The sequence below is a fragment of the Diadema antillarum genome, unplaced genomic scaffold (assembly GCF_040938485.1).
Source record: "Diadema antillarum isolate AM-2024a unplaced genomic scaffold, OU_Dant_1.0 seq00000406_RagTag, whole genome shotgun sequence".
Taxonomy (NCBI): domain Eukaryota; kingdom Metazoa; phylum Echinodermata; class Echinoidea; order Diadematoida; family Diadematidae; genus Diadema; species Diadema antillarum.
In genome coordinates this window covers 1,793,854-2,082,211 of record NW_027271394.1, presented here as the reverse complement: position 1 = coordinate 2,082,211, position 288,358 = coordinate 1,793,854, and the positions used below count along the sequence as shown (strand labels likewise).

Below are 288,358 nucleotides of genomic sequence, written 5' to 3'. Positions count from 1 at the left end.
AAACGACACGGATACCACCAATGTTGACATCACCTGTTTCATCGATTCGTCGGTTCAACCCATACATCCTATCAACATTTTTGGTATTGAGGTAAACGGTGACAGCATGATCTCCTCATCGAAAAATACGTCTGCCATTGTGACATCACATCAGAACAGGTGTCTTAACATCAGATGCACCGGAAGCAATGTCCATGGGTCAACGACCTCTCTTAGTTTGCATTGTCCCAGAGGTACGTGATATCTGACTTTCTAAACACAGATGATGAGTGTGAGCCCTTATGATTCATTCAAAAGATGGCCGTGGAAAGCTTACCTGTTACTGAAATTGCTCACGCCTGGTTTACATTAAACCTTGTCAACCGTTATCATCGTTACGCAAGAATTTATGGATGAATATCATAAAATAGAGACACACAATCTAATGTTATAATCTTCCATTACTACACATTGATTACTTCGAACACAATGAAGATTGCATATTTCATTCTTTTCATATTCAATCAACTTTATAATCTTTGTTGTTGTTTACATCACCATCAAGCGTGAGTAGCTACTGTTTTCATGAAGACAGGCATAAACTCTCTAAGACTTCACTGCACTCAGGCTCGCTTGTTTCTCTAATGTCTCCTGAATACCTTAACAGATGATGTGATTGAGATCAAGTTGTCCGAGTATACGTCCGATGACAATGTGACGGTTGTCGTAATTCTGTGTCACGTGACCGAAGATTACCAGCCCCACCCTGATTTCCACCAGTACGTGATTACAGCAGACAACCTGACGCTCTCAAGGGGCAGATCTACGTGGGTCTATCTCAGCCCCAAACCTGAGAAATGTGTCTCTGTCACTTGTAGCGCCATCAACGACTTCGGTTTCATCACTGCATCGGAAATTTATTGTCCAACAGGTAAACATTTGGTAAACAACAATATCATCCACAAATTTCGTGGATTTAACATAAGTTTACTCTTGAATAAGACGAAGAACGATGTAGAGTTGGTCTATTGTTTTCGATCATTTCCCACTTTCGTTTCAACACTTACACATGGTTAGCTCTATGTTATTAAAAAAGAATATGCCTGTATATTGTCCTTTCTCAGAAGCTCAAAAATCTCTCTTACATTCGTGTTCTCCCCAAAATATAGTGGTGCCAATACCCAAATAAACCTAAAGTTTGCATGGGATTTGCTTTGTTAGATCGAATGAAGACAGAGGCTGAGAGAACTGAAAAATGCGTCACTTTCCAATCACTTAACAAAAGAGTGAAAAGACAATTGTTTCGTATCCGATTTTAAAATTTGAGTAGAATTCGAGTGTCTATTTACACACGAAATTCAAATACATATAAGAGGGAGATAACACGTGTGAAAATAAAATGTACTACATAGCTTCTAAAATACTGTATTAAAGATAAGGCTGATACTTGATGGTGGAATAGACTGCCTGGTTTTGCAATAAGAAATGGGACTGGGAATGGTTTTTACACTGATACCCACAGCAATATATCATGGTAGTGACCACTTATTATTAGAGAGGCGGAGAAAAATGTAACACGTTTCATGTCACCACATTTTGATTTCATTGTTAAGCGATCGTACACATCAAGTTTATTTCATCTTGGCATTAATTTACAAACAAGAACCATAATCTGATGAGATTCCAAATTGATGAAAAAAGACCGCCTTTTTCATAACATCTATTTCCGTCCGTCTGTCTGTTTCTCCAGACTACGTACATGTAACTGGAATCCTGCAAACAATGTCGACAACGTACGCCCTCCTCATCGTCCTTTTCGTTCTTGCTGTTGTGGTGTGCGTCGTCACCGTCATGCAGAGGAAGATAGACACGCCCAAAGTACCAGGTGTGTCTGCAATCCGTGACCAAAAAAAAAAAGAAAAAAAGAATACATATTTTTATACCAATATCCAGTTTTATCCCGGCTTTCCCTGGATCATTCTATTTGAAAACAGTTCAGAAACAGGCTACAATTTATGTGATCTCAGTCTTAGCTACATTTGAGAAATCTAAAGAATGTACGCAAACTACCGGCAAATGGTTATTCTTTGAAAAAAGATACAGCCTTAAAGGCTGGGCAGAATACATTGAATTTTCAAAGGGGAAAGCTTTCAAACTTCAGGACACACTTTGCTATTGTGAATGGAATATAGCCTTACATTGACGTAAACCATTTTAAGAATCTTTTTCCAGTTTTGCTTAGAAATACATATCATCCTCTCTTTGTCATAGAGACAGGCATCTATGTATCCCTAGACTTAAGTAATTCATGTACAGACTGATGTAAATTCTTTTCATTCATCCAGTCGAAGTACAAGATCAATAAGTAGTTGAATAAAAAACTGGAAAACAAACTCACTGTTGCGACGTTTCGCCAGTTATCAATTGGCTTCTTTGGGCGAATGATGCTATTTGAGAGCCATTCCATCATCGGGAGCATCATTCGCCCGAAAGGAGCCAATTGATAATTGGCGAAACGTCGCAACAGTGAGTTTATTTTCCAGTTTCTTGATTCAATTAATTATTGATTTAATTCATGTTTAGTAGAAGAACAGTATCAGCAACACGTTGCTATTTGTAGGTATAAGTCATTTAACATTGCATCACGTGGTTTCCTTGTCTTTCAGATCAACTTTATGAGAATAAAATCTTGAACTGAGGACGCTGGACACATGGAAAAGATGACGAAAGTGAAATGCACTTTGTAATCTCAGACATTGTAGGAAAAAGTACGACCTAGTCCATATTCTAACTAGGTGCTTCAATACATTGTATAGTACATACATCATAATCCAGAGCAAGCTCCTCTCTCACCCATCCCAACACCTACCTCGTCTCCAGTAGATATAAAGTGACTTGAAAGGAAACACAAGTCCAAATCTTAAAGGACACCTCCGGATGATTTTCAGATCTTTACATTTGAACAGCTATAGATTACTTATACTGAGGACAGAGTTTCAGAATTTATGATAACTGGAATGAAGAGCAAGAATATTCTCAAAATTTAGAACAAATTGCAATGTACAAGGATGATGACATAGCAGAGTCACCGTAAGAATGCATGAGTTGGGGCTCAAGGAAGCAGAACAAAAGAAGAAAGCATGCATAGATTATACACAGGTGAATCGCAAGCAAGTGGTATTGTAATGGAATTACACTGCTACATTTCTGAAATATGTGAGCCTCCTATGTCATCATGCTTGTTCAGTGTAATTTGTTTAATGTTTTTTAAAGTATTGTTTCTCTGCTCAAGAACCACAATAAATTCCAAAAATCTATACATGGAGTTGTCGATTATGTACTACATGATGTGAAATCATGAAAATTGTCTGGAATGCCCCTTTAAGGGAATCTTACCAGTGAATCGTTATCCATCTGCTTTATGTCTAATACCATCAGTGTTTCCATTTTTATGAGGGACCGACCTAACATAGCGAAGTCCAAAATCAAAGTGTGATATAGCTTGCACAAATTCAAAGACGTATAGTTCATAACCTCTTTTCACAACTTTTGAAAAGGTATACTTTATATCCAAATAATCATCCCGTTTTTAATGGCATCAAATGCTGCCATCTTCCAGTTGCGTTCAGAATATATATTTGTTTATATGGGTATAATTTCACCAGTATTTTCATACGAATTATGAGGGACCAACCTACCGTAGCAAAGGCTGAACTCAAAGTGTTATATATATTATAGTTTGTACAACTTTAAAGACGTAGTTAATAATCTATTTTCACCACTTTTGAATAAGGTACTTCATATACCCCAATAATCGTCCTGTTCTTATTGGCATCTAAAGTCATCTTCCAGTTCCGTTCAGAATACGTTTCCTGCAAGAGGTGCATTTCCAGTTTGACCGTGGTTTGAATATTCTGGCATGGCCTTCTAGTCGGCTGTCATTTCTTACTACAATAAAACCACTCATGTTCCAGAGTCCCACCATCAATTTAAGTCCCCTTCCTTTAACACAGCTGAATTTATTTCAAGTTTATTTTTTCTATGCAAGTATCAAATATTAAGTCTCTTATGTTCCTGGAACCTAGGCGTCTATATAAGTGTGATTTAAGCATCTGTACAACTTCCGTAAAAAGAAGTTTTTTCTATAATATTTTGTTTTACTTTCGTTATTATCCTCGACAATGCAAATGCTTATCATTTGGATATATCTAATGGCGTGGATTGGAACAAAAAAAAAGTGAAATTAATAAACATCCCTCTGACAGCATGATGTAAAATGTGAAATAAAACTATCAAACGTGTTTGCCATTTTTTTAATAATTCGCAATATACAAATAATAGTAGTAATCGTAGTAGTAGTAGTAGCAAAAGACGAAGAAATAGAAGAAGAAACGGTAGTTTTAAGAATACAATATTCATTTCAGTCATAATGTTATCATGGAATCGATTTCTTCGTTCGAAATAAACTAGTATACGCACATGCATGTCACAATTATGGGGTTTTCGTATAATTGGTTTCAACTTGGTTTCATTCATTTCGTTTTGTTGTCGTTGTTCAGAAGATGTCTGTAGCTATTGCACACTGGTATTATATACCTGTAATTTTTCCACCGCTGGCGGCGCATGGCACGAAAGTCATCTAGGTTTTACCAGGTCAAGGAGGAATGTGACATGTTATCTGCAGAGTACTGTATGCAAATGATAAACTGAATCGTCCAGGACGTGTTGTATGAGCATTAAAAATCAATTACGCAATTGCACACTGCTGTGAAGTTATATTCATCCTCATTTTGTTTTAAGTGTCTTGGTTTTACTAGCACAAGGAATGTCATAATAGCAAGTAAACGAATTTGCCATGCTAGTACTTGTATAGTAACATATTATTAAAATGAATTCTGGTAATGCCTGTGAGTTTATTTGTTTGTGTGTGTGTGAGTAGACATGTGTGTGTTTTGAGCCTGTGTACGTTCACTGTAGCATGATGGTTTCATTGTTTAATCTGGGACCTGTTTCATAAAGAGTTACAATCGATCTTAAGCATGATTTATTTAGTGTAACAGTTTCACACCATACGAGAACGAGACAAGAAAACAAAACAAAACAAAACAAAACCCTCTCGATTACAGAGTTCAACCTGTGAGCTGAAAATGAGAAAAGATTCAACTTACGAACTTTTTGTGTGTAGTGACCCCGTCATGGTGAAGTAATTCAGCAGAGAGTAATAATTAGTCCATGGGCCAGGCCAGATATTGGTACCACCTGGTACTGGTACCTGGTACCAACCTTTTTGGTGTCATTTTCTTTGTCGGGCATAGATATGCTTATCAAGCTATGATAGCATTTCCAAATGAGTAGCTTAGTCATAATAAATTATATATTGAATTTTTAACCAAGTTGGTCTCGTTGTTATATCCCTATATTTCTGAATCGAAACTAACCGCTATACAAAGAAGAGCGCTGTCTTCTGTATGTTCACAGGTGTTCTATTGTAAACGCGGTGCGCTTAGTCTTTATTCAAGGCAGCGAAGGAAATATCCAAAGGTTATGATGTCCACACCGCTTAGTCTTTATTCAAGACGGCGAAGGGAATATCCAAAGCTTATGATACAGTGTATATCCTTTTATCTAAAAACAACGACAACAAAAAAGCAATTCCTCGTGAATTTTACCATATTTTTCAATTATTTATCATTTTCCGGTGAAAACGCTACGGTGAAAACGCTAACACCACGCCAATGTCGCTTTATTTCCATTCAACACTAAAAGATAATGCAAAAACAATGCACCGGTACACTACAATACATTATAATGAATAACATCGTAAATAAAAGAAGTGATTTTTGTTTAAAACTGATGTGTTTGTTGAGAGGGTAGTATAAAAACACTATAAATAATCCCTTTTATGAGGAACTTTAGATATGATAACGGTACATTGGTCTAGATAAAGACTAAGCGCACTGCGTGACAGCTGTGGACATCATAACCCTTTGGATATTCCCTTCGCTGCCTTGAATAAAGACTAAGCGCACCGCGTTTACAACAGAACACCTGTGGACATACGGAAGACAGTGCTCTCCTTTGTATACCGGTTAGTTTCGATTCAGAAGTATAGGGATATAAAAACGAGACCAAGTTGGTTTAAAAATCATTTATTATGACTAAGCTACTTATTTGGAAATGCTATCATAGCTTGGAAATGCTATCATAGCTTGATAAGCATGTCTATGCCCGACAAACAAAATGACACCAAAAAGGTTTCGCCACCTCAGGTGGTACCAATAACCCATTTTTCGGGTCTAGGCCCATGAACTAAATATTCAATGTTACATTATCCCTTCCTCTCGCATAACTGTTTTATACACGACTTGTTTGTGGATGTGCGTTAGATGAACACCTATATTATGGAACGGCTGTGTGTGTGTCTGTGTGTGTATGTGTGTGTTTATGAATATGTGGATTTGCAGTTAACATTGCGGACTTCCGTCACAATGATAATATGTGATGATGATGATGATGATCCACAGCATTTGTATGGCGCCATATATCTGTCACAGAAACATTCAAAGGCGCAGACTCCTCCAAGACAGTTAGCAATTAAATGTCTGGTGAAAAATGTGAGTCTTGAGTGAGGCTTTGAAGTGATCCAGTTTGTCAATTTCACGGAGGAAAGATGGGAGGGAGTTCCATAGGCGAGGAGCAATAGAGGAAAACGCCCGGTCTCCGTATCCCTTGAGATGTGTGATGGGCACCTGGAGAGTGAGGCCAGATGAACGAAGGCCAGGGCGAGGCTGCCGTCGCTCAATTAGGGAAGACAGGTATCCTGGGGCCAGACCATGAATGGCCTTAAAAGTGAGAAGTAAGATCTTGAAATCAATTCTGTTCTTGATGGGAAGCCAATGCAGCTCAGCCAGGACAGGGGTAATGTGATCATACTTCCTCAGCCCGGTGAGCAAGCGTGCTGCTGCATTCTGTACTGCTTGAAGTCTGTTCAAGGTTGCAGATGGAAGGCCAGCTAGGAGACTGTTACAAAAATCCAGTCTTGATGTTATGAGTGAATGAATGATGCTTTCTGCTTCTATCCTTGTAAGCAGAGGTCTAATAGCTGCGATGCTACGAAGCTGGAAGTAAGCAGTCTGGCATACCTGCGAAACATGCCTATCCATCCTCATAGACTGGTCAAAGTAGACCCCAAGGTTACGGACGTTATCTGCAGGAGAGACAGACACATCACCGACGTGAAAATCCATGGAGACGATCTTGTTTCTCATTTGTGGAGAAGAAATGATGAGGCATTCAGTCTTGTCGTCATTGAGTTTCATGAAGTTCTTCACCATCCATTGTCGGATATCTGACAGGCATTCAGTCATCCTCGTAGCTGCTGCTGTTTCTTCAGCTGCCACTCTTGGATCGAATGTCACATAAAGTTGAGTGTCATCTGCATAGAAGTGGGGTTCTAAGCCATGCTGACGTGCTATGTTCCCAAGGGGGGAAGTGTATAGTGTAAAGAGTAATGGTCCGAGGACTGAACCTTGTGGGATGCCACAGGTCAGGAAGGCCTGCTCTGACAGAGTTCCATTGATGTTCACAGACTGTCTTCGGCAATGGAGATAAGATCTGAACCATTGAAGGGCAGTGGCGCCAACTTTGAAATCCTGCTGCAGCCTGTGAATGAGGACTTTGTGATCAATTGTGTCAAATGCAGCTGACAAATCCAAGAGAAGTACCATGGCTGCTTTCTTGTTGTCAACTGCTCGCAAGATGTCATCAGCTATTTTCAGAAGGGCTGTCTCTACGCTGTGGTGTCTCTTATAAGCAGACTGCATCGGCTCATAGAGTTTGCAGACCTGGAGATGTGACATTAGTCTTTTGGCAACTACTTTCTCGAGGACTTTGGCAAGGAATGGCAAGTTAGATATAGGTCGGTAGCTGCTCATCTTATCCGGATCTAAGGGTGTCTTCTCATAATATGTATGACTATGCTTCGTATTTCCCTTTAAAGGCATGGTATAGTTTTGGTTAAGAAAGGGGATTCAGATTTTAACTTTTTTGCGAGATAATTAGAAACCACTTATGAAATATTAAAGAACATACGATTTTTAGAGGAATTCAAAGTTTATTTTAAGAAAATTGGTTTTGAAATGACTTAGATATTCAAAAAAAAAGTAAAACAAAGTGGGGGGACTTACCTTTTATTAGGTCCTCTTTGTTGGTTTTTTTTTATATCTCAGCCACTTCAAAACCATTTTTTCTCAAATAAACATTAGATTCTTCTCAGAATTGCATGCTCTTCGATAAATATTTCCTAGGAGGTTTCTCATTATCTTAAAAAGAAAATTGGAAACCTGAATCCCAATCTCAACCAAAACTATTCCATCCCTTTAATCTAAGTATGATTGGGCAGAACATGGTAATGATAATTCACGAAAAATAAACCGTACCTCCATGGTTGAATGCCGGTGCTTGCATAAATCTGGAAGTGTTTTTCCGGGCACCTGATTATCAAAATGTTTTAACTAACTGAAACGTCGTAGAATTTATGTTGCAGAAGTTGGACAAGTGTGTGTGTGTGTGTGTGTGTGTGTGTGTGTGTGTGTGTGTGTGTGTCTGTGTGTGTCTGTGTGTGTGTGTGTGTTTGTGTGTGGCTGCCATCCCATCCTTTCCAATTTCTTTTATTGTGCGCCTCTTTTCACATGCTACGCATCTTTAGAAATGAACTAAAAACTGAGACAGATACAACATTCCCATGTTCAAGAGAGTAATATCCTCATTGTTTATAGGAGAAACGAACATATCCCATCAATTACCTCGAAAAGAATTTGTCTGTTGATCATAAATGACTGACATAGTAGGACAGATTTTTCACTACTAAACGTCACGCGTAGTAGAGAGCAGATTGCATGCATTCTGCCAAATGCGGAAGTAAACCACGGCTGGTCTAAAATTGAGTGAAATTCGTTTTGAAACTTAATAGGGAGAGGAATGGGTATCATTGATGTGGTGTCAAATTATGGTTCTTTGGCTCTCTTACAAACGCATCTCCTGGCAAAGTCAATAAGAACTGCTTCATGTGTTTTGTTAGGTAATACGAAAGAACAACAATCCACTACGTGATATTACGATATTACGGAAATCTTTGGCTGTATGTGCCCCAAGTGATATCCAATAATGACTTAATGTTCCAATCCAAAGAGGAAGTCAGATTGATTTATTCATTTTATATGGACGCAATGAATGTACAACCACTAAGCGGTGAAAATTAAGCAAATTGCACGATTTTTCTTGTCAATTTGAGACAATAATATAATAAATATTGCATTGACTTTTCCCTAGCTGCTGTTCCTGTCTAAGTAAGACGGAAACAAAACATTGAAGTCTCAGTCATACCTTGGCAAAATGTGACAAAAAGAACACATACTTGATTTTAACTTGTCTGTTTTTAAGCTAAATGAAAAAGACACACATTCACGGCCCCAAACTCAGTAAATTCAGAACTTCTTTTAAATTGAATGCAGTTAGGAAACTTGGTTGCTTATTCACGAATTTGAATGACCGACGAGATTCCGTCGCCAGCTTGAGATGAATATGAATGCTCATTGCTGAAATGTGTGCTCCTCTCTTAAATTTTGATGCTCCGATAGTGAATTTGAATGCTCCGATGGTGAATTTGAATGCTTCGATAGTGAATCCAAATGACCAGATTTTGAAATTGATTCCTAATTCAGTTCTGCGAGCATGGAATGCGTGAAATAAGCCAGTTCGGGGTTCCAGTTTGAGCATGAGCAGAAAAAAGTCATTTGTACCGAGAGACAGGTTGGTTTTTAATTTGACTGAGATAAGCATTTGTAATGTTATGATTATTCATGTAATCCATATAAATGGTGCCTGCCAATACATCCACCTGACAGCAAACCTGGTATTTGGCAATGTTAACAGAAAAAAGTTTGTTAATGTATTCAAAACAGCACAATGAAATGGATGCTTCCCAAAGTGTTGAATGACAACCATTCTGGTCACTTCATCTACACAGGTTCATTCTTTGTTAGAATACAAGTTCCACAAATTGCTATGTTGGGCAAGCTGCTGCATTATGTCGCTTTGATTTGAGTGAATGTCACGATGTGACTGAGAGTGCGAGTGTGGAATGTGTGAGATTCCTTTGTTCAGGCAAGCCATCAGGTGGGAAATGGGGACAGCAGGCGTAAACAGCATAGAAATTTAGAATCGGGCAAGCCAGGTGGAGAGAAGTGGTTAGGGAGAAAGGACAGTGTGGAAGAAAGAGGGAGGCTCAGTGGAGTCAGGGTAGAATGGCTAATGTAGAAAGGGAGAGTTGGTAGGAGAGAATAGGTATTTAGTTAGGGGGAGATAGTTGGGATAGATAGGTTTAAAGCCAAAAGGAGGAATTAGTTGGAAAGAAAAGGGACATGTAATAAAAAGGGGAAAGCTATTTGGAACCAGTTTAAGCACAGTAGAGGGTGGAGTTATATTAGAGGCGACAAGGAAAGTAAATTTGGAGGGAAAAATCAGTTGGATCTGAACATCTGTCAGAGCAAGACATGCTCTTCTAACTCACTGGTGATAGGAGTAGAGAGGTAGCTGATCGGCCTACAACGCAGCGCTGCATTTCAGGCAGGAGAGTCATGGCACAGCAGCCCCACGCATTAAGGCAGGGCACGCGCAAGACATGCTGCAGGCACTGACAACAGCTGAAGTCTCCTCCTCACCATTACTTCAGGGTCTGAACACCAAATCAGATGTAAGTAGTTTTGTAGCTGTATTAATTTGTTTTTGCAATATTCGGAGTTCGTCATTATTGTTATATATATATATATATATTTTTTTTTTTTTTGTATATAGAGATTTATGTTATGTTCGCTGGTTCACTATAATAATATGTGGATTAAGAATGTTAGAGTAAAGATTGTGCTATATATCAGATTGGATATGTTGTATAAGAGTGCAATAGGATTTGTTGTAGTTTGGCAAGAAGGCAGGCCAAGTCAGCAGGTGAATGTTATAGGTGGAATGGTTAAATTTACCGCGATAGCTGTGGATACAATGTATTTTGGTTTTCTATGGTTGTATCAGGAAAATACAATCCAGGTTTTGTTGTTCATAATTAAAGTGAATGAGGTTAGAAGTTTGTTAAGTGATAAGTTAAAATGTAATTTTGGTTGCTGAAGGATTTAAAGGTTAGTTATAATGAGAAAGGGATATATGTTAAGAGAATACAGTTCAGCTGGTTTTTGATTGAGATAGTTTATATGAGATGATCTGTCATGTTTATATGTTAAGTGAGTTATGAGTATATACATGGCGATGGTTTATTTCTGTAGTATGTATATATAGGTCTGTTTGTCATGGTGGAAGTATACAGGAGCATTATTAAGTATAAGGAAGTATTGAACTGTGGTTCATGATTGATATTACCCTGTGAATATATAATGTTATGAGAGGTGGTTATAATGTCCCCTTATAGATCGACACTGACGAGCTGGGCTCGACGTCATCGCTAATACGCTCGACGTCATCGCTAATACGCTCGACGGAATCCTCACTACATCGACGGAATCATCGTTATCTCGACGGCATAGCAAATACGCTCGGCGGAATCACCGTCAGGTAACTCAACGGCATCATATTGACGGCATCACCATTAGCTCAACGGCATCTCGGTTAGCGTGAGGGCAATTCCCGCTACCCGGACAGAATTCCCGTACCTTGGTAGTCCTCCGGTGCAAGCGGTGGCATCTCGGTCGACACGACGACAACTCCCGCCAGCCGGACGACATCCTCGACATCGCAATTATCCAGGCAACTTCTGCATTACCGCACAGACTAGTTCACACCCCCCCCCCCCCATTCCCGTCGGACAGTATACATAGAAACCACACGTGCGCACAGTAAAGTATTGAACCACAGGTATTTTATTCAACCCGGGTCTAGGATGTGTTTATAAGATTAGTCTAGGATGTGTTTACATGAGGAAAGGATTTATTAGCATATTATATTATCTCATTGGATTGCTCCTGAACGTTTCTATAATTTCTTTGGTGTAAATACGAACGCAATTGTAATAGTTTTTATTGTGGGAAAGTATTGTAGAAATATATATTTTGTTTATGAAGTCTTGTTGGAAAAATAAATAGCATAGGAGCTGCATTTTTTGTTCAGTAAACTCACGAAGTGTTGAAGTGTATTAATTACAGTGTATCTCATAGCAGAACCAGACTTATCGTCAGTCGTAGATAAATACAGATCTTAGAGCTGACAGTGAAGTGCCTAACCAACTGAGAAAAATGAAAGGTCATTTGTACCCATGTGCACATGAGCTATCTCCGAACTGGCTTCTTGAATGCTCGGAATAAGAACTTGAATGAAAAAATTATGAGATTGACTGGGAAAACCTATACTAGCAGAGTCATAAAAAACATTTTGCTCAAGAATTAAACATATGAGAGAAAATCCTAGACAACATACTGACATAGTAATGAAGTAAATTTCCCGTTTTGTTTAGGATTTACTGATGGCCAATAAAAAAAGAATTAACAAAACATCTCAGACATTTCGGTGTTGTGCTGATAGGAGTTACTTTATACCAATTTAAACTTTATGTATAAAAGCGGTATATTTTACATTCTTATAGAGAAATAATTGATCTTATAAGAAACAGCAGGAATATGTGTCCTTTTGATATTAAGTTTGTATCATATAGTTGATATTCAGATTTGAAGTTTTTCCTTACAAAACAAAATAGACTTATCATTGACACAACTCTGCAGTAGTCTAGGAAATTGATGTTATGGTGGTGTGTGTGAATTTGTCCATCGAAATGAACGAAGGACCGGAGGTATAAAGAAGAAATAAATCATAATGTCGATAATGTGTTTCTCCAGTAACTTTTTGAGGCAGTGTTGCGAAGTATCACAGAGTACTTCGTCAGGTGTACTGATACTTAATGGACTTTCTCACATGGTGACACTAAATTAGGGTTTAAAATTTGTCAGCTCTCATCAGAAGTATCCACACGTCAATATACTTAAACGCCACCTATCAGGATGTTTTGCTTTGTGTGTTTGTTCATTTGTTTGTTTATTTTTTTCATTTCCTATACTATGTATAAAATGCTGTATTTTGTAATTGTATGGTTTTTGAATTACACGGACTCACAGAAGAACAGCCATTGGCAAAAGCGAGTGACCAGTGGTGACATAATAAACTCACACTAAACTCAACAACCTGAATCTCTAATGGTCATCTATTATTATGTTGACAGTGTAACAAGAAATCATACACGTCGTGTTGAATTTTGAAACCAGGATGTATCGTATTGATGACACATGTATGACATCAGATTAGTCGTTGTTACGAGCACACAGGAAACGGGGGTTCATGTAGCAAACTGATATACTTTGTGATTACCGATTTACATCAATATCAACGTGTCACGGAGCAACTAAATAAAGTAGTTCCACACACAATTATTCACATAGAAAGCCAGAAATCATACTGAAAAGGATGATAACAGCCTACACATATTTAGATTTGATAGGTTACCTCGTGTGTAATGTTCATTGGGCAAATGTTTTGAGCTGTCATACAAGTACTAAACAATAACTGCAAACGCGGATCAATCTTATATAGGAAAAGTGTGCGATGGTCGAATGGTCTACAAGCACGCAGGAATAAAAGACCGCCAGTGAAAGCGGACATCAGGCGGTCGAGCTTGCCAACATTTTAACGCCGCATTGCAGCGTAAATTGTTCGTTCTCATTAAATTTGTATCCATTGATTCGACATTTTCAGGTTACGGTAAGTTTTCCATCACCATCCCCTATATCGGTAAGATAGGAACATCAAAAAGCATTCGACTTCTATAATCTTATCAAATTCAACGAAAGCTGATTTCTGCAGTCATTCCGTTAAGTTTTATACACTGCCACTATTTCCTGGTTTACATAATCTATTTCTAACGTCTTTTTTAAAGCACTAACAACAAACTGTATTCTTTTTTTAATGTGTCACTACAAAATAGAATAATAAATACGAAATACAATAATGTAAATCATTTTCGCTCTTTCACTTCGAGCTGTTATCAATGTTGCTAACTACTTCTGTTTTTATTTCTTTTTCTACCTTCTATCTTTATCAGCAGGATTCATCGGCGTTTGAGAATGATGGCTGATAGACGAAGATTATTCCTTCTTGGAATATTTTCAATCGCCATCCCCTTTATTGGTAAGATATGAACATCAAAACGGATTCACAACTAATCTTTATATGTATATGTATTATGCATATACATATATTTCACAGCAAACTTAGTTTTGGACTTAGAATTTAATTGCCAATTCAATAGGTTGCTGTACTTTTTTTGTTGTTGATATTCCTTTTCTCATGGATTCTTCTCTTTTTACGTGTTTTTTATCTTAAGTCAATCAAGCCGCATTATTTTCTTTTACTTTCTTTTGCTTTTATCTTATTTAGGCGGAACCAGCGTGACTCTGGAAGTGCCAAGCCCTCTGACACCAAACCAAGAAGTTACGGCTGTCTGTACGGCCGATAAAGTCTTTGGCTCAGAACGCGTGTTTTGGTACTTAAATGGCGTAAAGATTACCGATGGCGTGCAAACGACGAGTACAGTAGATAGCTTGATCAACAGATATTATATAGAGAATCTGAGAGAAAATTTTGACATAAATTCTAGATATTCTAAAGTGCGCAATTACGTTGCTCTTTAGAAATATATTTTGATTTCACACAGTTTTTACCATAGTTTTTAGGCATTTCAATGATATTTTTGAAAAACTGGTTGGATTTCGGCATCATTTTCTGCCATCCTTCGCGCATTCCTCTCCCTGGAACGTTGCCCAGAATGTCGCGTCGTCCTTCAAACCCGTGACGTCAGAGGACGAGTGGGATTCCCTTTTAGATGTCTTTTAAGCTAACTGAAATAGGAAAGAATGGGCTCATTTGGGAGATGTTGAACGCAATACCTATGTACATGAGAAAGCATTATATAAAATACGTCCACTTTGCAATCATGAAGATAGAGTGGAAATTGATACTTATTTTTTCATCTCACCGCCTATAATGAATGTACTAATAATTGATTTTTTTTAAATATCAAATCCATATTTAACGTGTTCCTTCAAGATTTTACAATTTCATTGTAGTTCAGCGTTAATTATTCCGGGCGGCCTTTACCTGTGCAGTTCCTCAAAAAATTGTCAAGGACTTTCGATGAAAAATAAAGAATACATTTCATTTCATTTCCTTTTCATTTATTTTCCACATCCTGATAAAAAGCATTTACAAAAAATACATATAGGAACGATACATACACAGTAGCACATTGGAACAATACAGGAAAAATGTTCAACTTACAACAATTTCACGACAGACAAACGCAACATAAGAGCAGTTATTTCAGTTTGTGGGGGGATCAACATAGACCGTTGGTCTTTCTATGGCTGAGCCAAATATTACAGCAAAGAATAGTTACGTTACTGCAATGAATTAATGCAAGAAAACTATACTACAGAAAGTACACAATACATGGAAGAAGGCAAGAGTCATCAAAGTGTGGTGCTTATACACTGAATAAAACTTGAAATTTATAGTATATCTTTATGAAGAAGAAAGAATTTGTAACTTCTTTTAAATATTGTAAGTCTATCAAACTACTTTATTACATTTGGCAAATCATTCCATAGAACAGGTCCCGTATATTTGAAAGTGCATTTTGAAATGCAGTATTTAGAATTTGGGATATAAAATCTATTCATCTGTCTAGTATTGTAATCATTCTTATTTTGGATTAAGGAAGTATCAAGAAACCTTGGCAAAATATTGTTCATACATGTGTACATGAAAACAGAGAGAAAGAATTTGTTCATATCAAAAATCGTCAATAAGTTAAGTTCTTTGAATAAAAGACCTGTGTGGCTAAAAAAAAAATGGTCTTTTACTAATCACACGGATTGTACGCTTTTGTAAAATGAAATACGCTCTAAGAGATACTTTGCACAATTTCCCCATATTATGTTACAGTAAGATAAATGAGGCATAATGAAGTTGTGATATAACTTAACAAGAATTTCAGAAGGTACGATTGCACGTTTACTACTGATTGCACCTATTGCTCTAGAGACTTTACTTTCCCCTCTACACATCAACAAGCACCCACATATGCACACTCAAATACTTACATACACAATCGGCCATAAAAAGTTTAATCCAGAATTACGATTCTCTAACTCTACTGATAAAAAAAACACACACACACACATACGTTAGTCGTGACATGTCTATTCATGAAAACGAGTGTGTTACACTGACTTCCAATGTATTTTGAAAAAAAATAATATTACGCGTTTACTAAATAATAATAAGATACAAGAAAAAACCTCTTTTGTTTTGCTTGCAATATGTGCGACCTTTTACCAAGAGACACAGAAATTTGACCTCCTCTGTGGAAAGCACAAAGAATTTTAACGCAAACTTAATGTTCAGCATCTCATTTTCAATATACTACTCTGAAAAGGCTGAACTTTAGAAGACAACAATCTCACACCAGCACACTGTTAAACACGACATTCCTTCCACACTGAGATAGCATTGCTGGCAATATATCAATGAAAGCAACAACAATCAGCCACTTCACAGTGCGCATGAGCAGAAAAGGAGTCAATTGCTATAACAGGCATGTAGGTTTTTAAATTCACTGTGATAAACAAATGTGATGTAATGACGATTCATGTAACCCTTATGAATAGCGGGTGCCAGCATAACCACCTGACAGCAACAAAATGTTTATCAAAGCCTGAAGTGTTTGGAAATAATGATAAATGATAATAAAATAAATGCATACTTCCCCAAGAGTTTAATATTGATCATATTAATTGACGGGCCTTTGTGGTCATTTTATGTATGCAAGTTTATTCTTTGTTTGAACATGATACATTCCTTGGATATTTAAAATCAACCTTGCTTTAAAATCAATTAAAGGATGCCAATTTAATACGTTGTCAATGACTGTATTAAGCCCTTTAAAAGTAGTGACCAGTTTATATATCTTGCTTGTACAGAGAGCTGTAAATCAAGGATAAAACAGTAACAGGATGTAAAACATGGGACAAAAACAAAAACAAAAACACGAGAATCGTTTTTTTATAATTCTGCAGGTGGAGCCACTCAAGATGCATTCAATGAATAAAACTTTTTCCCTCAGTTCCACCCGCAGTTGATAATCATGTGGGATACCCGAACTAAATTAGATGATTCATCATTATGGAATATCCGCTCCTCATCCGAATCAAAACACAAAGTCAACGATACAGAGTTTTGTGCGACGGAAGTGAACTCTCACACAGATACATCACCACACTCTTTCAAATCGAATTTAAGGTACCGCGATTGAGAAATGTTGTTAGAAAAACACATGAAATCCGTCGGGGATATCTCTGACAAGATAATGTGTGAATTTTGAAACGATGGTTTTCATCGTTAAACCAGAAAGAACGAAAATACCAAGCACCTCTCCTCGATCTGATGTAAGGCTTCGAAGGCAGAATTTTGCCAATCCTTCATCGGACTCTCTAAGGTTATTATAGAGAGGAAGATGTCAATTTGAAAACATAAATAAAGTCGACTAACATATCTGAAACAAATTCTGTTTACAACCAACCTTACATAAATCATAATGTCACCTGACATGGAAACCACAAAGTAATTAAAATGTAATTATTTTCGATACACTAAGGACTGATTTTTCTTCCTCCCGTTTTACGTGGTGTCTATGTGTCCGTTATTGCACTGGTTAGTTCCCAGCAAAATACGCCTGTCTGGTACAGTCAAGAGATGTTTTGTGCCCACGCAAAATATACTTCATTTTTACAATCTTCTCTTCTGAACACGAGCTTCATACATTTAGAAGCATGTTACTACGTATGGTGTTCATCACCATCCGATAAGATACATCACCACTGACTGGTATATTTCATACCAACCACACTCAAAATAACTTTCTCTTCACTAATTCGATAATTTCTGATAAAGGTACGAAATGAGACGGAAATGAACTTTGGTCTCATGAGAGTGGAAGGAGATACAATCTGTCTCCCATTTTTACATCAAGCATGTGTTTTCTCCCAGAGTGCTCAATAAGCAAGATATAAGTACACGGACTACTATTGATAATTTGAAATTTTGATATCACGGATAATTACCGTGAAATCTTCGAATCTTACGAGACATGCGACCAAGGTTTCATCGGGAGTTAAAAGACTGAACAGCTTCCACTGACAACGGTCTACCTAAGGATATACCTAGGATGAAACGAAGAAATGTTTGTTTACGTCATAATCGCATCCCAATCATCATCGCATATTTAACGTGACATAAATAAACCATAACGATCATAACAATCAAGACAGGAAGCTTTTGTAAGCAATGAACTGGACTTGATCACCGTTTAGAGCTCAAGGTTTTTCGTCATGCTCTAACGTTGCCGGATGCTGTCCGTAAGTTACATGCGAATATCGGGCGTGTTTCCGTTCGTATTGTTAAGCAAAGAAGACATTAACTTCTCAGTAAGTTCAACAACTTGCCGCGAATTAGTGAACGTGTCCCTATGAAAAGTGCTTGATGTGAAAATCCTTTGTTCGAAGCTGAAAACGACGAAATATCCTGCATTTTTTGTCTCTTCACTCCGCTAAAGCCTCATGGGGTACATCAGGGTTAATAATTTAGTAAGATTAGGGAAGTTCTGCGACTATCTTCAGTAATACCTCGTTCAGTTTATTAAAACAAAAACAAAAAGTGTTGTTCTGTGATTTACAGTTGCATAAGATGAAATACCGACGTGTTTGAGCTGAAAAGGAGGCATGAAAATTAGTCAAGAACATCATGACAATCGAGGACAATAATCACCACGTATCCTACATGCAGCCACAGGACGATAATGTTCTTTATATCAGCGTACTCTCTAATGGTACCTAATGATACCGGTAAATCTTTTCATCTTCGATTTTTAGGTCTTGAAAAGATGTGGCAGAAAGATGCCAATACCTATTTTGCAATTATATCACCTCTCTAGTCGGATATGAATTGATATGAGTTATGTAAAAGAATAAATCTATGCAAAATAAGGAGGTTTTATTCTGCCAAGGATCCCATAGGTTTGCATGTAAGTTATGTCTCATCTCAAAATACTCATTCCTGCTCATTGTGTGGCAAAGACAACCATGCCTGGGCATCGTGAATCATTTTTCGAGTTAAAAGGCAATATTGCTGCTGAGTTTTGATCGTATTGCTGTGGTTCTTCGAGGGATATTTGACAGACACCACAAATTATTTCTGTCAAAGAGATCAATTTTTCATCAATGTAAGTGGTAATAATTAAAGAATGTTATAGATCACTACGTTTCAGACGTAGTTTTTCTATGGCATTTACCTGTGGGAACATAATGTATTGTAAAATGTTTACTTTTGACTTCCTTGTTCATCACTTTTGTTTGTTCGCTAGATTTTTCTCTATGAACGACGGAAACGAATATATTACCTGAAATGTGTTTCTATAAAGAATCGTCCTTCATTTCATATAGATCTAAGGTGCAAAACGAAAGCAAGGTTATAATATGAGATGTCATTGTCTAGAAGATACGTCTGAAGCTTGAGGAATAATTTCTGGAACATATTGCCATAATATTTTGAGCAAAAGGGAATGAAAGAACAACGGACCAGAAACACTGACATTGCAGATGGCAACAGTCGCTCAGCGGCAACCTTAGAATTATTGGAATCTCAATTTCCGAGGCAGTCACTGCTCACGGCCGTGCGACGGTAGAACTGGTGAGTACAGCGAAAAATGTGGATTCATTCCAAATAACCAGACTAACACACAAGCGAATAGATATGTCGTTGTGTTCAGTGTGTTAATCAGTTCACTGAAGTTCGGATCCTGTATTTGCATGTCTGTTTATACATCATTTCCACCTATTCACGTTACAGAGCATGAGGTGAGTAACAATTAAGCATGACCGAGTTTTAGTAAATTAATTTCGATTTTTAAAGTAAATTTAATTCTAAAACTTAAATTTGTTCCTCTTATTCTGAAAGCACAGGTCACTCACAAAATATTCTGTTTTGAAGTGATATTTAACATTGCTTTAGGTTAAGTTCACTCGAAAAAAATGAATTTCAGATTTTTCCCCATCAGCAATTGAAAGCAAATTTTGCTCATAATAGATACATAATTATGTGTTCATTAATTGAAAAACTTATTCATCTACCTAATATGACTACAAAGCCCGTGATATTGACATGTTATGATAATATATTCCCTATTTGTTAGGACAAGGACATGCTCTTGTGAAATGTAAATCATGAAGTTCAGTTTAATGTTGCTATTCCAGCACGGCATCTGCTCCAGCCTCAAGCTGTATTCCATACATAGGGTGTGTGAAGCTACTCGTTAATCTATTCCGATAATTTCGTAGACCTGGGACTACATTATTTTTAACGGCAAGTTTACTTCTCGTAACATCTCTTTGCATTTAAGGACTGATTCTTTTCAAACCATGAATGTTTAATCGTGTGGAACTATCAAAATTTTCCTGTAGTCTCATTGCCACGTGTTTACTGTGGATGTATCGGCCATAATTACACCATGTCGAATGAAAAAAAAACCACACGAAAACGTAACGCTTTTATGACAATCTTGTTAATAAACCATCCATTTCATCGCATGTTATTCAGTGTTTGTTAGTTACACTTTGCATCATAGCGATGTAAAATATCGCTTGTTGCGTTATAATGCCAATGTGAATGTGGGCTTATTATACTAATGTCAGCCAAAAGTCTTCAATTTTTCTTTTCCGCATATTGAATGATTCAGATTTTAGATTTATAGCTTCCGCATTCATATGAGATTATGCTTTTTGTTTGAAAAGTACTTTTTTAACAGGAAATACAACGCAATATTTGTTTTTATAAACCATGCATTTAATGTCTGAATGCGTTTCGAATAATTAATTTTCCTGGCCCAGCCGCGAAATTTGGTACTACCTCACTATAATTGATATGGTTTGATATGATTTGATTTGAAATTATCAGTTGCATTGGAATCTGAATTTTCGACTTGGCATTCACTCATGCTCTGTAAAATTGTAAACATTTCTCCAATATTTCTCTTTCTTTCAGTGAGACTTGTAGGAGGGGCAGACGAACATGAAGGCCGAGTGGAGATACTGTGTGACGGGGTCTGGGGCACGGCGTGTGACTGGTATTGGGGTACTGAGGAGGGGAACGCGGTGTGTAGACAGCTTGGGTACTCATCGGTCGCATCGGTCCATCCCAATGCCCACTTCGGACAAGGCTCAGGTCCAATTTGGTTAGACCATGAGACTTACTGCCCAACATCGGATAAAAATTCGCTCCTAGAGTGCTACAGATGGCCGTGGGGATGCTACGTATCGACCCATACCTCCAGCTGTGGGCACGACGATGATGTGGGCGTACGATGTGCAGGAGAACGTGAGTTTATCTAAGTTTCGATTTAACATGGTCTTTTGCTTCGAGAGCAATCAATAGTGCTACTTTCTTCGTTGGTGACTTGCCAATTGGATCTTTCTGTACGTGACAGCATCATGAATCTGCCATCATCCCAAACATTACACTGATAACAATTTTAAATACAGAGGGCTCGACATTAGCGGTGCCCAGTGGCCTGAGGCCACTAAAAATTGATGTCGGGACACCAAATTCCCCAAAACCTTATCTTTTGGTGGCCTGATCAGGCAACTACGTTTCAAAGTGGATTGTTTTTGTTTCTTTTAGGCCACCAAATTCCAAATTCAAAGATTTCAGTGGCCCGATTTCAGTGGTATAGCTTACAGTACATTTTCCTATATCGATAATCTGGTTCCAACAAAATCATCGAAAATTTTATTGATTACTGGCATATTGATTTTTCATTTGTTGAAACCTATATTCCACCTGATTTGGGCTGCTGACATCATCATTAAGCATTAAGCTCATTAAATTGAAGTCACATTTTGGTAATGCGAGTAGTAATTGCAATTTTGGGTAGACCTATCTTTAACATTCCTAGCATTATTCGCTTTGGAGTGTCCATATCAGAGACATCAATCATAGTACTGTAACTAACACAAAGGGAGTATTTCCAATTCTAGTCCACATTGGGTGTTGGGAGAGATGTAATGTACTTACACTTGAATTGTCTTGGTTGAAATCAACGTATTGTTTACTAATACTGACTGGAATATCAGATACTTATCAACATGAACAGTACAGACATTGACATGACTGCATTGTAAGATGCAATGCACTAATTCCATTGAGCCCACACCTATGCTTCAGTTCTAAAAAGTATTTCTATTCTTCCTGAAAGAGTAAAAGCGTGATTTACACTAAGCATCATGAAACTGAGTGCGATATTCATACTATTTTTGTCCATGATGACAAATTTGATATCTGATAAACCAGGGCTTATATTCAAAGTGATGAGGCTCACAGAGATCCACGAAGTAAGAACCACTATATCCCGTCCTGGTAATACTTTCACTGCAGTCTTTACTTTAGGAGAATATGTCACGTGATAATGGTCAATGTCTTCGCTTGATGATAAATGTAGACGTTGTACTGATGTACAAATGTATTGGCTACGTTGTTATCATTTTGTTAATCTACAGGAAATCTGAGTGCTGCAGCCGCAATATTTGCCAACGCAGACTTGAACGAAGGCCTAACTTACGGCGTTGATCGCTTCACTTATTACGACATGACGAGTAGATTGACATTCAGCCCAACGACAGCAAACCACGGCGATACACTTCAGTGTCATGTGTACGGTGTTGTGCGCTCTGCTACTCTGGAGGTTACAGGTGAATTTCTCATATTTGGTATCAATACAAACAGTATCAATTACAACACAACATCATTACTTAATACACTTTATACAGTGCACTGGAAGCAGTTTTGGATGATTTTTCCTCTTTTTTTCAGGGAAATTTGACTGAACAAATCGTGGTCGATCTCTGTCACATCTTGTTACGCGTGTGCGTCTTCACTGTGTACTAAAGTAGCCTGTTATATGAATGTAGATAGCGCTCACCAGTAATGACAAAATAAAAGGGCAGTGACTGGAGTCGTGACAGATAACACGATATAATGACATTTGTATTTTCACACAGGAAAACGAGAAATGTACTGAGGCAACACAATGAAAAAAAAATATTTGATTGTTACCTGCGAAGCGCGCAACGAAAACTGAAAATGGACGCACAACTTTCCTTCTATTTTTCAAAGAAGCCAAAGCATTCTGGACGTGACAGAATGTGCATTCCATACCACTCTTTTTAACAAGTTATGTATCTAAAGTATGTAATTCAGTGTCAAATTCTCCGTTTGCATGTCAGGCCCGTAGCCAGGATTTTTCAAGGGGGGGGGGGGTGCGGTCACTAAAAAAACGGACCTTCGGTACCAATACCAATGATGACACACACACACACACACACACACACACAATTATATATATATATATATATATATATATATATATATATTCTTTGGATATATATATATATATATATATATATTCTTTGGACGACCGAACTACAAAAGTTGTATAAGAATTTGCGCGCGAAGCGCGCCGCAAATTGTGAATTTTGACTGTTTTAATGACGTTTTAAAGTCTCGAGGAAATTTGTATTTTTGTCTGTTGCATGCAATCGCGTTACGGTATTTCATCTAGGAAATAGTAAAAACTCATTTTGCCAGGAAGTTGCAAAGTTTAATTGTGTTCGAGACTCTGCGCGCGTAGCGCGCCGCAAAATTGAGAATAGTGATTTTCCTGGTGTTGTTTTAACTTTTATTTTTTCTATTGTATACCCGCGTTAGCAGGCCTGAAGCCTGGTATGCGAGTTTGTCAAAAACGAAAATAAATAAGAAAATTTTTAAAACAAAATGAATTGTAAATGTGAACCATTTATATTTTGCCTCCTTGTGGTAGGATATTTCCAGCATTTCCGAACTTTCAAATAATCATTTTAGATTTAATAATATTAAAGGTAGTAGATCCGATTCGCAAACATCTCCAATATCAGTCAAATGTCATATTAACCATCATGCTAAGAAGGTTTTCTTTGTGAAATTTGGAGGTCAGTGAAATTCAAAAATTAAACATCCGTTAGCCATTGGAAGAAGTTGAGTGCAAATTCAGACCTCAGGCTTAGTGCTCAGATGTTTTCCTATTTGATTTGATCTGTCTTACTGTGCACACTAAGATACATACTGGAATGGTTATTTCTTATTTATTAAATTATAGTAGCATATTTGGTTACTAGCTGTCTCTAGGCATTTTGGAATTTGGGCTGCAAAGAGATCCACTACCTTTAAGTTAGAAGAGAGATAAGTAAATAATGATAAAATAAACAAACAAAAAAGAATGAGTTTCTTTTGTAATACTATCTGACAAACTTTTTACTTTACCATTTTACTTCACAGCTCAGCACTTTCCATTCTCTCTCATACCCTCTTACCCATTACATTTAAATGAAATACAACTAAAATGAGTTTGCGTGCCTGCATAATACTCTTTGGAAATTATAAGTGAAAATGTTCTTAGGTTTTGGCTCACTTTAAAATGAGAACCAATAGAACTGTCACAACATGAGAAAATGTATAAGTAATAATCAACACTACATTTCCGAATTTGGCCTGCAAAGAAATCCGCTACCTGTAAGTTAGAAAAGAGATTAGTAATTAATGATAAAATAAACAACAAAAAAGAATGAGTTTCTACCGCCGTATCCAGAACAGAGCCTGAAACGGTGCAGGCTCAAGAAATCGTTTGTACTATAATACGTCTTGAAGTACTGTGTGATAGTGCTGACTCAGACTTCTACAAAGCTGAAAGTGAGAATTGTAATCCAATCCGACTCATTACCTGAGATATTTATGAAAATATATCAATAAAGAATGTAAATTAAATAACGATGCGTCACAATGCAGTCTAACGCTCTCACAATGCTATCATACATAGGGTTTTTCACTGTTTTTACTCCGGAGCTCTTGCAATATTCAGGCTTTTGTAATACTATCTGACAAACTTTTTACTTTACCATTTTACTTCATAGCTCAGCACTTTCCATTCTCTCTCGTACCCTCTTACCCATTACATTTAAATGAAATACAACTAAAATGAGTTTGCGTACCTGCATAATACTCTTTGGAAATTATAAGTGAAAATGTTCTTAGGTTTTGGCTCACTTTAAAATGAGAACCAATAGAACTGTCACAACATGAGAAAATGTATAAGTAATAATCAACACTACATTTCCGAATTTGGCCTGCAAAGAAATCCGCTACCTGTAAGTTAGAAAAGAGATTAGTAAATAATGATAAAATAAACAACAAAAAAGAATGAGTTTCTACCGCCGTATCCAGAACAGAGCCTGAAACGGTGCAGGCTCAAGAAATTGTTTGTACTAATACGTCTTGAAGTACTGTGTGATACTGTTGACTCAGACTTCTACAAAGCTGTAAGTAAGAATTTTAACCCAATCCGGCTCATTACCTGTGTTTTTTATGAAAACTATGAATAAAGAATGTAAATTAAATAACGACGCGTCACAATGCAGTCTAACGCTCTCACAATGTTATCATACATAGGGTTTTTCCCTGACTGTTTTTACTCCGGAGCTCTTGCAATATTCAGGTTTTTGTAATACTATATGACAAACTTTTTACTTTACCATTTTACTTCATAGCTCAGCATTCTCTCTCATACCCTCTTACCCATTACATTTAAATGAAATACAACTAAATTGAGTTTGCGTGCCTGCATAATACTCTTTGGAAATTATAAGTGAGAATGTTCTTAGGTTTTGGCTCACTTCAAAATGAGAACCAATCGAACTGTCACAACATGAGAAAATGTATAACTAATAATTTGTTGGAACCGTAAGCAAATGCCAGCTGAAGGCGAGTAGGCAAGTGTATTTAAAAGCATGAGATTATGCACGGAGATCGTACAGTTACTTGATAGATGATCTTTTCTCGAATGTTGGTACTAGCAAAAGGGCTAGAAAAAGCAGCTATCATAATTCGTTAGGCATGCATAATGGCCCAATGAGTGTTACAAGAGAACTGGAGCAAGACAGGTCTTTCATTTTGTTTTGTCTCTCCTGATCGTTCGTAAGAAATGCTAATTCATGACCACCTTTTCACAATTTGATTGGAGCATGCATTCATAATGGAAAATAGTTGACATAATAATCTATCCCCAGGCATTATCATGCCAACATGTACTTATATATACATGTACTATATCTTTGTGAGACGTAGATATAAAATGTCTCAGGTTTTCGATTATAGTAATTTCGAGGAAATTTCTTTAATTTTTATCATATATGTAAACTTGAGGCTATTAGATTTTCATCCACTTACCTCTGTTCCTGTGAAAAAATGCAAGTGTCAACCTCAATGTCATCCACGAATCGCACGTACTCGGGCGGCCAGTGGAAAAAAAAAAACCACCGGTCACACGCGCCATAAGGGCCATGGCATGCAGTGCCAATATAATAATAGCTCGCACAAATTGATACATTTTGTAACATTTGTGTTTGTGTGCATGGGGACGATCCGATGGTTCATACAACAAAAGGGTTTCGTACAATTATTTTTAACATTGTTAAACGTGCTCTTCCACATTTACGTAGCATATAATGTGTCTTTATATTTATTTGGATTGTTATCTTGAGAATTGCTAAAAACCGTTATTATGAAAAAGTGGACCTTTCAGAATTTGGGGGGGGGGGGTGCGTACGCACCCGACGCACCCCCCCCCCCCCCCCTGGCTACGGGCCTGCATGTGATGTTCTCAACTAAAGTTTACCTACACGTGTATGTCTTTCATGTTATTGCTAAATAGCATTTGAAAAAAAAAAGACATCTGCACGGATGATGATCTAAGACTCAATACGAGCCTTACAATGAATTATCATTGATTGGCAATGTGCTTGAATTGTTTTCTATTTGTTTATTTATCGTCATAGACTTCCTTATCAATGCCTCTTTTTTTTCTCATGTGCCGTTAAATCGAAATTAACTAATAAACGAATAACGTGTCGATTACATTTGAACTGACTAAACAGGAGGTGTCGATGTACCCCGGTCCATCACTCCATGTATCACTCCAAGTCCCGGTACCCCTCCAGGAGAGAACATCTTATCCATCGATGCTGTAGAGATCAAAGGCGAGAATAATCTGGTTACTCTAGTCATCTCCTGTCAAGTGAACTTCACTGATCAGCCGTCCCCGTACCTCCACACCTACACCATCGGTACTGACTCTACGACTCTGTCGTCATCAAGCTCCGGCTCAGCCATCCTCTCACCACGCCCCAACGCCTGCATCGAACTCACGTGCTCCGCGACGAACGGGATTGGAACGACCTCAGCCACGCTCACACACTGTCCTCGAGGTAGGTAGTCTTCATACAATGTGCACTTTAACAGTGCGACAATTCTGTCTTTGTTTAGTTTTTTGTTTTTTTATTTCTTGTTTTGTTTTTTTACTGCAGCCAAAGGTCACTATAGGTTACGTTAAACTATGTTGTAACAACTAAAAGGAACTCTTAGTTGCCTATAAATTTCCATACAATTTCCTCTGGTCTTGTCTTACAATATTTTCTGTGTTACAAAAAACTAAATAAAACGATATCAGATATTGATCATGAACGCTCACACATCCATGCCTACAGGCTACATTTTCTTTTCATTTTTGTCTTGATAAATCGCGTCAGCCGAGTCATGTGATGAAACACATTGTTGTTATGGCATTGTACACTTTACTGCTAGGTATGATGAAAATCATGATTATCGGCTGGCATTTGCTCCATGTAACACATGCTTTCTGGATGTAACTGTCAGTCTCTTAGAAACTGAGTGCAAAGTATGTAACAAATTTCCCTCTACCCTTTCTGTTCATCTGCGATAACTTTAAGACTTCAGGTACATCCATTTTAATTTCCGATTGGTGATCGGTTCCTGGTTTAGACAGTAATCAATACATCAACTGATCATATTTTATACAACAGATAAGCCACCAGAAAGAATCATCAATGTGGCGTTTGAGACTCAAGAAGCTGCTGAAACAAGTCTCATCATTACTTGCCACGTGGATCCAGAAGACCAACCCTTTCCACCAATTAACACGTACCTTATTGCAGTCGACGACAGCGTCATTTCCGATTCAGCTTCTCCTACGGTGACGATAGACGCTCAGCCCAACATATGCATCGATGTCGTGTGCACTGGTATAAATGAATATGGAGAGACTGAAATGACCAAGACCTACTGTCCCCCACAGCTAGGTAAATACAAAACACATTTTTTTTTCTTCTGGCTTATATTGAACGAACAGTAAAGTAAGACAACAATGCGCAATCTAGCCAGAAAGCTTGGCTGAAAGTACTGTACATTCTCAGTGCTTACCTGAAGGTTGTGGCTGCGTAATTTGTTACATTCGATTACATACAATACATCGGGCGACAGCGATATCCACGTACCACCTTCGTTCTGCATACCCACTACTGAGCAGGGAGGGCGCTTCAGGAATAATACAGACTTTTATTAAGTTACGTTTTCGAAATAAACAAACAAACTTATTATTCCATCAAGATGCCTCAGCCAGGCGATTTCCTTGACAGAGCTTTTCGATGTATAGCAAGCGAATTGAGATGAATTTTGAGCCCTTACAAGGAGGCCTACCATGTTTTAGCTGTAAGGTGCCAACAGTAAACATCAAAACTGCTGATATAATCACTTTCCATATCGCTATTGCATCACTGATGACAGTATGACAAGGAAAATTCTCAACAGGTTTTTCCATGGTCTGTATTAATATGTAACCATTTCCCGTTTTACTACCTTGTCTCGTTCTAGAAGCCGGTCCCGAACAACCTGGTAGCAGCATCCTTAGGATCGAGACGACGGAAATCAGAGGTGAAGGAAACCTGGTAACTCTAATCATCACCTGTCATGTTGACCTCTCTGAGCAGCCTTACCCACATCTCCACACATACACCATTACAGCTGATAACGACACCTTGTCCTCCTCCAGCTGTGCCTCAGCGATCCTGTATCCACTCCCCGATGCCTGCATCAATGTCACGTGTTCTGCGACCAACGGAATCGGAGACACGTTGTCATGGATGGAGCATTGTCGGACAGAAATTCCTTCTGGTAAGTTAAAGTATCATGGCTTTTCCTTCTCGAAGCAAAACATACAGTGCGTAAACGGACCTAAAAGTGTTCCTATAAGTACCTGACAATCATCATTATTTTCATCGCACTTCTTTCAGATTTGTGTGTATGATGGCGATCAGAAATCTCTAGTCACTTCACGGGGTACAGAAGAAGGTAATAATCTGTGAGCACTGAGACAAGAGAGGGCGCTAGAGAGTTTTATTGAGGGTTACAAACTTGTCACGTGATCCATGATCGTCACAGAGCACCTTCTGCATTTGTATTATCGTCTGATGTTACCAGTGGCGTATCTAGGGAAAACGGCGCCCGGGGCAAGCGCGAAAATTGCGCCCCTAATTTCTGAAAAAGCGTTCAACCCCAACCCCATCCCGGTAGAGACATAAAAAAAGTCTACATGATATGCCTTTTCAAGGACTTAAAAGGGGTCTTTTGAGGGTGATTTAAATGTAACAAATTTAGATAAATTTTGGCGAGCGAGCGCAGCGAGCGAGCCGAAAATTTTTGTATATTTCCGCGTCATCATCACGTTTTGTTCTGATCATTTTTGTGTGATAAATTTTGGCGAGCGAGCGCAGCGAGCTAGCCGAAAATTTTTGTATTTAAGCTTACAAAACATGGCATTCTTGTCTTTTTTTGCTTATTAAATCTTACAATTCTAATCAAGAAAATTAATGGTGACGGCCTTATAGATAACGATTTATACCAACAAACTGAGGACTTGAAAAAATACTCCAAATTAGTATGCACGAGTGAGCCGAAATTTGTATATTTCCGCGCCATCATCACGTTTTGTTCTTATCTCTTTTGTTTTTGAAGAAATTTTAGCGAGCGAGCCGAAAATTTCTGTATTTCAGCTTACAAAACATGGAATTGTTGTCATTTTTTGCTTATTGAATGTTACAATTCTAATAAAGATATAGTGACGGCCTTATAGATGAGGATGATTTAAATGTAATGAATTTAGATAGATTTTTGGCGAGCGAGCGCAGCGAGCGAGCCGAAAATTTTTGTATATATCCGCGTCATCATCACGTTTTGTTCTTATCTTTTTTTGTTTGATAAATTTTGGCGAGCGAGCGCAGCGAGCGAGCCGAATTTTTTTTTGTATTTCAGCTTACAAAACATGGAATTCTTGTCATTTTTTGCTTATTAAATCTTACAATTCTAATCAAGAAAATTAAGGGTGACGGCCTTATAGATAACGATCTATACCAACAAACTGAGAAAAAAAAATACTCTAAATTAGTATGCGCGAGTGAGCCGAAATTTGTATATTTCCGCGTCATCATTATACGTTTTGTTCTTATCTTGTTTGATTTGGTTTTTTGCGCCCCCCTTTCCCGTATTCATGTTCGACACCTTTGGCGCCCTCGTTTGATCCAATGGGCGATCGCTTCGGAACGAAAGAAATAAAGGGCTCACACCCATAAATATTTCCCCATAGGGATGTGTGTTACAAATCAAATTTCAACAAATTCTGTAAAATAGCTGGGAGAAATGAGGTGTTTCAGCTTCACTAACCTGGATAAGTTAGATATACCCTTTCATCCATCAAATTCTCAGGGTGGATAATTCAGTTCATATTCTGTCCAGGGGTCCGCAAAGCCAGACTACGAGTTCTTGTCACTCAAAAAATCACCCATTTTCCGTACACGTACCCAATGAAATATAGTCCCCTCAAATTCCACCAGAAAAGCTTTCATCTTCCAACCAAAATGCAATTTGTAGAGGAATTCATACTCAATATCTACAGCTATTCAGTTTTTTGCCAAACTACATCATTGATTTTTAATTATTTTTTTTTCTTCAATTATTTTGGTATCTTTGGTACGAATTTGTGAAGGGGTTTGGGACAGTCCATTGTATTTACGGGTGTGAGCCCTAAAATTGCAGCCGCTGCTCCGTGTAACATTTTGCCTTCTAACGATGGCATGGTATTGTGTGAACACAATATACATTGTCATTTTGTCCGCGTCATCATCACGTTTTGTTCTTATCTTCTTTTTTCTCTTTATATGAATTTTGGCGAGCGAGCGCAAGGAGCGAGCCGAAATTTCAGCTTACAAAACATGGAATTCCTGTGTGAACACAATAAACATTGTCATTTTTTGTTTTCATCTTGTTTGATTTGGTTTTCTCCCCCCCCCCCCCCCCTCCCCCCCCCCCCCCCCCCCCCATTCTCCCTCCTTCCCGGTCCGGGCGATTTTTTTTTTCTTCTTCTTCTTCTTCTTCTTCTTCTTGTTCTTCTATTTTCCCTTCTTTTTTTTTTCTTTTTCTTCTTCGTTTTTTTCTTTTTTTCTTCTTTTTTTTCTTTTTCGGCGCCCCCAAAGAGTGGCGCCCGGGGCACGTGCCCCCCTTGCCCCCCCCCCCCCCTAGATACGCCACTGGATGTTACTATACTTACAGCAAGTTTTATACCGTTAGGTTGGAACAACACACCTAATTTGAACAGCACGACAGTATGATTGGGTTTTTTTTAATGTCGTATTTCCTTCCATAATTATTCTGCGACCTTTTGACATAATATACAATGCTTTAGATGAGGTAGAAAAAGACTTAAATTGACAATTTAAAACAGATATGTGACAGCAAGGAATGCATCATTGCCCTCTTTGTCACAAATTATACTTAAACAGCGTTTAAGTTGTTAGCTAGTTCAGAAAAAGAAAAAAAGAATCCGAGCTAAAAACCGCGCAGTACTGAGGGAATGCAGGAAAACTATAACACAAGAAGAAGAAAACGCTACCGTTGTCCTTTGGTGCTTTATCGATAGGGGGTCCCATAGCTAGCCCTCATCGACGGGTCCTTCAACAATCGTCGACCACGTACGCTCTTCTCGTCGTCGTTTTCATCCTCTCCATCATCACCTGCTTCACTGTCCTCGTGAAGAGAAAAAATGTCTTTTGATTGAGGCGAGTATATTCATAGCGTGTTTTATTTACTGAATCCGTGCGCTTTGAAAAATTTATCAAGTAGAATTTTATAACATTTACAATTATTTACTACTTTCTAGGTTTAGTACTTGGCAAGAAAACCTGATACTCCTGGATAAACTTAACTTGAATCATTACCCAGATAGAATTATGAGAGATGCAGACGAGACGAAAGCGGTAATCGATAGAAATGAGTATATTGACTTTCATCGGGGAAAAAAATACACTCGTTGGTTTGACATGCTGTGTTCCTCCATAGACATTTTAGAACACGCTTAGCTTCATCTATGTTGCTACTCTTACATTTCATCATTGACTTAAGATTTTATTGCATTAAAAGATAGATATACCATGTCCCCCCTTTTCATGATTTATTTTCTTGTCGCATTTTAGATGTATATTCACTGCCTTTATTGCGTTTCACTTTCCTACTGCAGAAGTGCCTCAAATGATATTCTTCAATTGACTGGTACGCACTGCCTTTCTGTAGAGAAATTTGATTTTGTTAAGAACACACAGCACTGCTTACCATATTTGTTTGTCTTCAGTTGACACCATATCCCGCATGTTTACATGTCTTTGGCAACAATTTTAAGATCCCTTTATGACATTTGCCTGCAGGTATGGAAAGCTGCGAGGGTCAAAATGAAGGAAAGCCTTGGATGCACACCAACAATATTTTCTCCGAATGAAGAATCATAATTTGTACACTTTGTATCTTAACTCACTCTGAAATCATTCACATGTTATTATGTCTTATCTGTAGTTTACAAAATAGATTTTATTGCCTATCAATAATCTTTATCAGTATGCCACTGGAAGTGACCTGAAACGAAATGAAGAGCATGTTTTCAAACCACAAGTAGTCAGTGGAATAATGTGATGCAATTGTCGTTAAGTTTACGTTCGTTGTAACATTGTGGATAAATTTTACCGTGTATTGATTTGATGTACAAAATTCCTGATAAGTCTGATATAAGATGTATGATTTCTCGCCCACTTACATTTATAATAACTGTTGATTACACTTTATTTAGTGAGTGGCAATGTCTATGGCGTACTTTTGTGATAGTTTATTCTATGTTGCAACATTATCTGAGGCCATTTTCCCAAGCTTTACTTATGAAGATGGTCCTCTGCTTGTCAAAATTATTAAATTCTCAAAACCTTGTTCAAAGTATTTCTCTGCTAGTGTACCTTTAACTTGACATCGTATTGTATATTTACTTAATACGTTTTGACTATTTGAAACACATTATAATGAATATTGATAGGTATAACTCATTTAATTATGCCGACACTATGTTAATTTTATTTTCATGTATTGGCGGTCGAAAACAGAAATAGAACTGAACAAGAAGCTACTTTACTTCATATGATTTAATTCTCCGTCACATTACTTAGATGTGTATAATATAAAATAGAAGGCTCGATATTAACTTTTTCTTTTGGGGCCCATTAGGGCCATCAGAATAATTGAATTGTATTTTTTATGGCCCGAAAAATAAAGAAAAGCGTAGAAGTGAACTACAATGTACTTGTATAAATATTAGGATGATACAATAAATCATGATAATTGTTTGAATATTTACAGGTTCGACAATGTGTGTCAAATGCCACATACTGTGACTAAGAAGTAAGAAAGTAACACTTAAGAAAATTAAAATGACTATGAACGTTGATAATTATGCAAAAAATGGCAGGTATGTTAAAGGGGCTCACAAACATGTACTTTGTTATTAAGTGGTTGCCCAACATCTATTTGTGGGAGCCCCGGGCCACAGGGATACATTAAAATGTTGAGCCTTGTATAACGTCTTTTTATTATGGAAACGAAGTAGAGCAATTATTTTCTAATGACATCATTGGTGGTACTTTCGGTTTCCTTGAAGTATCTTATGTAAAACAACCAGTTGCGCTTCTGTTCTTTTTATAGTGTCTTATGTTTTCATCCTCTCTCTCTTTTCCATGAATAAGATGTAATATTCTTTTGATTTTTTGCATGCCCCGCAGTGATCTCAGTGAATGATGGTCACGACAGTAAATAAAATGTTGGTTCAACAGAGAAACCGAATGTATGTGTAGTTCTGATTCGGTGTTCGTGTTATATATATCAACCCTCTCTGTAAAAAAAAATAAAATCAACATGAGTGTTGAAAATTGTGACGAACAAACTAAGATAGTTGTAACACCAACGTGTAGCGAGAAATTCATGTTGAAAGTTAAAAGTGAATCGTAACTCATGAATGATGACATTAGTACACAAACTCACACACACGCACGCGCGTGGACGCGAACACACACACATACATATACATATATATAATACATTCATATATATATACAAATATATATATATGAAGAGTTTGATTGCAAAAACCGATAAGTCCATTTTTGAAGATTTTGAAGTACGATCTTTGTCATAAAGGACAAAATAATACCTTGTAAATGATACATTGGTCACCACATATAAAGGTACGTTTTTGAAGTTATGGTCAAAAGAAGCTAACATTTTCTTATTATTCTCTTTATTTTTCTTGACCTTTGATCGCAAATATCTCAATTTGGAAAATATGGACTTATCGGTTTTTGCAAACAAACTCTTCATATATATATATATATATATATATATATATATATATTTATGAACGTGTAGAACAAGATTTCTCAAACGTAATTATCAATTGCCATTTAATAACATCAAGATCAATTGACTGCCTAGTCATTGTACAGGCCATGCACCTCATTGGTTCAGGCTAAAATAGGATGTCATAAGAAAGGACATAATGGAGGCAACTCGTGCAAACAGTAGATTGGGTGATATTCATGATTAGTGTTACAAAACTTTTAGGTCGCCTTTGAATTTCAAACTACGAGTGCGCCTCAGGAAATTCATAGATATCACTAGGCACACAATCAAATTCATCCTGAAGTACCATCCAAGTTGGTCACAGAGATAAATGTATTATCGTCAAGAAATGAGAAACAAAAAATAAATAATATTTTTCACTACATTGAAACATATCGTTAAACCTATGATACATGGAAATAATAATGATAATAATACGATGTAAACATGACTTTTGTGCGAATCAACACATGTAGGTATACAAGTGTACTCTCTAAAAAAAATCGAGTGAAAATTTTCACTCTAAAAAGAGTGAATACAAAAAAGAGTGAATTTCGAGTGAAATTGGAATGAATTTTGAGTGAAAATGCTCATTTTCACTCATTTTGGAGTGACGTCAGGGATCACTCGAAGATTTTGGAGTGATCCCTGACGTCACTCCAAAATGAGTGAAAATGAGCATTTTCACTCAAAATTCACTCCAATTTCACTCGAAATTCACTCTTTTTTGTATTCACTCTTTTTAGAGTGAAAATTTTCACTCGATTTTTTTTAGAGAGTATGTTATTATGTATGACGTATCTATGTGTGTAGCTGTACATCTGTATGAGTGTCTTTTTTCATGAATCTTCATCTTGTATCTCTCTGTGTGTGTGTGTGTCTTCTTCTTAGGGTTACGCCCACATTCTTCACACTTGAAGATTATTGTAGGCTTGGTGTCTGTATGTGGTTTGTTGGTCCATGAGTTCTGTATGATATAAATTCGTCTGTGTGAGTTATCCGCATGGAATATATGTCATTGATCAATTTGACCAAACCTTCGTGAGCTAAGAATTGAGTCAATTCCAACATGATCATTATGAAGGAAAAAAAAGCACCTGAATAAAAAGTGACGAGATGGGCATATTTCACTATTGATAAAAGCATACCTAATAATAATGATAACAATATCAACAACGCAGTGACCTCTTCATCAATATCTACACATTCCATTACTGTATCCAAGTGCCTCAAACTGCCTTCATGAAGTTGTACTCTTGTAAGATATAAACAGTTTGATCACAAAAGCAAAGCGGCAACAGCATATTCATGTATCGTTTATTTTCCATAAGTACATCTTGCTAAGAACAAGAAGCAGGGATGACCAAGAAATTCCATAGGCATTGTACCAAAGCTGCGATCATAATTAAACATTCATGAACATACTGGCTTCCTGGCATCCAGATATTGAAGCTTAGTGGTGAATATAATTTGAGGTACCAAATTTATCACATCAATCCTTTCTTACCATTACATATTTAAGTAAATATCTATAAATCGTCGATCTCAGTTGAAATCAGTGTATTCGTCGTGACACACGCGGGGTAATACGGCTGAGTTAAGCCTGAAGAAGACAATTATGACATCAGTGATCACGCGTTTTCACCTTCGTCAGTTTTCGTGAACTTTCTGTGAGGAGAAGAAACAGTTAATGTAAATGATATGAATCTTTATTTCAATTTCACACTTAGGTCCTCCATTAAACGGCACACTGTCCATCAGGTTTCACGAGCGAGTAGACATTCACAACCAAACATTCCTCGACATTGAATGTCACGTGATTTCCAGGGACAAACCCTTTCCGGCTATCGAGTCTTACGTCATCTCGGCTGATGACGTCATTTTGTCGCGTTCTTCATCTCCTCGCACACCATATCACCTCGTCCTAGATGGTGTATCCAAGTGTCTTGTGTTGGAAGCAACGGGATTGGTGAAACACCAGCATCTACGATATACTGTCCAAAAGGTAATATCAGGTGTAAAGTCACCAGTAACAAGTTAGCCTTATACTCTTTTAGATATATAAAACTTAACTAGGTTTGAAGCATGCACGCTCAAAATAATCACTTTTAACTGAGTAATTCTTTAACTTGACTGTTTTCAAAGATCCGCCTGTCGCCGACATAATATCTGTGGAATTCCATGAGGAAAGACTACCCAGCACTGCAGCCATCCTCTCCATCACTTGTCACGTGGACTCTCGAGACCAGCCGTTTCCTCGTCTGCACACTTTCATCATCCAAACGGAGACTGGGACGGAGTCTAACTCCAGCTCTCTGATCCTATCACCACGTCCCGAATGGTGCATGAACGTCACTTGTATTGGTCAGAATGACTATGGGTCGACTTCTTCTATCGAGACCTACTGCCCAAGAGGTGAGGGGATGCAAATAGCAGGATGCTTGTACTGGTCAGAATGACTATGGGTCGACTTCTTCTATCGTTCTTCTATCGAGACCTATACTGCCCGACAGGTGAGAGGATGATAGTAGTAGGACACTTGTATTGGTCAGAATAGCTATGGGTCGATTTCTTCTATCGAGACCTGTTGCCCGACAGGTGAGGGGATGATAGTAGTAGGATACGTATTGTAGTGGTCATAATGACTATGGGTCGACTTCTGCTCTCAAGACTTATTGCCCTAGAGGTGAGGGACTGAAAGTAGTACGATACTTGCACTAACCTTCCGCATATTTCGTTTGCCTTCCTAAGACTAGAATCCGATGGAACATTCAGGTTTAATGTGTCAGCCTTAAAACGTAGACTCTTTATTCTCCGGATAAACCATTCAACGTTGAAGTTTGAATGCAGTCAAGAGCGCTGGAGCTAGATTGCGCATTCAAGTACAAAACATTCAAAATGCTTCATGAAAACCGACAAACCTGGTCCGAGAAATTCTTGCCATAAGCAGGTAAGATATCATATAGTTACTCTTTTCCGATTTCTTTTTCGATTTTCCTGCTGGAAAGAACACAGTGTCCCACAGTGTGAGAAACACATTGTGAACACAATGTGAAATCTCTTCACACTGTTAAATATCGAGCGTTTTAACAGGGTGAACACACTGTGAATCATCAATTTACAGTGTGACACAGAATATTACCATGTGAACACTCTGTGAAAACCAAACCACAGTTTGAAATCATCTCCACACTGATAAATTCGCGCGTATTCACATAGTCGACTATTTCACCACACTCTAAACACACTGTGGGATACTGTGTTCTTTCCAATAGGGGAATCACTTAATGTGTATATTTCTCCTCTTTAATGACTACGACTTTTTCAATGTTACGTGCTGATGGATCTCATGTAAAGGCTTCTCTTTTTTTCTTTTGTTGTTGTTGTTGTTGTTTTTGTTGTTGTTGTTTTCTCTCACCCCCCCCCCCCCTCTCTCTCTCTCTCCTTTGAACACTTGTTAACAGATCCACCTCGCCCTGGAATAATCAACATTCAGCTGGAAGAGAAACTGGGCGAAAATAACCAACCAATATTGGTCATAAACTGTCACGTCGATGAAACGATTATGCTTCATCCCCCACTGCATACTTTCGAAGTCAAGGTTGGAAAGAAGACTGTATCATTGTCATCCAGGCCATCGACCACAATATCGTCAAGGCCTGAAAACTGTACCGTGGTAACTTGCACTGGAACCAACGATCTCGGTTCGACAAACACTACGGAAACATATTGCCCTACAGGTGAAGCAGATTCAAATGAAATCAAATCATTCGCGTGCTTTGTGTCATGATGTGTGCGTGTGTCTTTTCCTTAATTGCAATGTACATGTACGTATATAATTATGTATAATACTTTTATGTTATTTTAGGTCTCTTCGGCTCATCGCTATAAACACGTGTTGTCATGACGAACACCTATGATCAAAGATCTCAATTCAGTCTGTACGGTTTACAACTACGTCTACCGGAAACTTGTTAACTGTAGAAACGTCACAGATTTCCTTAGTGACAGTTTCAGGGAAAAGAGAGATTATTCATGAAAACGTAATTAACAAAATGGACATTTATTAGTTAAGAGAAAAGCTTCTTTTCTCATTTATAACTCAGTATTTGCGTATCAAAGTTTAAAGAAGCCAAAGTAATAAGATTGCAATCAGGGTACACAGAAAAAGGCTCCATAGCAAAGGGAAACAAGAGAGAGAGAGAGACAGACAGACAGAGAGAGAGAGAGGAAAAAAAAAACTTTTAAAAGGATCACTTGTCCAGCATTATGTCAGATACAGTAGTAGTTACCCAATAAATCAACAGAGGAGAATGTAAACTTAGATTTGAGCCTAGAGGTCTACATGTTTCAAAGCGAAACGAGATTTTCTGAACGTTAAAAGTGCAAATGTCATAACTAAATCTCTTGGTCTACGAGAGAAATAAGAAAAAGAATGACAAAGAAATTGAGATACAATATAGAGACTTGCAGATAAACACCAGATACATATTTAACTGTAATGTTGAAGTATACATTTGAACAAAAAAAAAAACACGTGCAATTCAATGATATCTGTGTGAAAGACTCATAAAAGTGGAGTTGTCCAGTTTTACTTTGGGAAGAAAATTAATAGTGTAAAGATTTCTGATTGCCGATGTTGAGTTCTATAGTGATTAACGTATTCCATTACAACTAAAGCTTCGTGCCAATGTTCTTGAATTTTTTTATCTTGGATGCGTGAGGGCTCTTCTGGAACTCAAGTTATTATGAACATTTGTGGCAGAAAGTTGTATCTTCCTTATTTCTAATGTCATTCACCCATTACACTTGATCTTGATAGATCCACCAGATGAAGGTCTGATCTCAATCCTAGTGGAAAACGACACGGATACCACCAATGTTAACATCACCTGTTTCATTGATTCGTCGGTTCAACCCACACATCCCATTAACATTTTGGGTATCGAGGTAAACGGTGAAAGCATGATCTCCTCTTCAAGAAATACGTCTGCCATTGTAACGTCACATCAGAACAGGTGTCTTAACATCAGATGCACCGGAAGCAATGTCCATGGGTCAACGACCTCTCTTAGTTTGCATTGTCCCAGAGGTACGTGATATCTGACTTTCTAAACACAGACGGTGAGTGTGAGCCCTTATGATTCATTCAAAAGATGGTCATGCAAAGCTTACCTGTTACTGAAATAGCTCATGCCCGATTTACATTAAACCCTGTCAGAAATTATCATTGTTACGCAAGAATTTATAGATGAATATTTTAAGAAAGAAAAACACAGTTTAATGTTATAATCTCCTAATCGAATCAGTCGGATAAAGAGCTGCTCTGTCATTCTTTTAACGATGCTGTACTTCAGTACTTTCAAAGATTTACGGCAGCTCATCGCGCCTATACATACAAACTATGGTGGATGACGGTCATCCTTCGGTGTAAAAGAACCGGGAAAATAACAGCTATTTTTCACTTTCATTACTATTACTGCACAGTGATTACTAACGGCAATATGAAGATTTCATATTTCATTCTTTTCATATTTAATCAACTTTATAATCTTTGTTGTTGTTTACATCACCATCAAGCGTGAGTAGCTACTGTTTTCATGGAGACAGGCATAAATTCAAAGACTTCACTGCACTCATACTCGCTTGTTTCTCCAATGTCTCGTGAATACCTTAACAGATGATGTGATTGAGATCAAGTTGTCCGAGTATATGTCCGATGATAATGTGACGGTTGTCGTAATTCTGTGTCACGTGACTGAAGATTACCAGCCCCTCCCTGATTTCCACCAGTACGTGATTACAGCAGACAACCTGACGCTCTCAAGAGGCAGATCTCCGTGGGTCTATCTCAGCCCTAAACCTGAGAAATGTGTCTCTGTCACTTGTAGCGCCCTCAACGCCTTCGGTTTCATCACTGCATCTGAAATCTATTGTCCAACTGGTAGGGCATTGGTAAACAACAATATCATCCACAAATTTCGTGGAGTTAACTTACGTCTACTCTTGAATAAGACGAAGAATGATACAGAGCCATTTCCCGGTTTCTTTTCACGACTTACACATGGTTAGCTCTATATTATAAAATAGAAATAGGCCTGTATATTTTTCTTTCTCGAAGCTCAAAAATGTCTTCCTATTTAAGCATATCCAATATGTTTGTATACTACGCAAAATATAGTGGTATCAATATCCAAGTAAGTCATAAGTTTGCATGGGATTAGCTTTGTTAAATCGGATGAAGACAGAGACTGTGAGAACAGAAAATGCTTTACTTTCCAATCAATTAACAAAAGAGTGAAAAGATAATTGTTTCGTATTCTATTTGAGTAGAATTTGAGTGTCCATTTACACACGAAATTCAAATACATGTATATATATGTATATATATATATATATATAGGTAGATAATATATCATATATATATACTATAAATAAACATATATATATATATATATATATATATATATATATGAGGGAGATATATTAACATGTGTGAAACTAAAATGCGCTACATAGCTTCTAAAATACTGTAGTTAAGATGATGCTGATACTTGATGGTGGAATGGACTGCCTGGTTTTGCAATATAAAATTTGACTAGGAATTTAAATTCACAGCAATATAAAAATCATCATGGTAGCGACTACTTACTAGAGAGGCAGAGAAACATGTAAGACGCGTTTCATGTCATCACATTTTAATTTTGGTGTTGTCCGATCGTACACATCAAGTTTATTTCATCTTGGTATAAATTTACAAGCAAGAACCATAACCTGATGAGATTACACATTGATGAAAAAGATACGTCATTTTCATAACATCCCTTTCCGTCTGTTCGTGTGTCTGTCTGTGTGTCCGTCTATCTGTTTATCTAGACTACGTACATGTGACTGGAATCCTGCAAACAATGTCGACAACGTACGCCCTCCTCATCGTCCTGTTCGTTCTCGCTGTTGTGGTGTGCGTCGTCACCGTCATGGTCATGCAGAGGAAGAAAGACACGCCCATTAAAGTACCAGGTTTGTCTGCAATCTGTGACAGAAAAGGAGTTTCATGGGAATATACAGTTTTATCCAGGTTTTCTCTTTATAGGACATTTCATTTGGGATCAATTCAGAAACAGGCAATGTTTGTGAACTTACTCTGAGGTTCATTTGAGAATCTTAGGGCATGTAAGGAAACGATTGCCGAATGGCAATTCTTTCACGAAAGGTACAACCCTAAAGGACGGGAAGAAAACATCGGAAATATTTAAGAGGGAAAGCCTTCAGGACAAAACTTCAGGACACATTTTGCTATTGCGAATGGAATAGGCTGAATTCGTTGGAAGAGAGAAAAGCGTTCAGCTCCTACTAAGGATACCCAGCTAGTACCCAACTAAAAGACATGTACTAATTGCCTTCTCATTTAATCCCCAACATACTTAATTTCAATAGAAAACAATAAGATTAAGAAAGAAGAAAAGAAAGTATGAACACTTCTGTATTGGTGACTCATTCCATATGAGATACAGAAATCCCGAATTAGCTGTCTAGATCAGTAGGCCAATTCCTTGTTTACTTAGAACCCGGAGACTTCAATTTTATACTGATCTAATTTTAAGCACACGGCAAACTTTAATATTCATTCCCAGTAATTTTCCAGTTCAGAAATGTATGTCATCCTTTCTTTGTCATACAGACATGCATCTTAGTATCCCTAGACTTATGTAATGCATGTATAGTAGAAGAACATATCAGCAACACGTTACTGTATGTAGGTATAAGTCATTAAACATTGCATGACATGTTTTCCTTGTCTTTCAGATCAACTTTATGAGAATAAAATCTTGAACTGAAGACGCTGGAGAAATGGAAAAGATGACAAAAGTGTAATGCACTTTGTAATCTCAGATATTGTAGGAAAAAGTACGACCTAGTCCATATTCTAACTAGGTGCTTGAATACACTTTATAGTACATACATCATAATCCAGAGCAAGCTCCTCTCTCACCTCTCACCTACCTCGTCTCCAGTAGATATAAAGTGACGTGAAGGAAAAAACAAGTCGAAATCTTCTTAAAAGGAACTTACCAGTGAAACGCTATCCATCTGTTTTAGGTGTAATCTCACCAATGTTTTCACAAAGTACTATGAGGGACCTACCTTACATAGCGAAGTTCGAAATCAAAGTGTGATATAGCTTGTACAAGTCTAAATATGTAGTTTTCTTTTCGACACTTTTGAAAAAGGTATACTTTGTACCCCAATAATCATCCCGTTCTTAATGGCATCAAAGGCCGTCTTCTATTTGCGTTCAGAATATATATGTTTATAGATGTAATCTCACCAGTATTTTCATATGAATTATGAGGGACTAACCTACCGTAGCAAATTTTGAAATCAAAGTGTTGGTAATATAAATCGTAGTTTGTACAATTTTAAAGACGTAATCAATATCCTCTTTTCACCACTTTTGAATAAGGTACTTTGTACCCTAATAACCGTCCTGTTCTTAATGGCATCTAAAGTCATCTTCCAGTTCCGCTATTATGTTCTTCTAAACTAGGCGTCTATGTAAGTGTGATTCAAGCGTCTGTACAATTTCCGTACAAAGGAGTTATTTCCATACAAAGAAGTTATTTCCGGAATGTTCATGTTCATTCATGTTTCATTTTCATTTCCAATCAATATACATAGGTAATGCAAACGTCAAATGATAACATATCTTGAATATTTGGTTCACTTTGGATATAATCCTCGACTATGCAAATGTTCATCATATATATATTTACTCGCGTGGATTGGAACAAAAAAAAAAGGTCAAATTGATAAATCAATCCCTATTACAATATGATATGAAATGTGTCATAAAACTATCAAATATATTTGTATCTTTTTTGTTATTCGTATTAGTAATAGTAGTGGCAGTAGTAGTAGTAGTAGTAGTACGGTATAGTAGTAGTAGAAGAAGAAATGGTAATAAGAGTGGTAGTTTTAAGAATACAATATTTTATACATGATTATTATCATGGAAGCGATTTCTTCTTCCGAATCACACTTACGTACATACATGTCATAATCTAGATTTCGTATAATTTGGTTTCCACTTCGAGACATTCATTTCGTTTCATTGCAGTTGTTCAGAATCTTTTTGTAGCTATACACTGTACATGGTGTATACCTGTATTATTATGGAATCGATTTCTTCTTCCGAAATACACTTGTATATGCACATGCATGCCATAATTATAAAGTTTTCGTATAATTGGTTTCCGCTTGGTTTCATTCATTTCGTTTTGCTGTAGTTGTTGTTCAGAAGATGTTTGTAGCTATTGTTCCATGGTATTATATAGCTGTAATATTTCCACCGCTGGCGGCGCGTGGCACGGGAGTCATGTAGGTCTTTACCAGGCTAAGGAGGAATGTGACATGATTAAGTCGATCTGCAGAGTACTGTATACAAACGATAAACTGAATCATGCAGGACGTGTTGTGTGAGCATTAAAAATCCGTTCTACGCAATCGCACACTGCTGTGAGATTATATTCATCCTTATTTTGTTTTTGAGGGTCCTGATTTTACTAGCACAAGGAATGTTACAATATCAACTAAAACGAATTTGCCACCCTAATATTATAATACATTACTAAAATGAATACTGGTAATGCTTTAGAGTTTTCTTGTTTGTTTGTTTGTTTGTTTGTTTGTTTGTTTGTTTGTGTGCATTTATGTGTGTGTGTTTAGAATTTGTGTGTTGACTGTAGCATGAGGGTTTTAATTCTTTACAAATGAAATGAAAACAAAACCCCCTCGATTACAGGGTTCAACTTGTGAGCTAAAAAAGATAAAATATTCAATTCAATGGTGAAGTAGTTCAGCAGAGAGTAATATTTAAAGTAACATTATCCCTTCCTCTCGCATAACTGTTTAATACACGGCTTGTTTGTGGATGTGCGTTAGATAAACACCTATATTATGGAATGGCTGTGTGTGTGTCTGTGTGTGTATGTGTGTGTTTATGAATATGTGGATTTGCAGTTAACATTGCGGACTTCCGTCACTATGATAATATGTATGACTATGCTTTGTATTTCCCTTTAAATGGATGGTATAGTTTTGGTTAAGAAAGGGGATTCAGATTTTGACTTTTTTGCGAGATTATTAGAAACCACTTATGAAATGATTAAAGAACATACGATTCTTAGAGGAATTCAAAGTTTATTTCAAGAAAATTGGTTCTGAAATGACTTGAGATATTAAAAAAGAAAGTAAAACAAAGTGGTGGGACTCACCTTTTATTAGATCCTCTGTGTGTTTTTTTTTTTGATATCTCAGCCACTTCTAAACCATTTTTTCTCAAATAAACATTGGATTCTTCTCAGAATTGCATGCTCTTTAATAAATATTTCCTATGAGGTTTTTCATTATCTTACAAAGAAAATTGGAAACCTGAAGCCCCATCTCAACCAAAACTATTCCATCCCTTTAATCTAAGTATGATTGGGCAGAACATGGTAATGATAATTCACGAGTGTTAAACCGTACCTCCATGGTTGAATGCCGGTGCTTCCATAAATCTGGAAGTGTTTTTCTGGGTACCTGATTATCAAAATGCATCAACTAACGTTGTGGAATTTATGTTGTAGAAAATGTACAAGTGTGTGTGTGTGTGTGTGTGTGTGTGTGTGTGTGTGTGTGTGTGCGCGCGCGCTTGTTTGGGGCCGCCATCCCATCCATTCCGATTTCTTTCATTGTGTGCCTCTTTTCACATGCTACGCATCTTTAGAAATGAACTAAAAACTGAGACAGATACAACATTCCCATGTTCAAGAGAGTAATGTCCTCATTGTTAGGAGAAACGAACATATCCCATCAATTACCTCGAAAAGAATTTGTCTGTTGATCATAAATGACTGACATAGTATGACAGATTTTTCACTACTAAACGTCATGCGCAGTAGAGAGCAGACTGCATGCATTGTGTCAAATGCGGAAGTAAACCACAACTGGTCTAAAATTTAAACGGGTTGATATGAGTGAAATGTGTTTTGAAACTTAGTAGGGAGAGGAATGGGTATCATTGGTGTGGTGTCAAATTATGGTTCTTTGGCTATCTTACAAACGCATCTCTTGGCAAAGTCAATAAGAACTGTTTCCTGCGTTTTGTTAGGTAATACGAAAGAACAACAATCCAATGCGTGATATTACGATATTACGGAAATCTTTGGCTGTATGTGTTAAGTGATATCCAATCATGACTTAGTGTTCCGATCCAAAGAGGAAGTTAGATTGATTTATTCATTTTATATGGACGCGATGAATGTACAAACACTAAGCGGTGAAAATTAAGCAAATTGCACGATTTTTCTTGTCAATTTGAGACAATATAATAAATATTGCATTGACTTTTCCCTAGCTGCTGTTCCTCTCTTCGTAAGACGGAAACAAAACATAGAAGTCTCAGTCATACCATGGCAAAATGTGACAAAAAGCACACATACTTGATTTTAACTTGTCTGTTTTTAAGCTAAATGAAAAAGACACACATTCACGGCCCCAAACTCACTAAATTCAGAACTTCTTTTAAATTGAATGCAGTTAGGAAACTTGGTTGCTTATTCAAGAATTTGAATGACCAACGAGATTCCGTCGCCAGCTTGAGATGAATTTGAATGCTCATTGCTGAAATGTGTGCTCCTCTCTTAAATTTGAATGCTCCGACAGTAAATTTGAATGCTCCGATGGTGAATTTGAATGCTTCGATAGTGAATCCAAATGACCAGATTTTGAAATTGATTCCTAATTCAGTTCTGCGAGCATGGAATGCGTGAAATAAGCCAGTTCGGGGTTCCAGTTTGAGCATGAGCAGAAAAAAGGTCATTTGTACCAAGAGACAGGTTGGTTTTTAATTTGACTGAGATAAGCATTTGTAGTGTTATGATTATTCATGTAATCCATATAAATGGTGCCTGCCAGTACATCCACCTGACAGCAAACCTGGTATTTGGCAATGTTAACAGAAAAAAAGATTGTTAATGTATTCAAAACAGCACAATGAAATGGATGCTTCCCAAAGTGTTGAATGACAACCATTCTGGTCACTTCATCTACACAGGTTCATTCTTTGTTAGAATACAAGTTCCATAAATTGCTATGTTGGGCAAGCTGCTGCATTATGTCGCTTTGATTTGAGTGAAGTGCCTAACCAACTGAGAAAAATGAAAGGTCATCTCCGAACTGGCTTATTGAATGCTCGGAATAAGAACTTGAATGACAAATTATGATATTGACTGGGAAAACCTATACTAGCAGAGTCATAAAAAACATTTTGCTCAAGAATTAAACATAAAAACTAATGAGAGAAAATCCTAGACAACATACTGACATAGTAATGAAGTAAATTTCCCGTTTTGTTTAGGATTTACGTACAAATTAATGATGAACTTCTGATGGCCAATAAAAAAAGAATTAACAAAACATCTCAGACATTTCGGTGGTGTGCTGATAGGAGTTACTTTATACCAATTTAAGCTTTATGTATAAAAGCGGTATATTTTACATTCTTATAGAGAAATGATTGATCTTATAAGAAACAGCAGGAATATGTGTCCTTTTGATATTAAGTTTGTATCATATAGTTGATATTCAGATTTGAAGTTTTTCCTTACAAAACAAAATAGATTTATCATTGACACAACTCTGCAGTAGTCTAGGAAATTGATGTTATGGTGGTGTGTGTGAATTTGTCCATCGAAATATACGAAGGACGGGAGGTATAAAGAAGAAATAAATCATAATGTCGATAATGTGTTTCTCCAGTAACTTTTTGAAGCAGTGTTGCGAAGTATCACAGAGTACTTCGTCAGGTGTACCGGTACTTTATGGACTTTCTCACATGGCTACACTAAATAAGGGTCTAAAATTGATCAGCTCTCCTCAGAAGTATCCACACGTCAATATATTTACACGCCACCTATCAGGATGTTTTGCTTTGTGTGTTTGTTCATTTGTTTGTTTATTTTTTCATTTCCTATACTATGTATAAAATGCTGTATTTTGTAATTGTATGGTTGTTAAATTACACGGACTCACAGAAGAACAGCCATTGGCAGAAGCGAGTGACCAGTGGTGACATAATAAACTCACACTAAACTCAACAACCTGAATCTCTAATGGTCATCTATTATTATGCTGACAGTGTAACAAGAAATCATACACGTCGTGTTGAATTTTGAAACCAGGATGTATCGTATTGATGACACATGTATGACATCAGGTTAGTCGTTGTTACGAGCACACAGGAAACGGGGGTTCATATATCAAACTGATATACTTTACAATTACCGATTTACATCAATATCAATGTGTCATGGCGCAACTAAATAAAGTAGTTCCACACACAATTATTCACATAGAAAGCCAGAACAACTACATTCATACTGAAAAAGACAATAACAGCTTACACATATTCAAATCTGATATGTTACCCCGTGTGTAATGTTCATTGGGCAAATGCTTTGAGCTGTTATATAAGTACTTAACAATAACTGCAAACGCGGATCAATCTTATGTAGGAATTGTGTGCGATGGTCGAATGGTCTACAAGCACGCAAGAATAAAAGACCGCCAGTGAAAGCGGACATCAGGCGGTCGAGCTTGCCAACATTTTAACGCCGCATTGCAGCGTAAATTGTTCGTTCTCATTAAATTTGTATCCATTGATTCGACATTTTCAGGTTACGGTAAGCTTTCCATCACCATCCCCTATATCGGTAAGATATGAACATCAAAAAGCATTCAACTTATATAATCTTATTAAATTTAACGAGAGCTAAATTCTGCAGCCATTCCGTTAAGTTTTATACACAGTCAGCGTTTGCTGGTTTACATGATTTATATGTAACGTCTCTTTTTAAGCACTAACAACAAACTGTATTCTTTTTTAATGTGCCCATACAAAATAGCAATAACAATGTAAATCATTTTCGCTCTTTCAGTTTTCTATCTTTCGTTTTCTATCTTCTATCTTCATCAGCAGGATTCATCGGCGTTTGAGAATGATGGCTGATAGACGAAGATTATTCCTACTTGGAATATTTTCCATCGCCATCCGCTTTATTGGTAAGATATGAACATCAAAACAGCTTCAACTTTGATAAAACATAATCTAGATTTCACAGGAAACTTAGTTTGGGGCTTATAGTTCAATTTCTTATTCAGTTATCTGGTGTGATTTTTGGTAAAATATTCATTTTCTCTTTTTATCTTTTTTTAGTGCGTTTGTAAGTCAGACTCAAAGAAAATAAGATATTGTATTCAAGAAGAAAACATGACAAGTAAATTTCAATAGCAGTCCATGCGCAAAAAAGGCATATGTCTGAAAAGTGGTCTTTTTTTATCAAGACTATTACATCTATTCCCTGTAGAAGGAACTGGAGAAATGCATTTCAGGCAAGGTGATTTCTATCTTAATTCCATCAAGCCGCATTATTCTCTTTTGCTTTCTTCTGTTATCATCTTATTCATAGGTGGAACCAGCGTGACTCTGGAAGTACCAAGCCCTCTGACACCAAACCAGGAAGTTACGGCTGTCTGTACAGCCGATAAAGTCTTTGGATCAGCACGCGTGTTCTGGTACTTAAATGGCGTACAGATTACCGATGGCGTGCAAACAACCAGTTATACAGTGGATAGTCTGATCCAGTATGATAGAGAGTCTGAAAGAAAATTTGGACATGAGTTATTGATAATTGAAAGTGTTAAATTGTATTGCTTATGAGAAGCATATCTGAAATTCATAAAATTGTTACCACGATTTTTGTCGTTTTCATGGTATTCTTGAAAAACTGATCGGATTTTGGTACCAATTTCTGCCATCCTTCGCGCCTTCCTCTCCCTGGAACGTTGCCCAGAATGTCGCGTCGTCCTTCAAACCCGTGACGTCAGAGGACGAGTGGGATTCCCTTTTCAGAGTCATCCAAGCTAACTGAAATAAACCAGAATATGTTCATATTGGAGAAGTTGAACGCAACGTGTACATGAGAAGGAGAAATCAATGACATGGATTAACCTAATGAGTGAATGTGTATATTTTGGACGAAACTATTTATCAAATTCCATAACTTTCTTTTTTCTTCTGGTATTAGCTAAGATACGGATATCATTGCGATCATTAACTTCAAGTGAAAATTGACATTTTCCTTTATTATCTCACTGCCCATAATATACTAAGTGCTAATAACTTATATATTAATGTTAATATGTAATTGATGTCAGTAGTTTCACAACTTTTATCAAGATTTTACAATTTCTTTGTAGTTTAGCATTCATTATTGTGGGCAGTCTTTACCCGTGTAGTTCCTCCTAAATCTGTTCACGACTTTCGATGAAAATAAAGAATACACTTCCCCTCTACACATCAACAAGCACCCACATACACACACTCAAATACTTACAAACACAAACACTCATAAAAAAATAATCGAGAATTAAGGTGCTCGTAATCTACTGCTAAAGAAAAAGAAAGGATAATTTAGTTGTTGACTCTCCGTTGTATTTTGAAAAATATCATAATCTTGTGGGTTCGTTTAATAACAATAAGATACATAAGAAAATCTCGAAGAAGGAAATTCCGTGGCATACCAAACAGATTCATATCCGTACCAGTTAGAACGTAATAATAAGAACGATTGATATGCTGCTTGGGATATTAGCGACCTTTTACCTGAGAGTAAAAATCAAACTTGCGCAATTTTTGACTTTTGATAAAGACAGTCTCGCTTTATCAAACACGGCATATTGTCTTCTACACTGAGATGGCATTGCTGGTAAGATGTCAGCAATAACAATGAGCCAATGCGTAGTGCGCATGAGCAGAAAAGGGCCAACACATTGCCATAACTGGCATGTTGGTTTTTAAATTTACTGAGAGAGGTAACCGTGCTGTATACTGACTATTCATGTAGTCCTTATAAATAATGTTTGCCCATACACCCACATGATATGAACAAAGTGTTCAATAAAGCCTATAAAGTGTTTGACAATAATAATGTTAAATCAATAAAATGGATGATTCCCCAAGTATTAGTTGACGGGAACTTTCTAGTCACTTCGCCTCCGCCATTCTATTCTTTGTTTGAATATGAATTCCATAAATAAGTTACGTGAGACAAGTTAATGTACTCTTTCGCTTTCAAACGGGACTAACCAAGTGATAGAAAAGGTTATTTTCCAAATGGAACATGAGGTAATTCAGAAATGGCTTATTAATATACTGTTGGGGATATAGCAAAATAACGAGGGAAGGAAAATATAACCTGCACAGGCATGACTATATGTACATGATGAAACAATTTACATTCCTGGGAAAATTAGAATCAAATTGCTATAAAATCAAGAATGCCAATTTGTTACGTTGTATATGACTGTAATAAGCCCTTTAAAAGTATTGAAAAGTTAAACTTTCTTGCTTGGTATGAGGGTATTACATCAAGGATAAAAGAGTAAAAGGGATGCAAAACATTGGACATGATGAACACGAAAATCCGTTTGTATATTTCTGCAGGTGGAGCCAAACGAAATTCATTCAATAAATGAAAACTTCTTCCCTCAGTTCCATTCACAGATAACATGAACTGGGAAACTCGAACCAAAGGAGATGATTCATCATTATGGAATATCCGCTCCTTATCCGAATCAAAACACAGAGTCATCGATACGTACTTTTGTGCGACGGAAGTGACCTTTCACACAGATACATCACCACACTCGTTCAAATCGAATTTTCGATACCTAGATAGAGTGATACTGTCAGAAAAATACATAGAATATTTCGGTAATATCCCTGAGAAGATAATGTGTGAATATCGAAACAGTGGTTCACTTCTTTGAACCAGAAAATACGAAAATACCAAGCACGCTCCCTCCATCTGATGTAACGCATCGGAGGCAGAAATTTACCACTCCCTTATCGGACTCTCTAAGGATATTATAGAGAGGACGACGTCAATTTGAAAATATGAATAAGATCAACTAATATTTGTAGAACAAATCCTGTTTACAACCAACCTTACATACATCATAATGTCACCTGACAAGGAAACCTCAGAGTACTTAAAATACAATCATTTCCGGTACATTTAGGGACTGATTTTTCTTCCTCCCATTTTGTGTTGTGTCTATGTGTCAATTGTTACACTGGTTAGTTCTTAGCAAAATACGCTTCTCTGGCGACACGAGATCTTATGTCTCACTTTGCAGTCTTATCTTCTAAACACGAGCTTCATACATTTGGAAGCATGTCACTGCGTATAGTGTTCAATACATCCAATAAGAGACATTACCACTGATTGTTACACTTCATATCAAACACACTGAAAATAACTTTCTCTTCATTAATTCGATAATTTCTGATAACGGTACACTGCAAAAAGTCCGGTGTTAAATAGTGAACACCGAGCTGGTGTTAAATTTTCGGTGCTCATTTATGGTGTTAAATTAACACCTACGGGTGTCATTTCCAAATTTTAAACTGTTTTTTGAAGAGTTTCTTAGTAACTGCACTTCTTGTTGATTTTTAAGTTAGACAAGACGATCAAGAATTTTACATTAAAATACTAGATTTTTGAAAAAATGTGAAAATAAATTTACACCAAAGTAACACCAGCTGGTGTGGTCCCTTATTGAAGCTGGACGGGTGTTAAACCATTGATATCAACACCAGCAAATATCAAATCAACACCATGTGGTGTCATTTTTTAATTAACACCAGTACAGTGTCAAAATAACACCAGGTACAGTGTCAAATTAACACCACGAAGTGTCAGGTGAACACTTTTCAACACCATCACAGTGCATTTTTAACACCTGTGGGTGTGGTCCTTTATTGAAGTTTGATCGGTGTTAGATTTAACACCCGTGGTGTTAAATCTAACACCGATGTTTTTACAGTGTACGAAAGGCGACGGAAATGAACTTTGGCCCCATGCGAGTGGAAGGAGCTGTAATCTGTCCCCCATTTTTACATCAAGCATGCATTTTTTCCCAGAGTGCTCAATAAGCATGATATAAGTACAAAGACTATTACTGACGATTTGAAATTTTGATATCACGGATAATTACCGTGAAATCTTCAGATTTTACGAGACATGCGACTACGGTTTCATCGGGAGTTAAAAGACTGAACAGCTTCAAGTAACATCAACCTCTCTAGTGGTATACCTAGGATGAAACGAAGGAATTTTTGTCTATGCCATAATCGCCCTGCAACCATCATCGCGTATTTAACGTGACATTGATAAACCAGAACAATCATAACCGTCAGGACAGGAAGTCTTTGTAAGCAATGAACTGGACTTCATCACCCTTTAGAGCTCAGAGTTTTTCGTCATGCTCTAACGTTACCGGATGCTGTCTACAAGTTACATACCAATATCGGGTGTGTTTTCGTTCGTGTTGTTAAGCAAAGAAGACATTAACTGCTCAGTAAGTCCAACAACTCGACGCGAATTAGTGAAAGTGCCCCTTACAAGAGTGTTTTATATGACAACCCGTCATGCGAAGCTGAAAACGATGAAATATCCTGCATTTTTGTCTGTTCACTCCGCTAAAGCCTCATGCTGTACATTAGGGTTAATGATTTAGTAATATTAGGCGGGTTCTGCGACCATCTTTGATAATACTTCGTTCAGTTTCTTAAAACAAAAATAAAAAGTACTGTTCTGTGATATACAGTGGCACAAGATGAAATACCGACGTGTTTGAGCTAATAATGAGACATGAAAATTAGTCAAGAACATCATGTCAATCGAGGACACCAATCACCACGTATCCTACACGCAGCCACAGGACGATAATGTTCTTTTATCATCGTACTCCCTAAGGGATACCTAGCGATACTGGTAAATCTTTTCATCTTAGACTTTTAGATTTTGAAAAGGTGAGGTAGAAAGATGGCAATACCTATTTTGTTATTATTACCTCTCTAGTCGGATATGAATTGGTGTGAGTTATGTAAAAGAATAAATCTATTCAAAATCAGGAGGTTTTTTCTGCCCTAGGATCCCATATGTTTGCGTGTAAGTTATGTCTTAACTCAAAATACTTACTCCTACTCATTATGTGGCATTGACAACCGTGACTTGGTATTATGGGTAATTTTCATGGTAAAAGGTAATATTGCTACTGAGTTTCGATCGTATTGCTGCAATTTTGTGAGGGGAATTTGACAGACACTATAAATTATTTCATTTAAAGAGATTAACTTTTTATCAATCTAAGTGGTAATAATCAAAGAATGTTATAGATCGCTACGTTTCAGACACAGTTTCTCTAAGGCATTAACCTGTGGGAGCACAATGTATCGTAAAATTGTTTAGTTTTGACTTCCTTGTTCATCATTTTTGTTTGTTTGTTAGTTTTTCTCGATGAACGACGGAAACGAAAATATTTCCTGAAATGTGTTTCTATACAGAATTGTCCTTCATTTGATATAAAACTAAGGTGCAAAACGAAAGCAAGGTTATGATATGAGATGTTATTGTCTAGAAGATAAAGTTGAAGCTTGATGAATAATTTCTGGAACATATTGCCATAATATTTTGAGCGAAAAGGAATAAAAGAGCAACGAATGACAAACACTAACTTTGCAGATGGCAACAGTCGCTCAGCGGCAGCCTTAGTATTATTACAATTTCCGAGGAAGTCACTGCTCACGGCCATGCGACGGTAGAACTGGTGAGTACAGCGAAAAATATGGATTCATTCCAAAGAACCAGACTAACACACAAGCGAATGCATGGGTAGATCGTTAATTGCGTGTTTCTCAGTCCATGGAAGTGTTTATCGTGTATCTATATGTCCATTGATACATATATTCCACCTATTCACGCTAGAAATCATGGGGTAAGTAACAAGGATTACAAAGAAAAACCCGGTTCTTAGTAAATTCAGCGTTTTTAAACGAATATCATATTGCTCGGAAAGAGCAAGTAACTCACTCAATATTCTGCGTTCAAGTGATATTATTAAACACTGTATTAGCTTAAGATTACAAAACGTTGATCCGTGCATGTTCCTCAGTTCATGGAAGTTCTAATCGTGTATTTATGTCTATTGACACATATTTTTTTTTTTATTTCATCGATTCACGCTACGAAAGCATGACGTAAGTAACTAGCAAAGTAGAACAGAGTTTTTAGTCAATTCAGTATCTTTAACGAATTTGTTCATGTTGGTATATGAAAGAACAAGTCACTCACAAAATATTCTGCCTTCAAGTGATGATATGGATATTGAACACTGAAGTAACTTAAGTTTTCCTAAACAAAATAGAAATCAGATTTTTTCCATGACCATGACTATTTGCGAAGCACATTTGGCTCACAAGAAATCCCAAATGTGTTCATTTGAAAACAATTCCTTCAACCTTCGCTTGCTAATCCCGAAGTATTGACGTGATATTTTCCTTATTTGTTAAGGCTCTTAAACGGTGAAATAAGCTCTTAAACGGTGAAATCATGAAGTTCAGTTTAATGTGATTACTCTAGTGCCTGTGTTCCATCGGGTCTATAAAACTACTTGTTGATCTACTCCGATAATGTGTACATTTTACATGTTTACCTAATTTTTTTTTCAAACTTATAACACCACTTTGCATGAAGGACTAATTCGTTTTAAGCCGTGAATGTTAAATTCCGAGGAACGTACTAAATTATATTGGTATCATTGCAATGTGATTATCTTGAATGCATCGGCCACGACATGATGTCGAAGAAAAAAAAAAAGCGTTTTGTGGTAATCTTGTTTCTGCCATCTAATTGTTTCATCTCCTGCTACTCAGTGTTACATCATAGCAATATAGGATATAATTGCTTGTTGCATTTATGCTAATGATTGTGAACCAAATGTTCTTTTTCGTATTTTGGATGATTCAGAATTGAGATAGCTTCTGCATTTGTGTGTATCCTTTTCACATATAGTGTTTTGAGTTGGAAGTACAAAGCAATATTATTTGTTTCTACAAACATTGCAGGTTTGAATGCGCCTCGAATATTTTAATTTCATTTCATTTCATTTTTCATTTCAAACAATTTTTCTCTCTCAGCCCGCGGAAAGTCGGTGTTACCTCACTCGTTTTGATTTGATTTGATTTAGAACTACAAATCAGTTGCGCTGGAATCTGAAGTTTAGACTTGGCATTATTCTCTTGATATTGTAAACGCTTCTGCAATGGTTTTCATTATTTTTCAGTGAGACTTGTGGGAGGGTCTGGCGACCATGAAGGCCGAGTGGAGATACTGTGTGACGGGGTCTGGGGCACGGCGTGTGATAGGGGTTGGGGTACTGAGGAGGGGAACGCGGTGTGTCGTCAGCTTGGGTACTCATCGGCCACCTCGGTCCATAGCGATGCCCACTTTGGGCAAGGCTCTGGCCCTGTTTGGCAAAATGATTGGATCTATTGTCCAACAAGGGACCAAAATTCGCTATTAGAGTGCTACAGATTGCCGTGGGGATGCTACTCTTCGACCTATGGCTACAACTGTAGGCACAACGATGATGTGGGCGTAACGTGTGCCGGAGAACGTGAGTTGTTCATAATCCGTAGCATATAATTATAGTCTCTTTCTTCAAAAGCCATAGTGCCTTTTCCTTCGTTGATTGTTCTGCTCTGTTTGATCTTTCCGTGATAGCATAACGAGTCTGACATCATCCCATACATCACTCTGTTAACAATCATTAGCTTTTTGGAAAATAGTACATTTTCCTGTAGATATTCTGGTTACCACAAAATCATAGAAATTCTGATTGATTGATTAATGGCATATTCATTCTTCATTTGTTGAAGCTTATATTTCACCTGATTTGGGTTACTAACGCCGTCATTTTAGCACTAAGCTTTTATCAGATTGAAATCACATTTGTGTAATGCCAGTATAGCCATTGCAATTTCGAGCAGACCTAAATAGATATCATCAGTATTCTACATCATAATGTGTTTTCGACCTTCCCACACACGTGGCATTCACAATAGTAGGCACCTACTGTAGTTCATACAAAGGGAGTATTTCCAATTCCAGTCCATAAGGGACATGTACTCAAACTTGAATCGTGTTGTTAACCATGAAATTATTCAAATCGTATTATTACACCATATCGTTACCATTGCTAAATCAACTGTTCTTATGTCTGCAGAATGTGATTGTCTGTTTATCACTATCTGTATTAACTTAGAAGATTTTTTTATTGCCCCGGGTATCCTTGCCTTTCATTTTTGTTTTCTTTCTTTTTTGGTCCTATGTTGCACCTGTGCTCCTCATCTGTTTTTTACACTCTGTTCAGAATTTGGGTCCTACGCATAACAAGCTTGCTTTTAAGTAGATTCCATCATATTTCTTTAGCGTTTATACATAGAGCCAAACCTATTGACCGCGATGCTTTATTATACTAATGATGCACAGGATAGAGTGTGTTAGTGAAGGTGCGGCGCGCTCGAGAGTATTGACAATGGTGCGACATGCACGAGGCGCAGCCGAGTGCATGTTTGCAACCGTTGTCAATACTCGAGAGTGAGCCGCACCTTCACTAACGCCACGAAATAATCCTGTGCATCATTAGTTTTATAAAATGGGTCGAAAACTAACAGCATTATTCACGTACCTTTATGGGTCAATACCAGTCAGCTACATGTAGCACTCGCTCAAAAGTCAAGATGTCCGAAGATGTTCGTCCCAAACATTTACGCACGTCGCACTCGGAAATCCCGCACACTGATAAGTACTGTACGTACGTATAAGAGTAAACGTACGCCACGTACTGTTATGCACAAGAAAGGCCGCCGGCTGTTGTGGCAGCCCGCGGCCCGAACTAGAAGTTGTTTACAGGATTGACAGCGCGTATAGTAGCGCGTGACGCACTTGTAACAACTGATTGAGTGCGCACTGCTAGTGTAAAACATTGTGACGTACGTCAGGCCAGGGAGGTGGAAGAGAGACTCTTCTTAGTGCTTACCTGAAGAAAATAATGCACGCACACGTGACTCATTTCAGCGCTTCCAATTGGCTACATTCTTGAACCCATTTTATAATATACTAATGATGCACAGGATAGAGTGCGTTAGTGTAGGCGTAGTGCACTCGAGGGTATTTACAATTGTGAAACATGCACGAGGCGAAGCCGAGTGCATGTTGCACTACATTGTAAATACCCGAGAGTGAGCTACGCCTACACTAACGCCACGAAATAATCCTGTGCATCATTTGTTTTATAAAATGGGTCGAAAATTCGAAAACTAACATCATTTTCAGCGTTTTTCACGTACCTTTGTGGGTCAAGACGTCCGAAGATGTTCGTCCCAAACTTTTACGCACGTCGCACTCGCGGAAGTCCCGCACATACAGTATAAGTATAATGGGGGGTTGGGTTTCCGGACACCCGCATGAAAACTTACTTATTTTACATAGAATATGCACCCTTTACCTTAAAGACTTGATATAGACTCCTCATATAGGCCTACTAGACAACATACTCTGAAAACGGCGTGAGAATTAACCTGCTAAATCGTTGGATTTGCTCTTCAAAGTGACTCCATGTACGCGTCCGGTCCCATAACGCTTGGTCTACTGTACTGTACAAAGTGTACGTATAGTACAGTATACGTACGTACGCCACATATGTTATGCACAAGGGAAGACAGGCCGGCCGGCCGGCAGCCCGAACTAGAAGTTGTTTACAGGATTGACAGCGCGTACGCGTATGCATGCAATTCATCAAAGGAGCCGCCGCGCGCACAGACGATCGGCAATCTACCATAGGATTACAGGCAGTGCAGTTGTACTGAAGTAAAGGAAGGAGGTGTGTCTCATTCCAGCGCTTCCTATTGGCTACATTCTTGAACCCATTTTATAAATGTTTACATTAATTTACTGTCCATCCAAGCCGGATATTATGATTCACTTCATTTTATTATATTTGATGTACATTCCTTCATTGAGAAATGTGAAAATTACTGAATTAATCATTGTATGACTGGAAAATCCGATAATTATCAGCAAGAAGGGATCAGTACTGACATTGGCATTTAAGATGCTATGCACTGAGTCCAATGTAGCAACGCCCATGCTTGATTACTTAGAGTGAAGGAATGAGAAAGAGGAAAAAAATTGGCATTTTATCGAAGTATCAACAAACAAATTTTCTGATTAAGAAGTTCATACAATTTTTCTACATGATCACACACTTAATGTAATATTATAAACCAGTGCTTATGTCAAAATGATGAGGCTAAATGAAATCCAAGAAGTAAGAATCACCATATCCCGTCCTGTTAAAACTTTCAGTGCTGTCTCTACTTTAGGAGAATATGTCGCGTGATAATGGCTAATGTTCCCGCATGATGTCAGATGTAGATTTTATACTGATATACCATTGCATTGAGTTCGTTATCATTATATTTTATATGTACAATGTATAGGGAATTTGAGTGCTGCGGCCGCAATATTTGCCAACGCAGACTTGAATGAAGGCCTAACTTACGGCGTCGATCGCTTCACTTATTACGACATGACGAGTAGATTGACATTCATCCCAACGACAGCAAACCACGGCGATGTGCTTCAGTGTCATGTGTACGGTGTTGTGCGCTCTGCCACTCTGGCGATTACAGGTGAATTTTTCGTATTTGGCATCAGTACAAACATAACCAATTAAAACACAATATCAATACTTGATACACTTTATACAGTGCGCTGGAAGCAGTTGTGGATGATTTTTTCCTCTCTTTTTTTTTCAGGGAAATTTGAATGAACAAATCGTGGTCGATCTCTGTCACATTTTGTTCCGCGTGTGCGTCTTCACTGTGTACTAAAGTCTGTTGTATGAATGTGGATAGCGCCCACCAGCAATGACAAAATAAAGGGCAGTGACTTGAGCCTTTCGTATTTTCGGATGGGATAACGGGAAATGTAATGAGGCAACACAATGAAAAAAAAATTATTTGATTGTTACCTGCGAAGCGCGCAACGAAAACTGAAAATTGACGCACAACTTTCCTTCTATTTTTCGAAAAAGCCAAAGCATTATGGACATGACAAAATGTGCATTCCATACCACTCTTTTTAACAAGTTATACATGTGTATCTAATGTATGTAATTGAGTGTGATGAGATGTTCTCTACTAAAATTTACCTGCAAGTGTATGTCTTTCATGTTATTGCTGAATAGAATTTGAAACAAATATTTCCATGGATAAGAGTCTAAAGACTCAATAAGAGTTTGCAATTAATTATTATTGATTGGTAGTGTGTTTGAACTGTTTTTCTTTAGGTATACTTATCGTCATAGACTGGCCTATCAATGTCTGCTTTTCTTCTCAAAATGTGCCGTGTGGCGTTAAATCAAAATTAACTAGTAAACGAATAACGTGTCGATTGTATTGAACTGATTTAACAGGTGGTGTCGATGTACCCCGGTCCATCACCCCATGCAACACTCCAAGTCCCGGTACACCCCCACGAGAAAACATCTTATCCATCGATGCTGTAGAGATCAGAGGCGAGGATAACGTGGTTAATCTGGTCATATCCTGTCACGTGAACTTCACCGATCAGCCGTCCCCGTACCTCCACACCTACACCATCGGGACTGAGACTACAACTCTATCGTCATCAAGCTCCGGCTCAGCCATCCTCTCACAACGCCCCAACGCCTGCATCGAACTCACGTGCTCCGCAACGAACGGGATTGGAACGACCTCAGCCACGCTAACACACTGTCCTCGAGGTAAGTAGTCTTCATACAATGTGCACTTTAACAGTGCGACAATTCTGTCTTTGTTTTTTTTTTTTTTCTTTTTTTTTTACTGCATCCAAAGGCCACTATAGGTTACGTTAAATTATGCAGTAATAACTAAAAGGAACTCTTAGTTGCCTATAAATTTCCATACAATTTCCCCTGGTCTTGTCTTACAATATTTTCTGTGTTACAAAAAACGAAATAAAACGATATCAGATATTGATCATGCTCGCTCACAAATCCATGCCTACAGGCTACACGTTTCTTTTCATTTTTGTCTTTATAAATCGCGTCAGCCGAGTCATGTGATGAAACACATTGTTGTTATGGCATTGCACACTTTACTGCTAGGTATGATGAAAATCATGATTATCGGCTGGTATTTGCTCCATGTAACACATGCTTTGTGGATGTAACTGTCAGTCTCTTACAAACTGAGTGCAAAGTATGTAAAAATTTTCCCTCTACCCTTTCTGCTCATCTGCGATAACTTTCAGACTTAAGGTACATCCATTTTAATTTCTGATTGGTGATCGGTTCCTGATTTAGACAGTAATCAATATATCAACTGATCATATTCTATACAACAGATAAGCCACCAGAAAGAATCATCAATGTGTCGTTTGAGACTCAAGAAGCTGCTGAAACAAGTCTCATCATTACTTGTCACGTGGATCCAGAAGACCAACCCTTTCCACCAATCAACACATACCTCATTGCAGTCGACGACAGCGTCATTTCCGATTCAGCTTCTCCTACGGTGACGATAGACGCTCAACCCAACACATGGCATCGATGTCGTGTGTACTGGTATAAATGAATATGGAGAGACTGAAATGACCAAGACCTACTGTCCCCAACAACCAGGTAAATACAAAACACTTTTTTTTTCTTGCTTATATTGAACGAACAGTAAAGTAAGAAAACAATGCGCAATACATACTAGCCAGAAAGCTTGGCCAAAAGTACTGTACATTCTCAGAGCTTACCTGAAGGTTGTGGCTTCGTAATTTGTTACATTCGATTACATACAATACATCGGGCCACAGCGATATCCACGTACCACCTCGTTCTGCATACCCACTACTGAGCAGGGAGGGCGCTTCAGGAATAATACCGACTTTTATTAAGTTACAGCTAGGCGATTTCCTTGACAGAGCTTTTCGATGTATAGCAAGCGAATTGAGATGAATTTTGAGCCCTTACAAGTAGGCCTACCATGTTTTAGCTGTAAGGTGCCAACAGTAAACATCAAAACTGCTGATATCATCACTTTCCATATCGCTATTGCATCACTGATGACAGTATGACAAGGAAAATTCTAAGCAGGTTTTTCCATGGTCCGTATTAACATTTAACCATTTCCCGTTTTACTACCTTGTCTCATTCTAGAAGCCGGTCCCGAACAACCTGGTAGCAACATCCTTAGGATCGAGACGACGGAAATCAGAGGTGAAGGAAACCTGGTAACTCTAATCATCACCTGTCATGTTGACCTCTCTGACCAGCCTTACCCACATCTCCACACATACACCATTACAGCTGATAACGACACCTTGTCCTCCTCCAGCTGTGCCTCAGCGATCCTGTCTCCACTCCCCGATGCCTGCATCAATGTCACGTGTTCTGCGACCAACGGAATCGGAGACACGTTGTCATGGATGGAGCATTGTCGGACAGAAATTCCTTCTGGTAAGTTAAAGTTTCATGGCTTTTCCTTCTCGAAGCAAAACTTACTGTGCGTAAACGGGCCTAAAAGTGTTCCTATAAGTACCTGACAATCATCATTAATTCTATCGCACTTCTTTCAAATTTGTGTGTATGATGGCGATCAGAAATCTCTAGTCACTTCACGGGGTACAGAAGAAGGCAATAATCTGTGATCACTGAGACAAGAGAGGGCGCTAGATAGTTTTTTTTAAGGGTTACAAACAAAGTACTTGTCACGTGATCCATGATCGTCACAGATCACCTTGTGCATCTGTATTATCGTCTGATGTTACTATACTTACAGCAAGTTTTATACCGTTAGGTTGGCACAGCACACTTAATTTGAACAGCACGACAGTATGATTGGGGTTTTTTATGTCGTATTTCCTTCCATAATTATTCTGCGACCTTTTGACATAATATATAATGCTTTTGATGAGGTAGAAAAAGACTTAGATCGACAATTTAAAACAGATACGTGTCAGCAAGGAATGCATCATTGCGCTCTTTGTGATAGCAATTACAATAGACAGCGTTTAAGTCCAAGCTAAAAACCGCGCAGTACGGAGGGAATACAATGAAACTAACTCAGGAAGAAGAAAACGCTACCGTTGTCCATTGGTGCTTTATCGATAGGGGGTCCCATAGCTAGCCCTCATCGACGGGTCCTTCAACAATCGTCGACCACGTACGCTCTTCTCGTCGTCGTTTTCATCCTCTCCATCATTACCTGCTTCACTGTCCTCGTGAAGAGAAAAAATGTCATCTGATTGAGGTGAGTATATTCATAGCGTGTTTTATTTACTGGATCCGTGCTTTGACAAAGTTATTGAGTAGAATGTTATAACCTTTACAATTATTACTTACTACTTGTTAGGTTTAGTAATTGGCAAGAAACCCTGATACTCCCGGGTAAGCTAACTTGGAATCATCACCCAGATAGAATTACGAGAGATGCAGACGAGATGAAAGAGTTAATCGAAAGAAATGAGGATATTGACTTTCATCGGGGAAAATTGTTCGTTGGTTTGACATGCTGAGTTCCTCTATAGACAATTTAGAACACGCCTAGCTACATAGTATGTTGCTACCCATACATTTCATCATTGACTTAAGTTTTTATTGCATTAAAAGATAGATATACCATGTCTTCCTTTTCCTGATTTATTTTCTCATTTGAGATATATATTCACTGCCTTCCTTGCGTATCACTTTCCTATACTGCAAAAGTGCGTCAAGTAATATTCTTTAATTGACTGCTACGAACTGCCTTTCTGTAGACAAACTTGATTTTGTTGAGAACACACAGTACTGCCTACCATATATTTGTTTGTCTTCAGTTGACACCATACCCTGCATGTTTACATGTCTTTAGCAACAGTTTTAAGATCCCTTTATGACATTTGCCTGCAGGTATGGAACGCCGCGAGGGTCAAAATGAGGGAAAGCCTTGGATGCACACCAACAATATTTTCTCCGAATGAAGAATCATAATTTGTACACTTTGTATCTTAACTCACTCTGAAATCATTCACATGTTATTATTTCTTATCTGTAGTTTCAAAAATAGATTTATTGCCTATTAATAATCTTTATGTCATTGGAAGTGACCTGAAACGAGATGAAGAGCATGTCTTCAAAGCACAAGTAGTCAGTGGAATAATTGTGATGCAACTGTCGTTAATCTTATGTTCATTGTAGTATTGTGGATAAATTTTACCGTGTATTGATTTGATGTACAAAATTCCTGATAAGTCTGATATAAGATGTATGATTTCTCGCCCACTTACATTTATAATAACTGTTGATTACACTTTATTTAGTGAGTGGCAATGTCTATAGCGTTCTTTTGTGATAGTTTATTTTATGTTGCAACATTATCTGAGGCCATTTTCCCAGTCAAGCTTTACTTATGAAGATGGTCCTCTGCTTGTCAAAATTATTAATTTCTCAAAACCTTGTTCAAAGTATTTTCTCTGCTAGTGTACCTTCAACTTGACATCGCATTGTATATTTACTTAATACGTTTTGACTAATTGAACACAATATAATGAATATTGATGGGTATGATTCATTTAATTATGCCGACACTATGTTAATTTTAGTTTCATGTATTGTTGGTCGAAAACAGAAATAGAACTGAACAAGAAACTACTTTACTTCATATGATTTAATTCTACGTCACATTACTTAGATGTGTATTATACAAAATAGAAGGCTCGATATTAACTTTTTTCTTTTGGGGCCCATTCGGGCCATCAGAATAATTGAACTGCATTTTTTCTATGGCCCGAAAAATAAAGAAAAGCGTAACAAGTGAACTATTTTTATAAAACATTAAGATGATACAATAAATCATGATAATTGTTTGAATATTTACAGGTTCGACAATGTGTGTCAAATGCCAAGTACTGTGACTAAGAAGTAAGAAAGTAACACATAAGAAAACTGAAATGACTATGAACCTTGATAATTATGCGAAAATTGGCAGGTATGTTAAAGGGGCTCACAAACACGTACTTTGTTATTGAAGTGGTTGCCCAACATCTATTTCTGGGAGCCCCGGACCACAGGGCTACATCAAATGTTGAGCCTTGTATAACGTCTGTTCATTATGTAAACGAAGTAGAGCAATTATTTTTTAATGACATCATTGGTGGTACTTTCGGTTTCCTTAAAGTATCTTACAATGTATGTAAAGCAATCAGTTGCGCTTCTGTTCTTTTTATAGTGTCTTGTTTTCATCCTCTCTCTCTTTTCCATAAATGAGATGTAATATTCTTTTGATTTTTTGCATGGCCCGCAGTGATCTCAGTGAATGATGGTCACGTCAATAAATAAACTGCTGTTTCAACAGAGAAATCGAATGTATGTGTAGTTCTGATTCGGTGTTCGTGGTATATATATCAACCCTCTCTGTAAAAAAAAAAAAAAAAATCAACATGAGTGTTGAAAATTGTGACGAACAAACTAAGATAGTTGTAACACCAACGTATAGCGAGAAATTCATTTTGAAAGTTATTAAAAATGAATCGTAACTCATGAATGATGACATTAGTACACAAACTCACATACATATATACATATATATGATACATTAATATATTTATACAAATATATATATATATATATATATATATATATACATTTGTATATATATATATATATATATATATATATATATGAACGTGTAGAACAAGATTTCTTAAACGTAATTATCAATTGCCATTTTAGGCAGCTTTACAATAACATCAAGATCAATTGACTGCTTAGTCATTGTACAGGCCATGCACCTAATTGGTTTAGGCTAAAATGCGATGTGATATGAAAGGATATAATTGAGGCAACTCGTGCAAACAGCAGATTGGGTGATATTCATGATTAGTGTTACAAAACTTCTAGGCCGCCTTTGAATTTCAAACTACGAGTGCGCGTCAGGAAATTCATAGATATCACGAGGCACACAATCAAATTCATCCTGAAGTACCATCCAAGTTGGTCACACAGATAAATGTTTTATCGTCAAGAAATGAGAAACAAAAAACAAATAATATTTTTCACTACATTGAAACATATCGTTACACCTATGATACATGGAAATAATAATGATAATGATACGATGTAAGCATGACTTTTGTGCGAATCAACACATGAAGGTATACAAGTGTATGTTATTATGTATGACGTATCTATGTCTGTAGCTGTACATCTGTATGAGTGTCTTTTTTCATGGATCTACATCTTGTATCTGTGTGTGTGTGTGTGTGTGTGTGTGTGTGTGTGTGTGTGGTTTGTTGGTCCATGAGTTCTGTATGATATACATTCGTCTGTGTGAGTTATCCACATGGAATATATGTCATTGATCAATTTGACCAAACTTTCGTGAGCTAATAATTGAGTACTCCAACATGATGAAGAAAAAAAGCACCTGAATAAAAAGTGACAAGATGGGCCTTCATGAAGATGTGCTCTTGTAAGATATAAACAGTTTGATCACAAAAGCAAAGCGGCAACAGCATATCCATGTATCGTTTATTTTCCATATTAAAGCAAATCTTGCTAAGAACAAGAAGCAGGAATTACGAAGAAATTCGATAGGCAATGTACCAAAGGTGCGGTCATAACTCAAAATTCATGAGAACGTTTGCTTCCTGAGATCCAGATATTGAAGCTTAATGGTGAATGTAATTTGAGGTACCAAATTTTTCACACCAATCCTTTCTTACCATTACATATCTTAAATGATATTTAAAAATTGTCAATCTTGAAATCAGTTTATGCGTCTTGACAGACGCGGTGTATGCACAGCTGAAGGAGACAATCATGATAATCAGTTATCACGTGTTTTCATCTTCGTCAGTTTTCGTGAAATTTCTGTGAGGAGAAGAAGCAGTTAATGTGAATGATATGAATCTTTATTTCAATTTCACACTTAGGTCCTCCATTAAACGGCACACTGTCCATCAGGTTTCATGAGCAAGTAGACATTCAGAACCGAACATCCCTCGACATCGAATGTCACGTGATTTCCAGGGACAGACCATTTCCGGCTATCGAGTCTTACGTCATCTCGGCTGATGACGTCATTTTGTCGCGTTCTTCATCTCCTCGCACTACCATATCACCTCGTCCTAGATGGTGTATCCAAGTGTCTTGTGTTGGAAGCAACGGGATTGGCGAAACAACAGCATCCACAATATACTGTCCAAGAGGTAATATCAGGTGTAAAAGTACTTTTATCAAGTGTGCCCTATACTCTTTTATAGATAAAACTTAACTACGTTTGAAGAAAAAACACTTGAAATAAGCGCTTTGATTGATTTCTTTTTTTTACTTGACTGTTTTCAAAGATCCGCCTGTCGCCGATATAATATCTGTGGAATTCCATGAGGAAAGACTGCCCAGCACTGCAGCCATCCTCTCCATCACTTGTCACGTGGACTCGCGAGACCAGCCGTTTCCTCGTCTCCACACTTTCATCATCCAAACTGAGACTGGGACGGAGTCTAACTCCAGCTCTCTGATCCTATCACCCCGCCCCGAATGGTGCATGAACGTCACTTGTATTGGTCAGAATGACTATGGGTCGACTTCTTCTATCGAGACCTACTGCCCGAGAGGTGAGGAGATGAAAGTAGTATAGGATACTTGTATTGGTCAGAATAGCTATGGGTCGACTTCTTCTAGCGAGACCTACTGTCCTCGAAGTGAGGGGATGCAAATAGTATATAGGATGCTTTTATTGGTCAGAATAGCTATGGGTCGACTTCTTCTATCGAGACCTATACTACCCGACAGGTGAGAGAATGATAGTAGTAGGACACTTATATTGGTCAGAATGACTCTGGGTCGAAGCCTTCTATCGAGATCTACTACCCGAGAGGAGAGGGAATGAAAGTAGTAAGATACTTGTATTGGTCATAATGGCTATGGGTCGACTTCTTCTATCGAGACCTACTGCCCTAGAGGTGAGAGGATGCAAATAGTATATAGGATGCTTTTATTGGTCAGAATAGCTATGGGACGACTTCATCTATGGAGACCTACTGCCCGACAGGTGAGGGAATGAAAGTAGTAAGATACTTGTATTGGTCAGAATAGCTATGGGTCGACTTCTTCTATGGGGACATATACTGCCCGACAGATGAGAGGGTGATAGTAGTCGGACAATTGTATAATTCAGAATAGCTATGGGTTGACTTCTTCTTTCGATACTTAGAATGCATGACAGGTGAGAGGAAGATAGTAGTAGGATACTTGTATTGGTCAGAATGACTATGAGTCGACTTCTTCTATCGATACCTAGTGCCCGAGTGTTGAGGGGATGAAAGTAGTAGAATACTTGCACCAACGTCAAGCATGTTTCGTTTGCCTTCTTAAGAGTAGAACCAGAAGGATCATTCAGGTTTAATGTTTCAACCTTGAAACGTAGGCTTTTCTGTACCCCTGATAAACCATTCAGCATTAAAGTTCAAATGCAGTCAAGGGCGCAGGAGCTAAACTGCGCATTCAAGCACATATCATCAATGGAAACAAAAAAGAAACAGTCGGAAATTGCTTCATGAAACCCAAAGACATTATCATTATTTTTATTCTTAGTCTGAGAAATTCTTGCCATAGGTAGGTAAGATGAAGTTACTTTTATTCATTCTTTTTAGCTAAATGACTTTTATGTGTATATCTCCCTCTTCAATGACTACGACTTTTTTAATGTTACGTGCTGATGGATCAAATCTGTTGATTTTGTCTTTTGTTGTTGTTTTTTCTCTCCTCTCTCTCTCTCTCTCTCTCTCTTTCTCTTTCTCTCTCTCTCTGGAATACATGATAATAGATCCACCTCGCCCTGCAGTAATCGACATTCAACTGGAAGAGAAACTGGGCAAAAATAACCAACCAATATTGGTCATAAACTGTCACGTAAATAAAACAATTACGCTTCATCCCCCACTTCATACTTTCGAAGTCCAGGTTGGAAAGAAGACTGTATCATTGTCAACCAGGCCTTCGACCACTATATCGACAAGGCCTGAAAACTGTACCGTAGTAACTTGCACGGGAACCAACGATCTCGGTTCGACGAACACTACGGAAATCTTTTGCCCTACAGGTGAAGTAGATTGAAATCAAATCATACTCGTGCTTGTGTCGTAGATGTGTGAGTGTGTGTTTTCCTTAATTACAATGTACATGTACGTAAAATGTATAATACTTGGATGTTATTTTCAGTCTCTTCGGCTCATCACTATAAACACGTGATGTCATTACGGACAGATATGATAAAATCTAAATTCAGTCTGTCCGGTTTACAACTATACGTCTTCCAGAAACTTTGTTACCTGTAGAGACGACACGAATCTCCTTAGTAAACAAGTGACAGTTTCAAGGTAAAGAGAGATGATTTATGAAAACGTAAATAACAAAATGAACAATAGTTAAGAGAAAATATTCTTTTTGGCTTGTCTTTTATAACTCAATATTTGCAAATCAAACTTTAAAGAAACGTCATGAATCTCCTTAGTATACAACAATGACAGTTTCATGGAAAAGAGAGATAATTTATGAAAACCTAAATAACAAAATGAACAATATTTAAGAGTAAAGCTTTTGAGGGTTTGTCTTTTATAGCTCAATATTTGCTCATCAAACTTTTAAGAAACCAAATGATTTAGTTTGCAATCAGGGCACACAGGAAAAGGCTACATAGCAAAGTGGAACAAGAGAGAGAGAGAGAGAGCAAACAAAACAACTTTTTAAAATCATCACTTCTCCAGAATGATGTCAGATACAGTGGTAGTTACCCAATAAATCAACGGATAAGAATGTGAACTTAGATTTGACCCTGGAGGTCTACACATTTCAAAGTGAAACTTTACAAGATTTTTTGAAAGTTAAAACTTGGTTGTGTCATGACTAAATCTCTCGGTTTACTAGAGAAGTGAGAGAAAGAAGAAACACAAAACGTAGATACAATATCGAGGCTTACAGAAAAAAAAAACCAAGTTACATATTCAATTGTAACGGTTAAGTATACATTGGAAGAAAAAAAACTGTTATTTAATTAATTTACATCTGCGTGAAAGACTCATAAATGTATAACCTTATCCTACTCTACTATAGGAAGAGCTATATACTGTCAAGAGTAACGTTCGGATTGCCGATGTTAAGTGTTCAGTGTTTATGAAATCTTTTATCGTGTATACTGGCACTTTATACTGGCAAGATATTATGAGGATTTGTGGCAGAAAGTCGTATCTTCCTTATTTCTCCTGCCATTCACCCATTACTCTTGATCTTGATAGATCCACCAGAGGAAGGTCTGATCTCAATCCTAGTGGAAAACGACACGGATACCACCAATGTTAACATCACCTGTTTCATTGATTCGTCGGTTCAACCCAAACATTCCATCGACATTTGGGGTATCGAGGTAAACGGTGACAGCATGATCTCCTCATCAAAAAATACGTCTGCCATTGTGACGTCACATCAGAATAGGTGTCTTAACATCAGATGCACTGGAAGTAATGCCCATGGGTCAACGACCTCTCTTAGTTTGCATTGTCCCAGAGGTACGTGATATCTGACTTTCTAAACACAGACAATGAATGTGAGCCCTCATGATCCATTCAAAAGATGGCCGTGGAAAGCTTACTTGTTACTGAAATAACTCATGTCCGATGTATATTAGACCCTGTCAGCCATTATCATTGTTACGCAAGAATTTATAGATGAATATTATGAAATAGAGACACACAGTTTAATGTTATAATCTTCTAATTGAAAAAGTCGTATTAAGAGTTGCTCTTTCATTCTTTAGACGATGCTTTACATCAATACTTACAAAGATGTGAGGCAAGTAATTGCGACTACATACAAGCTTATGTTGGATGACAGTCACCCCTTGGTTGAAGGAAGCAGGAAAATAACTTAATGCCCCCCATGATTACTGGTATTTTATCCTTCAACTGCTATTAGTCACTCTCATTACTGTTACTGGACAGTGATTTCTCTAAACACTATAAAGATTGCGTATTTCATTGTTTTCATATTCAATCAACCTTATAATCTTTGTCGTTGTTTACATTACCATCTAGCGTGAGTAGCTAGCTACTGCTTTAATGAAGACAGGCATAAACTCTCTAAGACTTAATTGCACTCATACTAAGTACTCGTTTGTTTCTCCAATGTCTCCTGAATACTTTAACAGATGATGCGATTGAGATCAAGTTGTCCGAGTATACGTCCGATGACAATGTGACGGTTGTCGTAATTTTGTGTCACGTGACCGAAGATTACCAGCCCCACCCTGATTTCCACCAGTACGTGATTACAGCAGACAACCTGACGCTCTCAAGAGGCAGATCCCCGTGGGTCTATCTCAGCCCTAAACCTGAGAAATGTGTCTCTGTCACTTGTAGCGCCCTCAACGACTTCGGTTTCATCACTGCATCGGAAATGTATTGTCCAACTGGTAAGCGTTGGGTAAACAACAATATCGTTCACAAACTTTGTGGATTTGATACCTGTTTACTCTTGAATAAGAGGAAGAATGAAATAGAGCCATTTCCCGCTTTCTTTTCAAGACTTATACATGGTTAGCTCTATATCATAAAAAGGAAATAGGCCTGTGTATATTTTTTCTTTCTCAGAAACTCAAAAATCTGTATCTATGTAAGCATATTTAATATAATTGTGTACTACGCAAAATATAGTGGTACCTATGTCCAAGTAAACCTAAAGAAAGAGGCTAAGAGAACTTACACTACATTTCACTTGACAAAAGAGTGTGACAGACAATTGTTTCATATTCTATTTGAGCAGAATTTTAATGTCCATTTACGCACGGTATTCGATTATAAATAAACATGACGGAGATATCATGTGTACAAATAATATCTGTTACATAACTTCTAAAATGAATATTAAAGATAATGCTGATACACGATGCTTCGTGGTGAAATGATCTGCCATGTTTGTGTGATATAAGATAGGACTAGGAATTTAAACGTGGTATTACACTGACTTGTATTTCACATCAATATCAAATCATGGTAGCGACCACTTATTGGAGAGGCGGTGATAACACGTGTGGTAACACATGTAACACGTTTCATGGCGGGACGTTTTAATTTAAGTTTATTTCATCTTGGCATAAATTTACAAACAAGAACCATAATCTGATGAGATGACAAATTGATGTTAAAAGATCGCCTTTTTCATAACATCCATTTCTGTCTATTTGTCTGTCTGTTTCTCCAGGCTACGTACACGTGACTGGAATCCTGCAAACAATGTCGACAACGTACGCCCTCCTCATCGTCCTTTTCGTTCTCGGTGTTGTGGTGTGCGTCGTCACCGTCATGCAGAGGAAGAAAGACACGCCCCAAGTAACAGGTTTGTCTGGAATCTGTGACAGAAAAAGAGTTTCAAGCGAATATACAGTTTTGTCCCGGCTTTCCCTTTATAGGTCATTTCACTTAGAAACACTTCGGAAACAGGCAACAATGTTTATGACCTTAGTCTGAGCTACATTTGAGAAATCTAGTGAATGTACGCAAACGACCGCCGAAGGGTAATTCTTTGACGTAAGGTACAACCAGAAAGACTGGACAGAATATATACATCGACATTTTAAGAGGGAAAGCCGTAAAACTTCAGGACACATTTTGCTATTGCGAATGGAATAGGTAGCATTCGCTGGAAGAGAGAAAAGCGTTGAGCTCCTACTAGAGATACGCAGATAGTACCGAACTCAAAGACATCTACTCACTGCCTTCTCATTTAATCCCCAAACATACTTAATTTCAATAGAAAAAAATAAGATTAAGAAAGAAGAAAAGAAGGTATGAACACTTCAGTATTGGTAACTGATTCCATATGAGATACAGAAATCCCAAATTAGCTGTCTAGATCAATAGACCAATTCCTTGTTTACTTAGAACCCGGAGACTTCAATTTTATACTGATCTTGTTTTTACTTTAACTTTCATTCCCAGTCATTTTCCCAGTTTTGCTCAGAAACATATGTCATTCTTTCTTTGTCATAGAGACATGTATCTTTGTATCCCTAGACTTATGTGATGCATGTATAGTAGAAGAACATATCAGCAACACGTTACTGTTTGTTGGTATAAATCATTAATCATTGCATCACGTGTTTTCCTTGTCTTTCAGATCGACTTTATGAGGACAAAATCTTGAACTGAAGACGCTGGACAAATGAAAAAGATGACAAAAGTGTAATGCACTTTGTAATCTCAGACATTGTAGGAAAAAGTACGACCTAGTCCATATTCTAACTAGGTGCTTCAATACACTTTATAGTATATACATCATAATCCAGAGCAAGCTCTTCTCTCACCCGTCCCAACACCTACCTCGTCTCCAGTAGATGTAAAGTGACTTGAAAGAAAAAACAAGTCGAAATCTTCTTAAAAGGAACTTACCAGTGAAACGCTATCCATCTGTTTTAGGTGTAATCTCACCAATGTTTTCACAAAGTATTATGAGGGACCTACCTAACATAGCGAAGTTCGAAATCAAAGTGTGATATAGCTTGTACAAGTCTAAATATGTAGTTTTCTTTTCGACACTTTTGAAAAAGGTATACTTTGTACCCCAATACTCATCCCGTTCGTAATGGCATCAAAGGCCATCTTCTATTTGCGTTCAGAATATATCTGTTTATAGATGTAATCTCACCAGTATTTTCATATGAATTATGAGGGACTAACCTACCGTAGCAAATTTTGAAATCAAAGTGTTGGCTATATAAATCGTAGTTTGTACAATTTTAAAGACGTAATTAATAACCTCTTTTCACCACTTTTGGATAAGGTACTTTGTACCCTAATAACCGTCCCGTGCTTATTGGCATCTAAAGTCATCTTCCAGTTCCGCTATTATGTTCTTCTAAACTAGGCGTCTATGTAAGTGTGATTCAAGCGTCTGTACAATTTCCGTACAAAGGAGTTATTTCCAGAATGTTCATGTTCATTCATGTTTTATTTTCATTTCCAATCAATATACATAGGTAATGCAAACGTCAAATGATAACATATCTTGAATATTTGGTACACTTTGGATATAATCCTCGACTATGCAAATGTTCATCATATATATATTTACTCGCGTGGATTGGAACAAAAAAAAAAGGTCAAATTGATAAATCAATCCCTATTACAATATGATATAAAATGTGTCATAAAACTATCAAATATATTTGTCTCTTTTTTTTTTATTCGTATTAGTAATAGTAGTGGCAGTAGTAGTAGTGGTAGTAGTACGGTATAGTAGTAGTAGAAGAAGAAATGGTAATAAGAGTGGTAGTTTTAAGAATACAATATTTTATACATGATTATTATCATGGAAGCGATTTCTTCTTCCGAATCACACTTACGTACATACATGTCATAATCTAGATTTCGTATAATTTGGTTTCCACTTGGTGACATTCATTTCGTTTTATTGCAGTTGTTCAGAAGTTGTCTGTAGCTATACATTGTACATGGTGTATAGCTGTGTTATTATGGAATCGATTTCTTCTTCCGAAATACACTTGTATACGCACATGCATGCCATAATCATGGAGTTTTCATATATTTGGGTTCTGCTTGGTTTCATTCATTTCGTTTTGTTGTAGTTGTTGTTCAGAAGATGTTTGTAGCTATTACACACTACTATTATATAGCTGTAATTTTTCCACCGCTGGCGGCGCAGGGTACGGGAGTCATCTAGGTCTTACCAGGCCAAGGAGGTATAATGCGACATAATTAAGTCGATCTGCAGAGTACTGTATGCAAACGATAAACTGAATCGTGCAGGACGTGTTGTGTGAGCATTAAAAATCCATTTCGCAATCGCACACTGCTGTGAAGTTATATTCATCCTCATTTTGTTTTTGAGGGTCCTGATTTTACTAGCACAAGGAATGTTACAATATCAAATAACACGAATTTGCCACTCTGATATTATAATACATTACTAAAATGAATACTGGTAATGCTTTAGAGTTTGTTTCTTGTTCGTTTGTTTGTATGCATATCATGTGTGTGTTTAGAATTATTTTGTGTGTTGACTATAGCATGAGGGTTTTAATGCTTTATAAATCTATGACGTGTTTCATAAAGAGTTACAATTGATCTTACGCATGATATAATTTAGCGTGACTGTTTCACTCCGTACGGAAAGAGAAGAAAACAAAACAAATCAAAACAAAAGCCCCTCGATTACAGGGTTCAACCTGTGATCTGATAATAGAAAAAAGAAAGATTCAACTCACAAACTTTTTGTAAGAAGTGACCCCGCCATAGTGAAGTAGTTCAGCAGAGAGTAATATTCAAAGTTTCATTATTCCTTCTTCCCCCAAAACTGTTTCACATACTACTTGTTTGTGCGTGTGCGTTAGGTAAACACGTGTTAGGGAATGGTTGTCTGTGTGTGTGTATCTGTGAGTGTATGTGTATGTTTATGAATATGTGGATATGCAGTTAAAATTGCGGATTGTCGTCACTATGTTAATAATATGTGTGACTATGCTTTGAATTTTCCTTTAAAGGGATGGTATAGTGTTGGTTAACCCTATAAAGCCCAAGGGGGGGCACATTGTGCCCCCCCTACCAGATTTTCGTTTGCCACTCCTTCGTCCTTAATCCGATTTCAACCAAATTTGGTGACTTTTCCTAAAATCTTATTGCGAACATTTTGATATATAATTTAGCTATATTTGATGTTGCTGGTTGCCATGGCAACCATAAACTGACAACCATGTCAGTCAGATTTTGCATCTTTTTTCTGTTCCCATTTCATTTAATAGCATTACAGTGTATGAAATGGATGTTTCTTGGCTGAAATTTGTTGAAGAAGCAAAATTTGAAGTAATTATGGTCCTGGAAAGTTTTTCTTATTATTTCCTTTGTTTTTATGTGACAAAGGCATAAAACAATAGATATAATAGAGATAATTGAAAACAATAATATTTTCTGCAGATTGCCCTTATATTTTGAGTTATTTTGATTCCTTCACCCAAGTTATGCCTCTAATATAATTAGTTTATCATATTATTAATTTGCAATCTCAAAATTCCACTATTATGCAAATATGAAATGTTATAACTATACAATGTTCCAATCCCAAACATTTCATCTCAGGTCTCATAATGTATCACTATGTTAATATGAATAGCGCCCCCATGTGGTGACCTTGAGAAATTTCAAACATAACAACTAATAAAATTCCACTTGCTTATCATTTGTGGCAAATATGAAAATGATTGGTCTATAATAAGACATATATAATGGGGATAAAGAAATTATACCGAAAAATCATGTTTTTAGCATATTTCCTATGTATTTCTTTATATTTTTATAAATAGCGCCCTCCATGGGTGACCTTGTGAAAACTCAAATGTACGGTCATGTAGAGTATGAGTTACTCTACCCACGTGCCAAATATGACGATGATACATCAAATAATAAAAAAGTTATATAGGGGGGGCACAATGTGCCCCCCCTTGGGCCTGCGAGGGGTCAAAATAGCTTGGGCTTAATAGGGTTAAGATAGGGGATAGAGATAATTAGAAACAACTTACAAGATACTAAAGAACATACGATTCTTAGAAGAATTCAAAGTTTATTACAAGAAAATTGGTTTTGAAATGACAGAAATATTCAAAAATAAAGTAAAACAAAGTGAAGGGACTCACCTTTTATTAGGTCCTCTTTGTTCTTTGATATCTCAGCCATTTCAAAACCAATTTTTCTCAAATAAACATTGGATTCTTCTCAGAGTGCGTGCTCTTTAATATTTCCTGGGAGTTTTCTCATTATCTTACAAAAAAGTTGAAAACTTAAATCCCCGTCTCAACCAAGCCTATTCCATCCCTTTAAAGGCATAATCTATCATTTGCAGATAAAACAGAAACCCAGCAGTAGTGCTTTAAAACAGATTTAAAATGCGAGTTAGGGATAGAAACAACCACTGTAAAAATATGAATCAGCAAAATCGATGTTAAGTGTCGTTAAATATACAAAATATGAACTATAGTTATAATGAAAATGTTTCCAGAGTAAACCGTGTACAGTTACAGTTTATTAAGAAAAATACTGATATCTCCTTATATTTTAGGCTTTATTGCGAAAATTTTATATGGTAGGATGTTTTGTGGTACAACGACGTACTCATAGGCCTATGCATCAAATGTGATATCTTTAACATTTTTAAAATCACTGCTCCCAAAGGTAAACTGGACCTTTAGTGGTGGAGAGTACATCTAATGTATATGCACTGCCTAAAGATATGAAATGCTCCCTTTTTGGTAATTAAGACAAACAGGGGTGGTCAAGTGTGATGATATCTGGTGTTTGGTGTTTCATTATTCCTTCCTCCCCCAAAACTGTTTTACATACTACTTGTTTGTGCGTGTGCGTTAGGTAAACACGTGTTAGGGAATGGTTGTCTGTGCGTGTGTATCTGTGAGTGTATGTTTATGTTTATGAATATGTGGATATGCAGTTAAAATTGCGGATTGTCGTCACTATGTTAATAATATGTGTGACTATGCTTTGAATTTTCCTTTAAAGGGATGGTATAGTGTTGGTTAAGATAGGGGATAGAGATAATTAGAAACAACTTACAAGATACTAAAGAACATACGATTCTTAGAAGAATTCAAAGTTTATTACAAGAAAATTGGTTTTGAAATGACAGAAATATTCAAAAATAAAGTAAAACAAAGTGAAGGGACTCACCTTTTATTAGGTCCTCTTTGTTCTTTGATATCTCAGCCATTTCAAAACCAATTTTTCTCAAATAAACATTGGATTCTTCTCAGAGGGCGTGCTCTTTAATATTTCCTGGGAGTTTTCTCATTATCTTACAAAAAAGTTGAAAACTTAAATCCCCGTCTCAACCAAGCCTATTCCATCCCTTTAAAGGCATAATCTATCATTTGCAGATAAAACAGAAACCCAGCATTAGTGCTTTAAAACAGATTTAAAATGCGAGTTAGGGATAGAAACAACCACTGTAAAAATATGAATCAGCAAAATCGATGTTAAGTGTCTTTAAATATACAAAATATGAACTATAGTTATAATGAAAATGTTTCCAGAGTAAACCGTGTACAGTTACAGTTTATTAAGAAAAATACTGATATCTCCTTATATTTTAGGCTTTATTGCAAAAATTTTATATGGTAGGATGTTTTGTGGTACAACGACCTACTCATAGGCGTATGCATCAAATGTGATATCTTTAACATTTTTAAAATCACTGCTCCCAAAGGTAAACTGGACCTTTAGTATAAGTATGATCGGGCAGAACGTGGCAATGATAATTCATGAGTGTTAAACAGTACCTTCATGCTTGAATATCGATGCTCGCATACTCAGTAAATATGGAAGTGTTTTTCCGGGTACCTGATTATGAAAATGCATCAACTAACGTTGTGGAATTCATGTTGTAGAACTTATACAAGTGTGTGTGTGTGTGTGTGTGTGTGTGTGTGTGTGTGTGTGTGTGTGTGTGTGTGTGTGTGTGTGTGTGTGTGTGTGCTTGTGTGTGTGTGTGCGCTTGTGTGTGTCTGCTTTCCCACCCTTTCCGACTTCTTTTCTTGTGTGTCTCGTTTCATATGCTACACACCTTAAGAAATGTACTAAAACTGAGATTTGAAAAGAAAGAGGGACCGATACAATATTGCCATTTTCAAGAGAGTGACGTCCTCATTGTTAGAAGAAAAGAATACACCCGATCAATAACATCGAAAGAATTTGTCTTTTGATCATGAATAACTGAAATTGTACGACAGATTTTCACTACGAAACGTCATGCGCAATAGAGAGCAGATTGCATGCATTGCGTCAATTCGGGTTTAAACCACGGCTGGATTAATAGGGCCCTATTTAAACGGGATGAGTGAAATGTATTTTGAAACTAAGGGGGAGGAAGGGGAGTCATTGACGTGGTGTCAAATTATGATTCTTTGGTTATCTTCCAACGTGTCTGCTGACAAAGTCAATACGAACCGTTTCCTGTGTTTTATTAGGTAATACGAAAGAACAACAATCCTCTGCTCTGCATGATATCACGATTCTACGGAAATCTTGGATGTACGTGCTCTGTGATATCCGATCATGACTTGATGTCCCAATCCAAAGAGGAAGTAAGATTGATTCATTTTATGTGGCCGCGATGAATGTACAAACACTAAGCGGTGAAAAATTAAGCAAATTGCACGATTTTTCTTGTCAATTTGAAACAATATAATAATTATTGCATTGATTTTTCTCTAGCTGCTGTTCTTGTCTTAGTTAGACAGAAACAAAACATAGTAGCCTCAGTCATACCATGGTTAAATGTGACAAAAAGCACACATATTTGTTTTTAATTTGTCTGTTTTTAAGCTTAATGAAAAAGACACACATTCACAGCCCCAAGCTAACTAAATTCAGAACTTCTTTTAAATTGAATGCAGTTAGGAAACTTGGTTGCTTATTCATGAACTTGAATGACCGACGAGATTCCGTCGCCAGCTTGAGATGAATTTGAATGCTCATTGCTGAAATGTGTGCTCCTCTCTTAAATTTTAATGCTCCGATAGTGAACTTGAATGCTCCGATGGTGAATTTGAAGGCTCCGATAGTGAACCCAAATGACCGGATTTTGAAATGGATTCCTAATTCAGTTCTGCGAGGGTTGAATGCGTGAAATTGAATGCTCGGAATAAGAACTTGAATTACAAAAGTATGAAACTGACTGGGAAAATCTATAGTAGCAGAGTCATAAAAACTTTTTGCTCAAGAATTAATCAAATGAGAGAAAATCCATAGACAGCATTGTAATGAAGTAAGTTTCCCGTTTTGTTTTGGATTTACATACAAATGATGAACTTCGGATGACCAATAAAAAAAAAGAATTAACAAAACATCACAGGCATTTCTGTGTTGGGCTGATATAGGAGTTGCTTTATACCAATTTAAGCTTTATGTTAAACCGGTATATTTTGCGTTCTTATAGATATATAATTGAACTTAGAAGAAACAGAAATATGTGTCCTTTTGAAGTTTTATTATATAGTTGATATTCAAATTTTACGTTTTCCTTGCAAAACAAAATAGATTTATCATTGACACAACTCTGCAGTAGTCGATGAAATTGATGTTATGGTGATACATGTGAATTTGTCCATCTATTACTTTACGAAGGACTGGAGGTATAAAGAAGAAATAAATCATAATGTCGATAATGTGTTTCTCCAGTAACTTTTTGAGGCAGTGTTGCAATATATCACAGAGTACTTCGTCAGGTGTACTGATACTTAATGGACTTTCTCACATGATGACATTAAATTAGGGTCTAAAATTGGTCAGCTCTCATCAGAAGTATCCACACGTCAATATACTTACACGCCACACATCAGGATGTTTTGCTTTGTGTGTTTGTTCATTTGTTTGTTTATTTTTTTTCATTTCCTATACTATGTATAAAATGCTGTATTTTGTAATTGTATGTTTTTTAGACTACTTGAACTCACAGAAGTACAGCCATTGGCTGAAGCGAGTAACCCGTGGTGAAATAAAAATAAACTTAAACTCAAACTAAACTTAACAACCTGAATCTCTAATGGTCATCTATTATTATGTTGACAATGTAACAAGAAATCATACACGTCGTGTTGGATTTTGAAACCAGGATGTATTGATGACACATGTTGACATCAGGCTGGTCGTTGTTACGAGCACACAGGAAACGGGGTTCATATATCAAACTGATATTCATTACAATACCGATTTACATCACTATCAATGTGTCATGGCGCAACTAAATAAAGTAGTTCCACACACAATTATTCACATAGAAAGCAAGAACAACTACATCTATACTGAAAAGGACGATAACAGCTCACACATATTTACATTTGATATGTTACCTCGTGTGTAATGTTCGTTGGGCAAATGTTTTCAGCTGTTATATAAAATACTAAACAATAACTGCAGTCGCGGATCAATCTTACACAGGAATAGAGTGCGATGATCGAATGGTCTACAAGCACGCAAGAATAAAAGACCGCCAGTGAAAGCGGACATCAGGTGGTCGAGCTTGCCAACATTTTAACGCCGGATTGCAGCATAAAGTGTTCATTCTCATTAGATTTGTATCCATCGATTGGGCATTTCTTAGGTTGAAGGTAAACTTGGGTAACTTTCGCTCTGTCTTTGATAAGTTTTGAAAATTCCTTGAAAGCGAAAATCTGCAGCCATTTCGAAATGTTTTACACTGTGTTTACTGACTTACATAATATGTAACGTATTTTTTAAGCACTACACAACAAGCTGTATTCTCTTTTAATGTGGCGCTGCAAAATAGCAATAACAATGTAAGCTATTTTCGATCTTTCAGTTTGAGCTGTTATCAAATCTGATGAATACTTATGTTTTCCCCCTTTTCTATCTTCTATCGTTCATCAGCAGGATTCATCGGCGTTTGAGAATGATGGCTGATAGACGAAGATTATTCCTACTTGGAATATTTTCCATCGCCATCCCCTTTATTGGTAAGATATGAATATCAAAATGGTTTCATATTCATCACAGCAAACTTAGTTTGGGACTTATGGTTCAATTGCTAATTCAGTTGGTCGCTGTACTTTTTTTATAGATATTCCTCTTCTCAGCGATTCTTTTCTATCTTTTAAGTGCGTTTGTAAGTCGCTTAAAAGACGGAAACAGAGAAAACAAATGCGAAATTGTATCTAAGGGGCAAACGCAAAAAGGTTCATTCACATGAGAGTGCTTAAGCCATATTTTGAGAAGTGTTCATTGTTTTTTTGTGTTTCTTCTTTTTTTTTTTTGCTGTTTTTTTCTTGGTACATTATAATTGTATATACGTGTGTAGCAATTATTGGAGTGCGCGTGCATATCACGTCAATTATATCTACTCCCTGTATAGCAGGAGCTTGGGGATTGAATTTCAAGTAAGGTAATTTTTATTTGAAGTCAATCAACATGATCAGGCAGCGTTATTCTCTTTCATTCTCTTCTATTTTATCTTATTTAGGTGGAACCAGCGTCACTCTTGAAGTACCAAGCCCTCTGACACCAAACCAGGAAGTTACGGCTGTCTGTACAGCCGATAAAGTCTTTGGATCAGAACGCGTGTTTTGGTACTTAAATGGCATACAGATTACAGATGGCGTGCAAACAACCAGTACAGTGGATAGTCTGATAAATCATGAATAGAGAGTCTGAAAGAAAACTTGGATATAAGTTCTATACCTGAAAGTGTTCAATTACAATGCTTGTTGGGAGCATATCTTAAATTAATAAAAGATTTTACCATAGTTTGTGACATTTCCATGATATTTTTGAAAAACTGGTTGGATTTCGGCATCATTTTCTGCCAGTCTTCGCGCCTTCTTCTCCCTGGAACGTTGCCCAAAATGTCGCGCCGTCCTTCAAACAAGTGACGTCGAAAATGGCGAGTGGGATTCCCTTTGAGACGTCTTTCAATCTAACTGAAACAAGACATAATTATTATTGTTCATTTGTGAGATGTTGAACGTATAATACATGTGTACATGAGAAGGCATTATATAAAATACGTCTATTTTGCAATCATTAGGATAAATCGAAAATCGACGTTCTTATCATTTCATATCACTGCCTATAATATATGTACTACTCATAATGTCAAATCAATATTTTCACGTTGTCTTTTCAGATTTGACAATTTTATTGTGGTTTAGCTTTGATTATTGCGGGCGGCCTTTACCTGTGCAGTTCCACCAAAATTTGTCAAGGACTTTCGATGAAAATAAAGAATACATTTCCCCTCTACACATCAACGAGCACCTACACAGTATACACACTCAAACACTTACAAACACAATAAGCCATGAAAAGTTTAATCCAGAATTAAGATTCTCTTATATACTGTACTGATCTAAAAAAAAAGTTAGTCGCGACATGTTTATTCATGGAAACGAGTGTGCTACGCTGACTTCCTATATGTATTTTGAAAAAAATGACTAGATTTGATCTGACATCTATTTATTTCTTCAATTTCATGACAAACGTAATATACAAATACACTTTTATTTCGTACAAATCATATGATTTTTAAAAGAAGAATTGATAGAATTGGTGGACAAAATATTGACAATCATTCAATACAAATTACACGGTACATTGATAATAAAGAAAAATTATTTAAAGGTACAAAATATGATTTAAAGGCACAATCTTAGGGAACAATTGCAGAAAATGTCACGCGTTTCTCATCAAGATAACAATAAGATAAGATATCTTAAATAACCCTTTTTTCTGCTTGCAACATTTGCGACCTTTTACTCCGATACATAGAAATTTAACCTCCTCTATATTGCACTATGGAGAGTATAAATAAATTTAGTGCAAACTGTTCAGCACCTCATTTCCAATATACTCTGAAAAGACTGAATATCAGACGACCACAATCTCACACTGTAAACACGTCTTGACTTCCAAACCGAGATAATATTGCTGGTAATATATAAATGAAAGCAACGACAATCAGCCACTTCGCAGTGCGCATGAGCAGAAAAGGAGTCATTTGCCATAACACAGGCATGTAGGTCTTTTAAATTCATTGAGATAAGTATCTGTGATGTAATGATTATTCATCAGTCCTAATGAATAGTGCAACCAGCACAACCACCTGACAGCAACAAAATGTTTATCAAAGCCTGAAGTGTTTGGAAATAATGATAAATGATAAATTATAGTAAATGAAATGGATACTTCCCCGAGAGTTTGATATTGATCATGTTAATTGACGGGCCTTTGTGGTCATTTGATCTATGCAACTTTATTCTTTGATTGAACATAATACATTCCTGGGATATCTAAGAACAACCTTGCTTTAAAATCAGTTAAAGGATGCAAATTTAATACGATGTAAATGACTGTATAAACTGTAAGCCCTTTAAAACCAGTGACAAGTTTATATTTCTTGCTTGTACGGAAAGCTGTACATTACGGACAAAACACTAAAAGAGTGCAAAACATGGGGCCTAAAAAAATCCCACGAGAATCCGTTTTTCATAATTCTGCAGGTGGAGCCAAATAAAACTCATTCAATAAATGAAAACTTCTTCCCTCAGTTCCATCCGCAGATGATAATCATTTGGGACACCCGAACCAAATTTGATGACTCATCATTATGGAATATCCGCTCCTCATCCGAATCAAAACACAGAGTCAACGATACAGAGTTTTGTGCGACGGAAGTGAACTTTCACACAGATACATCACCACACTCTGTCAAATCGAATTTAAGGTACCGCGATTGAGCAATACTGTTAGAAAAACACATGAAATCAGTCGGGGATATCTCTGACAAGATAATGTGTGAATATTGAAACAATGGTTTTCATCGTTAAACCAGAAAAAACGGATACACCTAGCACCTCCCCTCGATCTGATGTAAGGCTTCGAAGGCAGAAATTTTCCACTCCCTCATCGGACTCTCTAAGGATTTATAGAGAGGACGACGTCAATTTGAAAATAAGAATTAAGTCGACTAACATGTCTGAAACAAATTACGGTTACAACCAACCTTACATAAGTCATAAAGTCACCTTACATAGAAACCTCTAAGTACTTAAAATGCCGCCATTTCCGTTACACTACGGACTGATTTTTCTTCCTCCCATTTTATGTGGTGTCTATGTGTCCATAATTACACTGGTTAGTTCCTAGCAAAATACGCTTGTCTTGTACAGTCAAGAGATGTTTTGTGCCAACGCAAAATATACTTCATTTTTACAATCTTCTCTTCTGAACACGAGCTTCATACATTTAGAAGCATGTTACTACGTATGGTGTTCATCACCATCCGATAAGATACATCACCACTGACTGGTATACTTCATACCAACCACACTCAAAATAACTTTCTCTTCACTAATTCGATAATTTCTAATAAAGGTACGAAATGAGACGGAAATGAACTTTGGTCTCATGAGATTGGAAGGAGATATAATCTGTCTCCTACTTTTACACCAAGCATGTGTTTTCTCCCAGAGTGCTCAATAAGCAAGATATAAGTACAAGGACTACTATTAATAATTTGAAATTTTGATATCACGGATAATTACCGTGAAATCTTCGAATCTTACGAGACATGCGACCAAGGTTTCATCGGGAGTTAAAAGACTGAACAGCTTCCACTGACAACGGTCTACCTAAGGATATACCTAGGATGAAACGAAGAAATGTTTGTTTACGTCATAATCGCATCCCAATCATCATCGCATATTTATCGTGACATTAATAAACCAAAACGATCATAACAGTCAAGACAGGAAGCTTTTGTAAACAATGAACTGGATTTGATCACCCTTAAGAGCTGATGGTTTTTCGTCATGCTCTAACGTTGCCGGATGCTGTCCGTAAGTTACATACGAATGTCGGGTGTGTTTTCGTTAGTGTAGAAGAGCAAAGAAGACATTAACTGCTCAGTAAGTACAACAACTCGATGCGAATTAGTAAAAGCGTCACTTTTAAGAGTGGTTAATATGAAAACTCTTTGTGTGAAGCTAAAAAGGACGAAATATCCTGAATTTTTGTCTCTTACTCCGGTAAATCCTAATGCAGTGCATCAAGGTTAATAATTCAGTAATATTATGCAGGTTCTCCAACTTTCTTCTATAATACCTCAATCGGTTTGTAAAAACAATAATAAAACGTACTATTCTGTAATATGCAGTGGCATAAGATGAAATATCGACGTGTTTGAGCTAATAATAAGTCATGATAATCTGTCGTGAAAAGCGTGTCAATCGAGGACAATACACACCACGTATCCTACACGTAGCAAAAGGAAGATAATGTACTTTTATCAGCGTACTCTCTAAGGGTATACCTAGCGATGTCGGTCAATCTTTTCATCTTAGACGTTTTGGTTCTGAAAATGTGTGACAGAAAGATGACAACATCTAGTTTGTAATCATCTCCTTTTCAGTCGGATATGAATTGATATGAATTATGTAAAAGAATAAATCTATCCAGAATAAGGAGGTTTTTTTCTGCCCTAGGACCCCATAGGTTTGTGTGTGAGTTATGTCTCAACTCAAAATACTCATTCCTGTTCATTATGTGGCATTGACAACCATGACTGGGTATTATGGGGTTTTTTTCTGGTAAAAGACAATATTGCTGCTGAGTTTCGATCGTATTGATGCGATTTTGTGAAAGAAATTTGACAAACACCCTAAATTATTTCAGTCAAAGAGATGAAATTTTTATCAATAAAAGTGGTAATAATTAAAGAATGCCATAGATCATTAAGTTTTAGACACATTTTCTCAAGGCATTAACCTGTGGGAGTATAACGCATTGTGAAATTGCTTACTTTTGAATTCATTGTTTATTACTTTTGTTATTTCGTTTGTTTTTCTCTATGAACGACGGAAGCGAAAATATTCCCTGAAATGAGTTTCTATGAACAACTGTCCCTCTTATGATAAAGAGATAAGGTGTATAACGAAAGCAAGGTTATAATATGAGATGTTATTGTCCAGAAGATAAAGTTGAAGGTTTATTGATAATTTCTTAAACACACTGCTTCAATATTCTGAGCAAAAAGGGAGTGAAATAAGAACGATTGATAAACACTCATTTTGCAGATGGCAACAGTCGCTCAGCGGCAACATTAGTATTATTATAATCTCAATTTCCGAGGAAGTCACTGCTCGCGGCCGTGCGACGGTAGAACTGGTGAGTACAGCGAAAAATGTGGATTCATTCCAAAGAACCAGACTAACACACAAGCGAATTGGTGAATCGGTGGTACGTGCGTGTTTCTCAGTCCATGCATGGAAGTTCTATTTGCATGTCTATATCTATTCCACTTATTCACGTTACATATAGCATGAGGTAAGTAACAGGGATTACAAATCGTGACCGACTTTTAGTAAATTCAACGTATCAAACGATTTTTTTTTTCGTGTTGGTTCTGAAACCTCAAGTCACCCTCAAAAGTTCTGCGTTCAACTGATATTTAACACTGAATTAGATTAAGTTTACTCAAAAAAAAGATAGAAATCAGATTTTTCCCCATCAGCATGACCATTTGGAAAGCAAATTATGCTCAAAAGAAATGCATATTATAATGTTCATTTGAAAACTAACATGTGATATTTTACTTATAGTTAAGGCAAAGAGCTTCTGAATAAAAATCATGAAGTTCAGTTTAATGTAGCTATTATAGCATGGCACCTGTTTCAGCCTCAGTCTGTATTCCGTCGGGTCTGCGAAGCTACTTGTCGATCTATTCCGATAATTCCGTGGACCCCTCAACAGTCCCCACCACTTCCAACAACTCTGTTTCGGTGCTAATTTTGTCATAAAAGTTACAACATTAATATCAGTCACAGTTTTTGTTCGTGTTTTTTTTAATTCCATCATTGTACTGATTTCATGTCATCTTTATAGTGTATTAAAATGTTTCATTGTATTTACATTTCGTTGGAGATCAAATAAAGAAACGACCTGGGACTACATTTTGTCTGCAAGTTTGCTTCTTACAACAGCTCTTTCCATTAAAGGGCTGATTCTTTTCAAACCGTGAATGTTTCATCGTTTTGAACTTACAAAATCATCCTAGTCTAATTGCAAGTCGTTTACCTTGAATGTATCGGCTATAATTACATCATGTTGAAGAAAACAGTTGCGCTTTTATGGTAATCTTCTTAATACACCATCCACTTCATCGCATGTTATCCATTGTTAGTTACGCTTTACATCATAGCGATATAAGATATTGCTTGTTGCATTAATGTTAGTGTGAGCCAAGTGTCTTCAGATTTTTTTTCCGCATTTTGAATGATTCAGATTTGAAATATACAGTTTCCGCATTCATATCAAATTGTGCATTTTCTGTATATACTATTTTTGAACAGGAAATACAAAGCAACGTTTGTTTTCACGAATCACGGAATTCAGGTCTGACAGCTTTGAATATTTTCTGTCCCAGCAGCGAAATTTCGGTGCTACTTCACTTTAATTAATTTGGTTTGGGTTGATTGGATTTGATTGGATTTGATTTTATTGGATATGATATAATTCGATTTGATTTGATTTGATTTGATTTGATTTGATTTGATTTGGAACTATCATTTCCTTTGGAATCTGAAATTTCGATTTTGCATTCATTCATGCTTTTAATAATCTCATTGCAAACACTTTTCCAATGTTATTTACAATTTTTCAGTGAGACTTGTGGGAGGGACCGGCGACCATGAAGGCCGAGTGGAGATACAGTGTGACGGGGTTTGGGGCACGGCGTGTGATTTGGGCTGGGGTACTGAGGAGGGAAACGCGGTGTGTAGACAGCTTGGGTACTCATCCGCCGCCTCGGTCCATCACAATGCCCATTTTGGACAGGGATCGGGCCCTATTTGGTTAGACCGTGGAATCTACTGCCCGACATCGGATAAAAATTCGCTCCTAGAGTGCTACAGAGGGCCGTGGGGATGCTACGCATCGGGCTATACCTCCAGCTGTGGGCACGACGATGATGTGGGCGTAAGATGTGCAGGAGAACGTGAGTTTATCTTAATCTCTATTCAACATAGTCTTTTGCTTCGAGAGCAATCAATAGTGCCGCTTTCTTCGTTGGTGACTTGCCAGTTGGATCTTTCTGTACGTGACAGCATCATGAACCTGCCATCATCCCAAACATTACTCTGATAACAATTTCAAATAGAGAGGGCTCGACATTAGCGGTGGCCCAGTGGCCTCTAAAAATTGATTTTGGGCCACCAAATTTCCCAAAAGCTTATCTTTTTGTGGCCTGATCGGGCAACTTAGTTTCAAAGTGGGTTGTTTTGTTTCTTTTGGGCTACCAAATTCCAAATTAAGAAGATTTCAGTTGCCCAAACGGGCCACCAGAGAAAACAATGGTTAGTGTCCTGCCTTATTGTACATCAGTGCATTTTCATATATCGATATTCTGGTTACCACAAAAATTATCGAAAATGTTATTGATTAATGGTATATTGATTTTTCATTTGGTGAAAACTATTTTCCACCTGATTTGGGCTGCTGACATCATCATAAATTATCACTAAGCTTATCAAGTTATTGAAATCACATTTTCGTAATGCGAGTAGTAATTACAATTTCTGGCAGGCCTGTCATTAATATCAATAAATATATTTGCTTTGGACCGTCCATATCAGAGACATCAATCGTGGAAAGCTAACACAAAGGGAGTATTTCCAATTCCAATCCATATCGGGGGAGATGTAATGTACTCACACTTGAATTGTCTTGGTTGAAATCAACGTATTGTTTACTGATACTGACTGGAATATCAGATACTTATCAACATGAACAGTACATACATTGACATGACTGCATTGTAAGATGCTATGCACTAATTCCATTGAGCCCACACCTATGCTTCAGTTCTTAAAAGTATTTCTATTCTTCCTGAAAGAGTGAAAAAGCGTGATTTACACTATAAGCATCAAGAAACTGAGTTCTGATTGCGGTATTCATACTATTTTTGTCCATGATGACAAATTTGATATCTGATAAACCAGGGCTTATATCAAAGTGATGAGGCTCACAGAGATGCAAGATGTAAGAATCACCACACGCCGTCTTTTTAATAATTTCACTGCTGTCTCTGCTTTAAGAGAATATGTCACGTGATAGTGGCCAATGTCTTCGCATGATGTTGGATGTAGACGCTGTACTGATGTACAAATGTATTGGCTACGTTGTTATCATTTTTTTAATCTACAGGAAATCTGAGTGCTGCAGCCGCAATATTTGCCAACGCAGACTTGAACGAAGGCCTAACTTACGGCGTTGATCGCTTCACTTATTACGACATGACGAGTAGATTGACATTCACCCCAACGACAGCAAACCACGGCGATACACTTCAGTGTCATGTGTACGGTGTTGTGCGCTCTGCTACTCTGGAGGTTACAGGTGAATTTTTCATATTTGGTATCAATACAAACATTATCAATTACAACACAACATCAATACTTAATACGCTTTATACAGTGCACTGGAAGCAGTTTTGGATGATTTTTCCTTTTTTTAGGGAAATTGGAATGAACAAATCGTGGTCGATATCTGTCACATCTTGTTCCGCGTGTGCGTCTTCACTGTGTACTAAAGCCTGTTATATGGATGTAGATAGCGCTCACCAGCAATGACAAAATAAAAAGGCAGTGAATGGAGTCGTGACAGATAACACGATATAATGACATTCGTATTTTCACACAGGAAAACGAGAAATGTACTGAGGCAACACAATGAAAAAAAAAATATTTGATTGTTACCTGCGAAGCGCGCAACGAAAACTGAAAATGGACGCACAACTTTTCTTCTATTTTTCGAAGAAGCCAAAGCATTCTGGACGTGACAAAATGTGCATTCCATACCACTCTTTTTAACAAGTTATGTATCTGATGTATGTAATTTAGTGTCAAATTCTCCGTTTTCATGTGATGTTCTCAACTAAAGTTTACCTACACGTGTATGTCTTTCATGTTATTGCTAAATAGCATTTGAAAAAAAAAAGACATTTGCACGGATGATGATCTAAGACTCAATACGAGCCTTACAATGAATTATCATTGATTGGTAATGTGCCTGAATTGTTTTCTATTTGTTTATTTATCGTCATAGACTTCCCTATCAATACCTCTTTTTTTTTCTTCTCATGTGCCGTTAAATCGAAATTAACTAATAAACGAATAACGTGTCGATTACATTTGAACTGACTAAACAGGTGGTGTCGATGTACCCCGGTCCATCACTCCATGTGTCACTCCAAGTCCCGGTACACCCCCACGAGAAAACATCTTATCCATCGATGCTGTAGAGATCAGAGGCGAGAATAATCTGGTTACTCTAGTCATCTCCTGTCAAGTGAACTTCACTGATCAGCCGTCCCCGTACCTCCACAACTACACCATCGGGACTGAGACTACGACTCTATCGTCATCAAGCTCCGGCTCAGCCATCCTCTCACCACGCCCCAACGCCTGCATCGAACTCACGTGCTCCGCGACGAACGGAATTGGAACGACCTCAGCCACGCTCACACACTGTCCTCGAGGTAGGTAGTCTTCATACAATGTGCACTTTAACAGTGCGACAATTCTGTCTTTGTTTTGTTTTTGTTTTTTATACCTTGGTTTGTTTTTTTTTTTTACTGCAGCCAAAGGCCACTATAGGTTACGTTAAACTATGTTGTAACAACTAAAAGGAACTCTTAGCTGCCTATAAATTTCCGTACAATTTCCTCTGGTCTGGTCTTACAATATTTTCTGTGTTACAAAAAACTAAATAAAACGATATCAGATATTGATCATGCTCGCTCACACATCCATGCCTACAGGCTACACGTTTCTTTTCATTTTTGTCTTTACAAATCGCGTCAGCCGAGTCATGTGATGAAACACATTGTTGTTATGGCATTGTACACTTTGCTGCTAGATATGATGAAAATCATGATTTTATCGGCTGGTATTTGCTCCATGTAACACATGCTTTGTGGATGTAACTGTCAGTCTCTTACAAACTGAGTGCAAAGTATGTAACAATTTCCCCTCTACCCTTTCTGTTCATCTGCGATAACTTTCAGACTTAAGGTACATCCATTTTAATTTCTGATTGGTGATCGGTTCCTGGTTTAGACAGTAATAAATATTTCAACTGATCATATTCTATACAACAGATAAGCCACCAGAAAGAATCATCAATGTGTCGTTTGAGACTCAAGAAGCTGCTGAAACAAGTCTCATAATTACTTGTCACGTGGATCCAGAAGACCAACCCTTTCCACCAATCAACACGTACCTCATTGCAGTCGACGACAGCGTCATTTCCGATTCAGCTTCTCCTACGGTGACGATAGACGCTCAACCCAACACATGCATCGATGTCGTGTGTACTGGCATAAACGAATATGGAGAGACTGAAATGACCAAGACCTACTGTCCCCCACAACCAGGTAAATACAAAACACTTTTTTTTCTTGCTTATATTGAACGAACAGTAAAGTAAGAAAACAATGCGCAATACATACTAGCCAGAAAGCTTGGCCAAAAATACTGTACATTCTCAGAGCTTACCTGAAGGTTGTGGCTTCGTAATTTGTTACATTCGATTACATACAATACATCGGGCCACAGCGATATCCACGTACCACCTTCGTTCTGCATACCCACTACTGAGCAGGGAGGGCGCTTCAGGAATAATACCGACTTGTATTAAGTTACATTTTCGAAATAAACAAACAAACTTATTATCCCATCAAGATGCCTCAGCCAGGCGATTTCCTTGACGGAGCTTTTCGATGTATAGCAAGCGAATTGAGATGAATTTTGAGCCCTTACAAGGAGGCCTACCATGTTTTAGCTGTAAGGTGCCAACAGTAAACATCAAAACTGCTGATATCATCACTTTCCATATCGCTATTGCATCACTGATGACAGTATGACAAGGAAAATTCCAAGCAGGTTTTTCCATGGTCTGTATTAATATTTAACCATTTCCCGTTTTACTACCTTGTCTCATTCTAGATGCCGGTCCCGAACAACCTGGTAGCAACATCCTTAGGATCGAGACGACGGAAATCAGAGGTGAAGGAAACCTGGTAACTCTAATCATCACCTGTCATGTTGACCTCTCTGACCAGCCTTACCCACATCTCCACACATACACCATTACAGCTGATAACGACACCTTGTCCTCCTCCAGCTGTGCCTAGGCGATCCTGTCTCCACTCCCCAATGCCTGCATCAATGTCACGTGTTCTGCGACCAACGGAATCGGAGACACGTTGTCATGGATGGAACATTGCCGGACAGAAATTCCTTCTGGTAAGTTAAAGTATCATGGCTTATCCTTTCGAAGCAAAACATACAGTACGTGATCTAAACGTGGTCCTATAAGTTCATGACAATCATTAATTCTATCACACTTTTTTCAAATTTGTATGTATGATGGCGATCAGAAATCTCTAGTCACTTCAGGGGGTACAGAAGAAGGTAATAATCTGTGAGCACTGAGACAAGAGAGGGCGCTAGAGAGTTTTATTGAGGGTTACAAACTTGTCACGTGATCCATGATCGTCACAGATCACCTTCTGCATCTGTATTATCGTCTGATGTTACTATACTTACAGCAAGTTTTATACCGTTAGGTTGGAACAGCACACTTAATTTGAAAAGCACGACAGTATGATTGGGGTTTTTTTTATGTCGTATTTCCTTCCATAATCATTCTGCGACCTTTTGACATAATATACAATGCTTTAGATGAGGTAGAAAAAGACTTAAATCGACAATTTAAAACAGATATGTGACAGTAAGGAATGCATCATTGCGCTCTTGTCACAAATTATACTTAAACAGCGTTTAAGTTGTTAGCTAGTTCAGAAAAGAAAAAAAGTCCGAGCTAAAAACCGCGCAGTACTCAGGGAATGCAGGGAAACTGTAACACAACAAGAAGAAAACGCTACCGTTGTCCATTGGTGCTTTATCGATAGGGGGTCCCATAGCTAGCCCTCATCGACGGGTCCTTCAACAATCATCGACCACGTACGCTCTTCTCGTCGTCGTTTTCATCCTCTCCATCATCACCTGCTTCACTGTCCTCGTGAAGAGAAAAAATGTCTTCTGATTGAGGTATGATTATTCATAGCGTGTTTAATTTACTGAATCCGTGCGCTTTGAAAAATGTATCAAGTAGAATGTTATAACATTTACAATTACTTACTACTTTCTAGGTTTAGTACTTGGCAAGAAAACCAGATACTCTTGGATAAACTTAACTTGAATCATTACCCAGATAGAATTATAAGAGATGCAGACGAGATGAAAGCGGTAATCGAAAGAAATGAGGATATTGACTTCCATCCGGGGAAAAATAAACACTCGTTGGTTTGACATGCTGTGTTCCTCCATAGACATTTTAGAACACGCTTAGCTTCATCTATGTTGCTACTCTTACATTTCATCAATGACTTAAGATTTTATTGCATTAATAAGATAGATATACCATGTCCTCCTTTTCATGATTTATTTTCTTGTCGCATTTTAGATGTATATTCACTGCCTTTATTGCGTTTCACTTTCCTACCGCAGAAGTGCCTCAAATGATATTCTTTGATTGACTAGTACGCACTGCCTTTCTGTAGAGAAATTTGATTTTGTTAAGAACACACAGTACTGCCTGCCATATTTGTTTGTCTTCAGTTGACACCATATCCTGCATGTTTACATGTCTTTGGCAACAATTTTAAGATCCTTTTATGACATTTGCCTGCAGGTATGGAAAGCTGCGAGGGTCAAAATGAGGGAAAGCCTTGGATGCACACCAACAATATTTTCTCCGAATGAAGAATCATAATTTGTACACTTTGTATCTTAACTCACTCTGAAATCATTCACATGTTATTATTTCTTATCTGTAGTTTCCAAAATAGATTTTATTGCCTATCAATAATCTCTATGTCATTGGAAGTGACCTGAAACGAAATGAAAAGCATGTCTTCAAAACACAAGTAGTCAGTGGAATAATAATTGTGATGCAACTGTCTTTAATCTTATGTTCATTGTAGTATTGTCGATAAATCTTACCGTGTATTGATTTGATGTACAAAATTCCTGATAAGTCTGATATAAGATGTATGATTTCTCGCGTACTTACATTTATAATAACTGTTGATTACCCTTTATATAGTGAGTGGCAATGTCTATAGCGTACTTTTGTGATAGTTTATTTTATCAGACTGTTTATGTTGCAACATTATCTGAGGCTATTTTCCCAGTCAAGCTTTGCTTATGAAGATGGTCCTCTGCTTGTCAAAATTATTAATTTCTCAAAACCTTGTTCAAAGTATTTTCTCTGCTAGTGTACCTTCAACTTGACATCGCATTGTATTTTTACTTAATACGTTTTGACTAATTGAAACACAATATAATGAATATTGATGGGTATAATTCATTTAATCATGCCGACACTATGTTAATTTTAGTTTCATGTATTGGCGGTCGAAAACAGAAATAGAACTGATTAAGAAGCTACTTTACTTCATATGATTTAATTCTACGTCACATTACTTAGATGTGTGTAATATAAAAAAGAAGGCTCGATATCAACTTTTTCTTTTGGAGCCCATTGGGGCCATCAGAATAATTGAATTGCATTTTTTTATGGCCCGAAAAATAAAGAAAAGCGTAACAAGTGAACTATTTTTATAAAACATTAAGATAATACAATAAATCATGATAATTGTTTGAATATTTACATGTTCGACAATGTGTGTCAAATGCCACGTACTGTGACTAAGAAGTAAGAAAGTAACACATAAGAAAATTAAAATGACTATGAACCTTGATAATTATGCGAAAATTGGCAGGTATGTTAAAGGGGCTCACAAACATATACTTTGTTATTAAGTGGTTGCCCAACATCTATTTCTGGGAGCCCCGGGCCACAGGGCTACATCAAATGTTGAGCCTTGTATAACGTCTTTTCATTATGGAAACGAAGTAGAGCAATTATTTTCTAATGACATCATTGGTGGTACTTTCGGTTTCCTTAAAGTATCTTACAATGTATGTAAAGCAATCAGTTGCGCTTCTGTTCTTTTTATAGTGTCTTATGTTTTCATCTTCTCTCTCTTTTCCATAAATAAGATGTAATATTCTTTTGATTTTTTGCATGGCCTGCAGTGATCTTAGTGAATGATGGTCACGTCAATAAATAAACTGCTGGTTTAACAGAGAAACCGAATGTATGTGTAGTTCTGATTCGGTGTTCGTGGTATATATATCAACCCTCTCTGTAAAAAAAAAAAATCAACATGAGTGTTGAAAATTGTGACGAACAAACTAAGATAGTTGTAACACCAACGTATAGCGAGAAATTCATGTTGAAAGTTATTAAAAGTGAATCGTAACTCATGAATGATGACATTAGTACACAAACTCACACACACGCACGCGCGTGCGTGGACGCGAACACACACACATACATATATACATATATATGATACATTTATATATTTATACATACATATATATATATATATATATATATATATATATATATATATGAACGTGTAGAACAAGATTTCTTAAACGTAATCATCAATTATCAAGATCAATTGACTGCTTAGTCATTGTACAGGAGATGCACCTCATTGTTTTAGACCAAAATAGGATGTCATATGAAAGGAGATAATTGAGGATATAAATTCATTCTGAAGTAGGCCCTACCATCCAAGTTGGTCACAGAGATAAATGTATTATCGTCAAGAAATGAGAAACAAAACAAATATTAGATTTTCACTACATTGAAAGATATCGTTACACCTATGATACATGGAAATAATAATAATAATAATGATAATAATACTATGTAAGTATGACTTTTGTGCGAATCAACACATGTAGGTATACACGTGTATGTTATTATGTATGACGTATCTATGTGTGTAGCTGTACATCTGTACGAGTGTCTTTTTTCATGAATCTACATCTTGTATCTGTTTGTGTGTGTGTCTGTGTGTGTGTCTGTGTGTGTGTCTGTGTGTGTGTCTGTGTGTGGTTTGTTGGTCCATGAGTTCTGTATGATATACATTCGTCTGTGTGAGTTATCCACATGGAATATATGTCATTGATCAATTTGACCAAACCTTCGTGAGCTAATAATTGAGTACTCCAACATGATATGAAGAAAAAAAAGCACCTGAATAAAAAGTGACGAGATGGGCATATTTCAGTATTGATAAAAGCATACCTAATAATAGTGATAACAATATTAACAACGCAGTGACCTCCTCATCAATATCTACACAGTCCATTATTGTATCCAGGTGCCTCAAACTGCCTTCATGAAGATGTACTCTTGTAAGATATAAACAGTTTGATCACAAAAGCAAAGCGGCAACAGCATATCCATGTATCGTTTATTTTCCATAAACACATCTTGCTAAGAACAAGAAGCAGGAATTACGAAGAAATTCAATAGGCAATGTACGAAAGCTGCGGTCATAACTCAAAATTCATGAACATGCTTGCTTCCTGAGATCCAGATATTGAAGCTTAATGGTGAATATAATTTGAGGTACCAAGTATTTCACACCAATTCTTTCTTACCATTACATATCTTAAATGATATTTAAAAATCGTCAATCTTGAAATCAGTTTATGCGTCTTGACAGACGCGGTGTATGTACTGAAGGAGACAATCATGAAATCAGTGATCACGTGTTTTCATCTTCGTCAGTTTTCGTGAACTTTCTGTGAGGAGAAGAAACAGTTGATATGAATGATATGAATCTTTATTTGAATTTTACACTTAGGTCCTCCATTAAACGGCACACTGTCCATCAGGTTTCATGAGCGAGAAGACATTCAGAACCAAACATCCCTCGACATCGACTGTCACGTGATTTCCAGGGACAAACCCTTTCCGGCTATCGAGTATTACGTCATCTCGGCTGATGACGTCATTTTGTCGCGTTCTTCATCTCCTCGCACTACCATATCACCTCGTCCTAGATGGTGTATCCAAGTGTCTTGTGTTGGAAGCAACGGGATTGGCGAAACAACAGCATCTACGATATACTGTCCAAAAGGTAATATATCAGGCGTAAAGGCACCTGTAACAAGTGTGCAATAATACTCTTTTAGATAGATGAAACTATACACTAAGTTTGAAGCAAAGGCACTGGAAATAATCACTTTAATTGGGGATTTCTTGGGCTTTGCTGTTTTCAAAGATCCGCCTGTCACCGATATAATATCTTTGGAATTCCATGAGAAAAGACTACCCAGCACTGCGGTCATCCTCTCCATCACTTGTCACGTGGACTCGCGAGACCAGCCGTTTCCTCGTCTGCACGCTTTCATCATCCAAACGGAGACTGGGACGGAGTCTAACTCCAGCTCTCTGATCCTATCACCCCGCCCCGAATGGTGCATGAACGTCACTTGTATTGGTCGGAATGACTATGGGTCGACTTCTTCTATCGAGACTTACTGCCCGAGAGGTGAGGGAATGAAAGAAGTAGGATGCTAATATTGGTCAGAATGACTATGGGTCGACTTCTTCTATCGAGACCTACTGCCCTAGAGGTGAGGGAATGAAAGTAGTAGGATGCTTGTATTGGTCAGAATGACTATGGGTCAACTTCTTCTATCGAGACCTACTGCCCAAGAGGTATGGGGGAATGATAGTAGTAGGATACTTGAATTGGTCAGCACAGCTATGGGTCGGCTTTTCCATCGAGACCTACTGCCCGACAGGTGAGGGGAAGATAGTAGTAGGACACTTGTCTTGGTCAGAATGACTATGAGTCGACTTCTTCTATCGAGACCTACTGCCCAAGAGGTGAGGGAATGAAAGTAGTACAGGATGTTTGTATTGCCATTGGTCAGAGTGGCTATGGGTCGACTTCTTCTATCGAGACATACTGCCCGGAAGAGGAGAGGATGATAGTAGTAGAACAATTGTATTGGTCAGAATAGCTATGGGTCGACTTATTCTATCGAGACCTACTGCCCGAGAGGTGAGGGGTTGATAGTAGTAGGATACTTGTATTGGTCATGATTGCTATTGGTCGACTTCTTGAATCGAGACCAAGTGGCCTAAGAGGTGAAGGAATGAAAGTAGTAGGACACTTCTCTTCGTTAGAATGGCTATGTGTCGACTTCTTCTATCGAGAGCTATAGCCCGACAGGTGAGGGGATAGTAGTGGGATACGTATTGTAGTGGTCACAATGACTATGGGTCGACTTATGCTCTCGAGACCTACTGCCCAAGCCATTCAGCGTTGATGTTTATAAATGCAACCTTCGCCCACTATAGTGCGCAGGAGATCGCGCATTCAAGCACATACTAGTTACCAGTTGCTATTAACATAAAAAATAGTTGAAAATTGCTTCATGAAAACGGACAAACTTATCATTCCATTCTTAGTCCGACAAATTCTTACCATAGGTAGGTAAATATCATAGTTACAATTTTCCTATTCTTTTCAGCTAAATCACTTTCATGTGTATATTTTCGTCTTTAATGACTACGAATTTTATGATATTACGTGCTGACGGATCACATGTACATCTATGTAGAGGTGTTTTTTCTTTTTTTTTATGGCTCTCTCTCTCTCTCTCTCTCTCTCTCTCTCTTTCTCTTTCTCCCTCTCTTTTTGGAACACTTGTTAACAGATCCACCTCGCCCTGGAATAATCGACATTCAGCTGGAAGAGAAACTGGGCGAAAATAACCAACCAATATTGGTCATAAACTGTCACGTAAATGAAATGATTGTGCTTCATCCCCCACTGCATACTTTCGAAGTCAAGGTTGGGAAAAAGACTGTATCATTGTCAACCATTCCATCGACCACTATATCGACAAGGCCTGAAAACTGTACCGTAGTAACTTGCACTGGAACCAACGATCTCGGTTCGACAAACACTACGGAAGCATATTGCCCTACAGGTGCAATATATTCAAATCAAATCATTCGCGTACTTGTGTCATAGATGTGTGTGTGTGTTTTTTTTTTTCCTTAATTGTAATGTACATTTACGTACGTGTATATGTATAATACTCACATGTTATTTTCAGTCTCTTTTGCTCATCCCTATAAACACGTGCTGCCATTGCGAAAAACTATGATAAAATCTCAATTCAGTCTTTACTGTTTACAACTACGTCTTCCAGAAACGTTGTTACCATGGAGATGTCACGATTCCCCTTAGTAAACAAGTGACAGCTTAAGGGAAAAGAGAGATGATTTATGAAAATTTTAAATAAGAAAGTGAACATCAGTTAAGAGCAAAGCTTCTTTTTGACTAGTCCTTCATAGCTCACTATTTTGCGCATCAAACCCTAAAGAAACCAAGTGCATGAGTAAAGGGTCCATAGGAAAGGAGAACAAAACAAAATAAAAACAAACAAACAAAAAACTTTTAAAAGCATCACTTCTCCAGAATTATGTCAGATACAGAAGTAGTTACCTCGAATAACTCAACAGAGGATAATGTCAACTTAGATTTGACCCTGGAGGTCTATACATTTCAAAGTGAAACAGTACAAGATTCTTTTGGAAGTTAAAACTTGGTGGTGTCATAACTAAATCTCCCATTTTACTAGAGAGTAAGGGAAAGAAGACAAAACAAGACGGATAAACAATATCGAGGATTACAGATAAACACAAGTAACATATTCAATTGTATTGTTCAAGTATACATCTGAAGAAAAAACTGTAATTCAATTCAATGACATCTGCGTGACAGACTCATAAATGTATAGCCTTATCCTATTCTACTATAGGGAGAGCTATATTTACAGTCAAGAGTAATAATAATAATGATAATAAAGGACATTAATATTGCGCAGCTACCATAATGATATACTCTACTGCGCATTACAAAATGACATGCATACAAGAAATTCAAACAGAAAATACATTTCTTCAAAAGATGACTATTTAACCTGGCCTCAAACTCATTAATTGTAATTGCTTGTCTTACAAACAGTAACGTTCGGATTGCCGATGTTAAGTTCTATAGTGATTAACGTAATCCATCAAAGTTGAAGGTTCGTGTCAATGTTCATGAAATCTGTTATCGTGTGTACTGGCACTCAAGTTATTATGAGCATTTGTGGCAGAAAGTCGTATCTTCCTTATTTCTAATGTCATTCACCCATTACACTTGATCTTGATAGATCCACCAGAAGAAGGTCTGATCTCAATCCTAGTGGAAAACGACACGGATACCACCAATGTTAACATCACCTGTTTCATTGATTCGTCGGACCAACCCAAACATCATATCAACATATTTGGTATCGAGGTAAACGGTGAAAGTATGATCTTCTCTTCAAGAAATAGGTCTGCCATTGTGACGTCACATCAGAACAGGTGTCTTAACATCAGATGCACCGGAATCAATGTCCATGGGTCAACGACCTCTCTTAGTTTGCATTGTCCCACAGGTACGTGATATCTGACTTTCTAAACACAAACGATGAGTGTGAGCCCTTATGATTCATTCAAAAGATGGCCGTGGAAAGCTTACCTAAAATAGCTCATGCCCAATTAACATTAAACCCTATCAGCCATTATCATTGTTACGCAAGAATTTATAGATGAACATTATAAAATAGAGACACACTGTTTAATGTTATAATCTCCTAATCGAATTAGGAGAATTAAAGAGCTGCTCTTCATTCTTTTGACGATGCTGTACTTCAATACCCTGAAAGATTTACGGCAGCTCATCGCGTCTTTACGTACAAACTATGGAGGATGACTGTCATCCTCCCGTGTAAAAGAACCGGGAAAATAACTGCTATTTGTCACTTTCATTACTGTTACTGCACAGTTATTACTTCGAACATAATGAAGATTGCATATTTCATTCTTTTCATATTCAATCAAGTTTATAATCTTTATTGTTGTTTACATCACCATCAAGTTGAGTAGCTACTGTTTTCATGAAGACAGGCATAAACTCTCTACGACTTCACTGCACTCATACTCGCTTGTTTCTCCAATGTCTCCTGAATACCTTAACAGATGATGTGATTGAGATCAAGTTGTCCGAGTATACGTCCGATGACAATGTGACGGTTGTCGTAGTTTTGTGTCACGTGACCGAAGATTACCAACCCCACCCTGATTTCCACCAGTACGTGATTACAGCAGACAACCTGACGCTCTCGAGGGGCAGATCTCCGTGGGTCTATCTCAGCCCCAAACCTGTGAAATGTGTCTCTGTCACTTGTAGCGCCCTCAACGACTTCGGTTTCATCACTGCATCGGGAATTTATTGTCCAACTGGTAGGCGTTTGGTAAACAACAATATCATCCACAAATTTCGTGGATATAACATCTGTTTACTCTTGAATAAGACGAAGAATGATATTGAGTTTGTCTATTACTTTCGACCATTTCCCACTTTCGTTTTACAACTTACACAGGGTAAGCTCTATATCATAAAAAAGAGAATAGGCCTGCATATGTTTCTTTCTCAGAAGCTAAAAATCCTTATCTATGTCAGCAGCATATTTAATATATTTGTGTACGATGCAAAATATAGTAGTGCCAATGTTCGAGTACACCTAAACTTTGCATGGGATTTGTTTTGTTAGATCGGATGAAGACAGAGGCTGAGAGAACTGAAAAATGCATCATATCAAATCACATAACAAAAGAGTGAAAAAGACAACGTTTCGTATTCTATTTGAGTAGAATTTTAATATCCAGTTACGTATGGTAGTCGATTATAGATAAGCACAACGGAGATAACATGTGTAGACATAATTTCTGTTACATAACTTCTAAAATAAATGTTTAAGATAGTGCTAATACTTGGTGAAATGAACTACCATGTTTTTGCAATTTGAGATAGGACTAGGAATTTAAACGTAGTTTTACGCTGACATTCACTGCAATATCAGATCATATGGTAGCGACCACCTATTAGAGAGACGGTGACAATGTAATACGTTTCAAGACGGGACGTTTTAATTTCGGTGTTGTGCGATCGTACACACCAAGTTTATTTTCATCTTGGTAGGTTACCAGTGGTTACAAACGAGAACTGCAATCTGATGAAATTACGAACTCATTCATAAAACGCCATAACGTGCCTTTCCGTCTGTCTGTCTGTCTGTCTGTCTGTCTGTTTTTCCAGACTTCGTACATGTAACTGGAATCCTGCAAACAATGTCGACAACGTACGCCCTCCTCATCGTCCTATTCGTTCTCGCTGTTGTGGTGTGCGTCGTCACCGTCATGCAGAGGAAGAAAGACACGCCCAAAGTAACAGGTTTGTATGGAATCTGTGACAGAAAAGGAGATTCATGCGAATATACAGTTTTATCCCGGCTTTCTCTTGATAGGACATTTCATTTGGAAACAATTCGGAAACAGGTAACAATGTTTGTGAACTTAGTCTGAGCTACATTTGAGAAATCATAGGGCATGTAAGCAAACGATCGCCGAATGGCAATTCTTTGACGAAAGGTACAACCTAAAAGGCTGGGCAGAATACAAAACTTCAGGACACATTTTGCTATTGCGAATAGAATAGGTAGCATTCGTTGGAAGAGAGAAAAGCGTTGAGCTCCTACTATTGGGATACGCAGATAGTACCCAACTCAAAGATATCTACTCATTGCCTTCTCATTTAATCCCCAAACATACTTAATTTCAATAGAAAACAATAAAATTAAGAAAGAAGAAAAGACGGTATGAACACTTCAGTATTGGTAACTCATTCCATATGAGATACAGAAATCCAAAATTAGCTGTCTAGATCAATAGGCCAATTCCTTAGAACCCGGAGACTTCAATTTTATACTGATCTTGTTTTTACTTTAACTTTCATTCCCAGTCATTTTTCCAGTTTTGCTCAGAAATATATGTCATTCTTTCTTTGTCATAGAGGCATGTATCTTTGTATCCCTAGACTTATGTAATACTTGTATAGTAGAAGAACATATCAGCAACACGCTGCTGTTTGTAGGTATAAATCATTAAACATTAATCACATGTTTTCCTTGTCTTTCAGAACGACTTTATGAGGACAAAATCTTGAACTGAGGACGCTGGACACATGGAAAAGATGACAAAAGTGTAATGCACTTTGTAATCTTAGACATTGTAGGAAAAAGTACGACCTAGTCCATATTCTAACTAGGTGCTTCAATACATTTTATAGTACATACATCATAATCCAGAGCAGGCTCCTCTCTCACCCGTCCCAACACGGCCGTAATCTGGCAGAACTCCCTAAGTCGATTTTGGTCGATTTTCAGGTTTTGAGTGTTTTGTGTGTTTTTTCTCATGCTCTTTCAAGTGGGCCAAAAAATAAGTTGTGAATCGGTACAGAAAGTTATTTTTAGAAAGTGATTTTGGCAAAATTCCTGAGGAGAGAGGGCGATTAATCTGGCAGAACTGCGTAAGTCGAGATTCGAAATGAATTTTCCGATGTTAATCAGGCAGAACTGCGTAAGTCGACTTACGACAACGCTTGGACCAAGGTGTTCCTGCGTCCCGCACGGACATGGTATATCTTAACACGCGCGTGCGCGACCTTGGTAGTGACGAACGCGCTGCGCGTTCAGGTTAGCAGTGCCTAGCTAGCTAGCTAGCTAGCTAGACACGTCGTGCGGCTACGTGTATTGTACACGACGACAGTCACGCTAAAGCAATAACCCTCGTTACTCTTGGGGGAAATTGCCACTTTCTTTCCCTTCATAGACTGGCAGGCTTCAAAACAGGTCAATATGCGGTATGCCTTACTATTAAGTTTTGCTACAATCTAGTGTTTTTTAAGCCTAGAGCATTTCTAGATCTAACAAACGTTATAGTTTTCATCTTGTCTGACATCACGCTCCAGTCAACTTTAGGCCTACTTGGTACTGCTGCAGCACTTGTCCATTGTTAGTGTACGTGAAATCAATGTACTGTGCGGTAGCGTAGGTCACGCGAACAACAATATCTGTAATCCATTGACCATAGCTTCTTATTTTATTTTTCATTGTAATAAGCGGTTAGTGGGCTTGGATCTATGGGATTGATCTCGAGAAATTTAATGAATATCTAGGATACCGTCTATAACGATGGCATTTTCGATCCAATCCTACAGACGTCAGAAATTGACCAATACTAACACTTTTACAGTTTACTTTTTAATACCGGTACCGTACCGGTACTCCCAGTAAATTGTGCAGTAGGGGCCTACTACTAGTAGACTACTGGGGCCTACCGTTACTTAACTTAGGCTGAATCGCCGGTTATTCTGTCTTTACTCAGTTTTCTATTTTTCTAGATTTGATTCGGCCAGACATTCTTGAAGTCTGTAATATGAATAATCTAGAATCTACAGGTTAAACGCTAAATTATAAACATTTAGCCCTAGAAATAGATCTGAAACTTAGATTTAGATCTGTGTTCTATACATTACTACCAGTACTAGGGGCCTACTACTAGACATTATAGGCTATAGACTCTATAGACTTACCGTTAGTCATTATAGATAGGCATGTTAGGCTTTATGTTGTTCTTAGATCTACAACATTAGTACCTTCTAGGCCTAGATCCCCAATAAACAGTCTAGCTGTAACGCTAGATTTAGCCCCTACCTGGATATAGAGTCTAGCGTTAGATCTAGAGTCTAGACTAGAAAATCTAGAAACTAATTTTCATTGATCTACTAGTCTGTTATAATGACGCCCCAAAATAGACGTCTGGATGTTACATAGACCTAGACAATCGAGTAGACAGAGTTCGAGAGTTCTCGTACGTTTTTAATAGGCCTGCGTAGAAATAGATAGTAACGGTTAGAACACTACTACCCTAACGTTAGTACTGTAGTGACAATAAGGCCTACAGTAGGACTAGGAGTCGACACAAACGAGAACTAGGGTCTATTTTTTTTATTTTCTAATAAAGCTGTAAATAAACTTTTAGTCAGGCCTAGCTCCTAGTATTCTTTAGTTTAAATAGAGTTTAGGCCTTCAGCCAAAAGGGTCTAGGCTTACTCTTACTTTGGGCATAGAGTAGGAATACTAGGATAATGATGAGATCAGTAGGCCTATCGTATGCAGATTCCTACGTACCGCTCTACTAGTACTAGTCTCTAGATGTCTAGTGTATCGTTAGGCCTGAATAGACGACGGTCTACAGTGTAGTACCTATAGTCTTGATGAACAATATAGCTTAACATCTAGAACCTAGTCTAATATTATTCTTAGTCCAAATGCAATGCTTCATGAGATCGACAATAACCCAAGCAGCAGCCAGGCTTTTGATGTAGCAGTACTTCTTGTGCCGCTAAATGATACTGAAACATGAACACAGACTGACAACATTTGGGGAAAGCAAGTTATTTTCCATATACAAATGAATGGATAAAATGAAATTAAATGTGAATCAATAATGATGACTTTATACAATACAAATATTTCAAAAAAATTGTACTCGATCTAAAATATTCATTGTTTTGACACTGCATCCGCTGAATAGTAAGAGGGTGGATGGTAAAATACGATAGACAACCCGCAGAAAATAGACCGAGATACGTAGTTTTGGTTGATAAACCACGTGTTTATCAGCCAGAACTGCGTATCTCTAGGAGATACGCAGTTCTGGCTGATAAGCACGTGGTTGACGACAAAAAGAGATACGTAGTTCTGCCTGATGAAACACGTGCTTATCAGGCAGAACTGCGTATCTCCTAGAGATACGCAGTTCTGCCTGAAAAACCCCCCGCATGGCCAAAAACTTACGCAGTTCTGGCTGATCAACCCGGGCACGTGACCAGAGATACGCAGTTCTGCCAGATTACGATCGCAAAAATTTGGCGACGATTAATCTGGCAGAACTGCGTAAGTTTTTTAAATTGGTAATTTTTACTACTTAAAAAGGTCAGATTGTCATTTTTTTGCTGGAAATAAATTCTTTAGACCAATTATGACCGAGAAAAGAGGAAAAATGCAACTCATCGTATCTCAGTTTAGAAAGGTGTAACATTGAATCTTTAAACCCAATTTCTGGCGTAATGTGTTAAAGGAGATACGCAGTTCTGCCAGATTACGGCCGAACACCTACCTCGTCTCCAGTAGATATAAAGTGACTTGAAAAAGAGAACAAGTCGAAATCTCCTTAAAAGGAACTTACCACTGAGACGCTATCCATCTGTTTTAGGTGTAATCTCACCAATGATTTCACATAGTATTTTGAGGGACCTACCTAACATAACGAGGTAAAAAATCAAAGTGTGTTATAGCTTGTACAAGTTTAGATATGTAGTTAATAACTCCTTTTCGACACTTTTGAAGAAGGTATACTTTGTACCCCAATAATCATCCCGTTCTTAATGGCATCAAAGGCAGGCATCTTCTTATAGTTGCGTTCAGAAATATATCTGTTTATAGAGTGATCTCACCAGTATTTTCATGTGAATTACGAGGGACCAACCAACCATGGCAAAATCTGAAATCAAAATGTTATATATATCGTAGTTTGTACAAGTTTAAAGACGTTGTTAATAACCTCTTTTCACCACTTTTGAATAAGGTACTTTATACCTCAATAATCGTCCCGTTCTTATTTGCATCTAAAGTCATCTTACAGTTCCGTCAAGAATACGTCTCCTGCAAAAGGTACATTTCCAGTTTGACCGTGATGTGAATATAATGGTATGACCTTCTAGTCGGCTGTAATTTCTCGTTACAATAAAACCAGTAGTGTTCCAGGGCCCCACCATAATTCACAGCCCCTTTCTTTGGGCCGGATGCATAAACGCTAGCAATTGCTTGTGCTAGCCTTTTACTCGAATCCGTATGCATAAAAACAAGCAGTTGCTTGCAAGCGGAAGGTTTTGCTAGCAAGCACAAGCAATTGCTTGCTGCCCGCAAGCAATTGCTTAAAGACCAAGCGTTTGCTTAAAAACGTATGCATAAAACATACCTTTTGCTTGTTCTTGCTAGCAATTGCTTACGATTTTCCAAGCTCTGCAAAATGAACTTGAGCTTTTGCTTAACTTGGACGTTCCCTTTTAAGTATTTTTTTTTTTCACATTCATGCAAGAAAGACCACACTTGTGCAGGAGTGGTATAAATCTACAAGAAATTACTCTTTAGCAGTGTTAGAAACTTTTTCATTTAAAAAACGGGAAAGTCCAGTGGTCAGCACGCAAAATGTGATGAAAAACAGGTACAATGTAGATGTCTGACTTCGGTGGAGAGCAAGGAGACCTCGCTCCACGTGAGATCTGGCAGATCTGGGCTATCTCTATAAGCAGTGGTGGGAATCAGCCAGTACGTGTGTGTGTATAGTCTGATGTGTGTGCGTCTGTGTGCGCATTTATGAGTGCCATTTGATAGCTCTATTGCTATGTCAGGAAATGTTTCGCACACACACACCCTTTCAAATACATGCTGTCACACTCGCCTTTGTTCTTGTGTTCGCACAGGCGTGACGTTCCTTTTGTTGAAAACGCAAGCAATTGCTTGTGCGGGACAAGCAAAAGGTATGGGCACAAGCAAAAGGTTATGCATATGGATTTAAGCAATTGCTTGAGCTAGACCTTTTGCTAGACGAGCTTGTGCTTTTGCTTGAAGCAATTGCTTACAAAAAATTGCTTGTTTTATGCATTCGGCCCTTTAACTTAACCGTATTTATTTCAGCTGTACTTTTTTCTTTGTAAAGTATCAAATGTCCGGGTTATTATGTGCTTGTAAACTAGGCGTCTACATAAGTGTGATTCAAGCGTCTGTACAATTTCCATACAAAGAAGTTCTTTCCATAATTTTTTGCTTCACTTTGGATATAATCCTCGACTATGCAAATATTACTCATTGTCTAATGTATTTCATCGCATGTATTGGAGCAAACAAAGGTGAAATTAATAAACTAATTCCTATGATTGTGTGATGTAAAATTTATCATAAAACTATCAAACATATTTGTTGTTTTTTATTCGTATAAGTCATAGTAGTAGTAGTAGTAGAAAAAGAAGAAGAAGAAGAAGAAGAAGAAGTAGAGGAAGACGAAGAAGAAGAAGGAGAACAAACGGTACTTAGAGTGGTAGTTTTAAGAAGACAACATTTTAGTCATAATGTTATGAAAGCGATTTCTTCGTCCGAACTACACTCACGTATCATGCATGTCACATGGAGTTTTCGTATGTTTGGTTTCCGCCTGGTTTCATCCATTTCGTTTTGTTGTAATAATGTTTAGGGCCCTGTTTTGTGGAGAGTTATAGTTAATTATATAGTTGATTTCTATGGTAAGTCTATGGTATATGGTCTATGGTAAATTCATAATCGATTATATCTTTTGATAAAACGGGGTCCAGAAGATGTTTGTAGCTATTGTACACTGGTATTATACAGCTGTAATTTTCCACCGCTGGCGGCGCAGGGCACGAGAGTCATCTAGGTCTTACCAGGCCAAGGAGGAATATGAAATGATTAAGTCGATGCATTCTGCAGTGTACTGTATGCAACTGATAAATTGAATTGTGCAGGAGGTGTTGTGTGAGCATTAAAAATCCATTACGCAATCGCACACTGCTGTGAAGTTATAATCGTCCTCATTTTGTTTGTGAGGGTCTTGATTTTACTAGCACAAAGGAATATTATACCATCAACTAAAATGATTTTGTTATGTAATGATACATTGCTTAAATGATTACTGGTAATACTTTTGAGTTCGGCTTGTGTGTTCAATGTAGCATGATGGATTTAATGTTTAATCTAATGATCAATCTCATGATTAGCTTTGTTACCACTTTTTTTCATTATTCGATTAATATCATCAAATAATCCTGACGTATAGTCTTAAATTGTAACATCATGACATTGTAAATGGGTGATTATCAATAAGAACACCGGCCTAATGGTTATGTAATCATTTAAATTTATGGCTGCACCTGTCAGTTCTGTGAAATCATTCATGACTAAATGAAAGCATGATTCAATTAAAGAGAAGTGTTAAGTATGGCGTCCACTCTATACATCGTGGCAGTTTATCTCCACATAAAAAAGAAAGAAACAGAAAAAAGCAAAAACCTTCACCATTACAGAGTTCAACCTGTGAGCTGAAAATGAGAAAAGATTCAAATCATGAAATCTTTGGGAGTAGTGACCTCGTCGTTGTGAAATATAGTCAGCAGAGAATACTATAGTGTGCAAAGTTACATTATCACTTCCTATCAAATTACTCTTACAACAGATGTGATGGAACGGTTATGTGTGTGTGTGTGTGTGTGTATGTGTGTGTGCGTGTGCGTGTGCGTGTGTGTGTTTGTGTGTTTATGAATGTGTAGATTTGTGGTTGAAATGACGGATATTCGTCACTATGAAAATGCTCTGTATTTCCCATTAATCTATAAATTATGACTGGGCAGAATGTGGAAAAGATTATGAGTTTGGAATCGTAGCTCCATGGTTAAATCTTAATACTCGATGAATGCTGGTTGTTGCATGAAATTGGGAGTGTTTTTCTGGGTTTCTGGTTATCAAAATACATAAACAAACGTTGTGGAATTTATGTTGTAGAAGATGTATAAAGTGTGTGTGTAATGGTGCGTGCGTGTGCGTGTGTGTGTGTCTGTGTGCGTGTGACTGCTATCCCACCCTTTCCGATTTCTTTTATAGTATGCCTCCTTCTATATGCTACTAGCCTGTAGAAGTGTACTAAAGAGATTAAACTATAAAAGAAGGAGGGACCGACAGAATATTGCAATTTTCAAGAGAGAGACGTCCTCATTGTTAGAAGAAACAAATATACCCTATCAATTACCTCTAACAGAATGTGTCTGTTGATCATAAATAACTGACATTGTACGACAGGGTTTCACGTCGAAACGTCATGCGCATAAAGTACATTACAAGCATTCTGTCAAATGCGGAAGTAAACCACAACTGGTTTAATATTTGAACGGGATGAGTAAAATGTATTTTGAAACTCAAGGAGAGGAAAGGGAGTCATTCACGTTGTACTTGTATCAAATTATGATTCTTTGGTTATCTTACAACGTGTCTGCTGACAAAGTCAATACGCACCGGTTCCTTTGTTTTGTTAGGCAAAGGAAAGAAAAACAATCTTCTCCATGATATTATGATATAACGGAAATCTTACATGTATGTGCTCTGTGATATCCAACCATGACTTGATGTCCCTATCCAAAGAGGAAGTTCGATTGATTTATTCATTTTATGTGGACGCGATGAATGTACAACCACAGAAGCGGTGAAAAATGAAGGAGATTACACGATTGTACTTGTCAATTTGAAACAACATAATGATTATTGCATTGATTTGTGCTAAACCTTTTTGAAGTATGAAGTGTTGCACACTATCATGGAATTTTACTCAGGTGTACTGATACTTTGTCGACTTTCTCAGATGGTGACGCTAAATTTGGTTATCAAATTGGTCAGCTCTCATCAGAAATACCCACACGTCAATAAACATGTACTTTTACACAACCTGAATCTTTAATGGTCATCTACATTGTATTATCATGTTGACAATGTAACAAGAATTCACACAAGTCGTGTTGAATTTTGAAACCAGGATGTATTGATGACACATATTGACATCAGGTTATTCGTTGTTACGAGCACACAGGAAACGGGCTTCATGTATACCTTACAATTACCGATTTACATCATTATCAATGTGTCATGGCGCAACTAAATAAAGTAGTTCCACATATGATTCTTCACATGGAAAGCCAAAACAATTACGTTCATACTGAAAAGTAGTTCTACATGTAATTGTTCACATGGAAAGCCCAAACAGCTGCATTCATACTTAAAAGGACGATGATAGCTTACACGTATTTATATTTGATATATCAACTCGCGCGTATGAAGGCCTAATGTTCGTTGGTCAAATACTATGAAATGTCATACAAAGTATACTAAACAGTAACTGCAAACGCGGATCAATCTTATGCAGGAATAATGTGCTGAGGTCGAATGGTTTGCAACTACCCAAGAATAAAAGACCGCCAGTGAAGGTGGATATCAGGCAGCTTGCCAAAATTTTAACTCCATATTACAGCGTAAAATTTTCGTTCTCATAGTGTCCGTCGATTCTGTGTGTTTTTTTACAGGTTGAAGGTAAACTTACTTAAATTTTGCTCTGTCTTTAACAGAGTGTGTCGGTGATTATTTTAGAAAATTCAGAGAAAGCAAAATTCTGCGGCAATTCCTTTAAGTCTTTTACACTGTGTTACTGGTTTATATAATTCGTAACGTATCTTTGGCACTATACAGCAAACTGTTGTTTTGCTATCTTTACGAGGTACTTTACGAAATAGCAATAAGAATGCCATCTTCAAGTTGATAAATCATATTGGTTTGAGCTGTTATCAAACCTGCTGAAAACTTATATTCACACTTTTTTACCTACTTTTTGCCTACAGGAATCTCTGGCGACTGAGAATGATGGCTGGTAGACGAAGATTATTCCTTCTTGGGATATTTTCCATCGTCATCCCCTATATCGGTAAGATATAAACATAGAAACGGCTTCAAATTGTAAAAAATTATATATATACATATATATATATATATATATATATATACATATATGTATATATATACTTAATACTATATAATCAACAGCAAAGTTCGTTGTAGTGATATTAATTTCAAGTAAGGTGATTTGTATTCCAAATTACAAGCCGTATTATTGTCTTTCATTCTCTTTTGCTATTATCTTATTTAGGCGGAACCAGCGTGACTCTGGAAATACCAAGCCCTCTGACACCAAACCAGGAAGTCACAGCTCTCTGTACAGCCGATAAAGTCTTTGGATCAGCACGCGTATTTTGGTACTTAAATGGCATAAAGATTACCAATGGCGTGCAAACAACGAGTACAGTGGATAGTCTGATCCACAGAAGTTAATAGAAAGTCTGAAAGAAAATTTGGGCGTAAGTTCTTGGTATTTGAAAGTGCTCATTTATATTGCATTTAAGAAGAATATTTTGGTTTCATATGAATTTCTACCATAATTTTTGGGTATTCTCATATTTTTTTTTAAACTGATAGGATTTCGGCATCATTTTCTGCCAGCCTTCGCGCCTTTCTCTCCCTTCCTCGTCCTTCAAATCTGTGACGTCAAATGACGAGTGGGATTCTCTTTCCTAGGTCTTTCAAGCTGCATGAAATAAGACAGAATGAGTTCATATTGGAGTAGTTGCACGGAATATGAAGGGCGATAAACACTGCTTATCGAGCGAAACACTAAGTTCATCACAATAAACTTAGTGGTTTTTTTTTTTGGCTTGTAAAGTGCGTTTTTCAATCGATAAACCAAGTGTACCGATAAACTTAGTATATCGCTCGATAAACACAGTTTCTCTCTCGAAAAAAAAACTTAGTTAATTATCTGCTGATAAACTGAGTTTTTCGCCGATAAACTAAATTAATTGCCCATAAACTCACTTTAACTGAATTATTTGGCAAACGGCGCTGCTAGCATGGCTAGAATTTCATTGGTACAGCGAAGCGAGCGTATAGAGCGGCGTTGCACCATTTCCAATTTCAGTGGCGGATCCAACAGGGGCGCACTGGGTGCCCCCCTCTATTATTTATTTAAACAAAAGAAATGTAAAAAAATGGGGGTGTGGTGCGTGCGCCCGTGTAGGCCATCCCTCTCCACGGAATTCCTGGATCCGCCCCTGAATTTTATGATGTTCTGAATAAATGAGACCTGCATAGGACCCATGTGCCTTCCCACACACTCCACTATTCCCAACAACCTTCCTATGGTCCTCCCTCACATCATGATTAAGATGCTCTTAATCCCCCGATTGAGAAAAAAACAAACAAACAGAAATCTATGTTCGTGGCATGTTTAGTCATGAAAAGGAGTGTGCCTTAATACGCTGACTTTCTATTGAATTCAACCAAACATAAATTTTTATGTGGATTTGTTAGATAACAATAACAAACACTTACCACAACACGCATGTTAGCATTTAAATGCATTGAAATAAGCATCTGTGAAGTAATGGCTATTCCATGAATAGTGCTTACCAGCACATCCTCCTGACAGCAAGAAATTGTTTATTTAAGCCTGTATTCATTGGCCAATAATAATTACAAAACAAAAAGTTTGTCAGTAAATTCAGTGCCAATCAATAAAACGGATGCTTACCCAAATGTAAATTGACCTTCTTGGTCACGATTCTATGCACCATGTCGCTTTGAAAAATGCCTAACCAACTTAGAAAAAAGGGTCATTTTCCAAAGTGCACTGAAATAAAGTTATTACGAGATGGCTCACTGATATATTGCTGTCGATATTTCATTTCATTCCATTCCATTTCATTTCATTTCATAGCGAAAAATCGGGCATAAAGAAGAACTAAAAATGCTTGCATAATTCCACTGGTGGAGCCAAGCAAACTGAATTCATCCATCCACAGATAATAATTATCTGGGATACCCGAAGCAAAGGAGATAATTCATCATCATGGGATACCCGCCCCTTGTCCGAATCCAAACACTCAGGAGTCAACAGTACAGAATTTTGTGTGACGGAAGTCAACTTTCAGACAGACAAATCACCACACTCTTTCAAATCGAATTTACGGTACCGCGATTGAGCAATACTGTCAGAGAATCACATGAAATCCATCAGAGATATCTCTGATGAAATAATGACTGAAAATTGAAACAATGACATTCATCATTATACCGGAAAGAGCGGAAATACATAGTACCTCCCCGTAATCTTCCGTAAGGGTTCGAAAGCAGAAATTTGCCAATCCTTCATCGGACTCTCTGGGGATCCTACATGGAGACAGGATAACTACATATTCCGAGGCAGTCACTGCTCGCGGCCGTGCGATGGTAGAACTGGTGAGTACAACAAAAAGGATATTATGGATTAATTCCAAGGAACAACACAAACACACAAGCGAATGGGGAAATCGCTGGTACGTGCGTGTTTTTAAGTTCATGGAAGTTCTATTCATATTATTATTATTTGCATGTCTGTATCTATTCCACTTATTCACGCTAGAAAGAAAGCAAGCGCGCCGGAAGACTTTAAGTTTAGTACCCCCTTCCCACAGTAAAGACCTTTTACATGTTTTTTTTTTAAAGCAAAAACAAAAACAAAACGAAACAAAAAAAAAACAGAATATAAAAATTCGCGTTTATAGAGCATTTAAAAAAATTCTTAGGGAATTAAACAGCAAAAAACACTGCGAAGGGCTATGATCATAACTTAAAAGAAAAATATTAATTTTACTAAGTACGGGCAGAGCGAGCGAGCGCTTCGGAATGTTCATAGATTTTCACGTCTGATCAATAGAATTTTGTATTACGCTATATTAATGACTCGAACTAGCAGAAGTCATATTTGTCATGCAATGTCCTTTCAGTAACATTTATTTATGCGCGAACGACGCGAGCGAAAGCTCGGAATCATCGTAAATTTTCGTTTCTTATGAACGTACGTACATGTATGTCACAAGTGGTGAGCACTTATTAGCCAATATGTATTATTCTTCGAGCAGATAGATATCACTTGCAAGTAGTGGTGAGGCTAAAATATCACTTCGGGACTGATGATCACTGTCTGATAAATTATTTTGGCACAAGTTTACTCTCTTTCCTTTCAGCATTTTAGCACATTTCTCTCCCTGTCAATATCACGTTATTGTAGAAGAGTCTAAACTATATAGCCTTCGGTAAAACAATACACGTTGATAGCTGCTTCTAGCGATAATCCATTATTAATGGGCCGAAACTGTTGGAATTGCATTGTATTTCATGGTACCCTTTTATGATATTCTTCATAATACGCCATTCGCTTCATCGCAGGTCATTCATTGTTGCTAACCTTTTACAGATTCATAACATATAATACATAGATATAGATTGATCATAAGATGTCTTTATAATGCCAATTTTCTTTTTTGTAACTTTGAATGATTCATATTTGATATTTACATCTTCTACATTCATATTAAATGATGCTTATTGTATATCGCTTTAAATTGTTTATTGTTTCTACATTATTCATATCAAAGAAATCAATGTGACAGAGAACAGTGATATGATAAAAGGGAAAAAAATCAAAGTACCATACAGGAGGATCCACAGTAAGCCAACCTTAATATTGGGGCCTCATTAGCCTCTTAACTTACGGCATACAACAAACTCTTTCACACACACACACACACACACACACACACACACACATACACACACACACTTACACAAATAAAAAGATACTTGGTCATGTATTAAGGTGATGCTAAGAAAGAAAGAAAAAAATAGGGATAACGATAATAGAAGATGGTGCGCAAGAACAGGAGAGAAAGAAATAGAAAGAAATAGTACTTTTGAACAGCAAATACAAGCATTGACAAAGCAACGTTTGTTTTCCCAAAAAGTGCAAATTGGGTCTGACGGGTTTGATTATTCTTCTGACCCAGCCTCCAAATTTCGTTGCTACTCTCTCAAAAAAAATTGAGCAAAAATATTCACTCTAAAAGGAGTGAATTAAAAAAAAAGTGAAATTAGAGTGAATTTCGAGTGGATTTTGAGTGAAAATGTTCATTTTCACTCGTTTTAAAGTGACCTCAGGGATCACTCCAAAATCTTCGAGAGATCCCTGAGGTCACTCCAAAATGAGTGAAAATGAACATTTTCACTCAAAATTCACTCCAATTTCACTCTAAATTCACTCTTTTTTTGTATTCACTCGAGTGAATATTTTCACTCGCTTTTTTTAGAGAGTACCTCACTTTGATTGGTTTGATTTAATTTGATTTGAAACTATAAGTTGCATTTGAATCTGAATTTTTCGATTTGGCAGTCATTCATGCCAACACTTCTCTCTCTCTCTCTCTCTCTCTCTCTCTCTCTCTCTCTCTCTCTCTATATATATATATATATATATATATACATATATATATATATATATATATATATATATATATATATACATATATATATATATATACATTTGTTTGTTTGTTCGCAGTAAGACTTGTGGGAGGGTCTGGCGACCATGAAGGCCGAGTGGAGATACTGTGTGACGGGGTCTGGGGCACGGCGTGTGACTGGGGTTGGGGCAAAGAGGACAAGGAAGCGGGGAACGCGGTGTGCCGACAGCTTGGCTACTCATCCGCCGCCTTGGTCCATCACAATGCCCATTTCGGACAAGGATCGGGCCCTATTTGGTTAGACAATGGAATCTACTGTCCAACACCGGATAAAAACTCGCTATCAGAGTGCTATCGTTACCCGTGGGGATGCTACGCCTCGAGATATAACCCCAGCTGTGGGCACGACGATGATGTGGGCGTAACATGTGCCGGAGAACGTGAGTATAACATAGTATTTTGCTTCGAAAGCAATGTAGTACTGTTTCCTTCGTTGGTGTTTTGCTCTGTTGGATCTTTTTTTTTGGTACGTTACAGCGTCATGAAACTGTCATCATCCCAAACATCATTCTGTTAACTCATTATATACCCTAGTGCAAAACAGTATACGTTTCCCTTTTGATATTCTGGTTACCACATGCACAGATTTCATTCTTCTTCTTTTTTTAACATATATTTCACCTTATTTCGGGTAATGACATTGTCATTTTATTTTTAGCACTAACACGAAGAAGCTTGTATCAAATTGAAATTACATTTTTGTAATGCCAATAGTTATTGAAATTTGTGGCAGACATATAAATATCATCAATATTCCAATTATTATTTGTTTTCGACCTTTCCACATCAGTGACATTCACATTAGTAGGCCTACTATAACTCATACATAAGGAATATTTCCGATTCCAATTCATGGGGGCGTGTACTCAAGCCGCGTTTACATTGTGTTCCTAGCAACCACGGCAGCCCCGTTTCACTAGGCCATCGTGGACAAAACAGAATGGACTTGAAACAACGCGGTGAGACGGGATAGGCAAACGCGTCATGCCGTGATTGCCGTGGAAGCCGTGTCAGATCTTTAGACTGTCAAAAATTGCCACAGCAGTCCAGGTGGTAATGAGGAATCTTGTATGCAGTGATTAAAATGGGGTGGACGCAACAAAATGGGGCGGCACGTAATAGGCAGTAACAAAACTTGGAGGCTACCCGTAGCGGGACGCACCTAAAAATATTGATAGTCTAACCTGACCATACGCCGTGAGAACAACGTCTGATAGCTATATGTTCATCGGTTCGAGGACTAGAACGAACAAGACTAGAATGCGAAGGGGGGGGGCAGGAAAATGTCTCATCTACCCACGGCGCACTACGTTTCAGGCAAATGGGGCTGCCGTGGCCGCCGGGAGCATGGTGTAAACGCAGCTTCATTGTGTCGATTGAAAACAACGTGTTGTTTACCATGAATTAATGACTAGATCATCCGATAATTATCAACATGAAGCGTGCTGACATTGACATACGAGATGCTATATACACTAATTCCATTGTGGCCACATCTGTGTTTCAGTTTTTTAAAGTATTTCTCTTCTTCCTTAAATGAGTAGAAGCGGAATTCACCCTAAGCATGTGTCAAAAACAGATTTTCTGATTGAAGTATTCATAAAATTTTTGTCCATGATGACACACTTAAGATATGATAAACCAGTGCTTATCATAATGATGAGGCTGAAAGAGACGCAAGAATACTAAACTAATACAAATAAGTACTAATGTACCAACTTATCATATAATCATTTTATGTATAGGGAATCTGAGTGCTGCGGCCGCGATATTTGCCAATGGAGACTTGAATGAAGGCCTGTGTTACGGCTTCGATCGCTTCACTTACTACGACATGACGAGTAGATTGACATTCACTCCAACGACAGCAAACCACGGCGATACACTTCAGTGTCATGTGTACGGTGTTGTGCGCTCTGCCACTCTGGAGGTTGCAGGTGAATTTTTCATATTTGGTATCAATACAAACGTTATCAATTGTAACACAATATCAATACTTGATACACTTTATACAGTGCGTTGGAAGCCGTTTTGGATGAAATATTGATATTCAGAGAGAAATTTGAATTAGCTGAACATTTGAAATGGTCTCTGTCATATCTTGTTAACGCGTGTGCGTCTTCACAGTGTACTAAAGCCTGTTATATGAATGTAGATAGCGCTCACCAGCAATGACAAAATAAACGGGCAGTGACTGGAGTCGTGACAGATAACACGATATAATGACATTCGTATTTTCACAAAAGAATACCGTAACGGGAAATGTAATAAGGCAACACAACTAAAAAAAACAATCTAAATTATTTCATTATTACCTGCGAAGCGCGCAACGAAAATGGAAAATGGATGCATAGCTTTCCTTCTATTTTCCGAACAAAAAGCTAAAGATTAATGGACGTGAGAAATGTAAATTCAATACTATACATAACCATTCCTTTCAACAAGTTATGTATTATTATAGTGTCAAGTTATTCTTCGTTTTCATGCAATGTTCTCGACTAAAATTAACGTACACGTGTGATCTTTCATGTTATTGCTAAATTGAAATTGAAGCAAACATTTTAATGGGTAAGCGTGTAAAAACTCAACGAAAGATTTACAATAAATTATAATTGATTCGTAGAATATTTGAATTGTTTTTCCGTTGCTATGCTTATCATCATAGACTGCCATATCAATGTCTGTGGTGTGCCGTGAAGTCACAATAAACTCTCAAACGAACAACGTGCCGATTACACTTGAATTGACAAAACAGGTGGTGTCGATGTACCCCGGTCCATCACTCCATGTATCACTCCAAGTCCCGGTACTCCTCCAGGAGAGAACATCTTATCCATCGATGCTGTAGAGATCAAAGGCGAGAATAATCTGGTTACTCTGGTCATCTCCTGTCAAGTGAACTTCACTGATCAGCCGTCCCCGTACCTCCACACCTACACCATCGGGACTGAGACTACGACTCTATCGTCATCAAGCTCCGGCTCAGCCATCCTCTCACCACGCCCCAACGCCTGCATCGAACTGACGTGCTCTGCGACGAACGGGGTTGGAACGACCTCAGTCACTCTCACACACTGTCCTCGAGGTATATAAGTAGTCATTACACAGAGTGAAATAAATTAGTGAGCTATGCCAACAGCGTGACAATTTGGTTTTTTGTTTTGTTTTTTGTTTTACTGCAGCCTGAGGCGGCTATAGGTCATGTAAAACTATGTAATAACAATTTAAGGAACTCTTTATCATATTTATTGCTTTTAAAGTTCCATTAAATTTCCTCTGGTTAGTAACACACGCAGTGTTACTTAAACTAAATGAAATCATATCAGATATTAATCACGCTTACTCGGACATCCATGCCTTTACCTTACTTTCCATTTTTGCCTTTAAAAACTGAGTCAGCGTAGTTGACGATTAACCTCCTACAAGCTGAGAACAAAATATTGTGTAAAACCTTTCCCTTCCCTTTCCGTTCACATGCGTTCAATTTTACACATCCACTTTAATTTCCGCTTGGTGACCGGTACCTGGTTTGGACACTAATCAGTGTATTTATGACTGAGACTTAGGTCGGGTAGTATTTCCGAGATCCTTGGATGATGTTCCTCCAGCGCTCTCTGTTCTCCATTACGCTCTCGATGTCATTCGTGTCATGGAGACCAGTGTCATATTTAAGATTATTACGTATACGAGGTAGTTTTGCGAGGCAATTGCAGTTGGTATTTTGCAGGGTCAAAAGGTCAGCAGTCAATATTTATATAATATTGGATGGCCTTGAGATTAATACAAGGAAATATTTTGCTTAGCGAGTCCAATATTTCCTTGTATTAATCGAAAATAGGACATTCAATATCATCATTATTATCCTACAGAGGATTTTAGCGAAGAATGTTTTCACTTAGGCCTATCACCCTTTCTGTCTCCGACTCCGAGTGCTGTGTGGTCTCCTACTGTGTAGTGATCCGGACATGGGGTATGGTATGTTGATGTAGGCCGACACTCTTCAGTGCAAGTTAATCCACTTCAGTCTCTGATAAAACAGTGATCTATGTATCCAAGGTAGCCGTCATGTTACTGTTAGCCCGAGATCTAGCTAATTTAGACCAGAATTAGATGTATTTGTATCCGAGATCTGAGAAACAATTCACGTCACATCTACCGTAGATCGTGAAAGATCGAATTAGGCTACTACCACAACTAGTAGTCCTACTGTAGTAGTGTGTACGTACACGTCGCGGTACAGTATCGATTATGCATTATCGCGCATGCAAATGCAAGCGGCGGCCGGCTACATGTATTTGTATATCGCGCGCGGGCTATCTAGCAGTATAGCGCTGAGCATGCAGAGCTGCAGATCAATCGTCGCCTTGCGCCTGCATGCACAAAAAAAAAAATGCAATTTATTTTCATCAAACCTAAATTTAACTTCCTGTTATGAAAGTGATATTTTGAAAAACAATTTCAACTGATTGATATATGAAATTTGTTGGCATGAACACAGAATTTTAGAAGAAACGATATTCTAGTTACTCAGTAATTCGTGATTGACCAATCACAGACGTTTTTACTTCATATTTCAGGTTATCTCGTATATATCTCAACCAATCACGGTGCAGTTTATAAAAATTTTGGGGAATCCCCCTCTTGCCGTCCAATATTTTAAATATTGGTCGCCTCGGCAAAAAATATTGGTCGAGTTCAACAAACTTTTTAAGTGGGTTGGAGGTTATGAGGTGCGTCGACAAAATAACACTTGTATTTGGGCTATAAAAATCCTCTGTATGGATAATAATCGTTGATATTTTGCTTCTTCCCGGTTTCGCCATTCACCTTACACAGGGAGGTGGGAAGAGAAGGAGTGGAATCTCTCTTCGCACCTCCCTGCTTTAAAGCCCCCTCACACCTGAGCGAATGTAGGGGGACGAAGGGGGACGAATGGGAAAAACGCACGTAATGCGCGCGAATTCAACGATTTCGAATAAAATTGCCTTCAAATCATCCGATTATAAACTTAAAGCCCCCTCACACCTGAGCGAATGTAGGGGAACGAAGGGGGACGAATGAGAAAAACGTACGAAATGCGCGCGAATTCAACGATTTCAAATAAAATTGCCTTCAAATCATCCGATTATAAACTAAAGTCAAATATGATTAACGAACGGTAAGCGAAGGATAAATATGACATGCGAAGGATAACGATTATCCGGTTCACTTTTTTGAGCAAATCGCGGCCGAGGGCGAGCGAATGGTTGATATGACCCGATAAGACGAACGAACAATGAGCAATGGTTTGATATGGCGTGCGATTGGAAACGAAGATGAAAGAATAGATAAGGCGTTCTCGTACGTGTGTGCGCGCTCCTCGGGGAGTATAAAAGCGACCAGGTCCGTCCAGACTTCAGTGCTGCCAGAGAAATCATCCACGCAACATGAAAGGAAGAGGCAAAGGCATTAAAATGAAATAAATCAATAAATTTCAGATTTTTGCTTCTACACAAAAGATCGTTTGTGTGAAATAAATATCCAACATTATTAATTATTCTTAAAGCACGTTTTTGAAGAAGAAAAATGTATCAAGCAAAAACTGAGATAAATTGCCCCAATTGCTATCATTCTAGCAAAAAATAAATATTGAAATAGTAACAATGTAGGTGAGGTGATAACAAATCTGACGTACCCCTAAATTGACTCGACCTACCCCCTTTCCCCTGTTGTATCATACCTACCACCAACATCGCACCAGACAAATTTGTACAGTCACTGTCAACTATAGCCAACAGGATTATACTAAAAAAAAGCCCTTGTAGTTGCAGTATAACGAGCTAGACAGAGGAGGCTTTCTGATGGCCACATGCTTGCCATCAATAGCTGCCACACAGTGGGGAAAATTCCACCGCTTGTAGAATCCACCAGCAAGTTGTCTCCATCCATCAGGGGTTGAAGGGGCTGTCATGACTTCATCTGCATACTCGTCACATTTGGACTGACACACTTCCCTGACCACTACAGATAGGGTGTTTTCAGGCACCCTCCACCCATACTGCATGTCGGAGTTCTTGGTGCCAGACACAAGATGACGGAGAGTAGCTGCCAACTTGAGACCTTCTTCCAGCGGCTCCCTGTACCAGGTGTACTGCCTCCTGATTCTTCCTCTGACCCTCTTCAGGATTTCATTGTAGAGTTCAGGGGGCATGCAGAGGAATTTCTTGAAAGTCAAAGGGTCTTCTCTTGGAGCTTCTTCTGGCAGGGTTCAGCCACGTCCTTTGCCAGATACGACGTTGTTTGAAGCCTCGTCTCCATCTGAAGCGGCCTCTGATGAACTGGTGTAGGTTCAGATGCTGATGTATAACTTTATTCTGAGCCATTGCCAGTAAATACTGGACTCTGAGGCGGGCTACATCTTCCATTTTTCTGATGAAACTTTGAAACTTTCGGGTGGGATGTTTATATATGAGTAGCGCGGTAAGTGGCTGGTCACAGAGGGCAGCTCAGCATTCGCCATTTTTTTCGTCAGGTTATTCGCTCGTATTCGTATCACTTCGCAATCCATAGTTTGTCATAGTATCTCTTAGACTTGCCTTCGTATATGCATCGCCTTTCAAATTTAGTAAAAGTCTATCTTGGTTTCCCTTCGCATAGAAGATGGCAAGCGAAAATACGTTTGTCATAGTATCTTCGTTTCTATGCGCAAGTCATATTTAGCCATCGTGTTGCTTCCTCTAGGGTTCTTTCGAGATCGGTCCACCTTGGTAAAAGCGCAATGAGGGACTATGCGTGACAATAGCACACGAACGATAAACGAACGATTACCGCAGACTAAATAAGAGATGCAAATTCAAGCAAATGACAGACGATTTTTCAATTCGTCGGGAAATTTTAAACATGTTCAAAAATCCAGTGCGAATTTGAATAATCGCAACTGTTAGTTCAGAAGGTGTACGAACCCAAACACGAAGGGTAAATATGATTTACTATCAATTACCATTGAAAACGATTTTTCAAAAAATGCCTTTCGCAAGCCATAGCAAGTCATATTTCAGGCAATTCGCTCAGGTGTGAGGGGGCCTTTACATGTAAACATTCCGATCGACCACGAAGAGGAAACATTCCAGGACGTCACTGCGTGTCGGTTACACGCACCGCAGAAGAACGCCGATAAATCAACTCATACAAGGTCGACCACTTCCAGCAGCACTACGCGTCTAACAATGACTAGTCCATTTGTGCTCAGTAGTATTGCACAGTGACCATCGGTTTTGCAACTCTCCAAATTGAAACAGAAGCAAAAATAAAATGTAAAAACGTTTAGATGTTTGAAGTTCGCCTGTTACAACTAAATATTATGTATCTTTGAAGTTGGGTTGAATGATATACATCGATGAACAATTTTTCAATTATTCGACATGTTGATGATCTACAGGTAGTCAAATGTGGCTTGATCGATATCATAGTGTATAGCCCTATTCACATATTTTCCTAATTTACCTAGGTGATATGTAATAATTATGATATTGACTGGCCTTGAGGGAGATACCAGATAAACTGAAAGAATATTGCCCTAGTCTTCTACTCGGGCAATATTTCAGTTTGGGCAATATTTTCTGGTATCTCCCTCGAGGTCAGTCAATATTATATAAGTGTCTACGTATGTGCATCGAGGCCGTCTGCGTCCCGCTCTCCCATGTAGTGGTTCCCAAAGAAATATTGAATGTAGTGTTATAGCTCATGGTTCAGATACCGAGTCTACTTCCCTCATCCTTCACTGTGTTTGTCGTCTGCAAACTCCGTCTGATATTTTCGTGGCTTTGGCTCTCCTGCTCCGTGCTGGTGTCAAAGTAAATCCAAGATCTGAATTCATCTCAATATTATAATAATCTACTGCAATTATGAAGAGGTAGGGAGCTATTGTATCGCCTTGAAGCACTCCGGCAAGAATCTCGAAGTACTCTATTTTACCATCAGGTGTGATGATCGCATCTTTAGTATCTTTAGGCAAACAATCTCCTTTGGGATGCCATAGACCGGAAGTATTCTCTTGAGCATACCCCTGTCGATGGAGTCAAAGGCTTTCCTGAAGTCAATGAAGACCATTACAGCAGAGAGGTCCCTCTAGAATTCTTCAAAGTGTTAGGATGCGGCTAGTAGTGGAACTGCCTTTTCTGAGTATTCTGCTTAGCCCGGAGCTTCTATCCACTTCTGGCTAGATACGATTGAGTATCATTCTGTCAAAGGTCTTTGTCACTGAAGATGTCAGTGAAATACCTCTATAATTATTGATATTTGTGAGTTCACCTTTCTTTGGAACAGGGATAATGTTACTTATCCCCTAGAATGATTTCGCATCTCTTCATCACCTCTGGAGAGATACCGTCCTCTCCATATGTCTTGCCTTTTTGGATATTTTACTTTGATATCTGGAGTTCATCTAACGTAAAAGGCTCTGCTGATATTTCTAGGTCCCCGAAGATGTGCTTGACTTCTCCAGTGTTTGGTGTGGTTAGTGGTGGTTGATCCAGCAGAACCTTGAAATGGGCTAGCCATTTTCTCTTTCTTTCCTCAGGATTTGTTCCTTGTGTCTGATTTGTGCATACACTCCTTCTCCCTGTTATCTCATTTATCAACTTCCGGCTCTTTTAACTCTTACATCTGTCAGCTGCATTCTCTACTCTCCTGATCTTTTCTGTCAGCAGCTCCACTTTAATCTTGGTGTAAGCGGCACTGAGCTCACCAGTTCTCTCGTCTACTTGTACCCTGCGTTTCTCTGTGTTGGATCATCATGATATTGATCTTTGGCTGCTCTGAGAAGTTTCCTGGCTGCACTAACTCTGGGGTCCACTGAATTATTTTCCCTACTCACTCTTTTCCTTTTTTTTTTTGGTATCATTGACTTGTTAGCTTCTGGTATAGCTGTCATAAAGTCCCCATACTTCTGCGACTCCCTGTCTGTCGCGCTTACCATGGTGTCATTTTCCTTGCACAAAGCACTAAACATGTTATTCACTTCCACACTGTATTACTTCTGGGGTTCAGTGTCTTCCTTGAAAGCTTCCCAGTCATACACAACTCTTTTGGGCTGGCCCTTGACTTTTCTCAGACCTAATCTGACTTCAGCCGTCACTATTCAATACATTAACAGTAATCATCATAATCAATACATTAACAGTAATCATCATATTCAACAGATAAACCACTAGAAGGAATCATAAACGTTGGGTTTGAGACCCGAGAGGATGCTGAACCAAGCCTTATCATTACTTGCCACGTGGATCCGGAAGACCAACCCTTTCCACCAATCAACACGTTCCTCATTGCAATCGACGATAGCGTTATTTCCGATTCAACTTCTCCTACGGTGACGATAGACGTTCAACCCAACACCTGCATCGATGTCGTGTGCACTGGTATAAATGATTACGGAGAGACTGAAGCGACCAAGACCTACTGTCCTTCACAGCCAGGTAAATACACAATATTTTTCTTCTTGTTTTAACGAACATTAAACTGAGAAAACGTTGGATTTCATTTGCTTTCCTTCTTCGGCTTAAAATGTCTATCCAAAATGAAAGAAATTACAGCTGTCAGTACCTTTTCTTTATGTGATTCTGGAAGATTTTCCTGTGTTAACACAAACTTCATAATAAATGATGTCCTCATGCCGTTACAGTGAAGTCAAACTGTTGGGCTTGAACAGTTTTCCAACATTGTGACACCTTTGACTAGAAAATTGTTGAGACCGAAATGACCACATACTGTGTGAACTCAAGTTCCCAACAGTCAACATCGAAACTGCATTTCATGTCGCTAGTAGATCAATGTTGATGACACGACAAGGAACCTTCTAACCAATCTTTTCCTCGGTAAGTTTGAATATTTGACTTATTTTTTTCTTTCGTTTTTCTCTTTACTGTTCTATCTTGATCTAGAACCCGGTCCCAAACAACCTGTTGGCAACATCCTCAGGATCCAGACGACGGAAATCAGAGGTGAAGGAAACCTGGTAACTCTAATCATCACCTGTCATGTTGACCTCTCTGACCAGCCTTACCCACATCTCCACACATACACCATTACAGCTGATAACGACACCTTGTCCTCCTCCAGCTGTGCCTCAGCGATCCTGTCTCCACTCCCCGATGGCTGCATCAATGTCACGTGTTCTGCGACCAACGGAATCGGAGACACGTTGTCATGGATGGAACATTGCCGGACAGAAATTCATTCTGGTAAGTTAAAGTATCATGGCTTATTCTTCTAGAAGCAAAGCACGCAGTGCCTATATGGAACTAAAGGTACTTCTTAAAGTACCATGGCTTCGCGGCCTCAATCATGAATTACATCTCACTACTTTCAAATTTTGTGTATGATAGGGATCAGAAATCTCCTAGTCATTTCACGGGGTAAAGAATAAGAAGGTAATATCGTCGCTCACAGAGACACGTGGGGGCGCTAGAGAGTTTTCATTTTAGGGCTACGAAGAAGTAATGAGCTTGTCGAGTGATCCGTGATCTTCGCGGGTCACCTTCATCTTGACTTTATTGTCTGATGTTACCCACAGCAATTCAGCTCCAATATGTGATCGAGGTTACCGTCATATTGGAACAGCGTAGTTAATTTGAACCAGTACGACGGTATGATAATTCTTTCGTATTCTCTTTATCGTTATAGTTATTTTGCGACGTTTCACCACAGTCTAAAGTGCTTTCGCTGTGTTAGAAAAAAAGGAAGACTTTAATCAACAATTCCAAACAAAACGAATATGTCAGCAAGGCATATTGTAACGAATTACTCCTAGAGAGATTTTAAGCTGTGGTTGCTAGTTCAGAAAAAAAAAGTCCGAGATAAAAACCATGCACTACTGAAGAAATGCAGGGAATATCAGGAAAGAGCAATTATCGCTGCCGTTGTACATTGGTGCTTTATCGATAGGGGGTCCCATAGCTAGCCCTCATCGACGGGTCCTTCAACAATCGTCGACCACGTACGCTCTTCTCGTCGTCGTTTTCATCCTCTCCATCATCACCTGCCTCACTGTCCTCTTGAAGAGAAAAAATGTCTTCTGATTGAGGTGAGTATATTCACAGCGTGTTTTATCTACTGAATCCGAGCTTTGACAATGTTATCGAATAGAATGACGGTATAACATTCACAATTAGCTAGTATTTGTTACCATGTTACCATATCGGTATGTTGGTACTTGGCAAGAAACCCTAATAAAACCTTGGTAGCTTTACTTGGAGTCATCACCTGGTAGAATTATGAGAGATGCAGACGACGAGATTAATGTGTTTGTCAAAAGAAATAAGAGTATCGGTAACAAAAGTTACACTTGTTGGCTTGACATGTTGTGTTTCATCGAATACTCTGTTGTTGTTTTTTGAGAAAATACAAAACACGCGTAGTTCCATGAAGTGCTACCCATTTATTACATCATTGGCTTGTCTCTTATTTCATCAGAAGATGGATTCACTATGTCCTACTTTTCCTGATTTATAATACAGTATGCCCCCCAAAAAAGAATACAATCAGATTTTCGCATTGATAACACCCAATATGATTAATCTGTGTAAATGCTACTTCAGGGTCTTAAAATATAACATCTTAGTTCTATTTTGCCGAAAACCCGATTCAATTTGGTTTAGCGGTCACAGAGAAATGTTGATTGTTGTTATGCATGTCATGAGTCTGATTCTTCCAAGTTTAGCACTTGGATGCTTTTATATGTGAACACAATAGACAGAACTTGGATGGAAGAGATTCCTGACGTGCTCTACAGAATTCCTCATTTCTCTTTGACCACTTAAGCAAATTGAATGGGGTTTTCTGTAAGATGTGGGCAATGAGTCATAGTTCGAACCCTTAAATTGTATTGGATTGATTCAAAATCTTTAAAGTTATCATTGCGGAGTTTCGCGTTGTATATATATATTTTTTTTTTTGGGGGGGAGGGGGTGGACATACGGTATATTTCTCATTTGCGATGTATATTCACTGCCTTCCTTGCGTTTCACTTTCCTCCTGCAGGAGTACCTCAAATGATATGCTTTAACCCTTAATATGTCAATGAGTCAAATGTGCACAATGTTTATACACAAACCTATGGACTAAAAATTGATGTGGCACGTATGGTGTTTAGTGACTGGTACCACCTGGCTTTCCATAGACAAAATAGTTTCTTTGAGAACACAGAATACTGCCTATCACATTATTTTTTTCTTCAATTTACTTCATATCCTGCACGTTTACATTTCGTTGACAACAATTTCAAGATCCCTTTATGACATTTGCCTGCAGGTATGGAAAGCTGCGAGGGTCAAAATGATGGAAAGCCTTGGATATTCACCAAGAATATTTCCTCCTGAAGAAGAATCCTAACTTGTACACTTTGTAGGTCTATCTTAGCTCACTCTGAAATGAGACATATTGTAATGTGTGATGTATGTTTTCCGAAATGGAGTTATTGCATTTCAATGATATTTACGTCACTGCAAATGACTTGAAACGAAATGAAGAGCATGCTTTTAAACCAGAAGTAGTCAGGGGAATTATACGATACAACGACGTCACATTATTTAGAAGTGTATAATACAAGGCTCGACGTTAACTTTTTCTTTTGGGGCGAATTTAGGTCATCAGAATAATCAAATTGCATTTTTAATGGCCCGACGATGCAATTTTGGTGGCCCCTCAATAAAGAAAAGCGTAGAAAATGAAATAATTGAAAAAACTAACTAATACGTTGAATCATGATGATTATGTCAATATTCATAGGTTTAACAATGTGCATCAAATGCCACTTACTGTGACTAAGTCGTAAGAAAGTAACATTATAGAAATACTAACAAAAATAACTTTGAAATGACTAAGAATCTTGATAATTTTGCGAAAATTGACAGATATGTTGAAGGGGCTCGAAAAGCATATTATTTCATAAGAAGCGGTTTCCCGTCGTGATCGTCCGGGGCAACGTTAAGGAAACGAGGCTGCAGAGCAGTTATTTTCTGATGGCATCATTGGTGGTAATTTCATTACTTTATACAAAGCAACCAGTTGCGCTTCTGTTCTTTTCTTAGTGTGCATGTTATAGGATCTCAGTGAATGGTGGTCATGTCATCAATAAACTATTTGTTCAACAAAGAAATCGAATGAATGTGTAGTTCTGATACCGTTTTCTTGTTATTTATCAAGCCTCACTAAAAAACAACAACAATGTTAAGTGTTTCATATGTTTCAAACTGTGACGTTGAAGCATGGTAGTAACATACGGAGAGCGAGAAGCTCAAGTTGAAGGTAAACATGGATAGCAACTCCTGAATTAATGATATAACTAGATATAAACTCTCACACACACAGACACACACACACACACATATGTATATGTATATATATATATATATATATATATACACATATAAATATATGAATGTGTGTGTCTTTGTGTCGTGGCATACTTCAAAATAAGCCAGTTCGAAGATAGCTCATGTGCACATGGGTACAAATTACCTTCTTTTTTCTCAGTTGGTTAGGCACTTCACTCAATTCAAAGCGACATAATGCAGCAGCTTGTCCAACCAGGGTGGTGTTAGAAAAGGAGAGACTACTCCTGCTCTCCTTTGAAGTCATGCGCGGCACCGCCGAGAAGTTATGCGCTTAACTACAGGTGGAAATCAGGTGCTTTGACAAAAGAGAGCATCAATAATAGGGACTAGCACTCTCACATCAAAGCACGCTGGTGCACGCTTTAGCGGAGTACTTTATTTGAAAGATCAAGATATCCCAGATTAAAGGATAGAAAACTAACACGCGGAAATGTGCGCATTATAGAAAAATATTAGGTTTTTAAGATGGCCTAATTTTCATTTCATATCAATTTGCGCATTACGAAGAAACTAGAAATACATGTTTATAATATTGTACTCTTTCCTAAACTGCTCTTAATCAATTCGAGCATTTCATTTAAAATTTTTCGGGGAAAAAAAGCTTATAATTCAACGAAAGGTGAAATGCGTTCTTCGTCTCCGAACTTCACCTTGCAACTAGAGCGGTGCAGCGCATGACTTCAAAGCGTTTAGTGGAATGCTAGACATCCCATTGTAACGCCTTGAACCAAAACATGTGTTTGCATGAATTACGAAGAGTTGTCTCTCCTTTTCTAACACCTCCCTGGTCCAACATAGCAATTTATGGAACTCGTATTCTAACAAAGAATTAACCTGTGTAGATGAAGTGACCAGAATGGTTCGTCAATCAACACTTTGGGAAGCATCTATTTCATTGTGCTGTTTTTAATACATTAACAGACATTTTCTGTTAACATTGCCAAATATCAGGCTTGCTGTCCTGGCAGGCATCATTTATAAGGACCATGAATAATAACAGCATTACAGATGCTTATCTCAGTGAAATGATATTAAAAACCAACCTGTCTCTCGGTACAAATGACCTTTTTCTGCTCATGCTCAGACTGGAACCCCGAACTGGCTTATTATTGCTATTTTGCAGAGATTATTATGGCTGTGTTCAATGTATCTGATATCTGAAAAAACAACAACGAAATCTCTGCATCTAGATGGCAGAAAAAATCTTGCTCCCGGCAAAAGGGATCCCAAATAGAGAATAAGGTACATGTAATCAGAGGTACGAGAAGGTATGCTGTTACATTTATATCTCCATTGTCAACTCGCCGTAACGACATTACCTCTTAAAATAACTTGATAACCTTCCTAATGTACAATTAATCAAATTGATCGTTTTAAGTTGTATTGAGTGTATGATTGTTTTATATCGAATCTGCCATGATTCACGTCATGTGCTGAGACGACTTCAGTCCAATGCATTACCGGCACAGGCATCACCAGTAATCGAAGAATTTGATCACAAAACGAGTAAACGCCATGCTTCTTAAGTTGAGATATTTGCGATTAGAGCTGCTACTGAACAAACAAAAGGATAAGAAAATGTGGGATTTATCTTTAATTATAGATAACTTCGAAAACTTAAATTTCAGTTTACAGTGAATTGTCACTGGAAAGGTTTCATTTTCCTCTATCTAATAATGGACTGACTTTGAAATCTTTAAAAATGGCGCTTATACGCATCTTGCGATCAAACTCTGTTAATATTCTAGTGTCACTCAGCAAAAAAGAATAAGAAAAGAAAGTAAACAATTTTTTGAGTTCATAATTTTCTTAGAAGATTTTGATGAAAACCGATGTATCATATACCATATTACAGGTAATGTAATTGCCTATCAACTTAGTAGGTCAATATAAAGAGAAACTTTACGCATGAGTGAGCACATTTGTTTTGTCCTCCAAAGCACAAAAGTGAAAATTGCAATAATTGACATATTGTCTTTCATTTGCAAATGCCCTTCAAGATAACAATGATAACAAAAGACCAATGATAACAAAAACACAATGAGAGACATGAATGTAATAGCAAAAATAAGTTTTCGTTCTCTTTATCTCTTTATAACCTAAAACAAAATCAAAGTGGGAAACCTAAGGGAGAAAATAAGAATATTTTGTCAACTTAAGCTTCAACTGACATAGGGAGTAAGGGAACAAAGATGATTAAATGAAGAGAACATCTTTATTTTATTCATTCAATTTAGTATTTTAAGAATTCGTGAGACAAACTCAAGAACCAAACATGATTTACAATTTTCAATTTTTCTAATTTGAGAAATCAGATGAAAATCCTACTATTTTGTTAATATTGCTTCTTCTCTCATTTCATTTGAATATGGATTTGACAGAAAATTTTTCATTTTCCCCCACTATTTTCTAGCCTATATTAATCTTTTGAGCTTCAAAGATATTATAGAGATCATAGGTATATTTTTGCCACTGAAATCATGCTTTTTATCGTGTTAAATTTGTCTTTTGTTCTTATCGTTACATGGAAGAGCATTTACGCACGAATGAAAAATTGTCCATTTTGAAATTTTTGCTTTTGTGCCTTGAAAGAGAAAAAACAAAAGTGTTCAGTCACTTGTAATTTTTTTCAGTGACTCACCAAGTTGATAGCCAATTAAATTACCTTTCATATGGTATATAATACATTAATATGTAGTCTAAAAGTCTATGAGAAATATAAACTTGAAAAGTGTTTACTTTCCTTTTTTTTGCTGATTGTATATCTTTAAATCACGATCAATGTGGTATTTCAGTTGAGCAGTGAAAATCTTCGAACATACGGCTTTAGCAAGTTGGGTAAAGCACGATGGCGTTACATAATGAGCTAGTCACTTTTACGATCTGAGCATGCACAGTCAAAGTCCATCGCAGACCTTCTCTTGAAATTGATTAGCTAACTGTAAACTGGCTTATTCATACTGACTTTCAGTTGTAGCTATTGCAACCACTGTTGTCCGGAAAGAGCATTATCATGTGCTGACTATCGTCTTTCAACGTGCGCGTGTGCATGTGCGGGTGTGTGTGTGTTTGTGGGGGGGGGGGGGGGGGGTGTTGACCCCAAAGAGGAATGTTCTCGATTGAATGTACCTTAACGAATAGAAGCAGATTAAAGATTAAAGCCGAAAGGGACTAAACGATTTCCAGAAAGTCGGATAATGTGACCTCAATGAGTAATAATTGTAAATGTGGCGCCCACGGGCACGGAACAAAAGGCCTGCCTTTGTGACATTAACATGACGTCACTCCTTGCATGTTTCTTTGTTGGATGTTTCTACCTTTAAGTTTGATGAGAAGTCAGTTGTTTCCATGATTATTGCTTAAACAAAGAAAACAGACATTTTGTACACTTACACACCATAAAAGACGGAGAAAGTGGAATATTCTTTACAAACTAAAGAAAGTTCAGTTTGAATGGTTGTGTCCTATACGTGATATCATGCACCGCTGATCGTTATTTTTAGAGATCGGTAGATAATACCAAAAGACACGTCGTAGTAACTTGTTCCATGTCTCAGGGCGCCATAGTTGTACTATTACCCCCTGGGGTGTTCCATAAAGCTGTTCTTAAAGTTACGAACGACTTGTGAACGACTGGTGATCAGTTATTGTGCTGAATTATTGAAATTCTGATAAGTGCACATCAGGACGTGTTCCAGTCAATCTTAAGTCGTTCGTAACTTTAAATGACCCCCCCCCCCCCCCAGTCATAACTTCCTCTTCATTGATCTGATTTCGCTCAAACTGCCCCCGATCCACCATGCGCCTGAGTCTGTCATTTGCCCCCTTGTTCATAAATTGTCTTTCATTTCACGTGTTGATCGCCATTTCTATTCCTCATACTTCGAAGACGTTCTAAGCTATTGAATTATGGACATAGCTGTTCCCCCATTCATGCTGCGACGCACATACCACGATTGCGTCACCACAAAAGATACATCCGACTGTGAAGGGGCAAACCGCATGTAGCATAGCGAGGAATGGAATGCTGCGTGCAGTGAGACGGACATCGAGAAGCGAGGAAAACAGTTCATGAAACCCTTTTTGTTTTGTTTTGTTTTGCTTTGTATGTTTGTTATTTCCTTGTTAATTCCATCAAGGAGTTCATGGTATGTTGGTCGGTTGCTGTTGATGTTTTACTTTGGTCTTCAGCAATATAAGTGGGAAAATTATGACTAGATTTTTTTAAAGAGATTTTAGGATGAGTTTGTTGTGGTATAAAAGGAAATTGTATAGCTAGCTTTATGTCGGAATCCCGAATCACGACGAGGATCCAGGAGTGTTTAATAAAACAGTTCTGTGGCGTTCGTGACTAATTGGTTTTAGATTAAGAGAATAATCCAAACCATTTTTTTTTGGGGGGGGGGGGGGAGAAGGGATCTCTATAGAAGTTCGTGAAATGAAACCCTTTCCTTGAAAAATACATATTATATTTTTTATGTTGTATAAGTGGACATTTCTCTTGTTTACAGATTGAAGATTTTGCTTAATTTTTGTTTGTCATAGATTGTCTTTCTGATGATGAAGTGTTATTGTGTCTCATTCAAAGAGATTGCCTAATCATCTCTTGTCGATTCCATCAATTTCATGTTTCATAGTTCGCGTATTGATGACTAGCAAGAAGAAGAAAAGATAGGGCACTGTAAAACTCACAACACTTTCTAAATTTTGTTCTGTAATTTCATCTTCCATGCATGTGACACATCGACTGCCTGTCGTGTAGACCAAACATACCCTCAAGTCTACCGAAATACTCTCCGGAGACTCTGGATGTATAATCCGATCACACTCTTACTTCCACAAAGTTTCTGAAGAAGTGATCTTTTTTACCTCCGTGCTTTTATTTCTTTTTTGTTGTGCATTCCTCTAACGCGCCACGATCAGTGAAGCGTGACACAAAACGACGATTACCCCTATTCCATTCATCTTTTTTTTCCTCCCTTAAAACACATCACTGATTTCCAAACCTACTATCTGCTTACAAAATCTGGTACATGTAATAGTTCTGCCCTCACTTCGCCAATCTTGTGGCCGTTTTTTTCCCAGTGCACTTCTATAAACCACAGTTTGAGTGAGGGGGAGGGGGGGGGGGGCAACGGGAGAGAGAAAAATACCAAAGGTTTTGCAGCACTCCCGACGAGGAAGAATACAAACTATTTCAATTATTTCCTTTTTTCATTCACGTTACGATGGGACCTCAATGTTGTCAAATTGTTAAGAATCCGCGGAAAAAGTCACGCAATGGCATCGTATCATTATAACAGCTACTTATGAGGGGACTTAACTTAACCCTCTTAGAGCCACTTATTCATAACACACCGCTACTCACTCATTACGGTGGGAATGTCGGGGTTAAGGACTTAAAGTTGCATTACCCTTTTCACCCAGGACGGGTTGTCTTAGACCCGTGGTATATTTTGTGACGCAATGCCCTATCTCTTATCACTTCTGATACTTTTTTTCTAATGTTTTTACTTTCACAGCTTGCAAAAGGGAACATGATGTGTGATATACTTGAAATTATGTTGAGGTTACACAACGTTGTCGTGTTTAATATTATATACAACATAAATGAATAAACAGATATATCTATGTATAAAATGATATAAATCATTTTCTATGCTAAAGCTAAGGAAATAAATTCAGATCTTTTAATCTTAGGTGCGGGTACCTGTTTTTTTTTTTTTATAAACGCTGCTACACTTATCAGTTGTAAACATCAATAAAATAGTAATAAAGAATAAGTGTTATGTTGATGTCGTTGTTGCTCATGAAACGTGCAAACGTTGATCTTTTATTTCCAGTGTAGGCACCACATGTTTCAAGAAGAGGACTAAAACAAGAGATCTAACCCTCAAGGATACTGTTAAAAACAAAAATAGCTGTGGAAAACAAAGTATACATGTTTGTAACAATTGTTCATATTAATCATTTATTTTGATATCATGAGATCCCTTAATTCATAATGCATCTATATCCTGACAAAAGAAGTCAAAATTTTAGCATTATAAATTTTCGTATTTTGCTGGACACCTCTGTACTGTATTTGATTTTCTTCCAATTTCTGGCGTTCTGTAACTTCTGACTTTGAGTAACAAGCATGTTGCGAAACATGCCTTGGTTTACCTATTGGAAAAAAAAAACAGCATCAGGAGAGATGGGACGTGAGGTAATTGCAACCTGTTGTAAGAGTCCATTCATTCATCTCTTTGAATAAGAATAGTCCGCCGGATAGCTTTACGCATCACGCGTTACCCAATTCACACCCATACTCAGATCAGAGGGCGCAAGGTTCGCGTAAGGCTGCGTTCACATAGAAGTATTCGGTATTCGTATTCGGTATTCGGTATTCGCTATTCGCTATTCGAGCACCGAATACACCATCACCCGCACCGTCAACTCACCATCCCATGTAGTGAGGATTTCTTCCTCCTACATCGCAGCAAATCTTATTAACAATTTCTAAACTGCATCAGAATGTCAGTCTACATGCTTATTTTTGCTAAAGGGCAAATCCAGACCAAAAGTGTCATTATTTCATAAACGAGAGACGGTATACGCTGCAAGAAAATCGAACAAGCTCGATTCCCACTTTGCTATACTTTTCGCAGCTATTCGTACTTTCGAATAGTGCCCTCTTATGTGAACCGGTGTGAGGAAATCCTATCGTTCGATTCAAGCTATTCGCGTGCCCTCGAAAAACGAGCCCGAATACCCGACGGAGTAGTATACTTCTATGTGAATGCGGCCTTAAGTGTACCGAATGGTCATCTCTCAGCTGAACCGGACATGTTCCTCTGAGGCTTAGATTAATCTGAAACGATGGATCAGTGATAACATTATCAAGCTGATGTGTGTGTATATGTAACTTACTCTGTCTCTCTGCAGTCACAGCACCATCAATTGCTGCTTTCCAGGAGGCTGCCTTACCTGTCATCAGAGGGATGCTCCCTCCTGCGTAGACTCTATACTACTCTAAATAAAGTCCTGGAATTAACTCGGATGCTTTTATTTTTACTTCCTGTACTAGTATTTTTTCCCATTATCGCATACCCTATCTTTACTCTGTCAGCTATTTTTACATCGCGCATCACAGTTTAACTTAAATCACGAATAAGCTACTATCGGGATTAATGTATTCAATGTTAAAGGTTGTGAGGTATAAAAAATAAAACATTAACTGTTGCGAACTGAAGAAGCAAAAATAAAGAAGAAAAAAAAAGCACAAAAAAACAGCAAAGTTTTCTATCCAGCGATGGTTTCCACTCTTTAGAATAGAGTCTGCTCTAAATGATGCTGAAGACGATTGGGCAAATTCTACTCGCTTCGATGAAGAAGCCAGAACTCTTGGTCTCGGGTTAATTTCACGGAGAGCTTTGGGGTAATTATTTAAATCTGAATTGAGGTGGAGTGAAAGGGCTGAAATCTCCCCAAAGTCACCACCCGTAGCCTTCATTCACTCACACACCTCGAATAGCTCTGCTTGCGCAAAGTGTAACAATATAAGGAGCATTCCTGTTACGTAATGATGAATGGCTTCTTCGTTCCACTGCGCTTCAAGAATGGCGCCCGAAGAGCCGGGGAAAGGGGTGTAGCACTGCTCGCTGCATTCTTGAGGTGTAGCTTTATTGAAAAGGTCAAACAGAGCGGAGGTATTGTATCGGACCCTGCCCATGCTATGGTCAGTGCGGCTGGGACCTTTCGTAAAGTCTTCTTTCTACCGTCCCGTGGCCCGCCCGGCTTTCGTTCATTTCACTGAATGCCCTTTTCCGAAACCAGTGAGTCGTAACAACTGGCGACTCCGTCTTGAAGTGGGGTCCCCTCGGCGAAACCAGCAGCACTCCACCCCTGGGTCGCACTGCCAACGGACCCACCCAGTACTCCCTGCCATCATGGCGTCTCCATGTTGGAGAATATCGTGTCTTCTTTCTTTCGCAGTGGCCGTTGCCATCCTCATCAGTGCATCTGCCAAACCACTGAAATCGGTAAGTTATCTCTTAATGATTACCAACCTAGTTTTATATCGGGTTTTTTTTTCTCCCCCCCCCCCCCCCTACCTTCATTGGGCAAGGGCTGTGAATACGGCAAGTCAATCTCTCTGGCTTAACCAGGTTAAGTAAGGACGTGTTTGTAGCCACACCCACGCAATCCCAAAGTTGTCTTCTCACTTTAATTAAGCATTGTTAAGTCGGGCATCCAGGGTAAGTAAAGAACATCAGAATCCCGGCAGTCGAATGCGTAGCAAGAGTATGATTTGACGTATGATATTCCACAATCCTACAATTCTAATTGATATTCTACAATAGCATAGTTTCTTTCAACAGGTTTCATTATTTTTGTTCTCTATTATACAATGGCATCTGTGTTCTGGGACATGGTGGAAATATTTATCTAATGATGTGAACGAACGCCCCGTTTATAGAACTTTCGTTTAAGTCTTCATTCTTGATAAAGTATAGTATCAAAAAATACCCTACGCCTCAGAGCAGGACAAGACATTTCAAATTTACATGCTCACCTGTTAAAACGTTATTGACATCGCACGTCAAGAGATACTTGACTTTACTTAACGACTTTTCCAGTTGTGTTGTTGCTTTCTTTTTTCTTCCAACCCTCGCATAGAGCAATGTATCCATGACTAGCATGGCTTTATGTAAGAATGATCGACAATGACATGCAATCATTTAACTTTACGACTTACGTTTTGGAACGGGATATACTTACGATGTAAGACGCCATCATGTAAATTGAATAAAGATTGCTTAAAGTAACCCTGAAAGTAACATTTCTGAAACACCTGTACATTGTACAATTAACAGGAGAGTCTTGTAGGTACGTAAGAATGAGGCGTTGCCTTACACACCATGTGTCACTGAAGCATCCGATCCGTACGTGTTATTCAAATAAAAACCATTACACCTGTGCTACTGCGCAGACGCGAAATGCTTGAGCTCCGGTAATGCGTGTCCATTTCAAAGTCTCTGATCTCTCTGTGTCTTCTCGTTGTTAATTCACTTTGAAATCGTAGCAATGTCGAACAACCCTGAACAAAAGACGTGGTTTCTTGCGTGTCAATATCTATGGATTTTTCCCCTCGCTCTCTCTGAGGACCTGGTAAAGAGAGTTAATTGACATGTCTATTATGGAATGCATTTGCAATATAGTTGATATGCAGCTACAGTGTTGCTTTGTAGGGCACGCAAGCTTTCTTATTGAAGAGAACGACACTGCATTGTACGAAGAGATGAATCAGAGTCTAAATGTAGTTGTATGATGGTCTTTTGATATCGACACAGGAAGATGATGGCTGCATTTCATATCTTAGCCAGGGCGTTCCTCTATTTTGTCAACCATTTCTGTGCAGCAACGTCGACAACAACATTTTCAGCAATAAGAGTTGTCGAGTTGTGGAATAGTCTCCCAGATCTCAGCAACCTCTGTAAATAGTTTCAATTCAATTCAATAATGGTTTTATTTCAATCGTATTGCAGTCAGAGACTGAATTGCACGATGTTACAATAAAATATAATACATACACAATGCAGATAAAAAGAATTATAAAATTACAAAAAGCATTGTAAAGATAGACTGGATGAACAAGGGTCTAAAACCCATGATCTTCTTTCTGAATCAATATAAGCTGTGAGACTTTCATACATGTACACATTTTTGTCCTTCCCAATACATTCAACTTGTCCTAGAAAATACATAAAAATTGAAAAAAAAAATTAGCTCGATGAACAGGCATCGCATTGTATCATAATTGGATTAAATCAAATTGAAGTGAGTAAGAGTAAGTGTATTAACCAAGAAACCAAAACAATTAAGAGACGCTGAATTGACTGAACATTTCTAATGCGAAAAGTATACTGTATGCAGTTTCAGAGTTTTTTCTTCACATGTTCATCATGGCTCTCGCAGTCTCAAGTAACAAGTGATTTTGAAAGCTCAAGAGTCATGTTCCCTGGCAGATTGAAGTTTATATCCCATGAACGTTTGCTTCGTCGGGCAAACCTTGCCTAAAATACAAGTAGGAGTTGAGTGTTCCCAGGAGTATATAAAGTTCTAGGCCGGTACTTTCAAAATACTATCAAAAGTTGTAAGTTGAAAGTGTTTTGAGAAACTTGGGCGGCCATGGGCGACAGCGTAAACCAATGGCTCACCGATCAGAATCTGCCGATAAAAGTATAAAACTAATTTGCTGTATCCCTTTCTATTTAACGATCCACTCTGTCGAGGATGCCCACACACATTCAAAGTCAGTCGAATGAATGGACATCAGTACCACTTTTAAGTTTCTTTTCTTTAGAGTATAAGCGTATCGCAATCACCTGCTGTCATTAAAATCCAGTCGTAGGGGGAAAAGTTGACCAGTAGGATTTGAGTGTTTACTTTGGAGAAGAGCGCAAATATGCACTTGCGCTCATCAACCTACTGCTAACCACCTCTCACTATAGCGTATTCCGTGTTGAGAAGGAAAGCTAGTGCGGGCGCTCCGAGCAGGTGCGAGCAGTAGACATGACATGTCCAAGTACATCTTGATAACTTTATATCTTCTAAAGATAGTGGTGATACGAAATATTGTTGTACTGTAGTCAGTCATCTTGCAGGTTCGCCCCAGCGTTATCTGGAGTAAATCGTAAATGGTATCTGCCAGCAATCTAAATTTAAGCAGTAGAACCCAATGTATAACACTGTCGTGCTATATCTAGGTTCTTACATGGCATTGGTACTTGCTAGAGATTGCGCGTAAAGCCTCATTACTTGCTACGTGAAGAAGTTCATGTAAGAACTTTCAAGAGCTCACTTTTGTTGCCATTCTTAAAAAGTGACGTTTTGTCTGCAACACTTATCCATACAGTCACGAGTAAAGGAAGCGGAACTAAAATACAACAAAACCTTCAATATAGAGAAAACAATAAATCGATCTTGTTCTGCTCTTGTGAGAAGAGAGTGTCTCACAAGGGTGATGGTATTTGAGTAGTATTTGAGTATGTCGGGCCAACGTAAAACAGTTTAGACATCACTAATTTCACAGTGGCAAATTAGAAGCAGAATCAACAAAAAATCTGTCCTGATGGCCAAGATGATGCGACAATTAAAGGGGACTTCCGGATGATTTTTCAGACTTTGGCATTTGAACCTCTTCAACTTGTTTATACTGGGTACAGAGTTTAAGAATTTATAGCGAATGACATAAGTAATAAGAGTAATTTAAAAAATCACAATAAATGACCGTGAACAAGGATGACAACATAGCAGCTTCACTATAGGAATGCAGGATTGGGCGTTCATGCAAGGAGAACAAAAAAGAAAAAAGCATGCATACATTCTACACAGGTAACGCTGTAAAGCAAGCGGTATTGGAATGGAATCACATTGCTGCATTATTGCACGCGAGTCTCCTAATATACGTCATCATCCTTGTTCAGTGTATTTTTTTTTCAGAATATTGGTTTCTCTGCTCAAGGAGCACAATAAATTTCACAAATCTATACATGACACTATCGAATTATGTACTGCGTCATAATGAAATGATGGAATTATCTGGAATTCCCCTTTTATGGACCTCTTTAAACGAGAGTTTAAAATGCAGGATAAAGGTGGAACGTTTGGACGGTTCCGATTTAAATGAAATGAAAATGAGTTAAACTCAACCGCCCTCGATTCTATCATACCCTTTCATATCAATTTGTTCCTACCCCCTTTTTTACAGCACCATAACAAGTATTTCTCAGTATAACTCACTCCACAATTCAAATGCAAATGAGCTTTGCTCATGGCGTATAACTTCTGAGGATTGTAATCGGACCCAAGGTTAAAGAGAGAGTCGTGCGTAACGCCCCAAAGGGTTGGATCACTTTCAATTCTGCGATTATCCTTTTTGTGCAGTTCACACACGAGAAAGTCGCGGAAGCGTTACAAAATTCAGCCGGGGAATGCGCACTGGACGTGTTTAATTCGTTTTGTATTTCTATAATTTCGACTGGGCTGGAGTGGTCAAACAGTGACAAGGAGATTGGGGGGGGGGGGGACTTAGAAAATTAGAGAAACAAGTGGAGTCGAAGTGATTCGTTTATCCAGGCTCAGAATCCTGTAACGACATCTAAAAAAAAAGACGTCACTTTATTTTGGTCAACTCTCTCTCCTTCACACACACACAATCCCTCGCACACGTATACACATACAAACAAACGCATACAATTACTACGTGCTCTTTGGGAAAAAGACAATGATGCAATCTACATTAGGTCTGTGTTTGAAAAGGAAACTAGTAAAACTCAGAAAAAAAATAAAATCCTTGTTAGAGTTGTATTACTTAAAAAAATACCACTGTCACAGAATGTAGTTGAGAAACTGTGTTCATTTCTACATACAGGCATTGGCCTAACGCAAGTCGCGAGCATTTCACAACTAAACCCAAGTTGGCTAGCTGGCCTTCAGCTACATAATCAACCTAGGAGGAACATGGAAAAATGTTGCTTCCTCCAATGGCATTAAAGCGCAAACCCAGTCCTTGGGTCTTTCACTGGAAGTGTAACAATTACTCTTGTTAAAACAAGATTTAACAAAACAATGTGCGCTGACGAAACATTTCTGCAGATAATGATTAATCTGAAGAATTGATTGTTTCAATTGCGCCATTTATAGAGCTGTTGTAACTTTGCACTTTTAATGGTGACAACTACGTCTTTCTCCGTTTTCTGTTTTCTCTATGTTCAATTCTATTCAATTCATTCTCTTCATTGATTTCATTAAAACAAAAGCAAATGTCAAGGAAGTCATTAAAAAGCCTGCCCCTTGAGGGCAGTGATTTCCTTTTCAAAGATACATAGATAGATAGATAGAATTTTTGTGCTGGATCATAATATTTTCTTGAAGTAAGTTACTTGATTTGATCGAGTTATGTGTTCTTTTTATCACCTGCAACGAAATTATAATGTAATCATGAAAGTGATCATTTAAGTCATTCAGAATCGATTGTGGATTTTTTTTTTCATCAGGGTGAACATGCGCTCTCTCCTTCTGATGTGCAGTACTACACAACTTCGCCAGGTAAGATGCTTTTATCTTATTTTTGTCTATTCTAATTTTTTATTCAAAACAAGCATTTCGTCTGAAATGTTAAGAATGCATATCGCCCCATAGGTGAAGTACGTAAAGCATCTAAAAGATTAGGACAGCATTAAGTTGGGAAATTATGAAGAAGAGCAGACAACACAGATATTAAACGAAAAGTTTCAAGGATAATCAAACTATGACCCCCTTATCACCATTTAGAGTACATGGAAATGGGAGTACATGCAAATGCATGTCATGTCCACATAGTTCGACGTGTTTCGCCCTCATGTAGATTTCCCATTGTTCGTTCAGAATTATGAACACGAATTTCTTGTAGATATAATTTACCGTGCTACTATTTGTTGTCATTGTTGTTTTTCGCACAAAATTGGACGAAACATTTTTGCGACTAAAAATACCCATCGCAAAAATGCATTCAAAAGTAACTCGTACATATTACAGCAAATACAACGTTTTACGGACTCGTAGATGATTCCCTCTCAAACCAGATGGCATCACTGTTAATGCATTTTGTCGCTGGTCTATGGAGACAGTGGAATTAGGAGATATTTTATGACTCCACTGGGAATCTCTTGCAATTGCAATTGTCGTTTTCTCGACATATCACCAACTTTACATGTCAATACCTCTTCCCAGGGTAACGAAAACTGTCTTTATAGGGATTGTATATAAGAAAAACGCAAAATCCCTACTCAGAACGGTATTTGCAGGGTATATAGCCAGCTCCTTTTTTAATGAAAAGTTTTTTCTTCACTTTCCTTGGACGTGAGAGGGTCACAAAAAGGTTAGCCCATTGTTCGCCCCAATCGCCTACTTACCCTCCACTAATGGCACTGTAAAATGTATTGTGTTTTGGTAAACTTTCTTTAGCCTGAGGAAAGGAAGGATTGACTCGCTTGAGGTTCTCATCCAAATCCAGAAGTTATAAGAATAAGATTCCCTTGTTGTCGTACTGGTAACGACTTGTTAGAACACCGAGGATAGATATATCCACCATTCTGTAAAAATGTGATATAACTCATTTTATTATGTTTCATTACATTGCTGGTACTCTGCATCATCAGTATTGTCCCAAGCAAGAGTATACCGAACGTCCTCCCCCCCCCCCCCAAAAAAAAAAAAATACAACTGGACGCTCCGCAATGAAAACTCTTAAAATAGTTAATCAATCAAAAATACAATTTCAGGGTATGAAATTATAACTTCTTATTCACATCTTACAGAAACCCCATCCGATTTGCTTCGATGGTCAAAGAGAAATGAGGAGTTTTGTAGAGCGTGTCAGGAATCCCTTCCCTCGAAGTTCTGTCCATTGTTTTCACACATTACGCAGTTCCAAGAGCATTGATGCGCTGAACTTGGAAGAATCAGACCCATGCCATGTTTTACAGCGACCCACATTTCTCTTTGACCACGTAACAAAATCGAATGGGGTTTTCGGCAAAATATAGCTGAGAGGTTATGTTTTAAGACTGAGATGTAGCATTTAGACAGTTCAATTATATTATGGGTTATTAATGTGAAAATCTGTTGTTGTTTTTTGGCAAATACTGTATAGTACTACACCGTAGCAGTACTTCCGTAAACAAGTGGTAATAGAAAAACTCGAAGCAAAAACCTTTTCATATTCAAGTTAATTGTGATAAGTACCAGAAGATTCCATTAACAGAAGAGTACACCAATCATTTCACTGGGACCCAAGAAAATGTGGAACACATAATTTTTAACGGTTTTACAAGCAGTGTTGGCGATGCGTAGCTGCACAAGGAAACTCACGAGCACGAAGACTCAGACCCATGCCATGTTTTACAACGACCCACATTTCTCTTTGACCACGTAACAAAATCGAATGGGGTTTTCGGCAAAATATACCTGAGAGGTTATGTTTTAAGCCTGAGAAGTAGCATTTAGATAGTTCAATTATATTATGGGTTATCAATGTGAAAAGCTGTTGTTCTTTGGCAAATACTGTATAGTACTACACCGTAGCAGTACTTCCGTAAACAAGTGGTAATAAAAAAACTCGAAGCAAAAACCTTTTCATATTCAAGTTAATTGTGATAAGTTGCAGAAGATTCCATTAACAGAAGAGCACACCAATCATTTCACTGGGACCCAAGAAAATGTGGAACACATAATTTTCAACGGTTTTACAAGCAGTGTTGGCGATGCGTAGCTGCACAAGGGAACTCACGAGGTTTATACGTAAATAACTTATGATGATAATCCTGTTTCTAGTAGTTATCTGGAACACTTGCAGCATCCGATGCCTCCGTCCCATGAAACAGCATTTGTTTAACTCTACTTTTGTTGCACTGAATATGATTTCTACGGTAGATTCGACGTAGGAGTGGTATGATTGATATACAGGTCAATGGGAGACATAGTTGGAATTGACGTAATTGGAAGATATTTTCCTCGTTTATACAAATTTATCCTCATTTATTCAAATTGAACGGAGAGTGACAATGCCTGTTCATATAGATGGTCTTAATGTGGCTGAAACGCCAAGAATTTCAAGACTGTAACAAATATCGGCGCCCACATTTTGCCCTACCTAATGCATGTAGACCATTTTATCTTGAATCGACGAAATTAAAACGGCTCGCTATAGTATCCCCAAGTCGTGATTTGAAGGAGAACATGACATTGCGACAATTTCATATTTGCGCAAATTGGAATTGGAATTTGTTTGGATTGGGTTTGAAATGGCTTCCTTAGCTTGCTATACGCATCCTCTCACCCGAAATTTAAGAGTTAAATTTTGATTGAGACTGATCAGAATCTTCATTAAGGCGTTCTGTCAACGTGACATGTGTGAATACATAGTTATTCAAATAGCATCATACAATGATGGATCTCGAAAAACGATAAAGATTCATTTCGCTTTGACGAATCATTCCCATTCATTCCGTCATCACTGTATAAATTTCAAGTTATAGGCGTTCTCCGCCCAAATGTTAGCCTTCATCATCGCAGCAAAAGAATTCGTACGAAGTAAAGGCCACTTGACACCAAATCAGATGCAAAAACACACATTTTCTATCATACGATCAAGGTTATTTCCCCCTACCCACAATACCAGCCATAAGACACTGTGGTTGTGGAATCTGACAATAGGAATGTTGAACGTCGGGAACATCATTTTCTGTTCTAGCTAACTGAAATAAGATAAGAACTTGCATATGTGAACTCATTCATGTGTATAACTATGCTCTAGACAGCATTGGCTACATTCAGACGGTGATCCTTAACTTCGAGGATCAGCTCTAAATGTCGCATGGTCTTTTTCGTCACGAAATTGTTTTTTTTTTTCGTTGCCAAGTGACAACGTCAATTTCATCGACGAAATGATAATTTTGTTGACATAATAACAATAAATAGCAATTTCGTCCACTAACAGACGAAATAGCACTCTCGTCGACTAAATAGCAATTTCGACAAGAAATCGTCATTTTGCTGCCGAAATTCATATCACTTATCAAAAAAAAAATTACGCCACGAAATTGTCATTTCGTGGCGTAAGATATCATGCGACACTTGGCGCCCTATACTTAACTGCGAGCTTATCGTCGAAGTTGAGGATCACCATCTGAACGTAACTATTAACTTAATGAGAAGGATGCGAATAATCTGTTTTGAATTCTTCCCGCAGACTATGACTTCGTCAAACCAGTGAGGTTAGGGACGAGGCATCGGCGCGCCCCTGAAGAGGAATCGGTCACCTCCACCCTCGAGTTCTACATCGAAAGCTTCGAGCGCCTGTTCCACCTGCAGCTGCTCGACAGCGCGCAGATCTTCAACGCCGGTCTCGTTGTCAAGAGGATAGGAGCGGACGGTCGGACCCGCCTGGAGCAACCGTCAAAGAGTTGCTACTACCAGGGATTCTTGGTTGGTCAAGAAGAGTCGTCGTCGGCATCGGTCAGCACGTGTAACGGACTGGTAAGAGCAAACAACAATTTATTCATGTATTGATATAGTCATGTATTGATATTATTCATGTATTCATACATACATATATAGATATCCATATATTCATCTGCTCAGTATTCTGTTATCAACCTATTCGTCTATAAATGAATGTCTACATTGTTTTTCACGATATGAATGAATAAGTGGAAGGTGAATTAGTTTTCCTGGCGGAGTGATTATATCCTTGTGTCAAAATAAATAGGCTATATTTGAAGTTTGTGCAGGAAAAGGGCAGTGTGAGTCGAATCAGTGTTTGGAACGACAGAATGACGGAAAGTCATCTTCACAGTTCATGCATGAGTGACTGTATACATTGGATGATTGATAGCTTGCTGCCTTTCTTGCTCTTTTAAGCATCGTGTCGTCTGAATGTAAATGAATGCAGTACATTAAGCAATAGACATTGAAAGAATGTGAAATCCGCTGAAGAAAAGTGATTTTACTGCATGTCATTTTGGAGGGAGTCTGATCATATTGGTGACCAAGAAGAAAATTTATTTTGTTATATAATTAAGCTCAAATAAAAACAAAAAAGCCGAAATTAAAGCAAACACACGTAAATTATTACAAGTCTGGGTTTTATTCCAAATTTCACATTGCATAATCATGTCTTAATGTCCTTGACCCATTGTCGACGACCCTGTCGTTTGGAAGTGCTTAAATTTGTCACGAGGGAATGTGGATTGTTAAGCTATACGTGTATTTGACATCTATTGCAAACCGTTAATTGTTTTGTATTTACATCTTTCAAATTATGGCGAAGGAAGATATGTGACCTCGAAACGTCTTTTTTTTAAACGATCTTTAGGGTATGAAGTACGGTGAGAACTTAGGATACAATAAGCAGTGTCAAGAATGTTGACGTCCTCTAAAACTGTCAATAGCAATGTTAAAGTTATATATTACTGTAAATCACATATTTCTAACCTTTATCCTACATATTATATTCCATTCGATTGGAGTAAAGATAGTGAAGTAGTCTCCGTTTCTGTATCTTATATCGTGCATTCATTCTTTATCATCAATATTCAAGCTCTGTCCATCTGATATCAAATCAATTTTGAGTCTAAAGAGTGAACGAATATACTTGTGAAATAATCTCTACATATTCCACAACAACATTCGATATCAAAATCATTCTCTTTTTTTTTTAATTGAAGAGCAGCGAAATATGTCTGTTTATTTCGATGGAGTCACACCCATTCATGCTTGGAAGGGGCGAGAGGGCCCAAACTGGACACGTGCTGGCTATCGAATGACCTAAACTGCACGGTAGTGTTTGAAAAGGGGGCCTTCTCAGGGTCAGTCTTTGAAGGTCGGATGATTTCGGACCAGCCCGACACAAGGCGAGGAGGAGATGTCACTTGTTATCTTTCTGTCATTGTTGTGGTTAGACTAAAAACGACAATCAACAGAAAACTTTGGCGAAAAAACAAACAAACAAATAAATTGCGGAAACTCCACCCAATCTTTCGGCACAAGGCATGCCGGGATAACACAAACGCGTTTGGGGAATAAATAAAAAGTCTTTTCTTCCTCTGCAATTTTGTGGAGAAAATCACAAAAAAAAAGAAAGGCGTTGCCAGAAATCTATATATCCCGGATAGAATAGATTGAATTTAGAGGGAGAGCTATCGCACCCTGGCACGAACGATATGAGTCATCCAGGTCGATAAAGTTTTAACTCCGTCCTAAAATTCATTTCCCCCGTCCCCAATGAGAGTGCACGACAACAAATTGTTGGATCCCATGTGAGAACATAATCATTCTAATAATGAATCTGACATGGGCAATCCATCTGTTTAGTAATCTTTGATCATTCATGTATGAATTAAGTTTTCTGTGTATCTTTTTATGTGAAATGGAAAATAAGTAAACAAACGCACAAACAAATATCAGAATTACCAATTCGAATCACTTGTTCCTGCTATTCTTTTTATATTTCAACTTTTAGTGAGAAGTTGTGTGCCCCGTGGTATTTGAAATCGGTAAAATTACGTAATATGACGCTGATTCTATAGCATGTGACGTTATGTAGCTGATTGCGCTTTATTTCCAACAAGTCAATCTTTAACTTTGGCTGGCTTTGACTCCCAGTTGAATGTTGTCTACGGCGGTTGTGAGTTCAAATTTAAGTGTTCCTTTCACGTATTTCAAGCATGACCCGATTTTTTTTCCTTTGAAGAAACAGTACGCTCACTATAGACCTCACAGATCGCTAAAGGTTGTGCTTAGATAAAGCACAGACCATTTTCAACACTTTAGTTTCCTGTATCTTGTAAAATTTAATGTCTCGGCGCCTGTATTCCACTCTGTCTTCTTTCACATAAAACGATCCTTGTATGTGTAATTTTGTTTTGATGGGTCGTGATAAATGAACGGGGTTGAATCGTAGACGTGTTTAACTCTCAGGCTTAAACTGACGAGAAGGTCGTGCATAGTACCATAATCACCGTGTCACCACAGTAATAATGAAGGGTGTGGTCGAATTAGAAACTGGAGCGTTCGCGTTCTATTGACGTCGAGAATCACTGAAGCGTAGCACTCGCCGATCCGTGGACTGGTCAAAGCAGCCCCAAGAGTCTGGACAAGGGTTTCCAGAAACAAATAATTAGCTATTTACCAAAGATGTCCGCGATCGATAGTCCCTAAAGAACACTATCATCGCAGAGTCCCGGTGGCTGATGATATTTTCGATCGAATCTGTGAAACGAGCGATGTGCAGTCTTTTGTTATTCAATTTAAAGCTGACATTGAACAATGATGTTGAACGGAGTCTGACTGTTATTTTCTCACAAGAGTCACGAAGCCAAAACCCTCTCAAACTAAACAATCTTCCGTCCAAGATCACTCGACCCACCAATAGCCACTACAAAACTGTAAAGCCTATTTGTCCGGACATGAATACAGCCCAAACCCCAAAGTATCGCTGTCCTATAGTAAGCGAAACTGATTTACTCTGAGAAAAAGACTTACACAAACAAGCTTACCTTGTGACATGTCTGTGGAATCGACTGCTCAAGTAAAACATAGCAAGACGAGGCGAGTCCGGTGCACTGAGACGTGTAGTAGTCCTTACAAGAAATCGCTTGAGTAATCGTTGTTTTGTTGTTGTTGTTGTTGTTGTTGTTGTTATTTTTTATCTTGGGACAAGGAGGAGCGTTCCGTATACAAGTTGATGTGTGTGTGTGTTTGTGTGTGTTCGTGCACGTGTGTGTGTTTTATCATCACTCACCCAAGAAAAATAATCTACTTGGTTAACCTAAAAATCAGTGGAACAACAGAAAGCCACCTTACAAGCTTTCAGATAAGATAATAAGATGTTTGTAGTCCTTTGAATCACCTACAGATGCGTCATATTCACCGCTGATTATTCTTGCTTAATTGCTTTAAAATATAAAATGTGATATACTGTATATTAAATATATGTTATAGGTATTTTATTCATATCTATGTGTATGAGTAAATATCTTCTTTATTGTTCGCGTTTCATCATATCATGAAGTCATGGGGTCAATTACATCCTTAATGATAGAGTTGTCCTTGGTTATGGGAATATAATAAATGACTTCTTATAAGTCAAAACTCATCATCTAGGAGCTGAAAGGAAAAAAAAACAAACAAAGAAGAAAAAAGAGCCCCCTGAAAAATTAAGAAAATAAAAGACTCGCTCCCCTTCCCTCAATCGTGTTTACAGGCACACGTGCCGCCATACACTTTACTTATCACCATTAATCTTAAAAGAAAAAAAAAGAACTCACACATCCAAGCAACCCCCTCCCCCCCCCCAAAAAAAAAAAAAGATAATCCATGGAAACGAACAATGTTTTAGTACATCACAATACACAGCCAAGGGAACGTTAGTTTTTATGTACATGTTGACGAAAGTTTTTTTTTTTAATTTAATTTTGATGCCTTATTTACACAAATTTGGGAAAGGAGTCCAAACCGAATATAGTTATATCGCTTGTATGTTCCTTTATTTATCACTGGTCTTAAAAACAACCCCTTTCTGCTCCATACCATGCAGTCCGGTATGATCAAGACAGCGGAGGGAACGTTCGGAATCAAACCCTTGAAGGACATCCACTCCCAACTAGTTAAGGGATCTGACGATGTGGACACGCCAACACACATCATGTACAAAATGGATTCCGAAGAGTTCTCGTCAAAGAGTAATACTGAAGGTACGTATGACTCAACCACAACCTTTGACCGCAATAAATCATCCTACAATGTAATTTGCGTAGACCACAAGTCTACCCACATAAAGCCATTTCTTTGGTACAAACAATTTAAACACTTACCTGTGTTTTTTCATGTTTTTTTCCCAAATATTCAAGTAACTCCTTACTAACAAAGATACAATAAAGGGATATTCTATAATTATAATGTTTTCTACCATCAATGCACAATGCATAAACTCATTATAAATGCTATATTATTATCCGATGGATATCATACCGAAAACTATTTATAGTATCTTTATTTCTATCATGCGTGCAAGGGTACACAATAATGCAGACAAATGGCTGCACCCAACCAAAAGTGGTTTGCCAGGGACCTACGAAAGCAGCTGATTATGACCAGCCCGCCTCCGTAGTGCAGACAAGAGTATTTTTCATTAACATAGTTATTCAATTCCACTTCGAAAATAGGACAAAATAACTCTTGGCAGTCCGAAAGCCCGCCCAGGCCCACCCGACATAGCGATGACGAGTGCACATTGAATAAGTTTATATGGTGTTGAAGTAATAATATGTATTTCATCCATCCTCTGTATGATTATGTTGCTTCGAGAAATCAATAAATTCTATCATTTGAAAAAAAAGTATACCCACATTATTTTGTATTAGAAAGTGTGTCGTGATAGCTGAGGTAAAATGGGTTATATATGCGTCATGATTCAAATCACATTTCTCTTTCAAATGATCTAATATAACTAAGCACCAAATGCAGTTCCCATTTTATAGAAAACTACCTAGAATACGACTTTTCGTTGTGATGATAGCCATGAAATAATATTTGTTGATGATGAAATGATACTGTAATATGTTAAGGAAGAGAGCTCTCTAACCCACCCCCACCCCCCCCCCCCCAAAAAAAAAGAGAGAAAGAAGTGCACTTGCCAAAAGCAAATGTTACAGATGAATGAACCTATTCTTTTATAGATGAACATGCCTATTAGTTTATTTGGTTTTTTTTTTTTTTTTGAGGGGGAGGGTGGGGCTGCTTTATTTGTAGAGTTACTGAATATCACTATTATCTTAATTTTTCTTGCGTGACATGTTATATATTTAGAAAAAGGAATCCGAGTCTAGCTATTGTCCGTGAACAGTAAAAGCTGAATCGTTTGAAACTACCATGTGTGTCGGATTGCTGCAAACAATTAGTTTTTTTTTTTAATTTTTTTTTAGAAGGGCTTCAGGCCTGATATCTATGTATAATTGTATATGTTAGATAAAATTTAATAAACAAAAGTCTTGCTTACAAGATACGACAAACAACATTTAGTGGTGCAGTATGGAACAATTGCAGAATGATGTACATCCTCGATTTGCGTAATAACGGTCAAGCGATGAACCTCTTTTGCAGGTACACGACCAAAGAATACGCAGAGACGAGAAAGGCGGGAAATCAGTGGACCTAAACTTGTCGAGACCTATGTTGTGGCAGACAACACGATGTTTGACACGTACGGGAGTGACACTGAATTCTACCTCTTCAATATTCTGAACCAGGTAGGATGGTTTGAAAATATCAAGTGCGGTAATCGAGTAGATGTTTTCTAGTATTGAATGGAAATACTGTATATGACATTGTCTACAGTTTACTCTCTGCATACCGCAATTGTTTTGAGAAAAGAGCACGTTGTGATCTTGAATACCGAGAATTTACAGAGAACAAATGACATCTTCTTTTATGTACTTGTAACTGAATGTCATTTTCTTCTTGAAGACTACTCTACTGTTGAGAGATAAAAGAGGTGAATATGCTACTTCTGAAAAGACTTGATTTTCCGTGCGTTTTCCGTGCTCGTAAACTACTCGGCTATTATAGGCAGTCATAGATACCATTATTCCTAATCGTTGTCTTTGTGACTTACCCGTGTAGGTTGCAGGATTGTTTCAAGACAGTACGCTATCTCCTGAACTGAAACTTCAAATCAATGGGATCACAATTCTGGAATCGCCACAGGTGAGTTATAAAAAAAGAAATCAACAACAGCAAACAATTGTATTCTCCTTTCAGTAGGTCAATGACAAGGGTAGCGTTGCTTGATATCTTCCAATGAGAAAAGTTTTCATGAACCGTGCAGGATTGCCTCACGTTCATTGGCTCAATCTTGCACGCGGTTTGACCAATCATCGCTTTCTAATCAGGGTATTAAAGTACCATTCAGTGACCGGTCGAAAACTGGTGTCGAAAAATCGAATATTGCGTGGAAATCCCGTCGCCCGTCGCCTATTCCAACGGAAAAATGAATAAAATATCAATATCCTATTTTCAACTGAAAGTGGAACACGGGATAATGGATTTGCTCTGAAATCCTGTTTTCCGTGTTTCATTATGATGAAATGGCGGAAAATGACTCAAAATCCTATTTTCTCAATATTTCATAAAATAGGAAATGGAAAACAGGATATCGGTTCGATATTCGTTTTTCTATTTTCCATTTGCAACGAGCGACGGGATATTGAAGACCGCCCCCAACGGCCACTTTGTTTCGACACATAAATCAGTGGTAGCGGTTCGGGATTATTCAGCGTCTAGAAGAAGAAGACTATACCTTGGCTACGATATGCTAGGCACCTCATCAAACTACCAGCCGGGGGTCTCTCCCACCTCCCTGGGTGTAGCTCTTTATAGCAACGTGCTCTGCTGCGAAACGACAAGTTTGTAGAGACTTCCGACCGTAATTATGCGATATTTCCATCTACAGAAAACCTTTTTCTTCTCCGACTGAAACTGTGATGAACTAAGAAAATAGTTTCAGATGAAATCCTCGAATTTCAACAACTTCACCAATAACAATGTCGGTGATTTTCAAAGAGAAGCATGAAAAGTAGGGGCAGGTAAAGAAACATGGCGTGTAGCTCTTTGTAGCGACGTGCTCTGCTGCGAAACGACAAGTTTGTAGAGACTTCCGACCGTAATTATGCGATATTTCCATCTACGGAAAACCCTTTCCTTCTCCGACTGAAACTGAGATGAACTAAGAAAATAGTTTTAGATGAAATCCTCGAATTTCAACAACTTCACCAATCATAATGTCGGTGAAAACCGTGAGAAAGGAGGACAACAGGGAGAATAGTACCAATCATAGCTTTTCTTGGGGGGGGGGGGGGGATGGAACTGGTAAATTATTCAATGTAGGCCCTTCTCATTTCCAAACCTATTCAGCAATTCTATATAATCATAGAGACTCTGTTTTGAATTTGTTTGTTATTTATGACCAGACCATTGCGCTACATACTTCATTCTAAGTTTTTTTTTTTCTTATTATGCAAACATCTAAGATTAGTCTAACAAATTTATAATCATATTCTACACAATGTATACACCGAGTGAAATCCTCTGTTGGTTATGATTCACCTCTTTTCTCACCGCATGTTTCTTTACCTGCCCCTACTTTTCATGCTTCTCTTTGAAAATCAGCCCTAACTTTAGCTTAAAGGGCAATTTCTTCCCATAAGTGGAAAACGAATAAATAAAATAAAAGATAATAAAGGGGAAAACTGTCTTTCTTTGATTATGTATGCGCGCTTGTGAGTTAATTGTCTCGAATTCATTGTTGGACATGTATCTTTGATTGAATCAGTTTATGTTTTTCTATAAAAGGTGCTTTATTAACGGTATGTTACATTGAATTTTCTGTCATGACCAGAAATAGGTGGACAGTCCATAAAACAAAATATAGAATGTAGTCTCATGGTCCACCTAGTGGTTACTTCTGGACATGCACCATCACATGAAATTGAAATGGAATGATCACATGAAAAAGCAAGAAAAGAAGGGGCACCTAAAGAACTTAATGGTGAGAAAAGGGATGAATCATAACCAACAGAGGATTTCATTTGGTGTATGTTTTGTGTATAAATTTGTGAATCTAATCTTAGATGTTTGCACATTTACAATTACCTTAAGGATACAAGATGTCAGGTTTTCCCTGGTGGTGAGCTTCCCTATGTTGCCGGGTTGGAAAAAAGCAATCAAATTCAACTGAAGGAAGCACGTCAGGAAGAACTTGAAGACACACACATGAAAAATAATAATAGTAGATAATAATACAAATAATTTCAAATTGAGCATGTACACCAGGTGAATTATTGTACATAAAACTAGAAATACAATTGTGGGGAATGGTATTCGTCCCACCCCCCCCCATAAAAAAGTCACTCCAGTATAACCAAAAAAAAAGTGTTATCAGAGTACATCTCTGAAAAAAACCCACAAAAACAAATATAATTGCGCACTGTTAATTAATAATATGTTCTTAGCACCCAAATCCTATCCGATGACCCAAAACCTCTGCCCCCACCCCCCAAATAAAAATCACCGTCAGACAAATTCACGGTACCAGGTATCATCAACGTACCCAAACCATCTTAGATATACACAATAAAAATAAAAATAAAAAATGATTTCAAAACCTTAACTTCGTGTATCGTTAACCTGAGACTCCATTACCCAACGTGTTCTCTATGAAAATCCTTATGTGGTAATACATACACCATTGTGCAATTAACAATGTATATGCACCGAAATTCATAAATACTATTGGGTTTTGAGAAGAATGACTAAAAAAAAACAAAAACCCCAAACCCCCCCCCCCCAAAAAAAAAAACCAAACAAACAGTGAAATACTGGATCAATTATATGTATGTCCTACACATAAAGTCTGAAACCCAGGGACAAAAAGGTTGGATCGGAAACAAAATTAAATATAAATCAATCAATCATAAATCAAAATGTATAAAAAATTATATTAAATTCAATTCCATTGTACCTACGAACTGAAATATATCAGTCATGTGAATGGTGTTCGCCCCCCCCCCCCCATAAAAAAATTCTGTGTGTCATAGTAACCAAGAGCAGTCATATAAAGAGTAACAGCAAAAACAAAATCACAATCCTGGGCCCCATTTCATAAAAAGTTTATATGATGACAACTCACTGCTGGAATGGCAATTGTCATGGTAACGACAAGAATCCAGCTTCTTGATTGGCTGTTTGCTGTGGGAAGTTGTCATTCAGGCAAGAGTTGCCATCCTAACATCTTTTATGAAATGGGGCCCAGGTCCTAGCACACTGAAAAGGGAAACGCAACTCCTCTCTCCGTTTTCACCGACATTGTTATTGGTGAAGTTGTTGAAATTCGAGGATTTCATCTGAAACTATTTTCTTAGTTCATCACAGTTTCAGACGGAGAAGAAAAAGGTTTTCCGTAGATGGAAATATCGCATAATTACGGTCGGAAGTCTCTACAAACTTGTCGTTTCGCAGCAGAGCACGTTGCTATAATGAGCTACACCCAGGGAGGTGGGAGAGACCCCCGGCTGGTAGTTTGATGAGGTGCCTAGCATATCGTAGCCAGGGTATAGTCTTCTTCTTCTAGACGCTGAATAATCCCGAACCGCTACCACTGATTTATGTGTCGAAATAAAGTGGCCGTTGGGGGCGGTCTTCAATATCCCGTCGCTCGTTGCAAATGGAAAATTGAAAAACGAATATCGAACCGATATCCTGTTTTCCATTTCCTATTTTATGAAATATTGAGAAAATAGGATTTTGAGTCATTTTCCGCCATTTCATCATAATGAAACACGGAAAACAGGATTTTAGAGCAAATCCATTATCCCGTGTTTCACTTTCAGTTGAAATTAGGATATTGATATTTTATTCATTTTCCCGTTGAAAGAGCAGACGGGCGACGGGATTTCCACGCAATATTCGATTTTCCGTCACCAGTTGTCGACCGGTCACTGAATGGTACTTTAATACCCTGATTATTGGGGTCTATGTATTTCTTTTCAGACCAATCTCGATTTGACGAACGAGCTCTCGCATTCCCTTAAAAACTTCTGTGAGTGGCAGAAAGACCACAGTTCCGACATCTCGGTGCTTCTGACGAGGTAAGTTTGAACTCCTCCCCACATACTGAGTTTGGTGTAGTGTTGTGTGTAATAAAGGGGAAAAGGTTATTAATGAAATCAGATAAAGGTTGTTCCTGACAATTTATACGTTTCTGAAAAGGATGCAACAAAAAATAGAAAAGCTGTATCCAGTTCTAGTACGATGCTAGATTTATCTAACTGAATGAAGGCTGACTATTAGTGTAACTATTTAATTTGAATTTAGGACAACTCATGATTTAGACAATAGTCCATGTAGAATAAGGAAGAATGTTGTCTGTACAGAGTAGGCTTTATACGAAATTATGTATGGTATACTGGTAGTACCCTAGGTAATTATTGATTAAGTAAGTTTTTCAAAGTCAGACTTTGGAAAATGTTGGATTGGTGTGCTGTTCTTTTACACAGATTGAATCTACAAATTGGAGGCAACAGCGATGTAACAGGCAAAGCCAGTGATGTCGGCGGTGCCTGTGATCCCAGCAGGCGTTGCGTCATCGCCCAGGACCATGGACCGAGCGGAGCAATCTTTACCCTGGCCCATGAGATGGGCCACAGCCTGGGCATGTACCATGATGATGCCGACAGTGGCTGCTACAACAACGGAAACATTATGGCCTCCGGCAACTCTGGTGGCACCGAGGCTTTCCAGTGGTCACAATGTAGCCGCAACGATCTCGGTGACTTTTTGAGGTAAGAAGTTTGAAAGTATGGTACAAAAATCTTGTGTCGTCACAACAAAGAAATGACAATCTTTAATATACACGAATTCCAGAAATCCAGAGGATCATATTGGTATCTACTTGATTGCTGTTCTGGTCCTCCTTATACAATAATAAAGGCAATTCAATACATGTTGATCATCTGTATTGTGTATCGCTTACTATAAAAGTGGAAATTTTCGCGGTGTTGAAATTTTCGCGCATTTTGCGCCACCAGAAATTAGTGCGAAAATAAAAGCATGCAAATATTTTTTGTTTCCCATATGTTCCAGTAGTTGGTCTTGATTCTGCAGAATTAAAAACGTGTGAAACTCTTCTATTAAACCCCGCCGAGCATGAAAAATTAGTCACACGAAAATATCCACTTTTGCAGTATCAGTCATATTCACACAATGTTAGTTAGTGTTTGCATACCTGTTTTTTCAGTTCTCATGGACTCATAATTAGACCTTATAATATTAGAACGTATTTATGACATGTAATCAATGGCTGAGAAAAGTTTGTGATAAAAGATTGTCTCTTTCTTTATAAGGATGAAAAAAAAAAAACAGATACAATTTGGGCACATGTACATAACACATGCCAGATCTGCACAGTTGGCAATGATTAAGGATTAATACACATTCAGGGTTGCCCAAGTCAACCTTTTATCCATTTGTGTATTATCAAGGATTAAATCAGTTACCACCCCAAAAGGATGACAGTGTTCTCCGCTCCCACATTCAGTTTCACAATTGCATTAAACTTATTGTAGGTGCGATATTATCTAGGTTTCTTCAGAGAAGGCTTGTTTATTTGTTTTCCCATGTGTTTCAATGACCCTAAATATCTCCTTGCTTATCTTCTTTCCAGTTCACCAGAGTCAGAATGTCTGGACAACACAAACAACGATGTTCCAGTGGTCAGCAGTGAGTCCGTCGTCATGCCCGGCTATTTCTATGATGCTAGCCAGCAGTGTCGATTGACATTTGGCCCCGAGGCTGTCGTTGCTGAGGGCTATATTGAATCAGAGGTAATCCAGAAGTTCAGAGATAATTTTTAGGAAGAATGAAAAAAAAAAAAGAATGACATTGACCCTCCCTTGCAGCATTTTGTGTTTGTTTGTAGGAAAAAAACTCTTTAGAAATGTGTAGAATAGCAAAACAGGTTTTCAAATTTTCATGTTAGGATAATGGCATAACTGCTGTTAAAGGGACATTGCAGACGGTTTCTGTAATTTCACATCATTTAGAACACATATTGATAGTGCCATGTATAGATTTGTGGAATTTATAGTCGTCCTTGAGGTGATAAATCAGTACTCTGCAAAACCCAGACATAGTGATAGGGGCTCACATATTCCAGTAATGTAGCAATGTCATTACTTAGCAATATCACTTCCTTAACAAGTGTGTAGACTTTATGTATGCTTTCTACTTTTTGTTCTGCTTCCTGGAGCACCTCAATCATGCATTCATATGCAAAGCTGTTATGTCATCATGCTCACTCACTGTGTTTTGTTATGATTTTGAAAGCAATTTTATTCCTCATCCCAATTACTATAATTTTGAAACTCTGTAGTCAGTTTAACTCTGTATTTGCCATGGTGGAAACCCCCTGTGTGCCACGTTATTCTGAGACACCAAGGTAGTCGTGCTTTGAGAAAGAATTCTGTTTTTCCAATCTATATGACTTCTACTAATTTCTGTTAAGCTGGACATATAGTGAGCAAAGTTATAGAGGGAATGCCAAGCTTTGCTTTGATATAAATTGTATGACAAATTTATTTTTAATTTTTCTTTTGAATGACCAGTTGCTACATTACTGTAAAGGCGTGACTTTTGCACATAAAACCCTGACAGAAACTTAGAATTTACACGCAAATCTAGTTGGGAACACCGCTTGATAGTCAATCACCACATGGAATGCAAGCTGTATGTGAGAGGAACAAAAGCGTGAGAAACGCTTTCACTGTTCCGTGGCATTAGGCAATCTATCAATCGGTTTGGGCGGGTTTGTGCGCAAAGCAGAATATGTGAAGTTGGCATGCTGTCAACCGAGTTGGACGTGCAAACGTGGCACATAAAGAGTTAACCAATTTACAGATGTTCAGATGTGAAAGTCTAAAAAAAAATCCTCTGGAGAGCTCCTTTAACCTTATCGTTGTAGTTACAGCTCGTTCAGAAGGGAAGAAAGTCACTATGTTTCATACATGAATCTCGACCATCCTATTCTGTCTCCCTACAGACTATGTGTGCAGAGCTCCAGTGCCAGCTGCCTGGCAGCTCTGACCCAGTCACAAACCACGTTCCAGCCCTCGACGGCACCAAGTGCGGTTCTGGAAAGAGACAGGTGGGTGAAAACTGCTCCTTCTAGAGCGATGTACAGTGCTTTGTGACAACTACAATAATAAGGCTTGTCATGCTATGTCATGCTCTGATTTGTTTGTGATATCAAAGGGATGGTACAGTTCTGGTTGAGGTGAGGATTTAGCTTTTAACATTTTGTGAGATATTCAGAAACCACTCCATGAGATGTCAAAGAGCATGCAATTCTAAGGGGTATCAAAAGTTTATTTGATGAAAATCGGTTTTGAAATGGCTGAGATATCCAAAAACAAGGTGAAACAAAGAGATCCTAATAAAAGGCGTGGCCTGTCGCCTTTTATTATTATCACTTTTTATTTGATATCTCAGCCATTTGAAAACCAATTTTCGTCAAATAAACGTTGAATCCTTCTTAAAATTACATGCTCTTTCATATTTCATAAGAGGTTTCTCATCTCACTTAGGAATGTTATAAACCTGAATCCTCACCTTAACCAATACTGTACAGTCCCTTTAATTGTTGAATGAAAATTACAAAGCTTCAATTTATTCATAATTTGTTTTTATCAAATTATAGCATTTATTATTCCAAGCACAAAGCAAGGCAACTGCAACCTTTTTTATTTCTATCTCTCTCTCTCTTTCCTTTCTCATTGCTCTGTTGTTTAACTTGCAAAAGTAGGATTTGTTGGTTCAGTAATGTCGAGCTTTGTTTGTTTGTTTGTTTGTTTGTTTTTTCACACTAAAGGTTGCTGTATGTATAGTAACTTCTTTTTGTCTTTATCAGTCAGTGCTTATGGAAAATTATTTCACTGCAGTTCAAATTATTTCTGTGCAGTTCATTTTGGTGGAAAAACTTACGGGTATATCACTATCACAAGGGCATTGTGACTGACGTTAGGATCGAAGAACTTGAAAATGATATGGTTGCAATGTCTGTCACTGGTTACATTTTGTAGTTATTGTGCGATTCTCTGTATTTGAGACAGGTTTTTCAACAACTCTGTTGGGCTTTGTATGTTGCCATGACAGTGTCATTTATTCTGTCTCTCTCAGATCTGCGTCCATGGTCAGTGTTTGAAAGTCTTCAGCTTGTACGATTGCAACGGAGGGGAATGTGTCCCAGAGTAAGACTGAAAAAGAAAAACCACATGCTTGATACATTTCAAAGAGATGGTATAGTTTTGGTTGAGATGAAAATTCAGGTTTTAATTTGTGAGATAATGAGAAACCAAGTATATGAAATGTTAAAGAGTGCACAATTGTTAGAGAAATGCAAATTGTTTGAACGAAAATTTGTTTTGAAGTGGCTGAGATATCTAAAAACAAAGCAAGATAATGAGGTTCTACTGAAAGGTGGGTCCCACCTTTTATCAACCAAAACTAAACTATCCCTTGAAACTCGTCTACAGGTTGTTTTTTTTCCAGTTTTTTATTTTGTTCCTTTTTGACCAATATGAAGTAAGTGTCAGTTCATTAATGACAAGTTCCAAGGTCGGACTTGTATTATGATTTTATTGAGATGTATGGGAAGTTTTGTTTTTTTCTTTTTCTTGGAACAGAAGGGAACTTTGAAGCAGTGCATTGAGATAAAAGTCTTGATTGGAGCTTGATATTTGTCAAATTGTGGGTCCATGCAGTAGCGCAATCTTTCTGACCATGTCACTTTAATAATCAAAGCAAAAAGGATGATGTGTTTGTGCTTGCACACCAATACTGGAACAGTCACAAAAATTTATATGAATAAATTATAACATTGGGAACATCAAATGTTCCAAATTTGTATGCCTTTACTCCCAGGCCCAGAGCTTTATCATTGAGTTGAGTGATATAACTGCAAGCTATCTGATGGCTTGAGAAAAAAAAAAAAAAAAAAAAAAAAAAAAAGACAACAGCCCCCCCCCCCCCAAAAAAAAAACAGCAACCCATCAACAACGTTGATTTGTATATGGCAGTGTATGTTCAGTGGATTGTAGTCCGTGTTTATTTTTAAGCGTCATTTCTTATGTATGGATGCTTAAAGTGAAAGCTAATTTTCGGTAAGTGCTTTAGAACCCGTCTAGCACCATTTCATTTTTTCTTGCAATATATCGAAAGAGTCCACTAAGAAACTTACCTGGCTGACGCGGTTTGCCGGAATGATGAGTCGGTTTGGAGTATTTTGAGAAAAATAATAATAGTAGGAAAACCGACTTTTATTCCAGAAGGCTCCAGACTAACTCGGTCTCGGGAAAAATTCGACCCTACTTCAGACAATTCACACGCAGTTCGTGATCGCCACATTCTACTGGCCACTGCATAATACCAAATGAGGCCTAACTGAATGGACAGGAAAGTGCGCGTGCTAACGTATTACGTAAATCCTGTACAAAACAAAACAAAAATGACAGCGCGCGGTCCTCAGTTGCTGAGACGCGCGGTCTTTGGAGTTTTTGTTGTTTATCAAGCGCCTTTGATTGTTTTAGAGGTGCTTGATAGGCGTACACTAATTTTGCATGCGCGCAAAAGAGGTTTTTGATGCACGTGTAGTAACAACTCGGACCATTACTGCGAGTAGCCAGAACACGAAGCGCTAGTTTATACAGGGCGCTCCCATAGGACAACACTGTACACAGAGGGACAACCATTACAACTCATCCCGCCGTCATCAAAGCGAAGCCGAGTTATCCTCGAGTCCAAGTTTAGCCTGACCCCGTTAGGGTAAGTAGGGTTGACTGAACCTTTTTGGTTAATATTTCGCATTTTCGTCGTTACCCATCGAATATCTTGTTATAACATCGTTATCCTGCACATTTCCTAAGCATACGTTCACATTTGGGAGCGAAATTTGACAACTTTTGCAGTCGTACCAGAACTTTGTTTGGGCTTTAAGATGAAGCGGTGTATAGTGTACGGGTTTGATTAGCTCATTGTTCCATCTTTACCTCTGCTTCTAGGTGGCTTCCCGGAAACTTTGGATCTTGCCAGGCGGATTGCTACCGCTACCGCAGCATCTTCTGCGTGGAGCGCCACGACGACGGCACCACCATCCTGGTCAGCGACCTGTCGCGCTGTCCGGCCGAGAGGCCCGCAGAGAGCGAGTACTGTTGTGACCCGGTCAGCCAAGGAGAGTGAGTAGCCACTGACCGATGTGAGGTCATCTGAGCGATGAAAGGAAGGAAAGCACACGATGACCTGTGCTGAAGCTCTTTAGTCAGATGCTTCTTTGATAACACTGAGGATGATTCGATGGTCATCATAGAGCTGTTTGTCATTGTCATAATGTTATTTTCAAAGTTAGTTTACGAACATTTGGTATGAAATTCAAAACATTTTGTGCAAGTTCACTTCAAGTGTAAGTTGAATTGTAGTAAACCCATTAAATTTGCCAAATCAGAATGGTGCATGCTCGGCAAAAGTGGACATCAGCTCAGAAAGTTACAAGAAGTTTCACGTATGTTCATTGAGCAGTGATAACAACTGGAAGCAAGCAATTATCCAAATTAGATAAGATGATGTCATATGATGATGACATCACCTCACAATCCTCCCATTGGTTTGTACACTACTCTATCGTTAAAGTCATTTTTATTGTTATTATTTGCCAACAACTACAGTCAATTTGAATGTGGAGTGCACTTAATATCGACAGTGATTGCATCACTTGTGACCACTTCAATTTTCATTGTCAAGTACCCCATTATTATGATGCTTGATGAAAAGATGCACATAGTTATTAAAGAACTCCTAAAGTAGGGGCATTAAAGGGGAATATACCCCAAATATTCATATTCCTTGAGTGAATGCAGCAATGTTAGTAGAACACATCAGTGAAATATTGAGGAAAGTCGGGCAATCCATTCAAAAGTGATGAATTTTTGAAATTTTGGTGATGAGACCACTGGATCAGGAGACTACTACAGATTATAACATCACATGAAATACATTACAAAGAAAATTTCACTAAATACCATTTCATATGAAAAGTACATATTCCCCGAACTCATTACTGCTGTATGTCAATGGTAATAGTATTCCCCCTGCTTTCTGAAAGTGGTAAGTCTAGTGCTCTTTCATTATACCAGAAAAATTAAAATATGTTGAATATTTTCTTTTGTAATGCATATATGTGATGTCATGATCTGTAGTAGTCTTCTTATCCAGCGGTCTCATCACGAAAGCTTTAAAAATTCATAACTTTTGAACAAAATGTCTGATTTTCCTCTTCAAAAAGCTTTCATTGATGTGTTCTTCTAAACTTGCATTCACTCAATCCACATGTATCCTTGGGCCAAATTCCCCTGTAAGAAACCAAGGATGGCAAGACATCGAACCCTACACGTGTATCACTTCAACATGGGCATGGCACATACTTTTACCTCTTACAGGGCGGAGTTCCGCATTATTTCCAGCACCTGCTCGGTGACCTGCGGCACTGGCACTGCCACACGAGTCGTTGCCTGCGTGGACATCGATACTGACCAGGTCGTGGACGACTCCCTTTGTTCCGACACGCGCCCAGACACCACTGCACAGTGCGCCCTGGACCCCTGCCCCGGAGTGACATATGTGCTTTTTTATGACAACTACGGAGAGGTGAGCCGGGTTCTTTATTCAAATCCTTGTGAAGTAGAATGTAAAATTATTCATCACGGGGAGAGAAGATATTGGAATAGTCATCCTGTGCAATGTTGAGAATCTGTGCTTCACGCCATATGGATACACTAGAGTAATAATGAAAAGAGCATGAGAGGGTGCTGTACAGTTTGCTTCTGTCACTTGAATCATATGTACATGCCATGTACTTGTCAACTCCCGTTATAATCGCTTCAATGCAAATCAGAGCAGTTTCAAACTACAGTAAAAGTAGACATTTTTGTGGTGTGGAAATGTTTGTGGATTTCGCGCAACCAGAAACCAGTGCAAAAATAGAAGCGCGCAAATATTTTTGTGTGCCATATGTTCCAGTATTTAATGTCTTCATTCCGCAAAATTACAAACATGCAAAACTTGTCTTACCCGGATGAGTGCCAAATATTACCAACGTGAGAATATGCAGTAATTTAACAACTACAGACGTGTTTCTGACCCTAGTGGGATATGATAGATAATGCATTAATGATAAAAGTATCCAAAAAATACAGCTTTCACAGATTTCAACGAATACATTTTGTCATGGGTATGGATAACCCTTGTGCTGTTTATGTAAGTGTACGCCACAAAACTCACTTTTATTTTCCCAAATGCTGAAGCATGTTTGCAGTGATCTGTACATTAAGAATACATTTATCATTTACTCTCTTGTTTTTCTTTCCCTTCTTATGTGATCAGTGTTCGGTGACCTGCGGGGGTGGCACTCAGACTCGCAACGCCTTCTGCTCAGATTCCAGTGGGAATCCCGAGGCCGTGTCGGTCTGCGCTGCGGTCTTCCCCTCCGTTGTCACGCAGCAAAGCTGTAACACGCAGGCTTGCCAGGGTACCGTGGTTACCACATATTCCTACAGCACCACTGCTTTTGGAGCAGTAAGTCCAAAATATCCTTGCTAACATCCCTTTGCGGGTCAGTATCTAATCTGTTCTGACAAAATTTACCTCCCTTTGAACCACCAACCTTTATAGTTCTCAACTGTGTGTCAAGATTTTTATCGTGCCTTTTTTATCGGATGCAGGTTGTGCATGATAGAATCCCTAAAATTACTGTATCAGTTTTGTCTTGTTCTTCTTGCAGTGATAGCTCGTACACTGTAAAATTTTTCCAGTGATGTACATTTGTATGTGTACCATTGTGTGATTTAGTGATATGAAACCGTTGTGAAGTAGATTTTGATAATGTACAGGAAAATCTGGTGGCAGGAAAACATGTCTTGCACTCTGGGAATTGAGCAAGATTTTAGCACATGAAATAAATTTCAACAATTTAACCAGTGGTGAATGCATTGAATATTAGAAAAACATTTCCACATATCTTGTAACAGCTACAACTGGCCTTTGCTAAAAGTCTCACATGTTGGAATTTTTGCCCTCATGCAAATTGTATTGATAATATTCTCTAATGAGGATCACCCTGGTTTATATTGGAGAGAAATTTCGCTTGTGTTGTTGGTGAATTACATGGCTCTGTCCAATGATCTCAACACTCCCCCAGTGCTCAGTGACCTGTGGTCAAGGCATTCAGACCCGAAGCGTGTTTTGTGTCGATGACCAGAATGTGGTCGTGGACAACACCAACTGTGCGTCGCTCCAGCAGCCGGCTAGTACTCAGATTTGTAACCTGGCAGCGTGTCCGCATACTTACCGCTACGTCACCACCTCATACAGTGCTGTGAGTCGGAAAAAAAACTTCACCAGTACTTGTAAACTGCCTTATTATATGTTGATATTGAGATTCATAAAGGGACTATACAGTACTGATTGAGGTGAGGATTCATGTTTTGAACATCCCTGAGAGATATAATGAGAAACCTTTCGTGAAATATCAAAGAGCATGTAATTTCAAGAAGGATTCAACATTTATTTGATGAAGCTTGGTTTTCAAATGGCTGAGATATTAAAAAAGTGATAATGATAAAAGGCGACAGGCCACGCCTTTTATTAGGATCTCTCTAATTGTTTCACCTTGTTTTTGGATATATCAGCCATCAAGACCGATTTTCATCAAATCAACTTTTGTTACCCCTTAGAATTGCATGCTCTTTGCCATCTCATAGAGCTTTATTAGGATCTCTTTGTTTCACCTTGTTTTGGGATATATCAGCCGTCAAGACCGATTTTCATCAAATAAACTTTTGTTACCCCTTAGAATTGCATGCTCTTTGCCATCTCATAGAGTGGTTTCTTAATATCTTGCAAAAACATTAAAAGCTAAATCCTCACCTCAACCAGAACTGTACACACCCTTTAATACCCTTTTTTTTGTGTGTACATAATGTATCCTCCTCTGTCAGTCACATCCAAGCTTTACAGGTTTTAAAATTATTCTCCAAACTTCATCTAATGTGAAATGTTTCAAGTATTAAAGTGCACTACAAATTGCAAAATTTGTTGTATCAATGGAGATAGCGAAACTTCTGTTTAATTTGAAGTGAATGCATGTATGGTAAAATTATTAATTTTAACCTGTCACTGAAAAGAATTGTAGTGTGGAAATAACAAAAATATTCCTATTCATTGGATTCATGCTAACTGAACCTAGTTTGTAAAACACACAAAACATACATTTGTTAAAATGTCTTTCACTACAGACCGTATGAATTACTGTATGCTTGAAGAGTATGGACGTTTAAGTAAATATTTGTAAGGTTTGAACTCGGGATGAATACTTTGTTGGAAAGCAGAACACATGGAATATAAAATCATTTGCAATCTGGGCTTCTTCGCATGCAGTGTTCGGTGACCTGTGGTGTTGGCGTGAGGACACGGTCCGTGTTTTGTCTGGACGAGAGCAATCAGGTGATTTCGTCCACATTCTGCCAGAATCAAGGTTTGACCGCTCCACAGACTGCAGAGGCCTGCGAGGAAGCGCCCTGTGAGGTCACCTATAGATACGAGGCCGACGACTTTCCAGAGGTAAGGTCACAATCGGCTTTCTGTTGGGAGAGCAGCAGGGTGGGCATGAACAATCTACAAAATTTCTTTAAAATCTTTGCTGTAGAATTGTTGCTTTGAATAATTTTTGTTTTGTGATATTATTACACCCTTGGTGTACTTCATTTTAAAGTATATTTTAAACCATAGAAACAATTGAAAATGGTTCTCACAATTGATTTCCTCCAAACTTTTGTCACATGATGGTACCTCCTACACACATTACTGTCATGTGCATCAATGTTGCCATGAGCTTAATCTCTGTACCCATGGTTTCATATCTTAAATCATTTTTTTTTTGTTACCTTGCTCGCACACAGTGCACAGCCACATGTGGTACGCAGGTCGTCACTCGTGACGTTGATTGCGTCTCTTCCGACGGAGATGCCGTCGTGAACGATACGTTCTGCGAGGAGGCAGGCCTGACCGTACCCGACAGGATCCAGACTTGCATCCTACCCCCGTGTGGGAACTTCCAGTATACCACCGGAGAGTATGGACCTGTGAGTATACATACATATAGGAGATTTGTCGTAGGATTTCGACGGGAGTGACGTTTGTCAATTAGCCTTGCTCAAGGAAAGTGCAGGCTAGTGATTTTTTTTTTTCAGTGTGTGTGGGATCAGTAATGTTATTTCCACCCCTATACAATCATTTGTGTAATACATTGTACATTCTAATAGCAACATTTGGTATTCCAATGGAATCAATGTATAGAAGGAATTGGACAAACTATTTGCAGATTTAAAAAAAAAAAAAAAAAAAGAGAACACTTTACAAATAGAAATGGAATACTCTTATGGAGTATTTATTGTCAAATAAAATCATCACCATCTTGGGTTTTAACCAATTTTCCAATTATATAGGCACTTTGTCCCTTTTGTGATTAAAATAGTCAGATGGTGGTAACAAGTTGAATGCATGCATTGCTACAATGTGGAATGTTGAAATTCCATGTACCATTCAATATCCAATAACCCTTGTATGTTGTTTTCATTTCTACAATTACATGACAGTGTGTGTGCAGATTTTGTGAATGAGTCCAAAGTGACGACAGTTGATACTTTCTTCTTCTTTTTTTTTCAGTATTTACCTGGTAGTACATTTTGTCCCAAAAATGTGGAATGATGAATGCTTGCTCAGCCTACCCCCTCCCCCATGTTGCTATTTTACTCTTTTCCTTTCGTCATCCCTCTGTTGTTCCTTATCTTGTTTGATGTTGCCTCCCTATTCATCCTTATCCTCCAAAGGTTGCCCTCATGCCATCATCACTTGACCCTCCTCTGCCCTTTGTCTGTCCACCATCCTGCTCTAATCCCCCTCGCTTTACCTGTTGGGCTCCTTCCCCATGATCCTCCTACCCTCCCCTTTTGTTTTCTTTGTTCTGTGTCCCTAGCCCGTCCCTGACCATTCTTGTTGTGTGAAGTCCTTATATTTGATTGCTTTCCCTGCCCCTATTGGTGCCAAAAATATGTGGGTTTCACAGAAAATACTGTTTCCCTCAAATTGTAGTGAAGGGTCATAATATGGTTTTTTCCATTAATGCCCTGTGATTACTGCAATGGTTTTTACAAGGTTGGCATCCCTGTCTTGGACCATGATGCTGTTCAAACAAGCCATCCATATGTGTACAATAATCTTTTGTGATGTCTTTGTGAGATATGACCCAGCCAGTGCAGCAGCAACAACTTTAAACTGGACTTGTGTAGTATGTGTGATGGAGCTGTCATTGCCTAGTAATGCCTTTTTATGCATTTTGTTATTTTTGTTCAAACCAAAACTCCAGTGCTCTGCTACCTGTGGAGTTGGCGTCCAGCAACGCTCTGTGCTGTGTGTCGATTTGGACAATGGCAATGCTGTTGTAGCAGACAGCTTTTGCCAAGATGAAAAACCGGTTTCAGCCGTCATTTGCAACGAGGGAAACTGCCCCTCAACGTAAGTACTTGGCAGCTCCATTTCATTTCTCAAAGTGCAGAACTTTTGAATATCACATAAAAGGAGTTTCAGTTAGTCCAATTTTATTTTTTTTAAATCTCTCACTAGCTGATCCAATTTATTGTTGCTAGCAACTTTTTTTTTTTTGGCTACAATTTGCTACAATAATGTACTGTACGAGCTAAAATTTTCGCGGTGGTTTTATTTTCGCGAATTTCGCGGATCGCCTTTGAAGCACAAAAATAACAACACGCAAAAATAATAAGGCGTGGATAAGTAAGTTCAGTTACACCCTCGCAACCACGAAATTAACAACACGTGAAAATGTCCTCCAAGTAGCAATTCGCGAAAATATCTGTACGCGAAAATTTTAGCTGGTACAGTATCAATTTATCAATGAATAAAATACAACATGAAATTTAATCTGAAATCTATTATTGGTAACTGATCCAATGGTACTAAGAAATATTGGTGGATGTGCTGTGACCTATAAATAGAGAAGGACTTCTGAAAAACATTTCTTCCCTCTGTAAAAATTTAGAAGATTACAAGGGACAAACAATTAGTTTCCAATGTACCTTAGTGATAGGATGAGCTATTAAGAATTCTATGTCATGATGAATTAAATTTCACTCCCTCTGCTACTGTCCCCTTTCTTGGAATGGAAACGCAGTCCATAGACAAACAAAAGATGAATAATCACCTTGCCGGATATTGCAGTGAAAATATTTCTCTTTGATGATCCCGGTGCTGTAAGATGCAGAACAGTTTACAAATGATCAATTTTGTACCAGCAGTAAGATGTGCTCTCATAAAAATTGAGCAGCAAAAAGAAGCAGTGGCCCCTAATTTCCTTGCATGTATGATATCATTTTTTGGGGGGGGGCATTCCAGATTTTAAACTCCATTCTTTTCTCCACGTCTTTCTGTTTAGATTTGACTACCTGACGTCACGCTTCAGCGACTGCAGCTGCGAGGGGATCCAGACCCGCTTCGTGGTCTGCATATCGTACCAGAGTGGGATCCCGGTCCAGGCCACGGAAGAGGACTGTCAGGGAGCCGGCCTGACGAGACCAGCCTCCAGTCAAAACTGCACAGTCCCACCCACTTGTATTCCTGTCTGGCAAGTGGGAGAATGGAGCGAGGTAGGCTGGGGGGAGTTTACCCCATTCTGTGCAAGAGATTTTAGGCAGTGAGTGTACAATGCTGAGGGGTTTACTATGCCAGTCAGCAAGTAAAGGGTCAAAACTGACTCCCAACATGGCCCTTCTATGTCCAGTGTAGCTCATAAGCCACTGTCTTGTTAGCCTTTTTATAGCAACTAGAGGTTTGTTGTAGTGTCAATGTCTTGCTTGACTCTCATAAAAAAAATCAAGGAATTGTACCCTCCAGGATGGAGCAGACAAATTGATTGTGTATTTTGAGAGACTTAACCAGCAGACTGGGATGAGATGGGGACAATATGAAACAGGGAATGTGGTACACCCGCACCCCACAAGCAAGTGTATCTTGCTTGTTTGTGTTGTGCATGCACAAAGTCTATGTGTACAAAACACACACACACACATACACACATCTAAATATATGGTATGCTAAAGAAAGGTTGGCCACTGGCAGTTTGATGATTTGCGAAAGTGATGGCTATGGATGGTTGAGTTCCTGTGGGTGAAGTCATGGTGTCTTCAAACAGTCAAAAGACTGATTGGAACTTGAAATGCAGACACATCTTCAGACATACTGTACCGTGTGGCATCATGTGATGTATGATATATGGCAAAATGTTTGTGTAGTAGTACAAAGGTGGTCGAGGGATGCCTTCAGGATGATTAAAATGTGGAGAGACATGTAGGAAGATTTTCTTACTTCTAAAATGGGAAGTAGATTGTCTTAAGTGTGGCTGGTGGTATTCTGATTCAAGGTCTGTTTTTGAATTGGGTTATTTGTGAATGAGATTGTTGCTGGCAACATTTTTTTGAGGTAAGAGAACAAATCCATGGTTTACCAGAAAAATTTAAAGAGCAGAGGAAAGAATCTTTCTACTTTTTATCATGCAATCCATCTGTAGTGAGGGATAAGCTTTAGAGTGATTTATTTCTTGTCTGTTTTTCCTTGCATCACTGTAGTGCTCTGTGACCTGTGGAATTGGCGTGCAGACTCGTGATGTCTTCTGTGTGGAATCGGAAGGCTCATCAGTCCTGGTCGACCCCACTCTGTGTGATTCGGACAATGCACCGGGCACCGTCCAGATCTGCAACACCCAAGTGAACTGTGGCCCAGTGTGAGTGTGCATTTATCCACAAAAACAGACTTTGCATTTTGATGAAATAATTGAGTGCTATACCAATGAAATCTTACATCAAATTGGACATTTTATTCAGATACAGTACATTCACAACATATTAAGTTAAATACAACGTGCTCTGTGTGTGTGTACAAGTGTTAGTGTGCGTGCCCGAGTGACAGTGTGCCTCAACATTCAGTTAATGCAGACATTGGTTGCATAGGAATGAACTTTTAGTCTTGTGGTGGCATGACCTTGACCATTTGGATCAAAAGGAGAGAAAGATGCATTTCATTGTGTATTGTATGACTCTGCAATGGTTGGTCGTCACTCAGACATTTATTTTGCTACTGTCAAATGTTATTGTTGGAGGGAATGCCAAATAGGTCAACTATTTATACTTAATCAAGAGTTCATATATGACCAAACAGTATTATCGAGTACTTTGGCAAACCATAAATGTGCTATATATATTCATATATATACCATATGTCCCAAAAAATATTACGAGACCCTCCTCAATGATAACTTTAAAAATAGTGAATCAATCCAAATACAATTTCAGCGTCTGAAACTATAACTCATTGCCCACATCTTACAGAAAACCTTATTCGATTTGCTTCAATGGTCAAAGAGAAATGAGGAATTTGGAGAGCATATCAGGAATCGCTTCTCCCCAAGTTCTTTCCATGGTGTTCACACATTAATGTGCAGTTCCAAGAGCATCCAAGTGGTAGATATGGAAGAATCAGACTCATGACATGCTTTACAACAATCCACATCTCTCTGTGACCGCTTAACCAAATTGAATGAGGTTTTCCACAAAATAGAGCTAAAATGTTTTATTGTAAGACCCTAAAGAAGCATTTAGACAGTTTAATCATATTGGGAGTTATTAATACCAAAATATGATTGTAATTTTTTTGGATATACTGTATATATGTATATATATATGTATATATATATATATATATATTTTTTTTTTTTTTTTTTGGGGGGGGGGCTTTGTACACACTAATTATGCATCCAGGACAATAATGACCTCAACTATGCCAACCAAGCCTTCTGTGAGTTTCAGATGGCCATACAGCAAGTTTGTTAAGAACACCAGACAATTTATTTGAATTCATCTTTGTTCCTGTTTCAAATGAAGGTACACATGGGTAGCCGAGACCTTTGGCGAATGCTCGGTGACCTGCGGTGCCGGCGTGAGACAGCGCAACGTCTTCTGCTACGCCGTGACCGGAATGAACTTTGAGATCGTGGACGGCTCCCTGTGCGTCCCCGGAGACGAGCCGCCCAGTGAGGAGAGCTGTGAGCTGGACCCTTGTGGGGGCGTCTACGAGGCCTCCGCCTGGAGCGCGGTGAGTGAAAAAATGAAAATTACATCACTGGAGTGTTGTTCCTCTGTGTTTATAGCTCCTGTAGGTTTGTGCTAGACTTGGTGGAAGTCATACACACAAACATCATGCACTGGACTTTTTGTGCATACAATCAATATGTATAATATGTGACTGTGCATCACAAAACCAACAAAAGGTTGCATGCACTGATTTTGTGTGACGACTCAAAAAATAGGTGAAATTGGTCGACATTGTCTTTTTCGTATCTTTTGAAAGAGCAATTATGCCTTTTCTAAAACACTTTTTTTTTGTAAAATATTGTGCTTGCATACAAGTAGGTGGGTCTTGGAGTCCCCTTTTAATGTCTTCAAAACTTTTTTTTACACATTCTTCACTTTCAATTCTGATAACTTTTGAACAGATGATGCTACTGCTTTTAAAGTTGTCATTAGCCATGGATATAATGCATTATTATGGATCATACTCAATTTCAGCTTAATCTGATAAACCCTTCATTGTTGTTATTAAGGAGTTTTACATCCTTTTTTTTTGGTCCCATTCATTGCACAGAGCGTGGCTAGGTGAAAATAAGCGCTTCTGAATAGACGCTAAACCGCAAAGCCTCTATTGCCAGCACACTATATTCTAGAGTGTTTGCCTTCTCTCCAATATTAAGATAGGTTAGGAGAGTCCATTTGAATTGAATTATGAATTTTAAAGCAGAAAGTCTGCTCTTTCAGGATTTGCCCTTAACTAAAAGTCCATGGGTGGTGATTTTTTATTGGTTTTGTGATGCAGGGTCATATGTTTTGTTTACACATGTGTCCAGGATGAGAAATTTTATTTTGGACAGTATTAATCTTAGATACTGTATACAAGGAATAGTACCATTGTAGAAGTTTCTCACCGACTTTCATGCTCTGATAAACAAGGGTAAATTTGGTATTGCTGTCATAATGTTGGAATGTATCAAAATCTCTCCAGAAACATTACTCATTTGCAAACTTGCCTGTATATGCAAATGAATTTCACTGAGCTTGGCCTGGTGCCAAAATATGATACTTTCCACACATGCAGTAGTTGAGAAAATGTTTCTGATGATAAGTGGCAGATGAAGTGATAGATGGGCTCACCAGCTCTGAATGGAGAAAAATGTGGTTTGATAATAGAAAAATCATAAAATATCACATGATTGTCTTGCAGAACTGTGCAAAAGCTGGATGCGTTGTTTGGAGTTTGCAATGTTTATAGAACTGGAAATATGTCATGTTGATAGATGCACCCTCAATCATATTTACTTTAAGTGGCTTAGATTTTTTTCTATGATTTGATTGAGGCATCATTATGAATAGAGTCTCACAATACATGTCTGTCAACAAATGTGTGAAGTAGTTCAGACAGTCATTTTGTTTCTCCCTCTCGCACCATCCTCCAGTGTTCTGTGACCTGCGCCAATGGTGTCCAGACTCGCAACGTCACGTGTGTCACCAGTAAGGGCTCTGGGGTCGAGCTGGATGAATCGGAGTGCAACATGACACGGCCCTCCGAGTCCCGGGAGTGCTACCTTGCTCCCTGTCCCCTGCCCTATGGCTGTGGCCAGGACTACCTGGTTGAGGGGACCACCAGCTACAGTCTGCAGAGCCCCAACTATCCCGCCAACTACCCCGCGGACCAGGAGTGCAGTAGATTCCTAGAAGCCCCGGAGGGCAGCCGCATCAGGATCCAGTTCACCGACTTCCTCCTGGAGGGCGGCTGTTATGACAGAGTCATGGTGAGAATTTCTGGCTTTCGTGTGAACCTGATGATGCCTGTATGCCATAACTTCAGTGTGAACTTGCTAGCAATAGATGAACCAACCTATGCATGTGATATACGTAGAAATACAGAAAGGTTGTCAGCAGCTGAACTCATAACAAAGTTTTTCCATTACTAGAATGCCAGAATGGCAAAGTTTTATCGAGGTTGATGACTATTATTCACCTATAGACCTCAAATAGTTTTCTGTTTTGCTTTCTAACCACACAATTAAGTGTAAAAAATAGTACAATAAAGTATGTCCCTCATTTTACTGCATCCCAGCTAGCTAGAACTCTGTCTCAGCTTCTTCTGTTGTTGCTTTTACAAATGAAAGTGCCTTCAAGCCAGCCAGTATACAATTGTGGTTGATCCCATTATATCAGTTGACAGTGCATTGTGCATTGAAATCCTAGATGCCCTTAGGGCTCCATACTGATTTGCTCATTTGATATTCTTGCATATTCCACCATAAATGTAGTCAATCTCTAGTTGCCATATCAAATAATGTTTCCTGTAAATGAGACGAAGATAGAGTTCCTAGATGATACAAACCTCATGTCCCGAATGTTTGGATTTTTTTACCTGATACCCTAAATTAGTGTAAATCATTTCATTTATTTAAAAGACAGCTTAAATGATGTAAACTCAATATGTGTCCAAATATTAGAGCATGTTACTATTTGTCTGAATTTTTTTACTTGAGCATTAACACATAATCACAATTTATTTTCATGCAAACACTTCTTATTGTGCACAATGCACTGCTGCGCTTTTTTCTTTTTTTTTCTTCTCATCCCCCCCCCCTCTCTTTATTGCCACTCCATGAGTGGTGACTTGAATATCATTCTCTTACTATGTCATATTTTTTAGGCAATCATTTCTGAGGCCAATGTCCTCATCAATTGTTTGCATATGATGATGTCTCCTGTATTTCTGTTATGTCCAGAGTTGCCTCATTTGTCTTTAAATGACAGATATACAGGATCCTATGTTTTCATATTGCATTGTATCAGAAAAATATGTGGATATTTGAAATAGTCATTTATCTGTTTCAAAGGGTGTGTACAGTTCTGGTCGAGGCAATGATTTAGCTTTTAACGTTTTGCGAGATATTCAGAAACCACTCTATGAGATGTCAGAGAACATACAATTCTAAGGGGTATCAAAACTTTATTTGATGAAAATCGGTTTTGAAATGGCTGAGATATCCAAAAACAAGGTGAAACAAAGAGAACCTAATAAAGTTGTGGCATGCCGCCTTTTATTATTGTCACTTCTTTTGATATCTCAGCCATTTGAAAACCAATTTTCATCAAACGTTGAATCCTTCTTGAAATTATATGCTCTTTCATACTTCATAAGAGGTTTCTCATTATCTCACTTAGAAATTTTCAAAACATGAATCCCTCACCTCAACCAATACTTTACAGTCCCTTTAACTGTCAGATTCAAATTATAGCCTGCTCAATTAGTTCATTCAATTGACTATGTATTTCATTTATGTATGAAAAAGAAATTCAGAAATAAGATAAAATCAATAATTCAAACTTGTTTTGCCCTCCTATGCCGAATCAGATTATTGATCGGGAAACGGGATCGATCGAACGTCTCTGCGGGGCAATCACCCTCCCTTACGAATACCAGTCGTCGAGCAACCGGGTGGAGGTACGCTTCATTACCGATGCCTCTGTGAGCGAGCGTGGATTCACAGGCTCGTACCAAGCCATACCAAGAGAAGGTCCCCAGTATGTGGCTGGTGAATGGGGAGAGGTGAGGCTGTTGATTACTGTTTGCTACATATGCGACATACATTGTGAAACACAATAAGACACAAATTTTGCGAGTGATTGGAATGTTGATTTGAGAACCACAGTGACTTGAAAAATTGAGTGTTGACAATTTTTGTGTAGCAAAGTTGGCAATTTCGGACTGTGGAGGCAATATAGCTTATAGATGTATCTTTTTCTGTTAGAACAATGTTTCAGCATGTAAAACCATTTGTTGTATGCATGTGACCACCATGATTCACGGCTGCAGCTGATAGCATGATGTAGAACAAAAGTAGTATGCATGTGTACTAGTTTAGTATTCTTGGGTTGGGGTGAATGGGAAATGCTTGTTACAGGAAAATCAGTCCATCTTCAGTAGGGTAATATATGTGCTATGTAGTCTTTCTCTAGCAGACTGTGTTGTGTTTCTTCCCCAGTGCTCAGTGACATGTGGAGAGGGAGTTGAGAGACGGAATATAACCTGTGAGCAGGACGGAGAGGAGGTGGATGACATGGAGTGCTTGGGTCTCCCAAGTCCATCCAGAACACGCCCATGTGTGCAGCCGGACTGCCCCCCACCGGGAGGTGAGTTGTCTGGGGATCTACTTTGGTGTAAGGTGTAAACACCCTTTTTCTTTTACCCTCCGCCAAGGGAGGAGGTTTTTGTTTTGTTTGTTTGTTTGTCTGTGTGCAAAATATCTCAAAAAGTGGGTAACAGATTTGGATAAAACTTACAGGAAAGGTTAAGAATAACACAAATAACAAATGATTAAATTTTGGTAGTGATCCGAGAATTTGGGGGGAATTAATGAAGGATTTTTGATATTTTGATAGGTAGGGTCAATGAACTTGGGAGTTCAAGCTGCACATTTTTGAGGTTTTCAAATGTGCACTAAAGTGCGTGCTCTAGTTTTTGCTGGGGCGCCGTGCAGCTGAGGGCTTGTGACGTACAACGTTGTAACAGAGGCTGCTATATTGGGGAAATCGGGCGATTTTTCAGCTTTTCACTTATTGGTGGAAATCACTGATCTCTATGGAAGAGCTCAAAGATCTTTTTTCCAGTTTGGAGAGAAGAAAAATGTCTTTGCAAGATCATCAGTGGAAAGTAGCTGCTTGGCAGAGGTCTGTGCTCTCAGAGTGCTTTTCTAGCCTGCACATGTACTTATAGTGTCCTTGAAGTAACAAAATGTCAAAATATGAACTGCTTTTAGGGGCCTTGTTGATATCACTGTTGTGTTCTTAATGTCGTTGTGGATAGAACTTGGGAGGAATTTTGCAAGCTAGAGTATGATGCTCTTCTGGCTGCAATAGGCAAACATGACAAACATTCCGGAAACACACAAAGTGTAAACACTTAGGGATTTCGTAAGATCTAGTAGTTTTCCAATTTGTATATGTTTTGCACACTGTTTACATGTATAGTCATTCAAGGTCATCCAAGATATGACATTTTATCTTTTAGTGATCGTGAATTCTGTAATCTCATTGGTCAATCAACCACTGAATATATCCCGTATTCCGGGGATATGACGTCATGATCCTGTATTACACAGCCAGCTGCGCGTGTACCAAAGACGCTTATAGGAAAGTGCGCGTTAATCCTGTACAAAACAAATGGACAGCGCGCGGTCCTCAAGCGTATTGCGCACATAACCTGAGACCACTAGATGCTTGATAAACAACAGCAACTTATATCTATCTGGCTACTGCACTGCAGTATCTCATGGCGTGTACGTACGTGTACATATTTGTATGCGCGCATCGCATGCAGTAATCAGCTCGCGAGACGTAGGCCTAAGTCAACATGGTCATGGCTGACAGCCGGCGATTTCAACATCATTCACGAGGGGAAATCAGCGAGAAGAAGGTTAGCACTTACACTAAAAGATAAAATCGTTACCCCCTGCTTGTTCTTACGAAATACGGGAAATATCTACGGTCTGGTGCCATATTCCATTCGGCCTTCGGCCTCATGGAATATGGCACCAGACCGTAGATATTTGCCCGTATTTCGTGAACAAGCAGGGGATAACTAATAATATCACATGATATGAAGTAAGTTTGTATATGTTCTGACACCTCATGTGCTGAAAACCTTGCAGCCTGCAACGAGAACATTCTAAGAAGGGAAGAGGGAATACTCACCAGCCCGGGATTCCCGTCGGCCTACCCAGCCAACCTAACGTGCACCAATACCATCCGTGCCCCGCTGGGCAAGGTGGTGCGATTCACAGTCGACTTCTTCTCCATTGGCGAGCAAAACAACTGCACTGAAGGGGATGCCGTCATAGTGAGTCTGCTCACATTATCTCTATTTTCTCTCTGTGGTCACAGAAAAAGAAAAAAATATGAAATCCTTTTCCATTAACCTGTCGAGGACGAGTCCCGAGTTTACCAAGGCAAGTGTCTATGGGAATTTGTGTTATAGCAAAATCAGTCCTTCCTCAATGGGTTAATGTTTGTATGTCGTCTTTGAGGGGAACAAATGATGGCAACATATTGGTATCGTGTGGAGCAAAAAGAGTACACTTGACAGTCAGGTTTACCAATTGTGTGCCAAAGTTTATTCCAAAAATGCTGAAATGGCAGTTGAGAAGGCTTACCTGAAGGGGTTCTTTCAAACTTTACATGTATTTTGCTCTTGATAGAGTGTACGGGGAAATCGTACCGTAGGTAAAGAGAAAAAATACTGCTTGGAGAAAGGAAATGCGAATGAACGTGTGTAAGCTGAGCAATGTCACATTTTCTCTGCAGTTCAAAGACGTGACATCAGAAGATGAGGAGTACGTCTGTGGGGATGTCGATGGCCCGGTGGTCTTCACCTCCCTGACCAACGAGGTCTCGGTCGTTTTCGTCTCGGATGACGTCGACAACAGCGAGCTGGGTTTCTCCGTGTCCTTCACCTTTGAGGACCCAGATCGTAAGTAGGACAATTCCAGCTACAGAGACTCCAACCCCAAGCATCTTCTGATCGGGAGATTCTCCCGCCTGAACCCCTGGCAAACAGGAGACTCCAACTTGATGTGCGCGAAGCGCGAAGTCCCTTGGGTCATTATAGGGTTGTATAGATGCTCTCTCGTGCTATCTCAGGCTTATTTTCAACATATGATGGCACTAAGTAAGTAATAATTCAATGAATCAAATCATATATTTTGGCTTAAAAAAACTTCATTCCTTTTATCATGTGCAGTGCTCTACATGCATGTGTATTATGAAATTGACCGGCATCTACAAAACCATACAAGCGGGAGACACAGAGCCAACAGGGTTGGAGAAATTAAATCTCGAGCGGGAGAACGGGAGATTTTGTGAAAATGGGTTTTTGCCATGAGATCTCCTGTTGAAAGCGGGAGAGTTGGAGTCTCTGCAGCTATCAAGCTTGTGAGAAAACATTTCTATGCAATTATTAACTAAGTGTGGGTGTGTGTGTGTTTCTCTCCACTGTTTTATCTCAAGCTGTTTTTCATTATATCTGATAGCTTGCTGTATACACCAAATATTTCGCGAGGTTTTTATTTTTGCAAATTTGCGAGTCAGCTGATATTCATGACATTAAAGATGCACTAAAATATTGACTCTGATCTGGATATGAATGTGACGCACATGTATACATTTCTCCATTCAGTATGGGACTCCACGATTGCGAATTTAACCACTTGCCTAATGGTCGGGAAGTCTCGATTGGCGAAAATATAGGCTAGTTAAATATATGGCATATGCAGTATTTGAGCTTACATTTGAATCTATATGAGTTTGAACATGTTCTTTGTTACTCCACAGTCACCAGTGATGGCAATGCCATATTAGTACAGAAATACACCTTCACAATGTTGACATTTGAAATCTCTTTGATGACATTAGTAGACCAATTTATATGAAGTTTTTAGATCTATGGGCAATCATTTTGCCAGAATGTTATGACAAGCCCCATAGGCTGCATACTGTAATGATTTGACCAATTTGATGCTTAGAATTCAGTTTGTGTATATCACCTATCGTGTTGGACAAGCTCTGTGGCAATATTAAGATGAACATGACATTTTTTACGGAAGACAAGAAGTCCCCCTTCAAAAAACCTACTTATTCTGTACTGTCTCATCAGTAGCCAATTTATATCACCTTTTCTATCATTACCTCCGCCAAGGGAGGAGGTTATGTTTTCGTTACCGTTGGTTTGTTCGTTCGGTCGTTCGTTTGTCTGTGCGCAAAATAACTCAAAAAGTATTGAACGGATTGGGATGAAACTTGCAGGAAAGGTTGAGAATGACACAAGTACCAAACGATTAACTTTTGGTAATGATCCGAGAATTTTGGGGGAATTTATGAAGGATTTTTGATATTTTGGCATGTAGGGTCAATGAACTTGGGAGTTCAGGCTGGGCGTACTAGTATTTGAGGTTTGCATGCGCGCACTAAAGTGCGTGCCCTAGTTTCTGCTAGGGCGAGGCGCGCCGCGCACATCTGAGGGTTTATGACTTAACAAAGGCTTCCATATTGGGGATCTCAGGCAATTTTTCAGTGGGTGGAAATCACTGATCTCCAATGGAAGAGCAAGATCATCGATTGAAAGTAACTGCTTGGCGGAGGTCTGCGCTCTCGGAGTGCTTTTCTAGTTCGTTAATGTCTTTATTGACAGTCAAGTCTGCAGTTAGCTGTGACGATGTACCATATACACGTCACACAAGCTTTTTCGGTTGGTGTGCGTGCATGCACATGCTACTACATTGTAAATTCTTAGTATCGCCAATGCACAGAAAATTTATGTGCATGCCAAAGAGCCCTGTCACAGATGAACTGTGGGATTCCTCGGTGCCATTGTCACTAACGGTTGTCTCACACACGTCGTAGTTCCCATACAATTCAATGGAGTCATTTTTTTTTCTTGACTGTAATTCAGCTTGGAAAAAGAGGTGAAAGTTTCTAAATTTTACTGATTTACGGTCGTTGGAGTCATTGTTTACAACTGCTTCAATGTGTTGGTCAGATGATGTAAAGCAAAGAACAAACAAAAAAAAAAGAAAAAAAAAAGAAAATGAACTATCCCATGATGCGTCTAAAACACTGCTCTGCGCGTGGCACCTAGGTATTAGCAATACCAAGAATCTATGTATTGTGGAGGGAAAAAAACAAATGATATGAATGCATTCCAACCCTCTAGCTGCCGGTGTCTGTGGAGAGAACATCGAGTTGTCTGGACAGTATGTCTACTCCCCTGGTTACCCCGACAACTATGAGGACAATGCGGTGTGCATCACCACCATCACCAACCCAGACGGCTGCCTGGCTCTCTCCTTCGTCACCATGGACATCAACAATGGCATCAGCAGGGACGAAAACTGCATGGAAGATTTCCTCTTGGTGAGAAAAAAGAAACAATTGTATGTTGTGTGTAAGAGTGTGTGAGTGAGTGTGTGTGCTAGTGTGAATGTATGTGTTAATTATAATAATAATAATGTGAAATATTTATATAGCACTTAGTACAACATGTTTCTGAGCAGTTTACAATTATCAAAACAAACAAACGAAACAAACGTATAAATCAGCTTTGAATACAAATCAACTATACATAATCATCAGTTCTGATTTGTGGGTTTTTTTAGTTTCTTTTTGAAAATGTGAATGGAGGTGGAGTGTGTGTGTGTGTGTGTGTTTGGTAATGTGTAAGTGTGTGCTTTCTAAAAGGTTGTCACTAACAGCAACCTTCAAAAAAAAACAGGGCTGGCTTACCTAATATAGCATTTGATGTGCATATGCTCCACTCATCAGAATTTTGTGATGAGCTACTGGGTGTACTTAAATTTTAACTGTTCCTACTATTGAAAAAGTGGAAATTTCCATGAGAGTAGTTTATTGCCAGTGGCCAGGAAAGATGAATTTGATTTTTTTTCTCCATAGATTCAAACATGAAGTAGTGTGTCACTCTACAGAGTGGATTTGGCACAATATAAATTACATGTATTATCATTATTATATAACAAGCAAAAATGTTTGTGTGCTTCTATTTTTGCACCAAGACATGCACAGAAATTTCCACACTGTAAAAATATCCACTTTTACAGGAGATTCAATTCAGTGTGGCCCTTGCAGATTGTATGCTTGTACTGTTACTGTTGATATTTGAATCTACAAATTTGTAATCTGTTGATTGCACGAGTCTTCATGACTTGTAGAAAAAGTGTGTGACATGTTGTAGGTCGTGGACTCATTTGCGCCTCCGTTTTTAACCTTTGCAGCTGGAAGACGTCAATAGCCCGACCCTGAGGGCGACATACTGCAGCGATGAGGCTCCGAGGGAACCCTGGCTGTCTGCGTCGGGCGATGTCCGCGTCACCTTCATCAGCAACCAGTTCAACACCAGCGATGGCTACCTCGCCGTGCCGCGATTTGTGGAGTGCCCCCAGGCTTTCTGGGTGCCGCTGGAATACGGCAATGTAAGCAGAGTAGAATTGGTTTGTTAGAACAGTGCTACCTCTGCCACAGAGATCATCTGTTTTACCCCCATTGGCTTGTTTGTCTGTCTGTTAACAACTTTATACATGTTAAGTTGTAAATTTGATTGAAAAAACAGACGGACAAAAAAAAAAAAAACTTATGGAAAGCTAGATGTGCGTCAACATGCAAAAGATGAGTTCTTTCATATTGGTGATCCAAATCTTTCTTCATCCATCAGGAAGTTGTTGAATGTCGTAGAGCACAACAACAGTTTCAATCTTCACCAGATTGTTCCACGGTGGATACCCGGGTACTTGCTCAAAATATATATGGGGGCATTGTTGTAACAACATTTTGCAACAACACAGAATTTACATGATAGAATGTGGATGTCATCATGGAATTAAAAACAAAAAGCTGTCATGGAGCTAAGAGCAAAGTGAAAAAACGAAAGATACTTTACCACAAATATTTCGTGATTCCTTGTCTCTGAGATACACAGTGTATGGTATTTTATGTATTACAGAGCATGCAAACAAGCCAAGAATTCATAGCGGTTTCAAGCGACCAAAATCCTCCCGCAAAGTACATGCAACTACAACGGTGTATCTCAAGAATGAGATACTAATCTACTTATAATAAACCCTGTGTAGTGTATGGGGATCACACTGCTTGAGAAAGAATAAGATGTCTATTTGAGTATGAAATTTGACGAGAAGGAGCTTAGAGAAGAAACTCTTTGGTCTCAAAATTTCACATAACCATTCAAATCTTTAGTATGATATCCGACTTTAAGTCCACGTTTTGCATATGTCAGTGTTTCTCTGTGAAACACTAAAGTCAACAAAGTATGTCTGGTCCTGACCAATACAGTGCTCAGCCAGCTGCGGCGAGGGGAATAGGACTCGTGAGCTCGAGTGTCGCTCAGCTCTAACCAACGAGCTGGTGGATCCATCGGAGTGTCCAGATGAGAGACCGGTCACCACCATACCGTGTCAAGAGGTGGAGTGCCCATGTAAGTCATCTTTGAATGTTAACCCAGTACTGTGTCTAATCCTCTTCTCTTTTAAAGCAGAATATAACATGCTTTATAGCCTTTTACCGTAACTTTAATGATTGCCTTTTACCGTAACTTCAATTATTGCGTAATGTCTGTTCTATACAGCATGTTCAAGTAGTTGTAGATGTCTTACTATTATGTGATCTGAAGATGTATGATGATGTTTGCATGTACGTACATTGGATATGTATGTGGAAAAACTGAAATGGAAATTAGACTAATTGGTATGGTACAAGTGAGTCTATATAGCACTACATTCTTCTACACACCTGCCCCCCCCCCCCAAAAAAAAAAAGGGAAGCAGACAATGTGATTTGCTGTTAAGTAGCAAATATTTACTGTGTGCTTGAGCCATTTGTGCAGTTATGAATCATGATCAGGCTCTGACTTCAACCAGCCCTATGCTGTTGGGTGATTGCTTTAATATAGTATAAGCTTTATAAAGCAAGCATCTATCTTTGAACACTTTCTTTTCATGTCTTTGATGGGAACATTTCAGTAACCATTTTCTTGAATGATATCAACTTACAAGCAAAAACCACAGGGCTGAAAAGTTCCATGCATGGTCATTATTATACCTTGATTGCTGCGAATGCAAGAGCAACTCTGTCTCGATCAACTCTGCTAAAGCAAAAACAACTCAAACACCAACTTAACTCAATAAAGAATGAGCATTTCAGTTGCTGATGTGGTAGCTGAAATTATTTGTTCTTAGTTTCAACTTGGATAGGAGAATTAGGTTAGTGGCTACCGTTTCTGAATTATGTAATGCAGACAGAACACTTTACATCCCTGTTTAGCAAAGTTAGCAAAGTCATTCTTTTCATCGCATTTTTTTTTCTTTTTTTTAACATCAGCCTGTGACGGTGCACTAGACTCTGGAAATGCTGTTTATCGATTCCCCTTCGAGAGCGACCGGTTCGAGTTCAATGATGAGTGTCGTCTGACAATCACCAATGCGGAAGGCTGCGTCAACCTGTTCTTCCTTTCGCTCGACATCGACGAGTCCCGCATTGATGGGGAATGTGGCAGTGACTCTGTGCTGGTGAGAACAAAATTATCTTCACACCTTTAGATTTTTATGCCTCCGCCACAAAGTGTCGCCGGAGGCATTATATTTTCAGGTTGTCCGCCCGTCCGTCCGTCCATCCGTCTGTAATCAATTTTGTGGACAGCGTATCTAAAAAACCGTTAGAGTTCTAATGAAACTTGGCATGTATATGTATGAGGTGGCAAAGTTGTGCCTACAATGTATGTACTTACGGGTGCACATGCTCTAGGTCAGAGGTCAAAAGGTCAAGGTCAAATGCTCAAAATTTCACTATTTCCCCTATATCTCTGCAATGGCTGGAGGTATTTTCTTGAAACTTGGTGTATACATGAACTACCAAATAAAGATTCCCAAGAGAGAGTTTTGGTCATAAAGGTCAAAGGTCAATATCTCACAAATATTTCAAGGTATCTTCATGGAACTTAGTATATATGCATGTACTGACTGACAGTGATCATGTAGGAAATTTATAGGTCATGGATCAAAGGTCAGGGGGTCAGAGGTCGAGGTCAACTCATCAAATTGTCATTATTTCCCTCTTATCTATGCAATGCCTGCAGGATTTTTTCTTGAAACTTAGTGTATGCATGTATTACCCAATATAGATTCTCTTGGAAGTTTCTTGTCAAAAGGTCAATGGCCAAAAGGTCAAAGGTCAAGTGAAAGTGCTAAATTTCACTTCTTTTTTAAACTTAAGGGTCAAAAAAGTTGGGTACAAATCATTAAATACCTGCACTCTTATTAGACCGTATAGCCATTCATCCAAATAAACCTAGTTCAAAGAAAGTGAACATTCAATGCATTTGTGACAAACCTGTCATTTTTAATATTTCACCAGTTATGTGAAACTGTCATCACACATTGTCAAGACATTGTGCTATAGGCATATTCGGAGAACCATGCATTATGGCGGAGGCATACCAGTCGCCAAAGCGACATTTCTAGTAAGATTTGTCTTTATTTTTATCTATGATAGTACATAGAAATTTTGCTTCCACTGGCATTTGTAAAATGATACCAGTACAATTCACATCACAGTTACTTGTTTCCATGACTGTTCCGAGGAACATTATAACATATGAAATCGTCTGTTGGGAAAGATTAGGCCATTAAGGTGCTTCTATTTCAACACTAAAGGTTATTGGAACCTTAACACCCGTATCTTACCCAACTGACTAAATGTCTGTATATACAAATGTATGTGTACCTCTGCTGTGTCACATTATTCTCCCAATGAAATCACACCCCATTCAAACAATAACAACAAAATATGTAAATAATTCAGATATATCATCAGAAGTACACTGTATCACTCAGTGACTTACGTGCTGTATCTTGCAATACTCTATATTGTGCAGAATTGTCAAAACTATTGATTTGAATTTGGCACATTGTGACAGAGCACCTTCATCTATGATATTATATTTGTTCAACTTTGTCCCCAAATCAGATCTATATTGTTCAGTAAAGGTAATAAAAATAAATGCATATATGTTTATGAATATGTGTGTCCACTTCAATGTGGTAAATCTTCTATGCCTTAGTGCTAGAATACTGAGAAGGTTTCATTAAAAGGTTTCATTCTTGGTGTTGATTTTGTATGGTGAAGTGAATGTGATGAGATGTTTGCTTTCGCCGCTCCTCAATTTAAATACAGGTGTTTGATCCCCAAAACATGTATGCCAACCGACCATTCTGCGATTCTGGGGTGCCCACTCGCTACCTGTCCCTCGGAAACTCCCTGCAAGTCGTCCTGCGAAACGTAGACGCCGATCGGTACAAGAGCTTTGAGATCTTTCCATCCTTTGTTGCCTGTCCCACCCATGCCTACAAGCCTGGTCCGTGGAGCGAGGTAGGCCGAGTATTCCCCCTTTTATTACTCCCTTTCTCCACAGCAAGCACATCTTTTACCAGAAGAACTACACTGTACTTAAAATTGCCCCACCCACCCCCCCCCCCCAAAAAAAATGTGATAATCCTTACTAGAAATATGTATGACCATAATATTTATGCTGTAATTGTGAAAAGAAGGGACAAGTATGAATAGAAAGAACAAGACAAACGTCTTTCCTAAATGTATTCACTTCAGTTGGGTTCGCATTTAAATTTCTGAATGGAAAATCTGTTTGATATATATATATATGAACATGAACATTACTGCAACGTCTGCAAGTCATTTCCCCGTCACACATATACATAAAGATAATACAGCACCCACAATGTGGGGGCCTAGATGTTCTAGTCCCGGACGTTGCACTGCCATCCTCACTGGACTGGATCCACTGGAGTGTGACTCCCGGATACAGGTCGATGACCGTTATCAATACATAGACTGCAGTCTATATGAAGAGTTTGTTCGCAAAAACCGATAAGTCCATTTTTGCCAAATGGAGATATTTGCGATTAAAGGTCAAGAAAAATAAAGAGAATAATAAGAAAATTTTTGCTTCAATTGACCATAACTTCAAAAATTTATATGTAGTGACCAATATATAATTTAAAAGGCATTATTTTGTACTTTATGACAGAGACCGTACTTCAAAATCTTCAAAAATGGACTTATCGGTTTTTGCAAACAAAGTCTTCATATATATATATATACATGTATGTATATGCCATCATTATTCTCAATGTGATATGAATATTCTCAAGTAACATGGTTTGTCTTTGTTACTTCATCCCATGTCATTCTTGCTGCAAATGTTGCAATTTCAAAAAATTTGTATGAACTCTCTCATATTCCTCTGATGTAGTTTGTGGTCTATTTTTTGGAACTGTAATAGAGGTTGTACAAGAAATACCACATTAGGTAGTGACGCCTGTTGCTTCTGTTCACAATACTCTCTCGTGTGCAAGCCATCTGGCAGTAATCTTGTCAGAACCAGGGCAAGCTAATGATAGATAATGCGCTACATCATCGTATGGGAGTTTGGCACAGTATATTCTCTCTGCCATGAGTTATCCCGTAAGACTGTTTACCCCGTGATCATTTGACGATTCTAGTGTTCGGCTTCGTGCGGCGGAGGAATGAGGACACGTGACGTGGTATGCACAAACCTTCAGACCAACCGGCCAGCAGACGACACCCAGTGCGCCAACTCTGCGGAGTATGACGCGTCTGAGGAATGCAATGTCGACGAGTGCCCAGGTGTGCAAAGATAATTGCTAAAAAACATATGCAGTGTCCCCAAAATTTATTTGTGCATTTTTGGAAAACACAAAACTATGTTGGATTAGAATTGTAATTACATGTACATGTATACATGTAATAAGTGATGTCTCTGTCATCTGAATACCAATTTCCTCAATTCTTTCATTTGTACATTTTTTCCCCTCTATTAGATTACTGTGAGTACTTGATCCAGGGAGAGTACTGCTGTTTTGTGTTTTTAGACACTTAGGAAAGAGCTGCTTTGTGACTTTATGATTTCAATATTCTTAATTTCTCTCACTCCAGAGATAATCATTATAAAGGCAAAGTTTTAGGTTCATCTCTCAAACTTCTCCACAGAGATAACTGGGCAAGATACAATGCCTTAATATCAGCATGGTATCACACAGTAAATTCAGTTACCATCATCCAGCTATCACTCATAATGTGATATGTTTAGTCATGTTTAATAACAATATGTCTCTTCCCACTGCAGAATGTTACCAGCGAATCACAGAGCAGGGCATCTTTGTTAGTCCCGGCTTCGACTCGGAGGGCGGTTACTATGACAACCAGGACTGCCTCTTTGAGGTGGAGAACCCCGACAGCGATGGCTGCGTGACCATCTCCTTCAACTCGTTTGACCTTGGCCGCCCGTCGAGAGCATGTAATGATTTTGTGGAAGTAAGTAAAAAAACAAAACAAACAAAATCAAACACACATGAAAAAAAAAGACAAAAATAAACACAAAAAGATATACAGTCAAACCTGTCTATAGCGGCCACCCAAGGGAGACGGAAAAAGTGGCCGTTATAGACAGGTGGCCGTTATAGACAGATAAACTAACTACAACTGTATGTGTGCATTGCTTACATGTACATGTATCATCGTTGTATCCTTACATGGTACATGTGCAGTGTATGTGTGTACGTATGCATATATACGCCGTGTGTTTCATGCATTTAACCATGCCGGTGTATTGAAATTGTTCCACAGTAGCATGTTTATTGTCGTGAAGAATCGTGCATTATTGTGACTGAATGAGGGATGAATGCAGCGGTGGCGATCACTGAACGTTGCTCGCACGGCTACCAAACAGAAAAATACCCTGAATTATTGGGTTGTTGGCCGCTATAGACAGGTTAATATCTCCTGCGGGAAACAAAATTTGTGGCCGCTGGCCACGTTAGAGAGGTGGCCGCTATACACAGGGTCTTTAACAGGGCTTTTCTCTCGGGGGGATTTTGTAGTGGCCGCTATAGACAGGTGGCCGCTATAGACAGGTGGCCGCTAAGGCAGGTTTGACTGTACATGTACTTTACATTGTTGTTTCAGCATTTTTGGGGTCAGAGAATAAGATGAACATGACCTGCTTATGCAGCCAGCTCAGTGAATTCATTTTATGTTCACACTGTTTGCTATTCAGTATTCCTTTTTCTGTTTCCAGGATTGATGACTCTCCCCTTATTCTGTGTAGATATGGATGCTTATTGTATATGGAAATGGGCTGGAGCAAAAAGTTTTAACAAAAGTCTCAGTCTGTTAATGGTTTGTTTCATACACTTTAACTGCAGTAAGATGATCTGAATAGGAAATAGTATACATACAAATGGGTACTGCCACTCAATTCAGTAAATCAATGCTTAATATATATGGATGCTGTAAAGGTTTGGAAAATTGATGCAAGCCACACCTATCCAACACACTCCCATAGATCCTCGACCTGTCAACAGATAGACGGATGCGATTCTGTGGCCAGCCGAATGGCTCAGTGCCAACGCCATTCTCGTCTCGCGGCCCACGCGTGAACGTGACCTTCACTAGTGATGATAATGAGGAGGACTCTGCAGGTTTCGAGGCGTTCGTCACCTTCGACGATTGTCCACTCTTTGGCTACGTCGCAGGCAACTTCAGCGAGGTAAGAGTTCACCATGCTCTTTGCAGCCAGAGACCTAGTACAATGTATGTGCCATTACTAGAGGCTGTGCGTCTCCAGTGAGAAAGCTTGTTATCAGAAACAACTGTAACGTTTCTGTGAGAAATTTACCCTCGTCCAGTCAGATTCAAGGATTTCAGTTGCTTGTAACAACTGTCGTAACTTGTTATTGATAACAAGTTTTAGTAAATGGGGCCAAGATGTCTTCTTTCTACCCATCTTTCCAGTTTGGAAATATTCTATCATCTCAAAACACAAACCAGAAATTAGACACCCAATACATTTGTACCTCAATTGAGTCAGCATGACTGAATCTACACCATTTTGTTTGTGTAGGATTGAAGATTATGCTAAGAAATGTGTGTCTGTTAAAATGTTTGTAAATAGTTGTTTTTCATGATTTTTCAAAACTTCCACATGTTTTAAGATTTCAAGCCCAGCTATAGAAGGATTCAAGCACTTGTTGAGGATTTCAGCAATTTGCAAAGTTTGTGTTCTTTCTACAAGTACATGGTCCTCTATACTAAGTAGTAAAATGTGTTGTTACTATACAAAAGATACAGCACTGGTGTTTACACTGGTGCAACATGCAGAAGCATATTATGCTGCAGAGTGTAAATGGTATGTTACTTCGCCTCAACACAAACTGTTCATTATTTGATCTGAAGACAGGTTTACTATGCTTGAACATTTATATGACAGCAGAAAACAGATTTTGATTTGGCTTTCCACTGTAATTGTGTATGAATGATGTCTCAGTAGATTACATTGTAGTTTACTGACTACATGTACATTCATACTTGCACAATGTAGTGCATTTAACTCAGCACTTAAATGGGACCTCTGGATGATTTTCAGACTCTTACATTTGAACAACTATAAATTGAACTGAGTACAGAGTTTCAAAATAGTGATTGGGATGAAGAATGAGAATGTTTTCAAAATTTACAACAAATTGCAATGTACATTTGTACAAGGATGATGACATGGCAGCCCCCCCCCCCCCCCCATAAGAATGCATGAGTTGGGGCTCAAGGAAGCAGAACAAAAGAATAAGGCATGCATAAGTTCTTCACATGTGAACTTGTTAAGCGGGCGGTATTGTAATGGAATTACTCTGATACATTTCTAAAATATGTGAGGCCCTGATGTTATCAATACAATTCAGCGTAATTTGTTTAAGATTTTCAGTTAATTGGTTTCTCTGCTCAAGGACAACAATAAATTCTAAGAATCTATGCATGGAGCTGTCGATTTGTGTACTACATGATGTGAAATTATGAAAATCATCTGGAATGCCCCATTAAGCTTGCTACACCTCATGATCCACCTGAGCAGTGTTCAGGATACCAGATGCAATAAACATCCAGGGATTGAATTATGATTGTGTGATTTGAACGTGAATTTGCCATATGGCTAGATTCTTGAGTAAAGTGGTAAATGTTTGGGTTATGTCTGCAGTGCTCCGTGACCTGTGGGGAGGGTGTGATCACTCGTACTGTGGAATGCCAGAGGCTGTCCAACGGGGAGCGAGTGGACGATGGACTGTGCCAGGACATGCGGCCTGAGGAGACCCGCAGGTGCAGACGGCGACCCTGTCCTTGTGAGTATCGAAATAATGAGTTTTCATTGCACTGTATACTTTTCTCAATTCCTTTACGTGATGCTTAAAAAGTACATCGACATTAATCCACTGTTGCTGCTTGATAGAAAGTGGCATTGAGGTTAAATAACATAATTTTCCAAGCCTGCACGACTATGACCATGGAATCCTGTAGTTAGTCGAGAAATGGAGAAATTCCAGGACGGAAATTTATGTCACTGTGAGTCTCAAACTGACTTCTGTCAAAAGAGAATTGTGCCTTAATATTTTTAGCAGTAGCGTCTTCTGGCATGAAATGGATGAACATTTCCGTGCCAAGAAAACTTGTGCTTTTACTTACTGTACACTGTGAAGGGAAGAAAATAACGATATAAATCTACGTACATTCGACGTCCTGTCTCAAACAGCGTGTGATGAGGTTCTGACCTCCATTGGCGTATTCCGCTCTCCGAATTCGCCGCGAGAGTACGACAACAACCTGGACTGCGACTACCACCTGAGGGCACCAGAGGACCAGTGTCTCCGTGTCACTTTTATCTCCAACTTTGAATTCGGCGAGGGAGAGGATGAGGAGTGCGAGGATGATTACATTGAGGTTAGCAAAAAGCGCCCTCTTAGTTCGTTGTCCAAGAACCGAGTCTGATGACAAGATATAGGGGTTTTTTTAATTTGTTTTTTAATCTCACAACAATTTGATAGGTTTGTTCCTAGGTTTTGATTTTTATCGAAGGAATATTGTACATTTTGATAATATTTTGAAAAGATAAAATGCTGAAAATTTTACTTCTAGTTTATGATTGAGAAAGATGACTCGAGTTACTCAAATTAGTCAAGCAGTATTCCCGAGAGCCATGGATGATAGCCCTCCAGTGCTCTGTGTGGTCCATTAAATTCACTGTCTTTTGTGTCTTGTGTGAAGTGTCTACCCTAGGAAGATGTAGGCAATTTTATAGAAAGGTTTAGAATGAGTTCTCTTTTTGTTTGCTAATAGCAACTGTGATATGTGTCTGGTACTGTAGTACCTCTTGGTTGATGTTCACGTTTAAATCGAAGATGTTTATGCAAAATCTTGTATTCTACATAACTGTCCTGGAGGGCGTTTCATCAACGAGTTCGTCGGAGGTTTTCACCGACAAATTTACTATCAGCCAATCAGACTCAAGGATTTCAGTAGCTTTTAACAGTTGTCGGTGTAAATCACTGACAAAAAGTTTCATGAAACGGTCCCCAGATTCCCTCCATGAAAGTAGTTCTCTGACATGTTTGTTTGTACTGAATCGAGGCTAAAGTTTCTTTCCTTGTTTCTTTGCCATAGCTCTCTGATGACAACTGGGAGTATCTTGACCAGCGTTACTGCGGTGACGAGACCCCGCCGGTCTGGCGATCGCGAACATCCAACGCAACCCTCACCTTCCGCTCCGACGAAGAAGACACGTACCTAGGGTTCACCGCCTACCTGGCCTTCGTGTCTTGTCCAGAGTTTGGCTTCACTGTGGGAGAATTTGGCGAGGTGATAAATGTTCAGATTCTTTGGTTATTTTTTTCTTTACATTCAACCTAGTTAAAACAAGATTCAATGTGCCCCTCTTTTTGACAGCGTATCGTGGTCACATTGAAACTATTTGAATTTCAACTGAGTGATAAAACAAAGTAGGTTTAAGAGATGGAGACCAAACTGTCTCTGCACATTCCCTTTGAACCCATTGCTGCATAGCTGCCAATCAAACTGGATCTATCACACAGATTGGAAGACAAGTGATTATTTTTTATGCTTAAAGACCAGCGTGTCTCGAAGGAAGATGCATCTTTATGATAGGTACTTTCTGATGAAATCTTTGAAGGCTTCTGTGACAGAACGTTGAGTGGTAGAAGGCTTTGAATAATGATGATGGTGCACCACATATTCATTCTTGAGTATATGAGGTCAATAAAGAATACAAACTCAAAGAATACATGGTGCACCATGAAGCCTTCTACCACCCAATTACTTTTTGCCATCCCTACACTTGTTGTACTTCTAAATGATGAGCAAAACATACAGTACAGGGTACTGTTTCATGAAAGTTGTCAGTCTCTGACAATCACCATGGTTACAGTCAGTGACCAGAGCATCTCAGCCAATCAAAACCAAGGATTTTGCTGATTTAGTCAGCGCTGACATCTTGTCAGCACTGACTAAATTGATGAAACACCCTCCAGATCTTCAGATTGCTCCAAAATACAGTGTGCTGCTTCAAACCTTGATCATTGAAGACACCAATACACAACTTGAAAATTCTTTTTTGTCTATCCAAAGAAAAGTACAGCTGTGTGAATAATTGTAGCCAGTTGGAAATAGAGCTCTTGAACTTCAATGTTAGCAAATCATCATCAATTCTTAATTCGTAATGTGTGACATACTGTAACAAACCAAGCAGGTGACGCACTGTCTTCCTTCTTTTTGATGCATCGTGCAGTGCGACGTGACGTGTGGCCGTGGAGTGCGTACGAGGGACGTGACCTGTGTCAACCTCATGACTGGGGATGTTCAGGATGACTCGACGTGTACTGACCCAAGACCAGAAGCGACTGAAGAGTGCAGACTGGAGGCGTGTCCATGTGAGTCTTACCTTGATGACTCTATTTGTGTAGTTGAGGTTGTTCAGTTTTTTGAAAAGACAACTAAATCAATTTATATTGGTGCATTGTTCAGTTTATTTCACGTCCATGTATTGTGAATGTTGTCCAGCCTAAAAAGACAAGAAATTTGCAGAAATTTACACAAAACAAGTGGTAACGTAGATGCAAAAAATATACAATTACCCAGGGGGCAAGACAGGTTTACCAGACATGGGCTCTTGTAAAAGGTTGTTTGGTATCAACGTGTTCAGAAGACCCTCCTGAACAACTTCTAGGTGGACTACCTTGACAATAAGCTGCTGGAAAAAAATGGCAGCCATTTTTTTCAAAATGGCCGCCATTATTTAACTAATATTTACATTTTTCCAAATAACTTTTGTGTCTTACCTTTAAAGGGAAGATAAACCCCAAGAACAATGTGGATTGAGTGAAAGCAGCAACATTAGTAGAACACATCAGTGAAAGTTTGAAGAAAATCGGACAATCGATGCAAAAGTTATGATTTTTTAAAGTTTTGGTGTTGGAACCGCTGGATGAGGAGGCTACTAGAGGTTATGACGTATGAGTGGACTACAATATCAAGAAAATATAAAGAAAATACTACAAAAATCCATTTTTCATGAAAATTACAAATTCCATCAACTTGATATTGACATATGTTAAGGGTAGCAATTATTCCCCCTGCTTTCTGAAAGCGGTTGGTCCTCTGCTCTTTCATAATTCTAGAAAAGTGAATTTTTGTTGAATATCCTTTATATTTTCTTTGTATTGTTGTCCACTCATACGTCATATCCTCTAGTAGTCTCCTCATCCAGCGGTTCCAACTCCAAAACTTTAAAATTCATAACTTTTGCATCGATTGTCCGATTTTTCTCAAACTTTCACTGATGTGTTCTACTAATGTTGCTGCTTTCACTCAACCCACATTGCTCTTTGGGTTTACCTTCCCTTTAATCAGAATGTGTGTGGTATCATATTATAGAGAATTAAATTTACTACAGAATGATACCTCACTTGAGTGGTTTGGTAATAGTTTACATTAAAAGTTTAGGCAAAAACAAGATTAAGGCCATGGACATCATTTCAAGAACTGTAAGCGTGAGAAAAATGTAAGGGTGACCATACGAAGGAAGACTAGATTTATCCACATGAGGCATATTTTCGTCACGAACTTTGACTCGTCTGTCACATTTTATGTGATCGGCCAGTTAATCTATGCCAATTTGTCTTTTTGTGTACCTAAGCACAATGGGGCACAGACAGCATGAGAGATACAGTAAACAACCGAGGATGGGAAATTCTGTGGGACATGCCGAGCATATTGAAATCCCGATTGATATTCCTTGTGTGTGTGTGTGTGTGTGTGTGTGTGTGTGTGTGTGAATCTGGAGAAGCGATGCTCAAAGATACCTTGAAAAGTTCCTTCTATTGTGAGTGATATTAGCACGGCACACAGGGAGTTCCGCAGGTTTGTGAACACATACCTTGTGACTGAATGGCTACTGGGGAAAAGCATGATCTGTTTATTGCTTTGTTCATTGATTTTTCTCAGGATGCATTTTTCTTTAATATGTGGTACAAGATTATATACTGGCCAGTGGCAAAATACAGTATACACTGTATGTCTCCAAAAAAAGAGAAAAGAAAAAAACATTGGAAAATATGTTCAGTTTAGCTCATCTCTGCTCTATGAGCTAAAAGCCGCTGATGACCATTGTTGCTCATCAAAAAAGGCTTGAAAGATGATTAAAGAGTTTGATATGGAAAGCGAATATTTAGTTATGGCATGTACAGTGTAGATCCCAAGTTGGTGAGAAAAACAGTACGCAGTTCAAAAGTTGTGGATGACAGTAATGTCTTGTGTTTGTAAGAACTTTACCCTATTGAACTAGTTTTGGGTAATTCCTGAATATACAATGTATCTCTTCATGGACACTTGGACTCTGGATAGTCTAGTAACGTCTGTTGGGGAAACTATAGCACAAGAAAGACCTTGAAAATTAAATATAAAACTGAAATTATTCTGCAAGATTCACGTGACAGTATTGTCACTTCATTCAGCTATTGCATTCATTCCCCCATTGAACCGTGACAAGGGCAAATTCATTGTGCAGGACCAAGAAGTGACAAATGCTGAAGTTTTCAGTCTGCTTAATATTGAACTCAAAGCTCCAGATACAAGTCCAGATATGAGGTGCATTTTGTACTCATAGTCAAATTATGATCCCCTTTCATTGTTTATATCACATATCACATAGGAGAAAAAAAAAATAATGCCATCATTTATCAACTTTGCAGTTCATTGATGCCGAGTATCCCCACCGTGTGGCCCTGGTCTGCGGTGAGAATGAGGCGACTCCCCTCGAAATTGTGACCTACGGCTCCACCGGCCTTGCCGTGCTCAATACTGACAGCAACGTCAACGATGGCAGCGACTACCAGATCTACGTCCAGTTCACCGAGTGCCAAGAATTTGGCTTCACTGTTGGAGAATATGGAGAGGTAATTTTTGGGGGAGTGGGGCATCAGTCGGTAGAATTGTTGTCGAAGAGAAGAATAGGTTAGGGGAGCTGTCCAGTCTCAGCACCAGATTTCTTCCGGATGCAAGAACCTCGGCTGATATGATCTCGGTATTGAATTTTTGTTGTGCAATTCAGCATAATCATTACATTTTCTCTCACTGTAAACACCAATATTTTCACATGCACATATTTTTGCAAAGGACATTTGATGAAAGATATTTGCAAGTTGTTACTTTTGTGCTTTGTTCTCTTTTCATTGATGATAATCACAAAAAAAGTAATTGTAGAAGTTGTTGATAAGAAAGTGTGACATCCTCAAAGTAGAGCTAATATATTAGAATTACATACAGTTTGTAATACTGCCAGGGATCTAGTGAATGTCTACACCATCAGGGCTCTACTGCTTGTACAAGTAACTCTGGTAAATTGAGTTCTTAGGATCAGCATTTTTCTTTGGTCATATTGAAATTTGGCTACAGTTGCACAGTAATGTGTTCAAAGATACACATGAGAATTTGGGGGTCCGGGTTTATAATCTAAGCAGAATTCTGTTGTAAACATGATGATTATAATGGGAGTGCCCTGTGGTCACAGAATATTTCAATGTTTGTTTGCAGGCTTGGGACACTGTGTGCAGAGTGAATTCTTGCTCCCGTTCTTGTCTGTGTTATTGTGGGGCATTGTTATGTTCATGATCGAGAGCTGTTTTACACAATTTGCAAAAAAAAGTTAAACCGTTTAATGAATTTTAGTGTGTGCAGTATTTGTGAGGCCAGTATGTGTTTGTAGCAGTGTCATGATTCAAAATATATCATCTTTCCCTTACGTACAGTGTTCAGCGACTTGTGGTGGTGGTGTGCAGTACCGCGAGGTGAACTGTACTCGTCTAGCCACTGGCGAGTCGGTATCGTTTGACAACTGCGACGACATCCGAGCCACAGATTATCCTGGAAACTCTCGGCCATGCAACACTGAATTATGTCCTTGTGAGTGCTTTTCTTTGTTTTTTGTTTCTTTGCTCTGTTTGTTTGTGGAGGATTTGTTTCAATGCTGAAGTCTATGATAAATGCTTTTTAGATTCCATGAAGTCTTGCAGATATTAGTGTTTTTCTTTTATTCTTTGTGGTGTGGTGTGAAAAATATTACTTTGTCTCTCCTTTTTGTTCGTAACAAGTTATGCTACGGTCACAAAGGCTTGTACGGCTGCCTTACCGAAAGAGGGCTTCGTACAAATTTTAAAGAAAAAAGCTTGGAAAAGGCCATCGACCAGGATACAATCTTACAAACGGTCTGCAAACGGTCTATTGACGCTGGTTTCGTACGGCCTTCATTGGAAGATCTTTGAAATTGTCTAGGAATCATTCATACGGCATTTTCGCAGTTCTTAATGGTATTTGTGACCGAGCCATCAGCCGAGCAAATTGGGGCAGAGACATGTTCAAGGCCTTTCCCTGCTGCTGTTAACTCTTTATGTGCCACGTTTACACGCCCAATTCAGTCGACGGCGTGCCAACTTCGCATATTCTGCTCAAAGGCACAAAGCCGCCCAAACCGAATTATAAATCGCCAAATGCCACAGTGCGATGAAAGCGTTTTTCGCGATTTCATTTGTGTCACGTGTAGCTTGCTCTTTACATGGTGATTACCCAAACAAGGGGTGTTTTTTCAACTGGAATTGCAAGTAAATTCTAAGTACTTTACATTGTTTTATGTGCAAAAGTCATACCTTTTACAATAATATAGCTACTGGTCATTTGAAAGAAAACTGATCAAAAAATGTATCATACAATTAACATCAAAGCAAAGCTGGGATTTGCTCTACAACTTGGTCATTACAAGTATTACAAGTCCAGGATAACCAAAAAATTATTTGATTTAAACTTACAAAGATTTGAAAAGCAGAATCTTATTTCCCCAAGGCATGACTTCATTGCTGTCTTGGAATAATGTGGCACACAGGAGATTAGATCACGGCACATAAAGAGTTAGCAGCATGTATACTCCACTCCTCTGTCTTCAGAATCTCGCACTTTGCCTTTGCAAGGGAAATGCTACCACTTTCCTCTGCTTGACTTATCCATACTTTCCATCCATGAGCCTAAATACTTAAAATCTTATACCTCGTATATATGAGCTCCATCCTTTACTGTGTAGCTTCACAACACCTGTCTGGTAGCTTGACAAAAATTCTGTTATTTTTTTTTGGCATTTATCTTTAATCCAACCTTTGCCCTGATGTTTCAATTCTTTGCAAAAGTTCCTGTGCCTGTTGCATCTCTTCTAATAACAGAGCGATGTCGTCTGGTCATGGGCTTGAGAAATAGTCAGTAATGTATCAACAATTTACCCTGTGTGTCACCCCTTGCTCTCCACAGTCTGCTACACGTATCAAAATGACACTTCTCTGATCACGTCGCCCAACTACCCCCAATGACTACCCTCCGAACACGCTGTGTTTCTACGAGCTGAAAGTCTGGATAGGTGCTGGTCGCTCCAAGGCATTGATCTCGACATTGCTGGCTTTTTCCCATTCGAATGCAATGATGGCGTAGCGGTGTGTATTCGTGTTTGCCCCACAATCTGGGGGATGCAAAATGTTCAACTAATATATGGAAACAGAAATATTATAACAACACATCAACAAGTATGATAATTCAAATTAATGATTCTTGCATCAATCTTTTTTTTTTTTAGGAAGAGATTAACACATTGCCCTTGGATGTAAATAAACATTGATTATTTAGTGTTTCGGCTTGAAAATACTGAATGATCAGTGTTCTTTATGTTAATGAGAGGACAATTTGGTGACAAGTTGCAAATATGACAATTTTATAAAGCACTCGTTTCTAACTCAATTTGATCATACTGTAAATGTTAGCATAAAGATAGAATCTTGCCATTGAATTGTCCTAGAATCTATTTTTGGAGAATTTGAAGGTAATTGGCAAGTGAAAAGTTTAGAGAGAAACATAAGGAAAGAGAGATAGAAAGAGAATTTCATTCCCATCTTGTCTGTTCACAAACTATGGGTGTGTTTGAGCGCTCTCCTATTAAGCGAAGTGTACTGTACCGTACCCACACCAGAGGAGCGCTCGAACGCTCCTAAAGCGTACCGTACCGTACTGTACCTAGCCAAAAGTGGACCACTTCCCGATGCGCTCCAAAAGTGTACCAAAAGCGTACCAAAAGTTTGCTGTAAAGCATGCAAGTATCATGTGCAAACGTCACAATGCAGAGACATCATTCTCTTTGTTCATGACAGGTGCAAGTAGTTCAAGTGCCAGGTGGATGAAATTCTTGCTACAAAAATGTGTGACCTTTTCTAAAAATAGCTTGTGAGGTACGCTTTCTTGACAGAGTGCTCAAATGCTTCAAATCTCGCACTGTTCGGTATGGTACGCTTTGGTTTGCTTTAGAGCGCTCGAACGCACCCTATAATTACCCATCACGACTGAGTGATACAGGAGAAGTAATGCTAATACTGATGCTGACGAAAAGATCTCTAAAGCTTGTATCACACATTGCTTTAAAGTGCTTTACACAATTCTCTCAAGAGATTTGCTTAAGCATTACAATGAGTACACACCAAGCATGACTTGTCTTCATAATTAGATAAAAGGCACTGCAGGAATATTTACTATATTGCAACTGGCTTATTGCCTATGCTCCATAAATGTGTATAAGAGAAAAATGTTGCTGTTTTTTTTTTTCCAGTCATGAGGGAACACGTATCTTGCATGTGAAGGAGACCCAAGTGAAAGAATAATCATTGAACTGTGACTCCACTTTGCCCCCCATGAATAATAACACAGATCCAAGACTTGGAATATCCATCCGTCGATGTGTACGTGGGGTGTGGAGACGAGATCCCGCCAGAAAGCTACAAGTCGCTCTCCGGCCGCTTGCTCCTCACCTTTTATTCAAATGAGACAGTGGAGGGGCGGGGCTTCGCCATCAGCCCCTCCCTGGTGGAGTGTCCGCAATACGCTTACCTTCCTGGACCATCCAGCGAGGTTTGTTTGCTTAGATTCTACCTTTCTGATGTGTGTGTGTATGTGTGTGTGTGTGTGTGTTTGTTTGTCTGTTTGTTTGTTTATTTTCCATCTGGGAAGATGACTGGATGGCCCATATTCAAGTACACTTTGCTGGTCTTCCAGTTGGATATGTGTTTGTGTGTGTGTGTGTGTGTGAATGCGGGGCTCAACACTGCCTTGCTTGTCTGGTGGCCCGTTTGGGCCACCAAAATCTGTAAATCTGAAATTTTGGTGGCCAAGAAAAGATTCTGTAGTGGCCTGAAATAAAAGCAAAAATATAAATCCATTTTGAACCTTACCAACCTGATGGAACCACCAAAAGATAAATTTGGTCACCCAACACCAATTTTGAGTGGCTCCAGACCACTGGGCAACCACGAATATCAAGCCGCGATATAACTTTACGTGTATATTTTTGTATATCAATGTTGCAAATTTGGCGAGAGCCAAGATTCACAAAATTACAAATATATATTGCACATGAAAGTTCTTGTCTACTCTCCATGCATTTTAGTGCCAGTGGCAATTTTGGAAAAACTCCTACCACAAGCATACTTTAATTTTCGAGAGTGTACGTCTCTGTGATTCTGTTGGAATTTTTTGCCTGATGAAATACAAGTAACGAGGTAGTATCTCCTTGATTGGTTCCTTTTGAGTCTCTGTAATGGATGAAAACGTAATGTTGTAAAAACAAGACTGTGACGATGATACTCATTTACAATGTGTATCCTTCCCATTTTTATTTTCAGTGCTCTGTGACCTGTGGTTGGGGAGTCAGGACTCGGGAGATCTTCTGCACTGATCTGGCCAACAATGTCACCGTCAACTCCAGTTTCTGCGCCGGTCAGGAGGGGATCTACATGCCACCACCTACTCTGCCCTGCTACGAAGGCGAATGTCCATGTGAGTCCCTCCCATTATTGAGTCAGACAATGGGGAGAACTATTTTGGCTACAGTGTGTATGGAAAGAATTTCCGGTGTCAGTGTGTGCTTTTTCTTGAGACGCCTTTACTGTGTTTGCAGTTGGATCACAAATTGAACAACACACAAAATTGTCTCAATGTGCTTTTAATAGATGATAGTGCATTTTATACAGTAGCATCGCCATCAATTCATGGAACAGGGTCTTGTGAAATTGTCTATGACCTCCTCAATGGCAAAAATATCCGTTCATGAAAATAAGTGTGTTCTCTCTTTGATGCTCGATTAAGAGCAGAGTGTGCTGACCCATATCAAATGCATTTTGTCAAATTTGGCTATATTAGCATACAGTGTACTTGGCCCACAGATTTGACAATATTTTTGTGTGTGTGTCTGTGTGTGTGTGTCTGTGTGTGTGTGTCTGTATGTGTGTGTCTGTGAGAGAGAGAGAGAAAGAGAGAGTTAGAGACAGCGTGCTGTTACTTGTGCATGTAGAAGACTTCATTTCTCTCCTCAAGAAAATCATGGTAAAAATTTGGGTGAAATCTGTTTTACACATGCTCCAAGAATGGATGATTATGAACATCACCAATGCAGGGTCCACCCAGGTGACCATTACTGCAAATGCAGGATATTTTTGCAGTGCATTCATTTTCATGCCTTTCGTGTTACTTTAGGTTAGTGCAAATATCTGAACAATTTTATCTGCTCATTTTGAATTGGTTGACAATTGCACAGCGCGAATCCCAGAAGCCGCCAATATCTTTTTGAGTCGCTCATCACGAAAAATGAATCGTGCAAAAATATAGATGTTTACAGTATGTTAAACCAGTCATCACTGTTTCCTCAGCACATTGGGTCCAACCAAAGATGAAGAGTGAAGCCAGCTGTGCGAATTCATTTAGGTGGATTGATCTCTTCTAGATTTAGTTGCATTTCCTGCAAACGGCTGTCTATATTCGTCACGCAGAAAATTTACACTTTCTCCCTTATCTCTCAATCTTGGCCAATCTCAGCCTGCGACGTGTACGTGAATGCCGCAGGAGAGTACATCTACAGCCCCAACTACCCGGATAACTATGACAACGACCAGCAGTGCAATGTGTTCATCCAGTCTCCCGACCCCGACATGTGCATCAACCTCTTCTTCATCTCCCTGGAGTTGGAGGGACCTGGCAACTACTCGGGATGTTTCGAAACGGACTACCTCTCGGTACGTTGGCATCTTTGCGCTTGTCCTCTGTCTCAAACATTTTCCCCCATGTTTGCTTTCCCCTGTTTCAAAATTTTTCTTTTTGGATTACAGTAGGAAAATATAAAAATGATGCACAGGTGTGAGTATGGCAGTCGGAATCATGTGGGTAATGCAACTACGGAATTATTTAACCCATGAGGGTGCAGCCATGTGGGTTTAGGCTCGATTTCATGGTTACTGAATGCAGCCATGTAGGTTTAGGCTAGATTTTGTGGTTACTGAATGCATACGATTTCTGTAGATGCGCAAAGAGACATGTGCATCAGTTTTTATGCCTCCGCCACGTAGTGGTGCCGGAGGCATTATGTTTTCGGGTTGTCCGTCCGTCCGTCCGTACGTCCGTCCGTCCGTACGTCCGTACGTCCGTCCATACGTCCGTCCGCTTTCGTTTACGCGATAACTTGAGTAATATTTACTGGAATTTTACCAAACTTGGTCCAAGTATGAAGTATGATGGGGCAATGATTTGATTAGATTTTAGGTGAAATCGGCTAAAGGTCAAAGGTCAAAGGTCAAGGTCAAATCATGAAATTTATCCGTTTACGCAATAACTCAAGACTGTATGGAGCAAATTTCACCAAACTTTGTTGGAGGATGATGTATGATGGGACAATTACTTGATTTGTTTTTCAGTGAAATCGGACAGAGGTCAAAGGTCAAAGATCAAGGTCAAATCCTAAAATTTATCTGTTTACATGATAACTCAAAACTGGATGAAGCAGCTTTCACCAAACTTGGTCCAAGGATGATGTATGATGGGACAATTAGTTGAGTAGATTTTAGTGACATTGGCAAGAGGTCAAAGGTCAAAAGGTCAAGGTCAAATGCTAAAAATGTTGCTATTTCCCCCATATTTATGCAATGCCTGCAGTTATTTTCTTGAAACTTAGTGTAGACATGTACTACTGCATAAAGATTCTCCAGAGAGAGTTTCATGTCATAAGGTCAAAGGTCAAAAGGTCAAAGGTTAGGTGAAAATGTTGCAATATCACTTTTCTCACAAATGGTTCAATGTATCTTCATTGAACTTGGTACATATGCATGTACTGACTGGCAGGGATTATCTAGGGAATTTAGGGGTCATGGGTCAATAGTCAGGTTTCAAAGGTCAAGGTCAACTTCTCAAAATGTTACTACAAATGGTGTATTTCCCTTATATATGCCTGTACTAGTATATGCAATGATTGCATTATTAGTTTTAAAATTTAATATATGTACATGTATTACTTAATGGAGATTCTCTTGGAAATTTCCAGCCAGAAGGTCAAAGGTCAAAGGTTAGGTTTAAATGAAAAAAAAGTATATATTTTGTACTGGTAATTACACTCTTTCTTCATATCTTGAAAATTATACTCAATGTATAAACTTATAATAAGGTCGGTCAGAAGTCAAGTAAAAATTTCCAATTCCCCAAATATGTGTACCTGCACTCTTTAATAGACAATTATAGCAAACCCAGTTCGTGGAAAGTGAACATTCAAGATATTTCTGATAAACCTGTTATTTCGATATTTTGCCAGTTATGTGAAACTGTCATCACACATTGTGAAGACATTGTACTATACACCTATTGGGAGAATCATGCATTATGGCGGAGGCATCAGTCGCCGTAGCGACATTTCTAGTTTAGAATGATGGACTAATTTTTACTAAAAATTGAATCAATTTATGACTCTTGGAATAGTTACGGGATGCATATCCTTGTGGCTTCCCATACCTGCAATTGTACATCTATAGTTTAATAAGTGGATGCATGGCTAGCAGCCTCTTGCTAATTGCATGCATGCTTTCTAGGTGCTCAAACCTTTAGTGCATGCAATAAACATGTTCTTACATGTAGTGCCATCACCTGTGATCACTATGATGCGTTTCTATCCTACCTTCAGCCAGAAAAAAAAAAAAACAGCAACAACAAATTCATACAATGAAAGTGCAGGATTTAATTTGGTCCTGTTCGATAATCAAGTTTCATTGTTTGATGTAAAGAAAATCTGGTGGGAGACATTTCCATGAAAAGTAAGAATACCTTGCAAGAATGCATTTATTCTTTAATATTATTCTTTATGCTTGATAGAGAATTCTCTGTTCCACACATGAATGTCCATTTCAAGACTACATTGTATCGGCAGTGATAAAGGTAATAGAAAAATAACTAGAAAAGTAAGATATACAATCTGTATAGGTGGATGGAGAAAGAGAAGTGGCATTGTGAATTTGTTTTACGTGTGTGGCCTTGGAAACAAATCCACAATATACAGTTAGAACTAAGTCTGTGCTAGAAGAACAAACACAAATACTCAAAGTTTTTTGTTTATGGATTGATTTATTTTATTTATATTTGTTTTGTATAATATGCGTTTTTATGGTTACATGGACTGAAGTCATATTTTTTTTGATAATAATAATATTTATAACTGAAAGTGGTTACTGAATTGAAAAGTTGAATTGTTTTCAAATTTTGTTTATATGCAAATGTTTAAGAATATTCTGTTGCAATTATTTGTTGATTTTTCCCCATGAAGCTCATCAGCATGATGTTCCATGTGTATGTTTTGTTTATGTTTATAATTTTCATCTTGTTAAGCAGGATATTATATTTCTCGTTTGATGTGTGACTGTATGCAAGAGTTGAATGTCTGCTTGGGATGAGTATATACAATGTAGGTTTATCTGTATAGACATGTGGATGTGATCTGCATGTGTATGTATGTTTATGTGTGTTAATACGTGTGTGTGCACGTGCATGTGTACGAATACGTTGGTAACTATGGTTATCATTTCAAAGTAATATATTTTGTGTAATAATTGGTATGAACTGTTTCTCTTTTTTCTATGTGATGCTGTATATTTGTTATGTAATGTACATCAGTATTTGTTGATGTTATTAAAAATGTTCATACAATATATGTTTGATGTAATTGATACGTTTTTCAATGTGATGCATTATAATTTAGCCTTCGGGCTACTTCTCTGTATGTTTGTTTCAATAAACCATTATCAAATCAAATCAAACTTCACATAAACTGGCCCTACACTTGTATGTATATCTCTTTCATGTGAGAATCTCTACCATTTCTCAAAGTGACATAATCTAGCAATGAAATAAAAAAAGAGAGTCTGGAGTTGATTATTAATTGACCGAATCGTCGCATATTTGTAGGTTATTGACGCAGTGATGGAGGAGCTCCCATTCTACGACATCGACTTCGCCCTGTGCGGCTCCAGGGAAAACATCCTCTGGACGTCGCGCTCCAGCTTTGCTCTCCTGACTCTGACGACCAACGCCCAGAACACGTTCGCCGGGTACCAGATCTATGCCAGTACGGCGGAGTGCAACAACTACTTCTACGGTGTTACCCCATGGAGTGAAGTAAGTGTGCTAGATATGAAGCCAGTGTAATGCCCCAGTCACATAGACATCCTGGATCACCCGGACTGCACCCCAGATCTGATCTGGGATGATCCGGGGTGATCCGGGGAGAGATCCGTGTTGATGCCTCGGACATCCTTGGACATCCGTGTAGATCCGGGGACATCTGGGAGGCCAACACGGGAACTTTTGGAAGTCAAATTATCCGGCGTCATCCAGGGATTGGGGCATTGGCAGAGCAATCCAGGGTGATAGGTGTGGCTGCCCAGCAGCTGCCATGTTGATCCGTGTAGATGCCGTGTTTGTCTGTGTAGACACCGTGCAGACACCGCGGTCTTCCAGCCTTATCCGTGTAGCTGCTGTGTTGATACTGTGTGTACAGTCATACCGACGCTCGTCGACACTATATCAAGGTCGAAACTATCCTGGATCTCCCAGATATCCCCGGATATCCCCAGATCACCGTGTAACCGTGTAGATCCTTGAGCATCCGTGTTTATTTGTGACTGAGGCATGAGAACATCGGGTACAGAAGAAATCTCAAAGCGTAATTTAAATTCAAAGAGAGGAAAGACTAAAGAGCAACTTATGTATTGTTGGATGCACGGCTTGCCATCTCTTGCTCTTATGCACATTGTGTGCTTGCCAAGTGAGCAAACTCTTTTGCTACAAGCATGCGATATCATGTCTACACCATCTGTCTGGTAATGCCTGCTATTACACACACAAAATTCCATTTGACTTTTGTGAACGGCCAATAAGCAATTTCGTCTGCCTGATGATGTGGGGTAACAAGATGTAAAAATTACAGTGCTCTGATGGCCGATGTGTTTCATGATATATTTTATTCCCACTACAGTTTTGATACTGCAGTGTATATACATATTTCCTCTGTGTTGAAAATGCTTCTGTCTTCATCTATGTACATCAATGTAGCATTCGAAGCTTTTTCCATGATTGACTTACTCTTCAAGCTTCATTTTTTTTTGCTTTATATGATGACTATTGTCAAGTTTGTTGCAACCTCTTTCCTATTGTAGTGCTCGGTGAGTTGTGGTCTTGGTGAGAGGGTCCGAAACTCTTCTTGTGTGGATCGCTCTGACAACTACACCCTGGTCTCCGATGATCTGTGCGGAGACCAGATACGCCCAATCACGGTCATTCCTTGCTACGACGCCGAGTGCCCAAGTGAGTTTACATTTAGTAATCAGTGGTGACCATTCAAAGAGATATGCGAGATGTATCGATGTACTAGTAACCTGTTGAGGAGTATACTCAGGCAGGGGTCTATGGGAAATGCGTGTTGTAGCTAAATCAGCCCGTCCTCATTAGGTTAATATCAACTCTTCCTTTATCAGGGAAATTTTGTCAGCAGATCTTTTCAGTTGCGTTGGAAGAGCGTGGAGTTTTGTACGAAAATGTGTTCTGATTTGGCCATTTCATATGCTTTTTAGAATTTGCTGAAAAAAAGGTCCCCACTTTATAATTTTTTTAATAGGGGGAAAGTGAGTGACAGTATTATTATGCTCAAGTGTGTAGATTGTAGTGGATTACCAAGTTGTATTCAGCATATGCATTTTACATAGAAAGTAAGTATTTCAATGACAATCCTAATGTTTCATCTTGTTTCTATATTTTATCTTTTGTGCTCTATTTCTTTCTTCCTACCCACAATGTTGTCTCTCCTGTCTGTAATCCTTTTCCATCTAAATCCTGTACCATGCCCCCGACGCCCCCCCCCTCTCGAAAAACTACGAATGTGAAATAAAAAAGGCTGTGATCGCTACATCAACACCACTAATGAGAACCTGCAGCCGCAGGTTCCCTACAGTGCGGTTGGGGAGAAGTGTTCCTACGAGTACGTGAACACAGAGGGCGGTTGCCACAGTCTGGTCTTCATCTCCATCGACCTGCCCGAGCGCAACGAGGATGGGGAGTGCGACCGAGACTATCTGGTGGTACGTCTTTTCGTTCGAGTTCACTCTGCGACTGACTCTCTCTCTCTCTCTCACCTGGCTAGGGTATGCTCGATGAGATTTTTACAAGAATGTTTGTCTAGAAATGTCTGTAGATGCATGTCTGTAAATGAGGGATACAGACAGAGTATATTGTATGTGCTAAATTTTATTGCCGTAAGTTGAAAAAAAAAATGAAATAAGAAGTGAGAATGAACTCATATTGCTCACGATTCAGTCAGGTCTGAAATTCAGGAGGGATGCTTTTCTGTAAAAGAAAACTCTCGCACTGCACTCACAAGTTAATGTGTAGCAAAAAATGAAAAATAGGAAAATGACATGCAAAATGCCCTTTGACCAGAAAGGAAAAATTGAAAAATATCATGCAAGTCTACCATGTGACTAGATTTTATGGAAGGGAATGCTCAATTCTTTTGAAAAATGGCAAGAACGTGCTTGTAGAAACATTGGGAGTGGGTAAGGCCCTTTTCAGGACCATATACATACCCAAGAAAGACTATGTGGTGACCAATTTAGCCTTCTACCACCCAGGGGTATGCTCACTTGTTCCTGAGAAGAGCAAATGCCGTGCTCGTCCGAAGATGATGTAAAAATTATATTTAAGAATTGATTGAAACACATTTGAACACGTACCTGGAAAATGCATTATACAGATTAGAGGCCACTGCTCTTGTTCTATATTCCCTTTTGCAAATTATTGGTCCTGGAGTCATCTTGTGAAATCTTGGGAAAGAGATTGGATAAGTATGTGCAGACATTTTACGCAATAATGATTGTATAAAGTTTTCTAAGAAATATATACCGTAAAACAAGAAATATTTTTTCACGAAATGTAATTTCACGAGAGCCAAGATTAGCAAAACTGAAATGCATGTGAAAGTTCTTGTCTACATTATATGCATTGAATGTTTGAGGTAACGAGCAAAATTTCATGCTGCGAAAGAGGCCTTGGGCTCCAATTCACAAAAATGTCATGCTGTGACAATATCATTTTACAGTTGGTACATGTATATACTCTACAGTTACATACGTTTCCTTTTTTTCCATGCGTGAACAGTATGAGGAGGAAGGCAATTATAGCCGTACGATTATCATCTGCGGTGACAACGCTCCATCCATCACTTCACGCTCCAGTGAGGTGACGCTCACGCTGATCACAGATGGCGTGGTCGACGAGGGCTTCGACGGCTTCCGCCTCTTGAATGGTTTCGTGCCCTGTCCCCAGTACGGCTTCATCGCTGACGAGGAGTTCGGAGAGGTGAGGATGCCATCCGTGGTCAATTTATGATAGATTGTATTATATGTGACCCTGCACCACAAAACTGACAAAAAGTCGCTAGACATGGATTTTTAGTTAAGGGCAAATTCTGAAAGAGCAGACTCTAAGCTCGAAAATGATGTATAACTCTATTCAAATGGACTTCTCTTACCGACCTAAATACAGGAAAGAAAGCACATACTCTGGAAAAGTGTTAACTGAGAAAAGAGGGGAAGTACATGGTTTATTCAAGCGCTTAATCTTTACCAAGCCGTGCTAGCTGTGCCATGAAAGGGACAAAACACAGGATGTAAACCACCGTAGCAACAACAATGAAGGGATTATCAGATTAAGCTGAAATTAAGCATGTTCTATTAGCACATTCTGCCCATGATTAATGCTAACTTTCAAAGCAGTAGCATCATCCTTTCAAAAGTTAATAGACTTGAAAGTGAAGAGTGTGCAAAGGATTTCGAGGCATGAAAAGTGGCCTATTAGTCAAACCTGATCATTCTACTCTTCCCCAAAAAGGGTTGTAGAAAAACTGCTAAAAACACACTTTCCAATTCATGTTAAGATACCAAACTGAAGTATACTGTAGAAGAAGGATGGCTCTTTCACAAAATATGAAAAACTCAAGATTGACTAGGTTGAACTATTTCACCCTTTTTTGAGTCCTCACTTAAAATTAAGGGGTGTGACTTTTTGTTTTTATTTTTTGTGGTGCACGGTCACACATTGTTCTATGTTTCTTGTCTGTCTCTGTACAATATATCTAAAGTTATAACTGTGTTCTGTAGGTGTGAATTTTACCTACAGTGTATGTACTGATGTGTTCTATGTATGTGCGCAAACAAACAAACATCCAGAAATTGACAATAAAATTGCATATGATTGAATTGCGATTGCTAGATGCAGATAATGCCTTGGTAGCAAGGATCTGCTTTGCAAACCTCATATGCAGCACTTAAAAAATTAGCTCATTGCTCCATAAAACTAAGGGAACAAATGTTTGGCAAGGTTTGTTATGCTTTTCTGATCTTTGGGTCTGCAGTCTGTACGTATGTATGACATTCTTTGCAGTACAATGATCAGCAAGGATTTGATTTGTTTTCTCATAAAATGTCAACATTATTGGCAAACTGCTCATTCCAGAATCACACAATATCATGGAATGATGTACATTGTATGCTTATGTGTTCTGGATGGCTAGTTACATGTAGATTTATATGTGTTTAACTCTTATTGTGCTAAAAAGACACTTGGGTACAATATGTATAACTTGCAGAGTTTAGCATTGAGCTGAACCCCTTAAAGTGTATTGCAAATCAGACTGCCAGCTTGCCTTGAACTGTGCTAATCCAACGGAAAGGCTACACTATTTTGGAATTGGGGGACCATGGTACTGTAACATCTACTCCTCAACGCGAGTCTTTCAGATATATCTGTCCATGGCATGAGAAAGTACCTCCACAGATGTGCCAATCAACATGACAAGCAGAGCAAGTGTTAAAATCCGCTGACATGCAAGCATCCATAAGCATGTCATTTGACTTGACTGCAACAGTAATAGAAGAATGTTTAATAAGATGTGGAGTTTTCCTTTATTCACTACACTCGACTTCATAACTTTGAATTGCACTTGAATAATGTACACCATTCCACATTGACTGAATTGTACGAGATGGCACTTCTTGCTTAACAATCCTCTGTGTGGTTTCCAGTGCGATGTAACCTGTGGGGGCGGTTTCCGGTCAAGGAATGTGACCTGCATCGACCTCTCGGATGGGACGGAGGTGGCCGACCAGTTCTGCTCCGACGCCAGACCAGAGGAGTTCCTACCGTGCAACGACGAGCCTTGTCCAAGTGAGTGCCTGACCCCTTACAGAACTTTGATGCTGTATGGTGAGAGTGGGATGGCAGGTTATGCAGTTAATGAATTCCACCGACTTACAAATAGATTTTGTGGACACATGTCACTATGTATAGTTTGTATAGACATGTAACCACAAGCACTGAGTTGCGATGTATGGTGTACCTTTCATCTGAGGAACGGGTCTATTGCAAGGTCTAGAAAAAATTTTTCTTAAAGGCAAAGACTGTGGAAATGATTTTTAAGTTTCAACTTAGTTCTCATATTTTTCATTTCTCATAAAAAGACAGGATACATTTGTATGTCAATATCTTATCAATACATTGTACAAATTCATAATTTCCTTAATCCCACAGAGTTGACAATAGAGAGTAGACCTATGTAAGCAAGAAACGATTTTGTTATGATTTTATTTCTGATTAATCGTACTGGCTTTCAGTGTTCTTGTTTTTCTGGTTGCTCCATTTCAAGTGACATGTTTTAAGTTCTTTCAAGACTGCAAGTTCTGTAACAAAGAAATAGATCAATTTGACCTTTTCCACTGTATGCACCGTAAATCTGACTTTTGAACTTTTATTGAACCCATCCAGCTTGTGACCAGTACATCAATGAGACATCAATAACCGTTACCAGCCCTGGTTATGGCGAGGGCGAATATGAGACCAACCAGAACTGCCGCTACCTCATCGACTACGGTTCCCAGTGCGTGCGACTGACCTTCCTCAACTTCGGATTCCAGATGGCGGATGCCCGCAACCGTTGTCGGGATTATCTAGAGGTGAGTTTGAGTTTCAAGCAGTGACCTTTTTCAATCAGTTATGAACAATATCAAGAACTTCGAGACATACAGTACATGTGCTTTGGATTGTACTTGATTTGTTTATAGGTCATTTTATTTGCTGACCTTTAGTCAGGGTAAAAAAACGACAGGTGTGCTGTAAATGGCCAGCAAATTAGAGGTGACTTCAGATACCTGAATAAAATAAGCGTTCATGCTCTTCTGATGTTACAACAAGAAAGTTGACTGTGGCATACAGTGTGGATTTTGATAAGGAAAGATTAATTTATTATTGGAAAATTGAGCAAAGAAAATGGGATTCCATCGGGACTCAAACCGGAGACCTCCGGTTGCTAGCCCGGTGCTCTACCGACTGAGCTATAGAAAGCCCTAGTTCAGTGTTTGTCCCAGAAACCCTAAATTCTCAATGCTCGGATGGTCAGAAGCTATATAATAGCAGTGTGTTTTGTGTGTGACACACACGCACGCACTTAAACCTGGCATAAACCCGAAGGATAATTCAACTTGGGGATAAATGCGAGGGATCACCGTAGTGATGCAGCTTTTTGAATATGTAACAAACGTAAATAGAAAAAACTGAGTCCAAATAGAGGATACTAACCATACATGTAGATTGGGGATGAAATGCAAGCCTTTGAGATGGACCAAAGGACACACCCCAAAAAGGTCTACTCTGTGTCCTGAGTTTAACGAGAAAGTATGAAGACAGAAAAAAAAAATGTGTGTATCAATTTTGTGAATATTTATTGAGTCATGGCATGAAAATGTTGTGTCCTTTGTACTCTGTGATACCAAGTGAAACTAAAAATCTTGAATTATTCTATGTACTTCGTTTTTAGTCCACATGAACTTCTACGTATCACCTACTAGTATTAAAAGTACTAGACAATCAGTAAGAATAGACTCATGATAGAAGATTCCTATGGAGAAGCACTATGGAAATGTGTGATGCGTGTGTTAGTCACCCAGTAGTAGATGCAAGTATAGAATGCTTGAAGTTTCTCTCTCCAGCAGTTGTTAACATCTTGCACCTAAACTTGAACCGCTTTGCAGATCAGTGACCAAGCGGAAAGCACAGACCACCTGACGCAGCAGTACTGTGGTGATGGCCCCGGCCAGTTCTCCACCTGGGACTCTCGCAGCAGCCAGGTGGAGCTAACATTCGTCACTGACGGAACCGAGACGCCGGGATCCGAGCTTGGCTTCGAGCTGTTCCTGGCCCCCATTGAGTGTCCCATGTTTGGCTTCGTCTACAGCAACTTCTCAGAGGTATATCCATCGGTTCATCTTTTGACCCCTTCACCTTCTTCAGGATTTTATTATTTGCTTTAGTGAATCTTTGCTATTTGCAAAAACTTCTTTTAATGCAATTTGTTGTTGTTGTTGTTGTTGTTGCAATGTTCAGCTCATATACAGCTGAGAAATGCATGGACTTCTTCTCTTTAGCTCATGCTAATTTTGCACACTTTGCTGCAGTATGTGCAGTATATTCATGCTCTCTGTTCTTTAAAACACAACTTTTGTGACACCATGGTTGTACTTGTATACTTCTCCACCATCAGAAATGGAAGGTCTGTTCACACCATCTTTGAAATAGGGTTGTATCTTTAGCATAGAAAATGTGTGTGGAAATGAGCTGCGTGGTGAAGGTGTTTTTTTCTAGTTTGGACTGATTCCATCCCCTCCTCTTCTTTGTATCACGCTTTGTACTTTTTGATTTTTACTTCTGGTGTCCTGCAGTGTTCAGTATCTTGTGGAGAGGGCACACAAACGAGGGATGTCGATTGTGTAAACCTTGATACCGGTGCCGTGGTTGATGATTCCCAGTGCCCCGAGACCCCGCCCGAGGCCACAGCATCTTGTAATCTGGGAGAATGTCCATGTGAGTATTTCCAGGAGTAGACCTTGTATGTCTATAGGCTCAACTATATGAGGAAGATTCCCTCATATTTAACCCATTGAGGACGAGTCCTGAGTAAACTGGGGCAAGTGTTTATGGGATGTGCGTGTTGTAGCAAAATCAGTTCGTCCTCAACGGGTTAATTAATTATATTTGAAACATATTTTCCCAATTTCAATAACTTAGACAAGTCAAAAACTTTGTTGCAATTTTATTCGTTAAAAAAAGTTACAGAAACAAATACATGAAATAAAATATGAAGAAAATGGTGCTTATAAAGCATCTACTCTGCAGACCTGCCATAGCCACAAATCGAAAGCCTCTGAAGCAGGTTTTGATGAGTCCAAGTGATTCTCCTTGTTGTACAATTGTACTTGTATGTAAAAATTTCAAGCAGCGGCAGATTTCAAAAACTCGGTGTCAACAACAATATGCCTGTTGCAAAGAGACCTGACATTTGATAATGCATCACATGCGGGTTAAATATTATGTGTGCGATAAAAGCACCCCCTCCAATGCCTCCCCCCCCCAAAAAAAAAAAAAAAAACACCCAACAAAAATCTGAAGCTTTAACATAGCATCAAAGCAACACTTTCATAGGTAGTGCCTTTTCCATTGTTCAGCTAGATTTAGTTTAGCTTGGTTCTCATGCCCACCATCAAAGTTTAAGGGGGAAAAAAAGAATAGATTGTTAATCCCATGACAAAAGTAGGGCCATGGCAAGTTTATCTCAGAACCGCAGTAACATCAGATCATGCTATGACAATCGGTCAGATATTCTGAGGAGCAACTTCACATGATGTAAGGTGACGCATCTTTCTTTTTTTTTCAAAATTTTTGCCACCAAGTGACATGAAAGTAGGTATACAGTTGCAATTTGAGTGAAGAAGAAATGCAAAGACTAGAGACATTTACTGGTTTCTCCCCCTTTCCCAGCTTGCGACCGCTCTTTCAACGTGACCCAGACCATACTAGCGGAGAGCTCTCATCCTTATCCCAGTCGTGCGAATTGTGTTGACACTTTCACTTCCTCTGGGGGAACTTGTTTGGCTTTGTCCTTCATCTTCCTCAGGCTGGAGAACTCGACGGATTGCGAAAATGACTCATTGACGGTAAGGAGAAAATGCATCAATTAATTTTTGTATATCATCAGTGGAAATTGAATTTTTGCATTCATGCTCTTTCAAAATCATAGGGGGAGCTACTGGTAGCCGATGTCGGGTTCCAAGATTTTCGTTCAGAAATGGAAAGATGCAGGAAAATACTTTGCATTCTTGTGTATTGTGCTATAAAGATTAGTCTTTTGTTCTGCTTGAAGTGTCACTATGAGTGTGTATATGCAGATTTGTATATTGAAAATAGCTACTAAGTTTTTGTTTCAGTGGGGAATCCGTACAAGAATCCAAGAAATTTATTGAGAATTGAGAAACAATATAGACTTCAGTACAACTGAATCTGAAACACCCGTCCACCCCGTCATCCAATCATGTATGTTCATCAAGGATATTTTTTTCAAGGGTAGTGTTTGCATCACAGTGAGTGCTTCAGACATTATACAGGCAGCATCAAATATGTCACTGGAATGCCCATCTTATCTGATTATCTGATTCAGCTTTAGTAAAATGATTGTTAAAAGATAATGATATAAATAGTAGCTAGTTTTGATATAGCGCATGCCATATTTCTGACCAGTGCTGACAATGCTCTCCTAACTCCCTTGGGGGAGCATTCCAGCCAGTCACAGCCATTTTACAGGCGGGCACATGCTGATCAACCAACATAAACTTTCTCATCCTACCGGGTACCCATTTATACTCCTGGGTAGAGAGCAGCAAAGTGGACAAAGTGCCTTGCTGAAGGGCAAACTCATTGGGCTTGGCATGGGCTAGAATCCACAAACCATACCATGCTATTAATGTCATACAGAGATGATCCACTCAGCCGTGACATGTGATATTTGATAACTAATAAAGACAACAGAAACCTGATATTTGATTAAAAAAAAAAAACATGATGGAGCAATGTGTAAAGTTGTTTTTTTGTGTAGAACATATGTATATTTTCAAGACAACTATAGTATAATAGATAAACTTTAAATGCTGCTCAGGCATGTACGAATGTACTACCATATAAGAACCCGCCAGCTTATGGTCTGAATACGTTCTCATCTCCCCCACCTTCCCCCTGTGTCTAGGTTGCTGACCCGAACAATGAGGACATCAGCTTCACCTTCTGCGGCACTGTCGTGCCAGTCCCGTCCCCCATCTACTCCACCTCCGAGCAGTTGACCATCACGCTGATCAGCAACGAAGCCGTGGAGAACTATGGTTACCAAGTAGTAGTGAGCCCAAGGGACTGCCCCAATGTCACGTGGGTTGCGGAGAACGTCGGCGGGGTGAGTCTTGGCAGAGAGAGATTGTGAAAGTTATCCAAGCTCGGGGTAAAAAACAAATGTCATCTCAGGGTAACATGAGTGGTACTTGATTTCACGCAGACATTTACATCCAAACTGATGTTCTTCATCCCCCGCCTCCTCAACCCTTCATTCTTTGTCGCGGAATAATACCCGTTAAAGCAACACTCTCTCTTTGTATACCAATGTGTCTCACAAATACGAATCGAAAAGAGATGAGACAGTGTTGCCCTTACACCTTTTTCCAATCTTACGTTTGCCATTTTGTGAAAATTTGCTCACATCCTGTTCGTTGATCATCCATGCATACGATATTATGTAGGGTAAGGCATGCATGGATGTAACCACAACGAGGATGGTGTAACCATTCATCTCTTGTTCTCTGCATGCAGTGCTCTGTGACGTGTGGAAGCGGTGTCCAGCAGAGGAACGTCTACTGCCTCGATCAGCGCACCGGAATGCCGTTCTCGCAGGAGGAGAGCTGCCCCGGGGACCGTCCCGACGACACCATCCCCTGCAGCTTTGACCCTTGCCCTCAAGGTGGGGACCTGACTGCGGTGGCGCTCTCCGTCCAGTCCATTGCATTGAATTGAATGAAGATGTCCACGAGTAGTTTTTGATATGTACGGTTAAGGAGTTTTAAAGTTTGCATGGTGATGTTAATGAGGAAGAGAGGTTTGCATTAACACCATGTGGATCTAGTCTATGAAAGGATCATCGCTAGGCAAAAGATGACCCTAGAAAGGTGACCCTAGAAAGGTGAGGTTGAAGGAGTGAAGTGATACGGGGGAGTGTAAGGAAGGGTGATTGTAGAAGGGCAGCTGTGAGCTGGAAGTCTAAGATTACACTGATGGAGATGCAAAGAGTTGGGTGCATAACCTGGACTAAATGCAAGACCAGCTAGTGCAGCTAAATATTGGCTCTCCACCCACCTTCCTGGATGGAAAATAAAACTAAACAAACAAAAGACTGCAATGGTATTTTCGGATTTTTCTTCCTCCGTACAGAGTGCTCCCTCGTTTACACCAACCAGAACGATAATCAGCTCACGTCGCCCGGCTACCCCAACCACCTTTATGAGAATGACCTGGAGTGCAGCAACATCGTCATCAACTACGCAGGCTGCATCGCCATCACCGTGCAGGAGATTGACATCGAGCCCTCGGAGAACTGTGACAAGGATTATCTGATGGTAGGGGTAGAACGTGATGCTGGTAATGGAAACATTCAGCCAAATCTGTCTGCTTGCCTTGAAGCAAAAAACAAAACAAAACAAATCAAAACAAAGTAAAACGGATGAAATGTAACTCATTGGCAATATAAGCAAATATCAGGCAAGTCATTGTACATGTGGTTAGCAGATATCTTGTCTGCACTCGGGGTTTTTTTTTTCTACTCTCAAACTGCAGTGCATTAGGCTGAGAATATCTGAGAATGATCACACCAAAACATATGAAGAGTTTCATTTCAACAAGTGCTAAATCCATTTTTCTTCATATGGGTCTTTACTCTTTTTGACAAAACTGTATTCGCCTAGAGTAGTCTCACGCAGTAAGCTCTTCAAAGTTTTGAAATTTTTGGAAAGGAACTCTTCATGTACAGAGAGGGAATTGCTGTGCGTATGCGGCATGTCATATTTCTGTAGAGTATAGACAATTGTGGTATAATGAGTGTCCCGTTTAATGAGAGGATTTTGCAGGTGTGGGGAGGTTAACAAAAAAAAAATTGTGCATCACAGTGACATGATTCGGCCTGTCAGCGAAAATTACCGGTGTATGTGCTCAATGTGTACTTGTATGTTTTGGTTAAACTACAGTTATTCAAGTTCATGAAATTCTTCCGTCGAGATGTTTTCATTGCAACTGATTGACAAATTGCCCTATGTCGATGTAGGGCAATTTGTCAATCAGTTGCAATAAACTACAGTTATTGTACCTTTGAAATCCTTTGCTCTTTTCCTCGCAGATTGCAGACTCCAGCATGCCCCAGCTTGGAATCCGCCTGTGCGGCAATGAGCTGCCAACCAACAACCTGTGGGTGTCCAGCGCCATCAGTCCCACCAGCGTGGGGCTGTTCACTGACGGGGAGAACCGTTACCCCGGCTACAACCTCACCTTCTCGTTCCTCCCCTGTCCCAGGCAGGGCTTCACCGTCGGCATGTTTGGCGAGGTAGGCGTGAAAAATTTTATTATTCTGTCTTTGTGGAGGAAATCGTGAGATTAACCTGTTATCTGCCTAGGAACTTTGCTTTAGCCTGCTGTGCTTTGAATTTGAATTCAGATGATTACCTAACTTAGTAATCTGAACTTGACCTAGTTCCAAGGTAGTCAACCTTCTCTGTCCTTGCGATGTGCCTCAGTCGAACAGGAAGACCACGATAACACAATCACAGACCCTTTGTGTGCCATTGAGTCAAATGTGCACACATACCTGCGATAAAGAAATGATGTGGCACGCAGGGGGTTTCTTTGGTGACAGCTGGTTCAAGACACCTGTAGCAATCAGTGAACAATGAACAATAAGGGTGAGATAGCTGGTTTTCACTGCAGTAGATATGCACCAGCCTATTGTGGCAATGTGGATATCATAGATACTCGGATTTGGAATAGGGACTTGTGTCTGGTGTAAACAGATACAAACCTTTAATAAAGGGATGGTATCGTTTTGATTGAGATGAGGATTCCAAGTTTATTAGATGAAAATCTGTTTTGAAATGGCCGAGATATCCTGAAACAAAGGGAAGCAAAGCAATCTTAATAAACGGTGGGTTCCACTATTTATTAAAATCGCTTTGTTTTGGATATCTCAACCATTTCAAAACCAACTTCATCAGATTAACGTTTAATTTCTATCAGAATTATTATGATGCTTTTTGATATTTCACAAGAGGTTTCTCCTCTCAAAAAGTCATAATAAACAAAATGTTGGAAATCTGAAGCCCCATCTAAACTGAAACTAGACCCTCCCTTTAAGTGGCATGCATTTATTGATACAAATTCAGATGTAAAATTCTGCCTAGAATCACATGAGATGGCACCTCTAATTGTCAACCTTTTCACCATTAATTTGGTAGTGTTCTGCGACCTGTGGAGTCGGGGTTGTGACCCGCGATGTGACCTGCCAGGACAGCCAGGGTAACACTCTTGGCGACGAGCAGTGCTATGGACAGCGCCCTCTGTCTGCGATCCCCTGCGAGTTGGACCCGTGCTCGTACTCGTATAACGTCTCTGAATGGTCAGAGGTGAGTCTCCTGGTATCGATTTTACATACCCCCTACCCCGTTGACTTATGGATACACGTAAGTCGTAATGCAATTTTTGAACTTGACTATGATGACATAGTCTTACAGTGCACTTGAGCGCTCAAAAGTGAACCAAAATGAACTGAACTAAAGCTGAACCCAAACTGTGCCAAATGTGGAGCGTTTGAGTGCTGTGTTGAGAAAGCGTACCTCACAAGTTATTTTTAGAGGGGGGCACACATTTTGAGGCAATTAACAGGGTTATTCACCTAGTGCGCTTAGACTACTATTTACAGATGTCCCGAACAAAGAGAATGAACTCTTTGCATTAAAGACATATGTAGATATTAGGCACATTCTTCACATGCAAACTTTTGGTAGGCTTTTGGTACCCTTTTTGAGCACATCGGGAAGTGGTCCACTTTTGGCTTATAGTTCAGTTCGGTATGGTACACTTTAGGAGTGTTCGAGCACTTCTGTGGCGCGCGTTTGGTATGGTTTGATTTGCTTTAGGAGACCACTCAAATGGCCCCTTATTTACCTAGGGCAGTAGCTTCAGTCTAAACAGTGATCTCCATTTGGTTATACCCACCATCACTACCCCAGTATTGCTATTTACCCACTTGCATACACCTGGGCTCAAAAAGATACCATATAATTTGGTCAGAGGTCAAATGTGGATATGTTCATACTGGGCCAGATTTGCACCTTGTCCACGACTATACGTCATTGCTCCGGTATAATCAATATAATCAATAATTAGTAATCAGTGTTAGTGTGAAATCAAACCTTTTAGCTAAATTTCTTGAGGTGAAAGTCCACTGTATGTAGACCGAACTGTAGAAAGTTTCATGAAAATCTGACACAACTGGAAATCGTTCTGGGAATATGAAGCTTTCAGAATGCAGCGATGGTCAATGAGTACATCTTTCCTTCATCTACTGTAATTTGCATATTTGAACTATTTCTTTGAAATGCATACTTGAAGCAGTGTAAATGAAGGTGTAAATAAGAAAATACAGGATGTGAGGTAATGGATATGAAAGATGCTCTCGTGATGATGGGCTTGAGAATACTCAATGTTGTGTTTAACTCTTTATGTGCCATGTTCGCAGCTCAACTCCAAGTTGACAGCGTGCCATGTTCGCGTATTTTGCTTGAACACACAATCCCGCCCAAACCAATAGATATATTGCCAAATGGCACTGTACGCATGTACAATGAAAGCTTTACTCGTGATTCCATTCCTCGTACATGTAGCTTGCATTATGTTGTTGGATATCAAGTGATGTTCCACCTGCGGTTTTGCGCATAAATTCTAGTTTCTTTTTTGTCACAGTTGTGTGACATACCTAACAGCCCTGGACAAGAATGTAGCTACTGGTCATTTGAATGAAAAATTATCATAGATTTGTCGTAAAATTCACATTACAGCAAAGCTTGGAGTTTTCTCTACAATTTTACTCTTTGCATGTCAAGCATAGACATTGAAAAAAAAAATTTATACACGGCTTTTGAAACAGAATGTCTCCCCAGAGCATGCCTACTTTACACTGTGGTATATAAAGAGTTAATGAGCCAGTTCGGAGTTAGCTCATGAGCACATTGGTACAAATGACCTTTATTTTTTTTTTCTCAGTCAGTTAGGGGCACTGCACTCATTTTCAGCGCATAAGCTTTACATAACAATTTATGGGATTCATCAATTTTGTTCAAACAAAGAATGAATTTGAGTAGACCAGATGGCCAGAATGATCTGTCAAATGATACATGGAAAAGCATCCATTTTTTTTACTTTGCACTGAATGTATAACAATCTCTTTCTGTTGATATTGCCTGCCACTTTTTCTGTCAGGTGGATGTGCTGACAAGCACCATTTATAAGGACTGTATGAATAATCATTCATACAAATGTTTATCCCAATGAAGTTAAAATGAAGTTAAAACTAATGCGCCTGTTGGTACAAATGACCTTTTCTGCTCATGTGCAGATTTGAACAGGGAACTGGCTTATATGGGTAGCCTGCCTTGGCACATATCTGCATTTGTGAGGGTGTCATGAATGATAACTGTACTGGCAATATTTGATTGATGGTCGTTATCTACTTCCCCCCCCCCCCCCCTCCCCCCATCACCACCACCTACCAACATCAGTGCTCGGCAACTTGCGGCAGTGCCACCCAAACCCGCACCGTGGCATGCTTGGCGGACAACACCACAGTTGTCAACACCTCCCTGTGTGAGGACTATCTAATGGACATCCCACCAGTTGAGGAGCGAGCCTGCAATCTCACTGATTGCCCCGTATTTCGCTATGTCACTTTCCCAACCTCCGCGGTAAGCTGGCCCATAATTTTTTTTTATATTCATTTGTCCTTTTGCATGCAGTACATGTCACTTAATGTATTTAGTACGTACATGTAGTATACAGGATCTACTGCTAGTTCATCTCGAAACCTGGCTGATTTCTTTTCTCTTTCTTTTTTTCTACTTTTATTCGTCCTTTTGCATGCACTACTTCATACATCTAGTAAAATGGATTTCCTTCTGAAGCCGCTCTCAAATTCAAAAAGCTCTGAATTTTGTTCTTTGATATTCCATTCCTGTGCTCTATCAACTGCAGTGTTTCAGGTGTGCGTTTATGATGATTTTGGCAGTGTTGGTAAACAAATATAGAATGGTCACGAGTGCAAAGTGATGTTTCATTGCACGAGTAAAGACCATACACTATTTGTTTTATACAGCACCTCAGACATCAATAGATGTGTTCCACACAGATTTTGGAATTTAGCGTAAAAAAGGCAACCATTTCCTATGAAAGACGAATGAGTAGCCGCACAGTCACAGACAGCCGTGTACATGCATACGCGAAACCAAGCGGTCATGAAGTTGTTAATAAAATTGAGTTACAAAAGTGCGTGCTTGTAAGCGCGCTTGTTATTGTGGAGTGTGCATGGTAAATGTTTGTTTATTGTGACATCAGAGCCATGTAATGGAAATTACACGAGGTCAGCCATGCGCTATCTAAATTTATTTGCTCAAACAAAATTGCACGGCTGACAGCCACAGCGTGCGATGGAATTTTTAACTGAATGTCACATGATGGGGCAATCGACCAATTGGATAGCTTCTTTTTGGGTGTTGTATAATACTTTATGCTGGGTCTTCATTTTTTCACTCACTGTATCTATCCTCTTTTATTCTATTCCTGTACAAAGACATTTAGGAGCACTCTCTTTAGATTCTCAGGTATTGTGTAACGCTGTACTCATTTTCCGATTTAGTTTTTCTTTGCGGCAAACACTCTTGTCCTTTCGCATTGTGTGTGCATTTCTGATCTGTTTCAAATCTCCTGTACCCAAACTCTAACCTCCTCTTCACTCCACTCAACACACCAAATGGACGCACAGTGCTCGGTCACGTGTGGCCTTGGGACCAGGGGGCTAGGAGCGTCCTGCCGAGACCAGGATGGGAACATTGACCCAACAAGGATGCAGTGTAGTGGCCCTGTCCCTCCCACCCGCGTGCCCTGCCGTGGCCCTGATTGCCCAGTCTATGGCTGGGAGGTGTCTGCCTGGGGAGTGGTAGGTTACCCTCCCTGTCCTCTTTACTATAGCATTTCACTCAGCCTGTCTTGCTAGCCTCTCTCCTACAGTACACCTCAAAGTGCTATGTACAAATTACAGCCTAATACAGTGTGGTACTGTATCTGTGCATTTCTCAAAAGCTGACTTGCATGCATTGCAAATTCTGGCACATTAGGTGTAGTCATGTCTACATGCATTAGTCATGCCTTTGCTTTTGCTTATATCTCAAGCTGTGCTCTTCTAACATTAATACCCTTGAATATCAACATTCTGCCTCGGCTGTGTTGTACAGTAACAGCTGCTCATGTGCTAATGTCAAAACTGTGTAGAACCCTTCACAGCTTCAAACTGTGATGCATAAATTGTTGTCATGGCAACCATCCCAGCAGTGATAATATGCCCCCCCCCCCCCAAAAAAAAAAGAAAGAAAAAGAAATGGACGATCAATGAGAGGTTGGATGTCAAAACTTTGTGTATAACCCTTCACAGGTTCAGACTGATATCATGGGAAATATCCCAGAAGAAACAATGACCCCACGCCCCTAAAAAAAAAGAACAAAGAAAGAAAAGAAATTGAGGATTAATGAGAGATTGGATGTTGCTATATTTTTTTTTTTATTTATTGGCACATAAATATGGTTTTAATATTAGGTACTATGTTATGGCACCCTTGTTGACCTTTTAATGACTAGTCCCGAGAATACTCAGGCAGGTGTCTGCGGAAATATGTGTTGAAGTAAAATCGGCTTGTCCTCAATGGGTTAAAGACCAAAATGATAGATGTCAACAAAAAAGGGATAGGGAATATAAACCAAACTCCTGAATGAAAATTGACTGCAGCAACACATGATCTCCCAGCCTGTTGTGGGAGACAAGAGTGTTTACAGTGAAATAGAAAAGATATGTGAAGGCAGTGTCGATTAGCCTGTCAAAATTGAAAGCAAAGGTACATGTACAAGATCTACATGAATGTTAAATCCCTATTTTTAGGAGAACTAGCTCTTATATCAATTTTTTTAAATCTTTTTTTTTATAGCAAGGTCTTTGTTTAGCCAAGAGACAATGACTAAATCTTAGTATTATGATTCTAATCATTCAGCAGTTTGTGTTTAGTTGTGAAAGTGTTCGTATGTAAGCATGCATTTATAGAGATTTGGTGGTTCAGTATTATGTTTTCCTTCATTTTGAGCAAGATTGGAATATGTGATTTTGATAGGATTTGTTCAACTCGAAAGAAAACACACACACACACACACGCACACACACACACATTCAGAATTACACCAGTGGCAGCAGTATAGGTTGGTTGAAAGGAATCGTGTAAAAAAATACAGTGCAAATTAAGCTTTCACCAAAATACATCAACTCTTTTTTTTTTGTTCAGAGTATACAGAGCACTACCAATCATAGGGCTAATATTCTGAAAGAGCCACACACTGTGCAAAAGCAACTGATACCAAATGCAACATGTAAGTCCACTTGGGCAACAGAGGCAAAACACTTAAGTTACACATTTGCTTCAGTTTGTTGTATGGTGATGATTGCTTTGCCTCATGCATGCATGCATCTGCAAGCACATCTCAGTGTAGTGGGTGTGGTGCATATTTGTCACTGTTTTAGTAATCCTCTTAAATAATATGGTCACTGTCTTCAGAGTGAGTTTATTTCTGAAGATATCAGCCGAGTCCATTTCTGAGATATTTTTCAGATGTTATAGATAACTTCAAGAATGAAACTGAGAGCTCACAGCTACTTATTTCCATTGTTTTCCAATCAACGATCCTCTGCAGTTCCATCACAAAACCAAAATGTGGGTATATTTGACTGCTAAATAGTTGGTGTTACACAAAGGTACAATGTAAGTTTGATTCAGGTATTAAGCTTCAGAGAGACAATGAGCTTTTAAAATGTTTAAGTGTTTTTGGCTATTTATCATGCCTTTGCTGGCCTCCCTTAATGACGACAGTGCTCTGTGACCTGTGGAACTGGGATCCAGACTCGAAACATCACATGCCTAGATCAGGACAATGTTACGGTCAGCGATTTTAACTGTGGAGGGGCACGCCCCAACGACACCCAGGTCTGCTCTTTGGATGACTGCCCTGTCTACTCCTACCAAGTTGGCAACTTTTCTGAAGTAAGCACCTTACGTGCACAGCGGTGATTGGTCAGTGGTGATAGGAGTGGTGGTGATGACGATGATGATGGAAGTAGAAGTGTCGGTGGTTGTGTTATAGTGATGATGATTATTGTAACTACATAATAAAGTACATGTACATAATTTTTTTTAGCACTGCTACCACTGCCGCTGATGGACATTTAGATGGTAACAAAGGCGTTGGTATTTATGATGATGATGATGATATAGATGGTAGTAGCGTTGGTGGTTGTGGTATAGTGATAATGATGATGATGATGGTGATGATGGTGATGATGGTGAATGGTGGTGATGATGATGGTGAATGGTGGTGATGATGATGGTGATGATGATGATACTCATCTACATTTATTATAAACTATTATGATGTGTAACACTGCTACCACTACTGCTTGGACCTGTGTGATGGTAACAAAGGCGTTGGTGATATGGATGATGATGATGGTGGTGGTGAGTGTCTTGATAGTGATGGAGGTTGTGGTGAAGAAGATGATGATGATGATGGTGATGGTGAGTGCCTTGATGACAAAAATTGACCGTGGTCGATGTCAATCCTGATATTGGGAGTGGTGCTGGTAGTGTTGATGATGAAGGTGTAGTGACGGTGATGACGATGATGATGGTGAGGGTGTCTTGATGGTAGTAATGGGAGATCGATGCTAGTGGTAGTGATGCTAATTATGGTGCAGGTGTTAACAAATGATGATAGTGATAGCGTTTGTGGTGCTTACGATGATGATGATGATGAGCCTGTTGTTGATTTTAAAGCAAAATATCTGAGGAGTGGACTCAAAGGCAGAGAAATGTACAGTCAGATTAGGTAGAGTATTGTATCAAATACTAAAGGAGAGATAAAACTACAGGGAAAATCCGAAAATGAAGATTATGGTGCTGGTATTGAATACTGATTATGATGATTACTGTGATTATAGTGATGATGGAATTGATGATGTCATGAAGCAAGACAAAATGACTGGAATTCGCAGCCCTTGCAACCTATTATCAGGGCAAGATTTCCAGTGCTATTACTCCTGCAGACAGCAACATTAGGGCATCATATGGACATTGACTTCTGGCTAGTGGCAAGTGACTGTAAAAAGACAGTGCAACTTGCAACATATCTAAATTGATGTCTTTATACAATGTATATGTTGCCAATTGGAATAAACTGTAGTATGGACACGAGTATTGCATGATTCAGGAATCAAAATTCATGGGCTATCAAATTATTGTGGGTTTTTTCATTTCGGTTCAAGTGAAAGTATTTTTCTACTTTTTTATTCAGTAAATCTAAACACAAAGTGATACTCCTTACTGAAAAAAAAAAATCAAAATTGATCATCAGCTTTTCCTTTCAACAAGCCCTCAGTTTGTGAGTTTAGTAGTGTTGGATTCATCTTATATCTCTTTAATATTCGTGTACATCTCCACCTTCCTCCCATTAGTGCTCGGTCACGTGTGGAGATGGGGTGCAGACCCGCAACGTCAGTTGCTATGACGACGATGGAAACGAAGTCGACGATAGCTTCTGCGTCAACCAGACCGCACCGGACACGACCCAGGCCTGCAACGACGGGGACTGCGTGATCGCCAACCCAAGTAAGGACTCCCCCTGTGGTTTGAAGAGACTACGTGGGAATTTTTTTCTAGTATAAACTGTTTTAAGGCAAACGCCTACAATGTCCCCTCCCCCACTTTCAGCTCTCTCTGAGATGAGCATACCATTTTCCAGTGGTTTCAGCGGTGGCAAATTTAATTTATGTAAATAAAATCCTTTTATGAGGGTACAGAAACACCTCCACCTGCCTTAACCCGTTGAGGACGGACTGAATTTGCTATAACACACATTTTCCATAGACACTGGCCTGCATGAGTATACTCGGGACTCATCCTCAATGGGTTACATAGATCCTTGGTTTTTTACTAATTCTACTACACCAGGCTTTTGAGTCTCATTTTCAGAGTAAGTCAAGATTTTTGTGAAGGGATCAAACCTCAGGTTCATACTTGAATAGATTTGTAACTTTTTTAGGGGCAAAGGTTTTTTTTTTCAGAATCTCATCTTCAGATAATGTTCAAATAGCAGTGCCAATTGTTAGTCCTAAGTGTCACATAGTTCAAATGAGGAGTAGTGAGAGCTTTCCAGATGTCATGATCATTGTTTATATTCGACTGTAATGAACAGCATAATTCATGGTTTTTATCCAAATAATCTGAAATGTGCTCATTTCCTTTGGATGAGCTCAAACTGTTTCGCAAAATGAGTACATGTTCTGTGGCTGTCTTTATGAAGAGACTTCTGATATCTAGTCCCCTAGGTTTGAAGCTATGTCACAGCAGGCAGTCACTGATTTCTGTTTGTTTGTTTGTTTGTTTTCCCAGCTTGCGGTGACACTGTGAATGGAAGCAGCGTGCTGGAAGGCAACCTCACCAGTCCGGGCTACCCCGGGGCCTCCCCAGCCAATCTCTCCTGCCCCATCGTCTTCATCCCCCCGCAGGGTTACTTCTTGGTGATCGTCTTCAACGTCTACGACTTGGATACAAATTGCGGGGAGAGGGTCACGGTAGGTGTAGAATGCAGCGCATCTTAGGATGGGCGATGATACGGTAGTGGGGGAGGGGGGTGATGGTATTGTGACTTTCTGCCATTCAAAACCATGAAAACCGGGCAAGCAGGTTCTGCTCTTGGTTGGGATGTTGGCAGCAGGAGGTGCACTTCAGCAAGATGCAGCTGCTAGCTGCTAGGATGTACAGCTGTACTGAGATGTGAGAACGCCCACCAAAGTCCTGTAATGATTTGTAACTGCACTAATTTATGCCTGCCTTTCCATATCCATTGGAGGTAGCCAATTCTTAGTCTCTGATTCGAGGATACCTCCCCCCCCACTCCAGTATTTCTAGGATGCCTTCCCCCCCTCCAGTATTTCTAGGATGCCTTCCCCCCCTCCTCCAGTATTTCGATACCTTTCCCACCCCCCACTCCAGTATTTCTAGGATACCTTCCCCCCTCCAGTATTTCTAGGATACCTCCCCCCCCCTCCAGTATTTCTAGGATACCTTCCCCCCCTCCAGTATTTCTAGGATACCTTCCCCCCCTCCAGTATTTCTAGGATACCCCCCCCCCCCCCCCCCCCGGCACTCCAGTATTTCTAGGATGCCTCCCCCCCCCCCCCCCCCCCCCCCCGGCACTCCAGTATTTCTAGGATACCTTCCCCCCCCCCCCCAACTCCAGTATTTCTAGGATACTCCCCCCCCCCCCCCCCCCCACTCAAGTATTTCTGGGATGCATTTCTTCCCCCACTCCAGTATCTCTCACAAGATTTTGTTCGAGAGATGGAACATGTTTGGTTTATCCTTCGGATGATAGGTGGAAAGAAAATGGAAAAAGTGTACCAATTGTATCATTGTGCATGTTACCTTGCGATAAATGCAACTTTATAACAAAAAAAAAAAACCAAACATACACTGTTTTTTAAATTTGGCCAAAAATATATCTATTTCTATATTTTAATGTGCTCTGCTGTATTTGTTTTCTTTCTCCCCAGTTTACGGGAGACCAATCTGGTTTCTACGATGTCTGCCAAGGAGTGGTGGTCACTCCCATCAACCTGTCCTTCACCGCCGACTCCATGGTCACGATGGAGTACATCACAGACGATGACCTATCCAACACACCAGTCTACTCTGGCACCTGGAGATATGTACAAAGCGTTTTTTAAGGTGTGTTGTTGCCTCTCGTCAGAGAACCCTTCTTTATACTCATTCTTAAAGTGAGGGAACTTAGCTGCAGAAATTATCAGCCTATCATTGAATTGGCATCGCTAAATCTTTTCCACACATCATCATACAGTGAGAAGTCAAAGAAAGGAAAAAAAAATGCCCATTTGAGATGGGCATAAAAACAGTTAACCACTAAAATGTGTAGCCACTTTAAGAATCAGGTATTTCTTCTCCTCACACAACCCTTCAGATCTATCCTATTGAATCCTGGGGGAATTTTGTTTTAGAAGTCATTATTTTGTCATCAAATTGGCAACACTGAATCTTTCTGCATGTATCATATGTGCAGAAGTTGAGAGAGTTGCCATTATATCATCAAGCAACACATAAGAATGCAGCAAAAAAAAAAAAAAAAATGGCAATGTAATGGCTCTTGCAAATTGTGCAACTGAAACAGAAATAAGTACTGAGGTACAGTGTAGGTGTAAAGAGCTCCTCTGACTTAAAGTGCACAAGCCAGTATTAGGAAAGATTCTTTTTTTCTTTTCTTTTTTTACAACACCTATTGGTGATAAAAAAAAGGCATACAGCTGTTCCAATATGTCAGAGTCCTTTGTAAAATGTGACTTCTGGAAATTCTGCCCAATCTGGAACTAGCAGAACTGGTGTTTTACGGAGGAAGGTTATAGAGACCATGAATCACATTTTCATTGAATTTGCATGGAACATACATTAGATTTTCAACTTCACTTGAAGATTTGTCAGAAGATGGGGGGGGGGGGGGGAACAGGCACTTTTGTTAAAGATATGTAGTGATGACCTAATTGCACAAAAGTATTCTGTTATGTAAAGCAACTCGCTGAAGTTTAAGTCTGATGTCATTATTTGCATTTTATGTATGAGTACATTCACTTGGATGCTCCAAAATTGTTAAAGGTGAAACGTTATCTGTTTCATTCTCTTTGCAGAAGATGCTGTGATGTCCCAAGCCAGGGGAACGACGGAGAATTCTTGTTATATGTGCCTGTATTTGTAGTTTTCATCCATTGTATATGACTTATATTTATGTGACTCGTACATCCAACAATTATTACTAATACTTGGAAACCTTGAAAGATATACTTAGCTCTTGAAAAGAAAAAAAAAAAATCTGTTTTATCATATATATATATGAGAAAAAAGTGACTGTAACAAATATGGACCTATTTATGTCTCATTTTAGAATTCAGAGTTTAGACATACATGTCATGTTTGTTGTAAGATTGTCCTTCATGAAAATATACAGTATTTTTGAATACTTGTATTGTGTACAGAGCTTTAAACAGGTTTTCCATTTTTCCTATTTTGTTACCTTGTAATTTTGTTATTTTTACAAATTATCAAAAGTATTGAATGAATATGGTCATTGGTGTGTTAACTGTCTTTATCTTTGTAGTGTCAGTACTCTCTATGATGGACAAACCTGTGTAATATTCTAGCAGACTGCTCCGGAAAATTTTCAAAGATATGTGGCGAAGAACTTATGTTTATTCGAGCTGGTTTTATCTTGATAGGTTCAGACTTTCTGATATCCGCTGTATGTGGTTTTCATAGGTGAAACTTCTTAGCATTTCTTAATGTGTGTACAATAAATGTACTTCTCTCAGTCCATATTCGTTCTCTATGTATTTTTTTTTTCATGTAGTTTAGGATTTAGTTTCTTGGTGTCATGCTCTTCAAAGTACATTGTGCATGTAAATTAATGTTACTGCTCTACCTCGCTGATCGATGAAGTCTACTGAAATTAAATTACTGATCTAAAATTTGCAGTAGTCCGTGGCAGAAGTTGTTAATAAGACTTACATAGCCCTTGTGCTTATCAGGAATTCAAGTGCATGTAGTGTATAGTTTTAAAATTGAACAGACAATACTAGCTCCGCTTTCAAACAGAAACAAACCCCAATGTACTCCTTTACACAGGCAATAGTATGTCTGTGTTTGTTCTGGTTTCTCTTGTGCTTTTAATAAAAAATTTTTGAGTATCTGTTAAAATTTACCCCTAATTCCATTCCCTTTCTGTTTGATGTAACACGAAAGCCACCATTTTGGAAAGATTTTACCGTATCTGGTTCCATTATTAAAAAAAAAGAAGTACTGATGTTACTGAGGCTTTATCAATTTTACCATGCTGTTAACTTTGTGGGGGCCATGTCCATCTTAAGCACTTGTTGCAAAATGAAATACTTCCCGTATGACGTAATATGGGAATGATTTTACAATTTAACAAGAGATGGATTTTTATCAGATTTTTATGTGTTTCTGAGTCTTTGTATTTTAAAGCAAGATTTTTAATGCACAATGTATCTGAAAATTTGACAATAAAGACCCATATTTTGTAATTAAACTATGCATCTCTTGTGTTTGTGTTTGTTGATAGCCTTTTACTCTGTAACTTACCAGCATTTCAGATCTGATTGGTGACAAACAGCTATGTGTCTTAAGATTCCACACATTTGACAGAGGAGTACTTCAGTGCTCAAAGCATTCATAAACATTGCACACATACAATCGAAGTCAGTACATTGTGCCATTACAACGACAAAGAAAGATCCAACTTGATTTTGATTTTGTTTGTTTAATTAGAACTGCATGTACAATAGCCGTGAGATAATTACTTTTCTATGAAGAACCTGAAGAATTGTAATTATTTTGATGTTATTGAAAATCACATGAAAAATGTGTCCTGCAGTTCATTTAGGCTTCTTGGTATTTTTAAAAGATGTAACTCATTTACAAGGTCTACCACAAAAATTATTCACACACACACACACACACACACACGCACACACACACACGGACACACATACACACACACTCACACTCACATAAACACTTTTTACAGAGTATTCTTTATTCACATTTTCAATAATGTTGAAATCAGAAATCATTCAAAAACCGAGAGTGGCTACACTAGTACATGTATTCCTCTCACCAGTACCTTGATGACATCCCAAAATTTGTCTATGCAGAAAATTATTCAGATTTATGCAAAGACCTGCATTCATGCACATATAAATGTACCTGGATACATATGGCAATGCATTACAAAACCAAGGAGGTTTGAGAGATGGAGTTACAACAGTCTCATTCGCTTTGATCCCATGCTTGTAGTCACCACTCAAAAATATTTGAACTACGATGTATGTGTCAACTCAATCTACCTTATAGATAGGAAGACGATGGATCACATCTCATTGCATAATGACCAGTTACTGTCTACGGAAGATGTCTTTATGATGGTACAATTGTAATTACTATTTGCCATCCCTATTTATAAACAATCGGCGGTAGACAATGGTAAAGACACTGGGGTGTGCAGATGGAACTTGCTCAAATGTTACTGAAATAAATATAAAAATTATTCGACTGTACACGTTTTGACACTGATCTGACATGTCAATTTAGAAAGACTATATTTGAAGATGATACCATATTAGTTTCGGAAATGTCAAAAGTGATCAGAAAAATGATTAAGCCGGTTTTCCATGAGGGTAAAATTTCAACCACATAGTACACATAACATACAGCTCTAATCTACACTTTTGTGCATATTTTTTCATGATGGACTCGTTTTATATGCTTCATGCTTTATCATTAGGTTCGTTTTGTTTCGTTTGATATATTTCCTTCGATATACATGTAAAATGGAGCAGCATACAAAGTATAACTAGTACAGTATTATGATAGCATTAGAACAAGTCTCTACATTGCTGAGGAAGATGGCGGCTTCAAACATCAAACATCGAAGACACTATGCACCTGTGGAATTCTTTTGTCCATCCATCGAAAACTGACAGCTTATTGAATAATCATAGCCAGCTGAAACTCCACCTCTTGAACCTTCATGACAAAACCAACAAAAAGTTGCACACCCCGATTCTATGTGAGGACTCAAAATAGGTGAAATGGGGCTTAGCAACCTAGTCAATCTTAAGTTTGTTATATTTTCCAAAAGAACAATTGTTCTACATTACTCCTAAGTTTTTACATTCTTAAGTTCTTCAGTGGAAAATTGCAATTTTTCCGTTTTTTTCTAGAACTTTTTATTTCTTGAAAGTTCAAATTATTGCTTTATTATTTTGGTATGAATTCTCTTTTTGTAGATTATTGAATAACACATTTTCCAATATGTTATTTCTTAAGAAAAGTGAATATTGCTTTCACTTGTTAGACATGATTCATGTTTATAGTAATATTTTCCTTGCCTGAAAAGGGTTTTGCAAAGCTTTTTTCGATCATACTAAAAATATGAAAATATTTTGGATTGTCTTTACATTTTTTTATACTGTGTCCTATTTTTTCAAAAAGAATCTTATGCAAGCAAATGCAGTGCAGTAATGAAACTTAAATAACTTTTGAATGGCTTGTCCGATTGTCCTAAAACTTTACCGATGCATGCTACTAATATTTCCGCATTCATGCAGTTCACATATATAACTGGATTTAATTCCCCTCTAATGTTTTAAGGTGATATCTATCACCTACCTGTGCTAACATCCCATCATAATACTCTGGATCTAGCCGTTACTCTGTCTTCCGTGCTCCTTTTATACATGAAGTGTACAAGCAGTATCAGCTTTAAAATTGTTGTTTCTCTATCATCAACCAAAATATGTTGTATTCTGTTCTTTCAGTAAGCACATGCGAAATGCATTGCATGACAAACACACACACACGGACACACTCACACCACCAAAGACCCATAATCTACATGATGCACAATTGTTAAAATACACAATGCACAAATACAGAAATGCACAGTACATGTCTTTTATTCTAAAGCCATTGTATGTATATTGTTGTGAATAAGGTCTTGAAAGACACATTTGTCATTAAAAAGCACAGCAATGGAATCATGAATAGCAGATGACTTCTAAAATTCAAAGCAAATGACAAAGCCTGTATACAGTATACATACATAGAGATCTATTAAGATTCTTTTTTTTTTAAAGTACCCCCATTGGAATATTGATTAACTGACAAAAGTTGGATGACAAAATCCTGAAGGATAAATCATAAGGACACAAATTTCCCTTAAAATTGAACTTTTAAGCAATACATGCACATAAATACATCTTGGAAATTTATCCAAATTGCACATTTCTTTAACAAAAGTTGAGGTGAGGTCACAAGACTTTATGCCCACAATTTTTTTTTCACTAAATTTGCCCTTTTATGGCATTGATATAAAAAGGAGCAATTGTACCAACTGCATCAAAATAATGATTTGTATTAATGAATGTACACATCAAAGGGTCAAAGTAGCTAAATTATTGACAAAATAATAATGATTCTACATTTCATACAAAGTAGAATCTCAATATAAAGAGATCTGATATAACAAAATACATGTACCTGATATAACAAACTAATGTCTCTGGTCCCAATGAATTTATTTCCTTTGTTTTGTATTGCCTATTGACTACTGATATAACAAAATATGTAAAATAAAGAACAAGTTGGCTTGGTCCCAAGGATCTTGTTATACTCGGTTACCACTGTACATTATACTTCATGTACAATTGCCAAGATAACATTACTTTTACGTTGTGATTGATGCTATGCACACAAAGCTTTTGTCACTGTCCAAAAAAGTTTTAAAATCCCATAAAATGTGTATTATTATTTGTTCAATTCAAATCTAAAAAGGGCTCAAGATTCATCATCTTCCACCGTTTGGAATTTCCTTGCAATACATTGACAGAGTCTACCGGGAAACTGATGTGGTTGGCACGATTTGTCAGTATAATGAGGTGTTTATTAAAGAGTATTGTATGGTCATAAAATGTAAAATATTTTGAATGTAAGCATAAAATTTTTCCTCTTCCACATACATGTATCTAAATAGGCCAAACAAAAATAAACTGAGCATTTGCCTGTGTATGTTGAGATCATAAAATGCAAAATACTTTTGATTGTATGCATACAGCTTTTTCTTCTTCTACATATCTCAATATGTAAAACAAACTTAAAATTGAGCTGTAGCCTGTGCAGCTCCTGAATTGTGGAACAACTTTAATACTATTAGAAATGAGGAAACTTCCCAACTGCAAAATTGATACATAAAAACACATCTTTTCATTGAACTGTTCACTATTGCTAAGCTTTAAGCTTATTAGAAGCTCTTGCTGAACAGAATACATGTAAATAAGTTCTGCACTTTATAAACTGACATGTCACATTACTATTATATTTGCTTTGATCAAATCAAGTGCTACAATGACGTTTGGCAAGAAAATCACAAAGTTTAGTTCACAAAGTTGAAAATTAGTTGACAGCATACGAGTTGATATTCCACCAACACATTCATATCTCACTCTCGATAAATTCCTGCATAGTCTTGAAACAAACACTGTAAACATCACATATTATACGTAGCATTGCTCCTCTCATAATTGTCTGCTTAAAAAACCATGGAATATTACAAGTACACAAAATGCAAGGTGGGCCATGGCAAAGCCGAGGTGGGCCAAAACATTTACTGGCTGACTGTCCATCTTTTCAAATTTACCTTTGTGTCTTTTAATCAATAGCACCTAAACTTATACTCCACAAAGCCATATTTCTCTTTGGAATGCATTTTATCAGTATGTACATGTATATATCTGACTTTCAACTGGGTACACATGATATTTCACACCTGACCAATGCAAGCCTTTAGTTAAATGCACAATTTTATGGTAAAGGTTGAGTCATACAGATATCTTAATACTGTACATGATATTCAACTTTCAACTTTCAACTTTATTTTCACCTCCATCAAAATGAACAAAGAACTTTATGTACATTGCGTATACACGGGATATTTGTGATACAGAACAAAACTTGAAAAGGTACATAAGAAAATTATGAAAGTGAAAAGTAGATGTGATTACATCTTTGTTAAATACATAAAGCGTATAATACAAGTCAACTAAGGATGAGGATGGAAGTGGAGGGTCCCACTAAGAAGCAAAGCTTGTACGATATGGGACCCTCAGAAAAATACACAAAACATCAATATAAAACACAATAAACGAACCGATGTCAACTGACATCAAAATGATTGGGAAGATATTCAAAGTCATGCAAACTTCCTGGCAGCTTAGCAATGTTTATGTTGGGTATTTTTGTTGTTGTTGTTTAGTTATCCAAGCAACAGGTTTGGATATCCATTCATCTCTCCTGTACACACTACATGTACCGGTACACTGTATATCAACATAATCCCCAGAGTCTAAAGGCAGCATTTGAGTGCTCAAACGCAAACTGAACCAAACCAAACCAAACTAAATCAAATCAAACCATATGGTATGAACTGTACCATACAATGCCAGAATGGGAGTGTTCAAGCATTCTGCAGAGATAGCATGCATGTTTGTACCTCATGAGTTATTCCTGGACTAGAATCGGTGGGGTCATGTATATATTTGGTAGCGACAGGTGGGTGCTGCACACATCCTTCCTATGCCATTTTCTCGTACTGTATGCTTTTAAACATCTTTGCATTAGAGCGCTCTCTGGCAAGGTACATGTATGATAAAATATGGTATGCTTTTTGAGCACAACGGGAAGCAGTCCACTTTTGACACGTTATGGTAGGGTACAGTACACTTTAACTCTTTATGTGCCATGGTATAAACCCCCTGTGTTCCACATTATTCTGAGACAGCAACATCGTCATGCTTTGGGAAAACATTAGGTTTTTCAAATTTATGTACCTTCTATAGAATTCTGTTCAGGTGGACGTGTAGTGAGCAGAGTTGTAGAGAAAATGCCAAACTTCGCTTTGATGCAAACTGTATGACAAATCTATGATTCTTTGTTCTTTCAAATGACTTAGAGATAAATTAATTGCAAGGGCATGACTTTTGCACACAAAACAGTGACAGAAACCTAGAATTTAAACATAGGGTTCAGTAGAGAGCACCACTTGCTGGTCATTCACTAAATAAAATACAAGCTACGTGCGAGAGAAACAGAATCATGAGAAACACTTTCATTCACTGTGGCATTTGGCGATTTATCGATTGGTTTGGACGGCTTTGTGCGTTTGAGCAGAATATGCGAAATTGGCATACTGTCGACCGAGTCAGGCATGCGAACGTGGCACATAAAGAGTTAAGGAGGGTTCCATGGCTTCTCTGGTGTGGGTTTGGAGCGGTATGATAATGGTACTGTATCAGGAGAGAGCTTGAACGCACCCTAAGCTTCATGCTGATGCAAAATTTGGCTGCCACCTTCAGTCACTTTCGACACTTTCCAAATGAAAGAGTCAATTTCTGACTCCCATGTTCCTCATACAATTCAGTACGTTCCAACCATTTGAATCCAAAAATTAAGTGCACACTGGCCTGCAGAGGGCAGCATCCACTTTTGACAGTGTGTCACACACTCTATCGAAGAACACTTTGGCTTACTGTGAAGTGGTACTACTCTGAGTCAACCACTGCAAGGTATGGATGGCCAGACATGATAAACATACACTAAATCTTAGGTAAGCCTACTCATACAATTTTTATCAGCCATTTTTTTTTTCATCTTCAGTTACAATGAACCTTTGTTTTGATTCAGTTCAATTAAATATGATTTATTTAAAATTTTATTTCATTTTTCAACAAGAATATAGACATCTTACTTTCTTTGGTATCAGAGAGTACGGTTTTACAAGCAAAACAAAGAAAACTGAGAAGAGTATACAATAATTCATACCTACAGCAGCATTTGTTACGTGATAATGACATACAGAGCAAGACTGGTAATGCCACAAAAAAAAAAGAAGAAAATTAAACTTGTACATATATAACATCACTCATACTCTTTCTGTACTTCATTTCTTTCCTTTTTTTTTGTAATTCATATTTTCTTTCAATACAGGTGCAGCACATCAAAATTTATCTGTCTTGGCATAGACGAGCCCATGTCTTTCTATTTGTACTAGGCCATGCATTATATCATTGACTGCAAATTTAAAAGTGACAAGGCACACAGGTATATGGTACAACTAATCTTGCTTTTGACCGAAAGCTATTGTAACATACATGTACAGTCCTTATTAGGGCTGTTCACACCTACCACAATCTATCACAAAGGAGCATGTGTATGATAATACATAGTGATAGTACATAATACTACCATACAGTGTACTACACTTTCTGCATGCTTTAATACACCCATTGACATGATTGCTTTTAAGGCGCACTGATAACACGCATCACTCCTCTAAAAATTGCAGGCACATCCAGTAAAAACAGAAACTTTTGAACGATAAATTTTTCACATTGCGATCTATTTTCAGTAAAATGGACATGCAAACAATTCTTTGGAATGGCCGTACCTCACTTCATGTACACTTATACTTCAATGTCTCCCAAACGTGCTGAAGTGTATCATGTATTCAAACAAGTTTAAAGCCAAAGGTGAATTTTACAAAATATTTTTTGCACGGAATGATTTCTACCTTATCTTCAGTTGCAGCTCAGGCTGACTTCTAGCTTAAATACTTTTCAACTGAGGTAAGCTTTACAAGAAAATTATGGCCCCAAGTCTTCATAACATACAATAAAAGACACTTTATAAAAATTTTAGGCAGAGGTAATTGACCAATAGCACAAAATCGGTAGGAATGTGAAGCACCACTACAAGGTGACAACTGACCATCTTTGCTGACCACAAAATTCTGAAAAAACATAATCAAACATGAAATGACAGCATTAATCATTCCACAATAATCGACTCTGGAATATTTTGTCTAACTACACAGTACATGCAGTAGGTTCTTGAATAGAATATAAATAGCTTCACAGCATGCTCACACCTGACAACAACAAAAAAAGGTAAACAACAATGATGTCCATAATACAATTTGTAAAAAGGACAATCAATGAGGATGATTTATGGCTACTTCACTACTGGCCATATCGTGAATATATTGCTGCAATCGAATGACTATGAACAATCACATAATCACTAGGCAATTCATCATGAGGCAAACATGAAACATTTAATACACAATATACTGCACAAAGTGTGAGTCACACTCCATTATAATTATTTTGAGCTGTCTCCGGATCAACAATTCATGTCAATTCTTTAAGGTTTACTAATGGAACCTTTGCATTTGCCAAATTTCTCTCCCAAGTTAAATGGTGCAGTAAATTTTGCTAGTGTTCAGTCAATTCATTTCTTCTTTGGTGAAGAGATTTACTGATAGATTCAACATTCCATATTATTCCCCTTGTCATTTTCTTCAGAAATATTCACTATTTTTCAGAAGCAATACTGCCCTTGAAAATCTCAAATCTGCTCTTTATTGACATGCAACTCTTTCTAGGTAATCTCAAATTGCAGTCGTTACAAGAGAATGAAACCAAAATATATATATGAAGAATATAATATTTGAGGAAAATCTGATGATCCGTTTAAAAGTTATCTAATATAAATTTTTACGGTTTTGGTGCAGTCACTGCTCTATGGGAAGACTACAGCACTTTGTGACGTCACATACATATTAGAATACGGAAAACGACATAAAAAATGCATGTGTAAAAGACAATTCTCCAACATACACATACACTGAATTTTCATTTTTCTAGCATAATGAAAAGGCACTTGACTTCCACTTTAAAGCAGGGAGAAGGAAATTATTGACAATTATATATGTGCAGCAGTAGCAAATTGAGGGAATGTGTACTCTTCATTAGAAAAAAATGAAATTTTGTAGAATTCTCTTTACACTATGTGTAAATCATTGTACATGTAAATATATGACATCACCAACTGGAGTACTGTATGAGCTGAAATTTTCGCGTACAGATATTTTTGCGAATTGCTACTTGGAGGACATTTTCGCATGTTGTAAATTTCGCGGTTGCGAGGGTCTAACTGAACTTACTTATTTGCGCATTGTTATTTTCGCGGTTCAAAGGCGATTCGCGAAATTCGCAAAAATAAAACCACCGTGAAAATTTCAGCTCATACAGTAGTCTTCTAATCCAGTAGTGGCTGCACCAAAAAATTCCCAACTTTTAAACTTTAATACGGATGTTTTCTACTAATATTTTTGCATTCACTCAATTCACACGTATCTTTGGGTGTCGTTCTCCTTTTGATTTTAATCAACTGAGACCAGGTATGCAATATGAATACAGTAAACATTATGTGAAATGTCAGTGGCAATTTGAGGGAATGTGTAGTCTTTATTAAAAAAATAAAATTTTGTAGAATTCACTCTACACTTTGTGTATATCATTGTACTTGTAAATGTGTGACAACAAAAACTGTAGTAGTCTTCTCATCCAGCAATGGCTGCACCAAAACTTTAACAGTTCCTAACTTGTTAACATATAAATGGATGTGTTCTACAAATATTTCTGCATTCACTCAATCCACACATACGGTATCTTTGGGTTTAGTTCTTTAGATTTTGATCAGCAGATGCCAGTTTATACAATATGGAAAGTGCACACACATACACTGTAAAATTCTTTCACAGAGAAAATGGCAGGCCTCGAAAAGAAACAAACCACAGAGGGTATACAAAGGAGATATAGTTTACACTTTCAAATGTACGGCCAGCACAAACACTACTAAAATACCACTAGCATACGCACATGAATACTACTAATAGTACTACAGCACATGCACAAACACACACACACACACACACGTCACACGTGTGCACACACAGAGTTGTACCAGGGAGGCCTCACTGAAGAAGCACAAGATTCGACCCCACATTGTATATTCGCTACCCATGTATCCAATAAATTTGTCCAGTACTTCTAAGCATGGTGTCTATGGAGAGCCAAACGCAAATTTATGCATTCAGTAGATTTGCCATCAACTTACATGATTTTAAAAAAAAGAAGTGACTTCTGTCAATCAATTTGTCCCCTGTTCTATAAAACAGATGATGCACATTGTATGTCTTTTCATGTGTCAGTAGGAAATAGTGCGCATGCAGTTACTATGGAATTTAGTCTTTGATAGCTAAGTTGGCTTTGACTCGTGGGTTAAACAATCTATAGTTCACCGTAAGCACACAATTTCCACTGATGCACTCAGATCTGTGTATCATTGTTTGACCACTAATGTGGTAGTCTCACATCAGCCCTGATACAAGGCATACTACCAATCTTTGTCCTCATCATCTCAAAACACAAATTTAAAAACTCTACATAGATTAGATGCTAGTCATACAATGCACTTTTTGGACTCAAGGAAATAATTATTTCTAATTACAACATTTCATCTGGCACTGTAACATGTAATTACATACTTGCATAAATCATCATACAGATGTATGACAAAATACAGCACATCTGAAAGGCATTTATCGAATGCATTGCTACTACACTTCTCATTATTTCTCACTTCTTTGCATCATTCAAACAATGATAAACTTCTACTTGGTATCCACGTATAAATGCAGATGTACAATTCTGCTCCTAAACATATCATACTCATCACTTTTTAATACAAAAATAAAAATCTGGGGGAAAATCACAATTAAGCTGCAATCACATTGCATCTATTGGCAGTGGACAAAAGAATGATCATGCATACTTGTTTAATAAATCAAGCAAAAAACAAAAAACATCAATAAGGTAAGACTACAGCTGTACCAGTATCAACAAAGCACAGATGAGGAATATAAAAATTGCATTCAATAATCAATTTAGCCCATTTATTTGTAGTTTAATTTTGAAAGAAATTAAGGCATTTAAGACCACACCCAGTAAACTGCTACTAAGAGACATAACAAAGCTAGAATCCACACCAATGGTGATCCCCCTTCACCCTCACTTGCCTTCACATGCCTCGTCTGAAGAGGTTTGTTGATGCGGTCCCAGACGGTCATGATGGCCCCCCGTGCCCCACTCCACTGGCCGGGCCCAACCAGGCGATACTGGTAGGGCGTGTAGGGTCCAAACACACACCTCAGCGCCAGAAGGGGGTCGTAGAGCATCATCTTCACAAAATTGGGCCTCACCCCGAACTCCACGGCGACGTCATCCATGTACTTGACAAAGTCCACCTGGATAGTGTGGCGCTGCGATTTGATGTACCTGTTAGACATCGCCTCGCTCTTCTGCCGCATGTCTTCCAGCATCTTCTCCCGGCGGGGCAAGGAGACGAGCCCCTTGAAGACCCTGGCAGCCCAGCGTGCCTGCATCTCCGAGATGGGGTTGATGGCACCGAGGGGCTGGATGTAACCGAGGAAGGCCATTGACGCGTGCTTCAGGTTCGGAGGAAAGACATACTTGTAGAGAGGCAGCTTGTTCCTCTCCACCTTAATGACAGAGTCCTCCAGGAAGGGGAACCTGAAGATGTACCCCGTCCCCAGGATGACAGCATCCAGCTCCTCTGTGGTCCCGTCCTGGAAGACCACGCCCGTTTTCGTGAAATGCTTCACATCTGGCTTGACGATGACCGAGCCATTCATGATGCAGTTGGGAAGGAAGTCGTTGACGGTGGGATGCTGTGCCATGGGAGAATGATCTGGTTTGATGCCCAGAAACTTGTGGTCACAGCGCTGCCTGTAAACATGAATCAATTCACATAAATAAAGTAACATCCTCAACACTAATGACTATGTTTTTTTTGTTACACCCTGCAAATTCCCCTAAAATTATGAAGGCAAAAACGAAGTACAGTGTAGGATCTTAATCCCATTTCACAAAATAAAGTGTCTTCTTTTAAGCTTGTAGAGATCACCATCACAACCTGCCATTGATTTTGTGTACCTGCTGGTTGCTAATGGTAACAACAAAATTGCCAGGTTGCTTCATGTCTCTAAGTGAGCTAACAGAGTTTATATCGATCGGCACTGTGAGCCAAATATGACAGTTCTGTCACAGCATCAGATCAACTAAATAGAGAATGCACTGCACATGAGGCCTGCTACATGTAACAGTAAGGGGAAAAATGCCCAAACTATAGAAGTATTATTAGAGTTTCGTGAGTTGCTTGCCCATATTCACAAGAAAGAGAAACACCTGACAAATTTGGAACTTCAAACTCTCACACCAGATAAAATACTGTTCTCTTTTGTTGTTTCACAATTCTAGGCAACGCTGACAGCAATAGCAGACAAACAGGTGGGTAGGTTTTTTTTACACAGAGTTTTTTTGAGGAAAACAAATGTACATGACCACGTTACACTGTTTGGTCACCTTTGACATCTTTCTAACCACTGTCAGATCCACATTTTCATTATTGATTAAAATCTTGCTGCATCCTCTTTTGCGATGTAGGGGCAATCGCATACACAAATATACATTGGTGGGACTATGGCCAATTAACAATATTAGCAAAAATGTTGAAAACAAACTGCTTGAAATATGAAATGCTAGCACTCACTCCAGGGCTCTTCGGAAGTTGTACTCCTTAAAAAAATCTGGCATCATATCGAAGATCCGCCGGATGGCAAAGATATCTACTGGCATACCCCTATCACCAAGGCGATGGATGATCCATGTTCCACGTCGTGTGCTCAAGAAGAGCTGAATTTTAAAAAAGAAGGTGCAAAGTAAAAGAAATGAGCATGTGCTTTTTCAGACATCCAGAAAAGCACATAAATCAACTCATCATAAGTTGTACGTTCTACCACTACATGATCATACGTTCTACCGCCACAGAAGCTTTCAAAGATTTCATCGTCATAAAGTTTTCAGGAAAAACTAATGTCTCACAATTGCAGTCAACAACAACAACAACAGATGAATATGAATGAGAGTTACTAACCATCCATACGAAGGAAGAAATGGACTTGGTGTCAGTTTTCATAACAAAATCAATGAGTCAAAAATGTATGTTTTAGGTGTACAATACTGTTTTGTCATGATAAAAAGAAAAGACATCGAAAACACACTAACAGAGAATTCATTGGTCTCCAACATTACATCAGTTGTAAATAATCAGTGAGTGCTTTGTTTAATCACACGTGTCTGCCCAGCTCAAAACCAACAGAAAGTCACAGATTGGGGTTCTCTGTAATGGACCAACATATGTCATTTGGAATGAGTGACCCAAATTTGTAAAAACTGTCCTTTAAATATCTTTTCTCTACCATCTGTCAAAACGTGGTGGCTTTCAACAAACACAAAATCACTTTTTCTGAACCATACACATGTATTTTATGGATAGGTGGTGCTTTCAATAGAATAAAATACATATTTCATTGATGCTTCTGCACAGTAGCCTGAGTAACTCTAGTCTTCAAATCGTCTTTTCTTCCTTTCTTATGAATCTGTACCTCCTAACTCTCTCTTATTTCAATCACTTTTTGAATGGATTACTCCAATTTTAACAAGTTAATTCAAAGCATAGAGCTTCTTTTTTTTTTAAATCATAAATGTAGAAAAGAGGAAACTGATTCTGGTCCACTTTTTGTGGGTTTTGGAGCTGTAGTTAATTGTCAGCAGTCGTAAAGTTGTACAATGTATGTGACCTGCCATATGTGGGTCTTTGCACTTTTCTTTTCGTTGTCACTATTTGATATCTTGATTGCTAAAAAATTGAAGAAATCACAGCATTTGTGAATATGCCATTCATGAACACAGAAAAGGGGCTTGTGACTTTTGAAATACACAAAGGAAGCATCCTTTACACAGACAAACATCTACAATGTACCTTTGTGGCTTAATCTTTACAACTAGCATTGATAAAAGTATTTTAGTTTTCATGCTTCAAGCCAAATCTTGTTTGTAAAGTCAATCTTTTGTGCTATTTGGTATGAATTGACAATGGCTGTTGTGTCCCCGGAAATTACAAATCAGATTGGAGTATAGCTAGTCTTTTCTCCAATAGAATTGTTTAATATTGCCTTTACTTTTTATTGCCTTGGGCATGACACGGAATACAATGAAACTATGCAGATTGATGGTAATCTATTGCGACGGTGATATGTCAAATTTAATGTCTATTGTACCTTAGAGGCAACTCTGCCCAATTCAACAGCAGCATCACAACCAGAGTTTCCGACCCCAACAATCATGATCCGTTTCTTCTCGTAGCCATGGGGAGATATATAGTCGTGGGTATGTAAGACTTTCCCCTGAAAATCTTTCAGTCCTGTTGAAATTGAATGATATAATTGTTCTTATGGCTGCAACCCCAAAACAAATCAACATCTGTTTTTTCAAACTTTTAATACCTTCAGTTAACGTGGCTGGAGTTATGCTGTCTACAGTAGTTAAATCACTGAATTTTTTAACACAAACAGCATTCTGAATCCCACAGTTCATATTCAGCTCTTAAGACTTGCGACAGTATGAAACAACACAGGCAAAACCCCTCATGATGTTTCTATGGTTGGGATCAACAAATCAAAAGCCACTGATACAAAGTCACACTGGTGGAAACATGTTTATTTTGTTTTTCTAAAAAAAAAGGAAAACAAATATAAAAGATTATCCATATTCATTACCAAGATTTTGAAGGACTTAAAGCTAAAGGCGGAATTTCAAGTTAGTCTTTTTTTGTGAGTGTTAAAAATTGTAGGATGTACCTTTTCCAGGGATGTGAAAACATTGGCAGAAAAAAAATCTGGCAAAAATAAAAAAACATATGAAAAAAGGTCTAAATTGCATGTAACGGCGAATATTTTGATGCATTCCATCTGCCAAAAATTTGAATAGCTGGGGGGAGGCAGAACAAACAAAATCTGAAATGAGATCAAACTTTACACTCTCACATTCTTGCTATTAGAGATTTGAATAAAGTGGCAACCCACTACCTTCAATTTCTGGGATATAAGGAGTGCAGTGGTGTCCTGTACAGACAAGGATGGCATCAAAAACCTCAGTCTTTGGCTTGTCTGATGTCCGAGAGGAATGCGTCACTTTCCATCTCCCCATCTGCTCATAGTCATCAGCGAACACGACGGAGTCCACTCGCGTCCCGAACGAAATGTACTGGCGGAGCTTGAAGTGATCGGTGAAGAGCTGGTAGTACTTCAAAACCAGGCGGTTGTGCATGAAGTTTGGGAATTCGGCAGGTATCGGGAAATCACTGTTACAGGAGAAGGAGCAGGAAATGGTATGATGGTATATGTGAGTGTAAACTTCTGGTAGTTTGGCCTGAAACACAGTAAAATCACCTGCATTTATGACAATTAGTTGAAAAATTTGCTGTATTTAGAAATGTCACTTTTCTTTGTACATTAAAAGAAGAGGAAAGATTTAGCATCTCTTTCGCTGACATTTCAAGATGGATATTTATCCCGTCACAAACACTTGGCTATAAGCTATTGATAGGTGAACTTTACAGACCATTACTCTCAAACAAGTAATTTTCTTCAAACAAAGAACTCACAGTGTACTCATTCCTGCATACTTTAAAACTGTATATCATTATCATCTATCCATCCAGCATAATACTTTAACATCCTTGGTCAATGCCATCACCAAATTGTATCCTTCTGTTAACTCTTGCATTGTGTAATATTCCTCTATTGAAATGAGACTACAGGAGCAACCTGCCCCCCAAATATCAATAATTGGAACAAATGCCCTAACAGCTCGTCAGAAACATTACAGGAGCCCCCCCCCCCCCCCCCCCATGAACTGGCAGGATTATGCCATAAGGTAATTCATTAAGTCTAATCTTTATGCAAATAGGGACTTCCTGGACAATATTGAGATTAGTCACATTCACATTCGTGGAGTATAGTACTGAACAGCGTTATGTATGTCATATGTGGTGTACGTCACATTCATGTCAGGATCAGAGTAAATTCTTTTGTGTGTTCCTCAATTCGCAAATAGCACCCTCCTCCCAAAATTTGCAAAAATAAAAGCCCACAAAATTTGTGGCATATACATGTATTACGGTACAGTGCAATCCCGTTATTATGAACACAGTTATAACAAAACTCCGGTTACTCATGGTACAACAAAATAAAATTCAGGTCGCAACATTAATGTTATTTAATTATCCTCTCTATCTATTTGTTCCGTTCTAACAAAATTTCGTTATAACAAAAGAAAATTGCCAGTCCCAAGGACTTCATTATAGCAGGCTGAGTCCACTGTATCAAATAAATTAGTGACACTTACCTGTAACACATCACCTCCTTGCTGGTGTTGATGACCGTGGAGTCGTAGACACACGCCTGGTCCTCCCGCTCCTCCTTGCCCTCTCGGAAGTACCACAGACCACCGATGTCATCCGCCTTTTCGAAGCACGTCGGTATCAGACCCTCGTCCAGGCAGCTCTTGATGGCTGCCAGGCCGCTGGCTCCGGCCCCGATGATGGCCACCCGCTTGGCAGGTGCAGCTTGGGTTGCCATGGCGATGCAGTCAGTGAAAACGACTTAATTCTGGTATATACTAGATAACTGCAAAAGAGAAAATCACATAGGTGAACATTCACTGTAGAGAAATCCTTACAAATCTGCTAGAACATTAGATTTTTTCCTATTTTGAAACAAATACTGTTGCGCTAATTCATAGATTTATGAAGTTCCTAAATGTGCACATGAGTAATATTAATATACCCCAAGGTCAAACGTCATTGCATAACATGGGATTCAAGATTCGATTCACTCCTGTGTCCACTCTATGTGTACACACACTAGAGTCACAATTGCATAACAAATAGCATAACAAAATTCCCTTCAACAGAATTGTGAAACACACATTCTCTGCAGTCTCCCTCTCATGGAAGGTCTAAGACTCCGCTCACGATTTTCTTTATCATCAGCAGTACGTTTCCACTGTTTTTTGTCAGCAGTAAAGATCTCAAACAAATACGTGATCTGACACAGGAAGTATAGGCATGCTTTAAACATGAAGTGGGAGCACTTCAACTGTACAGTGTACCGTGTTGATATCAATATTTACCTTGTGCATGCACCAGATAATACACCTGTAATACAGTAGAAGACTGAACCTCCAGCTGAACTGGAAGTGGCACATGTATACCTCAGAGCTGGCTTGAAAATTGTACATTTATTGATTCAGCTGCTGATAAAAACCCCCAGACATAAAAAATATATTAGCTGCACATTCATCATATTCATAAATGTGCATTACCTTATCTCCATGAAGTGGCTTCTGAATTATTCAAATCAATGGAGCGAGTGTACAGGCTCATGTCTACTCATGTGAAACTTCGCTAGACACAACCAACGACAGCGAAGCCGCTCCGAATCCAGAACCAGCCCACGTGTCTCCAGTTTTGGACACGCCCGCGGCGCCATCGAATGCCGACCTAGCTGTATTGATAACTAGCATGAAAACGGCAACTGAGGCTAACTACTCGCAGCTGAACTCGAAGTTGGACACCCTTCTTTCTGACGTTTGCTCCCTAAAAACTGAACTTTCAGGTGTCAAGCAGTCTGTGAATGAGCTAGAGAACTTTGCTACCGATGCTTCTGACCGGATTGGCGATATTGAAAATACCCAAATCCCTGATTTGATAAAGAAAATGGAGAAGGTGAAAAGTGAACTGGATGAAAAGCTCACTCTCTTCGAGATTCATGAGCGCAAGTTGAATCTTCTAATCTACGGGAGACCTAAAACTACAAACGAGGATGTGTACGGTGAATGTTTCTCCATTTTCTCCATCTTACTGAGAATTTCAACGGAAGAGGCCAAGCACACTATTCCCCTGGTCAACGCCCACAGGCTTCCTAGAAGGGTCCCGGCAGGGAGCACCGGGTCTGATGTACAGTCCGACCCCATTATCGTCCGTTTTGGCCGTATGCTGGATCGCGATAGGATTCTACGCGCTTCTCAACAACGCCCGCGTCAGCCACCCTCCACAACAGCGACAACAAACCCCGGCATCACTATTCGTACCGACTTACCACCAGCCATGAAGCGGGAACGTGGCAGGCTTGCTACCATTGCCTACAACCTAAGGAAGGAGCGCGCCAACATAGCAACTAGGATAATAGTCAATGGTACGAGGGTCATTCTGCAGACCAGAGCCGTCACTAGTCCCAACGGGCCGCCGTCGGCTTGGACTGCATGGCAGGAAACGCCCCAATGATCTCTTTGCAAGTAAGCTATCGGATTGAAGCTTCATTGATTTTGATTTTGTTTTAATTATACTATAAAAGCCCCTATTCATTAACAGAGATCGTTTGTGTTGCTGAAATCAATCGTTCCAGACGGAACAGTGCAGTTCCTACTTCTTTTCTATTTGTTCTTGTTTGTCCAAAAGCGGTCACCAGAGTGAATGATATGATGTTATAATCTTGGTCACTATTAGATTCCCCACAATTTCAGTTACATAGGTTTATATAACATGTCTGAATATATTTAATCCACTTTATTTTATCTTCATTAACATAACCTATCTTGTGACCGTCAATGTCGATCTAAAGATATGAAATTTATTAGCATTTTAATGTTATCAAGTACAGGTTCCACAGGTTCTACTAGCATTTTAATGCTATCAAGTACATGCTCTACATGCACTTTCTTTTTCAATATTCAGCAATCTGTAGTATCAATAACGGTGTCATTGTGAAATATTTCCAAAACAAAAACAAAACACCGGCTTGTATACCGATGTATTAACTTTTCCTTTTTTGTGGGGTCTTAATATAGTCCTGAAATTTTGGTATGTGTCAGGGGCGTAACAGTAAAAATGAGTCTCTATATAATAAGTATAATAATAAGTTGCTGGTAATTATTTTGTATTTCCCCATATATGGATTTACTTTACATTATTCGCTTTGGGAGTACACCCAGATTACAATGTGTTGCAAATGATAAAGCCAAGGTCTGCTGAAAGTGTATACTAAATGTATGGAGGATATACGCTGAGACGTTACACTAATTCAGCCCAAGATTTTTTATTCAACGGTCATTTTGTTCCTCCTTTAAAAGTTTAATACATTCACATTATGCGGCACTTCTAAAGTTATGCCTGATACCTGGTAATGATTTCATTTATGTGCACAAACAAGTACTATGAAACCTCTTTTGGTCTCCCTTTTTCTGTAAATGAGCTTGGTGTACTAATGATGAAATTGGACACATTTTGGCATGTGTCAAGGGCAAAGCAGAATAAGGTATAAGAAAGCGCGCTACAAATAATAAGCCATTGGTTTATTTATTCAATTTTTTTAGTACAACTTATACAGTGTTGTAAATGACAAGGGTTTGTGGAAAGTGTATCATAAATGTATGGAAGATGTACGCCGAGGCGTCACATGAACTCGATTTCAGATGTTTATTCCTTGCTCCTTTTTGTTCCTCTCTACTGTCACACAGTGCACGCGGTATCTGAGTTATGCCTGTTACCAGGCAACCATCCCGAATATGTGCACAAACAAGTATTATGTAACCCGATTTTCCTTCTTTTTTTTTTTTCTCTGTATAAGAACTTTGCGGCTGAGGGTCAACCGCAGCATGTACGAATGATGAACCCCCGTTTCTTATATTATTATGTTTTTGGTGGCGTCATCAGCTTATCATCATGATGGGGCCGCGGCGTTTTACTCAAAGCAACTTACTGAAAGCTGATCACTTGTCGCTGGAGTAACTATGAGTTCGTTAATGATAAGCCGTCGGTTGAATTTTCTTGTTTTCCCCAAATAAGAAAAGAGTTTGCATTATTTGTTTTGGGAGCACAAATTATACAGTGTTGTAAATGATAAAGATTTGTGGAAATGGTTTCGTAAATGAATGGAAGACGTACACTGCGGCGTCACATGAACTCGGTTTCAGATGTTTGTACTCCTTACTCTTTTTTGTTCCTCTCTACTGTCACACAGTGCACGCGGTATCTGAGTTATGCCTGTTACCAGGCAACCATCCCGAATATGTGCACAAACAAGTATTATGTAACCCGATTTTCGTTTTTTTTTCTCTGTAAATGAACTTGGCGGCTGAGGATCAACCGCAGCATGTACGAATGATGAAACCCGTCATTGCCTGTTTTTTATGTTATTGTTCTGTTTGCGGTGGCGTCATCAGCTTATCATGATGGAGCTGCGGTGTTCTACTCAAAGTAACTTACTGACAGCTGATTATTTCTCGCTGGAATAACTATGAGTTCGTTAATGATGTGCACAAACAAGTATTATGTAACCCGATTTTCTTTTTTTTTTTTTCCTCCTGTAAATGAACTTGGGGGCTGAGGATCAACCGCAGCATGTACGAATGATGAACCCTGTTTGTTATATTATGTTATTTTTTTGGTGGCGTCATCAGCTTATCATGATGGGGCTGCGGCGTTTTACTTAAAGCAACTTACTGAAAGCTGATTATTTGCCGCTGGAGTAACTACAAGTTCCTTAATGATAAGCCGCCGGTTGAATGCTCTTGTTTTCCCCAAATAAGAAAAGAGTTTGTATTATTTGTTTCGGGAGTACAAATGATACAGTGTTGTAAATGACAAGGGTTTGTGGAAAGTGTACCATAAATGTATGGAAGATGTACGCTGAGGCGTCACGTGAACCCAAATTCAGATGTTTATTCCTTGGTCCTTTTGTTCCTCTCTACCCTCACACAGTACACGCGATATCTAAGTTATGCCTTGTACCAGATAACCATATACCAATAAGGTGTGCACAAACAAGTTTTGTGTAACCCGATTTTTGTCTTTTTCTCTGTGAATGAACTTGGCGGCTGAGGGTCAACCGCAACGTGGTTGAATGATGAACCTGGGCTTGTTTTTTCTTATTGTTGTGTTCTTGTCGGAGTCATCTGCTTATCATGATGAACGGCTGCGGTGTATGACCCAAAGCAACTTAATTGTTGCTAGAGTAACTATACGAGTAGAAATTTGATCCTGGTTTTTTGTTAGCTTTTCCAGGAATGATATGGGACCTTTTTGTAATTCGCTATTTTCTTTCTTCTTCTTTTTTTTTCTTGTCGTCACTTTGTTCCTCTCTTATGTAATTGAATACCAAGTCAAACTGTTAAACCGATGGACACTGTGACCTAATCCTGGTTAATAATGTATTTCAGCAGCTGGTCTTCAATCTGATTTATCAAATTTACCTCGCTGCATCTTTACTTTTGATAATTATGGTATGCAATTTTATAAGACCGCTGCACTGGTCATGACACTATGGCAACATTATAGAACGATGCTATTTGATGTATTAAGCCATTTTTCACTTTTATCCGTTCACATACCCGTCATTTGCAGCATCACTAACAATCGACGTTGCCATGGTTGCCGAATCATTCATTTATTTCCAATAGGTCAATACGATCTTTTTTTTTTCCTTTTGCATTTATTTCTGCAGTATCAATTTCCCCCTCTTTTGTATAATCATAGAAATGTCATGCACCGATATGTCAAAATTGATACTCTCTAATTTGTGTCAAGAAGGACGATAGCAAGAGGAAGAGGAAAAGTGTATTAACCATCTTATTTCTTTTTCTGTGTATCACTGTAAAAAAAAAAAGTAACCCGACATGAATTATTTTTTTGTGATATTATTATCATGAAGTACCAAAAGTGTTGTAATATATGAGTTTAATTAATGTGTATTGGAAAATGTGTGCAGGGTCCGTCGAGTATGACGCTATACTGTACATTTTGAATGTATTCAGTGACAGTTTAGCATCTTTCAATGTCCTGTTCATTGTTATTATCCACTGCTCTCTCCACACGGCATTCCATTTTTTTTTTTTTTGGTAATATTGTCTCTTATAATACATAAAACTGAGATCTAAACTGATGTTGATTATTAGCTGGTTTAACCGCAGTTGTCTGCGATTACTATGGCGTTGTTGGTCTATCTTATACATAAGCCATAGATCTATACCATTCATGAGTGGTTTTTTTTTTTTTTTTTTTTTTTTACTCGTGTGTTTTCAAGCACGCCGGGAGCTCCGCCTTGCTTGATGTCTATCAGGTTTAGTTATGTTCTGAGCAATATGTGTGCTTTTGTTGTTTTGTTTATGTTTTGTTGTTTATGTTTACTTGTTTATGTTGTCGCTTGTCATGCTATCTCTCGTGTTCACAATCAGCTGTTAATCTATTTCCAATCCATGGTTGGGTCCCGCTCGGCTTATGTAAAGTTTGCTATTCTCCAATTAGGAGCTTACGCTCCATATCTAATACTTAATTTTGGTTGTTAATGATGGCGCAGATAGATAGTTTTGCTTTTCATTCTCTAGGGAATGAAGATTTGATTAACCTTTTTGGAATCAATCAAAAGGATCAACAAAGTGAAAATAACCCATTTAGATATGAATACCGTGCAGCAGATACCATTAATTCTATCTTCGATAATTTGAATGTGAATGAGGAAAATATATTACATCAAGGTTCTGATTATCTAACGATTAATCAATTTCAGTCTTTAGAGATATCGAATGATAGTTTTTCATTGATGCATCTAAATGTCCGAAGTTTAAATAGCAACTTCGAACATTTACAATCTTTACTAGAAAATCCTACCCAGAATTCATTTTCTGTTATTGGGCTCACTGAGACGTGGCTTACTAAATATTCCCCTAATTCTTTTGCATTTCCTGGTTATGATTTTATTACGAATAATAGAACTAACAAGGTAGGAGGAGGGGTTGCATTATATATTAAACAACATTTTGATTATTTTGTACACACCGAACTTAACTCCATGAATGAAATTTTAGAATCTTTGGTTGTTGAAATAAATATCCCAATGTCTAGGAATATTTTGATTACATTGATATATAGACCTCCAAACTCCAGCAGTGCATTATTTCTAGAAGCCTTACAGGATCTCATCCATAACCCAATTTTTGTTAATAAAAAATGCTTTGTTATGGGCGATTTCAATATAGATATATTGAAATGCCACACAGTAAATGCCTCTCAGAATTTACTTGATAGTATGTTTTCAGCTTCTTTTTTACCACTTATTACTAAACCCACCCGAGTGACAGATAATACAGCTTCACTTATTGATAATATATTTTGTAATATTACGCCTACTCCTAAATCGAATATCATTTTAGCAGATATATCGGACCACTTTCCAATTTTCACATCCATCCCAGTCACCACGAAACCAATTAGTCCCACTAGAGAAGTATTTAGAAAAGTCACACCGGATAACTTACAGAATTTGAAGAATAGTCTGAATGAAGAAACTTGGAGAGAAGTATATAGCACTCATGATACGGATTTATCATTTGATGTTTTTATGAATATTTTGAATTCTCATTTAGAGAAATATGTTCCTTTGGTAGAAGTTAAACGTGATTACAAAAAGTATCCTAGATCACCATGGATAACAAAATCTCTTCTACGATCTATAAACCGGAAAAACAATTTGTATTATGCAGACAAAATTAAACGTACTGAACAATCTCATCGTAAATATATTATGTATAAAAACACTCTTACAAGAATATTGCGTTATGAAAAAAAGAAGTATTACGCGGATCAGATATCCTTTTGTAAGCATGACATGAGTAAAACTTGGAAAATAATAAACAGTGCTATAAATAAAGAAAATGATAAGTTTTGTGTTACAAGAGTTGTTTCTGGTGACAAGGAAATAACAGACCCTGTGATGATTGCAGATGCATTTAACCTTTACTTTTCGCAGATTGGACATGATCTTGCTAATAAAACTCCTGCTTGTCAAAAAAATTTCTATGAATTTCTTAAATTACCCAACTCAAATTCATTCTTTTTTGATCCGATTATTAGTTATGAAGTAAAAGATATCATTATGAGTTTGGAAAGTAAAAGAAGCTCGGGACCTGATTGTATTGATAACGTTATTTTGAAAAATATAGCTGAGAATATTGTTGAACCTTTAACTTACATTTTTAATTTGTCATTAAGCAGTGGTGTTGTTCCGCTACGAATGAAAATTGCTAAAGTAATCCCAATTTATAAGAAAGGTAATAAGGAAGATATTAGTAATTATAGACCAATTTCATTGTTGTCATCGTTTTCAAAACTGTTAGAAAAAGTTGTTTATTCTAGACTCCTTAAATTTCTTGATTTTTATGATATCATTTCTGATTCACAATTTGGTTTCCGCAAAGGACATAGCACTTCTCAAGCAATTCTCTCCTTTATTGAAAAAGTAGCCAAAGCAGTAGATAGGGCTCATCACACAGTGGGTGTCTTCCTGGACCTCTCCAAGGCCTTCGATACCATTGATCATAAAATATTACTTCATAAATTATGTCACTATGGTATACGTGGCAAGGCCTTGGAGTGGTTCAGGAGTTACCTCTCTGATCGTAAACAGTATGTTTTTCTATCTGGTCAAAACTCCTGCAACCAATCTGTCACCTGTGGTGTACCTCAGGGTAGTTTACTGGGACCTCTTTTATTTATTTTGTATATAAATGATATAACAAATGCTTCTAATATTTTATCTTTTGTACTTTTTGCTGATGACTCTAATGTTTTTCTTTCTCATTCAGATCCTCATATTTTGGTGGATTTGTTAAATTCTGAATTAAAGAGATTGTTATGTTGGATAAGGTCAAATAAGTTGTCTATAAATCTTCTTAAAACTAAATGTATATTATTTAGTAATACTTTAAATAATCTTCCTAATAATATAAAAATAGATGATATAGTTATAGATGAAGTTGCATCAATGAAGTTTTTAGGTTTGGTTATTGACAATAAACTTTCATGGAAGTCACATATTGATAGTATTTGTCACACAATATCTCGAAATATTGGTGTTATTAATAGAGTTAAATATTATTTTTCTATTCCCACCCTTTTAATGTTATATTCAGCTTTGATTTTACCTTATTTGAATTATGGCATCATAGCTTGGGGGAACACACATCCATCATATCTCGACAGACTGTCCCGTCTCCAGAAAAAAGCTCTTCGAATAATTTGTCATGTTTCTTGGAGAGCCCACACCGATGTTTTATTTTCTGAAAACAAAATTTTAAAGATAACTGATATTTATTATTATTGTCTTGGCCAATTTATGTATAAACTTTCTAATAATTTGTTGCCGTCTGTCTTCACAAGCATGTTTGCGAGAAACCGCTCGTTCCATAAATATCCAACTCGTCACTCAGATGAATTCCATCTGCCTTTAACTAGAACAGTGTTTACACATTCTATATTTACATTTGCTGGACCTAAATATTGGAACAACCTTTCTAACAGTTTGAGGACATCTCCAAGTTTAAGTTCCTTTAAGAGTAATCTGAAGAAAAATATTTTGAACAGTTATAAGAATTGTTGATTCTTTATTGGTTGCAAAGAAGTGTAAAATCCAACCTTATATTCTATTGGAATTACAGCTAAGCGGCTCCATCCATCCACTACCTCTCGTGTCCTTCTATTTTTTTTTTGTCTCTTATCTTCACACCACGCATTAAGCTGCTTTCTCCCCCCCCCCTCTCTCTCATACACACACACACACACTCACACACACACACTCACACACACACACACACACACACACATACTATTTTGTTTCTCTCCTCTCTTTTCCGGCATGACAGCGACTTAGTGTAGTGTAGGGATTTGTTCAGGGTTTTTGTTTCGGATAAGTTAGGTTATAGGTCTTTTTGTCTTAGTTTCTTTGTTTCATCCATTTTCAATGCTTATCAGTCTATCGATCATATAATTTCTTGTATTACGTGTGGGGGGAATGCAGCCTACAAGCTCAGCTTTTTAGCATTCCTCCCCATTTCCAACATTTTCCTATACCTACAAGTTTTCTGTAAATTTATCCTTTACTTTGTATGATGAAATTTATGCACTGTATTCAATTTTTGTAATATATTTATATGTTTTTGTTGGAAATGAAAAATAAATGAATGAATGAAATGAATGAACTGACAGACTACAGTGTAGAGTGTTATGGATACGAAGTACAATGTACCAAGCATGGAGAGCACAGCGGCACAGAACAACCCATCAACTCGTTGAATACATCTCATTTACATAATTCTTCCGCACAACATTTCTCCTGACATTTATGCAGGGATGCCAAGTTCACAAAAAATTTATGAGTGTCAATGAGATTTTCATGACTCGGCATCTCGGCGAGCGAATGTGCGCGCGAGGGAGGGGTTCCCCCCCCCCCCCCCCCCCCGGCCTCCCACGGTAGGGAGCTTTTTCAATTTTTAGCTCTTAATGGTGCGATCAGGTGTATTTTTTACTTACTTTTGAAAGACAAAAGGAACATATAACAATTGCATGTATCACTTTAATCTTTTCAGCTATGCTCATTATTATAGGCCCAAGTTGCAGACTTCGCGCGATGCGCGAGAAAAATGGGTGCCCTGCGTGAGATCGTGAGACGGCCCCTAAATGCTTGAGTCTCACGCAGAATGCGTGAGACTTGGTACAAGCTCTCTGTTTATGAGGCACATGACTTGGAGAATGATTAACCAAGCGAGATGACTTTGGGTTTGCAAAACATGCTTGTGAGGGAGCACTTAGGTTCACAAGGTCCAAAACATTTAATCTACTTCCATTGTGGTTATAAATCATACATAAAGTTGTTATTATCTCTTATCTGTAGACAGTGAACCCTCAAAACATGAACAAATCTTGATAAACAAGGCCAACTCACATATACCCATCAGGGAATAATTTTCCTGGTATTGCATCGCAATTTGCTATGCACTTTTACACCACTGCTACACAAACTATCTTTTGCGTGGTAGTTTTATTCCATAGAAATGTACAGGATACCATGTGAAATATTGTTCATCAGCTGAAATTGCTAATCAAATTTGAGTTGGAAAATTATTCCCTGACCCATTGAGGGAAATGAATGTTTTGTTGGGGTTTTTTAATGATTTTTGCAATGCAGGACAAAAACCATCAATTCTTAAGTGTGGTCAAAGTAAGATTTATAACTCTTACAAAATGGTCCGCAATGCAGAAATTGGTTCCACTTTTCTTTCTTTTTTTTTGGAAAACTCTCACGATAATTTGCCTCATGCAGCATTTGTGAATTTGGCACATCAAGAAACATTTTTCAATCTTATAATGCAACACTCTCCACACTACAGTACAACCTGTACCTGTTGGTCCACACATCCGATCCAGCAGCCCTGGCAGTCACGATTTGATCACTGTTTAGGCATGTGCAGTCTGGAGATTCAAACAATTTATTTGCAGCTGATTGATTTTTTTTTTCCTTTTTTTTTTTGCCATGTGAGAATGGTAGCAACTGAAATTGATTTTTACATCACGATGCCCAAACTGATAACTCCTGTGTGTGAATGCAGCTACAATGTATGGATTTATTTTACCCATGAACTCAAGAGAAAAGATGCCAATGATAAGGTGTACATAGTCCAAATCTGTTGATCTTAATGCATGTAGACACAGATAGCAGGGTGCGGTGTGTATCTCATTGGAAGACCTACACCTGTACCACAAACCCCCAAAAAGAAATATCACTGAAGGTGATTAATACCCCCGCCCCGTGACGACAGTCTTACCCAAGGAATGATCTTTCCTTGATCTTCTGCCATTCAAATGCCGTTACCATGGCAACGCAGCTTCCGACACGTCCGAAAAATATGTCTTGCACATCTTCCCACCAAGACTATTGTGTGTGCCACATTTCATAAGCTTTTGTCAAAAACTGAGGAAGTAGTTCAATCCACAAGATCTTTCCTTGATCTTCCGCCACTAATATGCCGTTACCATGGCAACGCAGCTTCCGACACGTCCAAAAAATATGTCTTGCACATCTTCCAACCAAGACCAATGTGTGTGCCACATTTCATGAGCTTCAGTCGAATACAGAGGAAGTAGTTCAATCCAAAAGATCTTTCCTTGATCTTCTGCCATTTATATGCCGTTACCATGGCAACACAGCTTCCGACACGTCCGAAAAATATGTCTTCCACATCTTCCCACCAAGATCAAGGTGTGTGCCACATTTCATAAGCTTTGGTCAAAAAACTGAGGAAGTAGTTAAATCCGCAAGATCTTTCCTTGATCTTCTGCCATTAATATGCCATTACCATGGCAACGTACTTTCGGGTACTGTCAAAAAATGCGTCTTGCACATCTACAACCAAAGGCACACATCTGTACCAAGTTTCATGAAAATTGGGCAAAAACTGAGGAAGTAGTTTGCAACACAAAATTTTCCATCATTTTGGCTCATAATATGTGAGCAGTTACCATGGCAACATACTTTTTGTCACTGTCAAGAAATGTGTCATGCTGACCTATATCCTAAGACAAACATTCAATATGAATTCCATGAGAATTGGAAGAACACTGATGAAGCAGTTTTGCCATGAAGCATTTTGCCCTATATTTTACCAATAACATGCCGTTACCATGGCAACGCACTTTTTGCCACTGCGGAAATATGTGTCTTGCACATTAACATTTTCAGATGAACATCTGTACCTAATTTCATAAAAATTGATCAAAAACTGTGGGAGGAGTTCGCGACGCAAGATTTGTACCCATTTTTGCCCATAATATGCCGTTACCATGGCAACGTACTTTTGGGTAGTGTCAAAAAATACGTCTTGCACATCTACAACCCAAGGCACACATCTGTGCCAAGTTTTATGGGAATCCGTCGAAAACTGAGGAAGTAGTTCGTGACGCAAGATTTGCAACGGACCGACCGCCCGACCGCCCGACCGCCCGACCGCCCGACCGTCCGCTGATTCCTATATACCCCCTTCAAACTTCGTTTGGCGGGGGTATAAAAAGGAAAAATATAGTAGCCTGACTAGTAACCGCTCACCCCTTAGCGCACGAGTGTAGTTGATGATGACCGCGAATATCTGCCCTACATTCTCGAATACGCACTGCACGCACTGCAGTACGCTTGTGCGCAATGCTAAGAATTCGATGCTCAAACAAATTGCAATATTCAAAGTATTCACGACTATTTTATGATGTTTAAATGCAATTAGCCACATCTGGAGATTCCCGATGGCCGGAAAGGTATCGTCTACTGAAGTTAGTGGAATTAGTGAGTAGGCCGTGATTTTTTAGTTAAAATCCCGCAAAGTTGAGATAAAGTCGTACGAATATGCGCTAGTCGTCGACCTGACAACTGTCGGCAAATAACTGAACGATAGTAGTGTACGTATTTACGTGGAATTGCGTACGCGAACAAAAAAAGTTCGAAACTCGTACAGAGATGGCTCTTGACTAGTTACCGCTCACCCCCCCCCCCCTTACTATAATTACGTGTGTACAGTACTGTATGTGGCGCGTGCGCTTTCAGACCACTGATTTATTACCTCCCCCCTCCTCCCTGCTAACTATCCTCTTGGATTTCCGACGAACTGGGAGGCCCCCGAAAATTCAGATTTTGAATTATAATCAAAGCAATTGACATTTAATGCATTCCTCTATTGTGACATTGTTATGAATAAATATATGTATACATATAACTATATATATAATACATGTATATATACGGTTACAACTCGATCGTTATTCATAATAAGGTTCGTTAGTCCCAAAATGAAATAAGGTTTCAAATAAAAATGTCCCCGTTTCTCGAACATTATATCGAGTTTCCCGAAGTACACGTTCCAGGAAGTCAAAAAAGGAAATTGCAGCTACTGAAGCAATATGAGGAGATGATTTCAAAACTCACATGAAATCCAAACAGAAGAGAGAGTTGAAGAAAAGAAAGGAAGAGAAAGAGAGAGAAACAAAGAAAAAAAGAAGAAGGCACAAAGACATTGAGAAAGAAGAGGGAAGATCTAAAGAAGAAGATAGAAGAGATGAAGTTGGGTACAGGAAAAAGAAAGATCACAGAGATGGGATTGTGATGAGGATAGAAGAAATGAACCATATATTAGAAGAAATAAAACAGAAGAAGAAATGAACTTTGAAGAATTTGAGTGCAAAAAAAGAGAGAGAAGTGAGCTTGAAAGAAGAAATGTAAAACTAGAGAGAAGAAAACAAAGAAGATGACTCTATGAAGAAGAATAGCGTAGAAGAAAAGAAAAAAAAAAAGAAGAGGAACAAAAAGGAAGGAATTGAATCAGATGATGTCAGATATGTATGTCAGCATGCAGGAAAGAAGAAGCCGTGAAGATCAATGGGTTTCTTGTGATTTTTGCGACACATGGTTGCACTTGGAATGCAGTGAACTTACAATAAGGTTGAAGAAGACATATCAAAATACATGTATCGGTGTCCTTTCTGCTGAAATGAAAGGGGAGCATGATCGCAGTCTCTCTCTTCCCTTCTTCCTTTTGGATAACCTTGCGTACCAGTGGAAAAAAAATGATCTTGTTCATATTGTATTTAAATGGAATTTTCAAAATGATATTTTGAATAACTGTATATTCCAAATAGTGTTGAGGTGTGTGTAGATTATATTGACTTTTTCTTTTCTCAGAAGAAATATGTGCGTCGACATTATAAAACAAATAATACGTATGAGCGAGCGGCTGAGAAATACAGGTATTTACAGGACTCAAAAGTGATATTGCTGTTATGACTATATCCCATATAATATTTTTGCTGTATATATACAAAAAAACATATATATATATATATATATATATATATATATATAGTTATACCACTGAAGTTTGTTTTTATGCATCTTTATTTCAGACATATTTGACGACAATTACTAATATGACCGAAATTTTAAGCACAAACATACTCTTGCATTCGTAAGATTTATTATCATAAGTATTACATGTTTGAAGGTATACAATGTTTGAAAAGATCGCCAGCCTTGCTGTAGATTTGCCTGTTTATGAAATGTTTGCAGATACTTTTTTTTATGATAACATTTTTCGAAGTGCTCATAACTGGTATGTTTTTATTCTTTTTCAGCATTCCCTATATGACCAGAATGTCTGGGGGACTTTCCATATAGAATTAAAAGCTTGTGTGGTGAACTGTATAAATATGTATACTTCTATAGTCCTTTTTCATATACTTATAATTAATTCCATGGAAATTGGGATGCAATGATCAACAAGAGATTATATCAATGTGTGATCACAAAGGTATGAGGCAACCCCCCCCCCCCCCCCCACCTCCTCCTCCTCCTCCTCCTCCCGCTGAGCGAGATTGTCGGCGCTAACGAAACAATAATTTTTGCATGCATGAAAAGTCAGTTTCCTTTTCTTAATTACGCATCCCCCCCCCCCCCCCCCCCCCCCCCCGCCTCCATAGGGGGAAAAAAAAAAGCCTGGTTACGGGCGTGGTTTGACTCCATGACATCCAGGCAATCACACTTTGGTATTTAGAGGTTAATTTAAACATTACGTTTTATCTATGGTGGCCGATTTGAGTGAATCCTGGCGTTATCAACGGTGTTAAGATAATTATGTTTACACCATGTTGGTGTAAGAATTTTAACACCCTGATTTTGCCAGTTTATAAGTTATGTGACCTTGAAACGGGTGGTATCTAAGTCCACACTTTGGTATAAATGTTAAATTTATTGTTTTCAAGCTATATGTTTCTGTTTTTCGTAGAATGATGTATACCGATAAGCCTTTTGTTTTATGGAAATTTTTGAGCCTAATACCAATTTATGCCAGTTCTGAAATCTATACTGTAGGCCGACAGACATTGACAGAGCACGCCGTCTAGGCTTTTAATGGATGGGTGATAATATAATGATGTTTATAACGAAAGCTTTGTTGAAAAAGTTGTGAGACATTGACATTACATATAATTGAATGGATTTCTTTTGGAAAGTTCCTTGTTTGCCACGTTTGTACAACTTGAAATGATCCTAGAAAAAAAAATGGAAGAAACAGAAAGCAAGAAAAGAAAAAGAAAAAAGAAAAGGAATATTAGAATAAAACAGTGGAGGGCACTGGTATAATGCACGTAAATTTATTTGCATTGGATCTATTCTGCGTTTTATTTAGATGTTTTAATAATTGATCGCTATACATCAAAGACCTCACGAATCATTCATTTCAGTACATTATGAATAATGGCTATTTCATAACTTGTATACAGGGGAATCCTGTTCTAATGAGATCGGATACAACGAGAATCCGTTTATAACGAGATAAATCGTCCGGTCCCAAACAAATTTACATGTTAGCCTACATGGAGATTTGGAGTTCCGGCTATTGCGAGATAATTTTCGGGCCTAAAAACGGAGAAAAGCAAAGAGAATTTGTGCGGATTTTTATACAACAACAACTTATTCTCTTTTAAGCCGAACTTAACAATGGGCAAAATCACGCTTTATTTCAAAACCAGAAAAGGTTAATTTTCCGTAATTATTTGAACTATCGTTTCGTGCAAACAGACTAACATAATTATGCCAGTGCCAAACAGAAGCAATCAAGGTGATAACGGCGCTACAAGTTCATAAAAGTCTCTTTCCGAGGGCCGTGATGGAACAGCATCGGAATATGTAGAAGCTATAGCCTTCGCTATTTATGCCGAAATGTCATCACAAACTCTATACAATTCGAATTAACGTTATCTAATGGCTTAAACAAGAAAAAAATATGGTGTATATATACAGTATAATGTTTACGTATGAACTATCCTAAATGTTTCCAAAGATATACGTAACGGGAATATCTGTGAGCGGCGAACAAAGCGAATTGTATGTTTTGGGAGCTTTGAACATGTTCAAAAATCCTTTGCGATAGAAAGAACTGCTTGTTAAAATTAAAACTGTTCTTTAGTTTGATCGCAACCTTACCGAGCCTTGACGAAAGTTAGAATCTGCCATTATTCGCTGCATGCTTTCGCAAACATTGGCCGCTCAGTTATATTACCCATTTACGTAACTTTGATAAGATGAATTGAATTAAATGTCAAAATTAAAATACGATGGGATCGTATGATAAAATTTTAATTAAGTCAACTATATATAGCCTATCGAAATACAAGTACTAATATTTCACTCGATTTTGCAATCCACAGTTAGCCGGTATCTATACGTGGTTTTCGTTTTCTTATAAAACGGCATTGACCCATCAAAGTCATCGGGTAAAACATTCACGCAAAGCACGCATTCAACCTCATGCATCACAACCGAGAAGCTGTTTCCCTGGAAGAAATAAAAGATGAGAGTGTAAATTGTGGTGTAAACTTTCACCATAGTACACGTGGGATATCAGTAATTTGTCATAGAATGAAGGATACATTCGGATTTTACTCACAGCTTTCATCCACGCGAGTTGCGCTAAACGCAGCGTTGATAGCGCGATACTATTTACCTGTAGTTGCATAAATTTTGCTTCATCTCTCTCTCTCTCTTCTCAGATGTGCAGCTTGATCAGCATGGGGCTAACAAAAGGAAGGCCCCATATACGATATGATTATATGATTTGTCAAATCTGAAATATTTGATAACATGTGTCTAGAACAAAAATAGTAATCATCGCGAGAATGCTCTCTCATTTTCCTGTCGCATCCAGGCAATCACACTTTGGTATTTAGAGGTTAATTTAAACATTACGTTTTATCTATGGTGGCCGATTTGAGTGAATCCTGGCGTTATCAACGGTGTTAAGATAATTATGTTTACACCATGTTGGTGTAAGAATTTTAACACCCTGATTTTGCCAGTTTATAAGTTATGTGACCTTGAAACGGGTGGTATCTAAGTCCACACTTTGGTATAAATGTTAAATTTATTGTTTTCAAGCTATATGTTTCTGTTTTTCGTAGAATGATGTATACCGATAAGCCTTTTGTTTTATGGAAATTTTTGAGCCTAATACCAATTTATGCCAGTTCTGAAATCTATACTGTAGGCCGACAGACATTGACAGAGCACGCCGTCTAGGCTTTTAATGGATGGGTGATAATATAATGATGTTTATAACGAAAGCTTTGTTGAAAAAGTTGTGAGACATTGACATTACATATAATTGAATGGATTTCTTTTGGAAAGTTCCTTGTTTGCCACGTTTGTACAACTTGAAATGATCCTAGAAAAAAAAATGGAAGAAACAGAAAGCAAGAAAAGAAAAAGAAAAAAGAAAAGGAATATTAGAATAAAACAGTGGAGGGCACTGGTATAATGCACGTAAATTTATTTGCATTGGATCTATTCTGCGTTTTATTTAGATGTTTTAATAATTGATCGCTATACATCAAAGACCTCACGAATCATTCATTTCAGTACATTATGAATAATGGCTATTTCATAACTTGTATACAGGGGAATCCTGTTCTAATGAGATCGGATACAACGAGAATCCGTTTATAACGAGATAAATCGTCCGGTCCCAAACAAATTTACATGTTAGCCTACATGGAGATTTGGAGTTCCGGCTATTGCGAGATAATTTTCGGGCCTAAAAACGGAGAAAAGCAAAGAGAATTTGTGCGGATTTTTATACAACAACAACTTATTCTCTTTTAAGCCGAACTTAACAATGGGCAAAATCACGCTTTATTTCAAAACCAGAAAAGGTTAATTTTCCGTAATTATTTGAACTATCGTTTCGTGCAAACAGACTAACATAATTATGCCAGTGCCAAACAGAAGCAATCAAGGTGATAACGGCGCTACAAGTTCATAAAAGTCTCTTTCCGAGGGCCGTGATGGAACAGCATCGGAATATGTAGAAGCTATAGCCTTCGCTATTTATGCCGAAATGTCATCACAAACTCTATACAATTCGAATTAACGTTATCTAATGGCTTAAACAAGAAAAAAATATGGTGTATATATACAGTATAATGTTTACGTATGAACTATCCTAAATGTTTCCAAAGATATACGTAACGGGAATATCTGTGAGCGGCGAACAAAGCGAATTGTATGTTTTGGGAGCTTTGAACATGTTCAAAAATCCTTTGCGATAGAAAGAACTGCTTGTTAAAATTAAAACTGTTCTTTAGTTTGATCGCAACCTTACCGAGCCTTGACGAAAGTTAGAATCTGCCATTATTCGCTGCATGCTTTCGCAAACATTGGCCGCTCAGTTATATTACCCATTTACGTAACTTTGATAAGATGAATTGAATTAAATGTCAAAATTAAAATACGATGGGATCGTATGATAAAATTTTAATTAAGTCAACTATATATAGCCTATCGAAATACAAGTACTAATATTTCACTCGATTTTGCAATCCACAGTTAGCCGGTATCTATACGTGGTTTTCGTTTTCTTATAAAACGGCATTGACCCATCAAAGTCATCGGGTAAAACATTCACGCAAAGCACGCATTCAACCTCATGCATCACAACCGAGAAGCTGTTTCCCTGGAAGAAATAAAAGATGAGAGTGTAAATTGTGGTGTAAACTTTCACCATAGTACACGTGGGATATCAGTAATTTGTCATAGAATGAAGGATACATTCGGATTTTACTCACAGCTTTCATCCACGCGAGTTGCGCTAAACGCAGCGTTGATAGCGCGATACTATTTACCTGTAGTTGCATAAATTTTGCTTCATCTCTCTCTCTCTCTTCTCAGATGTGCAGCTTGATCAGCATGGGGCTAACAAAAGGAAGGCCCCATATACGATATGATTATATGATTTGTCAAATCTGAAATATTTGATAACATGTGTCTAGAACAAAAATAGTAATCATCGCGAGAATGCTCTCTCATTTTCCTGTCGCATTTCTTGTTTTTCTGTTCATCAATATGACGTCGTCATAATAAAATGCAGATAGCCCAATTTTAATAGAGCATTTATATATAAAGTATAAATTCCACAAGCGTTAGGATACAACGAGAATCCGGATTATTATGACGAGCAAAATCACCCGGAACCGACGATCTCGTTATAACGGGATTCCCATCTATAAAATTCTATTTTCGCAACTATAAATAAGCAGACCCGTCTTCCACATAATGATAATAACGACACATGTCCAATGCAGCATACTTACACAATAAAGAAAGTGAACAACGACAAACCGAACATTAATGTGATATTAGATTGTTCGAATTCGGACATGGAAATTGAATACAATTATATAGAATATCCACCACACTGTATGCTGCCAAAAATTTATGTTTATCTCAGCCTCGGCACACGTGTTGGCAGACTTGCCCTTTGCTAGTTAGCATCATTCAGAAAGGGACTTAGCATCATTCAGAGCCTTGTAATGTGCGGCGCGCGCGCCATGTATTATAGTGAGCGGCTACTAGTCAGGGGTGAGCGGCTACTAGTACAGGATGTAACGACGAAGGTATCGCGCGTTTATTCCGTTATAGGACTTCGTGAGCAGATGATCGTAATACACATAAGAAAGAGCAATATCGCCAACCACATTTCACAGGATTGGATCGGGAAGGATATAATTTGGTAAAGTTATTCACAATAAAGTATCAAAGTGAGCGGTTACTAGTCAGGCTACTGTAAGTAGTTACATTAAACTAGAGAAGCACTCTGAGAGCGCAGACCTCCGCCAAGCATGCAGCTCATTTCCACCACTGATCTTGTTCTTCCTTAGAGAATTCAGTGATTTCTACCCATGTACTTATAAGCATTGTGTGCTGAAACTCGCCTGATTTCCCAATTGAAGCCTTTGTTATGTCATAAACCCTAAGCTGCACGGCGCGCCTCACCCTAGTAAAAACTAGAGCACGCACTTTAGTGCGCGCATGCAAACCTCAAATACATGCAGCCTGAACTCCCAAGTTCATTGACCCTACCTGCCAAAATATAAAAAATCCTTCACAAATTCCCCCAAAATTCTCGGATCACTACCAAAATTTAATCATCTGTTACTTGTATCATTATAAACCTTTTCTGCAAGTTTCATCCAAATCCATTACCTACTTTTTGAGATATTTTGCACAAAGACAAACAAACACACAAACACACAAACCAACGGTAACAAAAACATAACCTCCTCCCTTGGCGGAGGAAAGAGATCACACATCCTTCAATATTACTCGAACTTGGACCTGTTGGCCACAGATCATAACAAAGGAGCATTGAACTGTCATGTACAAAATTTGCACTTTTAACTGTGAGCATATTTGCTATCGCTGTGTAAAGAAAAGCATACTTGACTATTATCTCCTAAGGTACTACTGTTAAGAAGTTTTGGCATGACTCCTTATGAAGCACCTCGAGTTGTGAAAAGTGCATGCATTTCTTTATTTAACCCTGTCTATGCCAGGGACTTTGGACAGTGTGTACAATGCTATGGGGTCTTCTGCGCCAATTGGCACTAAAAGCACAAAGGTTTTAATTATACCCATTATAATAACAGCAGCTGAAGTTTGTAAAATTTCGGCTGATTGTTTCATTTTCATCTTGGCCAAAATAATGGGATAGATCTACACCGTGGGACTATCGGGGTAGGGGCCTGGGATGGAAGTGGGGGTGAGGATCTCTAAGTTATAAATGCTGATGTGTTTTTGTACTATTTGAAGAGTGTCCACTAGCTGTTTGCTTATATATAACTTAGTTGAACTGACTCCCTTTCAAATTTGATTTTTTCCTTTTTTGTCGTGTAAAAGTGCAAACCACAATACATGAAGGAAACAACACTTGTTGTATCAGGTTTTCAAAGTTGAAGTACAGTTGTAATGAATAAGTTTAGATTTATTCACAATGGTCACCTGGAAATACCAGCTGAAAATAGCCGCTATTCATCCTCTGACTTTGATGTATTTTACACACTGAAACTAAAAAATGTTAAACAATAAAAATTTTACACAATAAAAATCACACAAAAACTGAAACAACATCTGGATATACCTAATATGCGCATATCACATATCAAATCACACCTTAACCTATAAAGTACACACACCCACATTTCTGACGTGTATGTTGTGACTCTTCATTACAATTCATATCATTCATAGTTGGTACGTCATACGGTCAACTTTGCTTCAATTTGAGCCATTTGGTGGTCATACATTATGCAGACTATAGTATACTTTATGTACACTAAAGGAGCACAGCACTACAAAGCACAGCTTGTATTGGTTGGGTATGAGACCTCCAACAGTAACAATATTACAATTGTGCACAGAATTATCAAAGACTTCTGATCACATAAACTTGATTAAATAGATTGCCAATTAACACTTGTTAGAAGATTAAAGGCAATACTTTGGTCTCAAATTGGCAAATGTTTGAAATTTTGTGTGATTTTATGCAAATGTTATGACTACAGCTGTAACAATTCCATTTAATTTTCATACACTATCTAACACACCCACAAATTGAAATTCCTAGACTTTGCCAATTGAAGGTGAGCAAAGTTACACTCTGACTTAAAGGGTTAAATTAGAAATGTCAACCAGATCAGAGATGGCAGCTAGGGTGGAGAAGCAATGTTATGTCTCTGGCAATCTCTGGGAAAGTGGCATAAAAACCTAAATAAGACACAGTGAACGTTGAACCTCAACATTTCAAGAACATTTCAAATGGAAAATTACAAAAAGTATACTATCATTAATGTGTTATATTCCAAGATGATCATGATCAATGCTTTATAACAGCATGATTGAAATTGACATTACAATTTTGTACATCAATCCTACAAATTACTGAAATGATATAATGTTAAATTCCATCCTTATTATTATCAGCTGTCATTACAGATACCTACACTACAGTGTACCATGGTATATATTCCCATAGTATCAATGACCCCAGCTGTAATATACAGTGATACTTAATACAGTTCTTTTGCCAAGATATAGGACACTGTGTAAATCATGTGTCGATTAATCAGCTTCAAGCACTTATCCCTGAACATGATTCCTATTCAAAACAGAAACCATAGTCCTGCACATTTATCTGTAATTGCAACTAGTTTTGATAGTCTTGTATTTAAAATTCCCCTCAATCATGGGCCTACAGTACATGCTTCAATTCACTGCACCAAAAGATGTGTGTACATAAAGTACTAATTAAAAAATGCAGCCTCTCCGAGAGCTTCTTGCTTTGCAATGCTGCATGTACGTGTACATCATCAAATACGTATGTACACTGTGATACACTGTAATACAGCAAAACATTGTATGCCATTTCTGACATATAGGTAGCAAAATGGCTCACCCTCAAAGGATGGGGTGGGGTTTACCATAGGTAACTATGCCACTGTTATTTACCAGACGGTATCAATTTAATGAAAAAGAATAAAAATAATCAATGCATTACATTGTATGTACATGTATGTCACATTGTATGACATCATTCTCTCATATTTCTCATAAACTTCATTTCAAAAGCTTTGCTCACATTTCTGGTCTACCTTTTGAAGGGATGCTAGGACCCTGTTTCATGAAGAGTTGTAATTGATTATAGAGTTGATTTCTATCATAAATCTATGACAGCCTGTGTGGTAAGGGAATTTACAATCTTTTATTTTTTGATAAAACAGGGCCCTGGTAGTTCATATCAATATTGAATTTTTACAAGTTTTCTGTACACCTGATGATTTGCATTGACACCGTATTATCACAACTTCGTCTTTTCATTGTGTTAATGTAGGCCCTAGTGCAGAAGCCAAACATCTTTCAAAGACAAAAGTTTGTTGAACTTTACACACTTTTCTGTGTGCCATACCATGTGTGCCTACTCAAACCGCAGTGCATCATCACAGGTATCACCCAGGATTAAACACAGGAAGTTTCTGCCAAGGGGCAAAGGTCCCCGCCAGGTCCCCTATGCCCCAGCAACATGTGACCGTGCATCACATAACAAACAAAAAGTCGCACCCCCTGATTTCACGTAAGGACTCAAAAATGGTGAAACGGGTAAACCAAGTCAATATTTAGTTCTTCTTCTTCTATAATCTTCAAAGGGCTATAAAATGCAGCCTTTCACGAAGATGAATACAACTTGTGTGCACGATGATAGTTTTTCATATTCTATCAAAAAGCTATTCTTCTTCTACATTATTCTTAAGTTTGGGATCATAAAATGAGTGGGAAAGTGCATTTTCAGTAAGTTTTCTACAACCCTTTTTTGTAGAGTAGTGAGATCAGGTATGTCCTAGAGGCCTCTTTTCTTTCTTGATAACCCTTTGCACACTCTTCACTTTCAAGTCTGATAACTTTTGAAGGGATAACGCTACTGCTTTGAAAGTTGGCATTAATCATGGACAAAATGTGTTGATAGAACATGCTCAATTTGAATTCAATCTAATAATCCCTTCATTGTTGCTGCTCCAGTGGCTTACAACCTGTTTTTTTTTTGTCCCTTTCATCGCACAGCTAGCACGGTTTTTTAAAGATTAAGCGCTTGAATAGACAGATAGACCGTGTACTTCAGAGCCTCTTTTCTCAGTTCAAACTTTTTCAGAGTGTGCACTTTCTTTCCAATATTTAGATAGGTTAGGAGAGTCCATTTGAATTGAGTTAAACATCATTTTAAAGCTTAGAGTCTGCTCTTTCAGAATCTGTCCTTAACTAAAAATCCATGTCTGGTGACTTTTTGTTTGTTTTGTGGTGCAGGGTCACATATTGAGATAGCCTCAGTTAAAAGGCTCTCCTGCTGCAGCAAATACCAGAGAAGTGAAGAGAGGGTATATATCCAGTTTGTATGAGAAACTTGAGTCAAGCAACAAAGGAGTGGGCCTTTAGGAGCTAGACCCTTTCAAATTCCTTTGAATTAATGGACAACTTTTGATTCCATCTACGCCATCAAACATCACATTTTCTATTCAATCAACCCATTTTGTGCATTGCTTGCTGATTGCACATGTACACCAGATTGCCTTCCTTGCAGATTGGCAGAGATGTCTGGAAAATAATGGTCAATGAATAGCCAGACTACCTAATATCCCCACTACAAAACTGTGTCACAATGGCCTATCTGTTAGACTGAGGCACATATTGCTATTGTAACACTTAGAGCGGATTTGCTTGCTTTACAACAAGATTTAGTAGGGCATGGATCCCTGAATGCAGAAGAAAATGTCAGTAAGTAAAGCTGAGAGCCTGGCACACAGAAGATTAAGCTCATACCTAACAATGTATTTTCAGTATAGATATTATCTTTATCATAATTATTATCATCATCTTTTTGTCTTTGAAGACTTGATGGGGGATCTACCAATTCCACTAGACAGTGATGTGTGTTGGTGCACTGGTTAAAAAGCTTTCTCCAGGCTCATACATAGCAAAAATAACATTCACAATGCATCTCACAAGGCTCAATTACTAATTGTCCTTTCCTAGTTAAAATTTTTTTGTACCTCTGCCAAGGGAGGAGGTTATGTTTTCGTTACTGCTGGTTTGTTTGTCCGTGTGCAAAATAACTCAAAAAGCTGAGAACGGATTTGGATCGAACTTTCAGGAAAGGCTGAGAATATGACACAAGGAACAGATGATTAAATTTTGGAAGTGATCCGGGAATCTTTACAAATGGATTTTATGAAGAATTTCCGATATTTTGGCTGAAAGGTTCAATGAACTTGGAAGTTCGAGCTGTGACTATTTTAGGTTTTCATAAGCGCACGGGAGGGCTTGCTCTAGTTTCTGGTCCAGGGCGAGGCACACCGCGCAGCTGGCATTGTGACGTAACAAAAGGCTTCTATTTTGGAAAAATGGGTGACTTTTATTGTATGTTGCAAAATGAGCTGCTTGGCGGAGGTCTGGGCTATCAGAGTGCTTCTCTAGTTGCTATATTTTTTTGTCCTTTAAATCTGTCTCCATTCCTGTAGTTATTTGGGCTGAATGCCACACCCCAGCCAACAACCCCATGTGGGGCCCAAATGGGTAAACATGGGTAAAAGGTGGGTAAGCCTGGTTAGAGTTGGGCAAGGGCTACTCGAGGGTCATCCTTCAAGGGGCCCTTGTGGGCCAGCCAAGGGCAGAGATGGGAAAAGCTGATATCCTGCTATTTCATTATCATACTGAGTTCAAGTACTACCTTATTTGTATTGCACCAGTTTGTCATATGTAAATATATGCACTGCCACGGGTCTATTGTACATCATGCAGATCCACTTGATGCGAAATAGACTGTGCAATCCATAAATACAAAGTTCTGCAATGAGGTTTTACACTCGTCTCAATGCGTAAATGAGGCCAAACTTAAACACACATTATCTCTCTATCACACATGCATACTACTACTACTACTCACTATGTATGAAGGACAATGGATGTTTGTTTGTGTGTGTGTGTGTGTGCATGTGTGGGCCAAGAGTGCACTGAACAAATGAAATCCATAACAATCAAATACTGAGTCATACTAGGATTATTTACCAACTGAAAAATACAACAATTGTATGAAACAATTTATGTAAACACCAAAGACATAAGATTCAGGCATTGTTTATTATGTTGTGAAGTAAACACAAAGAAAGCAAAAATATTTCGTCATGACCAGATGAGGGTCCACCTCATTTTCTCTTCTTTACAGACCCTCTTACAATACAATTCCTCCTTTATCATTCCCCTGGGTTAAAAGGAATCCTACAATGTATGGACAATTTTTAGACTTTATTGCATTTGAACATCTATAAACTGGTTATACTGGATACACAGTTTCAGAATATTTATTGATTGGGATGAGGGATTGGTATGTTTTTGATGTTCATAAGGAATCACACTGAACAAGGATGGTGACAATGCACCTTCATCATGATGTAAGAATGCATGGGTGGTTTGTGGGGGCTCAACAAAAAACAGTTCACAAAAGAAGAAAACATATGTATAAGTAACTGTATATACAAATGTAGATATTCTACACACTGTTATGTATCTTCCCACACCAACCAGCTGCCAACATACATGTACAGTGTACTGTTTTATTAGAGAGATATAAGATCTGTCCGAGCATTATTTGTACAATGTCGTATGACTCTTTATGAGATCTTCGAATGGTTATGTTGCCTGGGGTTATAATGTCGGAAAGAGAATACTTTCCATGCCTGGGATGCATCTACATGTACATGTAAAGGATAGTGTTATCAGGGTGTTACATAAGCACTTGCCCGATTGCCCGGGGCAAGTAAAAACCAAAGTCGGGCAAGTGTGTTTGAACAATGAGAAAAGTTGCTTGCCCGAATTGGGCAAGCAAAACATTTAGAAGTCACCTTTACATGTACTTCCCAACACTGACATGAAGAAGTCCCGATGCAATCCAACACCAACCCTCTATCGAACAAAGTTTGTTAACTCCGCACATGTGCTATTTATTCAACTCCGCACATGTGCTATTTATTCAAATGATTATGGTTTATCAAGCTCTTGACTTTACAAGTGATTTTCTATATCAATTTCTTATATCATTGTACTTCCTTTTCAGGCAAGTAAAATTCATGTTGGGGCAAATACTCTGCAACAACATGAATATCTGCTTGCCTGACTGGGCAAGTGGTAAAAAAAAGTTATGTAGCACCCTGTGTTATTACCAAATTTTTCACAATTCATATAACATGAAAAGTCAGTTGAAGACCACTGCCCTTAACCCGTTGAAGACGAGTCCCGAGTATACTCGGGCATGTGTCTATGGGAAATGCGTGTTGTAGCAAAATCAGCCCGTCCTCAACGGGTTAAAAGAGGTGGATTAAGGATTAAGGTTCAAGGTTCACCAAAAGGTTCAAGGTTCACCAAAAGGTCAAAAAAAACTCTACTTGTAAAAGTGTCTCCTCCTACCATTACCCCGGTACTAGAAAAAAACTCAAGGAAAAATCTGAAGAAAATCTATTCGATAATGTAGCCTGAAGAATGTACATGATTTGACCTTAATATGATGATGATGCAGAGTCACCAAAATGATGCATGAATCTTTAAAAAAAAAAAAAAAAAAAAAAAAAAAAATCTGTTCAATAGCTGTTGTGAAGCTCACTGAATGAAGCCATTATACCGGTATGGAATGGTCTATCTATCCCATGGTCCATGGCTGTCCCCACGCAGCTGTTGTGTCTTCAAGCATTCAGTTTTTCTTTTAGCGGCCACGCAAAAAGAAAGCGGGAAAAAATACAATTCCAGTAAATTCAATTAATTCTATGCCTATTTAGATCTCGATGAACCTAAAAAATATTAGGGAATTCCAGTTGAGTAAACAAGAAATTATGGCTCAGGAGGTGGGCTGCGGTGATGTCTTCAGGAGTCATACAAATTAATTAAACTGTCTTGTTGGTACAATGAACACGTACACCATGTATGATCTTTGGTAAAACCTGCCTCAAAACTGATTGTATTCAAAACCTCTTTTCAAAGCTGCCAATCACTTCTAGAGGATTTCTAACAGATCATCAAACAGTATCAATCATTCAATGCATTCTAAAAAACATATATTACATACCTGCCAACATTTCAAGATGAAATATCTTACTCGTGGATTGCAAATATCTTATTTTATATGCACACTGAAGTTAAAAATCTTACTTTCAGTCAAATCTTCAGAAAATACACATGAAAGGTAGACTTCTATATCTAAATATTTGTTTAAAATCTGATTTCTCTGACAGAAAATCTGATTTTGCTATTTTTAACGTAACAAATTTTACTGAATCTGATAAAATCTTATTAGTTGGCAAGTATGATATTATATACAACTACATGTATCACAGGTATAGCTACAATCTTGAAGGCAAAAATATGAATATCTTTAAAAGATAGGAAACTAATAATACTGTAGGGCATGCCTATATAGCTACATTATCTACTGTAAAACATTCATTACCATATGGGTTCTAGGTCGCCCTAGATGTTTTTGATTATATTTCAAAAATACATTTCAGCTTCATCAATTTACTCGAATAATCAATAAGAATGATTTCTAGATCTTTCACAATACAAAACATACTGGTTTGCAGCTGCTTCTAAAGCTCTAAGGTTAGCTTTGTGCTTAAATTTGTAGGCTATGTAGCCTACACACTCCCAGTCCACACTTCCAGCACAGTTGTTGTATCTTTATCATTGATAATCAACAGACAAAAGTCAGTAGATAGATAGTAAAATGAGGGTAATTAAGGGCAAAGGTTTACTTTGATCAAACACTGAATCCTAATGCAACATGAAGGATTAATAAGAGATTAGACTAGGCATTGTCTAGCTTTGCTGATACGTGCTGATACGTGCCAATATGAAAACGTATAGATTTAGACCACAGCATAGGAGTTAGACCTCTCTATAAATCTTCGTCATGTCATGAATCTTCCTGATTTCAATAGCGCGGCGGCTACAGATTGTAAGCTGACTGCGCTGCTGAGCTTTGGAAAGTATAGCATTCTACATTACAGATTAGCAGGGAGGTGGAAGAGTTCCAACTCCCTGGTAGTGCCTATAGGTAAATTGCTCGCACACACATCCATGTTGCTTGCTAGTACACTCACTACGCATATAATAGTATAATTCACGACTTACGATTAGATAGAGAGCTGGGAGAATGAACAGGATCACAACAGAACAGTTCGAATCGCCATGAAAGTGCCAATGGCAATGCTGGATGACTCGACTGCCTCACTGCCTAAAACACTGCCAGTGACCTTTCCTGTGTTTACATCGCTTATAAACAAGTCACTCATCAACTCACGCTGCATGTTGCCCCCACTGTCGATCGCTAGTCTTCTGTCAGGCGGCCCAGCAGTTTTTTTTTTTTCGCAATTTCTTTTGCTAGATCGATACAATAGGCCTATCCATAAAAGATTATGGAGAAAAAAAAATCCATAGGCCTACGGGGAGCTAGGCCGGACCGAGACAGGGTTGTGTGATATTTATTGTTGAATTGTATTCTATGATGACGACAAGTTTGTTTATCCCATGCAGGACATGCGTTCGCATGGAGAAAAGTTATCCAGAAAAGACACGTTAAAGGACACGTCCACCTTCATGTTGGTTGAGTGAATGCAGCAATATTAGTAGAACACCAGTGAAAGTTTGGGGAAAATCGGACAATCCGTTCAAAAGCTATGAAATTTAAAAAGTATCTGCATAGTCACTGTTGGATGAGAAGACTACTACAGCGTATGATGTCACATGCGTACAACGATATAAGGAAAATAAAAAGAGAATGTCACAAAACTTTACTTTTTGAATAAAGTGCACATTTCTTCGACTTGATACTGACATAATTCCCCCCGCCTTCTGGAAGAGAGAAGTCGAGTGTTCTTTTGTTATGCGAGAAAAGTGAAAATATAATATGTTGAAAAGTGAAAATATATTGAAATATGTTGAAATATGTTGAATTTTCATTATTCTTTCTTTCTTTCTTTCTTTTTTGGTGTATTTATTGATTTCCAAAAGGCCTTCTACACAATAAACCACAAGATCCTCTTAAGCAAATTGAGTTTTTATGACATTCGTGGCAAACCTTGACAATGGTTTCAGAGTTATCTTGCGAATCGATCACAAGTAATATGTTACAAGGAACAGTCAGTAGTCCGAATACCTTAAAGTGTGGTGTACCACAAGGATAAGTTCTTGGGCCAACGCTCTTCTTAATATATATAAACGACCTACCAAATTCAACTTTATTTTTTAATTTTAGATTATTTGCTGACGATTCAAATATATTTCATACATTCAATGTTGACCAGAGGGAAGTTGATATGGGGATTATCAATCTGCATTTAGGGAAAATTCAAGACTGATGCAATTCTAATAAAGTGACAATTAATTTGAAAAAGACAAATTATATGATTATAAAAAGTAAAAAATAGGATGTTACTGTAAAAGGAACAATGAAACTATCAGATAATGTCATTAGTAGAGTGAATGAGGCATCTTTGTTGGAATATGCATTGACAGTCATTTGACTTGGAAAAGTCACATATATATACAAGCTGTAAATAAATGTGTAAGACGGAAGGTTGGTATTCTTTTTAAATTACGCCACTGTGTCCCCCAACATACACTTATTCTCCTGTACAAATCCTTTATCCAGTCCAACATTGCATATGGAATTGAAGTGTGGGGGAGTGCATGCAAATCTTATCTAAACTGATGCCTTCATCTTAGTCAGAAAATGGCCATGCGAGCTATCACTTTCAGTCCACTCAGAACACCTTCTGAATACCTGTTTAAAAAACTGGGAGTAATGGACGTATTTGAACTGCATAAACTTTACATCTGTACATTTATATTTGATTTATCAAAGGGAAATATGCCACATGATCTAGTAGAATATTGTCAAAATATCCAACATTCTTATTCAACAAGGGGCAAAAAAGAAGGCTTGCTTTATCTACCAAAATGTAAAACTATGTATGGTCAACTCTCACTTTCTTATATAGGAGTGAAATTGTGGAATGCTTTGCCCAAAAATTTAAGATGTATTAATACCAGAAAAATTTTCCGAAGTAATTTAACAAAACACGTTAAATCTGTATAGACAATGGTACTACAAATCAATAATGTTACAACATATTTTCAAATGTATCTTGATAGTTCATTATGTAATACGTGTTTAAGAGGATACTAGCACCTGTGCTATATACCTCTTGGTTCTTTTAGCAACCTCATTGTGTACAACATTGCCATATTGTAGCTCTTTTTTTTAATCAATAGTTTTAGATTACATAATCATTTATCCATTATATTATAGATCATATTCAATATGGTTTTTTTTAGATCGTTTAGACAGTTACATGTGCTATGTATTAATATTGAAGTATAAACGTGTATTCAAACTTTCCTGCACATATGTTGTTGTTATAAATAAACTCAAACTCAAACTCAAACTTTATATTGTTGTACTCATGTGACGTCACAAGCTATAGTAGTCTTCTCATCCAGCCTTGAGTGAGCAGAAACTTCAAAAATTCATAACTTTTGAAGGGATTGTCCGATTTTCCTCAAACTCTCAATAATGTGTTCTACTATAATGTTGCTGCATTCAATCAACCCACATGTCTATGAAGGTGAACTTGTCCTTTAAGTACTACAATCAGTTACTTCAAACTTCCGAATTACACGTCTCTCATGGAAAAGAAACGAGTTCAATAATCTTAATTGCAATCAGTTTGACGGAGGAGGTTTGGCTAAAATTCATGATTTAGGCCTACTTCTGCTTCTACTTCTACGTGGATACTCAGCAACGTCCAACTGGATGTATTATACGCCGAAGTGAATCATAGGCCTATATGGGCCGGTATACAAATTGTACTTTGAATATTTAAAATCAGTGAGAATGACGCCATATCAGGACAGTACTGCAAACGATCAGTTTCATGGAAAACATTCTGTATGACACGATTAAGTTCTTAACCCATATAGAGGCTCAGGGTCAAAACCACTAATTCGGTGAAAAGTGTATCGCAGAAATAGTGATATAGGCCTACGATAAATAGAGTGGCCCGTGATACATCCTCAAATTTATTGAGTATTGTATAGCTCTATTATAAGTTTTGAAAATCTAAGCACGCACTCGGATAGCGGTGTTTTGATACTAAACATTATACATGCAGCTATAGCCCTACCCGCATTCAAATTCCTGATGTTGCAAACGGCTATCTAAATTCGATACTTTGGGTGATTTCTTTTTATTTAGAGTTGCAAACGCGGTTTCTATTTTGTCACTCTATAGTCATGAGCAGGATAAGATCAATGTCCTTTCCTAACCAATGCTATAATTATAGTCACAAACGGATTCCGCGTTGTTCACACAACATACAATTAACAAATATATTTCAATCAACAAATAAATATCCTATAGAAAATAGCTGTTGCAATGTCCGTGAAATATCCTACCTTAAAATGCATAGGCCTATCAGTTTGTTTCTTCTCTCTATACTTGCCAGAAATTCCTTAACATTAGTATTATGGGCTAGCAGCATTTTTTGTTGTACACTCCTCTTTCGAGAAAACAATGCATTTGATCACGTACTGTGGTTCTGACCGTATTATACCCTTTTTAAAGTCTATGACAACGTTGATATGATATTAGAGGGCAGTCGTATAAATCTAAATTTGTTTAAATGATGTAGGGCCTACTCGAGTTTGGTTTTTAAGCAGCGGGACTTAAATATTGTGCCGTACATTGCAATAAAGTCAAATGAAACATATACAGGTGTACGTTATATACCGAAACATACGTCCTAGGCAACGGGCGTTGGAATAAAATTATGATGATGATGATGATAATAATAATGATAATAATGATAATGATAATAATAATAATAATAATAATAATAATAATAATAATAATAATAATAATAATAATAATAATAACATATATAAATATATCATTATGTACTGTTCATATCAGGACAATTTTGCTTTGTATTACTTTATATGGAAATAAATCATTTGAATTGAAATGAATTACCCCCGGCTAAATACTGGTTAGTGATTTGCAGGCTTGACGGCAGGCACCAGCTGTACATGTTACTTTTTGTGTCTTACTGAACAAAGCCTTGTGATAGTTTTAATGCAACAACAGTTTATAATGTATAGCAAAGGAGGCTCTCTATAAGCAAACATGTTCCACCCCGGAAACAAAATAATGATAGCTCGGTCACAATAATGGTTCACTATAGTTTTTTTTTTCTTTCTTTTATTCTTCCTTTTTTTTTATCACATAGGCATCCCCGCTTTTCTTATTTGGTACCATTAACTCGCCTGGTCTTATCTTCTATCCGTTCTCCGTTTCTTTTTCATAAACATTGATAACTCGGGGCCAAACAGCTAAACAAGTTTGCTTTCATGTAGGTCCCGTCATACTTCTCTTTGTTCAACCCCATTCGATTTCGACCAGTCATAATTACAATTGATGTGTTACTACCATGTATATTTTTCTTTGCACATTGTTTACAAGGTAAAAGAACCTGCATTATTGTTTCTGATGTGATATTCATATATTATACGAGAAGTATGAAAAGAAATGAATTGGATTGGATTGAATTGTTGGTCAGAGTAAAGATTAGGGTTAGCGTTAGGATCAGGTTCAGGATAAGGATAAGGGATAGTGTCAGAGGAATTGTCCGGGGTATAGTTGCCCAGGTGGTAATTGCCCCAATAAAGACCCATTTTATATATCAGGTTGATTGGAATAAGAGGTGAACATCTTCAAGCAGCAGATATCCACTCAGCAATTATGTGACGTACCGGCACTAGGTTTCATCTTCTGCAACGTAAAGGTGTCAATTATTCATATATTTTGCATGAAGTTTTTTGAAAGCAGAGGTAAAATCAACGGTAACAATAAAGTTACAAAGAAGAGAGTGTTTCATCTGAATGATTTTAGTGAGGCATTCGATTTTGTGTATATCGTTTACATTTGTAAAAACTGCAGTTAAATCAGTAGTAACGTAAGATCTCAGATGCAATATCCCACATTAAAGCTTGAAATCCATGTATGGAAAAGCATTAATGATTTGAAATAAATGTGTTTGTACGCTTTTAAAGTACTCTGCTCTCCACAGAATGGGTGCACGGTGTCCCTTCAAACGGTGTCCTCTTCAACACATTTAACAATTGTCTGAGTAATAACACACAGGTGTTTCTACATGCCCATAATTTCATCATGGTTCTTGCTCATACAAACACTCGATAATCAGTGTTTACTTATGTGCGAAAAAAAAAATCGATGCCAAGTTCATTAATTTGCGTACTTTAAATATCACTCGCTTGTTATGAGGGATAAGGTCCATCACTGGCTATTTAGGTGGAAACTCGGTAGTCAATAATTAGTAAATAACATTGTATAGCGCCTGTCTAGCAATCATGAGGTCATCAGTTTTAGAATCCTGGGTGACATTCTTCTGAAGGTTCGTTATCTTAATCTGAAAATGAAATAAGGTTTCTAATTCTAGAGGTTCGTAATTTTGAAACTCGCATATTCTCTGTATAGCTAGATGTTCATTATTCCGAAAATAGAATAAGGTTTATAGATCCGAACGTCTGTGGCGTTATTCCGTAGATTCGTTATTCCAACGATTCGTTTATCATAACTTGTGTGATATGATAAGGTTCGTTATTACGAAAGTTCGTCAAGCCACTAATGAAAAAAAAAATAAGATTCGTAAGTCCGGAATAGAAAAGAAAAAACGTTCTAACGAACTTCATATTCACAAAATTATGATCCTTATTGCGTTTCACATTTCTTATTTCGGATCACACTCTCAGTTGAATCAGCATTCAGATCACGTCAAGACATTTGCCTCTCCGTCTCCAATCATGTCTGGACGAGGAAAATCTGGCAAGGCTCGCACCAAGGCCAGGTTTCCGGATTAACGAACCTTATTCATTTTCGAATTAACGAATCTTCAGAATAACTAAACTAAATTATCGTTTTCGGATATAACGAATCTTTGAAATAATGGACCGTCGTATAGGCTTTTATTTTCATTTCGGATTGACGCACTTTCGGAATATTAAAACAAACCTTTCGAGTGGCCTATTATGTGCCATTTACATTTTTTTAATCATGGCTATGATTAAGACACTGAATAATTCGCGTCCTTTTACTTTAATGAAAAAAATGACATTTATTTTGTCAATCAGTTCTAATAAAAGCATCTCGACGCAAGGCTCATTCATTTTCAAAACGTAACGATGAATATGATATTTCTATAACAGACTATGTTTCGGGCGCAATATCTTTTCCGTTAGATAGGAATATATTTATATGCATGTATTGTTATAACTTGATTGTGTATGGAAACATAATGTTACCATTCCATGAAGCATGATAACATAAGATATGGGGTGCAAAGGAGGTATTCCCAACCCCTTGGAAAATGAAACCAAAACGTTGGCAGCTGGTGTTCATTTATTAATTAATCAAGAGAGAGAGAGAGAGAGAGAGAGAGAGAGAGAGAGAGAGAGATACCATTATTATTCAACACTGTGCCTCATAAAACTATTTTTGATGAAGCCGACGAAATTATAACATGACTACAGTGCATACCGGCATGCATTCAAAAACATTTTTCTTTTTAACTGAGTACTGTTTAGTTTTAGCAGGGCCGCGTGATTTATAAAAAAGAATAAACTTTTGATAGCATCGATTTGCTCCCACAAGGGAGCAGCTCATTGTTGCTTCAAATTATGATGTTCAATATAGGCTTATCAGAACCTATACCGCTCAGACCAAACCTCCATACCTGAGGATGATTGTGTAATCTGGCACTCAGACAAGGACAGAAGGATAATGAGTATACTAAAAAGATGGTATAGCTTTGGTTGAGGTGAAGATTCAGCTTTGAACTTTTTGCGAGATACTTAGAAAGCACTTTATGAAATCTTAAAGAGCATACAATTCTAAATGGAATTCAAAGTTTATTTGAAGAAAATCGGTTTTGAAATTGCTGAGATATCCAAAAACAAAGTAGAACAAAGAGATCCAATGATAAAAGGTGGGTCCCACCTCTTATCAGGATCGCTTTGTTTTGTATATTTCAGCCATTTGAAAAAAAAAAAACAATTTTTGTAAAATAAGCTTCGAATTCCTCTTAGAACAACACGTGTATGTTCTTTCATGTTTCATCAGAGGTTTCTCATTAATTATCTCATAACAAGTTGGAAACCTGAAGCCTCATCTCAACCGAAACTGCACCACCCTTTGAAGGCTATGATGAAGCTCTATAATTAGGATACCTATAATGGATGGGCGGTTTTCATCGAGTCATGTCGATACAAGCGCAAAATCAATAAACTCTATCGATTGAAGAGTTTGAGACGAAAATAAATGGGTTTGAAGCGATCAAGATTTATTGTAAGTATAAATACAAAGCACTGGTGTGTTGAATTAATAAATCATGCTTTTGAAGCATGCGATTCAGCAGCACTGATTACGAAAAACATATACTAAACTCGGTATACAATAGCAAGCGCTTAAGATTTGTATGGGAGCCAGTGTAGCAGTTGCAGTGTAGGCGCTTCTTTGAAAACCTTTGAAGCAGAAATAGGTGGATTATAACTTGATCTACAAGGGGAGTGAGTGTTCAAGTCCGTAGACATGTTGACACTGTCCTCAATAACTACTAAGTATCCCTGAAAACGGGAGATTGAAAATAATGATCTCCCTTCCTAAGTCAAGGGATATTATATTTACCTATGTAAGCTAACTCTTCCACCTGTATCGTTCACCGTGTTGTACCCATATAACTTTTTAATTATTTGATGTATCATCGTCACATTTGGCACATGGGTAAAGTAACTCATACTATACACGACCGTACATTTGAATTTTCTCAGGGTCACCCATGGAGGGCGCTATTTTCCAAAATATAAAGAAATACATAGGAAATATGCTAAAAACATGATTTTTCTGTATAATTTCTTTATCCTCATTATATATGTCTTATCATAGATCAATCATTTCCATATTTGTCACAAATGATAAGCAAGTGGAATCTTATTATTTGTTATGGTTGAAATTTCTCAAGGTCACCACATAGGGGAGCTATTCACGTCAACATGTCAACATTATGAGACCTGAGATGAAATGTTTGGGATGTGTACATGTATATTTATGACATTTCATATTTGCATAAAATTGGAATTTCAAGATTGCAAATTAGTAATATGATAAACTAATGATATAAGGGGCATAACTTGGCAATCTTTAGAAAATATTATTGTTTTCAATTATCTCTATCATATCTATTGTTTTATGCCTTTGTCACATAAAAACAAAGGAAATAACAACAAAAACTTTCCAGGACCATAATTACTTCAAATTTTGCTCCTTTAACAAATTTCAACCAAGAAACACCCATTTCATCCACTGTAATGCTGTTAAATAAGATGGGAACAGAAAAAAGATGCAAAATCTGACTGACATGCTTGTCAGTTTATGGTTGCCATGGCAACCAGCGACATCAAACATAGCTAAATTGTATGTCAAAATGTTTGCAATAAGATTCTAGTCAAATTTGGTTGAAATCGGATAAAGGGCGAAGGAGTGGCAAATGAAAATCTGGTAGGGGGCACAACGTGCCCCCCCCCCCCCCCCCCCTTGGGCTTTATAGGGTTAATGCTGTGGCAAATGACTGTTGTAACCGACTCCATCAGGCCGAGGTGTTGATTTTGTTCTTGTGAGTACACTTTTTTTTTTTCATGTCAGTTGATCGAAGAGTTCTGTCCAATACGGATCCATTGTTTTTTTCCGAACATGCCTTTATTGTATCAAATTCGTTGATTCCCGTTCTTCATTTTCATCATTCTTCCCGACATTCATTTACGACTTCCTCTTTGTCCGTCGTTTGGAGGTGATCAGCACGCTTTCTATGTCTGAAATTGGCATCCCCACTTCCGCTCAGTCTTTTGTTTCCCTTTCCCGTGATAAATCAAGATGAAATGATTTGATTTATTACAGTTTGCCAGTAATGTATAGTGTATAAAGTTTTCCGTATTCTGCTTCGTGCTTTTTTTTCACACTCCTCTTTTCTTCCCGGATTCCGTCTTTTTTTTTTTCCAGTAATTTTCTTTCAATAATTTTCTTTTATTTTTCTTTACTCTCATCTTACAGTTCAAATAACACTCCTTTGCGGACCACGGAAAGGGTGGCATTTAGCTAGGTGTACTATTTAGCCATCTATTTACACATCTGGGTATATGGAATTTACAATATCAAAGATTGTCGGCGACGAATAAATTCAACAGGGCATCAACCAAAGGATATTATTTCTCAGATAGCTCAAATGGCTTATTATTGAACATTTTGTAAAATTATTTAGCCAGTCTGTATTTTTGTTGATATTCGTTATTCTGAAGGTTTGTTAATCCGAAAATGATAAAAACGTGCGAGTTACGAACATAATTTCGTTTCCGGATTAACGAACCCTCGGGGTAGTTACTAAACCCTTTGTAATTTTCGGATGAGCGAACCTTAAGAATAACGAACCATGTTTCATTTTCGGGTTACCCAAAATTCGTAAATTAAATTCCGAATGAGGAGCGTTATTCCATTTTCGGATTAACAAACCTTCGGGATAACGAATTTTCGGAATATCAAGCTATAACATACAGTTTAGCTGATGAGTACAGAGTTGTGCAATTCTGTTGTTCCTAGAATACATTTTCATTTACATCAGAAAATGATAACCTAAACAATGATTGTTTTGTCCCTGAACGCCGTCCATGAGCCCTTCGCGGTTTAAAATATTGATTATGGTTTAAACTGTGTTACCGGAACATATTTCTAGTCTAGTTCCAGACCCATAGTTACCATTCCCTTCATCATTAGAAATTCCCCTGCGTGGTCGCTGCCCCATATGGGGGATGATAAGAACTGAAGTCGTCAATAAAGGACAGTTAAAACGTTTGGCAACTCTGCCACCATCAGACAGCATTCCATTTAAAGATCGCGTACCCCTTTTGCAACCCTGAAAAATAAAATTCCCTTCATAATCTGGTATTTTGTAGAGGTATAGGTAATTCAAAATTTTCCTCAGAATGACAAAACTGGAAACTTTTTGTTTATGATGGAGAGTGAAACAATACTGTAGTGAATTTATTTAGACCCCGTTAAAAAAAAAAAAATCCAGTCGTTATGCAAGGCAGTGTTGCCAGATGGTGATTTCGGGAACCAAAAAGGGTGAAATTTGGTGATTTTTGAAGTTGTTTGGTGACAAAATTTTAGCCTGGTAACCAAATCAAAATTTGGTGATTTTTGGTAACTTTTTGGTGATTTTTAGACCGATGAAAAATAATCACACTAATTGAAAAGGAAAATGCATTTTGCCCAAAGTTTTCCCCTTATTTCCTGCAGAAACATAACATGTGCCCCTTTTTTGTCACAGCGACACACACAAACACTCATAGTCATATGTCCATACACATCGTACACATTTTGCACTTAGTGTGTGTGACTACGGCGCGCCGAAAATTGCACCGAGACTCGCGCAGAGTGTTTGATAAAGGTTTATTGATACAATTTTGTCTTGAAATTAAAGCCTTACATACGCTTTTCCAAATTTGGTGATTTTTGATGGCTTTTGGTGATTTTTTGCAAGCCTTTTGGTGATTTTACTCTGTTGGGACCTGGCAACGCTGATGCAAGGTAGGGTTAGTACAAATTGGAGCGTATTCATGAGAAACACAGGGTTAGTTTTACTTTAATAAAAACTCTTATAGTTTAGGTGTATTTACCGCCAGATTTTATACCCAATCTACGGGCATTATACTTCAATCATGCAAAATCTCACTTGGAAAAGAGATGTTCAAGTTACGCATTAATTTTTCTATAAATCAATTCTGTGCTCCGAAACATAGAATTTATAAAGAGAAATGGGTAAAGGGCAGGAAACGTTTAAAGTCCAAAAAAGCATATTTTCAGGCCCACTGGAAAATCACCCTATGTGTAGACTTCTGTGTGACGTGATGAAGGGTCACATGATAAGATAAAAGTTTATTCATACTTCGTTCTGCCCTTAAGTGAGTCAGCATTTTGTAATAATCATTTTTTTTTAATAATCATAATGAAGGGCCATGCAATGTAACTGAATTTGTAGATGAAGTTTCGATACACACACACTGCATGCATGTATACTATACTATGAACAAATTTAAACAGTGCATGCTCTGTCCTGTACCATCCTAGATTTCATGTATAATCCAGATATAATATACAGTCAACCTTGAATAAGTCGAATCTATTTGGACTGGAGAAATAGCTTGGACTTGGAGAAAATTTGACTAATGATAGGTTAAACTGAAATCAATGGAATGTTAAGGGAAGAGGACATGAAAAGACCTTCGACTTGCGTGATTATTCGACTCATGTGAGGTCGACTTAAGCAAGGTTGACTGTATACATAATATATATATATATATATATATATATATATATATATATGCATATATATGTAAATAATGCATAATCAACCCATGTGCTCTCATGAGACCAAAGGCCAAGGTAGATGAAAAACTTTGGCTAATGATATATGTGTCATGCATATGATCTAGTACAGTACATATAAGATAATGTTCGATGTACTATAATTATATTTATCAATATTATCTATCTACCAATCTATCTATCTGTATGTGTGTTTATATAATATTCATATTCATATAACATATTCATATGTATTCATATTCTTTTTTTTTTTTTTTTTTTTTTGCTTGTCAGCCCAT

General features: G+C 38.2%; 2 protein-coding genes across 2 annotated transcripts; one reads left to right on the top strand and one right to left on the bottom strand.

The window, feature by feature from the left end:
* Positions 1–96,257: 96,257 nt before the first annotated feature.
* On the top strand, positions 96,258–230,528 carry LOC139732231 (uncharacterized). The gene is given in 77 exon segments (XM_071643108.1): positions 96,258–96,282; positions 97,618–97,887; positions 100,574–100,714; positions 101,427–101,690; positions 102,547–102,681; positions 116,421–116,729; positions 118,095–118,286; positions 119,168–119,434; positions 125,529–125,804; positions 126,270–126,329; positions 137,541–137,746; positions 142,766–142,817; positions 146,500–146,786; positions 150,847–151,003; positions 152,412–152,557; positions 152,931–153,014; positions 156,855–156,952; positions 157,361–157,645; positions 158,527–158,686; positions 159,901–160,005; positions 161,037–161,107; positions 162,917–163,090; positions 164,348–164,555; positions 165,291–165,482; positions 166,105–166,281; positions 167,343–167,525; positions 167,864–168,046; positions 169,330–169,478; positions 170,413–170,623; positions 171,602–171,762; positions 172,913–173,123; positions 174,538–174,873; positions 176,475–176,669; positions 177,106–177,253; positions 178,771–178,958; positions 179,423–179,588; positions 181,827–182,026; positions 182,902–183,099; positions 183,974–184,115; positions 185,018–185,205; positions 186,869–187,063; positions 188,215–188,359; positions 188,859–189,046; positions 190,077–190,280; positions 191,760–191,901; positions 192,309–192,496; positions 193,217–193,411; positions 194,358–194,499; positions 195,765–195,796; positions 196,819–197,022; positions 197,875–198,028; positions 199,418–199,454; positions 200,757–200,796; positions 200,855–201,055; positions 201,826–201,979; positions 203,015–203,211; positions 206,414–206,623; positions 207,664–207,811; positions 208,397–208,581; positions 209,657–209,857; positions 211,582–211,723; positions 212,321–212,508; positions 213,583–213,798; positions 214,270–214,411; positions 215,366–215,541; positions 216,624–216,824; positions 217,235–217,382; positions 217,850–218,034; positions 218,808–219,011; positions 219,916–220,083; positions 222,238–222,420; positions 223,494–223,667; positions 225,637–225,807; positions 227,274–227,427; positions 228,211–228,392; positions 229,374–229,529; positions 230,517–230,528. Coding segments are annotated over 77 exon segments (13,164 nt in total).
* Positions 230,529–242,256: 11,728 nt separating this feature from the next.
* On the bottom strand, positions 242,257–276,767 carry LOC139732208 (flavin-containing monooxygenase 5-like). Its single transcript, XM_071643086.1, has 6 exons — positions 276,701–276,767; positions 247,629–247,909; positions 246,308–246,582; positions 245,501–245,643; positions 243,931–244,073; positions 242,257–243,107 (listed from the first exon to the last, which is right to left on the bottom strand). Exons 2-6 carry the CDS (start codon positions 247,859–247,861, stop codon positions 242,291–242,293), a joined length of 1,611 nt encoding a protein of 536 aa, XP_071499187.1. The 5' UTR covers positions 247,862–247,909; positions 276,701–276,767; the 3' UTR covers positions 242,257–242,290.
* Between the last annotated feature and the right edge of the window lie 11,591 nt (positions 276,768–288,358).

Excerpts from the sequence above, each read along its gene's own strand:
- LOC139732208 (XM_071643086.1), bottom strand. The coding sequence starts at position 247,861 with ATGGCAACCCAAGCTGCACCTGCCAAGCGGGTGGCCATCATCGGGGCC. Across the intron at positions 245,644-246,307 it reads TTATATCCCAGAAATTGAAG|GACTGAAAGATTTTCAGGGG; the intron begins GTAGTGGGTTGC and ends CAATTTCAACAG. Across the intron at positions 243,108-243,930 it reads AACTTCCGAAGAGCCCTGGA|GCAGCGCTGTGACCACAAGT; the intron begins GTGAGTGCTAGC and ends TCATGTTTACAG.